Raw genomic sequence first — 277074 nt, forward strand, 5'->3', positions numbered from 1 at the left:
ATTCTTCTATGAAAGCCACATGTCATCCTCTAGTGTAAACCTGCAGTAAGAGAAAGCACTTGGCAGGATCGAATCACATATTTAAGAAAGTAATTATTCTGGTCAGTCACACTAGATATTGCACCCATGTGACTTAGTCTTGTACTCACCATTACTCAGTGTTATGGTGAGCAAAATATTCATATGTTCATGTCGATTTAAATGGGATTATTGACAAGTTCCCATAAAGCAACTTATAAGTAAGCAAAAGAAAACAGTTTAAGCGTGCAGACATTTTGGTTTTGGTTTTAGACTCACGTGTTTCTATAAAAACTATGAAAACCTCAATGTTAAACTTCTGTGTAGTATGGATTGTCAAAAGTTCTCGCTGTCCCGTTAAGCGTGACATACATCTATGTTCTGAGCAACACTTCTCTCAAAACGGGCTAAAGCGGCTTTCTAAATAAAGTTTCCTTGTTGAAAGTTCAGTCTGTAACAATGGTTTATCAGGATTTAGAAAAAGTATCAAAGCATCCACAGAAACATCCCAAACACTTCTGCAGAATAATACTCTTATCTAATGCCCATTCATAAATTCAGTATCAGGCATCATTTTGACAAAACAAATGTTTCCACATAACCCTGATGCCTTCAAAACACCCAAAGCTCCTCTGGAAGCCGAGTTTTTGTCAAATAATTTTTTTTTACAACCACCTTTCAAGCCTACAGGGGGTGCGAATTTGATACTAAAAAGACAGAGTTTGGGTGGAGAAACACTTTAATAACGCACATTGTGCAAGTAGTTGTTCCTGGCCAGAAGCATCGAGCATTGGCCTGCAGAGGGGTGGGACGAGCTTAAACTTTAATTCCCACTCTGCAGTAAATTAGAACACAGCAGGGTAATGTCTGTTTATTCCAAATACAGCTGCCTGGGCCTCTCTGCTATCTCTCTCTTTTTTCCCTTACGCACAGACCACGCCACAACCACCACCACCAGCACCACCACCGCGGCCCCAGAATCACCTGGACCAGCAGTATACACACGATCACAGCTACACAAAACACACACTGTGCAAACACGCATGCACTTTGCGTAAACAAACAAACAGGCACACGCATGCACATCCAGAGACACAAAGTCACACTGTACTGATGCACTCACACGCAGAGATATAAACATACTGGCTTAGCGTTGCAACAGATTACAAATAGATTTTTGGAGTTCAACGACACCAGTGACCTTTGCGCTGAAAAATTCAGTGACATGAAATGACGTATCTATCTAGATTTTTATCTCACCTATATTAGTTTCCATGATTTTGCCCGCTCCTGTGTTTAGAATTGTGTTTTTTAGAAAGTAAACTTGCTCACCCAAAAGTAGCAGGCCAGCTGGGATGTTTGCGCTTTAAAATAAAAAGGTGTTTGCTGCCCTCTTGTGTAAAGTTAAGTCAATGCACGTTGCAAGCAATAAAAGTTAGGTCGACAGCCATTAATAGTTGTTTGTCTCCATCTAGTGTACAACAGGAAAAATGCACTGCAGCGAGAAAAAGAAAAAAAACAGCGTCGTCCAGTTCGCGCACATTCTACGTGCGCGTTCACGAGCGAATCCTGTGATCTATGCGTCAGCTGTCAAGCCGGACACACGCATACTACAGTTCTGTCTCTATGCAAGATTTGTTTGGACAACGAGTCTGAAATTCCACAGAGACCCGGAAAACTCAAAGTGTGGAGGCTGTAGTATTGCTCCTATAAAGCCGGAAAAGATCGACTGGATGGCAGGAAAGTGATTTGACACTGGTTTATGTTACTTAGAAGCTGGGGAAAGAGTGAATAGGTTTTTCCATTTTGCCGTCGCTAGCCTCGCAGTTCGCCAGCCGGCTTCATTAGCTTAGCCTCGCTAGCTAGCATGCTAACAAACTGATGTAGCGACAACTGCGATGCGCTCAAGGAAGGAAATGCGGAGGGAGCTTCTTAGAGGGGGTGTTTAATTTTTATATGTGCATTTTAATATTGACTAATATGAGCTGTGGTGGTAGCTGTCGCGAAGCAGAGATGGTAGCGTTATGGTGAAGTGAGGTACCAGTGAGGTGCCCATACAGTTATGAGCAGTTTCAACATTACAACCAATACCTCCAGCTCTTCTTTGAGCGCAGATAATAAAGGTTCCAGCATTGACAGTGCTAACAACAACAAGGAGTGGGGTTTGGGAGAAGATGTGTTTTCGTGCTGTCACGAGATGAGCCTCATGGACGACGCGGTGCAGGCAGGGATGTCCTCGGTCCAGGCGGGACTGGACGGGCACCTGCCGCTCCTACACGCCAGACACCACGGCGCGCAGGGCGGGTTGTTGCTGGACCTGAGCTCCCCGGGGACATACCTCGACAGTGGCTCTCTGGAGTACAGCGACAACGACGGGAACAACGCTGGACCGTTGTTCGAGCGGCGGAAGAGGTCTCGGTCCAACAGCTCCAGACACAGATACAACGAGGTGGTCACGGAGCTCGGTCCGGAGGAGGTGCGGTGGTTTTACAAAGAGGACAAGAAAACTTGGAAGCCCTTCGTCGGGCATGACTCGCTCAACATTGAGCTGATGTTTCGGAAGTACTGCGAGCTGAACCCTGCTGCTGCTGCAGCGGTCTCCAGGGTTAGCGACAGAGAGGAGGAGTGCGCCAGCAAAGGGCTGAACGGTGCAGTGCCGGTGGAGACGAGGACCAGCAGCGTGCACGGAGGCCGGGGCTCCCTGGACACATCCACCGTGTCCTCTGATGAGCGGGACCTTGACGGCATTGAAATCAACGTGGAGCATGTTTGTGTGCGGGGAGGCCTCTATGAGGTCGATGTTAAAGCGCAAGAATGCTACCCTGTCTACTGGATGGGTGAGTACACGTTTATAAAACCACATTCCTTCTCTGCACCTGTCCCAAGTCCCAAAAGTGTCATTCAAACTAACTTTATGTGCTCAGACATAAAATCATATCCTCTTATAGACACACTGCTTACAGCTTAATAACCCATGGTCGCTTATATTTCCCTGTGCAAGCAGCATGCATCCCTTATTTCATAAAAGTTTAAAATTTCAAAGCTGATCACGCATTTGGTTTAGTCCTGCGTTATCACTCGGCCCGGTCCTTTGGGGACAGCTCAGGATGTCAGTGTATTGTGCTCAGCTGATCTGTACTAACTAATTCATGGATATTTCCAGGAAAAGGCAGGGAACAAATGAAGGCGGGCGCTGCAGAGCCTCGGAAAACCTGACCCTCTGTGAAAGGGTTCATGGGTAGCTGGTTCTGTTGAAGGTTGATGTCAAGTGGCATTCAGAGAAGCAGTTATGTTCCTGGATGTTCATGATGTGGATGTAATTCCTTCGTAGTCATGTCAGACCCTCTCTGTGCTGTTTCAGCTTGGCCCATGCCCCCGCTGAACATGCGTGCTACGTCCACGCTTAAAACTATGACCGACCGGGTCATGCAGTGAGAGATGCGGAAAGGTTATTTCTATAATTGAGTCCACAGATGTAAGGTTTTGCTTTGCTTTGGCATGTGTGCATGATGGCGAACAAGGGGAAAAGTTCATCTTTCCTTTCACGCTAACTTGAATCATCATGTTATCTGAGGAGCCTTGCAAGCTTATCTTCTCTAACCCAGACAGTAACCACCTTATCAAACGAGTGAATAGTATCTACTGAGTGAGTCTGTATCATTGGCCTTCTTGTGTTTCTCAGCTAGCCTTACGTGTTGGTTCCTTTTTATATATATATTTGTCCTGATGAGCAGCTTCACTCTGTACTAAAAAAGCCCCATCTTCCGCCGAGTGTGCCTAATTTAAGATCTGCAATTACACTCCTATTCGCCACCAGAGGATCTGTTAAAAATGTCACTCAAGACTGTAATCAAACATGGCCCCGCTCCGTTAACCACAAAGACTTGGCCCTCCTGGGTTTGCGATACTTGTTGAGTGAGAAATCGGGTTTACGTCATCCCGAACACATTTAGAAAACATTTCCTCGTCAGTTCCTAGCAACTCAGTAAAACATAGTTATTATGACTTCCACATGTTTTTAACAAATTGTATCTTCATTAACAACACATCACAGACGTAAATAAAAACACAAATATCCATGCGTACAATCCAATCTATTGTTTCCGTCTCTGACTGAACTATTGCTGTCTCTGTATCCTGCAGCACAAGACCAAATTCCCGTCATGAGAGGCCAGTGGTTCATCGATGGTACCTGGCTTCCTTTAGAGGAAGAGGAGAGCGACCTCATTGAACGGGAGCACCTGAGCCATTTCCGCGGCCAGCAGATGCAGGACACCTTTGAGACGGATTTGGTGGCCAGGACCGTCGACGGCAAAGATGGTGAGCGCTGGAGAAGGGCAAGGGTAGATGAGTTTTAATTCAAGTGTAGTAAGATGCAGAAAGCTGCAAACGGTATCAGATTTGTGGCTGATAATATATAGGTTTGACTGTTGAGGAGTCAGAATTCAGGATTTGTTTTTGGGGTTGAAACAAAGGCCATACCCTCCTAGTGGTAACCATTAATACGAAAAAAGATAGTTACTGCTGGATTCACTGAGCTGCGTTTTATTGCAAGCAGTATCTTGTAAAAAAAAATAACTTTTATAGGACTTTATAAGAGCAGTGAGAAGATGAAATGTACCCACAGGATTTATTAGTTATAAATTCCATTATAAAGTAAGTCAGTCAAAAACCCATCGTCTGCAACGCAACCAGAAGAAAAGCATCGCGAGTCATAAATGAAGAGTTATGTGACAGCCCTGCCTGCTGTAGTATCGACTCACGGTTGAGAGAAATGAATGAGGCAGGTGCCTCCATTCATGTGTGCGTAGGTTTTGTCATGACGTCCGTCCAATGTAAAGCAGGTGCAGCTCGTACATTCTGGCAACGTCCCTCGCCGAGTGCTGGCTCAAGCGAAAATGTAGCAGGCCTTAGCTGTGAAAGGCAATAAGAAAGGCTCTTTGATTCAGCAGTCTCCTGAGGGCAGCCAGATCTACAGGACCTTCACTTGTGACGAATGTGTGGGCGCGTGAATGTGGCAGATAAATAGAGCAAAGTAGAGTGAAAAAGATGCACGAGGTGTTAATGACAGTGGAAAATGTTATTTTAAATCTAAATGATCTAATTACACTTGATTCATAACGCTAATTAACTGTCTGTGTACAGCACTTTGGCCAACTTTGTTGTTCTGAAAGTGCTTTATAAATGCAGATTAATTGATTGATAAGGATGCAGTCTTAAATTGCTGTGACTCAAACAAAAGAACTCAGTCAGACCATTAAGAGGTCAGTGATGTATATTAAAGATCAAATCTTTTATTTTATCGTCTAAGGTTTCATCTAGCCTCACGTCTTGCCTCGGAAGTCACCCTTACTCTGTGCACACTCAAACATCTAGATTTATATGAGTGCACACTTGTAAAGTCACAGAGGACAGAGGTGTCATAGTCACGTTATCTGCAAGGTGTTTGAAATATAGTGCACCGGCACACAAATCACTTTGGCGACACTTGAAGGACCCTCGAATGCACATCACGAAGATCATATAATGACCTTAACTTGTCTTGTGGGTGAGTTGTATTACTGCAAGTGAGAATACGGCAGTAGAATTTGCCCTCACCTCATAATGGTAGGCGTAAAAAAAAAAAAAAAAAAAAAAAGGCAAATGTTTGCATTTGCGTTTGGCATGTTAATATGTAATGTATGGAGCGGAAAGATCCGGCATCTGCTCGGAAAACGTCCTGCTGCCTTTGTTGGCAGATTGTGTTCCACGTCTATATTTAGCAGCATAAAAGCACGAGCTTAAAAGCAAAGTGATTGATAGATCCTGTTAATTCACCTGGTTTGGGCTGTTGTTACAGGCAGCCTTTACAGGAGAATATTTTATCTTGGATCTAATAATTTGAAGCGCTCTGAGCCATAAGGAGGCTACCTTGAACTGCATTACAATTGATAAATGGATCATAAAGCGAGAGAGCGGGCTGCACGCTGAAAGTACTGCAGCACATACATTTCCCCCCGCTATCTCTCGCTGTCTCCGATACCTAATGCTTGTCCCTACTCTCGTGTCACAGTAGCAAGCTGAGTCTAAAGGTTAGTGAGGCAGAAGACATGGTATGCATACCAGTGTCCTATGCAGGCAAAACATCACAATGTGGGACTGCTGTAAGGTACAGAACGTGCACGAATGTCCTGTTTATGCCGATTCTTGTGAGGGAGTGGGGGAAAATCTGAAATGTTGCCAGTGCATGATACATCCAAAAAAAACAAAGCTGAAACAAGGGCAAGTGGACTTGATGGGTTTCCTTGAAGACAGTCACTACTCATTACAAGAAGCATCTTCAGTTGTAAATGACTGTTGGGAAGTTTAGACTTGTGTTACTGGATTTACAGACTTCCGTGTTTGGTTATATGAGTACGTTCTTTGAGCCATATGAAATTGCATCATAGATGGTGAACGTGTGGCATCAGAGAAGCCGCAACTCATGTTTTCATATCTGCCGGGCAGCTTTCATCAGCAGAATTACAGTATTAACCGGCGTAACGGTGCCAGTGTTATTTTCCAAGTCAGCCTGTTGAAAGTGTTGTTTGTAACTTTCAGCGCACGCCACCCCATCGCTTTAAGTTTTAACCTTTCGCACCGGTGGTGGAAACTATAGGGCGTGTCCAGATTTGTTGGCTCGCATGACGCCAAGGAAAAATAAAGCCGGCACGCCGAGCGCTACGTCATCTCTTAAAATTGTATGTGTGAGGTAGGCGAGATTATCGTTGCATATTTAGCTACATGTTTATTTAGACAACACATGAGAGTGGGGGACAGACTGAGTGACTGATGACTAACACTTGCTTAAAATAATTGGAAAATACCCACCTATGACTAACACCTATTTAAAATAAGATAGCAAGCGTGGGTGTCTGCACTATCAATATTTGATCATCTGAATCTGCTGCTTACTGTGACAGTAGATTGGTAATGACATGTACGCCTTGTGGTTAGCTCTAAATCCAAATGAAAGTTATGTGGCGCATTGTAAGATATCAGGTTATATGTTCTCTGTGGCCTCCATTTACTGACTCTGTGAATACTGGACGTCCCAGCCATTAGGGAGCACCTCTTTATCAATGGATCCATCAGTGCAGTAATGCCCACACGGACATTACTTTCTCAGCAAGCAAGCCTCTCGTGCACTCAGCAGTTGTCTCCTCCTCCGCAAAGGCTTTCACCTCTACCGAGGAGAAGCACTGCTGACATTTGCAAGTCCGATGTCTGTGTTATCGCGGACTAGATGACTTACGTAGTCAAATCTGAGACTTGTGGACTTCGCTGATTTGATTAACAAACTGCGAGGAAGCATTTTTTTTAAATGTCAAATCCAACCATTCACCTGAACCAGATTCAGCAGATTAATTTAGATCGAGCTGAAGATGACTTCGCGATTACGGTGTATTATAAATGTATACTATAACCTAGCTTTAGTGGACACACTTGTATGGTTTGAAGAGCTTAACACACCAAGTGGTTTGCCAGTTGTAGACATTTTTACAGAAAAGAGAAATGAAAATCCTACTGTCATTGTAAAACAGACTTAATCATTGTGTCATTTGTAGATAAAGGTACAGGTCCTTTGTGTGAACCTAGTCAGCATGTTTCTTCCATTATAAGTGGAGTTCAGTCTCAGATTTTAGATAGATGCACGGTATAAATTATTCATGAAGCCAATGGAAACACAAGTACTGCTACAGGCTGTCAGTAGGGGTGAGCCAGTTTATTGGTTCTATATTCAGTCACAATAATGACTTCTGTTGCAGTTCTGTGAACTCCTGTGATAAGTGAAAAACACACACTACCTCAGTCATTTATGTCAGACAGTGCTGCATGTTGTGCTGTGGGCTCATCCTGGCTGAGGTTATTTCCTCCAGTCGCCAGGTCCCTTCTGCGACCGAGAGAGATCCTTTGTCTCTCCTGGTTGAAACGGCAACCTGATTGCAGCACTACTTGATAGACTCCTTGATAGATTGACCCATTGAAGAGTGATGACTGGGGTAGTCTGTGTGTCTGACACCGGGGTAATGGCCGTTACTCACTGTCTGTTGGTTGTTAGTTCTCTCCCACCTGCCCCCTTTCTACCTCCCCTTTCTGTTCAAATGGAGTGGATATCAGACGAGTGCTAGAACTACATGTCACAAGCGCAAACGCTGCCAAGGTACTGTAAAATACCAAGTTTTTTTTTCTTTTGTATTAGATCTTCTAGCTTGTTCCCCTCTCCTCGTAGACCCTAGGTTTTCGTGGAAGTAGATTTTCCTTTCTTTTGTGGGTCAGACTTTTAAAATCTACTTTTTAAGAGCTAGACCTAGGCTCAGTTAGAAATGGCTGTATTAAAATGGATTGAGGCTGTTCTATCAGTTCTCCATTGCAGCCTTAACTGGGCCTAGTTGCTAGAACCTTTCCCTTTGTGCTGTGACCCAGAGTTTGCTGGGTGTTACTGTTGCTGCTTTTTTGAGGAATCCTGTGTATCATTCCCGTCTTCTTGCTGGAATAGCTAGTAACATGGTTCGTTCAACTCCTATGGCAAGACCCCTTAAACCCGTGGATCTGGACCCCCTGCTTTTTCCACTTATTTAATCTCCCTAATCCTGTCTCATACTTTCTCTCTCATTTCATCTTCCTCTCATTCCTTCCGGCAGTATGACTGTAGCGTTAATGAACTACCGTCTCCAGCTCCCGCTCTGAGGGCAATGAACAAAGCTCTCTGTTTAGGGGGGAACACAGTTGACGAGGCACACAGAGGAGCCATTGTGGCCCTTTACTGTTATAGCCCTTAACATGTCGAGTAGAGTCGCCTTCTTTCAGGTCCGTCACTGTCCCAGTTCTGAGTGCATTGAATAGCAATTCGAAGTCTAGCAAAGACAGGCCTGTGTCCTCATCTTGAAGTAAATCCAAGCAGTCATTAACCTAAAGCTGTAACCTAGACCTGTGCAGAATTAAGAGTATTACAGTACAGTAGTGCTGTAATACTGACATTACACTGTCTTGACCCGAGGCAGACAATTAGGTTTGTCTCACCATAGCCAAGAAAAAGTTTTATTATTACTATAGACTTTTTCCCTGACTGTATTAGGCATAATGCCTTTGTCTCTTCAACAGTTTACACAGTCCCATTCTCTTCTTTGTCACATCCACCACTCCTTGTCCCTTTCTTTTTTTCACACCCTCCATCGTCCTGTGTCCCCCAGCAATTATCCGTAGCCATGTTAGAGAACCAGCTCAGTAATCTGTTTCTTTGGTGACTGAAATCCCCTCTGTACACTCCTCCAAATTTCCCTTCCTTACACTCCACTGCCTTTCATTGTAAAACAGGAAGTATTTTTTGTACAACCCCCGAGAATCATTCCATGTTAGTGGCCACATTTTCACTCGAACATACATTCGATATTAATAAAACCAGCTGACCCGAAGAAGTGGTTTAGTTTCTGTTTCAGCTTTACAAATGCCTCCTGTTTTACAGTGGACCACAGCTACATCTCAACAGTATAAAGTGGCTTCATCCAATTTTGTGTAACAGTTCAGGTCTAATGGCAGATGTTGGATACCTTTTCTCCCATGTCTTCGCTCCTGAGTGCGAGAGGAATTTGAGGAAAGGAGGCCACTTTAAACTGGTAGAGATGAAGTCAGACTGGATGGTGAAAGGTGCCGACCGTTCCCCTTTTTGCTCCTGTTTAGTGCAATTTCATGTGAAGTGGTAAAGTTTAAGCCTGTGTCTCCTTTCCTGTTGTGTGGTTTCGGAGGATCTGCAGAGATAAATGGAAGTGTGTAACAAAAGAAACTGTCTGTGTTACTCAATACCCCATCTGGCAAGTTCATTAGGGCCACGCGGGCCTCATTGTTTTATCTGGCCTGCAAAAACAATGTCTTTTCCTTTTCTTAATCCAAATTCATGGGGAACTCCTCTTCGTCCAGACACCGCTTGCGAACGTCTTTCAGAGGCAGTCATTCATTTTTAAAGTGGTAGCTCTCAGAGCGAACAGGTCTCGGCTGAGATGCAATAAGTGCTTGGCTTATTACCCACCAGTCATGCTTGTTCAGTGAGGATGTTCGTCTGCCAGGCAACAGAGAAGCAGGTTTACTCCACCATGTGACCCATAAACACACATGTTCTGTTAATGTCTTACTTACACTGTAGGCCTGGCCACCATGTTATCAAGGATGTCTATTAAATTATACAATTTTAAAGATGAACTAGAAGAAGAATCTATGGAAAGGATGCACATGACACATAACACAAGATATTTTTTTTGTGCAGATACATAAATGATGGTTCTTAGTGGCACCGTAAAAATACAGTAATACAGCTTTTATGCTTGCATCGGTTGTGCAACTGTTTGTTAAGTTATTCAGGCTTGCAAAAGCATAACCTGACACAGTGCACTTCTCCCAGTGCTTTACATCTGTAAATAGGCAGTTTGGTTCAGTGCAGTACAAAGAGCCATGACTGTGCACTGGACCAATGCCAGAGGCTTCCACCAATCTCATCCAAATGAACTTGACTGAACAGGGCATTGCAAGGACATCCAGCAGAGGCGTAAATAACTCCTAAATCAACCAGTTTCATTTGTTGCTCTTAGCTTCTACAGCAAGTGGTGCCTTTTTTCTTCGAGCCATATCTCTGCTCTTACTTGCCCTTGTCACTGCTCTGCATCCTGGGAAAAAAAAAATCAACAAATTGAACTGAATTTAGATAACATAAAGTACATTCTATTTGATCGTATGTAAGCAGGGCGACAAGCAAGAGCTGAATTATGAAGTTATGCGGTGTGATGGTTTGATGTGTGTTTTTTTTTTTTTTCTGCAGATCAATGCTCCAGGCTGCATTTGATTGAGCTGTTTTGGATATATATTGATTCTAGACTTTTGTGCCACAACCAAGATTGAGTAATTCTCATGTTTTCAATCTCTCTGCTTTCCCTTAACTCTGTACCCTGGATTGACCTTCCCTTTGCCAAATTTCCAATGTCATCCCATTCCCATTTCCCTCCTCTCTGTCCTCTGTCCATTCATTCATTCACTCACTCCCCTCTCGACGGCCTCCTGCAGCCATCCACAGTCTGAAGCTGAGTCGGACACACGTGGATTGGCACAGCGTGGATGAGGTGTACCTCTACAGCGATGCCACCACTTCCAAAATTGCACGCACCGTCACCCAGAAACTGGGCTTCTCCAAAGGTCTGTACCTGCTCTCAGTAATCACCTTTCAAGAGGACTTTCATGACAAAATACCAGACATTGTGACAAGTGACATTGCCATCAGCCTTTAATGTACTTTGTATTTAGTGCCAAACTAAAGCTTGCTTGCCAACAGATGGTAAAATCCACTATTTAATGCAAAAGTGACAGTACAGCTTTTGCAGTGTGCAACCATTTGCTAGCATTAGCTACCATTTGCTAACTGTTATTTAAACCCTGCAAGGTGCAGTTCAGTCTCTTAACTGGATTAGCCCAGAAAATCACTGGATGTCCATCTGCCATTTTCAGGGGCTAGGTCTGACCAAATATCCCCAGTTTAAGTGAGGCGACAGCAACTTGCCTTGACCCCAGGTTTTTGTCCTGTAAAAGGGTGACTCTAATCTGAACTACGCTCTCCAAGCTTTACCGAAGATTTTCATCTCCTGCTTTCAGAGCTAGATTATAGGTTCTAAATAAGGACACGCATGCAGCCTTATAGGCTACGTGATGTCTCAGGTCACAGTGACCGTAGGACTCACTGTCTCACCTACTGCCCTCGTTGGACGCAGCACAGCGCGTTAATTTAACACCGTCACTCAGCTATTTATATCCGCCTTCTAGTGAACCAAGTGGCCTTTGACTGTGCAAAAATGACAACTGAACGGCTTCACCGCTATAAATTAAGGCTCCAAACCTGTCCTCATTCATTTTTCAGCTTCAAGCAGCGGGACAAAACTCCATCGTGGTTTCGTCGAGGAGGCCTCCCCTGAGGACAGACCCCCTCAGACTACACACATCGTCTTTGTGGTTCATGGGATTGGACAGAAGATGGACCAGGGGCGCATTATTAAAAACACTGGAATGTGAGTTGAAATTGTAATTTAATAACAGTATTGGCCCAGCTCTTTTGTTAGGATCTGTTATCAGGCTAAGACGGGTTTAAAAAAGGACATCTTCCGCCTTTTAGTCATTTTATTTATGCATTTCATTCAGATCCAGTCTAAAATTATTGGCAGCACACTACGGGTAAAAATCTTTTGTAGCACATCAGACGGTTTGTTGTCTGTCTGTTGTTTTTCTGTTCTTTTCCAGATACAATCTGTCTCGCACTTCTCATTCTGTTGCTTTGGTTTTCTGTATCTTTTAGCAGCACAGCTCACTACTTCCTTCTTTTTTCACATAGTTATGCATTGTTCTTTTTTTCACAATGCATTACTCAGTCATCAGAGTTATGCATTGTCAGGCAGGTTTTTGTTTGAAACCGTTACCAGTTGTGTAGCAGTGTCTTTACGGAAGATAGCAACATAGCACATAAGCTTGCACAAAAGTGTTAACGCCTCCCATTACATATTAGCTGCTGTTTCTTAAGTATTAAGGCAATTACAGCTGTCATATTAGTGCATTGACTGAACCATGATTGCCACTTTTGTTTTCCCCTTTTGTTCATCCATAGCTGCCTACAGTTAAACCGATAATAACTCGGCACCTGCAGCCTGTGTTGGTTCTCCTCCCCTCCTTTGCCTATCACTCTCACGCCCTCTGTCTACTCCTACTGTTCTCTTACTTTATCCTTTGTATTGTTGACGTGTCTGTATTACAGTGGCCAAGAAAGCACAGTGTTCCAACACTTCAGAAAACACAAGGGAACAGGGAAATGCACTGCAACAGAAGCAAAAATAGAAACACAAGAAGCTACAGCTGCAGCATAGCGCAAATCTTGCAAAGCTGGAAAAGTTCTTATACTGGGTAAAAACCTAAACATTAAGTGTGTGTCTAAACTACGCACCTTGCATAATACTGACATTATCAATTCAAATTTCAAGCCTGAGCTTTTAGCTATGCCAAATGTGAATGTCGCGTTCAAATGCTTGGGACTGCGCAAAGAAAATTCTGTATCTGCCCATTTTATTTGGGTGCTAGCTCAGAGAATGATATCGCATTGCTGTGACACGTATACAAAGCTATCAGCTTGCATCCGTGCTGCTAGCTTACTCTTTAATCAGCTTTGTGAGTTCCTTTTCCTTCAAACGCATTATGTGTTGATGAGGAACTCTTACTAAAGTATATATTTAGTAGAGTTCGCAAGCCGCCTGTGAGGAAGTTACAAGGCGCAATGCTCACTTCCCAGTAGAAATTAGAAAGATCCATCGGTTTGCAGATTTTGCAGTTATTACAGTAGGAAATAGTACAGACTGCAGACACCAGAGCCATGTGTGTCTGTTTCACAAACCTAGCATTGGACCACTGCCCCAGCTAAGGCCGACTAAGCAGGTAAAGTAGAGCAAGTCAAGCTGCGGCGCGCTATAAGCCTGACTCCGATCTCCCTGTGGATTACAGCACACTTTCCTCAGCCAAGAGGAAAGATCAGCCTGACATGTCTAGCCGGTTACTTACTTGTTTGCTTGCTTGTTGGACCTTTAACTTGATTCTGCCCCACCCCTTTCAGAGGTTCTTCCTCAGCAGTGAAAGAGGTTGTGGAAGTTATTTTGACTGAAGTCTTGTGACCTGTTTACAGTAACTTGTGCTGAAGGATTCCTTGGAGGCACGGAAGTCTTACACCGAAATATTTGTCAGCAGATCAGTCAAGGAGAAGTAACATGTCGTTCCCATACAGGTTAACATTGCCACCATAACTCTGTGTCTCACCTTGGCAAGCTGCTTCTTGCCTGTACCTTTCCTCATAGTGAAGACAGTTTCCCATGAATTCATTCTATATTGGTACCAGCACTGAGTGATTCCCCCACAATTATGTCCTAAAACTGAATCAAGGAGTTCAACTTTAAAATCTTTAGCTGAACATAGAACTCCAAAGCTCACTGTCCAATTCTGCCAACCTAAATTCAATCGAGTCCTTTAGGGCGCGGCTCCAAAAGCTCTCTAATGAAGCACTCAAACCTCTTATCGTTTAAGTTCCCCTGCAGACAACACACTAGCTAGTCCTGTCAAAACCTGCATTAGGTGCCCCATTCACAGACCAGCCACCTAAAAGCCTCTCTCAGCCTCCATTTACCCGTGTCAACAGCTACCTCGCCCGCTCTCTCTCTTTGTGTATTTAGTGTATCCTGTAAGCTAATGCTGCCCCATATAAGGATAGCTGCAGTGTAGTCATTGTGTATGTGCGGCACGAGGGAAGCTGCTGCATCGGCGGGCAGTAAAATGGACGCCGTTCGTCTCTTTCCGACAGTCATTTAAGAGGGGGGGGGGGGAGAGTGTAAACACAGACTCCCTCATCAGTCTGCAGCAAAGCGGGACATACACAGAAAATGTTACTCATCCACTTGGAGCTGTCATTACAATGCACCAGAATACACGCTGAAGTCATGCAATTGTCAGTTTGTCAAATCTCCTTCTACGTGTGTCCTTTTAGGCTGAGGGAGGGTGTGAGGAAGATGGAGGAGAAACACTTTTCAGAGCACAACGAAGAACATGTGGAGTTCCTGCCCGTCGAGTGGCGCTCGAAACTTGCGCTGGATGGAGGTGTGTGTTTTTCAGAGCGTGACCCGTCACTATGTGTATTCTGTTTTGTTTGTGCATTAGCGGGAGCCTCGTGAAGCAGTGCGGGTGTGGTCACAGCACATTTAATCTGTCTCGTGCTCATGTTTCTGTAGATACGGTGGACTCGATAACACCCGACAAAGTGAGAGGGCTGAGGGACCTTCTCAACAGCAGTGCCATGGACATCATGTACTACAACAGCCCTCTGTATCGGGATGAAGTGAGTGTAATACACTATAAGTCACTACCAGTTCTCTCTCGTACGCTCTCTACTCGTCCTTAAAACAAGCCCTCTCTCTCCAGATCACCAAGGGTCTAACACGGGAGCTGAACAGACTGTACTCCCTTTTCTGCTCCCGGAACCCCGAGTTTGAGGAAAGGGGCGGCAAAGTGTCCATCGTGTCTCACTCCCTCGGCTGTGTCATCACCTACGACATTATGACGGGGTGGGATCCCGTGCGCTTCTGTCTGCAGGAAGCGCACCCCGTGGAGGAGGGACTGAACTTGAACTGGATGTCCTATGAGGAGAGGCACCTTTTAGAGCAGCTGAGGCACACGAGGAATAGGTGAGGCTTGTTGATGGAAACTAGCGACTCAGGGGGACTGTTTGTATAGCAAATATTTGGGAGGAAGCCTAGGGGGAAGATTTAAGGGAGGCCTGTGACTAAACTTTTGATTGAACAGATTATCAAACAATAATCAAGTGGCTTATATAGTATGATTAAACAATGCAGTTCATAGTTTTCCAGGTGTTCCAGATCCAAATTCACATCCTAGTATTTATCTTTTTTGGCACCCGCAATACAGTATGTGCTGCTCTTCTCATGCCCCAGTTTCAGCAGGGAAGTTTGTTTTTTTTGTTTTTGTATGGACTGCATCACACCAACTGTGCCAAATCATTTAGTGTTTGCACCAGTACCTTGGTGAGATGAGACGAACTGCTGGAATAAAGGTTATTGATCTGAGTGGTGCGGGAATTGTTTGCTGACAGGTTAGAAGACAAAAGGTCTCCAGTTGTTAATGGGTGCTTTTCTAGGTGACCCGAGCTGATGTATATGGGATAGTCATGATAATTGTATTCCGAGTGCTTGTCAGGCTGGGGTCAGGTTTTTATTTTGTTTTTGTCTTTGACAGGATGCGAGAGCTGGAAAATCAGCTCGTCACACTGGAAGCCTCTAAGCCCTCAGCTCCCCCAGCTCTCAAATTTAAGGTACAGTTATCACACTGCATCTGTACCATTGCGATATGAAATTGGAAAATAATAGTTTTTTTTATTTGTGGCATACCTCTGAGTTTTCAAAGGTACTCAAACATTGCATGGAACAGAAAGACACAATTGTAACCTTGGCTTCTGGAACATGCATTTCTGTTCAATGTTGCTCATACTGTTGAACAATTGCTATCTATGTCCACTTGCATTTATCATCTTTGCACATTTTGTCTCTCAGGTAGAGAACTTCTTCTGCATGGGTTCCCCTTTGGCAGTGTTCTTGGCCCTGAGAGGGATCCGTCCTGGTACCAGCTGCCACCAGGACCACATCTTGCCCACCTCCATCTGTAGCAGGCTCTTCAATGTCTTTCATCCGACAGACCCTGTGGTCAGTCTCCCTCGATTGCCCGAGCCTGCACACATGTTCTCTCATTCAGGGTTGTGAGACAGTCAAGATATTCACTTCTTTATATCTTAAAAAAAAAACTTACACACACACATTTAGCGTGTGCTTTACTTGGAGGAATTTACTACGATTTGCTTGAATTCAGAATCTACAAGTCACTCAGATGTGTAAATGTTTTTTCAACAACATGTCTGTAATTTAAGCTAACTGCATTTTACTGCTCTGTTTAGGCCTACAGACTGGAGCCCCTCATCCTCAAACACTACAGCAACATTGCCCCTGTTCAGATACACTGGTAAGAACATACAACATTTTATGTTATCCCTTTGTTTGTGTGTATAATTCTGTATAGCATGATCTCAATATATGGCTTTGTTTCATTCATCAGGTGTAGCGCCACTAACCCTACCCCGTACGATGAGATCGGACCTACCTTCCTCAACCCTGTCAAAGATCCCACATCTGACACTGAGAGCATCCCCAGCCCGAGCACTTCTCCCGTCCTTCCTCGCAGACACTACGGGGAGTCCATCACCAGTCTGGGCAAAGCTAGCATACTGGGTAAAGCATCCATTTTTAAATTCTAATGCAAGCCAAGCTCTTGTATTCTTGTTATTAGAAGAGTTTACAGCATCATTCACAATCTTGGAAAGATCTTAGGGGTAATTTATGAGCTTGTATGCAGTGCCCGATGGTTGTGAAACAAAGAAGAAAAATGAACATGTGTATAAAAATCTTCGCCCCAATACTGCTTGTTCAATTTGCTGAACATCATTTTAATTACGCTTTATCAGTGTATTTTTTTTTTTTCTAATTTACTTTTAAAATCTCCATTGGATTTCGTATACTGTGTTGTTTTTACAACTTGTGACATCTTGAAGCTCAGCAAAAGAGAGCTGAACTAATTTATATTCTCTTTGTTGAGAATCCGTGCTGCATAATTAAAATTGCATTTTATCCCGTGGGCAAGATGCTCCTCTCTGATCTCCGTTTCAACAGTGCCTCCTAGTGGCAGTGAGGGGAATAGGCTGCGGTTGCTGACCGCATAATAAATAATAAATTAGAACATACAATAAATGTGTTAATGCTTTGTTCTGTTCTGGAACCATATTTCTGCACATTCAACTCGCTTATCTCTCTGAAACTGTTCCACCACCCCTCTCTATAGGCGCGGCAAGCATAGGGAAGGGCATCGGAGGAATCCTCTTCTCGCGTTTCTCCCGCTCGAACAGCCAGCCCTCAGTGTCCTTAGGACTCGAGGGTGGAGCAAACCCTGAAGAAGAGGAGCAGAAGCGCACAGAAAGCCAGTCAGCGTACGGCCTCTCCACCATGATTCGACCCACCTCGCCCACCACTGACACATCATGTAAGTTCACCTACCTGTCGAGCACAAGAAAACATCGTTAACACTTTTGAAGAGAGCTACTTGGGTGTTATTTATTTTATTTTTTTTAAGACTGTACTACTTATTCTTTTCTGGCTTACAGTGGAGCTGGAGAGGCGGATCGACTTCGAGCTCAGAGAGGGCCTGGTGGAGAGCCGCTATTGGTCAGCGGTGACCTCACACACAGGCTACTGGTGCTCACACGACATCGCTCTTTTCTTGTTGACGTTCATATACAAGCAGAAGACGACAGCCTCCGACCCAGCGGAAGATAAGGCGGAGCCTGACTGAGGCAGCACATTTGTTACAACGGACACGCACACTTGAATGGTGTGTTGCATCACTGAAGGCATTTTTCATCTAAAAAAAAAAAAGTGACTTTCTTATTTTTAATGCTGAAAAACTGTTCAGATTCACTAATAATCCTCTTTATCTCCTAGTGATTCAGCTCTTTTAACACTTGGGAACCATTACTAACACACTGACTCAAAATTTCATTCCAATACGTGCATTTTCTTTGTTTCTTTGTGTAGTTTGTGTACAATTGCGCACCCTAAGGGTGACAGCGCTGGACCATGAACCCCTAAGGAGGTGTACTTTTTGCCAGTATGACCACAAATATGGAAACACGGAGTAATAGGACGACAGCGAGTGTGATTTATAGGAGTTCATTGCACCCAATGGACGCGAGTTCCAACTTCATCCCCAACCTTAAGTCAAACAGCTGTAGCCTGTTGTCAAAGTGTCCATACGTTTCCCATCAGTCAATGTAAAATCCAGCCGCCCTCCCAGAGACTCAGTCTGGAGCCTTGTGACACATTTGCCTGACTCTCAGTCGCTGAGGCTTCGAGCTCTGTGTCTGATCTTTTTAACACAGAATACAAAGATATATATATATGTGTGTTTTTCCTTTCAAGCTGAACATTCAGCTACGTAAAATAACGCTGACGAGCAAACACAATGCCTTTCAGAATCAGCCAAATGTTACTCATTTAGAATATGTCTATAGTTTGACCGCACAAAATCAAAAAGGAAAAACACACAGGGCATTATCCCTTTAAGAATGCTTTGGCAATATGAAGAAAGACACAACAGACATGCTATTTTTAGGTTGTTTTTCAGATTTTTTTTTTTTTTATATTCAACTATTTAAGTTCATCCGATGAAATAGATGCATGTGAGCAAAACACTGGTTTTACGTACAGTCGACTAAGGTCAGAAGTTTATTTTATGTTCTCATTTTCCGTAACTTAACATTTTTGTTTTCTTTTGTATGAAAACTAAAACTGTTCTGATAACGGTTACCGCTGAATACACTCATTGAGTCCCATGTGACATTCACGCACAGAGGTTTACAGCCACATGAAGCTTGTATTGTAACAGGCATATCCTCGCCCTTCAATGAGGGCCAGACATGTAGAGTTATTTTCTTACAGTTTAGGAATCCAGTTCTTGATGTCACTTACAGGATAAGAGTTATAACTCTAAAAAGAAAACAATCACGCTCATTTAACCTAAATCCATGCTTCTATATTAAGCTTATGTTATAAAGGCATTTTCTTTTGTCCTCATATCTTTATATTGATCCAAATGAAACCAGTGCTACTAGATGTATTTTTTCTTAAAAACAAAAAAAAAAGACATATTTTTTCTAGCGATTTTCAGGCTCTTGGGATTTAAACTTGTGGCCAAATAACATTTACGTTTCTATCTGTGCTCAACTTTACTAACGCTAAGGCGAATACATAGTCCATGAATATGTAATTGGCCGAAGTTAACAAAAGTAGATTTTTATTATGAAGTCTTTTGCAACATGTTGCGTACAAAAGTTAACTGTATCTTGTTTGCCTTTTTTTAAATTTATTTATTTTTTTTGCATCCAAGTCACACGTTCCCCTTTTGAACAAATGATATGTCAACTTGTCCTTTTATTTGTGGGAAGGAAGAGTTCCTTTATTTGTAAAAACCTGCATTTGAATGTGCGATTGCCTGACTTTTACTGAACACGTCGCCATTTTCTCTGTAAATATATTTCTAAAGGTGCCACTGATGTCGGCAACAACCCCCACATGCAAAGAAATTAAACCTTAGATGTTCATAATTAAGTTACGTGTTAAAAAATGGAATGACACAAAGTTTATTTAATATTTCGTACAAAAGCCTTTGTTGGTTGATAACAGCTTCAAGACTCCTCCTGTATGGAGAAGCTAGTTGCATGCATTGCTCAGGTGTGATTTTAGCTCATTCTTCCACACAAACAGTCTTCAGATCTTGAAGTTTCTGTGGGCCTCCTCTTCTGTGAGCTCTGATCTTTCCATAGATTTTCTATTGGATTCAAGTCCGGTGATTGGCTGGGCCGTTCTATATGAAGTTTGCCAGCGCCGCAAGCTGAAAAACAGCCCCACGCCATCATGTCCCCACCTCCAAACGTCACTGTTGCCATGGTGTTTTTGGGGTGATGTGCAGTGCCATTTGACCTCCAAACGTGCCGTGTATTACGGCACCCAAAGGGTTCAATTTTTGGTCTTAACTGACCAGACTATATTCTCCCAGTGTATCACAGTCTTGTCTGAATGTTGTGCAGCAAACTCTCCACAAGTGGTCCTTGGCTTTTGGACAACTCTTCTGATCAGTCTTTTAACTCCTCTGTCAGAAATCTCGTGGCCGGTTTATGGTGAAATCATGTTGTCTCCACTTCCGGGCCCCAACATTTCTCACGGCAACATTCAGAAGTTTAGAAATCCTTCTGTAGCCAAAACCATGTTTTGCAACAATAATGCTGCGGTGTCGTTCCATTTTTAAACGCATCATTTACGGGCATCTAAGGTTTAATTTCTTTACATGTGTGGGTTGCATGGGTTGTTAAAAAGTTTCACGTCAGCAGCACCTTTAGGAATATATTTACTGAGGAAAAATGGTGACCTGCTGTATTCTTAAAAACAAATTAGTGGAGAAAGCAAATTGTGATTAGCTTGCTTTAGGTTCGCCGGAGGATGTTTAAAAGAAATACAGACGGAGCTTATGTTAGCCATCAGTCCCAGCAATAATCCTGCACAAATTTGAATGCTTGCTCACTTTGCATGGTGTCATATTCATAGTAAATGGATGTCAGAACAAGGAGATGGTGCAGAGAGTGCCAACACATATCTAAGATACTTTTTTTTTTTTTTTTTAATGACTAGAAAACCACTCGTGATTGTTTATGAGTTTCTAGTGGAATCATTTCCAAGACAACGGATGAAGAACTGACAGCGTGGCACTGTCCTGTGTTTATAGAGTTACATGTGACGGACTTTATTACTGTCGGTGTCAAATTTAATTTGTGTCCTGCTTGTTGTTGTACCATAGCTGTCAACGAACTGATTTTTATGTTGTTATGGTGCGAGCTGCAGCTTAAGTGTACCGCACCGCCACCGAATGGAATGAGTTTACTGGTGTCTAATGTCTTATGTGTGTGTGTGCAAAGGCCTACTGACTAATACCAGGCTGCCTCGATGAGATGATTGGCTAACCAGGAAGTAGTACAGGATCATGGGTCGAATGAGGGAGCATGATATGAAAGAAGGGTTGCTGTATTTGATCTGATGGATCTTGTACATTCATTGGCTATGAATTGCACAGAAGCTACGCTGAAAACAGCCTGTTGTTTTATTTTTTATTTTTTTACTGAATCATTTTTCTCTGAGCATGCGTTACACCGCAGCAACAGATTTCAATTTCAACGTTTTACTTGGGACAGTAGTGGGCATGCAGTTAATCTCTTGAGACCTTAGGTATGTAATGCAAAACATAGTTCCACCGTTGCCTCTGCATCTTTAAATCCCTCTGTGTGGATTCAGACACAGCGAATACTGTTTGGGAAGGTGGACAAACAGCAGCAGCAATGCTCGTGTCAGTGTTTTGTGATTTGACCACGTTTTAAGAAAACGTTTGTGAAGTTTGCACACTTTCCACTCGAGCAATTTCTAGTTCAAGCACACACGTTCGAATCAGCTAGCTGGAGAGCATCGAAGGCGATGATTTTCGACTAAATGGGCATTTAATGTACAGCATTTAGAACGGCGACCGTGCATTTTTTTTCTCGTCACAGGAACCGCAATCATCAGGGAAATGTCTGCTGTTAGCACTGTTTTTTGTAGATCCAGCGCCCTGGTTTTGACGCCAGATTGAAGCCATCACTTGAGAAAACAGAAAAACAATTCCGCACATACGTGTTGTCACTTTAAAAAAAAAACGTACACAACTCAATAAAGGATTTACATGTGGCCGGCAGCCATGTGTAGTCAGACGCGGGGCGAGGAAGAGATATGCATTCAGACTTGCTGTGTGGAATAAAATGTGTTAAACAGCTGTTGCTGGAAAAGTATTTTATGTCTTGTCCCCAGAGCTGTGCAATAACCCATGCCTGTAATGGATTCTAACTGCCATCCAAAGCACTGTATTTATTTCCTTTTATTAAAGCATTTCTTTTGGGATACAATCATTATTTCTTGCTCTTGTCGTGTTTCGCGCATATTGCTTGCGAGCAAATTTTGGGTTTGGAGCCTGTGTTGTCAAGGAAGAGGAGGAGGAAGAGGAAGATGGTCTCTTTGCTGATTTCCAGACCGGTTTTCGTGAGGACAATAGAGCTTTTTGTTCATCCGTAACTCAGATCAGATTCTTTCCGAGGCCAGCCCCCCGGAGTGAATAACAAAGCTGACTTGCAGATGATGAATGGGCCGCATTGTAATCCATAAGCAGCCGTGGCTTCCACATGAGGGATTTTAATGCAGTTTAGCAACATCTGCACAGGCGAGGCCCACAGATGGGACCGGTTAGTTCAGAGGGCGCTCATGAATAAAAGATCAGGCCCTGCTGTTCTGTGTTTGGCCAGAAGAGGTCAGTCATCTATAGCTAATGCTGGGACAAAGACCCAAAGTGACCATCTGTGCAGTGCCCTCTCCCTTATCCTGTTTCCATTTATTGCCCTTAACTAATTGAGCTATTTTGACAGATGTTGACTCGCTCTAATATAATCATGATTGAATATGACGGTGTTTAACTGAAATAAAATACAAAAAAACAAAAAAAATCTACTATCCGAATGTTAAAAACTATGTAAACCTGTGAGTCTCCTCTTTATCCCCTTCACCTCCTCCATCCTCATCCACACCGTCAGCAGCAGCGGCCAAGCCAGCACTCACCCGTCCCGACTCCCTTCTGCTCTGCCTCTGACTGACTCGAATGTTTACTCTGCAATTAAAACACAGCCTATAAAAGGCAATGGGTCGGCTGCCAGACACTGACGAGGGGGTCAGAGCTGCAGGGAGAGAGAGGTTATAAATCGACTTTGATGCCGGCCGTAGTCTGAAGGCCCAGATTCCTGAGCTGGAGGACTGGAGCTGAGTGAGTTCACCGGGAGACTGAGCCAGAAACCAGTGATGATTCATGTTTTTTTTACTGCAGATGACTTGGAGAGAGTGCGCCGGAGAGTGTGTTGAATTGGAGGCGGCCGCCTTTCCCCCTGCTTTTTCACTCTCAGACTTATCATTCGCGTGATCGCTTGATTGAACGCGTGCATAAAATCTTACATGTGCAGCAGCTTGCAGACAGCATTACCTCCAGTTTTTGTGCAGTTACTTAGAATCTATCCGTATATAACTTTGTGCACAGGGAAGAAAATCTAACCTCCACATTTACTCATAGTTACTGGACTATATCGGTAATTTAACAAGTTTCTTATACTGTGTAATGACTCACCTAGCCTGAGACTATATAAGTGCAGGATAAATGTGTTTCATATGTGAAATGTGATCATGTAATTAAGTATATTTATTCATTTGGAAGCACTTGAGATGCTGTATTTTAACTCCACAACAATATATGTCAGAGGTATTACAGCTCTTTTAATGACCTATCTGCAGCTGCACATACTTGTTAAGCTCCAGCGTGTGATTTGTTTTTATTTTTTTATCTGACAAAATGATGAAATGTATTGAATTTATGACCTTTAAACCTCTAAAGAGTATGCGAAGAAGTTTGACATGCCGCCACCTGGACCAGCTACAAGACTACACTAAGATATTCCTTGAGTGCACGATGAACTGTCAGGAATAAAAGCGAACGTCTGCATACCTCGGATAATTTCAACACTTCATCCAGGCACGCAGTTAATGAAAATATATAACGGATAAACACTTTGGAATATTTACAGCTGTAAGTAAAGGGAAATTTTAAGAAGAAACGTCTCTGTTGTTATTATATCTGCAGAAGTCCCTGTTATTTGTGCAGTTACTCCGAAAGAACTAAAGGTTCTTGGATGCTGATGCAAGGCTCAAGGCAGCACTATTGCCATAAAAGGCAGCTCGAGATCTTAACCGCACGTCTGTTAGGCCTGACACAAACTGGTGAATTTTCTACTGGGGAGGGTTTCTGTTTATCGGAACCTGGAAAAAAAAAGAAGTGGATTTTGAAAATTTACTCTTACACAGATGAGAGGGGGTTTATTTTTGCCAAGTCATACCTTTTGTTGACCAAATTCTCATATATTAAAAGATTAAAGTCATTATTTTATATTTGAAAAGGTTAATATCGTGGGTTCTAAGCAATGTCTGCACTTGTTTTATGGATTTCTATGTTTAATAATGTGTGAAGTAGAAAGAGATGAGCATAGAAAGCTACTTGTTTTTTTCTTAAGGGATATACAGATGTGTTATTTTGTCAGATAGCAGTGGAAGAGAGGAACTAAGTGACCCAAATGTGCTCAAATGCTGTATTTAAGTACAGATTTGAGGCATTTCTACTTAAAAACTTCCATTTTATACTATTGTGCATGTACTTCTGCTCTTATACTTGTATACATTTAATTTTAAGCTTGAATCACTTTGAATATGTAGACTACATACCTATCAGCCACAACATTAAAACCACTGACAGGACAAGTAAATAACATCCACCATCTTGTAACAATTCAGCGTCCTGCTGAGAAACTTTTGGACTTGGCATTCATTAATGTGGATGTTACTTAGACATGTAGCACCCACCTGGACCAGACCAGGCACCCCCACCCCATAGCGACGACACTCCTTGATGGCAGCAGCCAACCCCAGCAGCATGCAGCCTAGGAAAAAACTCATAAAATACATGAAAAACAGCACAAGGTGTTGACCTGGCCTCCGAATTTACTACTAAATCCCAAGTATCCGTGGGATGATCCACAGAGGCCCCTCCCCAGAACCCATAGGCCCCCACTAACAAGACACCACGGGACGCCCTCTGAAGGCCCATGTCCATTCTCTGATCAGAACTGTTGGAAGAACCTACACAATATTAGGAAGGTGGTCATAATGTTATGCCTGATCGGTGTAAATTAAATGGATAAAAAATACATAAAATAAAAAGGTTTTCAGCGCCCCCTAGAGGTATGTTTACTTCACATTAGACTTATGATTAAAAAATAAATCACAACAGCCAATTGATTTATTCTATTATTTTATTTATTTATTTTTACAGTGTTCTCATCTAAGGTATCTGTGTTCAGGCAACTGTGCCCAAATAATATCAAATAAGCTTTAAACTCATAAATTTGTCTCTTTTTTTCTCTAATGCGTACAATGGAGGAATAACGCCGCAGCTCTGTCAGCCTTGAGCTCGCGTGAAAGCCTCGTGTCTATAAATGCGTGTGGGAGAGGTGACAGTGGGACCAGTGGGCGACCGGCGGAGCCTCCAGCCTGAAAGGAAAAGTGGGACTGGAAGCACGAGTGACGTTATTGCTGCTGGAAAGAGGGAGGGAGAAAGAGGGACGGCTGGACTCCATTAAGCCGAAGCCTGCGGGGGGAAAAAAAACTGTTTGGGATACTTCTCCGGCGAGTTCTTCGGGGGATATCTTTCCGTTTTTTACCAGCTTTTAAAAAAGAGAAAAAAAGCACCTTCTACATGATTTAAAAGGAGGGGGGCTTGCTCTGTACCGTGTAGTCGACTGCTCGAGTGTTTTTCGTCTTTGTGAAGGTGAGTGGACAGATTTAAATGTTCCGTCTTCAAAGCTTGGCTCGTTCGCCGCTGTTGGAATATAAAAATGTGGCGTTCGCGCACAACTTGTACATTTCTTATTTTTTAAAGGAACTAATTTTATAACTGTTTCCAGGCTATTTTAAAAGCTGGTTTGCCTGTAGAGGTACTTTTTAAACTCATTTTTTCTTGACGAAGAGCTCACAGAGAGTGAGTGCGCATGCAGCAGCAGCGGCAGCGGCGGCAGGAGCAGCAGCAGCAGCCGGGGAGTTGTTGTACGGGCTCTGCTTACATAATTAACCCCTCCGCCTATTTGTGAGAGCGCCTTTACCGTTATTTTTAACAGGTGAACCGCCACGTTTCGCAGAGATAACGGCAACCAAAGGTCTTTGTTGAACTTGTAGCCGCGGGCTTACAAAGCCTTTGTTCCGCCGTGTTTTATTGATCAGACGGCTGTTTTGATCGCCAGGCCGCTTTCCCTCTCCTCTCTCTCTCTCTCTCTCTTTCAGTCTCTCTCTCCACCAGACAGAGATCAGAGAATGACAGATTAGATAGATTGTAACTTTTTTTTTTTTCCTTCTGTGCCAGCGACCTGACGCAACAGAGGGCGTCTTGTTCCCAGAGTGGACGCGAAAAGAGGCACGGTTCATCGAGGGGAAAACGGCTAGTTTTAGTCCCCTTCATGCTTTCCTTCATTAATCTTTTATTTTTGAGGGTCAAACGTTCAATCAATCTGTGGGACCACAACTGTCACCATTGCCAACACAGTGTATCAGTGTTTTAGGCTACACTATACTGCAATACTTTTTATTACAAGTGGCAATTCAGGATGAAAAAGTACTCCGTTGCGAGCATACATACTGTCTTCTTTCAGAATTGTACTAGATGTGCAGCAAAGCATATTTAAATGCACATGATTATAAAAATTAGTCACAGTTAAGGGTTCGCCCTTTAAGAAGCCTTTCATGCACCCATCCTTTCCTAGTGTGTTACCACTGCCTACACTGTCAACTAGTGCTGTAGGCTACGTTATACTCTAAATATCTTCTTTAATAGTGGCAAATTAGAATGGCAAAAATACTCAGTTGTTAGCTTTACATCGAATCTGCAGCAAAGCATCTTCAAGTGCACGTACGTATCCACAGTAAGATTAGTCACAGTTACGGATGCCCCCTTTAAGAAGTTGTATACGCATCCTTAGTGTGTCACCATTCCATACACAGCATACCGGTGTTTTATGCTACACTATACTGCAATACTTTTTGTTAAAAGTGCCAATTCAGGATGAAACTATACTCCGTTGCAAGCATACATGCTGTCTTCTTTCAGAATTTTACTGGATCTGCAGCAAAGCATATTTAAACGCACATGATTATAAAAAATGAAATTAGTCACAGTTAGGGATTCACCCTTGAAGAAGTCATGAACCTTTCCTAGTGTGTTACCATTGCCTTTACTGTCAACCAGTGTTGTAGGCTAGATTATACTCTAATACCTTTCATAAAAGTGGCAAATTAGAATGAAAAGTCACATTGAATCTGCAGCAAAGCATATTTAAATACACATATCAGTAAAATTAGTCATAGTTACAGATCGACCCTTTAAGAAGTGGTATGCGCATCCTTTCCTAGTGTGTCACCATTCCCAACACATGAACCAGTGTTGTGGGCTAGACTGTACTTTAATACCAGCACTAAAAGCGGTGGAATGGAAAAAATACTCAATTGTTAGCATGCTTTCTATATTCTTTCAAAATGATACAAGGATGCACTCTTTAAGAAGTGGTATATACATCCTTTCCTAGTGTGTCACCATTGCCTACACTGTGGACCAGTGTTATAGGCTATATTATACTCTGATATCTTCTTTAATATTGGCAAATTAGAATAGAAAAAATTCTCAAATGTTGGCTTTTTTCATTCAAAGTTACACCGAATCTGCAGCAAAACATACTTAAATACGCATATCAAGAGTAAAATTAGTCACAGTTACAGATGCACCCTTTAAGAAGTTGTATATGCATTCTTACTTAGCGTGTCACCATTCCCAACACAGTGTACCAGCATTGAAGGCTAGACTATACTTGATTACCTTTGATAAAAGTGGCAATTCAGAATGGAAAAATACTCGATTGTAAGCATATATACTGTCTTCTATCAAAATGATACTGGATCTGTGGCAAGGATACACTCTTTAAGAAGTGGTATATGCATCCTTTCCTAGTGTGTCACCATTGCCAGCACCGTGAACCAGTGTTGTAGGCAAGACCATACGTCTAAGACCTGCACTAAAAGTGGCAATTCAGAATGGGAAAAAACTCAATTGTTAGGTTTTTTCTTTCAAAGTTACATCTAATCTGCAGCAAAGCATGTTTAAGCACACATACGTATCAGCAGCAAGATTAGTCACAGTTAAGTAAGCACCCTTGAAGAAGGAAGTGGTATATGCATCTTTACCTGGTGTGCCAGTGTTTTAGGTGAATACTTCTATTAGAAGTGGCATTTCAGAGTGTAAAAACACTCAATTGCGAGCATACATACTGTCTTCTTTCAGAATTTTACCGTATCTGCAGCAAAACACGAGTATAAAAAGTTAAACCCTTTAACAGTATACCTGTGTCAACACATCAGGGGAAAAACCATATGGTGCATTTCTATGGATTAATCAACCACATTGAATTGCCTGTATTTGTTCAGTCTTGTCTTATGGAGATCTAATGCAACACTAATATCGAAGGTTGACATTTTAGATTTGAAGCACTCTTTTAACAAAAAATATGCAGTAATGTCTAGTAAACCATACTTTGATGTGTGACATTGCTTTATTGCTGTGCTGCATAGAATCCCAGATGATGGACATAAGTTTTTGTATCATCCGCCATTCTTTAAAACGTCTAGACTAAATGTCAGAATGTATTCAAGTACTGCTTTCCTCCTGTGCTGAGTTTGCATGCTCAGAGATATCAGGGTGCAGATCTTTTTCACTCCCTTGAATGCATGCATGGACTTTGCATCATGTATATTTGTGCACAGCGGGGTCAAAAGGTTCGTTTTCGTTCCGGCGCGGCGAGAAGTTAAACCGTAACCGTTCTGCTCCGTTTGGCAGGATGGCGCTGGACGGGATCCGGATGCCCGATGGCTGCTACGCCGACGGGACGTGGGAGCTGAAGATGCATGTCACCGACCTCCACAGGGACGTGTCGCTGAGGGTCACCGGGGAAATCCACATCGGTGGCGTCATGCTCAAGCTCGTGGAGAAGTTAGGTATGTGTGCACGCTGCTATGAATCTGCATATTTAACTTGTATTCTCTTTGTAGAGTGGAAATGCAAAAACCCATTCCTTTCCATTCACCGTCATGCCATGTGAGAATTTTTGCACATGCCTGACTTGTGTTATCTTTTCCCATTTGTGGGGCAATAAATAGCTCTGGAATATATACCATTCTTAGAAATGAGATTCTAGTGAATGAATACAATAGCTTGAACTTGAGAGCAGACATACTTCAACTTTGTCGTGGTTCAAATCTAGGAAACGCCTTTTGAAAGGACACAAAGACAAAATGTGTGAAACCAGTAGAATTGGGTCAGTTCAGGAGAAGTTACAATATGCTATTGTTTTTGGAGACAAAGCCTGTTTGATATGTTTTCTGAATGCGCATATCATTCAATGAGTATGATAGTACAGGGTTTAACGTTCCTCTTTGTTACCCTGCAGCATATATGGGTCAGTAACTCAAGGTATGAAGAAACCATACACAGCTTCCCTCCCCCCCCCCCCACTGCACCACGCACCGTTGTGTAGCTGCAGTTGTGCACTTGACAAGTTCGGGTGCAGCTAAGCATAAGAGTCCTCTGTTCCAGCTACTTGAACACTGCCCCGTTTCATGGAGCCCGGAGAAAGGTCAGTGGTGGTGGCGGCAGTGCAATTTGGAAGTGACACTTTGTTGTGTGTTGATGGTGCCCGGATGCTCTGCATTCCTGCAGCGCTCCAAGGTCTTATTCCCTGCCCATGGTCCCGTTTTTAGCTCTCCTGTTAGCGCTCCACATAATTGAGGTCTTTGTTCTCTGTGGTCGTGTGGTGAGTAGCATCCATGCTAGGCGAGTTCAGTGTTGCTGGCGTGTGTGGGACAACGTGAATTCATTGGTTCTCCAGCCCAGGCTCTACTCAAGGCATGGCCTTATTCATTGTTTGAGTTGTGTTCTTGCATTGTGTTAAAGGGTATAACTGGTAGGACACTTCGTCTGTAGTGTAGTGTTGGTTGGTCGCAACAGATAGCAGCGTAGTTATTTAATAGAATTGTACGTCAGTTATATCACGTTTTATTTTGGACAACATTGTGCATGTGACGGATCAGTCTGCTTTTCCTTTGCTTTCACCGTTCCTAATTTCAGCTTTCCTTCTTCTTGAGGATGTTGCCGTTACACTGATGACCTCCTTTATCTCTGCAGGATTCCGGTGGCTTGAGGGCTTCACGTCCACATGACAATACTTTTAATTTGGATGCAGCAACAACCAACCCCTTGGTTGGTTGTTGCTGCATCCAAGTCGAACAACAGGATGTGGTTGTACACTGTAGTTAATGCCACTGTTTTGTAACAGAAAATGTACTAGGTTACTATTCATAGACGCATTTAAATTCCCTCTGTGTTGTCGTACTACTGCCCTTACTCCTGCAGTTAACTTAATAGACGCACTTACTGTAAAGCGGTGTTATAAAAAAAAACAAAAAAACGTTTTTGTGTCTTTTTAACTGGTTTCACAATGAGTGTGGGGATATTTCTCCTACCTTGAGTCAACAGGTTGTTTTGCATTGTAATCATTAACCCACAATATGGTTTGTCCACATGGCCACAGCTTACTTTGCAGGGGACTGTGCACTGTTCATGCCTTATATGGTGTTTATTTCCTCTTGGAATTCACCATGTAGGCATGTTTTTAATAGTCACTTGAGATTGTTAAGATCAAGCTCTTTCTTGTAAAATCAACTCTATTCAATGTGCGTGCTGCTGAGAGGACGCAGTGTGGTAATTAATATTAGTTACATTAGGCATCTTCGAAGTTGTTTACAGTACTTTTCCATAGTCGGTGTATTACTGAGAGTAGATGGTGGTCAGGCCGCCACCACTTTTGGAGAAGCAGGACGACCAGAGATCCCAAGCAATGGACTGATTTGAATGAGTTCAGGAAATTGTATTTTAGCCTCCCCTGCTCAAAATGAATAAATAAATCTATATCAGTTAAAGTGGACTCTACATTTAGAATATCATCACCGCTGTGTCCTCAGAGAACTGAGGGCTTTACATCGTCACCAGACAAAAACAGTCATTTTATTTCCTACGGCAACAGAGTTTCTACTCTGTCTCTGTGGGACTTTTGTGTTTGCACATGCTAACTCGCATCCAAACTAATCCAAAGTCAAACAAAGTAACCAATCGAGGCGGCGGTAAGGTCAGCGACTCTTGTACACTGCGAGGTAAAATTCCAGTTTTTGTCAGTGGCAGTGGTGCAGACAGTTTTCTGTGACATCCCTTCCTGGGAAAACTCCCCCCGTCTTACCTCCCGGCTCAGTTAGCACAATTCTCACTTGACGCCTTTTAAGTGCTGTCACATGCTCGCTGTTGATTTTGCTGATTGCCGACCTGCGGTGGCAGTACACAGAACACATACACGCCGCTGTGAGAAAGGACACGTAGATACCGTGGAGCTTTGGCAAGCAGTGCCTCAGTCTCGCATTGAAAGGACGTCAGGGTTCAATGACAACCCCTCCTCCTTCTCTTCCAACGTGTACCTCTTGTGATTCACTTTTGTTTCCATTTGCTTTCCACTAGCCTGACTAGGCTTTATATATATATATCAGGAACATTTGCTGCTCTATGTAGTAGCTTTCAGAAAGTGTGTATTTGTACGGTATGTGTCGTATGTGTGAGAAAATGTCTTGCACTCAGCTGTCTCCTGTGTGATGGACGGCGTTCCCATCGCTAGTATTTGTGCATGTGTTTCCACACGTGTGCGCGGTCCTGCGGGTTGGTGGGTGTGTCTCGTCCACATGTATCCTGCTTTCGTTCAGCTCTTCCTGTGAGCAGCAGGTCTGCCGTCCATGCAGCAGGCTCAGATGGCCTTCGATAATGGATTAAATAGACAAATGCCAGGAAGGCACTTAGCTATTGATCACAGCGGCGGACTCTGCTTCCATTTCCCTGCAAACCTCCAAGAGAGCAGTATTTAAAGCCAGCTGATTGACCACCTCCTCGGTCCCTTGCTCTCGTAATCCTTTCATCCTGCCATTGCTTTCGATCATTACTGCTTTCTCTGACTTTGTTGATGTTTTCCAAAAGAGCTGCACCCCTCTCTAAAAGCTAATATTGTGCCATTTAGGAGGGAAAACAAATATTGTACCAACAACATTAGCCTGGAAAGGGTTTGATTGGATTTAGCGTTCCCGTGTTACGTAGCCTTTAAGTCTGGCAAACTGTGGCTTACAGTAAGTGCTTCGGCTATTAATGTTTCACGCAAACGCATTGCTACTTTGCACACACTAGAGGTGGAGAGGCTCGTAGGTAAGAACACTGAATTACAGATTAATGTGCTAACCACAAAAGAAGAAAGGCTTTAAATGTACATGACGGATGAGGATGTTATTGTGCCCACATTTGTGAATGTGCAATGTTTGTGTTGACTCTGCTTAAGACTAATTTATGGTTCTGCGTCAGATCTATGTTGTTGGTACACTTAAGCCTAAGACGAGGACAAACTACAAGACATTTTTGCCAGATTTTGTCGACTATCCCCATTTGGGCTCAATCTGCATAGTTGGCAACAGTAAAATCTGTTAGTGTGTGTGTGTGAGGGGAACAGACCCCGACCCGACCTAATAACCAACCCAACACGTGTTGCCAATGGCTGATGCAAAAGAGAGAGGGGCGACAATGCGCACCTGGACCACAGAAACGGAGCAGAGATTTGTTGAGTTTTGGGAGGAGCATGAGTGCCTATATAATGTTGCATACCACAACTATGACCCTCGTGAGACTTTGCACGAGAGTTTGATGCATTTAGTGGGTTTGACAAATCATTTAGATCCCTCATCAGGCGCAGTTGTTAAGTGTGTGATCCCCAGTCTTTCAGTTGTCGTACAAACATCTGCTGGAGACAGTCTCTTAGTGTGTACTCCTAGTCTTTTCAGAATCTGTACAGACAGTGAAAGTTGTGTAGTGTCTCCCCAGCTTTAAATACAGCATAGCTCCAGACGCTACGACGTAGCCTGACGTGCCCCTCCCCAGAAATGTCTTCTGCCTCCCACACATCGTCTACTCTTACGTCTTCTCTCTTTTGACTTCAATAAAACAGTTTCTTCAGTATTTATTAACTTCAACATGAGCCACTTGGTTCCGGTTGCCATAGTTTGAAGTCCACAAACAAACTGAACACAGCTGACCAGCCAGCCGTCCACTTTTAGCGGTGGACCGATGCTGACACACCAGCACATAAGTATACGTGCTCACACCGGGCCCTGCGTAGATGCCTTGCAAAAGTACAAAGTAAGCTCTAGTCTTGAGGGCTGAATGGAGAAAAAACAGGAGATGGGGAGGAAGGGAGGGAAGTGGACCTGATCTTTCTCTGTTCTTGCTGTCTCTCCTTCTCATTGTGACGTTTGCCACGCCGCTAGAATTCCATAAAAGTCTTCGATGAAGCAGGAAATGACTTCCAGGGTTTGGCATGCTGTTCTCTGGTCTCTGCCGTCATCGCTGGAGTCTGCGCTCCTCTGCTCCGTCCACCTCCCACTCTCCCCGTCAGCCCTCCCTCTTTTCCTTTCCCGCTGCTTCAACCCTCCTTTCCCCGCTGAATTTAGATGCATTTCGTCAGAAATACTTTCAGTATTTCGGTCTTTACGTTCTTTGCCGTGTATATTGTTGGAAGCGTCCACCTCTCCAGCCACACGGCAGGGCTTAAAAACCAAAAGGAAACGCAGACACTGTTGATTTTCTCATGGTTTCTGACTCGGGTTTGCGTACGCTGACTGTTCAGTGTTCCAGAAATAGAACTTGAGCAAACTAATTGGCCTGGTGTGACTCTTTATAGTTCATGTGGTTGTTTCCAGTGAGAGGCCTGTTTTTGGCCGCTGTACCATCAGCTCACAATGGAGAACTTTGCCTGTGTGTCAGAGAAAACGTGTGTTTTGTGTTTACGACTGCCTGCATGCTCACACGCAGTTTGGTGATTGTCTTCATTCCGCCATAATTTTTAAGATAGTACTTAGTTGTCTGTTATAATTCTGCATCCTTTAGCATTGCCAAGATGCCGTTTGGTGAAGGTTGTTCTGACCAGAGGGAGATGACTTCAGTTTGACAATGGAGCGCAGGTTTCTTTCGGAAACAGACGCTATTTAACACAGGATGCTGAACTTCCTCTGGGCTTTTTTTATGCAACTTCTCCCTTCTCCCTGCGTTGCATTCCTGCCTTCTTAGTGTTAGTGTGACATTTTATTTTATTTTTTTGAAGGATATGGTTCTGAAGAGCTAAGCGGAGAGATGGGACAAAAGATAGCACGGCCATATCTTTCCTGGTGACGTGGACAGGTCTCACATCTTTTACTTTAATTAGCGTACACAAGGAGAGCGCTGATAGGGGTCTGAAACCCTTATTTCATCCCGCCGTGACACACAGTTCAGACAAATCACTATGTGTAATGAGACTCATTGATTGGGACCGTGGAGCCGCCCTAAGTGTCTGGCATTATGAAGTGAGAAATGGCCTGGCAGCCCGTGTGATCATCTTGCTGTCTAATCTCTCTGACAGGAAGTAGTTAGCCTAAGTGGTGGTCCTGCCCAGGCCAGAGCTTTCCTGTTTCACTAGCAAGATGTTGCAGTGATTGTGCTGTTCCTATGTAGTAGATCGTCGGCCTGTATAATTGCGTTCATGCTCGAGCTCGTTTTCCATATATAGACAGCTTTGGCAACCCATCTAGATTTGTTTTTTTCTTTCAGTATTCTGCTGAATTCAGATGAAAGTTGGCCAGAATGAAAGTCTTTGATTGACTGATCAATGCAGTTTTGCAGAACTGTTATTTTTGATAATCGAATTGACATTTAATTCAGTTTTAAGTTAAAAAATGTGTCTATAGTGGCAGCAGTGACCGGTGAGTTTGCTGTTTTGCGTTACATTAAATTAAAGACTTATTGATCGGACCAGTCAAGCTATTTCAAGACATCGACTTGGCTCACAGAACATGGGCATCATCATAAACCATTTTCTGACCTCTCGTAGCCAAAATAATTAATTACTGAAAAATTTATGAGAAAGAAAATTCCTCACCGTGATGCTGTGAGAGAGGATGCAATAGAGAGAGAGGGAAATCCTGAAACCAGCTGTAGAGTAGTTGTGAATCTGTGCCATGCTGCTGGGTTAATCATATACACATTACACAAGGAAGAGTTTCTGTTGAAACTGAGCTAAACTTTACTGTTGGTTTTGATGTGCCGTAGAGAACACGGGTTCTCTGGTAATAAAGTGCCACTTTGATATGATCAAATTGTCATATTAGACGTATGCTCCTTCTTCAGTCAGTTACAGTGGAGGAACTGCGGTGCTAGTTAGGGCTGATTTAATAATGTTATGTTTGGCATCTGGAACTGCGGCAGATTTTCATTGGCTTCTCTTTTTGTCCTTCTCACCTTCCTGTAGAACAAACATTACAGTGGATCCAGTGGAAGGAAATGTTAGAGCGCCGCATTGTTGCTGTTGTAACACCACACACCTGCGTGTCAGTGGAGTAAACCGATCTGGCTTTTTTTGTTTAGCTCCTCGGCCAACATTTCATTCATTTTAAGCCTGTCCCCGCCTCTCGGTGCGTCTCCGTCCTCTCCCTTTCACCAAGGTTTTCGGTTAGGATTAGACCGTCCAGTTTACAGTCCAGTCTAGAAAACATTTTATTTAAAGGAAGGCCCACTTAGCAGCTCCAAGTCCTAAGGGTTTCGAGTGATGTTGCACTACAGCTTCCTGTTGTCCGGCTGGCGGCGGCGTCAGTGGGCCTACTCATCACAGTCCTGGAGGGACGCCTGGCAGGATGCTTACGTGGATAGAAGGACAGATGAATATTGTGTATCTGCTCCATTGATCTTGCGCCCAGAGTTTCTTTGTAATGTCATTATTCCACCAGGGCCCTGAACACTTAATTGTATAAAGCTGTGTCAGGGCGGAGGGGCAGCACCCCCACTGTTTTGCTGCGTTTGGAAAATGACACAAATGGATACAAACTATCTGTCTCTAAGGAGGTTTCTTTTATAGCCCTCAGGCCTTTCCTAATGCATCAAAACCAGCACGGTTGCACCCTTTTTTACTCCGACGGGAGGGCTGGACGCTCCTAAATTTCCTGTTAAGATTTCAGATTCACTCCACTCCCGGCAAAAGTGCGTATTAGCTTTTAGTGGTAAAAAGATCAACCACCATCTTACATATACTCCTCCGTATTTTTATCTAGCTCGCCGCCATTTGATATAACCCTCTGTAGCTGCCAGGTGATCTTAGACTGTAAAGCACCAGTACTCCGGTATCATGCCAGTATCTGATAGAAATCCTGAGGGGCCTGTTTGTGCTCGAAAAGGCGCAGTTTGTCGGACATGATATCCGTCTGTGCAAAGGCAGGGGTGAAACGCTGGCCTCCTTCAAGATTGCAAAAGTAACGGCGTCTGCTGGATTTTATTTGTTTCATAAGAATTGCAAATAAAAAGTTTGAGATGAAAGTTCATACACTGCGTACTGAGTTTGGGCAGTATTCGTTTAGTAGAGTGTGTAGGAAACTGTAGTAGCAGCAGCATACTCGATCAATAACAGCATGCTCCCCGTTTCCTTTTCGGTCGCTGTGAGTAGTGCATATTTAATGTCTGTGACAAATGGCGTGTGTGATGGATGGGCTATTGGCGGGAGGCTGAGCTGTTGTATAATAACGGGCTGAAATAATCACAAATTAACCTCATTCAACTTAGCCTGTCAATTGGAAGCACTTGAGGTATTGGTTTGTGAACACTCGAGGGAGATCGCTGGAACAGATCGACACCTTTGTCAATAAGTTCACCTTCGCTGGTGTTGGACGACATGATGTGTCGTACTATGTCCAGAAACGTGTTTGTCTGCTCTTCTACTGTCATTTCAGTCTCTGACGTACGGTGATTGTGTCTATTCGGAGCTCCATTGTCCTTTACACGAGCCCAGCTGTTGTTGAAATCATCGTATCACTTAAATCTTCCACGGCTGTCTATTGTGACTCTCGATCTCATGTCTGACATAGATATTGTCATCACCTGTTTCTGTAGAACATGTTGTAAACACGTTGGGTATCTGATGCTGATACAATCAAGCGTGACTGCACGAGCTACAAAGTGCTTAAAAGCCTTTTACAGTAGCTCTAATTTAAGGACGGTGCAGGACAGTTGCTTGGCCGATCGTTGCCTGTCAATACCGACCTTCGCCTTGCTTCAGACGTGGAATATATTTAGAAAGAGAAGGGCTTTCATGTTGTAGAGGGGATAATAAGTGTGTGTGTGTCGGAGAAAGATAATAAGTCCGACAAACCTGCCGCCCCGTGTCTTTGTTGTGTGTGAAAACAAGTCGTCGCCTCGCGCCGCTGCCCCTGCGGCGTCAGGCAGGAGTCGCCAGGGAAACGGCATTACCAGCCTCCCTCGGCCGTAATGTTTTTATCAGCCGATGGTAAAACTGACAAAACCTCGCACTGCCTTACTACTGACAGCGAGCAGATTGGGTCCGATAGCTGCCGAAATACATTTTTTAGAGAGAAGCCTGCTGTGCGGACACAGCCCAGATCTGGACGTGCATCCTCTCTTAAATCATATCAGTGATGCTATAAATGAGCCTGGATTTAGGCATCCGGCGTAATAAAGAGTTAGCATGAGCCACTGAGTGCACATAAGAAGAGGGAGGGTTTATTTCTGTTTAAGCCCAAACCCTCTGTATCACATCTACTGTATTGCTCCAGCAGTTAGTTTGTTATCAGAGTAGTCAGTCAACAGAAACATTATCAACTATTTGTACGTCAATTTAGGTTTTTAGAGCAAAAAGGGACAAACATTGTACGGACTGCAAGGTGTCCAATTTTTAATCCCTTATCAGGAAAGTGAAATATTGCTTAACCACCGAATGAAAGCATGTCTCTATATTACGTGATTGCACGAAAAGTCATCTGACAAAAGCGAGTGTGTATCTTCTTGTGTCAACAAGTGGAAATCCCTACTTCCTGTTTGCACACAGGCAGTTTTAATTTCTTTTTATGGAGGTGATAAATGTGGAGATGCTATTAATATTTGTAACACGAATTGTCATCTTTTCACGCTAGCTGTCGGCGTCCCGTGTCTCCCCTATCGTTTTGTCTCCGGTCGGAGCTCCTCCCCCGTCCTCTGCTCGTCGTCCTCGCCTCTCCTTTTCGTGCCCTTTCTCTCATTCCTGTTGTCCCCGTCCCCTCCCCCTTTGCAGACAGTCCTCCATAAACATAGCTGCCTCCTAATGTAAACACCACAGATACTGACTAGGAAGGGATGGAGTGATGGGAAAGGAAAGGAGTATCGCAGTGAAAGCCCTTCAGACTTCTGTGCCTACGGAGAAAAGTACTGATTTAGTGTTTCCCTCCTGAGATGCAGCAGTATTAATCCATGTGTATTTTTTTTTTTTTTAAAGCAGAATGTCTGGTTGTGGTATCTGGTGCACAAAGCAACGGAAGCGGCCTTGGTGGAAAGTTGTGGCGGTGATGGTGGTGAATGAAAAGAACTCGGTTAGGCAGGATTTATGAATTAATTTAAGCCTCTGACTCACACAACATAGCGAGCTAATGTAGTTAATGGATGCATGTGAAGAACCCCCCCCCCCCCAACAAATACCCAAACCCACACACACACAATCTCTGTATCATCTTTCACATCCTGCAGAGGTCATAAAACATGGTTTTCCCATTCTGTTTCTCCTCCCCTTGTCTTTCAGTCCTCGCACACACATATACACACACATATCACTCCACGGAGGGGCTGTGGGGCCGCATTTAATGCACCCAATTACTTAGGCCCCCCGCTCCTCTGGCTGCTGCATTACGTCAGGTTTGGCAGGCTGTATTTTTAGATGGTAAATGCCATTGGCCCTCTCTCCCTCTCTCTGTGGATGGAGTTACCACCTTATTGCTGAGAGAGCCCAATGGAAGTCTACCCGGGCTGCTTTCATCCAATCAGGACACATCGAACCACTGCGTAATGACACAAGCAAGGAGAGGGGAAGGATGTGTCCAGTGAGGTTTTGGCGGCGGGCAGCGACAAGGAAACGGAGAAGCAGGGGCCACGGGGACCGTGTTGAGGGTAACTGAGACCAGCCAAGACATGCATTCACGTCTTGCCGCAGATTGTATGGTGGTCCTGCATGCTGAGTATGGACGTTTCTATAGAATGTGGTCTGTGGGGAAAGACCCGAGTGCCAAACGTTAATGCTAGCTGCTCTGCATGTCTCCCTGGCCCCAGAAATTACAAGGTTGTGAGGGGAAAAACTGTGAGGCAGAGTTATGAAAATACATTCAGGATTATTTTCTCTCCGTACTCCCTCTCATTATTCCAGCCTTTAATAGCTGCAGAGAACTTAAGGGAGCAGCTTCTCTGATGGCAGCAATGAAGCTGTGTTCTGCACAGCTGAGGCATCAGATTGGAGCGATGACAGCCAGACCCCATGCTGCTAGAGTAACTCACACAGGGTCTCAGAAAGCTTGGAATGTTTTCACTCTGGTACCAAGTGTTTGCCCATTGGAGTAAACAGTATAAATCCCAACAGCTTGACAAACAACCCCTCCCCAAGACAATTCACAAAGCCCTCTGGTTCCTCTACATTGAGAACTCTTCTCCTTAAAATGTGTGCTCCCCATCTTAACCATTATTGTAATCTTTCACTCAGCCCACTTGGCTTTCCTCACATCACAGTGGTCTTGTTTCCTTGGCCTGTCGTTTCACCAACTCAGCCGCTAATCCTATTCATTCGGCTTTTGGACGGGGTCAGCGGGAGAGTGTCGGCAGTGCATGTGGATGCCCCTATACACAAAGTAAAGGTCAGGGAAAACAAGAGCAGCCACGGGAAAACAGAAGGCCACTCAAGGTTTAGGTTACCATGGCACCAAGCTGTTTGATTGACGGATGGAACCGGCCCATGTGGGGCAACATTCAACATCGTGTCCCGTGTCATTAACACTGGTATATTAAAACATTTGTAGAACGAGTTACGAGAATCGTCAGTGTTTGATTATGATGGGAAAAAATCCAAACCGCTGTGTTGATGTGAAGTTTATGCTCGCTATGTACCATAAAGTAATCCATTATGCTTCCAGTTTGTCCATTAGCAGCTGTGTCCTTCCTCATGTAATAAGTACATTATCTAATGTGCTACAAGCCTTGACTGACTGATGGGATGATTCATTGATTAGTGATTAGTTGCAGCACTATAGTAAAGTACAAATTAGCATTATTAAGACACGTGGCGGTAAAGTATTTTAAATTCACATAAAGTAAATACTTTTCCTTATTTGCATTCGTATTCTTAACATGCGGACGACTGGTTTCTTTTATTTTCTTTCATTCTGGGTGATGACATGTCCTCCCCGATGCCTTTTAAATCCTCCCACTGACGCAGTGAAACATTCTGCGATCGAATGCTTCGGTTAAAGCGTGACCAAGCAAATGGGGGTCTCTTTGTGGGTACGGTGACTCAGTGAGAGTGGATAGAGAACCAGAGAGAGACAGAAGGACAAGCTGGAGAAGCAATGAAGGGAAGGGGTATGTGGGTGGACGGAAATGAGACACCACTCTGGGAAGTGCCTTCCTGGAATAATGCCGAAGTAATGATATCACTGCTCGGGGGATATCTCAAAGTTATATAATAGGCTAAAAGATATAGGCCTGTTCACCCCATCTCAACTATATTGGTTATAAGTTGAACATAAGGTAACTTATGCACAGTTGGTGGATAATTTAAACACTCCTTCGACTGTTTTTGTTTTTTATTTAGTGAGTATATCCCACTACACTTTTTTACCTTTACCTGCCTCTTTGAAGTGATTTGCAATTCAAACAGATCTTCAGTCCACCACTGTGCCGCTTGTAAAGAAACCAGAACATGGTGATCTGCCAGCCAGATGCTTTGAGTTCCCCCATATCCCTGCGGCTTTCACCTTCCTCTTGAAGTCAGACACATACACCATGAGACCATAGGTCTGTCCCCATTGTGCCGAGCCCCTGCGGAGCAAAACCCTGGAAGCTACGTGGGGTTTTGGGTGCCTTGTGTCTGCTCAAAGGGATCACGGTGTGACTTTGGAACAAAGGGGGAGGTATGAACCCGATATTCCCGCAGTGACACGCTAACAGCCGCGTCTTTCACACACTCTGTCCTCTCCTCCCTCTCACTTTGACTTCGCTGCCCCCGTTTAAACCTCTGCTGGATCCCAGCTCTGACCCCCTACCCTTCAGGAGACACATTTGGTGAGCGTAGGTCGGTACAGCGCGTTTGATGCAGACAAATCTTTCCTCCTGGAAAAGGCACATTGTCTCTGTAATAACACATGTAAAACACTCATTTACACACTAAAACTCATCTACTGCCATCCTCTCTGTGTCTTTCAGATGTGAAGAAGGACTGGTCGGACCACGCCCTGTGGTGGGAGAAGAAGAAGACATGGCTGTTGAAAACCCACTGGACGTTGGACAAGTACGGCATCCAGGCCGACGCCAGGCTGCTCTTCACGCCACAGCACAAACTGCTGCGCCTCCAGCTGCCCAACATGAAGCACATGAAGGTCAAGGTCAACTTCTCGGACCGGGTCTTCAAGGCCGTGTCGGACATCTGCAAAACTTTCAGTGAGTTGGAAAGCTATTGTGATGTTTGGTGTGGCTTATTTACAAAGAGCTAATGGAATTATTATTATTATTATGGAAGGATGGTGGTCCTGCCTTCCTGTCCCAAAAACTTCCCCTGGTAGTGGTATTTTTAGAAAGGTTTCAGAAATGCTCTGCGTGAAGCTAATCATGTCCTTCCCCTCTCTCTGTCTCTCTCGTTGTTTTTCCCTGGCAATTTGTTGTGTTTATTAAACACTCTCTAAGCCCTGCATGCTGGAGTCACGTCTCCCGACTCGTCGTCCAGTCTGAAGTCAGGGCTCCATCGGTCTCGCAGTTATGTTTAGTAAACAGGGATTATCAATCCGCCTCAGGTTTAAAACACAGATACTCTCACACTCATGCACACTGTCTTGCTTATGTACGATCGGGTCCAAATTTAAGTGTCCCCCACCTTAAAAGAAGTGCCTAAGGGTCTCACACACACACACTCTATGGGTATCTTCTATCACTGGCTCCGCACTGTCTTGTCAGAGACCTGTCCTAGGTCACATGCTGGACCCTAACAACCCCTGACCTGCTGCTCTTCCACTCAGACCCTCTCCCCTTGCCCCTACTTCTTAGACACCATCTCTAGTAGAGTTTGCAGTTTCAGGAGAACCCCCGCCCATTTAAAATCCCTTCATAAGACAGGGTCACAGCACACCTGTTGTGTCTTCGTCACTGGACCGTGTCCAGCAGGCAAGAACGCTGGCTCCAGCGCAGCTTTCCGTGTTTTTACTGGCGACTACAGGTAGCACCTTGTTTTTAATTTGGGCTCCAGAGAGGCGTGCTATGAAAGAACAAATGGCACATTTTATTGAGTGTAGATGTACAAAGAGGCTCTGATAGGGGGAGGAACAGGCCTGTAGCCTTTCTACTGGCCAGATGTGATTAGGAATGCTGCTTCTGTCATAAATCAGCCGCACAGAAATCCTGCACAAAGTTTAACTTTTAACTGACTTGGAACATGTTAAAATGGTGGCAAAGTATTTTATGGTGTCTGTGAAGGGTCCTATTGATAACATCGACAGGGAGAAAGTTCCTTCCCGTAGCTGTACGAGAGCTGACTTAACTTACAGCTGGCCTGGAAGCATTTTTGTTATCTGGGCAACATTGAGTTTGACAATTTCCTGTGCACATTTTCTGCTGACTGCCTGTGAGCTGCAAACTGTAGAGAATCAGAGGGGACAGGAAGAGACGAGACCTGTCCAACTGGCCTTCGCTCCAGACAGCAGAGCGGGAGGGGCAGTGATACTGGCAGATAGAAATGGAGAGAGACAGACAGTGGGGATTTTTTTTCAATGATGAGCAGCTTGCCATTGGCTCTAGTTCATGTGCTCATACTAATTTTTGTGGATGGGGTTAGCTCTGCTCTTGTCTGGTCACTTGGCCACACAGCAGCTATTTTCCTGTTCCGAAACTATTTCCAAGTCCTCTGGTGTAGTATTTGACGTATCACCTTATTCAGTTTTGCGATGGAAATTTATTTTATTTTCTAAGAATAACACCCTTATTCACTCTTTAACACAATCAAACTCTGGCAGTGAACATCCCACACAGTCGAAGCACAGAAAATCACGTACCACACCAAGTTAACACTCTTGTACTTTTCCCATGTCCAAGGCAGCTGTTATCTGACAAAGACACGTTCCATCTGTGCTGACTGGTAAAAAGAGGACGCAGCAGAAGGCTGATGCACTGTAACACATTAAAGTCACTCAGTCCTCCTCCTGTTTTGACCTCTAACTCCACTTGGCTGCCCTCACATCCTGTGCTCCACTGTTTACTTGATAGTGAATGAGAGGCATTTGGGATTTTCCGCTTTAAGTTGCAAGATAACATTTTATTTTTAATTCCGCCAACATTTCTGAGAATTCTCTGAAACCTTGTTATTGAGTTTTAGAAGTCTGAGGATGGTCTCAGACCTCCTGTTCCTTCGTTAATGTGTAGAGACGCAGCTAACAATTATTTGAATTGCTCATAGCAAATGATTTTCTGGGACCCAAACTTCCAATGGCTTTTTGAAAACCAAAAAGATACTCGGTTTGAGATGCATACACCGATCGGCCACGACATTAAAACCATAAGGATAATGCAATGTTCTGCTGTGAAACTTTCATGTGGATGTTACTTGTAGCATCCCCCCATCCCATAGTAATGACACACCTTGATGGCAGTAGCCATCCCCAGCAGGATGCAGCCGGACACAGACACACACACAAAAACAGTTTAGGAACGAACAACTCAAAAAAACATGAAGAACAACACAAGGTGTTGACCAGGCCTTCAAGTTCCCCAGATCCCAAACTGATCAAGTATCTGTGGGATGATCCACAGAGGCCCCTCCCCTCAACCCATACGACCTCCCACTAACCACATCCTGTTGCCAGACACCACAGGACACCCTCCGAAGGCCCATGTCCATTCTCTGATGAGTCAACAAGGGAGACCTACACAATATTAAGCTGGTGGTCATAATATTATGCCTGCTTATCTGAACTAATTGCTCTAAAAGGCTGTTGAAAGAAAATCTCAAGATTTTGCCTTTTTTGCTCTGAGAAGATTGAGTCTGACTTTGGCTTGTTCTGTCTAGACAACTTGGACTCATCTCGTCGACTTCAACCACATTAAATACACACATTCACCTCCCTCCTCTGACTAGAGGCTGTTTAACTCTTCCTGTGAAACTGCCCACAAAATGCATCTTTACAACTGACTAACACATGACTGGACCTGGGAGCCTGAGGTGGCATTAAAAAAAATGAGGCTGCTTCTCTCAGCAGAGTGTCACTTCAGGGTAACGAGAGTCAGGCTGCTCCACTTAAGCTTAGTGTGTAAGCACTCTTTTAGCTTCCATGTGTGGGAAAGCAGACACACAGTAGCATTCACTGGAACAACGTTACGAGTCAAATAAAATTCCCGGAGGAACGGATGACCAGGCAGGGAAGGAAAGAGAGACCTAGACATTGTGTGTGTTTGGAGCAGAACCTGCAACAGTTGAGAAGGTCTCTTGCAGAAAAAGCGTTCGGTCAGGTCGCTTTGTCCTACAGAAACCCTTTCTGGATTTGTGTGGATTGTTACTCTATCGTTTTGGTCCAGCAGAGTTATGGCCCATCAGCCCTGTGGGCTGCTTGACTGGGCCCAAGTGGGCTGGCTGCTGTTGTCATAACACAGGAGCGTTGAGGTTTTGGCCTCATCTCTAAATCCTAAATTAAAGTGAATTATTATCCTTTTTGAGTGTCCTTTTAGCACCTTTTTAGCCATGAGTCTGATAGAGGAAAAGAACTACCGTCTCTTTTTATATATATATATATATATATATATATATATATATATATATTATTGAATGGCCTTCTAGCATCGTTTCACTTGTTATAAATGCCAAAACAATAAGAGCGTCACTGTAGCTGTCATAAGCTAAATTCCTAAAACGAAAACTATCCACATCCAACATTTGATCTGTTTCCCCTCAGACTGAGACTGTGTGTTAGTAACCTTTTATATATTTAGTCTTCCATTGATTAAATATTTGATTTATTGCCTCTGCTTATCGATCAGTCAGCCTTGCCACGCATCGATCAAAACATTTAGAAGTATGCAAAGTTGGGAAAACAAAAGATGAAATCAGTCCTCTTTTAATTTATTTTTTTGTCCATGTAGGGTCTCTAGCTGTTAAACGGTAAACTTTAGTGCGGTAAAATTAGACTGTGACGACGTTTGTGATTCTTCCGCGGCTGGTCTTACTCACTTCGGTGAATCATCTGTTCCAAGGAGTAAATCTTCTGAGCCCCAGCTGGCTCTCATTCAACCGCTCTCCCCTGGCTTCAGGCCTGGTCGCTGCCACAAGTCTGCAGGATGGAATTTTTTGGGTTCTCATCGTCGAGGTGTCATTTCTGCTAATGGAAATCAGCCGAGCTCTTGTGAGCACTCTTGACCATCACTCAGCCCCTCTCTCCTCCTCTTGACACAAGCCAACAGCATGTGGTGAGCGTAGGAGCAAATCATTCCTATATCATACAATTTAGCACTCAACTGAGGATGTCAGCAGAAATAAACTGGAAGGCCTGCATGTCTGAAAAATACTACTTTTTTAGTATTTCCCCATTAACCTGCTTTTGTTACGCCGTCTAAAACTCCATAGACGCATGCACACCTCATGAAGCTGATGTTCTGTTTGCGTATTAATATTTCAAGGAGCCATTCGTGTTGTGGACATGCATTATTATTTTGTTTCGGAGGTCTGGGGAGAGTTAAAGCAATCCAGAAGCCTTTTGTTGATACTTAAGCAGACATGCAATCTCTATCATATTGACTACTACTCCACCACCGCCTTCGTGGGAGTAACGGAAAATGCATATCTGTCAGTTTATTTACGCCACCCACCCATTCCCATCTTCCGGGGAATACAATAGATCTGCTTTAAACATTACTTTTACTAGAGCTCTTGAAATTACATTATTCTCTTTCTGAGAATTGATCCTGAACCGACTCTGAACGGCCACAGATTTAATGTTGAGATATACAAAATATCAAATATCTGATAAATGTTTATAGGGTAAGATTACTTATCCCATGTCAGATTTATCTCGAAAGGCTAACTTTTCGTTACAGTGAGATCATAATCAATTAGTGACGTCGTAGTAAAATGCCACATGCCTGTGCAGTGCCTCACCGAGACACCACGTCCTCATAATTTGTTCCTCACTGTGTGTACTGGCCTCCTCGCATAGCTCGGTGCAGCTAAAGCTCAGCAGCAGCAGCAGCAGCACACCAGAAACTCGCATGGCTGTATAAGGGCACAGGGACTGTGCTCCACTGCTACAGCAGAGTGAGAATAGGGGGGGGAGGAGGGAAGCAGGGAGAGAGGGTGAGCTCCCATCTGGTAGTTCTTAAAACTCCTGGAATGCTTTTGCTTTAGTTACACAAACCAAACAAGATTTCTCACCAAGCCAAGACGTTCCCTCAACTCTTGAGCCTGTGCTTTCCTCAACACCATCGACAATCTCTTCGATCAGTCTGCAAACGCCGTTCGGCTCCTTCATCTTTGCGAAAACGAGCGGCTACGAGGACGACAAAGTGAAAATAATGACACGGCGGTGCTCTCAAATATTAGCTCGCGGCTTAACTTATACGGAATTCTCGAGAAAACCAAATGCAGCTGAGTGTCCAGATGTGTGTGCTTCTCGACTAGCTCCATCTATTCTGGTCCTGACACATTCTGGCTCTCTTGCCCCCCTCCCCTCCCCTTACACCAGAACCATCCCGATCCCATCTTAAAACGTCATTGCTGCTGCTGAGTGATGGCTCCCCGGCCTCCAGGCCCAAGGGAAGCAGAGCAAAGAGGAAGAAGAAGCCAGGGGATGGAGGCAGATCTGTTTTAGTCATTATATGCAGTGTGGTGTCTTACTGTCTGAGTGGGAACATGCACACATCTCTTCCACTTCCACGCACGCACACCTATAAGTTGCAGTTACGGGGACTGTTTGTTGTCAAAATGAATTTCTAGTCTTGTGATAAATGCTGCGTGCTGTCCTGCTACTGACTAAAAGCAACTGAGGTCTAGTCCCAGGAGGAATGGTTAGAGGGAGATAGAGGTTGGATCCTCCTTGTCTCAGTTGGGGATTACAGTTAAAGCGAGATTTGCAGGGGCCCTGAGAAAAGGGATTTGCAATTTTCCACCCCTCATGTGCACAGCTGTCTGCAGTTCTTACCCATCGACTTTCCCTTTGCCGTCTGTTGCTCCATCTCCCTTTCTGGCTCAGATTTTTTTTTATATTCAACTACTATGCAGCCTTTCCTCATTGTTTGTGTGCTCTGCAAGAGGTCATGTGGTTTATCCTAAGCCTGTAGTTCAAAAAAACACAAATTGCTGTATATGTTTACTGACTCTGTGACCTCAGAACCTGCCTATCCTATTGTCCAGACTGGCGTGGCTTTGTTGCTGGTAAAGGGTTTCAAAATTAACTTTCTCGTTGACCTCCCCCCCCTCACCCAGATATCCGCCACCCAGAGGAACTATCTTTACTGCGCAAGCCCCGTGACCCCAAGAAGAAGAAGAAAAAGTTGGAAGAGGCAGAGGAGGACGATCTGGAGCTAGAGGGTCCACTGTTAACCCCCGGATCAGGTGAGCTGCATTAACGGTTCGTTATGTTGTTTGCGCCGTGAATTGCAAGGAATTTTCAGCTAATGCAGGAAATTATCCTCCTTAAAATAGAAAGTTTTGTTCTTCACTAAATCTACACATTATCTCTTTATGGTTCTGGTCTACATTTTTTAGATATTTTGGGTTTTGATTTTGTTGTAAAAAAGCAAAACTCATTTCCTTCCAGCAGCAGGTTGAATAGCAGGTTCTGCTGGCTCCCGTGGAGCATCTCCCAGCGTTTTGTGTGTCTGATTACACTTGTGGTTCGAAAACCACTAAGAAAACTCCAGATTGCTGCACCCTGCGTCTAGTGACCAAATATGAATGTGTGAGTTTGAAGCCTGCCTGCATGGGATCTACAGCCATGACTCCCAATTCCTTGGCAGGGAGGACTAAGGATGGTTGAGATTCCACACATAGTTGGTCACGCTGCCATTTTAAACCCAAACCAGGCTACACGAGTGCAGTTATAATGGCCCTCCTCCCTCCTTTCCGACGGGAGAGTGACAACAACCATACGAGCAGGGAGGAGCAGAACAAAACAGGCCGGGCTGCTGTCACAGAGTTAGCGTTAAGCAAAAAATGCTAACTCTATAAGACAGGGTGAATGACACTCTTTGTGTTCAGAGTCTCTTCTACCCTGCAGAGTTAGCCGCTACATGGCTATATAGACTCTCAAAAACAGTCATTTTGAACTTTAACCATCATGTTATTGGCAGTCAACAACTTCACCTGACATATAAATTTGGATGACAGTGATACAACCCACAGATGACGCAACTATTTCACCGTATATTGGAAAAAAAAAGCCGCCTGTTGACAACAACATCTGATGATCACACCCAGAGTTGCATCATTACATTTTAAGGGTGTACCAATGTGATGCCTCTGGTACAGATACATTTCGTTCCCAGTGGGTGAGTGCAGTCACACTTTTAGATGCTGCAGTGAGATTCAACAGGAATGTGCGGAATCTGTTTACTGTCACCAACTCCCTCTGGGTTTTGTGTGTGTGCTCACCGTTACATACACACACACACACACACACAAGAAAGCGCTTCCTGCTGTCCCCTATCTGTCAGATCACATGCTACAGCCAGAGAGCGTACTCCATGACCAAGTTGTAAGACCTTTTTTCGTCCCTTGTGGGGAAGAGCTGGCCTCTGAGCCCTGGTCTCCTGATAGAAATCACAAGGCTTTGCACAGAGGCAAAGATGCAATCGGCATCATAGCCTTCTCTTCCCACCCCCTCTAACTCGTTCACAATGACTAATCTTATTTAGAGCTGCGGTGATTTGTCAGTCAACAGGAAAAATGTGTCTGCAACAGCTTGAAAATGTGATAATTATTTGTGTTTGAATAACACATTTAAATCTATTAAAAATATTTGTATGTATTGCAGAATATGTCTGCTGCACAGCGTGGTCCACATCACCTTAGAAGCAAAATGACAAGGAAAGATGATAAACACTAACGTTATATGAGGTACATTACGTGACCATTCATTTCCACTTACAGACTGGCAATCCTTTTCCAAAACCTCAATCTCTATCTTTAAACACAGTTTTTTAGGAAACTTCATGTCCCCTGTCTGTCTGTCTGCTCACTTATGCCAAGTGCTCCACAGAATTGGCCATTTTGGTAGAAAACCCATGTTACTAATCCTCAGCTGTTGCCGTGACTCATACCTCGAGCCATAATGTTGCCCAAGATGCCAGTCCATCAAGTCCCTCTGGTGGACCGCATCTTGACGTGCCTGTTGCACCTAATTGCCTTTCCTCTCGGCGCGCTAGAGTGGCATAACCTCGTAGAGCGGGTACTTGAAAAAATCCGTGCTGCAGTTTATATACACGCAGGGCTGGGTCATGTTGACCAACGCCCTGCCTGCGTTTTCAATCACTCACGTTGGGTGCTTCTAGATGGGTGGATGGAAATGAGTGAACCTCACTTCACTCATGCCAGGGTGATCTCCGTCTGCGAAGAGGGTAAACTGAGTCATCCACTGTGAGGCGAGCGGTTGGCAGTGTCTGTGGAAATGCCACCGGTCTCCTCGTTCTTGTGTTCCTTAACTTTTGTCTTTCCTCCTATTTTCCCGTCTTTTCCCGTAGAGTTTTCTAAATCTCAAACCTGTCCTCTTGATGATGTCTCCATTCTATTCCTCCCCTCCACATCTTCCTTCCTGTCTTTCTTCTTCTTACTCTCTCTTTTTTCATCCTAGCCTGTGAGATAATATACATCGGACCTGTCAAAGGTAAGCTCTCCTCTTCCTCTGTCCTGTTCTCTTCAGCACTGCTTCCTCACCCCCTGCCTCCTTGTCCTTACCCTCCTGCCCGCCCGCCTCCCCCTCCCCACAGCTGGAGTGTTGAGGTCACATGACATCTGTAACCTTTGGGGCTAGCAGCCGAGTCACCTGACTGCTCCTCCAGAGGAAGTCAGTTGATTCGGGTTGTCTCATGACGCAGGCTTTGCGTCCTATTAGAAATTAGCTCCAAGCTCACATTTCTTTAAGCTACTCCTGCTCACTATGCCTGCTGACTGATGTGCAGGATAGCCAATCACTTTCTTCGCCCTTGAAAGTTTCTCTTTAGGAAACAGTGGGTGGTTATAAGTAGTCAAGTTATATGTAGGACAAAACTGTACTTTTGCGTAGAAAATCACATGCACATACCACACAGAAGCTTTGTGTAACAGAAACAAATCCACAAGAGACGCTTTCATTTATTGACAACCCTCTCATGGTTTACTTCTAGTCTTAACAGCTGACGGTGGTCCAGCTCCTTCCTTCTAAGCCCTTTGCGAATCCCCAGTGTGGGAGCATCAGGGAGTAAAGTCATGTTAACATTCTTTGTGCCTTCCCGCTGCCATTGGAGAGTCAGTAAACAGGATGGAGGAGGCCTAGTTGTGTTGTTAATGGACTGTCAGCTTTCGCCTTATGCATGGGTTTCTCTGGATATTTGGCATTCCTCAAGAGACCCTATGGGAGCTGGGAGTACTCTCGCTGACCTGATGAACTCAGCATCAGGGGGAAAGCCTTGAAAGAACCACTGAGTGACACCCTCCCCCCCACAAGGGATGGGTGGCCATAGCCTGCACCCTGTTCTCATGACCTCAGCTCGCAAACACAAACATACACGTGCACACTCACAAACACGAACGAAGCCCACTTCCTGGTTTCAAAAGGGATTTAGTGGTTTAGCGTTGCCTCTTGACCTAGGCCCTAAAGAGGGAGAGAGGGAATGGAGGGGAATGTGTCCAAAAATACACCAGAAGACAGTCAACAGGAAATGCGAACGGCTTCACTTTGAGAGCTTGTGTTGAATATACACGTAAATAAGCATTTAAATTATACTGATATTTGGACATACTATTGGAATATTAAGAGCCACGTGTGTTTATGTCATAATCAGTGTATTCTCCTCCCGTATATTCGCACTCCCCCTCTCCTGTGGGCGATCTGTGCTGTAGTTTGCCATGTGCAGTGCATTCCTGCAGGTTTTTTGACTGTGAGTAAGTGGGTGACGCTGATCATGTTGTGCATCATCTGCATGCTGATCCACATCAGTCCAGCCGTCAGCAGGAGGACATTGCTGAAGTCACTCAGCTGCAAAGTATGGGCTGGTAGTCACGTGGTGTTGTTTACCGCTAGCTCATCTGGCTAGGCTGCAAGTGTGTGTGCTTTTTGAGAAGTGTTTTCACCCTTTTTTTTTAAATGCTGTTGTAGTGATGTATTTGGATTGTGAGTGGTACTATACTATGCTATATAGGGCAACAAATAATGATTATTTAATTAATTCATTGTTGGTATATTCCTCTTTTCGACTACGTGGGACTAACTGATGGTTGTGTTTGTTTCAGGGAGCATCTACTCTAGTCCAGGCTTATACAGCAAGACTATGACACCCACCTATGACTCCAGGGACGGCAGCCCTCTGTCACCCACCTCCGCCTGGTTCGGAGACAGCCCCCTGTCGGAGGGCAATCCCAGCATCCTCGCAGTCAGCCAGCCAATCTCTTCACCCGATATCCTGGTCAAACTCTACAAGCCCCAGTCCCTCTTGGACAAAGCCAAAATCAATCAGGGGTGAGATAAATAAACTTTGGTCACTAATAAAGCTTTTTGTGTGCAGTTGCACAACGCAGACGTCATTTCTAACTAGCCGTTTCTGAATTATCTGTGCAGGTGGTTGGACTCATCCAGGTCTCTCATGGAGCAGGATGTAAAGGAGAATGAGGTGCTGCTGCTGAGGTTTAAATACCACAGCTTCTTTGACCTCAACCCTAAGGTACACCGTCACTGACAGAGCAGTAGCTTCAGCTTATCTCTGACATATGTTGAATGACTTGAAGAAAATTATCTGAATTATATTAAAAAGTTCTGCTAATAACGTAATTGTGAGCTAAAATTGGCAGTTCAGTTGACATTTGGACTGTTGCTTAACAGTATGATGCCATCCGAGTGAACCAGCTCTATGAACAGTCCAAGTGGGCCATCCTGCTGGAGGAAATTGAGTGCACGGAGGAGGAAATGATGATGTTTGCCGCCCTGCAGGTAAGACCGTGCATTTGTGCTGATCTTAATTTTCCCCGTTTCAGCATTATTTTGTCAGAATTTAAAAGCCCTCAGTCCGCTTTTAATTGGCCAGTGGCCATTTTTTCCTTCTCAATTACAAGCTAATGAATTGGACTGCATTGCATCGTAGACATGAGCCGCCTGGCTGCAAGTTCTGCTGTGGTATTCATGATAAAACTTGGCTGTTGTATAATGAGTGAGTTAACAGCGGCATCATCGCAGCTATTCCCACTGGGTCTCTCATGATCTTTTAATATTAGTCATTTCCATTTCTGTTTGACTCAGTTCAGAGATGGTAAGTGAGCCATTAGGCTTTATGAATAATTAACAGCAATTACCTTTAAACACGTTAATGGCCTTATCTCACACAGAGAAACAGAATGAAGTGTCACCTTGATTGCCTGGTAAACAGGCGTAGTAAGTCATTATGGCAAAGTCTCCAATGTATAATCCAACATATAATTGTGTAGGGATGTCCCCCAATCTGATACCGATCTTTTGATATTCAGTCTCAGCCGACCCAAGTTCCAATCCGATGTTAAATAAACAAAATTTCCTCTCCTGGAGATTCATAAAGGCTTTCCTTACCTTTCTTTTATTCTTAATGATCACATGTGCACCGTGCGACTGTATTAGCCCAATGGACAGGGCTGTTAGAGCTAAGGTAGCAAGGAGAGGCTAGTTCATACTTTAGCTCCAGAAGCTCCAACAGTCTTGTTTTTTTGGTGGTGAATCAAGTTGGTAGTACTGAATGAAGATCTCCAACTACCTCCTACCGATCGGAGCATCCCCAGTTCAAAGAAAGATCAGAAGAAATCGAAATGTGGACATAAAGGGGGACAGTGGAAGTCATGTACAGATGTGAACCCCTTTTGCTCCCTCAGGTTACCGCATGTAGTCTTGGGGGATGGTGCCCCTGCTATTTCGGACTCCCATAAACTATGGGTGCCAAGACCTGAGGACGCCACTCTGTCCTCACCCCCGGGGTAATTATAGTGCATCTTGGGCCACAGGACCCCATGCCACAGTCCAGACCCCCCACGCCAGCATGATACAGTCTCGCAGAGCAGCTCACATTCCTCTAAAAGCCCTCTTAACACTCTGAGGTGTGTTTTATCAGACCGGTTATAATTACTTTTAACTGGTTTCTTGTTGCTCTTCCCTGAGAGAGATGCTAATCCAAGTAGGGTGTTTAGACTGGTGGCTGCTCTGTTGCTACCTGTCTGTTAGCACTTTGGTAGCTACTACTATGTTTCAGTTGGGTAGTATGAGCTCAGAGTTTTTGGCCAAGGTTTCACTGTTGAGGGACACTGGAGTCTAAATAAAGAGCAGTGATTGTCCAAATTCAGTATGCTGCTCGCTGGTGTTGGTATGCTATCACCTGGATGTTTCACAGAAATTACGTAAGCGAGAGTCAAAGCAGTGACTGACCTCACAGATATGGACTCAAGACAGATTGTGCCTTGTACCTCGGCAGATAAATACATGAACCAATCCACCAATCTCGCACACAAACACGAAACACCCCTCCAAGTTTGTACATTCAAGATTTGAATCTCCTGTCGAGTGTCGTGACGAGCCCTTTGTTCCACATTCTGTAACCTTAGCCAGCTAAAGCCTCCCATGTCCCTCTCAAACTCTGCTCTGCATCTCTCGCGCTCTTGACAGCTGTTCATTCATATATTGGTGGGGGGTTGGTGATGGGTTGACATTATAAATACCATTTGTCAACAAGCTGTATTTAGTGTCCGTGACTCGCAGTCAGGTTTCCGTAATGGCCTCAACCTGATGAATTAGTGTTTCTATTGTACAGTAGCGCCGTCTCTCACACCATACTCCAGTCTCACGTATGTACTCAATAAAAAACAGTTTTATTGCGTGTTAGAAACTCAGAGAGATGTGCTATGAAACACACTGTCCTGCGCTCATTTATACTGTTAATGGCTTATTATCACTTCATCCTACCCTCTACCTGAAACCAGTCTCCGCATCTTCGTCTCCTTTCGCGAAAACTACACGGCTGGTAAACTCAATGGTGCGTACTGGCAGCACTTGCTAACATAAATGCCGACACATCTTAAAGCATTTATATGGCAATTATCACACACCAATTCTGCTTTTATAAGATGATGCTGGAGCCTTTATGCACCGGTAGCACGCAACGGGAAACTTTATAGAAATCAGCAAAACTGTTGACCGAGTTGCTAACAAAGTCTGTCTCATGCTTTCTTCAGACGAGTTAGTGAGGGCCTTCGGGTCCTATGGGTTGAGTGGAGGGGCCTCTGTGGATCGGGCTTGTTCCAGTGCATCCCACAGACACTTGATCAGTTTGGGATGTAGTGAATTTGGAGGCCAGGTCAACACCTTGTGCTGTTCTTCATGTTTTTTGAGTTGTTCCTAAACCGTTTGTGTGTGTGCCTGTGCCAGGCTGCCATCAAGGAGTGTCATTGCTATGGGGTGGGGGGTGCCTGGTCTGGTCTAGGTGGGTGCTACATGTCTAAGTAACATCCACATGAATCCAGGTCCAAAAGTTTCCCATCAGAACATTGTATTGTCACAAGATGGTCAAAGTTATTCACTTCCCCTCTCAGTGGTTTTAATGTTCTGGCTGATCAGTGTATGTAGTTAATCTGCAGTCCTCAAAAATCATTAAAAAATAGACCTAACTGGATGCATGTCTTTCTTCTTTCTCAGTACCACATCAACAAGTTGTCGATCATGTCTTCAGACAACCACATGAATAACAGCGAGAAGGAGGTGGATGAGGTGGATGCAGCCCTCTCGGACCTGGAGATTACTTTGGAGGGAGGGAAGACGTCCAACACACTGGTAAGACGACACTTAACACCATCATCAATTGTGAGGGCTATGCTGTTGTTCACCTTTCATCAGCTGCATTAAATAGGAGAGGAAACCCACACAAACGATGCACACGTCAGTTCCCTGGAAGTGGAGCTTCACACAGTTATTTATAAGACCTGCATCCGACAAAGACACGGGGGTAGTAAGATACTTGACACCTCAGCTCTCATGAAGGCTGCAGTCCATATAGTTACAGTGAAAATATGTGTCTCCTGTTACGGCAGCCCTACCGTGAAAATTTGTTAAGTTTATACAGCTTATCAGAGGAAACGGAGCTTGGAGGTGTTATGTATGAAGTATTGTCTTTAGCGCAGTCTGTTGAGAGGCGACATTGAAAGTGTATTAAGTCGAGTGTGAAGTTATTGTTGTTCTTTTATTGTGAAATTACAATCTTCCAGGATTATACTAACAATGGGTCTTTCCCCTTCCCCTTAGGGTGATATCACATCTATTCCGGAGCTAGCGGACTACGTCAAAGTCTTCAAGTAAGTCCACTTTCAGAACCACAAGATCCCACAGGACCTTATGCTTTTTTCACAAAAACATAGATGATGTGAAATTGTGCAAAGATTGCATTGTTCCTCAAAAGATGTTTAGACTATCAGAGAACTGTGGAGCAACATTTTCTGGCTAAATAGGAGACCTGTTGCCTGTTTCACATCAGTATAATAGGTTGGATTGTCTGCCAAAGGCTGAGCTTTCAGTTTGGCTTTTCCCAGTGATTATACTTGGATCGAGCTCATTTTGAGTCATATTCATTTTTGGCTTGAAGCCTTTGCTGACAGGCAGGTGGCCCCCTGGGGTGGTTGTCTCATAAAATGTACAATCTTGAGAGGGGGGGCGGTATGATATCAGGGGGCATTTCCTCTTAAATGGTTTTCCACAGTACTGGCTGCTTTCCTGTACACCTCGCTGACTCCTTCTTTCTCTCTCTCTCTCTCTCTCCTTTGTACTAATTTGTGATCTCCCCTCCCCCACACTTCCTCTTGACCACCAATAAAGAAAATGAAAGCGTTTGTTCTCATCTGACCTGTCCGCCTCAATCTCTTACATATTTTCTAGACCCAAGAAACTGACGCTGAAGGGCTATAAGCAGTACTGGTGCACATTCAAGGATATCACGATTTCCTGTTACAAGAGTAAAGAGGAGTCACACGGGACACCTGCACACCAAATGAATCTCAGAGGTGCAGAAACACTCATTTACACACAAACACAACACAAAAAATATGTAATTTCATGCCCATGCTGCAATATGATGCTTTAAGTGTGTTATCTTAGGTGGTGGCTCTGAGAAATGGGTATGACCTTTGACCTCTTTTCTTCCTGTCTTCTGTGCAGGCTGTGAGGTGACGCCAGATGTTAACATCTCGGGTCAGAAATTCAACATCAAGTTGCTAATCCCTGTGGCCGATGGCATGAACGAGATCTGGCTTCGGTGTGACACGGTAGGAGCGACCCCGGCGCACCCTTCACTGTGATTTCCTTGTCTCTTAATGTGTGCGTGTTAATTGTGTTTGTTCATACTTCGTCTCCAGGAGAAACAGTATGCCCACTGGATGGCTGCTTGTCGCTTGGCCTCCAAGGGGAAGACCATGGCCGACAGCTCGTACAACCTGGAGGTCCAGAACATTCTGTCCTTCCTTAAGATGCAGCACATGAACCCGGACCCTCAGTTCATTGAACCCATCACCACCGACATCAACCCAGAATGCCTGGTGTCCCCACGCTATCTGAAGAAGTACAAGAACAAGCAGGTAAACCATGCACGTTTTAATGCTCTTTAACAGAATTACGAAAGGTTTAAAGAAAAATAAAAAGCTAGAAATAAAAAAGTTGCCCAACAGATGGGCGCCTCCTGGCATCACAGCTATCCTGCATTGGAATGTACCCTGCCTCTACTCCCCCTCCCTCCTTTGCTTCTCCTCCTCCTCACTCCCGACGCCATTTCTTCTCCCTGACTCCCTCTGTCCGAGGGGAAACCAGGACAACACTCGCCATGCTTCAAACACTATACCTGCTAGAACGCCAAAAGGGCTGAGACCAGATGCAGCAAATAAGGACATGTTGAGAAACAGTTGCAAGCCACAAGCAAACATCTCTATACTTGTGTAACATTTTAGTTACTGGGAGTGTTTTTATTTCAGCTTTAGGAAGACCCTACAGTGTGCCCAGCTGATTTGCTTGTAAGCAACAGGCGTCTGTGTGTGTGTGTGTGTGTGTGTGCGTGTGTGTGAGTGTGTACACACTGGAACAGCTGAGTACACGGCTGCCATTGCTATTTTAGTTGGGGATGGGTGAGCAAGCTGGTTGCCCTCCCCAAAGCTTACTCAATCTGGATTTGTTTAAATTGTAGTAGAAAAGGGGAATGTTGCTTGGGGGGGGGGGCAGGCTTCGAGGATGTTGGGAGGCTGCTGGTACAGTAAATGATGACTCACATACGGTGGTCTGGACCACAGCCCGAAACATCATGGATGTCTAGAACATGATGTAGACAGAGTTGAGGGATTAGAGGAGTGGGGATGGCTTTTTAAGGAGAAGTGATGCACCACAAAAAAAGGAGGATGTGTTGTACAAGTGGAGCAGGAAAGAAAAGTGTTTCTCTTTGATACCTCTTCCATACAGGAAACGTATATGACGTAATTCTGCTGAAGATATCGCACGGTCAGTTGATACAGAATAAAGAGTGAGGTTTCAGTTCTGTCTTTCTCTCAGTGTTTTGCATTCTCATTTTTAGATAAGTCAAAAGAATCACGTATATATAAGTGGGGTCAGTTACATGAAATTAATTCCCCATGTCCGATAGAAGGGCCTGGTGAGAGAACTTTAAAAGGGACCAGTGTGTGTTGAGATAAAATTGCTAGGACAGCCATGAATTCAGCTCGTATAATGGAAATGTACCCGAATGAACTGGCCACCAGACTCTGGGTTTAACTTGTGTCACTCTAGAGAAGAAGCCCTTTGTCAGCTTTTGTTTGTCAGCTGCGACTTGCTCTCAAAAATTAACCGTTTCTCTGTCCCGGTCTCTTCTGGGCCAAAAGTCTTTGCCTGTTACAGAGGCTAACTTTAACACAAGGCAGTTTTTTTTTAGCATTGGCAGTATGAGCTCAGCAGGATGTCTGTCTGTCTGTCTGTGGTTCACTCTGGCTCGGCTCCAGTCTCTCATTCAAACCTGGTGTGATAGATGCTCACCCCAGGCGCAACATTAAAGACTACATGGCGTACGTACAGTACAGTATGTGTCTGTGGACATGCACTCGCGCACACATGTGTACTCATGGAGTGGGCGTGGGGCATCAGGAAATGAGCCGTGCCTGGGAATGCTGCGCGGGAAAACTGCCTGGGAAAAGCCCGTTAACTCTCCAGTCAGCTGCGGCCCCTCCCCATCTCCCCTTAAACTGGACTTCCTGTTGCGAGATTTGTCCGAGGCGACTTCCGCGCTGCAGCTCCGAGCGGATGCACGCGCAGGAATTTTTAGATTACATGGACCAGAGTGGTTTCTGACCAAACTTATACATTTACACGAAAAATAAACATTTGAGACTAAAGACTGATCTCCAGGAGGTCTGAGGCGCCTCAGTCTGCTTCTACTGCTGCTGGTGCATGTCGCCATCTTGTGGATGAAACAGGAATCGCACAAGAAACGGATTGTTCCTAATGGCTCATTGTGGGCGTTAGTAAAGAATAAAAAGATAACATCTAGACCCAAGATACACATCCAGTGCCCACTTCCTTAGTGTAACCACACAAATGTTGCGTAACCCTTCCTCTGTTTTTTTATAAATTAAACACGGCCTGATTGCTGCTGTTCTCTTCTTCTTGTGGCTGAACAGTGCATGACCCTTCAGCTCCACGGCCCTCCTCCCCACTTTGTTTCGTTTATTACTGTTCGAACCTCTTTCATGCTGTTTTATTTTTAATTTTTCCTCCCTCAGCAGTGATCTTACATGCGTGTTCTCTTTGTCCAAACTTTCTTTTCTCCTCCTTCCCGTATGCATCTCTTTTATTCCTCCCATTCCCACCTCCCATCTTCAGCCAGGCTATATAAGGGACATGGTAAGTCGTGTTGTGTGTCCACTGGGTGCCTTTAGGTCTTAGACACGTGCATGACTGTGTAAAGTCTAAACACTATTTTTTGTGTGTCTGGGTTGTCTCACTTTACTACGTCACAGTAGAGTAGATAGCATCCTTCATGATAGCTTCTGATATTAGCGCTAATGTGTTTCTAGGGGGGTGTAAGACTAGAAAATAACACATAATTGTAATAATAATTGATGCAACACTTTGTGAGTAAAATTATTTAACCATGCAGCCTTGTTGTATGTTTAAGCCCATTTAACACACAATGCATTAACAGACAAACAAAGCAAACAGTTGTTTTCTAGACTTGTGACTTCTTTAATGTCTTAACCTGCAGTCTTAACAATAATTTGTGGTTACAGGCATGCAAACTGACACAGTTTGAACGCTCCTCTTGGCTCATTAACCTTTGTTCTGCCTTCTCACGGGGCTCATAGATTGATATTTGTCTATTTTCTAGCTGTGTGAAGTTGACTTTTATTGTGAAAGTCCTCTATTTATTTACTGGCTGACACAGTGATGGCTTTGTGGAGTTAGCCGCAGCTTTATAACATATTGGGCGTGTGTGGACTTGGCTGCAATCGGGTGTTTTAAGTGTGGTGACGGGAAACCTTCGTTTTTACGAGCGTTCTGTGATTATTGAAATGTTAAAAATCCACGTGTTAAGTGTGTGCAATTTTGTTTTCGGTAGATTTCAGCCCGGATTCTTGAAGCCCACCAGAACGTGGCCCAGATGAGTCTCATCGAGGCCAAGATGCGCTTCATCCAGGCATGGCAGTCCCTGCCCGAGTTTGGAATCACTCATTTCCTCGCCAAGTACGTTCTGCCACTGATGGATCTTTGTGCTTATATCTCCATCACACACTCTCCATCTCAGGTTTGTGTGCTGACAGTGACTTATTTGCTCATTTGATCTAAACACTTTCAACCGGCAGGTTCCAGGGTGGAAAGCGGGAGGAGCTGATCGGTATCACATACAACCGTCTCATCCGGATGGATGCCAGCACCGGGGATGCTATCAAGACCTGGCGCTTCAGCAACATGAAACAGTGGAACGTCAACTGGGAGATCAAGATGGTAGGGAACCCATAGCTTCTTCTTAAACATTTCTTTCTTTATAAGTTACCTGCTTCTCGCAGTGGCATGCAAAATTGTAAGATAGCGCTGTGTCTAGAGCTGAAACAATTCACTGAGAACTTGGAGGACTGAACACTGAACAAGTTTAAAAATGAAGTTGATTTTTCCTCTAAAAGACAAAAAGACAGGGACTAAAAGAATCTGAAAGCTGAACTGTTGGTTGGAGGAATTTGCAGTATTCATAACAAATTAAACTGTTGCATTTACTCTCAATAATAAAAGTGCTGCTGTGCGGAAAATTTTAGGGGAAACGTCTTTGGAAAATCTTTCAAATCAGTTTTTTGTTTGTCGCTATGGTGACGTATAAACAGTAGGTCTCTTATTTTATGGCCAACTGGCAGAATATGAGGGTTAGGATAGTCCTAACTCTTTATGTTGGTCTGAACCTGATCTCTGGTCATTATTAAAAGTCATACAGGGAAATAGACTAATCAGCCACAACATTATAACCACTGACAGGAGAAGTGGATAACATTGACCATCTTGTGACAATACATTGTTCTGCTGGGAAACTTTTGGACTTGGCATTTATGTGGATGTTACTTAGACATGTACCACCCACCTAGACCAGACCAGACACCCCCACCCCATAGCAATGACATCCCCAGCAGGATGCAGCCTGACACAGGCACACACACACTAAAACGGTTTAGGAACAACTTAGAAGGCCCATGTCCATTTTCTGATGAGTCACAACTGTTTTGGAGGAACAAGGGAGACCTACACAATATTAGGAAGGTGGTCATAAAGTTGTGGCTGATCGGTTTATAGAATACCAGTAATACCCAAATAGAATTACTTTGCTTCATGTTGCCTGCAGTTCATCATCAGAAGACATCATCTGATTTGGCCCGCTATTATCAGATCATGACTCATGCGCTGTCCTGTGTGCCTCAGGTGACCGTGGAGTTTGCAGACGAGCCCAGCCTGTCGTTCATCTGCGCCGAGGTGGACTGTAAGGTGGTCCACGAGTTCATCGGCGGCTACATCTTCCTGTCCACGCGTGCCAAGGACCAGAACGAGTCTCTAGATGAGGAAATGTTCTATAAGCTGACCAGTGGCTGGGTCTGAGCTTGTCCCTGACCACCAGGGGTCAGCGATTGCAGGTCAGGGGGCCAGGAGGGGAGCGGCTGGGGGGAGTGGGGGAGTGGAACCATGTTGTATGGGTTGATTTTACTATATCTCAGTCTTTTTAATTGTTTGGAGCTGCGCTGAAGGAATCCAGAGCAGCATGACTATTGCCATGGCTGACACCGTTTTTATTGTTTATTTTTTTTTTTTTTTTGCATTAATGCTGACATTTACTACACTAATGTTCTGGTGGTGCAGTCCAGCGTACCCCTGACCACAAACCTGAACCAGGAGGTTTGTCTGTTGTCCTACAACCGCCTGTCTCCTCTCCTCCTGGACTGACGGCCACCAATTTACGTCCATGACAAACCCTTTAAAACCAATCAGTAATCCCAAAGAGTCTTTATCTTCGCTGTCCTATCTCTCTCTCTTTCCTCTGGACTAAAAGAACTGACATTAGCCGCAGGCATTTTCCTTTATATCTAATTATTTATCCTTCATCAAAGAGTCAAAGGACTAGAAGCAGGTCTGTAACAGCAGCGGCCAATCACTGCAGCTCTACGTGCCCACCTTATCCACTCTATGAAATGTGTAACCTCTTTGAAGTTGTAAGCACTTCTACAGTCCTGGTTATGAATAAGCTGATGTTACATTTTCTTTTTTCTTTTCGTTTTTCTTTTTTTGCTTGTCTTTGTTTCTGACTCCCTCGGTCGAGTCTCCCCGTTGAGTTAGCCGACGGTCGTGACTCGCTTTGCATTTAACTGGCCGCTAATGGCGAGCATGTCTGAAAACACACTACACGCGGTGTGCTGGGACGAGTGTCCTGTAGGTTTGAAAGTCCATCTGAAAATGTCCACCTTAAATAAAAAAAAATAAGTGATTTTAGTTCCTTACAAACAAGTTGATGATCTGGTGGTTTTAACACCCGGAGATTCTTCACCGCAGACGTACACTACATAACAGGAGGGACACTATCACAATTCCCTTGCACCGCCTTTTTAAAAAAGTTAGAGCTATTCTGTTTTCTCACACCATATAGTATTATTATTATTATTATTATTATTATTATTATTAACATTTTTATCAGTACACACCAGCAAAAGGTCAAGAGTTTAAAGAATGAATATGCAAACTTTTTTTTTTTTTTTTGTTCTGTCCTCAGTATGAAGGATCAGTAAATGAAGTATTATTTTTTGTAACTAATGTAAAAACACAAACGTTTTATAGATTTGTACAGTTTTTTTTCTGCATTTTGGGGGGATTTGGAGGTTTCAGAAAAAAAAAGGGGGTAAGCCATCTGTCAACATGTGTAGTATTCAGAACTGTGCCTGCTTATGTTACGTGGTCTTACTGAGTTTTCAGATGATAAATGAATATATATATGAAGATGACACATAGTCTCAAGCTCCAGGTTTGGGTAACATGTTTGTCGAGTACATATTTTTTTTTTTTTCTTAAATATATAATGCCTTCTCTCTGTGCCCTGATTTTCTTGCATTTTTGCTCTGTTTTATTATTTTTGTTTCCCTGCTTTTCTCTTCTAGCACACGCTAAACATGTCCATGTGGTGGCTCCGAGTTGCATAGTTTTAGCAATTTTTTTTTTTTTTTTAAACCAATGTGTATTTTTGCTGCAAATTTGACCTGCCTTTTTAAAAACACTTAAATCGTCTGTTGTTTTTTTTTGTTTTGTTTTTTTGTCACAACTGAAGTGTGCCATTTAATAATGTCCATATGAAGGAGACCCTGGAGTTTGAGACAGATCAGCAAAAAAAAATCTGAACAGAGGTATGAGAAAACCAAGCCCAGTCTGTTTTTGTTTTTTGTTGTCGTTTTTCTCAGATGTCGTTTTTTGTTTTGCCTCCAGTGTCGGGAGCAGCGGTGCATGTCCTGCTGTTCCGTTTTCTGACTGTAAAAATGCATTTATTTTAAAAAAAAGTAATAAAGTAATTTTTATTTAAACTGATTGCAATGTATCATTGGTTCTGTATTATTTGCCAGTGCCTCAAGGCTTAATATAAATGAGAACCAGGTGTTTTTACAATTAGGTTTGCTGTGTAGCTGAGAGGCAGCATGAAAACTAATAAAAAGCCCCTCTAGGGTTCAGTGCAGTGTTGTAAACTGCTCAAAGTACAAAGAACTGAACTACAGGATTCTCTTTACACTGAAAAAATGGAAATGTTATCACAAAGTTAGTATACTTAACTTTTAAATTTCATTCATGAATGTAAATCGACAACTGGTTGGTGACCAGTCACTACAGTGGTCAGTTTTGATGAGACACAGACAGCTAATGATGTTTAAGCTTGTTACATACTCCACGAGAAGCGAGAAATTTGTTCTCGTTCTCGAAGCAGGCAAGAACAAAATTTGTTCTGGCCAAATAATTGATTTCACCAGAAACTCAAGTGCCGAACTCGTCATAGGCCCCTCCCATGGCATCATGCGCCACACGCGCCAAGCATTGTGGGAAATGCGGAAGATAGACGAAAAAAGCAGTTTTCTTATTTTTTTTTGTCAACCAGTAGTTTTGATGACCGTGTCTGTTGGATCACGCCTTTCATTCAACGTGCACCCACACACAGCATACGCAGCGAATATTAGCATTTCCGCTTTTCCGCATTGACCACGCCCACTTCTGATTTCTGACAAATCACAGAACAGTAACCGGACACCACACGAGAAAAACAAAGTTCTGTCTGGTTGTTGTGTCGAGAACAAGCTGCGAGAACAAACTTCTGGGGGAGTATACAACCGCCTTTAGAGATATATTTAAGTTCGTACCACCGGAGATCAGCTCTTGAGTGCTATGTGTTTAGTTCCCTGTGACAGCCCGTCCACAATCGTGAGTCTCAATGATGTACCACTCCAGTCCGTGCCAGGTGATGGTTTATTTTCTTAGATATGCTAGCCTACTACTGCTATATATTTTAACCATTGAATCAGTTACTTTCAACGACTCATTTAATGCCGTCAGCTAACAGGCTAGACTTCTTTTCTTCTTTGTTTTAGTGGCTCACTACAACCCATAGACATAGACGCCTTATTGAGCGGGTTGGCCCGTTGTTGCGATACGTCAACGTCGCCGCCATATTGGAGGAGGCAGCTCTGTCCCGCGAACCAATACGAGTCAATGGAGTGAACTTTTTTAACGTAGGGCCTATACATTCAGGAAGAAACCGATAGGAACCAAAAACAACGTCTGTAACATTAACTACTCAGAATATAGTCATACGTTGTTTTTGGTTCCTGTCGTTTTCCTAAATAGCTATATACGTTCGTGTGTGAATGTGTAAGTGCTCATAGTACTTGTAGAAGACGCTTAATAAAGTTCATTACATTGACTCGTATTGATTCGCGGGACAGAGCTGCCTCCTCCAATATGGCGGCGACACTGACGTACGGCCCAGTGCTCAATGAGGCGTCTGTGTATATGTCTATGACTACAACCCACAACCCAATTTATGCCTTTATTTTGACAGGTGGTAGTGGAGAGAGACAGGAAGTGATGGGGGTGAGAGAGAGAGCGAGAGGATGCAAACCTGTGCCACTGCAGTGAGGCCTCTGGGATTCACTGATATCACAGAGTATGTACCTGCAAACATACCACACGTTCAACTCAGTTCAGTTTTTATTAGTATCCTGTAGAAGCAATTTGGTTGCATGTGACAGTGACAACGACAGCAATAATACAATATTAAAACACAACTCCAGGGTGCAGGTAAAAGAATAAATATGTCAAAACAGATGTGCACTGGCTGTGTTTCTCCACTAGAGGGAAGTAAACAACCATCTGTGCTTCAGTCTCCTGCTTGGCGCATTCCTAACTTCTCCAGATTTATGCCCTTGCATAAATCTGACATGTTTACCTGGCATCCCAGCAGAAACCAAATGCCAGACTTGAGAAGGAGATTAGATCAGAGTCTGTTCGCAGACACTTCCCCTTGCCCGTTCCCCTACAGTGGAGGAGGCGGCGCGCGTCCCTCTGATCTGTCACCTGCTGTGCAGCCGGGGTGTGAAGGCGTCAGAGGCGATAACTGAGGGGGGGATTCTCACACCACCTGATGCCCACAGGGGTGTCATTTTCCTGTGAAACGGCAGCACAGGTGGCAGGGGGAAGGCTTTTAAAAGATGTTGAGGATTGTGAGCGCAGGAGACCGCTTAAAGGTGGGACAATTAGCTAGTTAGAGGGGGCGGCGAGGACTGATTTGACAAGAGGACAATTGCTGTCTCATTAACTAATGTGGCAGTGATCCTGGGCTTTATGTGGAGTTTCATTGTGCGCTCGGTGACCTGCAGACACTTCAGCCTCGATGACACATTTTTACAGTAGACTCTCGCAATCAGGCCTAGAGTATCACATTATCAAAGTGACACTTAGACAGCCTGCATCCACCCTGCAGTCAGATGAGAGATTAGATGAGGTGTGCAGCATCACAGTGGGAACAATAAAGTGGATTCTGCAGGAACGTCCTGTTCTGGAGGAAACTGGATCTCCATCCAACACCTAAACTGGCAGCTTTGACAGCAGCGACTTCCAAGAAAACCATTTGAAGCACTCGAGAAGCAACTCAAGACTCATTTGGAAGCGCGCTTTAATGGAGATATTCTTCCGCCTTCCTCCGCTGCCTCTCTGATGTTCCCCATATAGCCCGTGCTCCGGTGGGATCGGGCCCATTGTGTTCACAGACGCCGTGGGAAGCGAAGACGTCTCGGCGGTGGCCCCGCCCTTTGACGTGGAATTCCTCCGACCCCTCGGGAGGATGGGGTGGATGACGGCGTTGATGTGACAGGCGAAAACGTGGGAGGAGATCTGAAGATGACATTTATAGATGGTGCTACTCCCATGCAGCTTCTGCATATTGCAGGGAGTGAAAAATAAAGAAAAATAAAAAGGAGATAAATGAAGCAAAGCAGCACCTGTTGCCAGCCAGAGCGGCGGCTTCCTGGCCTGAACCGAGAGCGTAGTTCAACAAGGAAAGTGCTGCCCCTCTTTCCTGCAGCTCACAGCCAGTTAACGTCACTGTGAATGTCTCTCTCTCTCTCTAGTGTTTCTGACATCCAGCCCTATTGCCTGCAGTGAACAGAGTGCCACAGATAATGCCAGCCTTGACAGCAGATGTGCTGATAAGCCGGTTTCGAGTAAGTCCTGAAATTTGCTTGAGGAAAACTCCCCCTTTTTCTTCAAAGCACCGGTTTGACCTTGTCGAGATCAGTTGGTCTTTATTCCCCCTCTCAAGCGCCCGTCACCGACTGTTAGGATGTAATTGTCAGAGCGAGTTTCTGAAGGTTAAAGCATCACTTTCTGTCAAACGATCTGCCGAGAAGGATGGCGGCGTCGGTTTTGAGGGTTGGTTCCGCCACTTTGCTTCAGACTGAGATATGTCAACACCTGCCCGACGGATCCACTTCAGATATTTCATTCCTGGTCCCCAGATGATGCACCACAGTGACTTTCCTGTCCTCTCTGGACAGCCAATGTAAGACTGTGTGCAAAATATCTTAAAAAATATAATTTAATGCATTGCCATGACATGACAATATATTCTAACCACCTTGACGGCCTCTTTTCGGACCCTTTTCTGCAGCATCTTAACGTCCAAACGTCACTTTACAACTGCAAAATTGCGATTGTCAACATGTAAGCATGGTTTACGTTGGCTTTTTGCTCAAAGCACTGCTGTTGGAGTCCAAAGTCATACACCGACCACCTTCCTAATATTGTGTAGGTCTCCCTGGGTGCCTGGTCTGGTCTAGGTGGGTGATACACGTCCTATACGTAACCTCCACACGAATGCCAGGTCCAAAAGTTCCCCAGCAGAACATTGTATTGTCACAAGATGCTCAATGTTATTTACTTCTCCTGCCAGTGGTTTTAACGTTGTGGCCGATCGGTGTACATCACAACATGCAGTGCGTTATCACAACACTAAGCATATCAGAAAATGTTTAAAATGTCAAGATACAGTCTGAATAACAGACTTTTCCCTCATAATTATTATATATTTAGCGACATGACTTCATTTTTAAGGGTTTCAGAATAATTGAGGGATTTCTCAGACCTGTTTTCAGTGTCATTTCTGCAAGCCCAACCATTTCAGAAGCCGATATGTCATAATACATGATGTGTGAGCCACCCAGTGTACTAAAAATAAAAAAAGATAGAAATCCTACTCAGCGAAAAGCAGAAATACTCACACATAATGCGGGATTCGTCATTCTCTCCAAGCCCTTTCCGTTTCCTCTCAGCTTTTTTCGGGTGGACCGTAGAACGTCACAACCATACACGGCCCGTCTGCTTCACCTTACATATTGAGTCCACCCCTGAAATTACCCACATATGTTATTCTCATTATCTTGGACAGTTGAGCGTAGATATTTCCATGGAGAAGGCTCAGTCTGGGCTAAACACTAATGAGAGCCAAGACCCTTATCTGGATGTCATCTGCTAAACTGAGTTTAAAGGCTCTGTGGAAACATGTGTTCTGGTGAAAGTTCCCTGCTGCTCAAAAGCTAAGGAAGTTAAAAAAAAAAAAAAAAAAAAAGCTTTCTATTCTTTCTTAGTTAGTTCATGTGATTTTTTTTTTGTGTTGTAGCTGTTTGGTGATATAAGAAAAGATATAAGAAAGAAGGGGGATTCCATTTGAGGAGGATTTTATGGATGGAAATGCTTTGGTCAACAAGTCTTGTGAATCTCATAAACGGATACACAAGAGATTCTACCTCACTCGCTCTTGTCCTAATGGAAAGGGTGTCCTCCAATAACAACATTTGGCTCGGATGCGTTTTATCCGCTGCCTGAGTGCCAGAAAGCCTTAGCTCCGCCACCTTCTCCGTCTTGTCTTGAAGCCTGGGATGTAGCACACGCAGTCGCAGAAATTAAAAGCGGGCCATTAAGAGCTCAACCAGAGGGTGTCCTCTCGGCTGCTGGGGTCATGTCACGCGGTGTTTTCTGAGACGAGATGGGCCCCGTGGTGGGCACTTGCGTCGTCGCGCTCTGCGGCTCACGAAAGAGTCGCACCGCCACGAACATGTACCTTACGCAAATGTAAGGCTTTTGTGTTTTGTGCTGTGGGAATGTTTTCTAAAGTAATCCACTTCTCTCCCCTGGGACCCTGAGCGCTGTTGCATAGAATTGGGTCATTTGCGTTGCCTCGCTCACTGAAAACCTGTTTTGTTTGGCTAAATCTTGTTTTTCAGTTGGATTAATGCAATTTAAAGGGCCCTTGTTGGGAAATACGCTTGGAAAGAGCAGGCTAGTGTCGGGTTACGTTGTATTTTTTCTCTTCGTGGCAGCGAAAGAACCCGTCTTTGCCCTGGGGGAGGGGGTGACGCAAATGTGTTGCCCCAAGACAAAAGAGAAAACAGAAGCATCCTGTGATTTTCATGTATTTATTTATTTGGTCAAATTCCTAATACTGCATGCACATAGTGCTTCTTAAAATCGGTTCATTCCCAGTCAGCCACAACATTAAAACCACTGACAGGAGAAGTAAATAACATCGACCACCTTGTGACAATTCAGTGTTCTGCTGGGAAACTTTTGGACCTGGCATTCATTCGTGTGGATGTTACTTAGACATGTACCGCCCACCAAGACCAGACCAGGCACCCCCACCCCATAGCATTGACACTCCTTGATGGCAGCAGCCATCCCAATCAAAAACTGTTTAGGAACAACAACAAAAAACATGAAGAACAGAACAAGGTGTTGACCTGCCCTCCAGATTCACTAGATCCCAAACTGATCAAGTTTCTGTGGGATGATCCACAGAGGCCCCTCCCCTCAAGCCTTAGAACCCAACATCCTGTAGCCAGACACCACAGGACACCCTCAGAAGGCCCATGTCCATTCTCTCAGAGCTATTTTGGAGGCACAACGGAGACCTACACAATATTAGGAGGGTGGTCGTAATGTTATGCCTGATTAAACAAAATAACAGAATGGATCAAATAGGACAATAAGAGCAACTTTTTTTTTTTCATTTCATTTATTATGGACTGGGCCTTGGTGCCACATAAAGAGATAATTCAGGTGTTTATAAATCGATCCCCTTGGATCAATACTATTAAAAAGGCCTTTACCGCCATCACCTTTTAGGACCTCAGTGGTTTCGTCTCCCTCGTACTCATTTTATTACCTGTTTGGTAATAAGCCTGTGTTAATACCCAAGTGCCCCCATGTCCACCTCCGTATCCCCACCTCATCGTCCTGTGGTGGCGTTACGGGTACGGCAGCGTCTCCGGGTGACGCCGCGTGTCCCCTGCCAACCATAAAGACTTAATAAAAGTGGAATCCTGGCTCTTTGTGTCAGGGCTTTCTTTCATCGATTGACTTAATTGACTGTTTTGTGGCTATGGAACGATAACAGAGTGAGTTGGAAAGCCAGGACACGTGAGAGAAGACGCAGAAAAGAAACCAAAAGATGATCAATAAAGGCAAAATAAAAACGACTTCAAGTGCTGCTTTAAAGTTATGACACGATCCAACATGACATGTGAGGCACGAGTACTCAAGGCTTAAATCATTGCATTGAAGGATTTCTTCAATAGACTGAGAAATAAGGCTTCCATGTGCCTCAGTCCTGCAAAAGTGAAATTTTTTTGAAAAGCACCATCCAGACACACACACACACACACAGACACATGTGCACGCTCCAAACACCTATCATTTAGCTGTCTGGCCGCCCATGATGGAGACGGATTAAGTTGGTGGTGTTTAATGGTGTGTGGCTCCGTTACCAGAGTATTTTTTTGCTCAGAAATCTCACTTCAGCGCACCCCGGAGTATTAGCGTTCACCCGGGATGGGTTCTCCCTCGGAAAATCCATTTTTCTTCTCTCAACTCCCGGATTAAGCTGCTCCCCGTTGGCAAAACGAGTTTCTGAAGTGCTGCCCGCGACGCTCGGAGGCGGAATAGGAGAGGCTGGAATGCGTTCTCGCAGTTGTTGAGCGTTTAGCATCCGTGTTGTGTTTGTTTTGTAAAGCGGCGGCAGTGGAATTCAAGAGTTCAGTTTGTATTCATGTTTTCTATCCCCAGCCCTAAACGCTAATATCCCAAAGGTAGAAAAAAGAAATTCAACAAGCCGTACCCATGTAGCAGAATGGACTTATTTCCATCTCTGACACTCATTTAAGCATCCTTTGCACAACCTACACAATGATTTTCTTTCCACTTCAAATGCTTCACAGTTGAAGTGACGCGTTTATTACCTGGCCTATGAACTAAGGCAGTAGAGAAGGGAATGCTTTTTAGTTTAAGACAAAACAATCAAAAATCTGCTCTCGTCCAATCAGTTTTCCTCAACTTAAATAGAATCATACTGTAGAAATGATGCAGCCTCCCACTTCCCCTCATAATCCAACAGTCTGTATTTAATTAACTATTGACTTTTTTTCTCGTGTTTAATTGTGTCATCGATCAAACAGCCAGCTTTTTACTAGTAATACACAACGCAAAACAGACATTCAAAGCATATTAGCTGTATTTAATAAAGAGCCTGAGCCGCCGTGATTGATCTGGGTGCGAGGGTATGAAATAATTCGTGGCTGGCTGAGCGCTCGCACGTGACGGATGCCTGCTGATATCTGCTTCAAATCTAATTAAAGGGGCCGTCTTTGGCAACGGACTTTTCGTTTGACTGCTCGCAAAATTCAACGAAAGCGCCGTCAGGAAATGATGTCAGCTGCATGAGTGAGCGGTGAGATCATTTTAAAGAGGTGACAAGTCTTTTCTGTTCCAGCGGCGTGCGAAAGGTCACGCAGATAATTCCTATAATCTAACACCTCTCTTCAACATATCAGATTAAGCCTTTCTGTGTGGAGTTTGCATGTTCTCCCTGTGTATGCGTAGGTTCTCTCCGGGTACTCCGGCTTCCTCACACTGTCCAAAGGTCCAAAGGTTAGGTTCATTGGTGATTCTAAATTGAATGGTTGTCCGTCTCCTGGGATAGGCTCCAGCCCCCCACAACCTTTCACAGGACAAGTGGTTACAGAAGATGAACGAATGAATGACAGGCATCGTCCTGCAACGACGCCATGCATGCAGCTCGTGCCTCGAAAGCGTGCAACAGCCATCACAGCATTGTTCTGCTCGAGGCAGAGTTCTCCGCGAAGTCTTGTTTGTGCTTGTGCCACGCCGAGCGCAATCTGTGCACGCAACAAAGGAGCTTGATTAGCCGAGGTGTATTCAAATTGACGCTGATTGCTAGAAGTTTTTAACCCGAAATGCGCTCGGGCAGAGAAACTTAATTGGACACGAACGTGGGGAGGGATTCAAGCGGATTCAAGTGGAAAGGTGTAACAATACTGCGGGAACATTTATGTTGAAAGCAGAACAGAGGGCAGCTTCGTTCTTCCGTATTTAATGAGATTATTTAAAGAGATATTTTATCGGACACTAGCTGCTAAAATCCGTGCCAGATCCGAGGGCTGACAATTTTCCTGTTTCACACTGCTTATCAAAGCAGATTGCCACACTTGATCAGATGTGAGTGTGCACGAAGATTGCAGCAGCGTGGACACATGCACGCACTCGTATTCCGGTGCTACTCAGAGACAGACAGTCCAAGAAGATGGGTGTAAAGAGTTTTCAAGAACCACTAACAAAAAACACAATAAAATCCAAGACTGCACACAAACTGCACACTCCAGCTTCGGCATGTGCCGTGCGTGTCAGCCCGACCACAGTCAGACGTGTTTTTCACTCTAGTGAGCTTTCCTGCAGCTCTGTAACAAGTCTCTGGTGCGCGTCTCATGCCTCACATTGCGCAGAGTAAACAACAAACCACATGAATTCAGTGTCTGATTAGTGCAGCAGACAGACGGCGAGGAGAAACTGGAGAGCATATTGGGGAGAGTGCGAGTGCACGGCGGCCTTCTGGCCTCGTGGGGGGACGAGAGGCGGCCGGCGGGGTCGGAGCAAAGGGGTCCCTCGCACCGTTCCATTCCTCCGTCGTCAGTGCTCTTCTCGTGTTTACCCTGCTCGCCGCGCTGGGCCGAGGGACCCCCGTTCGTCCTCCCCCCTTATCCCCCAGCCAGCTTGCACAGCTCCCGAGGTGACGTCACCCGGCTGGAAGGATGTTTATGTTTTCCAGGATTTTGGCGGGAGGGCGCGCAGAGGAGAGGAGGGCTGAGAAAAGAGGCAGCCAAGAGAGGAGAAGTGCCAGGTAGAGCTCTGACAGTAGCTCTCGCCTCCTTTGGGAGTGATTTATGAATTGGAAAAGTACTGAGGAGAAGAAGGAAAGATTAACTTCACAGCCCTGTGGATGCACTGGAAGGTTCCACCGGTGCGTGTTATGAGGACAGGTTCTACTCTAGTCCAGACAAGTTGTTTTAAATGGTAACGGACATCTGAAATCTTCCATTTAATGTCAAGTGAGGCCATAAAAAATGGAATTTACTGACTATAAGGAAAAAAGCTTGACATATGTTGCAGTGTGCTATAAAACGATGCAGAGGGCAGCTGGAATTTTCTATTTAATTTAATATTGTGCTGAAAAGAGACGTTTTGAAGATTACCGAATTACCGTTTTTTTACAACCTGGACCTTATTTCCGGCATAAAATACGATCGTTTACTCACCCATATAACTTTGGTGTCATTTGGAGTCGTTCGGACGATATTTAGATTCACGTATATCCATATACTGGGAGTGAATGGGGCACCGAAACGCAGCCTCTAAATAACGCATTATCTGCCACAAACAGAATATTGGTGAAATGAACGAGAAAGTCATCCACCTTGAAGATCCAGATTCGTGCTCAGTAAGAGGTAAATCAAATTGAATTGTCAAAAGGTAGTCGCAGGTAGTCACAGAGGACCAAGCAATCCTAAAAAAAATTCATGAACTATTTCCACATGCTGCACCAGATGTGACTGGGGCACCGAAAAGCAGGCTCTAAATAACGCATTATCTGTTATGATAGGCTAGTGCTATTCCCCATTTTGCGGCAGATAATGCGTTATTTAGAGGCTGCATTTCGGTGCCCCAGTCACTTCCACTATATGGATATACGCGGATCTAAATATTGTCCGAACAACTCCAAATGACACCAAAGTTATATGGGTGAGTAAAAGATCGAATTTTATGCCAGAAATAAGGTCCAGGTTGTAAAAAACAGTAGTTCCCCTTTAATGTGATAATGGAACAACTTTGATAAAGAAATGTAACAGTTTCATTTGGGGCCTCTTTTCGATTTTCCCCCAAATATTGATTTGTGACTGTTATAAAGACCAGGAAGGTAGCTTAGGATCGTAAAAGTGTCTTCTAACCACCTAGGTGAAATTGTATTTATGCCTTTCTAATAATTCAAAATTGCACCTTTAACCATCTGTCTTTTTTGTTTCTCAGCAAATTGTGATCCTGAAAGTGACAGTAATTTCCTGGTCAAGTAGATTCTGCACTTTTCAAGCACTGTAATAGCTATGATTCGTCCACCGCTGCCTCCCTCGCAGACATTCCAGTCCCTTGACACATGTTGGAAACTTCAAAACCACACGAGCAGAACCTGGAGGATGTTTCAGTCTCTGCGGCGTGTCGCGCGTCCAAGTCTAACCTCGGGGCTGGGCCGAGCCGCGAGCTTTCAACGCATTTGTTGGGCAGTCAGTCTTGTTACTGCGACTGGTAGTGCTGACCCGGCTCTCCCTGGAGAGGCCCGACTGCCTGAAACCCCAAACTCAGCAGCAGGAAACGGCTAATGCCCTTTTAACCCCCTTTGCATGTATGCATCATTTCCCCCCCTTTGGCCACTGTCTCCTTTTTCCCCCCTCCACCTGGAAAAGGTGAGTCATTACTTTGAAAGTGTTTTGCTCATGCAGGGGAGCACAGATGCACGGTTCCTTCTCGTTGCTTTTCCCAGCGGCCTCGCAGCCATGTAGTAGAAAATCATCCACCTTGAAGATCAAGATTCGTGCTCAGTAAGAGGTAAATCAAATTGAATTGTCAAAAGGTAGTCGCAGGTGGTCACGGAGGACCAAGCAATCCTAAAAGAAATCATGAACTATTTCCACATGCTGCACCAGATGGCTGCGCTGCTTGCTGGAGCATGGAACCACAAAGCCAGACAGACTGTAATGCGATCCCAAGGAAGTTCGAGCAACATCCACATTTGATTATTGGTGCGCCAAGTGCCAAGTGGAGTTTTGCTTTTTGCCTGCGTGGATCAAAGATACAGCTGTCTGTAGCTAAAACGATCAATTCTTCAATGAAAAAGTGACTTACATCTGCCATTAATCTATCCGGTCTCACATTTCAACAGCTAAAGTATTGTAGTAGATTACCGTGGTGCTGAATTACGTAGCCGGGCTAACTCTTCCGAGGCGTTTTCAATGAAAGTTTGAGGTTTGCAGAAAACATGTTTGCTTACAAGACTGCTGTTTTGTCACCCACGGGCAGATCTGTTAATATCACGGCTTTCTCAGCTGACCCAAGGACATCTGCTGCAGTGCAACCGGTCCCGCTGCTTATCATGACAAATAATGATGGCGTAAACGCTCGCCGGCTCCCCCTGCACCATGTTAATGATCAGCTGCAAAGACCCAGAGGCAAGAAATCCCCACCAACCCCCCCTTAAAAAAACAAAACACAGAAGCATATAAAAGATGAACTATCACAGATAAAGCAGCAGCGTCCAAGTCTGTTCAAAATGAGGATTATAGAAGAAGCCAGATCTATCAGGAGAGGAATTATGGGTCGGTTGGGAATTTGAATGACTCACAAGCAGTGAAGCAAAAGGTTAGACATAGAAAAAAAAGGAAAAATTCAGTTCCAATATATGTATGTGTGTGTGAATTCCCGTGGAACAGATTTCTGTTGGCATGGCGGCGGAAACAAAAGATGGTGGTCAACAGCTGACAGTCCCGAACACTGACACCTCCCACACTCCCAGCAGTTAGTGAGCTGTTAGATGAGTGTTCAGGTAGCAGAGGCATGTGTTGGGAAGCTTACTGCAATAACCAGAGATTTGGGAAGTTCATAAAGACAGGCCATTTAAAAATACGACATGATGACACTAACACGTCTAGTTAAATTAGTGAATGTCACAGTTAATCTTTAACTAACTGGGGATTTTCTTCTGTTATCATCATAGTATCAGTCATGCGCTTGGATCCAATACACATAAAACTTTTTTTTTTTTATTTTTTTTTTTGCAGTCACAAAGAAACTGAGGCCAGTAACCTCTTCATAAACTTGAAGCCTATCCATGTCATGTGAGCTACTTTCGTTTTTTGTTGTGGCCTTGGGTGAATGAATAACTCATGTAATGATGATTAAGGTATTTTGTATGACTGAATCTGAGTTACTCGACGTTTGAGACACCACTTTCCACCGAAAATATCCCACTGAGGGTGGACATGGCCAAGATTCCTGTAGCCTGACTGTGTCAGAGTTGAAGCTTCATAGTAGTGTTTTGATGGTATATTGGCGGGGATTTCATTATTTAGTTGTTCCAAAAGGGGGCCCATGTTTTTGTGGAGAGAGGTCATCACATATTTCACAGCTGTAACAGCTTTCTTTATAAACTAGTAGTCAGAAATTAATTTCACTTCTAAAGGTAATCAGGCCTCTTCTTTGGTTTGTAATGTGTGTTTTTGACACATAAAATTTTATTGCCTCTTGAAAACACTCAGCAAATAGTATTTTATTTTTATTTATTTATTTAAATAGCTGTTAAAACGCCAAATATGGAAGTGTGCTCGAGTGTTTTATGACTTTAAAACTGGAAATAAACATTCATCCACAGCCCTTATTTATAATGGTTAGTCTGGGATCGCTCTCCTTCTTCTTCTACTCCCAAAACAAGCAGACTCGAGGAGCAGCTACGTGTGGTGTGGTTGTGACACTGTACGTGATTGGCGGGCGGGAGGGTTTGTGCGTCTCGGGGGGAGGAGGAGGAGGAGGGTGAGGGGGGGAGACCTGCTACTGGTTTCCCCATCCACGCTCTCTCAGTCCGCGCTCAGTCGGGCGAGCTGGCTCTTCACAGACAACGACGGCAGGGAGAGAAATAAAAAACAGAAAAAAGAAACTCCCCTCCCCTCACAAACTAACAACTGTCACACGGAGTCGACGCGAAATGTTAAACGCGAAATGCTCCCGTTTAGTTTGAGAGGACAGCTCACAACAACGACGTGGAAGAAGCTGCTGGAAAAAAAAGTGGGCGAACTGTGACAGCTGGAGAAATTAACAGGAGGGACCGCACGTGGAAAAAAAAAAAGAGGCTTAAACACATCGGTGAGTAACGTCAATATTTACTTATTTTTTTTTTTTCTTAGATTACTGGTTGTAAATTTGAACGTTTTCCTCATAGAAAACAAAAAAGTTTATTTGTTTTATAACCTCGTATGGTTTGTTGCGCTATGGATGGATAGTTGGCACAGACTGCGTCAACATTTTTAGCCACTTTGCGGCGGAATCAAGTGCGCGCGCGCCTGTGGCTCATCAATTATTAGTGCGCGTGATGGCGTGTCATTATCAAACTGTTTGATTTTATAAGCTTTATTTTTATTTTTATTTTTTTTAATTTACTTTGCTTTCGGAAGCAGACATTGTTAAATAATTAGAACAGTTATTTATCTTGATAAAAAATGTCCCCTTTTGTTTTTTTTATGGCGTACATCAAGGTGAACCGCACCTTCTTGTTTTGTTGCTGAGACTCGTGCCACTGTGAGTGCTGAAAAGAAAACGGAAAGACTCTTTTGGTGCGAAGCCTTGACACTGGCCAATATTTGAACAGAACAAGTTATACGCCTGTTAGACGTATGACTTGGAACTGCAAATATTCCAGTAAATTCCTGTTAGCCCAAAGTGCATCTGGGTGTTGTCCAAGTCGAATAGCTGGAGTGTTATGATTGTAGGCTGTGCTTCTGTATCATCAGTCTGTTTGCTCATAAAGCGACATGACACACTTCTTTTGACATATCACTGGCCACGTCTACTTGAAGGATATCTCGCAACCCAATCTCTAATGAAATACTTCACATTAGAGAATCCAACTTCTCAACTGTTTACATGGATGCTATAGCTTATGTAATGATCTGATGAGATACACTGATCAGCCACAACATTAAAACCACTGACAGGTGAAGTGAATAACACTGATCGTCCTGGTGCAATGCAATGTCCTGCTGGGAATTCTGTTGCCCTGCATATATGCAGATGTTACTTAGACACATACCTCCTACCTGAATGTTGTTGCTGACAAGGCCCCCCCCCCCCCCCCCCCCAATCCCATAGCAGTTACATTCCCGACAGCAACAGCCATAGCTCGAAGGAAAAATGCAGCCTGGGCCCCACAAATATTGCTCTGGAACTTCTTAAAAAACATGAAGGGTAGCCCAAGGTATTGACCCTGCTTACAAACTCCTCCCCTGGCCCCTCCATCCATGGGACTCAAACTCACCGATTACCAATGTCCTAGTGCCAGACACTACAGGACGCTCTCAGAAGGCCCATGTCCATTCCCAGATGAGTTGTGGAGGCACAGGGGAGACCTACAGAATATTAAGGAGGTGGTTTTTAATTTTATGGCCGCCGTTTGCTCCAAAACATTAATCAGAATAGTCTTTTGACATGTTCGAGCCGATTTAAAATTCCTTCTGATCAGAGCAAATGGTTTGTTCTGACTGGAGATCAGAAAATAGAGGCTGCATAACAGGTTTGAGCTGGTGCTTATTAACCATATTTAGTGAGGTGCTTTTAGTGTAATGTAACAGTTGGGGAATAGGTGCAGCAGGATTTAGAAGTTGTATAAAAAAAAAAAAATCTGAAAGCCGGTTTTTGAAATTAATGACTCGTTTGTGCACGTCACAGCAAAACACTATCAAGGCATGTGCAAACTAAGCAGCTGTTTAGAGCCCTCAGGGGCCACCTAGGGTTCCGTAAACCAAACAAATGCTGAATGTATATCTTCAGTCAAAAAACTGTGGCTTAACCATAACCATTCCCTTTTTGGAAACTGGTTCGTTTTGGTTTATGCAAAGTCTTAAGGTTAAAAAAAGCCGTCCTTATTTAAATACCACTAGCCTAGAGGAGGAGGAGTTCCTACATGTCTCTACTGCTGTATCTCAATGACAGGTTGGGACCTGGAAGGCCGTTTAGTTCAGATTAGCTGTGATGCTCGTAATCCTCCCCCTGTGCATTAACTACCCCACTTACACTAAAATATTGCCTCTTCCTATGCGGGAGTTCAGGGTTTAATTTTCTCTGGCATGCCATAAAAGATAAGCTAATACATTTCCCCCATAATTCAGTGTCCAATTACAGTCAGCCTAATGTAAAGCTGGCTCCCCCCGTGTGTCCACCACCTCAGCTTGTTCGGCAGCTCGACGGGACATATCCTTGGAGGTGGACATAAATGCATAAAAACCCTTGTTTGTTTTTTTTCAATGGATCGTACAATGAAAACAAAGAACAAAACCGGTCTGTCAGTGTTTTTGGCAAAGTGACACAAACATTAAAAGTCCTTGAGTAATCTGTATCAGTGAGGTTGTGGTTAGCTTCCCTGCATAACAGAATGGCTGAGATGTTAAAAAGTTCCTCTGTTTGCAATATAATTGAACAGTATTTACACAAGACTAATTTAGGCTGCCTGAGTACCTGAGAATTTTGCCCAGTTGTTGATCCAAGTATATCAACCCGATCTGTTATTTTTGCTCTGTCCACTGACTCTGAATGTTGCTTTATCTTACTGTACATACACATGCCGTTGCCTCAGCGCATAACTTTTTGTGGTAGCGATTCCTTCAGTGTTGGTAGACATCCGTTGGTAAGTGCTCTGTGTTTGCTGTTCTGATGTTTACCCAGTCCCTCTCAAATGTTTTATGGCTATAAGGTGCTGGGCCATAAAGAGAGAGCTCATTTGGAAGCCTGGCATGTCATTTATTGATTCATGGGTAGCCCACGTCTCCCTGGCACTATATAGCCTTCCCTAGCAGCTGAGTCACATACACACATGGATGTGTCCTTACATATTTTTTGCTTTTAAGGAAAAAGACAAAGGTCTCTTTCAGTCTGCTGCTTTGATGGAGAGCTATTATTTTGGCATCTCCTCTTTCATAATCAGGCTGCATATAATCTCGTATTGTGTGCATTGTGATTTACCTTTTGATGTACGGTGTACGATGGTGGTTGCCTTGTGCGTTGTAAAGGGAAACACGCAACTCCCATTGAAGTCATGACAGAGACAGGATTCATTTACATTTACAATTCAGATTAAAGAACAATTAAATTATGAGACGGCTCCACATTTCACGATGAACCCTTTTAACACTCCCCTCAAGAATAAAGAGGCCTACAAATTCCAGTCGGAGCATCGTTCAGAATAGCCAGCTATGAATGTTGACGTGGATTTCTCTGTAAATTGCCTGGAAATCGGTTTGATCCCCCCGGCGCAGGACAAACTTTTCAACTATAAGAAGCCTAGCTAGAGTTATTTTTTATTTTTATTTTTTCCTTCTTCACATTGTCATCTGAAAACTAAATAGTGCGGTTCAAGCCTGGAGTCACACATGAAACAACTCTTAGTTTGGATTTGGTTGTGAGAAACCCAGACACAAGAACACAAACAAGAAAATGATGCACGAGGAGAGAGAGCATCTTAGAAACTAGTGTATCTGAGTGTCAGCAAGGAAAACTTAAAGCCAGATGCCGAATTTGGAGTACCAGATTTGTAATAAACCAAGTTTGTAATAATTTATATAGCCAGGTGATAATATTTAGCATAGTATCCACTCCTTCAGTCCAGTACTTGTTTTTAAGTAAAGTGCATTTGGCTAAATCAAGTGCATTTGAAGGTCTCTGGAAGTCTGAGATGGCAGACAAACTGTGTTAATGAGCTTTGCTGACTGGCATGAGTTGGATCTGAAGGAGGGATTTGGTCCTAGATCTCAGAAGTTGGACGGCTAAATCAGGCCTGTAGTCGTACCCTGCTTGAATAAGCTGCCCTACCGTTGTGCTTGTTTTTGACTTGGTATTTAGAGAAAAATAGTTTAACTTGATATTTCACGATCAAGTTTCAAAGTAATTCTACCACCAAGAGAGCTGTTTGATTCCCCAAGTGCAGTTTTCAGGTATTGTAGAAAGGCTTCCCAAACTGGGCTCTCTTTCACAGACTTTCATTCCTTGCCTATGAAATACCAGAGCTAGATTTTATGCAGCATGAACTGGAACATGCAGCTGTGTAACATAATTATAATGCTTGGTATTATTGGCCCTTACCAACAAATGTGATACTTAAAAGTTAGTGGAAGGCTTTTATTGTGTATGTCAAGCCTAAGTTTTGTTAGTTATTTGTAGTGTGTTGCTGTAGTAATGTAAGATTAAACATTAATGCATCACAGGCTGGCACTGACCCCACAAAAACAGCAGGCGAGATAGTGTAATCTCTCAATTATTTTATGAGAGGTAACATTGACCATCTGTTCATGCGGCGATGTTGGATACTGTTCCACGAAAGAAAGGGACACCAATGAATGACATCACTCTCTAAAGATTTAGTCCATGAAGATGGGTGCACTGTAGGAGGGTTTTTTTTTTTTTCTTCTGTCTAAAATCAAGGCCTTTTACAGAGCTGTGACTCAACATGAAAGACATGCATGAGATGCTGCAGACGAGGCAAAGTGTTTTATTCCTTTCATAGATCTTTGAGAGTGCGACGTGGCGTGAATGGAAATATTTTGTCTTTGAAGGTTTTCCTTCGCCGGCGTGTGTGTGTGGGAGGAGCAGAGATGAACAGATTCTAAACGAGGATATTTATTTATTTAACTGCATATCTTACCCTACGCCCCAACTGCAAGTGATAACGTTGACACTCTGTTACTCCTTGTCTTTTTGTGGACTTACCGGGAAGAAGATGTCGACACACCAGTGCAGTGCACCTGTATGTTTACTGAACATGCTTATTTCATATAATGTAAACTCTACGAAGGGCTGTATTTGGAGCGAATTCCTAAAGGCCAGTTTTCTCTGCATTCCCCCGTATTTGAAAATGGCTTTTCAAGTTTTCCCAGGACTGTAAATATACAAAAGGTTGACAATGACGAATATATGGATAAGTTCCAATTCACATTCAGTGCTGTGGTTGCTGTTCTCTAAGGAGTAAAGATAAGACACAGAAATGTGAGTTTTGCCATGCTTATCAGGTTATTTCCGTATGCATTACCCCTGCTCTTACCTTAACCGAAACTTGATCAAACCCCACTGCTGCAAACGAGCCTTAGCCTTCATAAACTCATTTTTAAATAAACTGCACACACGCACAAGATCTATTGGCAGTGGATTTCAGTTGTCCATTAATACGCCTCAGCTCAGTATTTATCCATAGCAGTAGCTCACTATTTCACATCATTTTGGTTGATTTCTAATGGCTCTCTAAGTAATTTTCACATAAACTACCAGATGTTTAATTACGCAAGCAGCAGAGTAAATATATTTGGTACTAGATGGATTACAGATGGACTTAGATGGATTTTTAGCCGATGCCAACTGCTGGTGTGGCTTTTATGTCTGTCCAGAGAAAATTAACGACAAACCTACAATTTAGTATTATCTCCCTGTCTTTGGGCCAGTTTACTCTAATTCTTATTCTGCTACTTCAACTGCTTTGGCGGGTCCCCGTTTGCTTGGAAGCACAAGCTGGAAACCAGGACTGTGTTGATGCTTAAAGAGGTGGCTGTGCAGGCTAACTCAAAGACCACACTCCGGAGAAATCCCAGGAGAGCAGTGAGCAGTGGCTGAACACATTTCACATTAACACACTACACAAGAGGGAGCAAGGAAATGAGCAGAAACCATGCTGCTCCTTCCACCGCTTGGCGATACACAGCCACCGGTAATGAAGTGTTTTTGAAAGGGGCTACGCTTGAAAATGGGGCGATAAGCAGCCGTAAAATATGTGTCGTTTTCACTGCCTCAGCAGCTCCTTGGCTACAACTGTACAGTCTTGCGCTGTTAGCATTGCATAAGACCGCTCAAAGTCGAACCATAAGCTGTACACTGTGGCTGGCTACGTTTCACCGCCTAGAGGCTCCTGTCGGCCCCCTCCTCCTATTCCTACTTCTTGTTTTCTTCCTTGCATCCCCCATCTCCTTATCCCGCCTTCCTGTCATGCTTCAGTGGGCCACCTGAGGGGGGATATGCGCTGGTGACAGCTTGAGGGGAGCCTTCCTTCTAAGCTGGAGGATGGTGCAGAAGAGGGAGAGATGCTGGGGATTAGAGCCTCCACAGAGAGGAACTCCGATGTGTTGATTTGCTACCATACAGCAATAAGGCCAGTGGCTTTTCAGCAATTATCTTTGATTTTCTGGTGTTGCTTTCTTAATCTGCCATCCAGTTAAGTGACGACAGAATGTGTAGATTGAAATCTCTGATACAGACAAGACATAATATTCAGTGGACATGATGCTCAGGTCTTCTGATCCTCTACAGCTGGAACATGTTTTGCACTGTTTTTACATGATGTCTGACTTGTTTAAAGTGCCCCTGGTGAAAGCGCGGTCCTGCTTTTCACACAGGGTTGAATGCAAAAGAACACTGGACTTCTTTTTATAGGAAAATGTATGTTGGGAAGTTGGACATCTTTTCAGTTCCAAAATAAGGCATATTTATTAGCCTTTTCTAATTACTCTCCACAAACTCTTGGCATTGTTTTTTTGTTTACTGTGAGGGCTTGCGTTGCTAAAAGGCAGAGATGGATAGAAAGAGAGCTGTTCTATACAGAAACAATTGATTAGAACTACAAAAATGAACACGGTGCACAGTTTTATTGTTACTACTTAGTTCTGGACATGTTGACCCTTTTGAATCTCACATTTAAGCTGAGGAAGAGAGCCTTTCTTATGTCTGAATGGGCCTTTTATACGAGATGTATACGTTAACAATACAGTTCATAATGTGGTCTTGTAGTACATTGTACCTTGAACCTGTCTGACTGTGTCAAAGAAGTGATAATTCATCTCATTTTGTAGAAAATGTAATGCAATTCAACAAGGAACCACCATTAAATAGTGTTTTAGAAATCACCATCGAGCTGACAGGCTCGACACAATAACAAGAAATAATGCCTCTTCTGCAGGACTGTTTATTAGTGCATTATATAGCAACAATGCTTTTGTGTCCAAAGCTTTTATGTTGCACTCCTGCTGAAGTGTTCCTTCTGGCTTGACGTAATCCTACTTTAACAATGACCACCAGTCAACAATAGCAGCCTTTTAGCTACTCAGTTTGGAAAAGTGGCTGTGCACGTTTTGTTCTCCCGCAGGTTTTGCTTTTTGTGATAATCAGTCAGAGAAGTTTTAAAAACTCTGTTTTCCTCTGTTTTTGTTGTCGTTCAATACTCATTTTAAAGCTTGCTGCAGTGCTAGAAAACAACTCGGCGTCTGTGGGTAGTTGTTAAATAGCAAGCAAGTTTTAATGAAAACAATGTTTTGCAGTCTGGCTTGCTTTGCCTCGCAGTAGAGTAATTCATCCTCTGGTTGAGACTGACAGATCAGTTCATCAGCAGCAGCAGGGTGGCCTGTGCAGTATGTGGTCGTCGGTGCTTATTTATGCGTTTCAAATGAATATGTGTGGCTGAGAAAATGATTAAGTTCCACAGTCCTCATGGGGATATTTTGACCTAATTAGTCCACTTCTTTATGACCGAATCCTGCACTTGAGCACAGTTAAGCCGAGTAAGCACAGCACAGCACAGCACAGCACAGTTTTTCCTGACATCATCGGACATACTGCTGGGTTTATCATGGTATGTTTCCAGTCTCGTTTAGGTGAAGTCATTTAAACTGACAGCACTTCTAAGGAGAACATTGGCAAAACATTCAGAGTAACTGAATGTGGAGACTGTCAGCAAAACAAAGTTGCGACTGTTCTCTGTTTTGGTTACGCTTTACTCCCTACGATTACTTTAATGTGCTGTACACTGTGAGCTGTGGAGACTGTACATATTCAGATGGGTTGTGTGGGTGTTCACCAGAGACTGAGGCTATGGATTGACCCAAGGTTGAGGTTCTGGACAGATACATATAAGACATAAGCTTTATAATTTTCTTCTTTCATTACATAATTATTTCTCATTGTTTAGTTTGTTTTTCAGAGCATTCCTCTAATATTTGCATAGCTTTAACTTGTCGCACACTACTCAGACATACACTAGTCAGCCACAACATTAAAACCTCTGACAGGTGATGTGAGTAAGTGAATAACATTGATCAATTCAAAGTAGCTATTATTTTGACATGTACCACCTACCTACAGTACTATGGAAGATGGTTCATATGCTGGGACTGGTCAGTGTAAAAGCCGTGAGCAAGTAACTTTATATTAAGGATGATTTTGTTCATCTGCCCTCAGTTTTCACACTATGAACAGTTTTCATTGGGCCAATTTCACTGGGCCGACAAGTGTGAAACCCAAACAATCTGGAAAGCCAGATACTAACAGATAAAAGTGAAAAGTTTGGGGTTATTTTTTGTATTTTGGGACAAGTAAGACTTACCTGGTTAACTGGTTCCGTTATTTCAACATAGCTTCATTTGCTGTTTCCTTATTCTCTTCTCATCTACAGTGAAGACTGAACCTCTCCACTTAAACCATTCGCCAGCTGTTTGCTCCTGTCTACTTCCGAGATGAGTGCCAAGTCGGTCATCAACAAGGAGGTCTTCACACCCCACGATGAGAAGATGCTTGCTGCTGTGCAGGTGAAGCGGAGGACGAAGAAAAAGATTCCTTTCCTGGCCACTGGTGGTCAAGGAGATTACATGACCTTCATCTGCCTCTCAGGTCGGCACAAATTAGAACCTCTATCTCTCTCAGTTGTTTTCGTCTGCATTTCAGTTGTTTTTATGTGTTCATCTATGTATTTGTGTGTGTGTGTGTGTGTGTGTGTCCTTGTTGTGCTCTTGCAACCCAAAGCCACATTTCAACATGTCTCCCTTAATTCCCCCTCTAATGTTCACACTGATGAGCATGTTTACGTTTTCTCTGCCAATAGCCTGCCATGCTAAATCAATTTACTGCTAGGCCTCAGGTCAATCCATTTTAAATAGATTTAAGCTCAAATCGAATAATAGTTTCACCAGAAATTGTGGTTTTAATTATTTTGTGTTTTTCTTTCCACAACATTAGTTGACATATTGCTTGTTAATTGAATTAGCCATGCATAATGTTCTTGATGAGAATAGCAAGAATCTGTTCATTTGTGTGCCAGCAGAAATGCCTATGAAGATAATTGACATTTCTTAATGTTACAATTTTAATATGTATTAAACTCTGCGTTGGCAGCAGCAGATTGCATGGCCAAGGGCTCAGAAATACTTTAGTTTATCAATACAGCACAAATGCCAGTGAAACTCTGTCTGTACTTGATTCAAATTCAAGGTTGCCCTGCAGTAGGCAAGCTCCTCAACACTGAGCCTCTGTGTTTACACTCTCGTGTCAAGCGCAAGTTACAAATAAACTGCATGTTTCAGAGAGCAGACGCTGTATTTCCAATGGATTTCAGATGACTCACTTCTCCTTTCACATTCTCCTTTCAATACCGCTTAATATTCACTTCTTGTAACGCCAATCTCATCATATTCCCTGCTGCCGACTTCACCTCTGTATCTCATCTGGGCTCTGAAATCTGTGAAAGCCACTGGATGCCTTGACTGTTTAATCTGCTTGACATCGTTGAAATGCGTTAATTATCTGATCTTATGTGATCTTTCCACTAGTAGAAACAGATCTTATTGAGTAAAGGAATGCAACTTGATGCTGAACTTACAGCATTTCCGTAGACCACTCAGTAAACGGCTATCTTTTGATATTTTCTAAAGGTAGCTGCCGACAGTGTTAATATGTTAGCTGTTTGTTGATACACAGTTGAGGCAAATTACAATAGATTTACGTGACGAAGTCAATTAAGTTCACATCTAGCTATCTACCAAACTGAGGCAATCGTACATAGCAAACAAACAAGGTGTACAGACAGTGTTTACCTCATTCAACAGGGCTCTTAAGTGCAACTAATGACGACATCAATTTTACAAAAGACATTGCAAATCCAATATATGGATTTGCTGAGGCTAAAAACTGACCTATAATGTAAACTATAGTTTGGTGCCACATGTGAAGATTGTAAGTTAGCAGTGTTATCTTGCCTGGTCCTCAGAGTTGTGGCGGTTCATGCATTATGTCTTCAGATCGGATCAGTTGTTTTTCCTTTTTGCATTTTAATTGATCTCAAATTTTTACATACAGCCTTTGCCCATATCTCTGTCCCTGCACTCCCCAACATCACCCTACTGCTGACATTTTAGTTAAAGCAAAAATACTTTGACAGTTAATCGTAAGGAAGTCAACTTCCTGTGCTTTCCCATCGTAAACAAATAACAATTGACTCGAACGGAAATAAGAAAAAGTTAGGAAATTCGTGCATTCATGTAAAGTTCCCCATTCTGTATTCATTAACTGAACATTTATCCTCAGATTACGTTTGTGGGGCCGCTCATTCTCATACACTGAAAGACAGCATAACCCGGACAGAAAAGCAGACTGACGGAGGCAAGGTCAGTCTTAAATCTCCACTGACGCGTCCAGGGGGGATCCAATTTAAAGTGCCTTAAAGTTGCTTTCAGTGGAGGATTTACACAGATTTACTTTTATGGAGATTTGCTGCAGTCAGTGGCTTTAAACTTTTTGAAAGGAAGTAGAGGCCTAATGTTGACTGTAGCCTTCTCACTTCATTTACTTTTTATATAAAGCAGCTCAATAGCTGTGTTCCCTGTGATAGTATGAGGGTGTTTTTTTACATTTAGGACTGAGACTACTTATTATGCGCAGACACAAGACCCTTCTTAAAAAAGTGTTAATCTTTAAAGAAAGAATTTGCATCTTACTATCATTTTGAAAAGCCCTAAGTACTTAAGTGTAAGAATTAATGTAGCATAATCTTCTAAAACGAGACGCTGCATTGTTTCACTTCCACTACCACAACCACAAATTTGTCTTGTGTATTACCACAGTGTGCTTCACTGTCTAATTTATATTAACAGTCTCCTGACTACGCTGATGTTTCGGACCACAATACGGAATTGAATGCAAGCACTGTTGCGTAGTTCATTTAGTTATGTGGCACTTCGTCAAGCCAGCAAAGCATTGTTCTTTGTGTGTGTTCCTGTGCGTGTACTGTATACTAGACCCAGCTCGAGTGTGAAACCAGGCAGCGCACTGTTCCCAGCGCCACTTGTGTGACTCTTGAGTGTTCGGCATGTATGTGAAAGCGCTTTCTGTGTATTTAATGGGTGGGGGATGGAGGTCACTGACAGTCTCATGCTACAGTAGCAGATAGTTGAGGGCCCCAAGGCCAAGCAGTGGCAGAGTTATGTAATATGTGGCATATCATGGCGAAAGGAAACAAGTGCTGAGGAGGGTGCCAGGATGAAACACCAGGCTGAAACTGCTGCTCCAGTTCAAAGAGCATATCCTGCAGTGGTGCCATAAGATCTGTCTCGGTATCAGCGAGATATTTTCATCTAATATGAATCCAAAGACGATTGCTTGCGTTTACTTTTTTATTATTTGCTTGGAATAAATCACTGCTGTCCTTGTAACCACAGCATTCAGCTGTAGTTTCACTGTGGGAGAGTCTTTGGATTGTCTTTTTGTTCAACACACGGCTGTTTGTCTTAGGTAGAGAGCTACATTTATCAGTGGAACAATAAGCCTGGGCAGCTGCCACTTGGGAGAGCAGGGGCTTCTTGTTTCAGAGTTACACGTGGCTCCAGGAAAACAAGACTGGTTCTGCTCACTTAGCTTACTGTTGTTTGGCTTCAGGGGGGGAAAGCTTCAGTCTTATGTCAGCACACCACACCAGTAATATTATTAAATTCCCTGTAGCACAGATTTCCGGGAGAAGAATGTTTTTGTCCACAAAGTCTAACCAGTAGATCTGATTTAGATCTGGATCTTAAAATATAGCAGAAAAAAAGGAAAGTAAAGGAGTTTCACAATGAATTAAATTGTTTTCATATAATATACAATTGCGTTTTTTTTAATACAGAATCGACTTCAGTTGTAGTAAGTGTGATTCAAAACTAAACGCTCCTCCTTGCCGGTTTTGTGGTCAGATTTCCAAGATGCCTTTGATCTTACGCACATACACATTCACTTGCTCAACTGCACACAGAAACATATGTTAACGCTTTTACAACAACATCAGGGGTCTTGACGACATAGGAGTGTGCTGGAGCGATGCCAGGAGCTCAACATGGACCGAGTTGGTTAGCGAGCTTTCTCTTTGATCACAAGGCTTCACGTGGTGCCTTCGTGGCTGGACCTTAGGGCTGAAACAGTGGACCGCCCACAGAATGTTTGGCAGGGGAGATGTGAGGCCCGTTGAACTAGATAAGACACTGGGAAGGTTCACTGAAGGTAGCCTATTCTACATGGTTTTCGTCTATATTTTTAAGATCCGAGAGGAAAACATGTTTTTGTTGCCTTCCCACCCTGTTTCTTCTTTCTCCTTGTTCTCGTGACTTTCAGTACCTCTTTTTGCTCTTACGGATGTGAGTTTGTGAAAGAACTGTTGCCACTGCAGCCTGGCATCTGAGGCGGGTTTAGTGAGAGGATTGCAAAACCATCTGTCGGTTTCTGAATCACATCAGGAAATGCCATTCTTTTGATTTCCACTACCTAACTTTTTTTTTTTTTTGCGTTTGGCTACGTCAATGCTTTATGTTAATGCATGAATTTCCATGTGGGAAGCGTGTGGGCATCCATGCTGCTGGGGGCATTTGTGCGTTATGTGTTTATGCAGGCATGTTGTTTTGAGGGCTGTTTACATGCTTAAATTTATGCGTAGGCTGCGTCTTATTCGTGTGATCCTCCGAGAACCAAATGCCGACATCTTGGTTCAAGTGCATCATTTTTTCATTACACCATGTTCAATGTTGATCAAGTGAATGTTGAAAAATGTTACGTGGAAAGAATCTTTTAATCATATGATACAAAGGGAGTATTTAATTTAAATGCTTTTATATGCTGGTGATTTATGACAGTTGTATATAATACTCTGACTCTCATCTGTCTTACACGTGTGTGATGGTGAGCCTTTGTTAAAGTGACAGTGATCTCTTACCGTCTGTCAAATGCACACAGAGCCCAGTATCAGTTTTTTCTTCTTTCTCGCCCTTTAGAAAAAAAAAAAACGATGCTACAGTTACCATCTCAGTTTGTTTATTGCATTTGTGTACTTTTGCCTCCACCCCATTCGTCACCAATGCCCTTGTGATTATTGATTAGTTGGTAAGATGGATTGGAGAGGAGACTGTGTAGCTCACTGGTATTTTAAACTGTTTACTTCAATCAGAAATCAGTTATGACCTTGGTTGCGCCGTCCAAAGAACACATCTGTCTAAGATTCTGTATTCAGAAGACTATGGATATATATTCATAAGGATCTTAGAAGGTTTTTATGCACTACAGTTAAAGATAGGAAGACATCCTACTGTTTTCACTGTTAAAATGGAAAAAGGAAAATGAATCATAGGATTAATGTCAGTTTTGAGGCTTATGGTGCCTTCCAGTTGAACTTTTGAGCTTGTGGTAACAACATGGGAATTCATGTATATAAAATGCTTGGTGTTCCAGTTAACAACCTCAGTTGTGAGAATACAGCTGCCAGGCTAACGATGCTATCAGTTTAGCAAGCAAATGTCCTGGCTAAAGTGGTTGTCTGTCTCTCTGTCTTAGCCCTGCAATAGACCTGTCCAGGGTGTGCCCTGCCTCTAGCCCAATGACAGTTGGGATAGGCACCAAGCCCCCCCTACGGCCCTCCAGAGGACAAGCAGTTACAGAAAATGAATGAATGTTATAAAATTCTGAAGAAAGCCCTATGTCAGCAAACATAATATGACTCAAGAACTCTTATCTCTCTGAAATTTCCACAGTTGTGATCATAGGAAACCACGTCTATTTGAAGACACCTTTAGTTACTGAGGGTTTCTCTAAAATGCTTATATTTGTCATCGTAACCTTGTTTCACTATGGGAAAATGCATCTTTTGCTCTGTAGCTGGTATTAAGTTTACTGTAGTTGAAACAATTTCCTAGACTGCTGTAATGTGGGCTCTGCATTGCACTGCTAAAACTTTTTTTTTTTTCCCAAACATATTAGGGAGTCTGGACAAAAGTTTAGCCAGGCGGGGTTGTGTGGGTGGTCAGTATTCTGTCGTGAGGTTTTGCTTTCTGTGGAAGCAGTGACTGATGCTGGCCTCCCAGTATTTACAGAGAGCAGAGACATACAGCCCACTCACACCGGACCACATACATCAGCATGACTCTAATACCACATTAGCTGTAAGTCTGTGTGTGTGCCTGTGTGCACGCATTTGCGTGCCATGCATACCAAAAGCTCTTTGTATCTGGCAGACTTCATCTAGACTAATTAGGCTCTTGCAGCTCAGTTCATTTTTGTGGGAGGTTCACTACTCTCTTAAACATGGATTGCCTTTATCCCTCACTTTTACCCCCTTATTATATAAATCTCTCCCTCCTCCCTTTGAGATAGCATGCACAGGTTTCATGCGCACACAGGCACCAGTAGACATGAGAAAGGTTCCCAGCAATTGCGGGAACTGCTACAACATAACTGACCTTGGCGCTTATCACTATTCTGTGGCAACTGAGCCTCCTGTTATGGATCCAGTGTGTCCTCTCCTGTGACCATAACACCTGTGGCCTCATAACTCACAGAAACAGTTTGTTATTGTTGGAAAACAGCTCTGGGATAAATATGATTGATAAACTTGTTTTTTTGACTTGTGCATTTTTCAAATGACTTGTTTGATTCTAAGACAGACAAAAGGAAAATATTTGTGGAAGGATCTCACAGACGTGGAGTCAGGCTAATGAGTGATCCAGTATGCTCGGATCCAACACACCTGCACACAGCAAGTGGAGCTAATAGATGAAAGGCTCGAGAGCTCTGCAGGTAGACTGTGCACACAAAGCCTCTCTCTGTAGAGATGGCCAGCTTGTTTCATCCTGTCTACAGAGAATGAATACGGTTTGTGAGTGCGTGCATGTTGGGAAATAGGCGCATGCCCCAGTGGTTCCGACAGCTCCCTTTGCAGTGCTTTTTTTCCCCAGATACCGAAGCCAAAGTGTCTATCATCGTCCTCCATCAGCAGCTCCTCCTGTTCATTACTGTCCAACTCATTCTGCTTGCCTCTCGTCCAAACAACACTACGGTTCAGATTACACCACTGCAATTTCACATCATGATCTCCTCACGGCTCATAGTCCTGTGTGCTGTTCAGCTGCCATTGTTTTTGTTTAGTGTACCTTTGTGTGTGTCTTACCTTCTAGCAGAAACGATGCTTGTTTTTGCTGCTTTTTTTTAGACAGTGCACAGTTGTTTGTTTAGATGACTCTGTTTGACTCACTGTTTGTTGGTTGTTGGTGTAGCTCCAGTTCCTGCTCCTTTTCTTCCAACTTACCTGGTTGCATCCTTGAATATATTTGACTTCAGGAAGTTATGTGCGCTGAGAAGAAATATTTGAAACACTTTGTATACACAGCTGAATAGAGTTGGCTGTGGTGTAGCTGTGGATTATCTATCCTTGTATATATTTTCTGTAATCTTGAGGGAAGTAGCTCTACAGTTCAGAATATGACTGTGAAAATGGTTAAACTGTGGATGTATAATACTTTTGGAATAAAGATTGCATGATTAGTTTTTACAAAAGTGTTTAGACTAATAACGCTTTGTTTCTGGCTTCTTTGCTGGGGTGTATCGTTGTTTTTCTGAATGTTGTGGATCTAATAATGGCCCAAAGACAGCAGAGAATGGCCTAGGGAGATGAGGTGATGTGTCCATTGAAGAAGTAATTATCCGAAAAGAGGACCACACCACACATGTTTTTGGTACTGTGCACTCTGACCATATGTACTGGCTCACAAACAGAGCAAAGACCGTGTCGACGAAATCTTAATGGTGTTCTCATCTTTTGTTATGTTCAAACAAAGCTCGTACACCACGTTCTTCCTCTCATATGTGCAGTGTGAAAAGAAGGAGGAGGAAAGAAAAGAGGGTGCAGGGATGGGGCTCATGAAAATCAGCCATCCGTATAATTAGCCGATGCACTGCTCTTGTCAAACTGAGAGGCTTCACGACTAAATGTTTAATTACCACCACGAGTTACTCAATCCAACTGACCTGCCAACACATTCATTTGACTGCTTTAAAACTGTCACTGAAGATACTGACATGGTTCATATATAGAAAAATGTTTGTGACCTCTGTCTGGCCGCAACACCAAGGCTTGTTTCAGTGGAATTCATTCCTCTTACACATTATATTGACATCATTTGATTACAAAACTCTGTTGGTGAATTACGTTTCCAGGCATTTCACAAAGCCACATTTCTTAATCTGTCGCAGCAATTTAGAGGTCCCCCTTCAGGGAAAGGCGTTTCTAGATGAAATTAAAAAGTAGCTAGACACGGTCAGTGGTTTTGTGGATATGCATTATTGTTTCCTGTATCTTTCAGGTCTGATTTAGGGAAGCAGTTATAGAATAAGTGGAAGGACAGCCAATAAATAAGGTGCTGTGGTTTTGTCTGTAGTAAGTCCTGACCTGTAAATCAGTCAGCTCAGTATTAGATACCTGCAGATATATATTTGTTTCAGGACATACTGCATGTATGCCTATAGATAAACAAAAACTTAAGTACAGAAATACCAAAGATGTTTTAAAGAGTATTCCCATTTTATGGCAGGTGTGGTTCCTTCTTCAACTCAGTACATGTTGTCAGAAAACATATTTAATTAAGATGTATTTAGAGCCTCTTTGGAGCACATAGTTCTGGTACAAGAAGTGTGTTTGATATAGACTTGCCATCATAACAGTGATGTAAAATTCAATGATCTGGACTGTTCTCTAAGAACTGCATTCAATCTTTGAATCTTTGTTGACTTGAGGTGTCAGTGTATGGATACAAGAGTGTTAATGAAACCAAAAGCACAGTTTCTCAAGTATCTTGTCTCCACTCTTCTCGTCTTTTCATTCCATTCTAACTCTTCCATAGAAGAAGTGAAATAAAACACACCAAAGTTCACTTTCAGTGTTAGAAAGGTTATCTCAGTGTGCTGCAAGAGCGAAACATTTTGCCACATAAGCTGCTACGGCACTCCCAAGTTTGTAAAAGGCCATTAAGTGTTCAAGTAATTTATATACCTCTGACTACAGGGATTCCGGCGTACTCAATTGGCCCATTTGTTTGTTTGCAAACAAGGAGCAGTAGATGATTAATGCGCTAAGCGTTGTCTTTGTTGAGTGCTTTTCTCCCTCCGTCTCCCAATATCAAGGTCAGAATATACTCTGCTGTCCCACGGGGAAATATGTCACAGCTGAGAGTTACTGCCGTGCAGAACCTATTTGCATCCGTGCAATAATTAATGCATAAGTAAGTGCCAAAGTTACACTGAAATCAATAAAAACGTAACAGCAAAACCTGGGTGTATCGCATGCAGTGGAAGTGATTTTGTGTGAACTGTGATTGATTAAGGTTGTACTATTTAAAATATTACCAGATATGAGAAGAGAGTTTATAAGGCTGGGATAAGGTTGTGTGCAGACATCTTGTTAAAGGTTTAAGAGCATTCAGTGCAGTTTTTATTACAGTCTGTACAGGGCGCTTGGATTCTGTACCTGATTAAGCTAGTTATGCGATGATTCCTTCTGTTCCCATATTATCAAAGCATTCTTAAAAAGTCAAGTCTTTGCTCTAACCTTGAACAGAGGCTTTCAATATGTATATTCCAGCTCCCAGGAGATATCAGTATGCACATCTAGACCTTATTACAAACAGACCAGATTGATGGATTGGTCATAGTTTGGTCAGCTATTGACTAGTGATCTAATACCACCTCTTCAGTTTTCTTCTCGTTCACTATGAGGTGATTAATGTTGTTCCATTTATCACCAGTTGCCCCGTTGTACAATGATAAGATGATACATCACTGTCTCAGTGTTATAGGATCAGCGGCTGCATCATCTGATCGTTTTATAATTTAGCTTCGGGTGTTTCCTACTACAACACTTATTTCTAGTTTACACATCTCAGACGGGCATCTGTGCTGTTTGGTTTAGGCTCGGTTTTTTCTCTCTGCTGCAGAGTTCAGTCCGTTCTGTTGGATAGTGTACTTTGGATGTACACTACACTGTTATCCTGGCTTCATCCCTTCAGTTCGGTTTATTGTCTGTCTGGCTGAAAACTTTGGTACATCTGCAAAAGGTATGCAGCTGTTTAACAGCATGTGCTGCCAGATGGCATATCTTAGGATGACGGCTATAGTAAGTTGTAAAAAAAAAGTGTTCATTGGAAGCGTTTGACACAGAGTGTTTATCCAAAGTATAACTTCAGTATTCGTTTTTGTATATAAGAGTCACTAACACTCCCTATTGGCTGCGGCTAAAAGCTTGAAACCTACTAGGTTTACACAGACAAGAGTCCCTTTGTGACTCTGCTTGTCATGAAAGATGTATCTGATTATTGGAGCCTCTCTTGAGTTACACAACGCTATTTATCAGCAGGAAGAAAAAAGAAAGAAGACGACGATTCATGCATTAGGGAGGGAACGGTCATAGTGAAACAGAAATGTGGAGGGCGGGAAAGGAAGAGAAAGATCTCACGGGCCCTTACCTCTGATAGTCTTTACTGGAAAGAAGGAGGGCTTTAAGTGGAAATTAAACTTGGAAAGCCATAGCTATTAGTAATCTGTGGTATTCTGGTTGTAACATGAATCAGAAATTGTTGTTATGCTTGTTATGCAGAACAGGAAGAGACTGTAGATCACTGTACTTGCCATACATTGCTGCTTCCCACCCTGACCATTTGTAATTGTTTCACTCTGACGGTGTTGCCTAAGCATATTGAGGTTTGTATAAATGTGTAATAAATATATCCTCTCGTCTCCAGAGTCATGTTTTTGTTGAGACACATTTATTCCACACTCTCCTTCTGTCGCTTTGTGTCTTGCCTTGATTTACAATTCCTTTGATGACCAGAAAGGTGCCTAATACCTCAAGTGCTGCATAAATAAAATATCTACCTGTGCCAAAGGAGCTGATCAATTTATTCATGTCCTTCTAAAAACTGCCAGCTTCTCATTTGACCCAATCTGTATTCAGAGTAAAACATATCTGTGTTTCTCAGTGCTTAGTATCTCATCTTGTTCTCCCTTCCCCAAACTTTCTGCGCAGACGACTTCAAGAGAAAACCATGAAAAAAAATGGGTACTATGGATTCTCAGCACTCGCTGTAAAGTTTTCTTTATAATTCTCTTTGCTACATGTTCAGCCCTACATTTGAAGCTGGTCTCTCCCTCCTGAGTCACACAGATCAGGTTGTCTCCAGTTTAGTTATTCTGGATGGCCATTGTGTAAATATTTGTGTGTGCCCTCTTGGCAAGTGATTTGCTTATTTCCTTCACATCTGTTTCTTTTCTTGTGCACTGGTTGGCTAAGGGGCGGCACAGTGGAGAGGTGGTTAGCACTGATGCCTCACAGCAAGAAGGTCCCGGGTTCGAAGCCGGCGTTTCTGTGTGGAGTTTCCATGTTACTCCGGCTTCCTCCCACCGAGGTGGGTTAATTGGTTAAATTGGCCGTAGGTGTGAGTGTGAACGGTTGTCTGTCTCTCTGTGTTAGCCCTGAGATAGACTGGTGACCTGTCCAGGTTGTACCCCGCCTCTCGCCCAGTGACAGCTGCCTCTCGACCCTTAATGGGAACAAGCGGTTACAGAAGATGAATGAATGAATGGTTGGCTAAGATGATCAGCCAATCAGAGTGATATTTCTAAGCTGATAAAAACTAGAACCACAAATGGACTGTCAGCTTGGTGTGTCACAGACTGTAGCGAGCATGAGCAGACTGACATTAGCACAATGTGCAAGTAACATTTTTTAGGGATCATTAAGTTTCATCAAAATAAAAATTTTGTAATGATTTAGATTCTAAATCATGCAAGTGGATCCTCCAGCTGCAACCAGGGCAACAGATGCAGAGTTAATACCACCCCCAGTTTTCCCCTCATCATTCCCTATGAAAGAGAAAAAATAAAACGATGTTTAAAGAGAGAAATACATTGGCATTACCATCTTTTTTTTTTTTTTTTCCAGGTATAGTTTCTGCTATAAAATGTGTTTCCATTACTCACAGTGAAGAACGGGCTTGTTAACTGTCTGTGATTGAGGCGAGGGCTGAAAATCATCGATTGGGCTTTTTTTGCAGAGCGGCCCTTTCAGCTTTCACAGTAAATATTTGTCTGGCTCTCTCCCACCAGGCCTGAGGTTAGAAAACAATGCAGGCAGCATATGCTGAATTATACTTTGCGTCAGCGAATATTTAACATAGTCTGTCCTCCCTCCTTTATTCGGAAATCCCGAGACAAAATGTAAAGTGCTGGGTGTTAAATAAAGCCGTCCGAGTTGGGTAAATGCCGATATTCAAACAAACATTTGCCTTGTATAACATATCATACAGCTAAGTTATATATTTTCAATCTCAGCCTCTAAATGCTCTTACCTCATGCTACAGTTGCTTCTAATATATCTCCTCGGTGCATGATGAATTAAAGTTGCATCTTGCTTTTATCCTGCAGGCCCTAGCCTAATGGAATAGTCTAACAAAATACATGCAGAAAGCAAGTGGCACTTATTTGTTATTATCTATGAACGGATACCATAATACTTAATATGCCTTCTGTCAGAAACACATAGAGGCCCCATTCTTTTGTAAACCTGTCTTGCCATATACACTGAAGACAGATGATGTGTAATAACTGTTATTAAATATCTATGTTGCTCTTGTCAGTAGCGATACTTCTGAAATGACTGATAGAAATACACTTTAATAAGCTTGATTTTACAAAGCCGCTGAAGATTTATGATTAAACTCTATTTTTTAATTTATTATTCTTGTATACCTTTTACGATGCAGACGTTTTCTCTGCCGGTGTTGTGTGTGCCGTTAGCATATAGCTGTCTGAGAAAGAACAAAGAAGATTTAAAAGGAGTATACACCTCTTCTCTCTGTGGGGTTCAAATGAAGCGCAGCAGGATTGACACCATGAGATGTAATGAATTCAGAGTGGTATTTGATTCCATGGTCGTATGCTTGCTGAGCCTCATGATTCTTATATCATTTTGAACCCGCTAGTATTGATTTTGAAGTGAGGCACATGGATTTGCTGAGCCAGTGCATCTGGAGTTAACTCTATCAGTCTCTTTAAAGGGAGAGCGGATTTATCTTTGGCTACAAACGGAGAAGAATTCTGCCTTCCAAGCAGATCTGAGTCCAGCTGCTGTCTCCAAGAAGATACAGAGTTGGGTTTGATACCGCACTGTATCTTGTCGTAGTCACCTTTTCACCAGTTGTGCGTGACTGCATTTAAGAGGAATTTGCTGGTCGTGGTAAGGAATACATTTTTCAATTAATAGGTCAGTTACTACTTTATTTTAGAATCTGCATCAGTAGTTAACTTGGTGCCTTATGTGCTTATGCTAGTGACTGTGATAGTACCCAAAAGAATTGCCTAAATCTCTATATCAGTCTTTTTTTGAAGTTATTCTAGTGGCAGAGAACTGAATGTTAGAGCCGTGTCGAATCAGCGACAATGTGCTGTGGAGCTGCCGGTCACCCAATGCAGCATTCAGGCTGTGCCAGGAGACACGTGTCCAGCTGTGTCTCGCTGGCAGGCCAGACTTTCCATACAAGTTGCACAGCCACGGTGGTCCTTCACCGATGTGCATATTGCCGTTTAATTTGAGCGGTGGGTGTCTATTTCTTTGCTTGTTGCTGAATGTAGCCTCGTGTGTTGAGTGAGATTAGGCCATTAGATGTGGATCAGCCTTGATGCAAACAGACAGGACTCTACTGAGCTTGAGTAATTGGACCTTGTGGGGAACATCAGACCCACTTCTTGAAAATAGACACGCTCGTGACAGCAGCTCAGACGCAGCCCACACACACACTGCTTCCCGCAATATCACTTTTGGTCCACAGTTATCAGATAAAAGCTGTCGTGAGATTAGAATAAATGGCTTTTTCTGTGCAAAGCTGTTCCTCTTTGCCAACAAATCTGGAGAAGCATCTGAGTCAGGTAATCTGAAGTGAGGCTGCTGATACAGTCTGTTTTAAGCAGTGCTTTATTGTCACAGCAGGTAAAAGCAGCATCTACCCAACACTTTCCGTTGGTATCTTTCACCCCAGTGAAACATTTTACAGAAGCATGACAGATGCTCTAAAATGTCTATGCACTGTGCTTTTTATTTAAATCATAGGACTATCCAAAGTCTATTTTATACAGTTAAGTGTTTGCTGTAGTTGTCATGAATATATCTCTACTGGACAAGCCTAATTTGTCTTCAGAATGTAGAAATAAAATTAAAAAGCAGAGAAGTCGGAATAAGTGGTGCCAAGGCTAACATTTGAGAAACTTCTAAATTCCTGCATTGACCCACGTTTTTTATTTTTTTCTTCTGTAATCGAACCGGTTACGTTGCTATGCAGTGGGAAGGGATCTTGGATGGTGTTTGTTTATTTTAATCAAATTTGAAAATGAGATTTGGAGAGAAAAAAAAAAAAGCTTGTAAAATATAGTTTCTGCCGCAAACATTAAAACGATAAAAAAGGGAAAACACATTTTTCTCCACTCTCTTCATACTTGGCAGACATGTCTGACATGCTAATTTATGCTGTGCTGATTTTAATCAACGATGTTCTTTAATCGAGACGTTACACCATGGTCATGAAACGCATCACCAACACAAAAATGTCATGAAATAATAATAAAAAACAACATTTCTCATAGACTTTTAAGCACTGTGAATAAGGCTGATCAAAATAAATTGTTGATCTACTCTCAAAAACTGTCCCACTACAAGAATACCTTTAATTAACATGTTTATGGCACATGGTTTCACATGTGCTTATATGAGGACTTGTGATAAGACTTGGACTGTATTCCAGCCTCACCCTTATCCCAGCTGTTGTGAGATTTTATTTTCCTGCTCTATAACCTTTAATTAATACAAGTTGAGAGAGAGTTTACTTTGCATCACTCCCTTTCCCATGCAGCTCATAAGTCAAACTGAACAACTAAGAGAAATAACTATCCCTTCACCTTTGTTTAATCTGCTCATCCTTTCTCATCCTTTTCTCTGATGGCGCTTTGATCTTTCACTCCTTCAACTCATTCAGTCTCACTTTCGTCACTTTCATATCTTTGACCTTCTTCCTTATTATGTTCAACATCTGTTTGTCCTCATCTCATGTCCTCGACACAGTACTTCCTCAATTTCTTTCACATTTATCAAAATGACAAACTGGAGTCTTTAGATGAGAAGCTAAGGAAACAAATACAGCCGTCTTTTAAAGGAACATTTAGAGCAACCATAGATGAGTGTCTTTCCCTGTGTGCATACACTGATCAGGCATAACATTATGACCACCTTCCTAATATTGTGTAGGTCTCCCTTGTGCCTCCAAAACAGTTGTGACTCATCAGGGGATGGACATGGACCTTCTGAGGGTGTCCTGTGGTGTCTGGCAACAGGATGTAGTTAGTGGGGTCCTTTGGGTCCTGTGGGAGGGGCCTCTGTGGATCATCCCACAGATACTTGATCAGTTTGGGATCTAGTGAATTTGGAGGCCAGGTCAACACCTTTTTTTTTTTTTTTTTTTTTTTTTTTTTTTCTTCTTCTCCTATCAGTTAATAAATAATGTTATGCTTGAACAGTGTATACCGTTTTTTTTAACCTTTGTGTCATCTGTATTTATCTTGAGGAAGTGCATATCATTATGTAAATGATTAATCCTTAAATTACATAACAATAAAGCAGAAGAAGACAGACATGCGGTATAAAACTCCACCTAGCCATCTTTCTCTGTGCCATCTAATGCTATCACTACATAGAAGAAGTAGCATGAACACTGTTAGCAGAGCATTGTCTGCAGCAGTCAAAAGATGTGTTCATTGAGCATTGCATATACTACAAGTCCTGCTGGATTCTTGACCTTTCTACGATTTCTTTTCCTCCTCTATGCACTTTAGCAACATGTGAAATCGCGCCAGAACTACAGTTCATTGAGCTCTAGGTCAGCTTTGTTTTGTTTGCCCTCAGCCAAAAAGGTAACCATTGCATTTATGTGCATAACATGCAGGAAATTTTGTCTTAAAGTGTAAAAAAATTACAGTTACACATTACCATTACACTGCTAATGAAGACAGCTGGACTGGAAAACTGGACAACTTGGCAGAAAGGCGAAGAGAAAACTCTAAACTAACTCTGGCAGTTGGGTTGATGATAACTGCAGCATGAATGTGACAGTTCAGTGTAAGTTGACATCTGAGCCTCAGTCATACCCCCAATTAGCAACCAGCTTGTTAGTACACATTGTGAATCAATTCCTTTTAAGCAAATTTTTGTGTAGCTGCTAACTTTTACACATAAGATCAAGTGCTTTTAACACTGGCAGTAAATATTGATATATTTCCTGGGCATTTGTGGACATCTATTCCAACCAGAAGAATGTGCACTGTTGTTTTCAAAGCTTAAATTGATATTTGCAGGAAATGTTTCATTTTCATAATAATTATATAACGTATTTACACTTATTTTGTCTTTTTAGTATGCTCTTCTCGTTATCATTTAGAAGAAAAACCACAGGGTTTAATGCTTGATGCTTTAATAATGGTGCTCGTTCATGTGTCTCTGTCACTTGCAGCTTAATGTTGAAAGCCCTTCAGATTTTTAAGTGGTCTCGTTGACTGGAAGCAAAAGCACACAACAGGGGAACACAGCCGCTGCAGTTTCGCTTTGACTCCCTTGCCACTTGCATGTCAATAAAGGTCCGTATGGTTAGTGAAGGAGACAGTAGAATATTAACTAGAGGTATTTTTTTAAAGGGTGTGTGATCTGACCTTGGGTCACTGTTCACACAGTGTGCTGAGTCGATTACAAGTCAGTGTTGTACTGCAATTCAAATGTAATTTAAATATGATTCATTGCTTTACTCAAGTTTCTCCAGTAAATGCTCTTGAGATAATATTTTTCTGATAAGTGTTAGTATTAAGTATTAGTTATTAATCCCGGTTTTATTTGGGAGCCCCACATCGAGTCGTAATATCTTCTCCAGATCATTTAATACTTTCTGACTATATGTTACTGCAACACTGCTAATTTCGCCACTGTGGGATAAATTAAAGCATTATCTTATCTTATAAACTCTTCATTAACTTCCTTTGTAATGTTCAACAGTCAACCAGGCAGATCAATATATGCAGGAAGTCTTCTGTCTGAATAACAAAATGGTCTAGTACCTCTGTGTTCTCTTACAAATCGTTGTTTTCGTTTGCCTGGCCTTGGTACCAAGGGACTCGATCGGGCATGTAAATGAATAGGATTGTGTTGAGAAAGCAGCGGAAAATAGGAGGTAATGGTCTGCGTGTTCACCTCTGTTGTTTGATCGATTAGCTTCAGAATAACAAACAAAAGTTCCTGAATAAAGTGGCCATTAGCTGTGGTGCAATGAGTTGAATGTGTTTTCGTATTGATTATTATTTTTTTTAACAGACATGATTTTGGACACAGCAGAAGGTTTGTAGCTAGGAACATAGGAATCTTGTAATCTAACCCAGCTTTTGGCATTTAAGTCTGGGCTTCATCAGTCTGTTGAACGGTGATGACAGATTTGTGGAGACATTTAAGCCGAATGTCAATGATGTCAGTGAACATGACCTATAGGCATAGCAGCGCAGCGTGTACATTCATTTATTTCAGTGCATGGTACGGTTTATGAGTGCTCAAAGCAACAAACTGCACTGTGTGACATATGCCAACTTGCAATATAAAGACATCTGATTAAAGATGTGCAGTATTGATTTCATTGTCTAATTTTATGTGATTGAACCGAACGTGACCATTAAATTCAAATACGTTTCGATACCTAAAACTAATCCAAGTTTCTTATCTATTAATTGTTTAATGATAAACTGTCCAGTGTGCTGAAAAAAAAAACATGTTAAAGTTAAGACATTAAGATAGGAGTTGCACCTTGTCTCTATTACTTACTTGCTCAGTGCAAGCAAAGTGTGATATGAAGACAACTTGCCCTTTGTGATGTGTTTATTGTTGTAAGAGTTCTGCCTTCCCTGATAAACCCAATGACTCACATTCTGAGAGCTCCAGTATGTAAGTGGAAAACATAGCTGTTATAAAGATAAATGACAGACGAGCCTAATGTTTTCTGCAGTTGTTTGTCTGTATTATACTTTGATGGATATGTACAGGATAGCAATATGGCATATCTTATGTATTGTTTAATACTCAGTTATGGTCTTATTTTTCTGCAGAAGTATCAGTTAATTTGACAATTATTCACATCTTGAATGAATATATTTATTATATATTTAAAAAAAAGTGAGACGGAAAGAGGCATCTGTCATAATAAGGAACCCATTTGCTTAATGTCTGAAATTAAATGAGTATTTGCCAGCTACAGAGCCAGATGTTTCACTCATGAATTGATGGAGACCAAAAGGAGAGTGAATATTGGGCTAAACCTTAACAAGTAGACGGGAACAGTACTCCATCTCTTCTCTGGCCATGCTTACTGTATGGTGCAGCATTTACTGCAGCCTAGTGTGCCTGTGAGTGGCATTCATGTTAATTTTGTTAATGAAGGTCACCCAGAGGAGCAGCTGGAGTCCCTCTCTGTATCTACAACACTCCCTGTAGGGAAGTTGGTGCCTGGTGCGAACCTCACCAGGACATCGAAAAACACCATATGCTCCCCACCCAACACCTCACACGTTTCTCAGGTCTGCCACTGAGAAATTCAATCACAGAGCCCATGGCCGTGCTTGATATGTTAGATACTATGAGGTCTGCTGTCCAAATTAAGAACGAGGCTTAACTATTCAGGTTGTGCTGTGTTTGGTGTTGCAGTGATGCAAGCTAAAGATGTGATGCAAAGATAATTTTAAAAAATAACCTGAAGGGCTGCAACAAGTGTTAGCTACCCAGGAAAAAAGAAAATACCTCAACATTCAAGTAGACTTCTATTTCTGGCCATCCAGTGAATGTTGCAATGAGTTACCTTGTTGGCACTACATCTACTAGAGGTGCACTGATCTTCTTGTTGTTCGACAAAGTACAAATACTGACATTTGGGTACTTGCAGTGTAGTACAGTACGGTCTGTTAAGCATATTTTAAAAGGTGCACAAATGGTTGCTATTATATGATTTGATGCCAAGATCCTTGTGTTTCTTTAGTCAGAAATTGAACAGCAGAAATCCTGCCTTGATACCAATCACATCTGATACTGCATGTGCTGTTCCCGTGGCTCAGCAGGAACTCTTGCTGGAGTCTCGTTACATCCTGGCTGACCTGCATCTGAATGTTTTTTGCAGAAAGGAGAAGGCTACTGCATAATATTTAAAATGTGAAACTATTTTAGTTGGTTACCTTCTTGTGCAGCTAACGAGAGGTTAACATTATGTTTCTGTAAAGGAGTAGGTGAGTACAGTATTGGATCGATAACCAATACTGGTACCAATGTCGAGCACATCTCTATTGCAGAGCGATGCGGTCACTGCACATATAAATGTATATCAATATAAATAAATATATGTACTTCACTTTTTCAGGAGTTTCAGGCAGGTGTTCAAGCCAGCACCAGGTAGTGGGCAATTTGAAGTTTAGCGTTTGTCAGGATTTAAAGGTTAGACGGGATATGGACTGGCACCTTGGCCTCTCACTCTCTCCAGGCAGCTGTGTGGCTGAACAGGCCTGGTGACGGTAGACTGCAGGGACTCTAGCGGTGCACTGTTGAGACTTCCTCTGTCAAGCCCTGGGTGGGCTTTGCTCTGGTATTTCATATTAAGGGCATGGCTTAGCACTCCTGCAGGGTTTCTGACAGTCTTTTATCGATACTTGCTGTGTATCAGACCAGTGGGGTGCCATGCACACACACATACACACAAAAGAAAAGGAAAAAAATAAAAAGTTTTTCTGTTCTCTTTCATTTTCGCTCTAAGTAGAAGATAATGTAGAAAACCTTTTAAAAAGAATTTCCTATTACCTTTCACTTGCTGGTGAACTGAATGCAGAGGCAGCCAAGACTAATTTTTTTTCCATCGTCTGACACGGTGCTAACAACGGAAGGAAAGGAAGAATGATATTACAGTTTAATATCAATCTCACAACCCCCAGCTGTTTTCCTGCTGCATGGAGCATCATTCATGGGAAGGCCAGATGGAAACCCATTGACTGAGAGAACAAGTTAGACTTTTCCTGCATGTTTGCGATACATCCTGGTAGAGTAGCAGTGTCTGCCCTTCAGTGACTCTGTTTTTATGTTCTTTGTGTTTGTTACAGGCCCACAGGGGACGTATTCACTGTGTCTTGTCATTCAGTGCTCTGAAGTGCAGTCATGCAGTCGTTACACTGCAACTCCTTCTGTTCGAATGGAGATGAGTCTTAGCTCAAAGTTTGTTTGTTTTTTCTGCTTGTTTGCCCTCACAGCTTCAGTCAGGTGCTGACTGATATTAGTTTTGTTTCTACACAGGTTTAGCTCGAGGGATTTGTATTGGCTCAGCAGAATTTTAAAGATTTGTGCTACTGTTTGCCAACCTGTCACAACAGGAATGTGTGTGTGTACAGCTGTTGTGTTGTACTATACTCGATTTGGGCTTTGTTTTCAGCATGAATGCATCATTCTTGTTGCAGGTGTTTTCTGCAGATGCTCTTCTAAATGAATTGTAAGTCCATTAAATCTGCCATGCAGGTGCCCCTAATGAGGGGAGTGACTGAAAACCAATAATATCCAATGGATGAGCCATCAGTTGTAATTAGATACCTGAAAAAAGTATTGATCTGGTTTTCAGGTTAGCTTCATTTGACATTGGTGAGGTAACCCAGTATTTCACTTCTTCAGGATTAGATTTCCTTATTAAATTTGCAGAAAATAGCAAGGCTGCTTACCAAACTCAGAACCATTTCTAACAACATTACAAGCTCACGTTACGCATTAATCAATGTACAGATAACGACTCTTATACCCAGGTGTCTTCCTTCAGATTAACAGTTCTTTTATGCAAAAGGGGCGGCTCCATTTATTCTTTAGATACGCCAAGACACATCCCGGCTGTTACAAAGCAATGTGTTGTAGTGTACGTCATATATCACTGCACAAATATGTTCACAGTTGCATATGTTTTGTGGGGTCAGATCACGCCCTCTTTGTTTTCTCCCATGACCTATCTATTATGGTTACTGCATTATTCGTCTTTCTCTCCACTCCTGCTTTGACCAAATGTCGCTGAGAAACCAGTGGATCTACGAGAGCACAGGCAAAAGCCAATGGAATGTCTGTTCGTATGAGAGTGTTTATACTAATGTAAATTAATTCGTTTTACTGAACCTTGTGTTTTGGCTAGCCTTTCACTATTTGTTTGACAAACAAGTTTGGTAACAACCCCCTTAGTCAGTCGTCAATTTCCACTTTAATTTGGTACATATGTCTCTTACAAACCCTTTAATTGCACACATCTGTCATCATTGCGTCATCTTTGAGATCATGTTATGTTATCTCTATTATCTTGGAGATGGCTGTTGTGAATGAGGGGCTGGTGTGAGGGGGGACAAAATCTATCCGGCAAAATGAAAGCACTTTGTTTCATATTATAATCATAATTTCCATCTGTAAAGATACAGCTGGTGAGGAGGAACTCATTTAGATTTCTTGAATTTAAAATGCTATTCTGGACTTTATTGCTGTCATACGTAATAGAGACTTCTGTTGGATCCAGTTGTGAACGTAACCCTCACCTAGTCTGACGTATACACCCAGATATACAGATTCATGCACAACCATAAGTTAATACCGTTTGTCTGTACATAATAAGATATTCCTCTTGGGGAAAAAAAGCTACTACACATCATTGAAACAAGAACAACCAATAAAGGCCAATGTTTTTTACTCTTAATCTTATGAAAAGTAGACAGTGTATGAAAGCACAAAGTGCCCTGCAGCATGGTACTACGTGGTGCAATCATTTTCTTATTTGTTCAAAAAAAAAAAAGTCTTCTGCTGCTGTAGATCCAAAAATATATTTTTCTGAATTTACCTGTCACAGCCACGATACTGAAACTTGTCTTAATGCTTCCTTAAATTCAGCGTGTACTGTGAGTTCTTGGATACTGGGAAAGAGAGTGCAGTAATAACGGCTATCTCTCTTCTGCAAACCATGCAGGCCAGTGCTTCACTAAACCTTGTCTAAAAGAAAACAGATGGGCCAGGAAAGGAAATATGGCAGTAAGCCTGAAATAATGCTTTGATTGATCATTTGATTTCACTTTTTGGGGCCTGATGTAGTAGTAGTAGGATTCAGCCCAACTCCACCAGGCATTTCAGTAATAACAGTGAACAACTTTAGACTACATGATTGACAAATTAGTTCAATAGTAGAGTATTAGGTTTAAATTCCAACCAAAAGAACGGGAAGTCAGACCACCCAGCCCACAGATAGATACTCTGGTATCTCTGAAGTGATCACGTACGAAGGAGAATTGTTCAATGGATAACCTTACAGTAAGCTGGATTTAGTTTTAAAAGGAAGAATTACTAACTCCAGTCCCCTTTTCGATCATCTTCTGTATAAGTGTAGGATGTATTGATGGAGGAAGAATGACATAAAAACTTGTGAATTGCTCTCACGAACCGGTTATTACTGATTTATAAAGTCTGTTGCGATGCGATGTAACCCAGGTTTGACTCTGAGGTTTGTTTTTGCTCTGAGTTTCTGTTCCAGGCACATCAGTTTAGGTCATCCTGAAGAAGTAAGTGTTGAGGAATGCGCCTTGTTTTGACTGTTTGAAATACAGTCGGTGTATGTGATTGCGTGATGATATCCAGATTAGGTTTCTCGTAGGTCTTTGTGTATTAATGTGTACCAGAGTTTTGGCAGATAAAACACCCATTTTTTTCTTTTGATACCTAGCTATGCGATTGTACTGAAAAATATACAGTGACATCTTTGCTTTGTTTTTGTCTCTATCCCCCATCCCTCACTTCTTAGTAACTGTCCAGTGAAGTGGAATTACAAATGCCAATCAGTTAACCAAAAAAAACCACTTACTTTACATGTTCCCTTTGAACTTTGTGGAGTCATGCAGAAATGCAATCAGTCCAGGTTTTACATGGCCTAGGAAGCCTAGACTGGCAGATTAGTATTAAATCCATCCCATAGTATCACTATAAGGGAGTCTCAGGTCGGTGCCCCAATGTAATTAAATGTTTCCTTGTATCTATGGTCTCGGCTCCACAGGAATGTCTACTATGTGGGCTGGGGCCAAGCCTCAATGCTGGGTTATTAAGTGGTCCACAGAGCAACGGGTGATGAACGAGCTCAGTGTGGAATATAGACCTCACAAGAGATCCTGTGTTTTCTCTCTGGATTTGTTCATGAGCAGGAGGCAAGATGAAAAAGAGAAAGTGTATATGACCTGCCTCTGTGGAAAGTGAGATTGGTTTCTTTTCTTCTGTTTGATGATGATTTGTTTCTCTTGTTTTCTCGTAAGTGGTGTCTAACATATATTGCTTCTTCGTCATGACTAAATTAAATCTTCCCTGGCCGTGTTGTAGGTCTGAAACCATTCCTCTGGGGGAAAAAAACATCTTGTACTTGTGTTCATTTGTCCTGAATAGTCAGTGAAGGAAATTGAAACTGTTGAGTACTTACAAACATTATCCAAAAAAGCGTTTAAGAAAGGCAACTGGACTTGTAGAGTTTTTTTCGGGAAGACGTTTCGGCAATCACCCGAGTAGCTTCTTCAGTTCTAAGGGACTGGTGGGAAGTTGAGGTTTAAGTAGGAACCTCTGTGGGTGTAGCCCATCAGAAAACTTTCTTGACTTGTTTTTGGACCAGAACCTGGCATGACTAGTGTCCCTTAATGTCCAGATACTTACCATCGTTGAGGGGGGACCATTGGTCCCTGTCCTCTTTTCCCTATGAATGGTGCTTTAACGACCATAGTCTGTAAAAATATGCGTCTTGCCACTTCCTTGCATTGGCCAAACTGACGCTATTTTGTCGGGGATATGGATCCATTATCAGTCAGAGGCTGCGGTCTCAAGGTGTGAAACTTCTTGGGGACAAAAGTTAGGACTGTATTGTAAATTGTTGGCAGATTATATCTCAGTCCACCTCTTTGGAGAAGGTTTTTCCAATCTGACATAGGTGGCTTCCTTTACTCCTCTTTCCACCATCCCTCTTCTCTGGCTTAGATTTGGACGTTGTTATCATCAAAGGAGTGTCCTTTGTCCTTCAGGTGTAGATGGCCTCACATACATTCCACAAAACATACGCACAGCCATTACCGTCTCAGAAAATTTCAGTTCCCATCATTTCATTTGGTATTTTCTTGAGCTGCTTTGATTGACCCGAACTTAAAGACGTTCTAATGCCTCAAAAGAGAGTTCTGCTTTTGAATGGCTGATGTGCATGATTTGTCAAACCTCCAGAATCCTTTTAATGCGTTGTCCTTGGGTGAGGGTTATAATTGGATGGATAACAGACGTGACTGGAGGCAAACGGAAGCTACAATATGTTTTAAAAAGCTCATTTGGCTTTAGTATTCTTATGTTTAAAGGAACTCGGATGAAAGGGGACCACTTGACTTCCAAAAGATTAAACTGGGACACTAACTAGTTTTATTCTGAATGTGTCATTTGAGGATGATGCAAACATGAGGTTGTGTATAAATGGTATTTAATTTATAGTTATGTTAATGACAGAGCTGCAGATTCAATCACTGAATTCACACCTCAAGGATCATTGCAGCTGAAATGCTGTTTCTTCTCTGAAATACAGTTAGAAATGAGTAATAGGAACTAATATCTCAAATTTGAAATGTCTCTGTGTTTAATACAGATTGTATTGTTATACAGGAATGGGCAGCTTCGTTGTTACAGTTTAGCTAATGGTGTCTTTATCTGCTGTGTAAAGAACTTTTCAGCTTGAATGAAACTGATCTCACTTCTATAGCTGTTGTTCAACATGGTGTTGTAAATTCACTCCCATTCGCTGTTGGTGCCTTGTCACGTTATGGCCACGGTTCTGCCTGAGAAGGCCCTGTACACAACAGCAGTCACTGTGTTTTCAAACTCATGAATAGACTGTAGAGGCCTTTGTTCCAGGGTGTTACTGCAAGTCGAGCCTCTGCAGTGGTTCACTGCAGTGACAGCTTCTTTCTGAAGATAACAGCGTGTTCCAGCTAAAGCAGAGTGGGGCCAGCTTTAAAATAGACCTGTAATCATAGACCTAGATGGAGAAAACTCTTTAGACATGCTCTCAGACTGCAGCCCTAACAACAAACCACAAGACTTAACCTGCAGAGCAAACTGTTTGGATGTTTACCTTTCCAGATAGCCTCCATAGTATGGACATAGCTATTTTAAGCACTGAGGTATTCTGTAATCTGTGCATGATCTGCAAATATAGCAAGCTATAATTTGAGCTTCTTGTTACCTCAAGAGATGGAGTCATAAAATATAAATGTATGTCATTTGTTGACTGTTTCATTCAATGAATTCGCATTAACGTGCAAAAAAATAAAAAATCTTGGTTTTTGGATCGTCTTTCTTCACACAGACTTTGAACTTTCAGTTGGCCATGTGATATAAAATATGATATAAGACTTTAATATGTTATGGTGGAGCTCTGAACTTTTGCCAGATCTTTTTCTTCAGTGTGTTGCATTGGGCTGATTATGACTCATGCAGCCTCGTCTATTTAGTTTGTTGAAATACGTATGATCTATCCCTTGAGAGCTTTCCTATGTTACAAATAGAGAATGGCCCTCAGCCAAGTCAAACAGACCGCAGTACAACATTTCCTTGTAGTCCAGCACTTTAGCTTTTCACTTTCTTAATGATACTCAAACAGCTTAGCAGAGTCAAGCTTGCATGTGGACCATATCTGTCCCTGTATGACCCAGACCAGGAGTCTCTTGCGTTTGTTTTGTCCCATGCAAATGAGGTTGCCATACCAACCGCTCCTACTTAATGCTGAAGCGCAGAGATAATTGACTGCTCACGGAATGGGCTTGATTTGGTCAAGAGGTCCTCAGCCCACCTCGTTAAGATAGAGGCTGTGAAATGCTTATCTGAAGTTGACTAACAAGGCGTCCTTCAACTTTAATCAAACATTGTAATATAGATGAAGATTGAGGAATAGCAGCAGGATTGCAGGGGAATTTTCAAACAACACAGTCTTTCTCACACAGTGCAACTTTACTTTATCTTCCATATCTGATGTGTCTTTTGTTATTCTGCGATTACGGAGCACAGCTTTTCTTGGAAGGCCCCAAGATATGTTGATACTTATTATACTTCTGGCTTTTGAAAGGAAATGTTTGATAAGCATCAGTGCTGACACAAGGATTATGTTGTATCTTATATAAGGAAAAAGAATGTTTTTAATTTTATGTCGATGGTAGTGGTCCTTCTTCTCATTCCGTTAGCTTTTATGGTGCCATTTGTTTTGATAGTGCTATATTTAACATTTCCTAAAACACTTGCATACACACTTCACACAAGACCTGTTATGTCATTATCACCGCTGCTAAAACTCCTCCAGGTGTTCACATTTCTGTTTTAACAACCACAACTATGATAATATTTCCTTGAGGGTAAGCTGATCCTGGGAATGTTTCCTCTGTGAAGTTGGTCTGTGACGAGTGTACGAGTTTCCCCTCAGCGCTCGCACATAGCCAAGCACAATAAGGGATAGATCCACTGGAGGAAGTGAGAGCATGTCACTATCGGAGCATGAGAAAGGAGCCGGACAGGAACCCCAGCGTGACCTTCCTCTGACAGTCAGCTCACATGGAAACAATGCATTTGGCTGCTTTTCAGTGGTTGTGATGTTTCCTTGATTTTACATACATTAGGAAGCCAGATGTTATTTGTTTTCTCTCCTTATATTACACGTTAATACTGTTTTCAAGGTGTCACTGCTACTATGGGGTGAATGTGTCACATTTTGGGAGTTTATGCACAAGCATGGGCTCATTTGTGTATCACAAGAATTAAAATCGGTGAACCAGTTGTGGAATTCATCAGAACCATGACCACTCATCTGAAAAAAAGAGTGAGTGGACATCTTGCAAGAAGAATGGGCATCCATCTTGCCAGGGTCCACGTTGGTTTGACCAGCAAGTGTCCTATAAGGAACTACTGACAGCTACTGTCTTGTATTAGGTGTGATGACAGTCTGTGGTAAAGACAGCGAGAAGCAACTGTTTTGTTGATAACAGCTGTGTTGGGCGCCTTTTATGATAACGACCATAGCCATCTTCACGGACTGCTAACTTTTAAAGCTACTCAAACTGGTTTTATTTCCTCTTTGGTGCTCCCCTACGATGTTAAATTGTCAAAGAATCCCTTCAAAGAATCAGATCAAGTAACAGACAGTAATAGACATGGTCAGTCCCATGGACTGTGTAAATATGGACAACCTGTCCCCACTTCCTTGCACTGGCCAATACTGGGGGCGCCATCTTGGGAGTTTGGAGCCAGAGTCTGTGCTGTGCGGTTTTACAACTCTCACAATCCCGCAGGACTGCTTTACAGAGCAGTTGGCATGGCAACTGGTATTTGCCATTATGTCACATCCTGTTTTTGTAGGGTCAAATAACTAACTAAAATACAATTTATCCCCAATATTGACTTTTTAATCAGTATTATATTAACTACCTAAAATGACAGAAACCATCCTTGAAACAAAATTATTTAACATGTATTTTAGTGTTTTAGTTCGGCCCAAGTCCCACCCACTAACATGGAGGGGGTGGAGCTTATGAACTATACTGCAGCCAGCCACCAGATGGAGCTCTACTTACTTTGGCTTCACTTTTGAGGAGCCGTTCTGCCGCCCATCTTTATACAGTCCATGGTCTGTCCATTCATCTGCAGTTTTCAGAGTACTTTTGAGAATGCCTGCCCTTTTCCAAACAGACATCTCGGACGGTTCTGTGCAACAAACCATCTGTCCTGTCATTTTCTTTCAGCCGTATCTCTGCTTGCCTCTGTTATTGTTAACTTCTGCAAATATTTTTTTTCCTCCATATTCAGTGATTAAATTTATCACGAGAGCAACTTGTAAATCAATTTTATTAGAAGAGCTTGAGTATACATTTTCTTCTTCCCTGATTGCTATTTTAATAAAGCCAGCTCTTTTAACTTTCAGTAATTGTTTTAATATGCGAGTGTGCTACTCTGACAAAGTGGGAACAGCTGAATGTGAAATTGATTTGAGAGGCTCGAAGGTGTCTCACAGCTTGATTAAGACCCCAGTGTTGATGTGCCGGTGATTTGGATCAATGGCCTTGAGACGACGAGTCCCTTTCACATATTCACTGATGCTTTTCAGTAGTCGAGTCTCATCACGGTGTCATGGTTTTATTAAAAAAAAGATAAATAGTTTTCCCCTTTGTGTGAGCAACTTCATCTTACATTATTTAGTATGCATTTGATATGCATTTTCCAGTGTTATGCAACTGTTATTCTGTTCCTGGAGTCAATGTGATTGTTTTGAAAGCAGCCTCACAACAAAGCCTGTGATTTGACTGTGACTGTGTATATGCAAATGAACGAATGTGTCAGTCAAAGCCGCTTGGGCTAGAGGGTCGTACTCATTCATAAAGATTCTATTTTCATAATTTCCCTATACTGTGTGCCATAAATTAAAATATTAACAGCCTCTGAGATGGAGGCTGAGGCTGGTCTCGAAGAAGTATGTTTTTAGCTAAATTTATACTATACTTGTGTCCGTTCGTTTTAATACTTCAGCTGGCAGTCCTCTACTTTACTCACATTAAGTGAGACCAATAAAACCTCAATTTCTTCCTAATCAGTTTGCAGAATATGGTAGTTATGTGATACAGCCTATCATCTGCCACCAGTGCTACTTGGAGACAAATTATTCTCGCTGTGAATTGGATGACCTTCTGCTATGCTTCTACCCTTCAACACGCTGGTTCATTACATCCAGCAGTCATCCTCTTTATGAAATTTTCTGGTTTCTAGAGCTTCTATTAGCCTTCACCGTGACCCAGGACAGATCTGATCACTCACTTCATCTGTTTGTCATGGTCGTGCTCGTCTGTCTGAATGAAAATAAATGATCAAAGGAAAAATGAGAAAGAAATGTCGGCTCGCTTTTATCGCCTCTGTCTGTCTGCTTCTCCCTGGAACCTCAGGCGAGCTCTGCAAGTATTAACTGCAGCTGTATAAATGGATGCACAAAACAAATCCAAACATCCCTCATCTCAAGGGAGTTGGCTTATTGACTGTATCGCCCTATGCACTAACATTCAGCCCTACCTATATTTTCAAAATGATTTCCAGAGAAGGATGTGGTGGCTCTTTCCCAAAGTAAACCTGAACAATAGGGGAAAGTGGAACAGCCTACAGGAAAGATAGCGACGTTTTTTGGAAAGATGAGGAGTAAAATCGAACAACAGGGAAAGTGACTTTCCTCTCTCTGAGATGACACAATGGCGAATGTGGGAGAGAGGAAGCAGGGGTTCGCTGCTGGGGTTGGAAAAGCACCACAAGAGCATGTTATCACTAGGAAGGACAAAAGAGATTCAGAATCCAGCCCCACACACACGTCCACCACCACAGACATATGTTGGAAGTTAAACCCTCGAAGATTTGCAAAAATGTGGCGCTGTTGATCTCTGTGTGGGTACAGTCAAACACAGGGATGCCTGGAAATATAAACGATTATGTTATATAATGCTGAGATGAGTGGGGTGAGGAAAAAAATGAAGTCGCTGGACGGGAGGTGAAGAGTGAAGCTTTTAAAATCCCTTAGTTATTTATAGTCATTGCACTTTAATAGCATCTTGCTTGTCTTATAGGACAAGCTCATGGGGTCATATATCAAAATTAAAAAAAACCTATGTAGATTGAGTCAGAAATGCTGTAAATGAGTTACATCACTTTGCTGCGTAGACATGAGTTGCATCCTTTGATAGGAACAATATAATAGTTTATACTCTTGAAACTGATGGTATGGAACGTTTAGCTTTATGTTACTGCAGCACAATAAAAAGTTATTGCACTGTGTTCAAAATTATTGCGCACAATTTGGCAGGATTAATAAAAAAAATAAAAAACATCAAGCTCATGTTTACAAGGCTTGTCTGTTCATAGTTAGGCATTGTCTTCTCTTGTTGTGGTGTCTTGGCTCCAAATGTGAAAGGTTCATTGTTAAGGGATCTCTTTGTTTCTGCCGCCCACAGAAGTAAACTTGTGACTTGTTGCTGGTCTATTATTCCTCATGTGTTGACCTGAACCGTCCAGTTATCCTAATCAGGCTGTTTTTTTTTTCCTTTTATTTAATTTTTTCATTGCTTTTGTCTCCACAGTGACGAATAAGAAACCAGGCAACGTGTCAATCACTAAAGTGAAGCAGTTCCAGGGATCTTCCGCTTTTGCAAAAAGGTCACAGTGGACAATCGACCAGCTACGACAGGTCAACGGCATTGACCCTAACAAAGTATGGACTGCCATCTCTAATTCTCTTTAACCAGTTAGCCATTGACAACTTTAGGAGTATTTCTCATGCAAATGATTTTAATATGTTCCAACTTTGCTATTGTTTTCCCTTATATTTCTGAAATTACTGCCCACTCTCACTCTGACATGTGTCTTTCTTTTCAAGGACTGTCCAGAGTTTGACCTCATGTTCGATAATGCTTTCGACCAATGGGTTGCTGGTTCAGCAGGGGAGAAGTGCACCTTTATCCAGATTCTTCACCACACCTGCCAGCGTTACATTCCAGCAAGGAAACCAGACTTTGTCAACTGTCAGTCCAAGCTGCTGGGGGGTAAGATATAAAAAAAAACAACTGCTAACTGCCTTCTGTTAATATTTCTATTCAAATCACACTGGTACTACAGTGCCAGCCTCGCTGCCGTCACACTGTGCTGTAAGCCAGCCTGAATCTAATTATGTATGATGACATCCAGCACCTGGCGTGTATGAAAATGTATGCGTATTCCTTGTACACAGCATCTGCTGTGTGCTCTGCTGAAGTGAGGTCAAAGAGGATGTCCAACAAAATGCATCAGCCGTGTCTCAAAGCATGTGACACAGATCAACTGGTTTTACAGCACATAGAAATACTCAATGCACCACTAAATAATAATAACTGCTTATTTGTGACGAAGGCACATTTCATCGTGTGACAGCCTGATGTGTGAGACTCATTATTTTTGATTGGTTTCTTCAAAATAACATTACACATCACAGTAATTGATGTAACAGTCACTTAATCATTGTGTGACACTGGTATTAAATCAATGACATGAAAATCCGGTCAATTAAAAGCTAACCTCTCCCTTTTGAAAACACGATTAATTCCATTCACAAATAATAAGTAAAGACCGATCAAAGAATAAATGAGCTCGTGTCAAATGTTTTAGCCAAGTAAAATGTAAATGTAAACCAACATAACTGGTCATTTTCTGCCTGCAAATGGTTTGTTTACTGTAGTAGGGCTATGGTGATGGTGAAAATGGTGCACAGAACGTGGCTTAATCAGATATTGATCTGTTTACCCCCACGCCGCATCTCTGAGCGCCATTCAACCTGTTGTATTATTCATTCGTTTATTTGTGGAAATACATCCCTATCCTGCCCCCATCATGGTGCCCATCTGCCCCACAAATACAGGAATCAATAACCAGAAAGAGACTTTAAACATACAGCCAGGAGTCAGGAGGATAATTAGTATTATACTTTGTGAAAAGCTTTCATTCAAGCTGTAAACCCTGTTGGAGAACTTTCTAGGTTAAGCTGCAGCTGGAAAGTATTACGGCGCTTACAGTGCATTACAAAGAACTGAGACTGTGAAATGTGTACATAAAGACAACATAGTGTTCCTTTGTGCCTGTTTTTCTTACAGTGTGTGTGGGGAAACAACTATCTAGTCATTGATAATAAAGGTGCCTTGACCTGCCTCCTACTCTGAACACCATGTCCATATTTAACTCTCTTTAAATGACCTTGGTGCATACTATAGTCCCTGTGACTGTAGGTGGGATGGTAGTGGTGTCCCAGTGAGCACTGAACCTGAGGCAGTTCATGGAATATGCTCTGTACTTGTTGCATATCAACCACACGCCTCCACTAGATAATACAATTATATCGAGAGGTCATATAGGTTTGTTTCATCCGCACGGAGTCGAAGAAATATATGGATCATATTACTGAAAGCTGGGTATTAATGCATAGATTGTTTAAAATACACTGTAATGTACCAAACCAGTGGTATTTCACAAGTCAGCCGGCCGACAATTACATTCTGAGCTCCTGGCTTTCATTATGTTCGAGGGTGCTGCGTATGATTGATGAAAATGTTGGCAGCAAATTAGCAAACAGGAGGAAGAGAGAGGATGCCACACCAGAACGCTGCCAGTCCCGTCCACTCCAGTTTAAGTCTCACACCAGTGCAAAACAAAAATCATGACGCTGCTCAGGTGTGGGACCATAACTGTGGGGGACTCTTATCTGCAGAAATACTTGAGATGAAAGAGCCTTGGGAAAAAAAATAAAGCAGAGAGAAAGTTAAAGCAAATAACGCAAAATCAGTGCAAAACAATGTTCTTTTGTGTTGTTTTTGTTTAGTTTATGACAATGTTGCCGGTAGCTAGCATTTCCATGCACTACATTTATGAATATTTATAGCATATAAGCATCCAGTGGTATTATTTTGTATCTCATAGTGTAGAGTCTAGGATTTCATATCATGATGCTAAGTTATATTTAAAGCATAAAGTTTATTTATGTTATTTAATCGGTTATAATAGTATCTCTGTTTACATTCAAGTTGTGTCACTGTTCTCTGTTTTAAAGGACTTCTGCCAGAGCAGTACGGGGTAGAAGCACAGGCTTGTGTTTCTGATCCCTGATGAGGCATGTAATTGGTCCAGAAATAAAAGCAGCTAATTTGCTAATTGCCTTGTTATCAGTGCTGACTTGGGTTGCTGCCCATACTGCTATACCCCGGCACAACCCAATTCCCACCTGAGCTTTACTGTCTTAGTTGTACATGATCTGAGTCTAAATGAGATTTGTCTCCCCCTTATTTTACTCCAAATGTTTTCTGTGAACGTCTCCTCTAAGGTGTAAGCAGGTACCTCGTCTTAATGTGGAATAGATTCCAAATAGTTCTCTAACATATCTGACATAGCTTTAGTTCCTTAACACACTTATTGTAACACTCAACGTGTGAATTGTTTTACTCAACAGAATCAAAACATAACTAGTTTTTCCAGTGGCGTGACTTTTCTTAATCGACACATGATTGAGTAATCCAAACCAAAACCGTAACCCCGCTCGACTAATTTCCAAATCCCCAGATCACCAAACCCAACAATGACTTTTGATATTCTCTCATCACAGAAGGCCAAGCTGTAGATTCAGTCATTTTCCGTTGCACGATGTTTTTGAACAGAATGCGGAAAGAATTTGTTTCGCATCAAGGTCAACTGCTAAGACGAGGTAAGCACCATTTGAAAAACATGTTCCAGATGAGATGCAGAGTTTCATGGACTAAACACACAGTAATCACGTTTGAGGAGATTTTGCAGAAACCAAATTTTTGCGTGATTTGAATTCCTTACTCTGGTGCTGAGCAAGTGAAGTACTATCTCTGTACTAGCCGTTCATCGAAAGTAAACTTTATGTTGAGTTGGTGGCGGAAGCAATTGCAAATCTGACTACACTAAATGGGTCATTCAGACTGACTTTATAAATGACATCTTAACCCCTGAATTGATGACTTTGTTCTTGACTCTCAGGGCTTCAGAGTTTATTTCTGTGTTCTGTCCAAGTGAGCACAACGATAAAGTTTTACTGCAAAGTGTCACTTTGGTGGTTGAGCACACGCTTGAAGGGGATTTGAAGTTTACATCCAAAGGTTATGTGAGTTTTGTTCACTGTCCTCGCAATTTACTGTCAGACCGTGTGCAGAGTCACTGACAAATACCGTGCAGTCGTAAATCCCATTTTGAAGTATAAGGACGGTACAACGATAGAGTGCTCAATCCCTAATGGTTTCCTCTGTATTCTCTTCATCTGTGTGGTGTTTTATGAATTAACATTTAAGTTTAGTCAAGACTGTAATGATGTAAATTATGGCTCCTAATGCATTGTGTGAAGCTGACGTTTATCTGTTGATTAAAACCACTGAGAGTAGGCTGCTCATGAATACCTAGCAGCTATTTTTCTGTCAATCCCGGCGCCGCTGTGTGGTACATTTAGGACATTATGTTCCATGTTTTTCCCCAAATGCTGTCTTTTTTAACAGCATGGGGGTCAGGTCAAGCCTTTTCCTTCATGACAAAATATCAGGGGCGTAATGACGTTCCTACTTTTCTCTGAGGTGTTTAACCAAAGGGGTTAAAGGAGTCATTCAGGATGCAACATGCACCTCACTCTAAAAACAAATGTGCACATCTTTAGAATAGATAAATATGTGTTATACAAAACAAATGTAGTTCAAGTAGGAAGGACCCAAACAGTTATACAGGTTAATTCATTACTGTTTATAAAATGATTTGTTGTAAACCTGATTTGTAATTGAGAGAGAGTACAATTGAGTTTGTCTGATTGAATAGAGCCTGCAGTTCCTTGGCAAGTTGAGGTTGAAGAAGAGCATTTTAGTGCTACTATGATATATAGCATCTTTATGTTAGAGTAATGTAGTGGTCTTGGGGTAAAAAAAGAGGGAAATGTGACAGCCAAAGGGTTTACAGGGAACAAGAGAAGAGAGAGAAGTGTGTTTGATAAAATGGAAATTCTCGAGCTACTTGTTAAAGAGAGGACTGTGAATTGACATCACAGGGAAGGAAATGCTGCAAGACTGTGGAGAAAAATGACTGGATTATAAAAAAGTAACTGGATAACAGGCTGTAGAGGAATAATAGGTGTGCGTCAGGAGCTGGGGAGGATGTGCCCTTCCTGTTTGAACCTCTGCTATAGTTTCATTCTGCTGCTGTGGGTAATGTCAAGATTTGCATTAATTAAACAGCAGTAGGCGTTTATTTGGCAGTCGGAGCAGCATAGCTCTGCCTTTAGGCCTTTATAATGTCTATTAGCTATTATATATTACAGACTTTTTTCTCATTTCATTCATCATTCTTTTATATGTAATCCATTTGGAAATGTGAAGAAGAATTAGTGTCTTCCCTGCCGTTGTTATACAGTAGGAGACTAACCCTTGCAACATACTAGAACATGTGCACATACAACATTGCATGAACTACGTACCTCAAGGATGTATGTGCAATATGTGACTTGATACCATTTGTTGTATTTATTTTAAATCACCATTTTGTTATAGGGCTTTTTGCGTCTGCTTCTCATCAACTTCCGCTGAATTCAAAAATAAATTAAAATATGCGCTTTAATCACAATACTATTAAAATTGTCAAATTGGTTGTGGTTTGGGTGAAACGGTTACCACAAACCTGCAGTTATGAAGCTGAAATGTAAAGTGAATGTGTTTTAGTATTCCTCACACACCCTTGTTTGCTTTCCTGGCTGCTTTTCCTCTACTTTGTTGTAATTTATAGATGCAGGAAATAGGATTTTTTGGGGTAGGATAACAGTGTTCAACAAATGGGCACACCGTTTGTGTATTTATGAATTTCAAATCCACCTTAAATTAGATATTTTTGTAATTACAGCTGATTGTAAAGTGAATAGATTCCTTGTTACTGCTTGTGATGACAAATGCTTCTTGCTTTTGTCATTAACAGCAGAAGCTGGTATTGTTGCAGGGCCTCCTAGTGAACTGAAATTACATAAATCATAAGTTAAACAAGTGATAAAATGTTTTAATATTCCCTCTGTGGTAATAGCAGAGACCAAAATATGAAGCCTCAGGTTAAAAATAACAGCAATTACTGTCTACTTCAGAGTCAGAAGCTATGCAGGTACAATTAACAGGATATGTATCCTTGGCAGAATGTTTCATAAGTTTCCTTGCCTGATTTATAACATGCGGGTAAATTTTTCGATGCCACTTGTTGGAGCGTAGATAAGTATGTGCACGCTGATACACAAAAGAAATTACTGAAAGATGGTCTCTGCCTTAAAACTCCCACACATATTATACCCCCACAGCATTATCCTTGCACCGTGATGATCTGATCACATACGCTGCCAGAATGAAAATACTCTTAAGCACTTTACCATTTGTTGTTTGCTTGGAGCTCTTGTTTGTTCTTCATGTACTTTAACGATGAATGTAATTTGGCTGTCAGCATCTTTTGAAGCGTATCTGACATGTAGTTGCTGATAACCTTGAGATTATTCCTGTGATCTACTGCTTACAGAATATTGTAAAAACATTTCTCTACTTTCCCTGTCATGCTGTATTTTCTGGAATATTTTTTTTTGACATAAAACAACATTCCTTTATGATCAGTGTCCATTGTTTGAGAAGCCCAGTCTGATTATGTCGATATCTTGCAGTACAATAACAAAATTCCTTCCACATTGTTGAGAGAGGCGTGTTGTGGGTTCAGTAGATTTTGAATGTGAGTTGACTGAATCTTAACAAAAAGCACCTCTTATGAGATATAACAGGAAAAACTTTAACCTCCTGTCTTATTAAAATTCAGTCTGAAGTAACGCCAATGAACCTACCAAGTGACATGACAGCTGCTGTTATCCTCTTATCAGTGGTGGCTGATCAGCCTCCACTTAAAGTTGAGACGCCACGGCTCTGAGGCTCCCAGCTACGGTACCAGATAGCATAATCTGCTCCTACACATGTTCCATTCAGCTTGTGATGCTCATCATAAACCCTCCAGAACGTCTCCACCCTGTTTCTTAATTACATTCTACACCGGGGGAAGCCACATTACAGCCTACCCCCTTTATTTTTTCTGAGAATAGAGAAGAAACGGCACAAGAAAAGGGAAAATGGTGGGCAGAGAGTAAAATGAAGATGTTCTCTTGAGTGCATGGTGTGGAGCGTTTGTGAGCGTGGGGGTTGTATTGAGGATGATGGGAGTGTTGCTCCCAGGGCTTCTGCGGAGGAGGAGAGGATTAAGAGAAATGTGTCTGAAGGTGAAAAGGTCTTTTTCCTCTCTCGTGAAGACCTGACGCATTGAAGTGAAAATACATGATCAGGAAAGCGTTTTGAGCTTTCTAATGAAGCGGTCGGTGTAGACTACTCAAACGTTTGGCTAAATTAAAAAGGAATGCCGACAGGGCTGAAGTTTATTTCAGAACTGGTCCAGATGTCTCCGTCATTAGCAATCTCTGGGATATTGCCTAGAGGGAAAACGTGTGTATGTGCATATGTAGGTGTGGGTATGGACATCTATACATTCCTGTGTGTGTGTGTGGAGCCTGGGTGTGTCTCTACCTACGTTGCTATGACTTTATTAAGTTAGCTTCTTTTGAAGGAACACCAGCTGGAGTCGCCGCTTGCTTCTCGGCTATCATATAATCCACTGCAGAAGAGCTGTCCCAATTATCTGTCACTCAGCCTTCCTGGCTTGATGCCAGGGGACATACATTTGCTATATTGCGGTTTCCCGTAGGAATAAATAGGATCTGGCTTGTCAGGTCTGAAAACACAAAGTATTTCCCTAAACTGGCTGTCTGCCCTGAGGTACCTCTCCATAAAATGACAGATTACACCCCACAGAACAATGCAACTGTATTGTTGACAAAGAGAAAGCAGCAGGAAGATTGCAGCTCCTGGTCTCGTTGTTAGCGTAGTGCATAATGGCAGCACTCCCAACCTGCGGTTAGATTAATGGCTTGTCAGAGAAAACATCCGCAGGGCTGCCACGGCCATCCGAAGACGTGTTCTCTGTATTCTATCCGCTGTCGGGTCTCCAGGGCGGTCCACGCAGCCAAGCAGATATCCTTTCTTTATTACACTATCGTTTAGGAAAGAGGAGAGTAGTCGCACAGCTGACTCCAGTAGGTGGAAGAGAAGCTGAACCAGGAGTGACATCCTTCCCCAAAGGTGCCATTAAATCCAGAGTTGCCAGAGTGGCATTCTTTCAAGTTTGGAAAGGTTAATTTCACTTGATCTTTCCTTGAAGTAAATCAGCTTTGAAGAAAACTCATTAGCCACCTTCCCACACCACACCTGTTGGAAGCCATTTTGTTTTTCAAGATTTTTGTCTTTCCTCATTAACATTAATTCCCAGGTCACTGATTGCATTGCTCCCATCTAATGTTTTTTTCATGACAACTGGTGTCTTGCATTATACAGTTCAGCAAAGGATTCACACTTTTCTCTTCCCTCTGTCTTTCCTCCTCTTCTGTTCTCCTCTCTCGGCTCTGTCCGGCTCGTTTCCTCATTCCCATCCTCAGCCGCAGGTAACAGCATACTACACTCCGCTGCGGACAGTGTGACGAGCGCTGTGCAGAAGGCCAGCCAGGCTCTGAATGAGCGCGGCGAGCGATTAGGTCGGGCTGAGGAGAGGACCGCAGACATGATGAACAGCGCTGAACAGTTTGCGGTCACTGCGCAAAAGGTGAGGCAATATGGAAGCAAGGTACTTTACAGTGCATAACCTTATGTCATGTATTTCAATACAATATATTCAAATTCAGAGTTCTACCACGTGTTTGCAGAATATCCATGTGTGACTATAAAGTCGTTATTAGTTCAGCCAGAATGTTTTCTTAAACCTGAGGATATGCAAGACTTGCTTCATTGTGACTCCGCACTAGCAGTGGGGCTTTCTGCTCTGGGAAGATAATAGTTTTTTCTTCTTCCCTCATTTACTCTCGCTCTTGTAGTTCTCTATAGGGCGTTCTCTCACCCTCCATCAATCCCACATCTCTCGTTTGTCTCAGCAAAATAATTGCATGCTGTTTAATGAGGCTATTAGCATAATATGACAAAACAAAACAAAAACATCATCACACCTGGCTGCGATCTTGGTCGTCTTTATATTACACACCTCATGTTCACAGCTTGGCGTCTTGTAATAAGTTAGACAGTCCTGCTGGACTGTCGCGCTGTTAGAGGATAGCCTTCACTGATAGTCCTGTGCCAGAAAAGTCATGTCAATTACTTTAATAGTAAAGCTATCCACTACCTATTGAAATGACAGATTTGAACGATGCATAATACCGTGCTAGTGACGGTGGAATAATTGAAAGTCGTTTGAGGAGCTTTGCAGGGGCCCCTCACTGCTCACAGATGAGCTTCCCCACTGTGATGAATTACAAAAACTGTGATAGGCAGAGACAGAAGAGATGTCTGCGGTTGTTTCAGGAGGAAATGACTCCATAACCCCCACAAAGAACCCCTCATTTGCCAGGGTTTCTCATTTCACTTGCTGCCATCAGCTTTTATATTATTTTCTTCATAACTTAGCATTGATCTTGCATTTCCATCTGTTCACAAACCTGTTGATAGAGTACGAGATGGATAGAAGTAATTCCTAATTCTGTTTGAGGAGAACGTCTTGATCTTGATATATTTAGAATTTTAGTTTTGCTACTTTTCAACTTACCTGCATATTTTATAAGCGGACCTTTGCATCTTTAACTTTTTAGTGCAGCAGAAAACGATCTGGGTCACCTTGACTCTTCTTCTGTTAGTGATCTTCCGCAATCCCATTCCTCCACCTCACATTGTGACAGCAGACAGTTTAGCTGCACTCGGCTCTAATCAGAACCTCTCCTTTCTGTGCGCTGCTCTACTGCCCCCACTTGATCAATCCACAGAACTCCTCATTCTCCAGCAACATGCCCCATGCACATTGTATTTAAAGTCTATACACCAATCAGCCAAAACATTAAAACCGCTGACAGGAAAAGTAAATAACATTGACCATCTTGTAAAAATACAAAGTTCTGCTGGGAAACTTTTGGACCTGGCATTTGTGTGGATGTTGCTTCGACATGTAGCACCCACCTAGACCAGACCAGGCACCCCCACCCTGTAGCAATGACACTCCTTAATGGCAGCAGCCATCCCCAGCAGGATCCAGCCTGACACAGACACACACACAAAAACGCTTTAGGAAAAACTAAAAAAAAACAAAACTGATCAAGTATCTGTGGGATGATCCACAGAGGCCCCTCCCCTCAACCCCCCACTAACAACATCCTGTTGCCAGACACCACAGGACACCCACAGAAGGCCCATGTTTCTCTTTAAGTGTGCAATGCAACCTGATTTTACAATCGGGCTCTTGTAGCCTGATCCCATCTTAAAAGCTCAAATGGTCAAACTTCTGTTTCCTCGTGTTCTTCTTTCTTGAATTTTCTGACTCTATTATCCTGCAACTCCCCTACCCTAATTTTTCTGCAGCTCGCCATGAAGCACAAGTGTTAAACCACTGCCAAAACCAACTGGGCTGGGGAGGGGGGTTCGGCATCACCAGTGGCTGTACAGGAGAAGGATTCCAAATCTTATTATTTTTTAAATATTTTAATATGATTAATATTTGTTAACAATGTTAACATTTTAATGTTCTTGGTTATTGTATTCTGGTGCATTTTGGTCCTGATGATGGTGATACTTTGAGCAAAAGGGAGCGAGAGAGGTAAACAACATTACTTCAGACTTCATGGTTCTCTTTGCCAAAAAAAAAAAGTCACGTACATGATAATGACGGCCACTCAATACACTTCCTCTTTTGCTCAGACGCTGATGTGAGCGTACACTTGTTGACGAGTCAGCGATTACTCCCAGACAATAACGGCTAATCTCATGTGTCGTTTAATAGTTATTTATGAACACTGCAGTCATTATTCAGTCTGACTTATGACCGAACATTCTTAAAGGTTTAATGCTTAGGTTGTAAATAGATAAATATTTTGCCAACAAATTTTGGACCGTGGGATATTAGATAAAAAGAATGTGGAAATATAATTTTTTAAATGTATCCTCTGCTTTGACTCTTGAATATTGAACTTTTTGTTTTTCTGTCCTTAATTCTAAAATGTATCTAAACAGTATTAGTCCAAATATCGTCAACAGAGCATTGTCTGCAATTCAGAACCAAAACTAAAGGTTGCCAACTTTTTTGAAAGTGTACTTGAAGAATTTCAGTTTAAAGCTAAGCTTATTTAGTATAATAATTTATGTTAAAGGGGAACCGTTCAGTAAACCAGCTTCTGCATTGTAAAAAGCGACATGTAATTCTTCTAGTACTATTATCTCAATGTCTGTAGAGCTAATTTCTCCCTGAACATGGCATTGTTAGAAATTAATCCTGGCTGTATTTCAACTTTAAACATTTCAGTAGTCATACGTTGTGCTTTTAATATGATTCGGGTCGATCTTTATGATGATGCGAGTGCTAATGAAGGACGAAATGTCTTAAAATAGTAGTGTTTTGTTTTTTTTGTCAGTCCGCTCAGACTGACTATAACTTTGGCTTCCTCACTGGTGAGACACCACCCTCACACCTGATGTATGTGTTTGATTCCTTTTTTTATATTTTGAATTTTATAATTCATGATGTTATAAATGCACTGATGACCTTATCTCGCAGAGCACTGTTGAGTTCATAATGAAACGTTCCAGTTGCCTAACTCTTGGTGTGCTTATATTCCTCTCTCTAACACTTTGGATGTTCATTGTTTTAATAAAAAAATTATATAAATTTGTATTCTGTGTCTTTTTATAGCTAGCTTTAAACAGTGGCATAATCGCTATGGCATTTCTGTATTCAACTAATATTGATGTTCTTTACTCATAAACGGTAAGCTGACAAATGCTCACGGGTCATTATTCCATGTTCTATGTCCGATATGTCTCAAACAATGATCTCAACTCTCATCTCATACTGTACAACGTCAAATAAAGTCCAGTCCTCAGTCACAATAAAATGGTTCTTTATTAATGTCTCACCTCAGACTGCGACTCAATGTTGTCTTCCTTCATGCAAAAATCTGCCTCCGTGAATCAATGAAGGTAACAAGAGAATGTAATACACTGCCTGGCCAAAAAAAACGTCTCCACCGGGATTTAAGTAAGCAAACTGGTACGAGCCTCGTATTGGATAATTACTGCATGGGTGATTATCTTTCAGGTGGCAACAAGTTATTTAACCCCAACTGATGCAATGAGTAGCTTTTCATTTCTTAAACAACCATGTCTAAAGACATGTCCTGTGGTCGTGGAAAAGATGTTGGTCTGTTTGAGAAGGGTCAAATCATTGACATGCATCAAGCAGAGAAAACATCTAAGGAGACTGAAGAAACTACTAAAATTGGGTTAAGAACTGTCCAATGCATTATTAAAAACTGGAAGAATAGTGGGAACGATCATCTTTGAGGAAGAAATGTGGTCAGAAAAAAATCTTGATTGGTCATGATCAGCGATAACTTCAGCGTTTGGTGAAATCATATCCAAGAAAAACAACAGCAGAACTCAGGGCTATGTTTAATAGCGAAAGTAAAAGCATCTCCACACGTACAGTGCGAAGGGAACTCAAGGGATTGGGAGTGAACAGCTGTGTAGCCTTAAGAAAACCACTAATCAGTGAGGCTAACTGGGAAAAAAAAGGCTTCAATTTGCTAGGGAGCATAAAGATTGGACTCTGGAGCAATGGAAGAAGGTCATGTGGTCTCATGAGTCCAGATTTATCCTGTTCCAGAGTGATGGGGGCATCAGGGTAAGAAGAGAGGCAGATGAAGTGATGCACCCATCATGCCTAGTGTCTACTGTACAAGCCTGTGGGGGCAGTGCTATGATCTGGGGTTGCTGCAGTTGCTCTGGTCTAGGTTCAGCAACATTATGTTGCCCAAAGAATGAGGTCAGCTGACTACCTGAATATAATGAATGACCAGGTTATTCCATCAATGGATTTTTTTCTTCCCTGATGACAGATGACAATGCCAGGATTCATTTTTTTTGGCCAGGCAGTGTATATGCCCCCACTCTCAACCAAGCTACACCTACTTCCCTCGTGTGGTGTAGTTTGGAGAAACCATCAGTTTTCCAAATACAAAAAAGGCCCATGTTGTTCAACTTTAAGTGGAGATGTACTATTTTGATAAAGATGCAACCTCTAAACATCTTTAGATTCAAAGCTCTCGGTGTACCGGTGAATGAAGTGCAGGAGGAAACTGGTCAAAAAGTCAATTTTAAGCTTCAGTCGTGTTCATGCAATAGGCAGAATTTGAATACACCATGTCTGTCTTTAACATTTAAAAGTAATTGAGATCCAGAGTAGCACAGCATAGGTAATAACACATTCTTCCTGAAATTGTATCTGTCTCAATAGACGCTTTAGGAGAAGGAGCTTTGAAGAAACCCCTGAGCCAAATCGCTGATACAGACTTCTGAACTCAAAGCAACGGGTAAGTGAGCAGAAATGAATCTTATCAAAACATCCATGTTACATCGCCCCCCTCCTCACCTTCGTTTAAATAGCGTTATATTCCCCCTATTAATGATGCAGATCAATCTGTCAGGCAGGAGGGCAGTTAGGAGCAGTAGCAGGGCTGGAATACATGATCTACAGCTTTTAGTGCCGGGGAGAGGGGAGTAAGCACCTCATTAAAGCTCCTGTGCAGAGCTCTGCTACCGTTACTCACTCGTGAATCATTCCCGGTCTTAAAACCCACCTAGAACTTGTTCGTACTCCTGCGTTTATCCCTCCCAGTTCCAGAAACACTAAGGCCTTTGACCTCAGATTCACCACATGGGAAAATGATTATTTTTTGGAATACTGTGATAAATTTCCACCTTTAAAAGTAGATTCACAAAATAATTTGCAATCTGTGTGCTATAACCCATACTGCATCATACTTTTTTGTTTGTTCTTTAATGTTATAAATCAAAAACTGATTTCACTTACTGCTCACTGGTCACAGTTAAATTACTCCACTGCACCACTAGAGGGCGCGCCAGTCTCGTACAAAGCTCCAGCGTCATTTTTACTGCCCCACTTGTTTATTGATTCCTGATTTTTAGTGCACAACTTCAGTTTAACGCGTGCATTGATCGCATGGGGGGTCACAGTCGTGAACTGAGGGCTGATTGAGAACTGTTCAATGTCAGTAATTGCTATACTAACTATCAAAATAGAGCAAATGGGCAGTTAAGCCATTAACGCGCTCAGTCTGCAGACGGATCACAACCCAAACATGTTGCAAGGAATACATCTAAACTGATTGAAAAAAAAAAACAATATTTTGTATAGATTAAATGCTATTTTGTCTAAAAACCTACATCTAATATTATGTATATATAATATCTCTTCACGTGTAAAACTAGCACATTCAAAATTCTGATTAAAAGAACATTCAGAAGTATTATCTGTACCGAAGGCCATGTATTACAGATATTAGTATATTTATGCTTAGAAATAAGTGGCCTCCTTGGCTGTATACATAATATACTGTTTATCATAGTATTTCCAATGCACTAATGTATAAGCGTCATATTCTATCCATATAAAGTACATTTTATTCTTATAAAAGTATATTTCCTGCTGAAATGTAGTGGAGTAGAAGAAACTTTAATGTAGACTATTTTAAAAAGACGGTGGAAACAGTGTTGTGCGTGAAGTGCCGTACAAACTTACCTCTTGAATGACATTAGCACAGGACTGGGGATCTAGTCCGGTCAGGAGTCACCTTGAGAGGTGCATTCACATTCCTGTCAGCGGTGGGACCCGGCGTCACCTCACCGCAGCCTCGGTGGCCGCCCGGCTAGCTGGCTGGCCAACTGGCCTCAGGGCTACTCCTTTTTAATCTGCCAGCCTCCCCAAAGCTCCGCAGTGGTAATTACAAGTTAAACCCAGAGGTGAGGAGGGCGAATGAATTGGGATCGCGCCTCTATTTCTCATTATCGCATACAAATCTCTGCAATGATTCCTGAGTAGTCCTATTAGTCAGGACTGGGCTTTACCTTAAAGCCAGAGTGTAATAACTGCAGCAGGATATTGCCAGTGTCCCCGAGGGATTCTCTGCAAAGTGGGATCCGTGGAAATGTGTCTGGACGGGAGTTCTGCAAACTGACTGCACCAAAAGAAAGTGCTACAAAACTTTTTCAGTGTGCTGGAGTTTAGTCAGTGTATTTAAAGTAGGTAATTCATTTGATCTATAACTTAGCAGTTGACTGGGCAATAAATTCCACCTCAGCAGAATTATTAATGCCCCAATATAATATATATATATATATGTTTGCAAAAGTTGTTGATAAATTAAGTGCAGAACTATCAGTTTTATAAGACTTTACCCTATAAATTAACATAACTTTCACGTTAATCTAACTTTGGAGGAGAGGTCAGATGATGTATTTAGATCTCGTTTTATTCATTTAAAGCTTCTGACTGCATGAAGATGTGAATTCTCATCCCTTTTTCTGATGTGGATTTCCTCTGGCTCTTGAGTATTTTGGTGTAATATAGCAGCTGGTATGAGGAAGGGCCAACTAGACAAAGCTTGTGAGTGCACGCAGACGACTCATGCCAGTCTTCTCTATTTCTCTGTGACATTTCTGTATCACCTTCTGGCCTCAAATGTGCATTCCTTGTCAGTGCTGAACTCGCTTTGTGAACACAGCAGCTCGTGTACCCGGGTAGATAGTACTAGTAGTATTGTAGCTGATGTGTGCAAACACTACAAACGCTATGTAGTGAGTTACATAACTTTGTTATGTTTAGGTGTATTTTTGTTTGTTGCTTGGCATTAATGAGGCAGTTGGTGCCGATCTGTCACGTCCTGTCATTTCACGGTTTCTAGTTTCAGAATAGTGGTAAACTTTTAGTTATTGTTTGGCATTTGCAGCGTAACGTTTCTATGCTATTGATTTTTTTTCTCTCCTCATTTAAGGCTTCAGTGCCGACTTCAAATTTCTGGACTGTGACACATTTTTATTTATTTATTTAATAACACACCATATCACACCACGGACAAATACATATGAATTCAAACAAAGTAATCCTCTTTAATATATTGTGGGAAACTGTTTGCAGTGTTACAGTTAGAGATGCTACTTTTTAAAGCCAAATATCAAATACACATTATTCATACACTAAACACTAAACCTGACTGTAAATGAGCTGCTGGCATTTTAAATTTCTACTCACTTTTCATATTTGGTTCTCTGTCATGTAAAGATAAATTGTTATGAAATGTTTTTCATGTTTTTTGAGTTGTTCCTGTGTTTGTGCCTGTGTCAGGCTGCATCCTGCTGGGGATGGCTGCTGACATCAAGGAGTGTTATTGGGGTGGGGGTGCCTGTCTGGTCTAGGTGGGTGCTGCATGTCTAAGTAACATCCACACGAATGCCAGATCCAAACATTTCCCAGAAGAGACTCAATGTTATTTACTTCTCCTGTCAGTGGTCATAATGTTATGCCTGATCTGTGTATTTTAATGATGTGTTATTGGTTATATCTGACTGTATACTGACATTTTATAGACAAAAGAAGGAATCAATTAATAAATAACACCCACACATGCAAGCATTGGTATGTGGGAGGCTTTAACTGTAGAGATTAGGTATATCAACGTAATAGTAAGCACTGAAACATGGACACACAGCAAAACGGCTAAGAATGGACAAAAGGTTTCATAACTGCAAGATTAAGTGGGTTACATAATCCAATGCGATGTAGCAGTCACCTAAAAAGAGAACCGTAAAGATTTTACCTCGGCTGACTTTAGATATGTGTAGTCACATGGGACCACAAGAAAAAAGCTGCATCTCAGAGACAGAGTCAGCACATGATGCAGCTTCTTGGAGGAACTAAAAGAAGAGGAGGGAGGAGCTCACACCTGCCGCACCATCAGTGCTGCACTCCAGACCCTTAAATTAATACTGCTCCTTGTCAACGATGCTTTTTAAAAAAAAAACAAACAAACTGGGGAGTACTGTGGGAGAAAAACAACAATGCTAATTTTAAATTTGACGCGAGGAAGAGGCAGAGGCCGGTGCAGCTTGGGTCACCCCGCCGCTTGCTCGCAGTGACTTGGCAGATGTGTAGCGAGGCAAAGTGCACAACAGCTGCTTGCTCTAAATCGAGCAGCCTATCCGTGCGATTCTCCCCTCTGCCTTTGAGTTCCCGCGGAGTGCAATGTCAGCCGTGCTGGAATCCTCATTCATTATGCTGATGTGTCTACCTCATGCTACACTTTATGCAACTCCACCTCACTTGCACTTTGTTTGTTTTTTCAGATATCAGTCCTTTTGCTATTGGTCAAACTTTTCTCTCAGTTGTGTTGCCGTGCTTCGCTTTGTTTCGTGCAATTCTGCACTGGATTAGGAAAAGACACCTAATATAGTTTGTGTTTATTAATAAACCCGGAGGATATTTTTGAGCTAAAAGGGAGAGCACATCTCTTCTGTGTATAAATATCACCTTAAGCTTCTGCTTAAAACGAGCTTTAGAAGACAAATGGTGGTGGACGGAAAAGATCTGCAGTGACCCACTTCCTCGTGGGCCTGTTAACAATACAGTATGTGCAGGATTATTGTTGTTTTAGTGAAGCTTAGTGTGTCTTTGTAATTGAAAAAGAAACTAAATCCCGGTCTGGTGTGGGATAGAGACAGAAAGAACAGAATCTCTCTTTACGCCTGCGTCCCACCTTTAGGATGTACAGTGCAGTAAAGAAAACGTGTGTTCGTGCAGTCGCTTGTGTGTGTCTTTGCGCACAAACCTGCAGGAGTCTCACGGTATGACGTGGCGTCGTCATTGAACTCTCCTCCGGTGCATCCAGCTGTTACTGTATTGACTTGACTGCAGAAACGGATTGGCTTCAAACAAGGAGTGACATGCAATCTTTTCCTCTTCTGGGAGGAGAACTCAATGCCCCTGCTTCCTTGTAGGGACCAAGTGATCATGTGAGTCGGTCGGTGCCTGCTGGAGACGTACAGTATGTCAGTAGGGTCTATCTATTTATGCAGTATATACCTGTGTCATGACCATAATCCTCTCAAAGTGACTTTAAGATAATCTGCTCAGTTTCAAATCAAATATGAATAAATAGCAAGGATATCTTGCACCACGCCACACCCACATTGTATACATTCAATGTTAGATTTGCAGATACATTAAATCCACAAGCATTTTATTTGAGATGTGGAAAAACCCCATGTTTTTCAAGTTAACCTACCCCTCAGTGACGATGTACCCCGATCAGCCACAACATTAAAACCATTGACCACCTTGTGACAGTGCAATGTTTTGCTGGGAAACCTTTGGACCTGGCATTTGTTTGGATGTTACTTAGACATGTACCACCCACCTAGACCAGATCATGCACCCCCACTCCTTGATGGCACAGCCGCAATCCCCAGCAGGATGCAGCCTGACACAGGCACAAACACAAAATCGATTGCAAGGTGTTGACCTGGCCTCCAAATTCACTAGATCCCAAACTCATCAAGTATCTGTGGGATGATCCACAGAGGCCCAAAGCCCCCCACTAACAACATCCTGTTGCCAGAAACCACAGGACACCCTCAGAAGGCCCATGTCCATTCTCTGATGAGTCACAACTGTTTTGGAGGCACAAGGGAGACCTACACAATGTTAGAAAGGTGGTCATAATGTTATGCCTGATCGGTGTAGAGCAAGATTCACATGCAGCTCAGAATCCTGTCATTGACTGATTGCATGCCATTAATTATCCTTCCATATTAGCTAAAGTTGGTCTGTGTTTACTCTGATCTATGACCCGCACGGGGTACGGGCTGATAAATGTGTTCAAAGGAGTGGGCTCTCCTTCAGGCATGGTCAACTTCAATTTTTTATTTGCCTGAATCCTTGTATTGTGCTTGGCTTCCTTTTGGAGGGATGTCTTCAGAAGTATAAAACGCCTTCAGAAGTCCCTTTAATGTCTCTGTGTCCTGTGTGAGGGATAGTCCTGCCGCAGCTGTCGGAGAAGGCCTCCAGTTCGGTGATCCCAGAGCGTTGTCTGCATCAGTATGCAGACAACGCCCTACAGTTTTGCAGTACAGGCTGCGTGAAGCCTGTAAATTACGGCGGAATATGCAAGAGGGAAGAATTCATAACACAACCTGTCACTTCCTGTTTGCTTATGATACATCACCTGAGCCTTGTTAATATTCTCCAGATTCCACCAGAGGATAGGGGGGCGAGCTTAGAGCAAGTCTAGTTTTTTTTTTTTTTTATCTTTTCTTCCCCTATCTGTGTCGTGGCTGGAGGTAACTGCAGTGTGACGTTGTGAAGCAGCGGGAGTTTGTTTCTGCCTCTCTATCCGTCCACTCGGGAGATTTATCTCCTGGACAAAGAGGAGGCGCCGAAAACCATGTGTATCAGCAAAGTAGCGACAGCCGTGGCACTAACGCCAGGGGGCAGCAATTAACATGAATTAATCACATTGATTTAGGCTTCACCTCCTCTGGTTAGAGCTCTGTCTCTCTCTCTCTCTCTCTCTGCTACACACCTAGCCCGGTATTTATTCATGACATTAGCTCTGCCTAGTATAATGAGATTATAATAGCTTCTCATCACATGGGACTTGAAGAAAAGGCGAGGGTGTTACTTCTTTGTTGAAATGGGCGAGGTCAAGGCAGGTCAAATTTAGGATCCTAGGATAACCTCTTTGAGCTTCAAGGGGATAGAAGGATGACATGATGCTAGAGGTGATGCGACGTATTTGTGTTGCATTGTCTTATCCTTTTCATGACCTTGTGTGTCTTCTCCTGACAGTCCGAGCTCGGAGTTTCAGCGCGCCCTCTCGTTTAACCACTGTGCGGCGCTGCAGCTCAAGCCGAGTCCTGCCGAGCCGGAGAACTCAATTGAACCTTTAGGAGCGCACACCAGGCAAGACACTGTCAGCTGCTCACTTCAGTGCCAGCCCCTAAAAGTTACCCAGGATGCCTAAATCTGCTGAGCTGTCTCCTCCTCCTGCTCCTCTCTCTACCGCAATACGACTTTTCCGCCCAACTCCCAAAGAAAGTTCTTTACATCTCTGTTTATCCCCCTCTCCTTGTTTCCTCTCGCTCTCGCGTGCTCTTACTCCGTCGCCCTCTTTTCTGTGAGGCATCAGGTCCAATCCAACTGTAGTCAATCTAATCCCTCTAATTCAGTTAATCTAATTTTCTGGATATGGTCACACTGCTGATCTCCACTACTGGTTCCCTCCACAATCTCTCTCTCCGCAGTCCGCAATTTGTGCCCAAATCCCCCGGAGCTAGCAGCACTGTCTCACTTCTTCTCCACGTCTCTTATAGAAAGTGACTGATTGACAGTAAAATGATGTGCTGGGAGTTTATAAAGTGTAACAAGTATGAGTGGTTATATTTATTTTGGGGACATGCAAGTCAGTTCAGGACCTAATGCGGAATACTTACCTACAAGTGACTGGTGTGTTGCATGTTGCATCTTCACACACAGGTGGTATTGTGTGTAACCTGGCTCTCAGTTTCAGTTTAGACAGTATCTTCTTGTGAAATCTCGGCACCGATTTTAACATCCGGACTTTTATTTGGTGTGCAATTGCCTCCAAATGTCCTGCAACCCCGAGCTTCAAAGCAAGCGAGGCTTCCGGTTTTGTCAAGATTATTCAGGGACAAGGAGTCCCTGATAAAGTTTGTTAAAGTTTACAACCTGGAACTTGTCTTTTAGAGATAAGTTTCCCACAGAATGAGCGATCTATCGGTTTCTGGCACGCTGACGCCTCATTCAGAATTCGTTAGAAGCCGCTACTGTGCAGTACATGCGTGTTTGAGGGATTACCAAGGTCTATTAGCAGATAAGAGGGACTTTCTCAGTGGAAATCACTGGAGATAGGGTATGTAGGTTAAATATTGTGTTCCAGCACTTGCTTTTTAATCACATTCGCAGATAAGCTCGGTGTTATTTGCGGCCCATTTTAACACTTGCTCGCTGCATCAGAATACCACTTGTTTCATCATGACTTTCCTGCCTGCCTGCCTGCCTCTCTGTACTTTGTCCTCCTCGATTTCCCTCATCTATCCGTGGCTCCTGGCTGCAGCAAATCTCTGCGGTGTTCATCAAAAGATTGAAAGCACTTTATCCGCATGAAAAAAAAAAATAGTCTCCTTTACACGTCCTCCTTTAACCTGTTATTATGTGAAAGTACAGCAGAGAGAGAGAGAGAGGGGTGAAAAAAATCCAGTTTGCGTAGGGGGGGCAGGAGTAGTGTCGGTCTCAGAGAGAGGATTAGGGCCAGGCCGGCCAGACATTTACAGGAACTGAAAGTGGGCCGAACGAGACACACCCTTGTGTCACATCTCACCGTCTGGGTGTGTTTGTCCTGTCTGACAGCTGAAGGCAAAAAGCAGATAATATTCCTGTGTGTGTTGTATCTGCCCCCTCAGCCCCCCCTCCTTTGTCTCTTTCTATTATTTCCTCCCGCCTCTTTGGAATTCTCTCTTTCTTGCACTTCTTTCAGCTCTTTCTCTCTGTCCTTTCTCCTGCCACCCGTGGCCCACTTGTGGCTTTATAGGTCAACTGTCTGGTGATTTCAGGTCTATCTTATTTAATTCCCTCCCCGTGGGTGTCGGGAAAATGAGATACCTGCCGCAGCTCAGCTCTCAGAGATATAGTAAGTTGCTGCCTGCTGTCTGCTCCACTGACAGACTGCAGGAATGTTAATGTGCGCCTCTGTCCATTCTGAATGTCATTAATAGTAAAAATGGACGCATCCGGCATCAATTTAATCAAATGAGAGCGAAAACTGAGTGAGTGGAGTTTTTTTGCCCATTAATTGTTTCATTTGTGAGAGCTGATTGTCAGTCAGTGCCTTAGTTTAGTTTTTAGTTCTTCTTCATCTTTTTATTCTTTGTTAGCCCTGGCACTGCACTAAGACTCCTTTTCCTCTTCGATCCATCTTCTTTTCCCCAGTGAAATATGGATTTGGTCCGGATGACTGCAATGCAGCTGAAACAACAGCGCCGGTCTTACTCCCAGATCAGACGAAAAGGGAGGGTGGCCTGTCATCCAGGCTTGTGTTGAGGTTTAAAGGGCCCCTGTGCTTTCAGGCTCTGAATTTGGACTGGAGCTGCCCGGCCGACTCATGCTCAAAAAAAAAAAAAAAACACGCTGCTCCTGTCTCAGCTTGCTGTGTACTCTGAGACCAAGTAAAAACAAGAGATTAAAAGAAAAGGACTGACATATAGAGACTGAGAAATAAAAAGACAACTAAAAAATAGAAAAAAGTTAGACTTCCAGAAATGCACAAAAAGAAATATTGATATATTGATGCCACATATAAGACGTTTGTCAGACGCAGCACACCGACCTGCTATCGTCAGAAACTGACCCGAGTGCCTCTCGGTGTCGACTCAGCCTCCCGTGGTCTGTGTAAGCAAGCGAGACAGGTGTTTTCCACCCTGCATTATCCCTTTTGTTCAGTACCGCTCTCACACCTCAGCCAGGCCCCACGCCAGCACAGCAGGGGGATCGGTGTGATTCAAAGGCCCACCATGTGTCAAGGAGTGTAAATATATAACACTGACTTTGGGGCTTAATTTAAATGCATTGTGCGTCATTCTGTACCTGAAGGTATGGAGGTTATACAGGGGCTGGAACGCTCATGGTATAGTTAAATGATATCAGCCTGAAAAGGGCATTGTCGTAGTTTCAGGCTGTTATCATACGATACAAGCTCTCAAGCTCAAAATGCTATTACATTAAAAAAAACAAAAAAAACAAGATAGGCTTAAAAGGCGGCTTCTGTGTCAATTTGACGCCGTAGCTACGGGGACAGCGCAGACCCTACGCATGCTGACGTGCGCCTCTCCAGAAAGAGCTGTGATTGGTCCGCTTGGTAGTAGCATGTTTCCGCTTTAGTATCTCCAGTTGCTTCTCCATCTGCAATTTTTGAATTGATTGTTTTGGATCAATAAAGATGGAAGACATTGAGGAAAGGTTAACGGAGGAAGTTCAGGGATACAAAAGTTTGTATGACTCGGCAAAAGCTTGAGTCGCCATTGTTGAAAGTGAAGCAGGAAGTAGAAACAAAAATTAACCCGACTGGCAAAAGAGACACTAGCGTTTAGGCGATGTTTTTACAAAGTGAGCCAGACTGACGAGCGCACAAATACAAATGTCTCGCACCGGCGTGGGCTACGTGCGTAGATTACGCCGTCCAGTCCCGCAGTACCCTAAATGAGCCTTAAGATATGACATATTTTTAACGGGCCATGGTTCTCACCCCAGTTGGTTTCTCCTGGTGACTCAGTGTCTAATTAAGCCTCCATGGCATGTTTCAGATGTTTGAGTTGCTAGCGGTTTCTACCAAAAAGCTCTTCCCATTTCATTAAGAGGTTCAAAGAGATCAAAGTGAAGCTTTGTACAGTGAGCTGTAACACAACACACTGATTTTATTTTCTTCTAATCACCTCACCACTCCTGACCTTGACCTAGTGAAGCTTTAAGTCCTCTTTCCTAGTTTGGACATGTCTCATCTTTAATGCTTAAGCTTACCATTTTGAAATAAAGTAGCTCCATATCAACCAGTTGCTGTAATAATATCATAAAATCTGATACAGTCTTTTAGTCTATTGACAGTTTTTCCCGTCACACTGACCATAACTTGTATTAAGGTGCAGTACCAGCACGTAGAACGACACAACATCCAAGTGGTTGTAGGAGTGGTGGAGAGTCACTTTTACCCAGTAGACTGAAGTTCACTTGCCACGTGGGAACTCCACTTGCTGTTTTTCGGTTTAGGCAACAACAGCACTCGGTTAGGATTAATACAACCTCATGATTTGAGTTTAAAATGCTGCCATAAAAGATCCTGCATGTTGAGATACATTATTTCCAAAGCCATGCACTGTCACACACAACACAAACGACTATTTCACAAATTGCCGTGCAACTTACAAACAGTTCATTTTTGTGATGCTGAGACTAAGATTCTCCTGATACTTTTAATTAAATCTGTATTGCTCCACATCTGTCAATAACGTGCTGCAGTCTTAGACAAAACTAAAGTCAAAGTTTTGATGGGTTCCTTTCTGCAGAATCCAATCGTGTCCCATCTCAGTGATCAGCTCTATCTGTCAGCGCCCCGCCGCCTATCAGCTCAGGATGACAGACAATTAGTGGTGGTTGAAATGGCTTTTGAGGCAGACCCATTCCCCCTGAATTCCCTTGTCACAGCTCATTGCAGTAATACGGAGCCTGCAGAAGCTCTGCAAGTGGGAAAGCGGGGGCTACACCGTGCATTCATATTTCAACAACCACTTGCGTTGAGATTCATTTGGAAAGGAGCACGCACTCTCATGCGCACACATAAATACTAACCAGAGCACTTAGAAAACAAGTCCGGCTGCATAAAATATAGTTTCACTCTAGAGTGTGTGTATGTTTTGCGCGTGGTGTCCCGACTTAATTCAACACAGTTGGGACCCCCCCCCCCCCCACTTAATGAATAATAAAAAAAAAAAAGAATGTGATATTCAGGATGGAGATGCAGCCAGCCACAGCATGCTAACAAACTACTAACTTATTCACTGCACAGAAGCAATTAGGAGAAAATGAAATCTCTGCATTTGGGAGCAGGGTTGAGGTTCATTGCTCTGACTGTGAATTATATCTGAATGGTGGCAACCAAACTGCCAGAGCAATAAAAAAAAACAAAAAAAAACAACAACAGCAAAAAAACGTCCCAAGCTTCAAATATCATCGAGAAAATAATCAGTTTTTCTCACTCTACACATCAGTGAACCGAGATGTTGATGTGTTGCTGGGCGCCTTTTGCGTGCCTGGGAATGATTGCTAGTGAGACCATGAGTCTCTTGCAGTAAACATTTCCTGTGGACCGACGTCACCGTGGTTGACGTAACCCGTTCAGCTGGTTACTGCCTTGCATTACTAGAAATAAGTGAGTAAGTGTACAGAGAAAAGGTGTGAGTCATGTCTACATAATTATTTTAATGGATGACAGAATCATATTAGGGTTAGAGCTTGCAGGCACTTGTAAATGTTGTTAATTATTGCTTTAATCTTAATATTGTCTAGAGTAGTTTTTCACTTATTTGGAAAATACAGTATGTTGCATTAAACTCTGCAACGTACTTAGAGCTATTGAAGCTCATTAATATGAAACTAACCTCGCATTAGGGATCCATTAATGTCCAATAAATACAAATGGAAATAGACTACTAATTAATTTACTTAAACTAATATAAATAAACTAATGACTAATACAGTCAATAATTCCTTGTGATGAGAGTCATGAACTGTTAAAGTACAACTTTCCTAAATATTTAACGATTCAACATATTGTGCTAGATGTGTTTGATTATACAACTTAAAGGAGAACTGCTGTTTTTTGCAACCTGGACCTTATTTCTGGCATAAAATACGATCATTTACTCACCCATATAACATTTGTGTAATCTATAGTCGTTCGGGAGATATTTAGATCTGCGTATATCCATATAGTGGGAGTGACTGGGGCACCGAAACGCAGCCTCTAAATAACGCATTATCTGCAGCAAAACTCATTCATTTCACCAATATTTTGTCATCGTACGCTAGTGCAAATCCCCGTAGAGTCCAGAGTTACCTGTTATCATCATCTGAGGTCTGTAGATTGACCTACAGACCCCGGATGATGTCTTCTGACCTGGATGATGTCATCTTTGAGCGCCGCGCGCACCCACGGCAGTCGGCTTGTTTACCTGTAATTTGCTACTGCTAGTTTTTTGCAACATGGCTGAATATTTTACCGATTTTGAGGTTGTGGACGAACCATAGCAGTAGCAAATTACAGGTAAACAGGCCGACCACCGCGGATGCTCAGAGATGACATCATCCAGGGCAGAAGACATCATCCGGGGTCTGTAGGTCAATCTACAGACCCCGGATGATGATAACAGGTAACTCCGGACTCAACGGGGAATAGCGCTAGTGTATGATGACAAAATATTGGTGAAATGAACGAGTTTCGCTGCAGATAATGCGTTATTTAGAGGCTGCGTTTCGGTGCCCCAGTCACTCCCACTATATGGATATACGCAGATCTAAATATCTTCCGAACGACTACAAATCACACAAAAGTTATATGGGTGAGTAAACGATCGTATTTTATGCCAGAAATAAGGTCCACGTTGTGAAAAACAGTAGTTCCCCTTTAAATTGGACAAATTAAAATACATGCTTGTCGATTTAACCAGTGACTTACAACAGATGTACATTTATATGCTTTGGTTTAAATACTATGCAGCAAGTAAACTTATAGGTTTGTATTATTAATACAACATTAATGCTGAATATTACAGTATACATGAACAGTGATGCTTGGCTGGTAGTTTATTGTTCTTAATAAAGAAGAATAAGTTACATAACGAAGTGCAAATAGTTTGGTGTGTGTGTCTTGCACTGTTTCTGGTCATAATTCAGAGCTGGTGAAAAATGTCACTGCACTGCTGCTTAAATAATCCCGTTGAAGCATTATTACTGTGTATTTGCGTAGAGTGATTTATTTGCAGTTGTACCGTGTAAGCCGTATCCACTCGTTATGTGTATAAGCCTAATGAGGACAGCTCTCCCTGGTGCAGCCTCCATTTGGGTTTTTTTCCTCTACATGTCACACCCTTGGATGCACATTACAGCGCAGGTAGATGTTACAGCACATGTATCACGCTGAGAAGAAGACACACTAGGAGCCGTTTGAATTAATACTTAATGAAAAAACCAGTGGACCCAGTAGGAAACTCACTCCGCAGATGAAACTGGTGTCGTGTGGAAATCGCAGGGGTCGTATATTTAAAGCTGACCTTTGTACCTTGACCCCTTTGCATCTCTGTGTCGGCAAAGCTGGATAGTGTGCACTCAGCATCCCGTGGCTAGCTGCGGAGGGAGCTGAGGAGGCAGGAGATGGAGGACATGGGAGGAGCAGGGACTTTAAGCTGAGCTGCAGAGGTTGGAGGGTCAAAGGGAGGCGCTGGGCCTCGGAGACCTTGCTTGATCTCTTCGTCTGTGCTTTCATGCTGCCTCACCTTGTGATGTAATATGTATGTGTGCATCTCTGATCAGCTGTGTGACTTTGCTTAGGATTTTTATGATTGCACTGTGATATGGCTCCACCAAAAGAAAGTGACCGGGAAAACAATAGAGATTGTCGTAAAAGCATTAGAACGATGATGTATTTCACCCAACATGAGATCATGTCAGATTAATATCACACCGCACGTGGTTCAGATTAATTTTGCACCTATTCCATACTAATACAATATGCATAGATCACTGCAAACACCCACTCATATTCAGTAGTGTTGAAACCATGTACAAAGCCTGTTATAACTGAACCTTGCATGCTTTCATTTTTCTTGTGTTCCCTTAAGTATCTTTCAGATTAGGACATTTTTCTTAGATTTTGGCAATGCATAAAGCACATTTGAGTGTGGTTGACGTCTTGCAAAGTGAGCCAGAAGCAGATGTTCAAATTGTTCAAGGCAGCTCATACCTACCTAAATGGCTAATGCATAAATGTCGGTGTATGTCACTGGAAGCAGATTATTATATATTCACTGACATTAGACATTATTTGCACTGGTTATCTGAAGAGTCGTTCACCCTGACAACTGCTGCACGTCTGAGCCTATATTAATGTCACAGCAGTATTTCTGAAAGGCACCGTGTTAAGGAACATTAAGTAATTTATGATGCTATCAGCAACCGGGAGGAAATTGTGTAACCTCACACAGCTCACTTCAATTTACACCTTACTCTTCTACAACCGCAGCCCCGATGACCATCTGCTCTCTTGAGCTACAGGGGTCTGGAATTGTTAAGCAGAGATGAGCTCAACGGCTGATATAATTCAATTAAAACACTTGAAAACTGTAGTATTATTTGGTGTTTGCATTAGGATTTACAGTCTACCTTTTAGGGTTTGCAGGGACAACAGCAGATTTAACTAATAATTAACAATAACTAATAACTAACTTTATATGCTAGATGCTAAACAAAATCAACTATACTGTAGATGTAGTTTCGTAATGTGCTACTGTTGCATGCTATTGCTGTTTATTTAAGACTCTGTGACTGTAGATGTGTTCCCGTCGTAATGCACTGACCATAATGCAGTGCAGCCCCTGTGCTGCGAGTCTCTCTGTTGCTCTGTTTATCTTTATGTCTACTCCTCAATGAACCTGTCAATCTACAGTAATGGTGGATTCAACCTTGACCCTGGCCTGGACCGAACATGTCAGAGCTGTCAGCCATTAAAAGCCAACGCACATTACTTCCAGTCCAGTGTTTCTCTGTCCTTCTTTGGATTGGTTTGGAGAAAGGAAACTTACTCTGCTTCCCCACACGAATAGCATATATAGCAGAATGCTATGAGGGGCCTCTGTGGATCATCCCACGAATTCTTGATCAGTTTGGGAGCTAGTGAATTTGGAGCCCAGGTCAACACCTTGTGCTGTTGTTCATGTTTTTTGAGTTGTCTGTGTCAGGCTGCACCCTGCTGCCATCAAGGAGTGTCATTGCTATGGGGTGGGGGTGCCAGGTCTGGTCTAGGTGGGTGGTACATGTCTAAGTAACATCCACATGAATTCAAGGTCCAAACATTTCCCTGCAGAACATTGCAAGATGGTCAATGTTATTCACTTCTCATGTCAGTGGTTTTAATGCTGTGGCTGATGATCGGTGTACATATTCTTTCTTTTCGTCGTACACTTGTTACTAAGTGGTATTTTTGGATTGTTGGATATTAAATCTTACACACCAGTAGCGCATACTGCACATTTTTAAGGTTCATCTATTTAATCTATTTAGTCAGGGATATTATTCGAGATCAAGACTGAGTGGAATCTGAAAAATGTCCTCAGCTTCCAACCTGAATTCCTGAAGTGTTACCCCCAGTCACCATTCACCGTCTCTTCCTCCCTCCATTGCTTTCCTGACATAGTGTCAGTCTCTCCTGTGTCTCTATTAGACTCAGCCCTCCATCACTGCCCCTCCCTTCCTCCATTCCTCCACCCCTCCTTCTTACCTCAACCCCCTAGAGGGGAGTGAAACTGCTGATGCATCACCAACCAAGATAATTTGTTTAAATGACAGATTAGGAGGGTAACTCGATTTGTGTCCAATACAGTATGTAGTGTCTGTTACCAATCTAATAAAGCAAACATCCACGCCCCCTTTAGCTTCTTCCTCTAACCCCCTTCCCTCATCCACGCACCCTGCCCCCTACCCTGCATTTGCAACGTTAAGCTCCCAGTTCAATGAGAAAGGAAAAAGAGGGGGCAGGAGAGGCTTGTCTCCAGTGTCTGTAACATGATTGCAGGCAGGGGCCACCAAGGCCTCCACATTAATTGAATTGCGAGGCCGGGAAGCTGCGAGGTTTGGCGAGCGCGCTCATTGACTCATTGATCGGCGCAGAGGGGCTTCAGAAATATGCCTTGCAGTCGTGGCCAATCAATCAAACAATTAAGCCTGGTCTCTGTTGCTGCCTGTGCTCCATTTAAGTCTAACCTCCCAGCTCCTGGTGCTGCACATTCCAAATTAATTGCTTCTTGCCACAGAATAGGCCCACCACCTCCCCTTGTGTGCTCGGGGGCTCTCTTTGTGCCTTGGGAAAAAGGTAACTGTGAGTCTGCATTTTGAAGAATTGCCGTCTCTATAAAGCTTCTGTGTCAATTGTTACAATACACTGCAGTGTGCATGCATGAGGGAGGCTGAGTGCCGCCTGAATTTCTTCTTTCTTGTGATGTCCAAGAATGTTTTATTGGATTTTAGTCGAACAAGGAGTAGTCATGTCAGCTCTTGTGTTACTACCTAGAAAACAGAAGCTGGCAGAGATGGGAGATGGATGCACTCAACAAGGGGAGGGAGCTTTCATCACTGTGGTCTTTCTCGTAGCTTTCCCCTCCTCTTTTCATCTCCTCCACCTCCATCCCCTTTCTTCTTCCCTCCTTCCAGTATTACAGGGGAGTAAAACCATGTCCTACAACAGCAGCAGAAGGATTATTCCTCGATCATGGCTTCGTGACCAGAATCCACAGCTGCCCTCTTCTAGCCATATGGCATTATCAATTTTGTTCACTATGGCAGGGCCTGTCACCTTAAGACTGTGCCTCCCTGGCATGCCGCCCTAGCTAGCATCTGTCATGGGGGACTAGTGGGGGTTTAATATCTCTGTCTTGCTTACACATCGCGTTTTTTCCATCTCTCTCCCACCTCCTTCTCTTTCACTCTCCCACTTTTCCTCCTCACATCCCCTCCTTCAATTTCACTCCAGTCATTTTAGGTGTAACATTTAGACGGCTTTAGAAGGGATTGTGAGTCTAGCCTGAAACCTCTTGGGTGTCTGCCGAAAGCCCAGCTCTGTAACCTCTTACTGCTGCCCTTCTATAGCAGAGATAGAATATGATAAATCAAATGTGTCTCTTTTTTAGGAATGTGTCCTTAATCTTTCCAAATGGCCACCTGGCCTGATTTGTGACCTTGAGGATATGTGTCAGATGCGGGGAAGAGCAGCAGGATGTCAAAAATGCGCACACGAGCGTACACTGCATATGCCCGCACACACTGCTTCCACGCTCATGTACATTCAGGCATATGAAGAAGTATGTTTGTCGCGTGGATGTCCTTGGACAGTAAACACGCATACACAATCACATACTCCATCTGAAAAAGTGAAGGACATAGGATCGCGCCAAAGAAAGATTGAAGGTGTGAGGAGTTATTCTGTCATCAAGGAAGCATTCGATGTAAACCAGAAAAGATTTTAGAAGTCCTACTGTGTATTTTATTATTATATATTTTAAGTTTGAGTGTGTATGTGTTTGTATTCATGTAAAGGTCTTGTGGCGTTCCACAGGGGTCGATCCTTGGTCCTTTACTGGTTTCAGTGTAAATCTGCCTTGACAGGTAGTACACAATCACAATCCCTCCGTTATGATGTTGCTCCATTCTATCTCTAGTGTCAATTCCCCGTCTGGATACTGAATACTGAACTCAAAATGTTCTTTGACATAACAAAACCCAATCAGACGTTAAAGTATTCAGCTCTCCCAATGTGCTTTGCTTGAAACCACAATCCCTAGTTCATTCTTGTTTATATTTGCATATCAGATTTTTCTGTGAAACGCTTTGCAACGTGTATTAAAACATTAAAACATAAACACGTTATTATCATTCTTTTGTCCTTTAAATACATTTTGATAGCTCCAAACAGAGAAAGAAAGAAAGATAGTAACAGGAGGCATGCTTTAACTTCCATTCAGCTCCAGCCTTCCAAAATAAGTAGAACATTTGGACCGTATTGAAATCATCCCAGGCACTGCAGCAGCTTATTTTAGCTGGGCAGCATAGATCTAATGCCAAGTAATTTTTGGTAGGATGATGTGTCCTTTATGTGTACCTTTTGGAGCTGTCGATTCTCTGAGCTGTGAGTTATGATTTAATATTCTCAGTATAGAGTAACAAAAATGTTTCTTTGCTTTCAGGAAATGAACATAAATCTTAAAGATTGTTTTCATCCAAACATTTAAAGTATATCAACACATATAGCATTTTCTACTAACTACAAACCAGCGTTTAAATTGTTTCTGTTTCTTTGTATGATGTGATGACTCTATCTTAAAAGAGGATCTTTATTGTGGCTATACTGATGTGTTGACATGATTCTTCCCCATATCTTACATTCACTCACTGAAAGACTTTTATCTTGGATATCTAGACTAAATCAATGGAGGGTGAGCGAGGATGAAAGCCAACTGTCAAGAGACAACGATCTATGAAGGACTCGGCGAGTAAACTGCATTCCTAAAATGCCCTGCTATATTCATGTCTTCTGATAAATTCAACAAATTTACAATTGCATTGCATATACTCTCGCAAAGCGTTCACCCTTTCTCTTATTCCTGTGCTGTGCAGCCATGACAAGACAATACTAGCTACTAATGGCTATCACGCCTCAAATCACCAATTAGCTAAAGAGAGGAGCAGGCTAATTACTTCTTATAATGTTCAACAGCAAGTCCTTCGAGCTCTGAGATATGTTGTGTTGCGTAGGGAGGGTGATTCAGTCTGTTTTCTTCCCTTGAATGGCCCACAGAAAAAAGCTCTCAAGAGAATTATTTGAGTTTCACTGACTTTACGTTCAACATTTTAAATGGGCCGAGGACCTAATAATTAAAAGTACAGACTAATAATAAACAATAAATAATAAACTGTCAATATGCGTTCTATTGTCGTCATGCTGTAAACACCAATTAGTATTTTGCAAAATGTGTCTTACCTGTTAAGGAAACGAAAACACACACGCAAACACAGACACACACAAAACAGCTCTGAATTGCAGAGATTGTTGCTTAGCTGCCATGTTTGTGTCACACCAGAATAAGAAGAAGAGAGCTCAGATTTGGATAATTGGAAAGAAGGTGCATCCAATTATTCTGGAAGAAAAGGTGTAAGCATTGTGGCAAGTTAAAATAATTATGACTGCATGACTCATTACCTCCAAGACACTGGAAGCTGACTGATTCCTGTGCTCACTGTATGCTTAATGTAAGTCCCATCTTTAGTTTTAGGCCCCGGCTCTGACAGTCCTGGCTGGTGATAGTGTGCAGGTTTGTTGTGAAAGGCTGCTGAGGAATCCCGCAGGGATCCTATTAGGGACACTTCATTTGTGTGCATTGCAGGCATACTGTAAACAAAAACACACACACATTACTCATACATTCTGGACTATAGGTTATAAAGTTATACTATAATTGCTCTATATTTACTCTACAGCAATTCATTGTGGTATTTTTTAAGAACTCCTTCCCATCTTGCGTTTGCTATCGAGCATTAGATGGTCAGATATTTTTTGCTTATTTCAAATTCAATACTTTTGACCATATCTTATCATCCCCAGCCCTTAGACCAATACCAGCCTCTTCAGTCTTTTTGGTACAGTAACTAAAATGAAGAGGTGCAGGAGGTTGAAGCAGAGGCAGTGTACTATTGAACCGTTTAAAGGGCGTAGATTGATCTTGGTTGGAAGCCATCAATAAATGACCCTCATGATAATCAAAGGCAGATCAATATATGACCCTGTTGCCCAAATGCACATCAATACACAACCTTGTTATTATCATTTAATGATTTAATCAACCATGAAATGTGTGCCTGTAGAATCTTCAACCGCTAATGACCGCTAAGGAATGGGATTTAGGTTGCAACAGACAGAACGTATCGTTATCATTTCCGATTTTCATACCATGAGGAAGGAAGCATGTATAAAATCAGTATCGGAATAGAGTTGCAGCACATCCTGCAGAGACCACATGTGCTATTTGATGCACTGCGGAAATATATGAAATATGAGAGGGATTATGAAGCCGAATGAACACACGCAGAACGCACTGTGTCTGCTAAGTCCTCCCTGAGGTCCTGTGTTATATTACTTCAAAGCATTGGGGAGAAGAGGGTGAAATAAAAACTGCCTCGTTGACTGATTGAAGGCTCGTTTTCTTTATTAGTGGATTTAGGCTCATTAGGACAGATTTGCCCCATTAATTTTCTTTCCTATCAGGCCACGCAAAAAAAATGTCCAAAAGCCTGTGGAGTGGGAGCGTGGATGTCAGAAATTTAATGCATAGGAATGTAAGTTATTCAGTGCTCTTGCACTTTGGATTTTCTAGTTGTATTCAGTTAGGAAAGCAAAAACGACAGCTTTGCCGCACTGATATTAATACAGATTAATTCAGTTTACAAAGTTCTGCAGTAACATGCCATTTTAGTTTTTGTTTTCTGGAACTTATGCAAGGCACCCACCCTGTGTGCATGCCTTGGTGGGTGAGGCTCAATAACAGAAGTGCTATTCTGTAGCAACTAGCACATTTTTAATTGCAGGCATCAACCATTAAGTAGTTAATTATAATCACGCCATGCAACCACATGTCACTGCACTTTGCATATAAGCAATACATTGGAAACTGATATGTGCATGTACAGTACATACAAATACAAACCGTGTTGTATCGTTTTCCTTCAGTAAATAAGAGTGCCGTTTGTCCGCACAGCTGTGTACATGAACGTAGTAAACAAACGCAGTATTTGAATTGCAGAAGAGCACTAGCGGGGTGTTCGGCTCTTAGTCAGCGACAGGATGACCTTCATTCACATCTATCTAGACCATATAGATCCCCGCGAAGAGGAGGAAAGGGATGGAGGGAGAGGCGGGAGGGCGGGATGGGCGGGGTGGTGCTGGTGATGTTTCAGTTCTTTTCACTAGCTGCATTTCTATGAGTTCCTGGCCCTGAAACAGATACTCTCACGAACAGGAACAAGTGGGGGAGGAGGACGGGGTGGGAGACCTCTCAAGGTGAACCAGGCAGAGAGATTTAAGGCAGGAGATTTTAAAGACTAAGAGGATTGAAAATGAAATAAAATAAATGCAATGAATGAAAATCGAGGAATTAAGGAAGTAGGTGTTAAGAACAATGAGGTCGACATAAGGTGTAGAAAGGCTGCAGATATATTTCTGTCTGATTCTCAGACATACACAAACTTCTTCAGTTGAACAGCATCCAGACCTTCACGCTGCCCCACACAGGTTTCACGTCTATTTAAGAAACTTGATTCATTGGGGTGGAGTAAGGAAAATACAACCTGCTTATTTAGGTGCACTAACACAAAAATTGAAGTCGCACCCAGAATGTCAGGCTGGAGACCGGTGGCCGTATGTCACTTGTGAAGACCTTGAGTCCGCTGATTTGCAGCCTTAGCACATCCTTCCCCACCACACACATACAGTGTGAAACATCATGCATGATGGATAGGTCACAAAAGAGTGTTCCATGTCCCTTTAATAATAGCAGCAGGTGTAGTGAAGTGAGAAACTTCACGCCGCTAAGGAGCCGAGATTGATTTGACGGAAGCCGCCAGCACAAGCTAGTACTGTGGAAAAGGGTGGGGGTGACCAGGGGCAAACAAATGGTGAAACATCTCTGTGAGTAGTTTAGTGTCAATGTACTGTCCAGGAATTCCTAAAGGAAATCATCATTGTTCCTTGACACTATCTACAACCATATACAACTATGTGTCTTAAGATACACACTTGCTTCTGTAGTTTTAGTCCAGGTACAGGGCTAAGTACATGCTGATCATTCCTCATTACACGTGTGAATTAGATCAGGACTGTGTTCAAGGACTCTCTGACCCCCTACTTCTAGCTTTCTACTTCAAAATTAAGCATGGCAACAGTTGCTGGGTTCACTCACCCTTCTGACCGTCCACCCGCTCCGTCACACCTGCTTTGATGTGTTTGTGCGGGTCAGCAAAGGATGAGGTCATATCTTAACTGTGCAGGACTAATTCAGTGGTGAATACATTCAGGCTGCAGAAACTAATAGAGATACAGTTAGTGAACAGACTGCCTTACTTGATCCGCCACGTGTCCATCCGGCCTGTGATTCATTACATGTCTTCCACAGTTTCCTGAAAATAATAGCAGTAGTAAAAACGTGCAGTCAAGCAGACAAGCATAGCTGAAACCTTCCTAGCCTTTACCCACATAAAAGAAAACTTTATTCCATTTAACTTTCTAAGATGTGTCACCTAATCCACTGAATAGTGTTTCTGGATAATTATCTCCATGGTTACCCACTTACACATACCTGCAGAGACGACCAAACTGTAGTTGGAGGATGGCAGCGCCTTCTATATTTAGTCTCTTCCTACACCTCTGTACCGCTGCTGCCTAATGATGCATTGTCATATTAGACAGTTGAGGGAGAGTTATGGAAGTCGTCTTATTCACAGTTTTTTTTATAACCGTGTTCATGAATCTAGCCATGTTTGGAAGTTAGATGCGCATAGACATGTATTTTTCTATACCTGTAAAAAAAAAAAAAAAAATGTAATCCAAAAAATGCATACTTTAACTTAAAAATAATCTAGTTACTGCTTGATGGTACATTTTTGAATATTTATTATTTTATTGATACTACATGGAGTTGTACTTAATTCTGTTGTAGCCTGTGCCTTCAATAGACTGTACATAGTTGTGTGTATTATCAGAAATATACATAGCTGAACATTCAAATCCCTAAAAGGGAATCACGGTATATCTGAAGAGGAAAAACAAACATTAACATATACTTCCATATGCAACACATTTACAAAATAAATGGTGACAAAACAGTTATTTCTGATCAATTCATGAGCTAATCTATGTGTTATTAAAGCCGTCTCTTAAGTTCGTTTGATTTACACGAACAAGAAGGTCAGAGAAGACCTGTGATTCAGATATGAGGTAATCCAGTTCCCCGGAGCTGATAAACCCGGGGAAAGACGGGCTTTATGTGCCTATAGTGACTAATATCCCTGTGAGCGCTAAACTGTGAGGGTCAGGGTTCCTGGACACGTGTCATCCAAGGGGAAGATTCCAATCCCCCCAGAAACATTTACCGCTAGTCCCCGCTGTCGCATCCCTTAACAGACCTGCTGCTTTTTTTAAACGGTTATATGGAAAGACAACGACATCAATCTGTCATGATTTGCAATGTAAAACAGATGGGACTGAATGAAAATACAAATGCGAGCCAATTTTTTTTTTGTCATCGTAAAAGAAAACAATGAAGAGATAGAAAGCAGAGAGGAAGCAAAATTGATAGGGACTTTGGTTATGCCTTCAGGTTCTACTTCAGATCTGCTTTGACAATGGGTCCACATGACAGCCTCTGTTTCAGCTGCAAGACACCCAGCACTGACAGCTGTGTGTGTATGTGTGTGCGCGTCTCTGCTGAATGTAACTGGAATGACTAACAGCCATTTCAAACATACACACACTTAAGCAAACAGTTTCTTACAGTAAAGGTAGTGTGATGCTACAGGATACAGGAGGGAGAAGACACGTGACTGTGCACGCGCAAACACCCGGCATGTTCTTTAACAAGTTTGCACTCACGAAGAGAGAAGGAATTTGTAAAAATCAAACGTTTGCTATGCTAGCGAGGCTTAATTACTCGCTGAATCACACTTTGGCAGATTTGAGGCTCTCGTCCGATTACTGTAACTCAGAGGAGCTTTTGATGTGTCACTTTGTTGTCCGTGAACACGCCTTCCCCACAAATCTGTGCTGCCGGGGTCGACCAGTAAAAAAATGATAAATAAATAAAACCGTGCAAATAGAGCATGTGTTTTAGGCTATAAACGGCTATATGTTTGTCAGATTTTCAAACCTTTACTGAACACAATTGAGCCTGATGGGATTTGGTTTAGCAAGCGTTCACTTTTAAATCAGCAGTTTTTAATTAGTTTTTTAATTTCGTAATAGTGCTATTTTGGAACTTTAACAGATTGCAGTTTATCTACGTAAACCACAAATACGAGCCTCATAAGTCAGAGGATTAGCAGAGTTATCAGGACCCATCTTTTGGGAACCTTCCCCATCCAGTAGTTGTTTAGACATTTATCTAAAACCACTAAAAGCCAGAAATTTCAATCTGGTGGAAGCAAAAAAAAAAAAAAAAAAAGCAGCCAGGGGATCAACAAAATCAATAGGGTTCATAGAAAATACACTGTAAACACAGCAGTGTTAACACAGAAGCATGCAAACTTCAACTCAACTGACTCATAAACCAGATACACGAGCGAGGTTTAAGATCTGCAATGAAGAATAATTACTATCCAGACGTGCAGGTGGTGGGTGATGCAGTGGGTCCTTTGTGTGATCATGTCTTTTTTTTGCTACAGCGACACATTAGCTTGCAGATTCCCATCTATACAAGCGTCTGCCTGTCTGTCTCTGTCTCATTCTGCTCTGAGTGGCCATTGGTCACATATAATGACAGGTCATTTAGACCTAATCTGTCACAGGGTTACAACTGCTCTGCATGTTTCTCAGTTCGCTTGGCCCAAAAGGAAGCCAGAAAGCAGGCAGTAAGAGAGGTGAGACAGGGACTGAGAGATGCATTTTGATGGTTTTAATGTGTGAATCATTGGGAACCTAAGCCACCCTCAGCCCTGATTCTCCAGAGAAATGAAATCCCTGGCTTTAATCCAGAGTCCTCTTAAATCTCTCCAGAGGAGTGTGGCTGTCTCGCCCCAACTTCTCACCCTCACAAAGGTAATGGATGCCTGAGCAGGTTACAGGTTCTGCTCCTTACAACCGCCGTCGTCATTGTCGTCTCCACATGGACATTTCCAAGGTGTTCATGTGCGTATACACACATTATGCGTTTGAGCGTTCAGTACGTGCATTTGCAGCATGTTTTCGGGCTTATGCCGGGCTTATACCTTCGGGCTTATACCGCGCACACGCACTAAAACTGCTTGTTGTGCATTCATGTAAAAGCTATCGACTTTCTTTCTCTTCATTTCTCAGAGGATCAATACCTGTCCAGGACAATGCATGTGAGCACACAGCTGAAAATCAGGGAACAAGACCTTTTGATGTCTTTTTTTTCTGGGTTTCACAAGAAAAAGACACTAATTGGTGTCTCACACTGAGGGCATTGTGTCGTATTGGCTTAGTTTTCAATAGAAGCACACACAATTGTCTTAAATAGTTAAAATGGCTTGGTCAGTAAGAGCTGGTACATTGCATACCATCACGTAGATGATGTATTTACCAATGGTTGGTTGGTTATTTCAGTTTTTATTGGTGTTCTCTGCAGTTTAAGGAAATTTATGATAAGAACTGCACATACCTCCTGTTCTAAATCCCTCCTCTGCGAATGACTTTTATTGCATTGTTATTGCTGCCAATAATTTTCCCAAGTTTTAATTACTCTTGCATTAAAAAGGGCCACACACGGCGACGGCCTGCGCGGTTTAATAATTGCGCTTTTACTCCGCATAGTTGTTCAGACCCGTGCTGCTAAATGTATTTCTACACAATTTCATTACTGTGCGGCATTAAATATTCATGGAATCTGAATGAAGAGAAGTCGAGGGTAATTACGTGTTTGTTAATGTGCAGACTAATCCTTTGCGGGACATAAAACACTGACTGACAGCTGTCAGCTTAATATCTTTTGTTCACTGTCATTCCCAGCGTAGTTGTTTCACCACAAATCACTCTCTCAAACTTTGTATATTTAGTGGCCTATATATATAGTAGATATATAGAACTGATCATGCATCTTGTATGTTGAGTTTACTGAAATGCATGCACACATAGTGCAGATTAGTCAGGCTTGGCAACGGTATGATTGTGTTGCATGTGAACAAACTGGCAGTCCATTTGCTTGGCCGTCATAGTTTGTCATATGTTTGATTGGAAGCAATGATCCCATTAATGTTCCATCTAGCTAGACTTGAAATAACACTTTTACTGATTTAAACAAAACTTTTCCTTTCTCTTCTTTACGTGGATTTAAGTAATTTTATATAAAATTTACATTAAAATGATAAAAATCTAAATCTGCCCAAGTCACTCTAAATGATTTAAAGATAAATAAGTGTTCCTGCATGTGTATTCACAATGGATATGGTGGAAAGACAAAAGATGTGAGTGAAGCATGCACATTGAACTGGGACTAAGAAGAAATGAGGGGTATGGAGGAAGCAAGACAGAAAGATGAAAGTGTAGAGAGGGGAAAGAAACCGGCTGACAGCACCTGCTGCTCGCTGAAAGACCACTGCCGCCAGTCCTGTCCCAGAACCTCCCCCCGTCCACGTCAACACCAGAGGAATGCCGCCGCATGCGGTGGCAAGTGACATCTCCACAGCTCGTCACAGTACTGCACATACGCCAACACACATGCCAAAGGTTTTTCAGTGCGATGTCTTTGTAGTTGCAAACGCATTGTGTCTTTGACATGTCCAAAAATCCACTCACGTTGTGCACGTGACACAGAACTGGAACGTCCTTGAAGATTTCTTAGTTTTTGTTCATGAGTAGGAAAGGTTTTTGTTGGTTTTTGCCTGCCACATTTGCATGTGTGATAGCATGTAGTGGCACTGTTAAAAGAACACGTACCCCATGAATGTTGCCCTTGACTTTGTGGCGTCTTTGCTTCATATGCTGCAGAGGGAGCAGCAGACTCTGATGGCGTTGTGACTTCCACCATGTGTCTGACGCATCACTGCTAACAGAGTACACCTCTAGAGTCTGTCATATGTGTATGGACTGTTCAATAAAGAGCTTCCAGAGACCTCTTATATAAACTGAAGGCCTTAAGTGACTTTAATTATCACGACAGGCACTTGAGAAACCCCTCTGTATTCTATTCTATGCTGCATTAGTGACGCTAGTAGATTACCAGACACTGCAGCACGTGTGCGTTTTAAATACTGTAGCTGCTTTTAATGCTTGGATGTGTGCAACTGTGTGCGTAATTAATCTCTATCGGGAATCAAAGATATTCAGGTGCTATTGTAATGGCCTTAGGTGTACAGCTGGTCAGCAAAAATCCTCTTCAACTTTGACCCCGGAAAAATTGATTTCTCTGGCGTGGTACATTTTAAATATAAGAATAAGAAGCCTCATGCAAGGTGACTTCATGTTGTGATGCTTCATAATGAGCACACACCAGCATAGCTCTGCTTTGGTACTGCAGTGGTTGTACGACGAGCTTTGGACACGAAGCAAAGAACTTTTGATACGTGGCAAATGTAGTCAGTACAGTGTAAAGACAATTTAAATGTATAATTTATTTTCATTTCTAGACAAATACAAGAAAGACTAAAGACGTTCACATTGGCTAAAGCCATAATTTGAGCACATCTAAGAACAAAATCTCTCATGCTAACACAATACAAGAAGACGATATGTATTTCTAAACACATGCATTGTTGCCATGTCCTTAAAATCCACAGTTTTCCATTGATAATAATCAGCATATGTAAATCTCTGTTCATGCTGCAGTGAACATGTGAAGCCATATGAACCATGTTATAGTAACAGAGCCAAAGAAATGCAGCAAGATCTTTAATTATTATAAAATGGAAATGAGCGTCTGATCAGTGTTCAAATCCTTGATCTTTTCAAACGTAGAAAGAACACTGAACTGAACGTGCCTGTATACAAATCCAAACTGGGCCCGGGCCAACTATCCTGTCAGCTTTGCATACACGTACACACACGTACACACAAAGCCGTCCAAAGCTGACAAGCTCAGCAGGACAGGGCCTTCTTCCTCTTCATCATTTATTCACCAACACAGCACACTGTGGCCGGCACATCCTATAGAGCAAACATTTATTCTCAGCATTTTTCAATTTCCCTCACAAAGCTTTTTTTTCTTTTTTTTTTTCTTTCAAGCCCCATGCTTAGCCTTTTCACTGAGCAGCACGCCGGCCATATTGGTTCCATAAGCCAGTTTTGGTCGCCGGTGTACGCTGATCCGGTCAAATACTGCTGAGAGGAGATATCGGTGTAACTGAATACATGCATGCATGGACAGTATTATGTATGAATGGACAGGATGGAGTCATGTATTTCTCAATGTGTCCTCATTTATAAGTGTCAGACCCATGGCAGTTCTGGGTAAACGATACTTATCCCCTGAAGAGTTCAATTTGAACCAAGATAAAACAAAGAATGGGAATTATTCCAATCAAACAGAGTCAAATTAATCTGTGAAACATCACAAATGTTCATAAATCACAGAAATAGTGTTACTTGTCGTCCCTGCTGCAGTTTACAGTCTGCACATTTTTAGCTGATGAATATGGTTACATCTTTTTTTTTTTTTGGCAGTCTCTGCTTCTCTTTTTTATTTAATTTTGACTCCATACACACAGATTTACCAAGTTTATATTTCTCTCTGCCTTTCTGCCTGGATCGTTATAATATCTCACTTTTCTTGCCACCCTGCTCATGTTACCGAATGACAGTTTTCAGTATTCAGTGACACTGTTGCCAAAATGAGGCACAAAAATAAATAAATAAATAAAAAAATGCACACGCTCCTCTCAAGTCACAACTGTCACTCGGCCGGCAAACCCATTTCCATTCAGCATTGCCTATCATGCCTGGCTGTGTCTCATGAGTTGCACCCTAATGGTATTCATACATATGTGCCCACTAGATAGTTTCCCCCAGTGCAAATGGAATTAAAGCAATAGCAATGTCGTCAGCCACGGCCCATTGGCACCGTGGCGCATAGGAAAAGAATGGAGGCAGAATCAAGGCTGATGATTTTACCCATAGACGGTATGAAGATGGACAACGGGACCGCTAGTAAACAGTGAAGCTAAAGCAAGTAGAGCTCCCCCTGGTGGTTGGCTGCAGTGTAGGTCATAAGCTCCGCCCCCTCCATGTTAGTGGATGGGACTTGTGCCAAACTAAAACACTAAAATACACGTCAAATAATATTTTTTTTATTTTCAAGAATGGTTATTGTTATTTTAGGTAGTTAATATAATGTAGATATATGTTCAGTTGCATGTTCACCGGCAAAATAGCGTCAGTTTGGCTAATGCAAGGTAGCAGCAACACATTGTCCATATTTATACAGCCTACGATTTTGCCACACCTGTTTTTGTCAGACATTTTTTACCTCCATTGTATATGCTGGATCAAGGCAATAATGCAACCACATGGAATGGCTTAAATTAGCTGCACTTAATTAGCTTCACCATGGAAACCATATCAGAAACAGTTTTTTTAAAGCCTTTATGACACACATGCTTTTACACTGAGTGGCCGGTGCTGGTTATATGCACAGATTATGAATGAATGGCACGTAACTAGCCTATTTTTCTCCAAAACAACTATCTTTCTGCCCTGACATGATGGGAACAGGGGATAAAGAAAAGAAAACCCTCAACATCGGAGTCTGAACACACACACGGGGGAACATTTTGCAGAGGCAGATAGTGTACACCACAAATGGCTGGGATGTTTTACAGCCGCTCAAACCAGCAGGCATGTGCACTGGCAGGCAGTAAAATAACAGAAGCTGTGCCGTTTCTGTAGAACACACAATATAATTTAGTTCCACACAGCCATGTTCATATAAGCTGGAAGAGTAATGACCAGATTTATGGGTTTCTATTGAAGTATCAATACCAGCTGCTACGCAACATAAATCAAACGTAATGAAAATACAGGAAAAGCCAGTAAAGGAACCTGAATTCTACAGCACAGTATTAAAGGGCGTGTTGTGTCTTTACAGATTGAGTATTTCCTCTATTCTGAAAGCTAAAAAGCTTTTTTTTAGAATATATAATTATAACAGTGATATTTAAATGAAGGCTTTGTAAGAAAGAACCAACGTCGTGTTGCTTTATGAAAGTCAAAGCTTGAGACAAATGGAAACGCCAGGTGTGACTCACAGATTGACAGTCACAGGAGATGCTCCGGAGCAACGTGAGTAAGATCGTGAAGTGAAGCGTCTCAGTCCGCGGGTGGTTTATGAGCTCTGCGTCATTCACCCTGTCCACTCCCCCTCGGGGGGAGAGCAGGAAGTCCCTTACCCGAAGCTTGAATCTCCCTGCCCGGATACAGCGATGACATTGTCCCGCTGTCCCTCTCGCTAACCCTGAACCTCAGTTATTCACAAAGGCCTCGAAGTTCTATTAGAAGAGGGATGACGCTGCAGACTTTTGCTCAGAGCTCGACTGAAAACTTGACTGCCTGAGACAAGTACGTACCAGGAGGGCATCTGTGGCGACGGCTGGTACTTGTCGGCCAAGTTTTGGAATATTAGTCGTTTGAGTTACAGGACGATATAACAGACTCGAGGCTGCAGTTCTGACATATGTTCAATGGAGTTGTAAGATGTAGAAAGGTTTGAGCTAAAAGGGGCAAAGGTCATACTGCAATTTCCTGCCATAAATACTATCTTCTGATTCAAGTACATTACCTTATGTACACCCATCTTATCTTTGATTTTGACTTGTGTCAGGTTTTTAACCTGTGCTACCTAGGATCCTTCACATTTTGTCAGGGCATGTCACTGTTTCCGGTAAGGAAATCTCGCCCTGATGTGGTTCTGCATCAAATTGGGTGTGGCACTCTGGGGTTTTGCTGCATGGCTGCTCGACGGCGCACCCCCTCTTGGACGGGGCAGACTGAAATGCTGTCAAAGGCTGCTCCGATCTCGGCACACAATCGCAAACCCCTCCTCCTATAAGGTAGCTGTCCGTGCATGCGGCTCACCGGCAGCAGCTTAGCTCCTTGTCGACCTTGAGGAATCGATGCAGAGGTGGTAGAGCAGAGCTGAGTGGCCATGTGGAAGCTCATAAATAAGAATGAAGGATGGCCTCAGGGGCCCAGGGTGAGGAAGGTGTGGGGGCCATCACGAAACATCCCAGTACAGAGATGCGCAACATAGAAGCTCGGCTTCCCAGCGCCCCCTCACCCATCTGGAGATTAATTACGCCTGTTTCCACATTACCATCCAGTCCCCCCTCTGGGGAACCTTGACTCCTTCAACCCCATATGCACTCGTCTTCCTCCACCCACCACACCATCCACCCACACACACACTGTATAGGCCATGTCAGGGAAACAGGCAGGTCACTGTAACTCAATCTAGTCTTTTACAGCCCCATGAAAATCAACCAGCCTACAGATTACAGTATTTATGCTTCTGATAGGATGTCTTCGAGCCTGAGAAATTCATATTCTTGTCAGCAACTATCATATAACACAATCTCTTTCTTCCCACCGCATATCTGTAATCACATATGCGATGCAGGAGCAGGCGCTGGAACTGTTTTTGCATTAGCCCTCCTTGCATGATGACCGTGCCGTGCTCATCACTCACCACTCTGCCCTCAGAGATTATGCTGCCACTGGATATTGATAGGGCCCTTGAAAAATCACCCTCATTGAAAGCATTCTGCCAACAAGGCCCATAAAGTAAGCCGTGGATCTATACAGAGGGTTAATGGTGCTTAAATGCCGCCACACTGTACACCCAAATACTGTATATCAGCTACCAATTGTAACTGTGCTTTTTTTGGTGATAGTATAGTGTGATTTATACCAATACCTTGAGTTAAAAAAATCTTTGCTCAGTATTATTATAACTTTCAAATGATCATGTTGAGAGAGAGAGAGAGAAAAGGTTATGGCATACTATTTTTGTTTTGGTGCTGTTTTTTCTGCTCTCACAATTCCCACGGGGCCTGAGCCTTGAGGGACACAAAGCTACGTTTGAATCTTTTTTTTTATTATTTATTTATCTCACATGTTCCTTCATTCTTTATTCCATGTAGATAAAATACAGAGTAAAATCCAATTTTTGTGTGAACCACGGTGCAGCTATAAAAATGAATGCCACGGCAGCGGGAACAGCTGACATTTCAGCTAACCTTGTAATAAAGTATGGTGTGACAAAAGTGCTGACAATGTATCTATCATTCTGTTTACAGCGGGGTAATATGAGAATCGTGTGTTCTGGTAGAGGGACGTTCCTTGATTCAGGAAGTGTTTAGCATCGCTGGCCTATCGAGGTGACCTGGTAAAAGGTCACCCCTGTTCATCCCAGAATCCCTGCAGGCGTCTCTCCGTCATGCGGACTAGATATTTTAGAGGTGTTAACTTTAGTCCAACCTAAAGCTCTGCTTGCTTTGTATTGTTCTTAAAATAAATCTTTGTCACCCGGTGATAGGACCACGTGTCCCCCCTGTTAGTTTACCATTAAATAAAAGCAATAAATAAAAGAGAGTCCTTTTTGTTTGATAGAAATAAAATGGTAAATGCTCCAGGATTAGCCAATAAACATACACCGATCAGGCATAACATTATGACCACCGTCCTAATATTGTGTAGGTCTCCCTTGTGCCTCCAAAGCAATTGTGACTCATCAGAGAATGGACATGGTCCTTCTGAGGGTGTCCTGTGGTGTCTGGCAACAGGATCAGTTGTTAGTAGGTTGTTGTGGATCATCCCACAGTTACTTGATCAATTTGGGATCAAGTGAATGTTTTTTGAGTCGTTCCTAAACCGTTTTTGAGTTTGTGCCTGTGTCAGGCTGCATCCTGCTGGGGATGGCTGCTGCCATCAAGGAGCGTCATTGTTATGGGGTGGGGGTGCCTGCTTTGGTCTAGGTGGGTGCTACATGTCTAAGTAACATCCACACGAATGCCAGGTCCAGAAGTTTCCCAGCAGAGTCTCAAGATTGTCAGTGTTATTTACTTCTCCTGTCAGTGGTCATAATGTTGTGGCTGATTGGTGTATCTGTGATAAGTAATTATTTTTTTTTTTTTTTAAATATGGTATTTGAGAAATATAGCTTGTTCTTATGATCTGAAATAATTGTTATAACCACATTAGTACAAATCCGTGTAAAGCTCCAAGATCAATACTCATTTATTATGCATTGCATTGGCTACATAATGTGCCAGAAGCCTGAAAGAGGCTCTTATTTTTCAGCAAGCTTATTTATATGCTTGTTAATTGTTGAATTCATTATATCTCAATTATAACCAGTGCCTAGTTCACAGGTGTTCCCCCCGAAGGAGCCAGATTAATTAAACACAAGGTTCATACCTTCCAGAATCTAAACTTGGTAAAAACATAAATCTGCCGGAGAAAGAAGAAGTATCCCAAAGCCAGATATGGTTCACTTTCACAATGCACATAATAATTTTGTGAATTAATGATACGGTTTGACAAGTGGATTCAATCTGATCCCTTCTTGCGCTTTCTTATCCTCCAGAACCACTAAAACTTGACATGATCAGGACTTATCTTTCCCTGCTACCCGAGCCCACAGAGATAGTACTTATTAATCGCTGCTGCAACAAAAATTCCTAACTTTATAGTTGTGCTGATGCTCGTACATTTACTGGCTTTATCTACCCACTCTTGCATGACTCAGAACTTTTTTCGCTATTATTTTATTCTCTTTCTTTTTCCTATGCTCATACCCTTCAGTCCTCGTCATTGCCTTTGCATCTCTGTTTCTATCTCTCCATACATTGGCCTGACTGAGCCGACTCTTGTTGAGGGCGCGTGTTGATGCTGCTCTCGCTGTCAAAAACACGAAACCTCTCCATCATATTTATTTTTTCTCCTCCAGGAATTTCATTTTAAACATCACCTTTCACTCTTAGACACCGAATAAAGTTTGCCGGTGAGGCGAGCGCAAATAAAATTGTCATGCTGTTTATTTAACATTAAAGCCACTACCTGACTCAGCCCTCTCCGTCTCCCCAAACCTGAGAACCTCTCTCTGCGAGGGAGACCAGTTTTGAACAGCATGTCCCAGAACACCGTGGAGTTTGCACGCCTTTCATCCCCTCCCTCCGCACTGCAGTAGCAAGGGTATATGCTCAGTACTCACTGTTTGCTTAGGATATGTATTGATCTAGCCATAGGCATGCTGCTCCTGAAATAGCACCAAAAGAGACACAGGGACTCACTGGAGGGACAAATACCTTTCAGGAGCTGAATGGAAAACAGCAGGATGTTCCATCATTATCTGCAGCCCTCTGTTGTATTTCTGAGTGTGATGAGAATACCACACTTGGACACATACTTAAGTTTACACTGTATGTGCTAGCAATAGTATAGTGCACATGCCCACCTGGAATCGGCTATGTTTGAGAGATATTTCAGTTAGTTTTAGTTGCTTTCTACAGCAGCTACCTCATTAGCTCATTTCAGTATTTCACACTGCACCAGAATGCTATTTCTTGCTGCTCATATGCAGGAAAAATGTGTCGGACCACATCATACCTTAGCGTTTTTACAGTATGTAGTGGTTTTCCCATGCAGCACATAGATCTTTTGAGGTGTTTGACATTTTTACCTAAACTCTTCCAGGCTGAGGAACGACTGGGCTGCAGTGCATAATGCAGATAACTTGGAAATTTGTTCATTACAGTAAGTCGTCCTGCCATCGCAGCTGCCCGTTGGCTGCAGTCTTTGCGGTGTGTCCAAAGTGCAACTTTTTGGTCCAGACACAAGCGACGTCACAGCTGGCCTTCGTAGCGGGTAGTTCTTTGATGTCGGTTTGGTTTGTCTGGGCTTTATGACCCACCGGTGTACATAAAAGTCCTTGGGTTTTACAGTGTTAGGAGCTGCTGTGACGTGTCTTCCATCACTCAGTAGTTATCTGTCAGCCAGGAAGGTCTTTGGCATATGGGACATTTTCAAGATCATTGCTACTTTTGCTCAGAATCAGTCGATCCAATATCCAACGGACCCTCTGTGTTTGTGTTTCTGTCCGTCTTCTGATCCAGAAAGATGACCTCCCTGAAAAACCGACCTTGACCTTGCACCCCGGGGACTTTGGTTTACTCACTGCTGGTTGGGCCCGTGTTGTGAAACTCTAGATCCGCTTTTAAGCACAGAGACTCTGCCATAAATCAAAACGAGTCACAGTTGTTCTTCTCTCCTCTTCTCTGAGGTTATTAATGATGTGTGCTGAGAGAGCTGAGCTGGACAAAGCCGAAAGCCTGCTGCTATTACTGCTGGGATCTACCCTCTCAAATCCCAGTGTGGGCCTTGCCTTTTATTTAAAACTCCCAATTCTGTGCCGCTACACGTTTGTGTCTATGGGGTGAGTGTGTGCGTATCTGGATTTGTACATGCATGCATGTTTTGTTGTTTTGAACAAAGCGATCACTTTGACACATCTAAAAAAGAAAACAGCCCCCTAGTCTGCTTCATGTGGAAACAATGCAAATCTCATAATCCTCATATTTCTGCCACGGAGTGATTAAAATGAGAGCTGGGAGCCAGACGGAAAGAAAAGTGCTGTGATATTCAAATACTTTGCAAAGTCTTAGCTGGGTGAAACTGAATGGCGAGCATGATACGATTTATTGCTGGACGCAGCCAGACAGCTGGATGATGATGATGTATTTTCCTGCAAACATTTTGTATCTCTGCGGAAGGCGGGGTTAAAAGTACATGTTAGAGTTTGACCCTCCGTGCACTCATTGGTCAGAAAAGCAAAAAGAAAAAAGGGTAAAAGAGAAGACGCATGGGTAGGGAAAGAGCAGATGCCTGAAGCCAGGTTGCATGTTCAGACAGAAACAGAGGTTACCAAATAAATGTCTTGGAGCTTTTAGATTCTGACTTCACTGTCTGAGCATCCAAATACTAAAAATACAGAGTCTGAGACACAAGACAATCCATTTTAAATCATTTTGCGGTACGTTTGTGATCAGTGTTAGTACAGTGACAAGATGCACTTTAAAAAATAGCATTAATATGATCAAAATGTTTATTTGTAATTCATGTAACTTGGGTTCATAGTAATTATGTACAAACACAATGCTCCTGCAGGAATGTTTGTTAGTCTGAAAGGTCACGATTGTCATCTAATCATTTATTCATTCATAAATCATTTTGACATTTTAGCGCCTTAAGGCCTTTCCTCGTTGACGTTCTACTATAAAAGACCAAACATCTAGGACCAAGAGGCTGAGATTAAACAGAAAATGTTGGTGTACCGACTTAAAACATTTATGTCAGTGATGTAGTTGCTTATACGTTTAGATCACATTCATTTGCCAGATGCTTTTGATCAGAGTACAAAGAGTGCATTCAATCTCCATGGAAGCAGAGGCCAGAAGCCATCAGCAATTTTAACTGGATTCCTTTCAGGCGCGTTCAGTGGTCCAGCACAAGTGTTTGGAGGTTGCTGGTGGTTGGTTTGACGGAAATTAGACATTAGCAGGTGCTATTGTGTGGTGTAGACAATTATTCAGAAGCTGCATAAGCAATGCGGTGTTGGGTTTTGGTTGCGGCTTAGAGGTTGAAAGCATTTGAGTGTTGAGCGTCACATCGGTGTTTGGGGGGAAAAAAACTGAGGAATCTACTATATAGTGGATGAGTCAGCATATTTTTGAATAATTTCACCTTGAATGCACTTGACATGTTGTTTTATGCACAAAATGTGACAGCACGTAGAAAAAATCCAGTCCACTTTCTTGATTTAAATACAAGTGTCTATCTAATTCCAAATGAACTCACAATTTTATTTGTAATTTAGTTGAGATGGGGTCATAGTAATTATAAACGATGTTCTTGAAGGAATGCCTGTTACCCTGAAAGGTCATGAATGTCATTTAATAATTGATTCAGGCCCTATGCTCATATAAATCATTTTGACATTTTATCGCCTTAAGGTCTGTGGTGTTCTACTATAACAGACCAAACAACTAAGAGTAAGAGCCTAAGAAAAAAAAATAATGGGGTACTCACTTTTAACATTTATATAAGTGATATAATAGTTAAGAAGATCTGATAAAATGAAAACTGGCACATATTACTGAGGGGAGACAAACCGTGTATGTTCTGAGACCTTACATATTTACATCACATTCATTTAGCAGATGCTTCCAGTCTCCATGGAGGCAAAGGCAAGAAGTCATCAACAATAATAACTGGATTCCTTTCAAGCGTGTTCAGTGGTCCAGTACAAATGTTAAGAGGTTGCTGGTGGTTGGTTTGACGGAAATGAGACATTAATAACCGCTCTTGGTGTAGACAATTATTCAGGAGCTGCATGCGCAATGCAGTGTTGGCTTGTGGTTATGGCTCAGAGGTGGAGCGTTGAAGTGGATGCAAGCTGCAACACGGGGCCAGTAATGAGAATGTAGAAGCAAACAACAAAATGTTACTATGGCTGAACAAACAGAGGGTTGTGGGTTGGGTTGTAAGGTTCAAAAACACACCTGCAGCTACCACTTATCACCACTGGCGCCGCCAAATCGGAGCCTAGCGGAAATCTGTGAGATTGACACCTTAACTGACACAGCAGAGAAATTATTTTGCAGAGCATCCAGGAAAAAAATTTGCTTGCGTAGCTCATGTGCCACTCCTGTCTATTTTTCTGAACCTGTGGAACTGCTGTCTAAACACCAGTTGTCAGGTCTTATTGATGGTTGCCGGTGACCCGTGACCACCCAATGTCAAACATTACATTTAGGACAGAGAGAAGAAATTCTTATCCTTAAAATAAAGGAGTGAGTTTTCCACTTTTTTGAGTATACAAACTAAAGCAAAGGAGGGAAGAGAAGAACCAAGTACAGTAGACCTATCAGGTGACACTAGAAGACCATCCAATGAAAATGACTTTGCTGACGTCCGCTGTGAAATAGAAGTTGACATTTACAGGTGTCAGCAGAATTTTTTATGGAAGGTCTCCCGCTCTCATCAGAGTGTCACAGCAGATATTTCATGTCAACGGGTGGATGCAGAGAATCATCTCAGTCCTGTTGTGCTTCACCCTCTAAAAAAAAAAAAAAAAAAGGCTGATATCAGCAGGGTAACCTGTCATCCCACGTGGGCAGACGCTGACCTGACCTGCCCAGATCTAGACACACCACGTCGAAAGAGAAAGAATTGAAAACACATTTATAATTATTTCCCCTCAGAACTGTGCCACATCCAGATTAGGCTTTGTGCGGATATGTTGAAACATGACTCTGTGACCCGGAGTACCGTGTCTCTGAGAGTGTGTTTGTGTAAACTCTAAATTAATGCCATTTTCTGTTACCCAAGGTTGTTCACCGTGGAAATAGGTTTAAGTAATTATTTCAAAACAAAAACAAGAAGGATGATAGATGGATAGATGGATAGATAAGCTGTTATTGTCCTAGAGGAGATTTGTTTTGACAGTGTGTACACACTCCACACAGAAGCATAGAGATGTCCACACAACTATAACAATATCCAATGTTCATGTTCCCGCCAGTGATCCAGATCAGAACAAAATCCTTCCAAAACTCTTGCACTTTAAAGTCTTGTACAAGAGGAAGACAGTAATGGAAAGCGTGCCGTTTACTATGCTTATAGTGGTTTGTGTAGGAAGGACAAGAACAAGGAGAGCAGGAAAGACGAGGAGTAATGGTTGTGGTGAAATTAGATCTAATGATGCATGAGGCGGAGGATAATGTATTCCAGCACGTCTCGTGCCTGTGTTTAAATATGAGCAGAGTTGCTATCGGCACCTTTGACATGACATGAGAGAGTAATCTGTGAAGCGCATAGAAGCTTGACACGGCTATCAGCTTGGCTTGAAATGAATCCACAAATAATCAGTGTGTTATCTCATATTCTAATCCTAGAGAAATACATTTAAATTACTACATTTTGATGTGAGTTTTATATAATATACGTACCTTATATACCGTAGGTACGATGGTCGCAGTCGTCTTGGTGTCACTGTAACATATAATATTACATAGATAGATAGATAGATAGATAGATCTGGGAAATGTCATTATTGCTGCAGCAATGTACAGGCGATTAGCATACCATGCATAATCTATAGCAGAAAAATCTATATACACAATATTTACAAGAATAATGAAATGACAAATTATTAAAATGCAATGCAAATGCAATGAAACAACCATGAGCCTTTCTGAGCCTTTTTTGAGATGGTGCTCCTTCGTTATCTTGGTGGAGAGGATTTTCTTTCTTAGATTTTCTTATCTCTTTTTTTTTTTTTTGGTCACAAACCTGTCAGGACCCCTCATTTTCAGCTTTGCTTCTTGTTGTGTTGTTGTTGTATATTGTGTAATTGAGTGCTAAGCTAAACAGGAAAGATTCTCTTATTCCAAACTGAGGATATTCATGCATTATTCAAGGTTATTATCTGTTGTTCCCACTTTAAAGCCAGTAGCCTGAAATTGCCACTTTCCTCAAGTCACATATTCTGGGAAGTTTTTAAAAGAGACAAACACGCTGTATCCTTTCACTCTCAGCTCTGACAATTTTGTCTGTCAATAGCTTCCTTTGGCATGTCTGTCATCTCCTTTTTTCTATAAGTGGTACGTATCATTGGTGTCAGAAGTGTCTAAAACTTCAGAATCACAAACAGGAGGCGGCGACGAATGAGTCCTTTCAATCGACTGCTTGTAATTACGATACAATCAATACGACGTGAGCGCGGTATTAGTCCTGACATCGATTCATACCAGGTGCTTCAAGGTGGCCTGCCACACTCTTAATTGCTAACCTCCTTCTCACTCATTTTCTTGTCTACTCCGCACATCCGCCCTGTGTGGATTCCCGCCCGGCATGTGTGTGCGTGAGAGTCTGAGAGCTTTGATCTTTACCCGGATGCCTCCCGGTGTGAGGGAGGGGAAGCTCATTAGCAGTGCCTTTCACCTGTCTGTAATAGACAAATGTACAAACCAATCACTAATGAAGCCGCACATGAATACCGTGTTCTGATGCGCAGAGGACATATTTGATATATAGCTCAAATTTACATGCACATCTAAATTAAATAAAGTTTGATTATAAACTGATAAGCTTAGTGGCATGTATATCTAGGTAGAATATTCCTGTCCTGCTGGTTGCTTAAGATATAGGTTGTTCCTTGAGTAAAGTTTAATCTATACTTGCTAAGTGAATTAGGATTGACTGCACAACCACAACATTGCATGCCTCCACTATGCTTGCCCTATAGCTTGAAATGCACCTCCTCAGTTGTGTAACTACGCGTCATGGCAACACATCAACTGTGATTGGTTCTTAATGCATTTCCTCGTCCACGACTCTCGGTGGCCAGACAAGCACAGAAAATTCAACGTTTTGTTCAACATTTATTTCATCTATCGCCAACGTGCACAGTTCAGTATCACCATAAATTAAAGAACTCAAAGAAATTCACACAGCTGACTAGCCGCTGACTAGTACACAATGTACAAATGTTTCCATTTCCATCTGGACACTCGTGTAGACGGCGCAAGCTCTGTGTAGATCCGTTGCTTTAGCATGACAAACAAAATGCTTTCCTTTCCTTAATTTATGACTCTGCAGAATGGTGCACAATAGGGCACCCTGTAGATTTGGTGTGAGTTTGCATTTGCTCTGGTTCTACTGGGCCAGTCTATTGTTTGTGTGTTGTGTGGAGCTCTGCAGAAATGAGGGGAAGTGCATAAAAAATGCTTTCCAGGGCATTGCAATGACATCCTACCGTATTTATCACCTGCTCGTCCTTCCTCTGCTCTCCTACTGAGCTAGGTGAGTCACACGCTACTCTCTTGCTCTCAGATTGCCTTTGCTCTCTTTTTCCTTATTACTCTATCAGTCTCTTTCCTTTTTTTTTCTTACCTCCATCTATCTCTCTCTTTCCTGTTCCTTCTTGACGTCAGGAAGAGTGTCAGTCCTTGAGGGACGAGCAGAGTTTGAAAGCCGCTCATTGGGATGGATTAGTGCACTTTTAGAAGTTTCTCCAGCTCCTGCAAGGTGAAATCAGAAGAAGACGGAGGAAATGGAATGGAAATGGAGAGAAAGAAATGAGAGAGGAGACCTTTTGTACTTTATTAGGTCGATATCTCAATCAAGGTGCCTGCGATGCAGTTCTGTCGTGCTTTTTCAGTCGGTTCACAGGAAAAAAAGCACAGGCAAGAAAGCTCTCAGAACACCTATTACATTTTATTCCTCTGATGTAAAGAGCTTAATGTCATTCCTAGGCCTTTCTCTCTACATTAAAATAGTGACTCCTGAGCTTTTTTAAATACCTGTGACAATAGTAGAATTGTTACAGAGAGCTGATGCAGACATTGTCCTGCGGCTACTAAAATGAACCAGAGTGCACTCCTATTAACTTTTTTTTTTTTTTTTGGCCGTAGCAAAAGGTCAAGTGGGGGGAATTACCTGAGAGAGATGTTTTATCCTTGAGGAAAGACATAAAGAAGGAAAGATTAATTTCACTAACCATGTTTGTGACGATCTCCACAAGCGGCTAATTAATTATAGCCGTAACGAGCGAATAGAGAGAAAGAGGGCACAAATTACCCCTGTAGCCATCGGTCACGTGTTGGGGGATTTGATCCTGTATAACTGTGTGCTTTAGCTGTAATTACCTTTTCACTATGTGCAAATAAAACTAACTGGAACTTCTGGTCGTTGGGAATCCACATTTAGACCATGCTACCAAGAACGAAAGCAGAAATCTTTGCCCTTGTCAGTTTTTCGGCCTGAAATGGTTATGTGCACCTATAGCAGTCTCTGAGTGGTCCAAAATTGAAATCCGTCTTTCTTATCCTTTGCCAATTTGTAATTTCACAATAATGGATTATAGAATTGTGGCTTGATGACTGAGTAAACGCAAAAAAAAAAAACTTTCACTTTCGTCTCTCTTCTCTGATGAAGGAGCCAGGCTTAAAGCCAGGACAGAGATTACAGACATCAAACATAAAACGAGGATGAAACTTGTCATACCAGGGTAGTTACGGTAAGGATTGTAAGGATTGATCTTTTACGGGATGTCTTGTCTGCTGTGTGTGGCGTATAAGTAGATCCATGATTGAATTATTTTGCTTCAGAATCATATATACTGTGTGTATATATATATATATATATACATATTGATAGTCAAATATATCCCAGAGGACATAAACAAGACACTAATCAGGTGTCAGTTGTCTCACTCAGTGCTCCTGTCTTTTACAATTTAATGTGATCTGTCAGCCAGATTAGAGTTTCTTCAAGATATGTAGCAGGTACAACAAACTGCTAAGCAATTTGGTAGCTGCACCGTTTCTACCGAGAGTGATGTGGCAGACGGTGGCTGTCAGAGAATCTGTATCGTGTATGCTTAACGGCATTTGTCCGACTCAATTTTCCAACTTGTATGTGTCTTTGCCGTCTTATTGCAATGGCTTGTACAAATAATGGTGCACACCTTCTGGCAATCGCTTCTGAAAAGCATTTGGGGTTTGTACTTCTTGTCATTGTGTTCATAAATGGTAGACTTGGAAAGAAATCCTTTTAGATCAGATTCAACTTCATTGTCATTGTGTGCAGTACATAGTAGGTACAACGAAATGCAGTTAGGCATCTAATAGTAGGGAACAAGCTATGACTATTGTACAGGCTACGACTATTCCTCTGTGCTTCAAACCTGGTGTGCCGGCCAACTCTTTGTCCAGAAATGACAAAAATAACATCACTGTTTAATTACAACATCAGGAAGACAACAGAAACGGAATAACACTACATCTGGGTAACAAGAAGTCATGCAAACTTTCTGAGAAAACACCTTATCCTGTGCTGCTGTGTAGCACCTGCCTAACCCATTGGCCAAACAATGCGCCGCTCTACATAATGTTACTCAGCCAATATGACGGGTACGTCCCTTCTCAGTCCTGCTAATCTTGGCTGTGCCGTTTTCCAATTTAATCTGAATGCTTCCAGTGCATCTCTGCACAAGTGAAGAGTAAAACCTTTGCGCAGAAATCCAAGCTTAAAGAGCTTGTCGATCTTCCGGGAACCAGTGATGTAATTGGTTGGGTTGTAATTGGAAGATCGACAAAAACAACACATTGTGAAGCTGAGCCTCAGAGAGACAGAATATGTAAAGAAATGGGTAAAAGTGCTCTTGAAAGTTGTTTCATTGCTCCAGCTGAGTGTCAAATTAAATATTTAATGACCTGCAGTTTAAATATGAAAACTTGCAACGTGAAAACGTGTCACATGTCAATGTGCTTGGAAGCATAACACATGCTGTAACTATATAACAGAACTATATTTACAATCATTTGAAACATTACAGTATTGCCATATTTGTGTTGCTGGGTTTTTACCTTGTGTGTTTGTTGTGTTTAGGCCATTCGTATTTGAATAAATAAACCTAAACCTCATTATATTATCTCATATTTTTGTCCCTCTTCGCCCTAGATGCCTGACACACTGTTCCTGTGTGAGGGATTAGAATGTAGCCCGGCTATGAATCTTCAACAGCGCTGATTTATTAACCATAACTCCTGCAGTCCTCTGACGGCTGTGATTTGTTGATTTAATCAATCTCCTCCTTGTAGACAAACAGACACTTTTGATCCGTTTGATATTCAGCATCCCTGTGCGGTCAGGGTCACTTCTCAGTATGTTTCAGTGGTGCAAATCCAAAGAATATTGTAATTTTTGTGGTTATGCAAGTGATTTTCTTGGTTTTCTAAATATATTAACATATTCGCCTTTCCACATTATTTTAATGCATGCATTTGGCCCATTTTAAAAGTCGAACACTTTGCTCTGTTTTTGTTTTTTCATCATTCATTGTGGTTACATTTGTAGATTTGCTAACTTTTTCATTTTTCTGGTTGAAAGCTGCAATAATTCATTTATAACATATGCAATAGATAGTATTTATACATATATTTTTATGTGTCCTTAGTGTTTTCATTTTACTGTTTGGGGATTCTCTTTAACTGGTCCTCCTGGCCTCTGGTGTTAACACATCTTTGTTTAACAGTATCTGAGATGCCTGGCTAAATAGGTTCTAAGTGAGACGTAATAAACAGTGATTGGACGATAAAGACCTTCCACACCTTGCACGCTTGTGTCCAGCCACAGGATTGATGGAACACCAAATTCCGATCACACCGTGGCGTTTCCCAGCCTCACAATCCAATGAATTAGGATCCTGACTGCCCTTTCAGTTCCTATTTGCTTATTGATCGAAGATTTTCATCAGTCTTACGTGCTGAAGTATTGCCGGGAGGAGGGCCATGAATCTTTTGCCAAATAGCACCACAAGCCATAAGTTATAGCCAAAAACAGGGGCTTCTCGCCCAGCGGATGCTCAGCCTTAACCTGTCAGACTGGGGCTAGCGTTGTAAATCCAGGCCCGAAGCTCGTGATGGATATGTGGGGATTGAAGTGATGGCCTTAATACCACCAGACTGACCTGGAGGTTAATCACAATGTGCTGTTTAAGCAGTCTAGCACCCACAGCGACACACCTAAAAACACCCACGCACCTCTGTCGCTCATACACCCCACCTTGCGCGCTCGCCACACACTAATAAACAAACTACATCCCTCCTGTACTTTTCTCTGGGTGGGTGTGTGTGTGACTAATGGCACAACAGTACATCATGTCACAGCCGCACAGAAGCGCAGGCAGTAGCCCACACTGCTTGTCATGGTTTTCCCAGGGGAAGGGGAGGGTCTCTGTCACACTGACCTTTCATTATGCTGAATTAGCACGCCAGTCAGTGTCCACTCTCCTGGGGGAACTACGTATGACATAGACGATCACCCATGGTGTTGTGTACACTGCACCTGTAACTGTCTCATAGTTTGCTACTGTATGTAATATTGTGAAATCAAGTTTGTGTCCAGAGTGTGTCCAATAGACCCTGACAAGTTAAATCTATAAGAAAAAGATGGTTATTCTTTTGGTTGAATAAGAATTAGCCATCTTACGCTATCCGTGCTGAACATAATCTCTTAAACCGTAATGACTGCACATACAAAACAGGCCTTCCATGTGAGCAGGCTTTTGCTGCATCACCATTATCTGGAATGAATATGCTGACTGGACATGCATAATACATGAGAAAATGGGTGCAATTGTAATGCGTGAATCTCAGTGGCAGTCCCCTCTGCCTCTCCGTGTAGCCAAAGCGGACACTTATATGCACTGAAAGGGACATCACGGCGCTGGAGGACCATGGGCTTCGACGCAATGCCGAGGAAAGAAAAGAAAAGAAGAGAAAAAAAACCTCAGAAGCCCAAAGCTGCTACTCATTATTGTTGGCCTCTCTATCTCTCTCTTTCTTTCTCCCTCTGTTTTCCCTGCCTCTCCCATCCTTTCCTCTGTCAGTCAGCCTCTGGCCCTTTCTCGAGCATCCTCCTCTCTCCCACTGGGTTCCCACCAGTCACTGGATCTGGCCTGGATGTTGGCACAAAGCGCTAATTACACCGTCTATCTCACCACAGTGACAGCCACAGCCAAGGAGATCTCTGCTCCGTTGTTTGTTAATCCACAGCTGGGGAAACAACACTTCACTGAATACTTGCTGCCGACTGACGAGTTTAAGTTGACATTTAACGGTATACAACAGCTGATGGGAATGCTTGGACCACAACAAAACCTCTGTTGCATCCGTTGTCACTACTCCGCTAAATGCATTATGACACTCTTATTGCCATCTGCACGTACTATGGATACTGTAGATGATTTGATCGGATTTGATGCCATGTCTTGTGCGGTATGTATAACGTGAGTGATCCAAGGCTGAAAACATAACACGCGAGTCAGTGGCCGTGCAGTCAGTTCTCATGCTTTTCTTTCATGTTGCATAACACATGAGCATCAAGTAGCAGATGTCTGAGGAGACACACGGTAGCATCACTGCTGATAAAAAGATCTTGAATCATTTGCATTGTAATCCACTTTGCTATCCCTTCTTCAGATTGTAAACTCCGCAAATCCTGTTACTTTAAGCCTTCTTTGCCGACCAAACAGCTGCAGGTTGCCAAGCTGGTCGTCAGTTAGCACTTGCAGTCTTCACCCTTCTGTCCTAGAAGGAACAATATCTTAAGATGAACACCTGTGTGTGGTCGTCGCTGCTCATGATGATCACATGATCTGGTCACGCCACCTCTCCCCTTGCAAGGATAAAGGAGGATAAGCTAATGTACAAACAAAGGAAAGCTGAGTTGTAGTGTTAGTTTGCTCTCTCGTGTTTTCTAAAGACAATTTGCTATAGTGTTTTTCTTTATTCACTGGAGAGTTGCATGAGAGACAAAAGCAAGCCAGATTCCTGCCCACAGAAGAATTTAAGTCTGCTTTGGCCCATTTACTCAAAAAAGGAATTTACATTTACTGAAACAATGTCACTAAAATTTAAGTTTTGATCATAGGTTTATTATACTCTTGCAAGTAAAGGGGCAGATATGAGGCTCAATTATAGTCCTCTATCTTGAGAAAAATGGCTGTCCTTAATTTTGCGTTAGCTTTATTCTTTTCAGAATAATTTTTTAACTAAATATTTAGCAATTTTTTGCCACTTTATTAAGCTTAATTTTATGTTCTGATCATGCTATGGAGATGATATGGAATTATGGAGACTACTTGTAATTGTCATAGTTTGCACCACAACTATGATGAGATTTGCCTGTAATATTCACTTTTTCTTTTCTGAGCAGGCCCCTTTTGAAACTAAAACCCATTCAGCTGCAACACTAGGGTCGCCTGTGTTTTGTTTTTTTGTTTTTTTTGTTGTTGTTGACTTGCTGCCCCTTTCCCAACCCCTGTCCTCTGACATCTCACGCGCAGGTCAAACCAATTAAAAGAGATCTGATTAGATCTTGGCACTGTACACTGTTTGCATTTGTGTCTGAGGATACGATGAGATTTAAGAGAAGCTTAAAACCAATCTGCTCTCCAACAGGTGCCATTATTCCCTTGTATGTGAGCCCACATAGCAGGGGGTTTGAAAATCCCTTACAGAGCATATGCAAACCTGAAAATCTTTGACATTGACAAGATTTTCTAATTATATTGAGGCGCTTTATTAGGAGAATTTGGCAACTTGAGGTATGCTTTCATAATTTCCTTGCAGTTACACGTTACAGTGCAGGCAGAGGGTCAACGGGTGTGACAATCTCACATCTCTCAGACAGGCTGCTCGTGTGTGTAAATGATATGTTCTGAATATTACTTCCCCTGGAGGGTAGCTTTTCAGGGATATATACCTTCACATTGACGGGAGTGCTGATCTGCAAACGCGGACGAGATAAATGCACGTGTCATTCACCGCCACATGGGATCCCTTCCTGCCGGGGAATGGAAAATGAAAAACGGTGGCGTCATGACAGTGGGCTGCACAGCGCAGGTTAAATAGTGCTGGGAATGCTGGAAGCCTCTTAGAGCTCTAGCCCTTTAAAACACTTGCTGACCTATACTGTATATTACAGTGCACCGAGTGTGGAAAAGATCGGTTTGGGTCAGCTCCATCTCCTAAGTCAAGGTGATGTAAAAGTATCCGAGTCCTGTCTAAGTGAAGCCCTGCTGACTGCTGACCTTTGTGTCTTTCCCCATCTATCACGCCACAGTATGTGTGTGCGTTGGTGTTGAAGGGTGCTCGCTTGCGTACCAGTTGGTGCATTTGGGCGTGCATGTGCAAAGTGAGGGACTTTGAAGGATGTGTCTTTGTCGTTGCGTTGCGTCAGTGAGCAATCTGTCCTGCTCATATTCAGCCAAGCATATCCAGCCCTGGCCCCAGCCCTGCCCGTGGTGACAGGAAAGCTGTGGCAGTTTAAATCAGTTGACATTGTTCTGGCAGTCGGAAGTACTTATGCCAAGGATATATCTGCCTGTTTTCTGCCATGTGCCATATTAAGGATATCTGATCTCTGATCGATGCCAGTCTATCTCAAGATTAGACTAAAGGTAAACATATCATGGAGACAATATTAATTAAAGGGTAAAAAGGCTTAAAATTATACATTATTTATGGCATGGCCACTTTGAGTGAGGTGTCCATGCCATGGTTTCAGCAACCAGATGTCATATAGCCAGAGTCAGGCACTGCCAAGATGGTGACAACCACGTGCTTTAAACCTTCTCTTTAGCTACAGAGCAGGTGTCGTCACTCAATCCACAGTCCTAGCTTGAGTGTGTACGAAGCATCTCCAGTAATTCTACCAGTGTATGCACTGACAAAAAAAAAAAATAGTAATAACAGGGATCAGCTTTCCAACATCTGGAGAATGCTGAGGTGCAAGTGTCACCCCAGGGGTAGATTAGTGGTGTCTCTGTCTCCCACAGGGATAACAATTGTGTATACAGTGCCGCGCAACAGATAACGGTGCAGAGACCGACAGTTGGATGTGTTTATCGGTACCAGAGGCGTTCCCTAAAGCTCCATATTAATGGCAGCCTCACTCTGCATCTTTATACCGCAGGTTTTGGAAAATGGCCAGTTCGTGTCGTCTCCTTCCTATTTTCTTCGCTCCCCACTCTACCTGATATCCTCCTGTCTACCTTTTCTTCCTCTTCTTATTATTCTGCTGCCCATACACTCTCCTCCCTCTTGCCTTTTCTCTTTCTCCCTTTTTTTCTCGCTCCTCCTTCTTCTGCTGCATGCCACGCTGTACCAATCACTCTGTCTGCGTGTGTTTGTGTGTGTGTCAAGCCGCTAACTCTGGGGCTGATTTACTACACTGTGGGGGAGGCAAAGGTGCAGGAAATGGAGGTCAGAACTCATCGTTAGTGGCCAATGAATTCTTAATTAGGCCAACAAATGGTGCAGTGCTTCCACTGTGGCTGGAGCGCTCCCAAAGCGGCAGAGATCGGAGGCCAGTCACCTACACACTCTCCCCCCCCCCGATTTACCTGATTATTTGGACTGCGGCAAAAAACACGGGTAATCATTCCACAATGTGGGCTGATGCATGGGTTGATCTGTCTGGAGTGACACCTGAGGGGAGTATAAGCAGATTTAGGTTTAAAGAAATAAAAATAACCCAACTTATACGGAATAACTGGCTTACCGTTATTGTACAATGGACGACCACCCTGAGTAAATGGGAGAACAGAGGAAGAGCCATTATAAGGAGGCTCACAGCATGATCTGGATGTGATATTCTATGCGCCCTAAGTGATAATGGGGAATACAGCTGTTTGAATCTGACTATTTATGTACGTTTAATGAGGACATGAAGAGTTCAGGCATTTTAAAGTGCCAAGAGGACGTTGTTTCTCTCTCGCTTTCATGTAACTGAAACAGAACCAGCGATACCCTCTCCGAGAGGTCAGGAGGAGAGCAGCAAGCAAACAACTTTATTTCCAAAAATATTTGGTCATGAATAATATGTGAGCCTTTGTTGTACTTTTACTGCATAGTGTAGTTTCATTACACTTGTCAGTCTCGGAGTGCAGTTAAAATAGCAGTAATAGAGCCATTACAGTCACATGTGACAAGTTTTGCAATTAGCTGGCATCCATTGGGATCTGGATACTGTGCTCTTTTTTTATGATTAAAAAACCTGGCTGGGAAGAAGACCATATTCAAGTTTGCATTCAGTTGTCTTTTCGATTGTCTTTAGTTTGTGACATTGTCAGCTCTGAATGGGAAGAGTATTTCCTTTTTTCTGGCTTTCTACCCCCAAAGCTATGCAGTAAACTGTGATCCAAGTCAATACTTGTCTAATTAGCAACCACTCTTCTGCCTGCTTGTCTTGCCATGCGCTGTAAGAACAGGGCATGGTCTACTGGTCGTGATATTTATCAATTCCTCTGACAACTAAACACTGCTGCTTGTGGAATTCGCCACCAGACATAAAAATGTTTCTTGTAAGGGGAAAATAACCCATATATGGGTTATAGCCATACTCAGTGTATGTTATTTTCCTTGTTCTTACCTCCTTTTCTATCCCCTTCCATCCGTCTCTGCCTTCCACCCATCTGTCCTCTCATCCTCATGCAGTACATCAAACGTCCCCAGCCTGGCTGTGTGCTGACAGGCAGCCCACTGACAAGCTCCCAGGCCATTCTGAGGGGAGCCGAGCCTCCCTTCATGAGGCCCTCGAAGAGACAGTGTCACAGCGCATCCACTCTGGAGGCTGGCCAGCCCAGTCAGGCTTGTTCAGAGAGCACACAGGAAACAAACCATAGGACTTCTACTTTGTACATCTGTAATGTGTAAAAAAAAAAAGACTGCAAGAACAATGCCAGAGAGCAAGAGACAGAAAATAGGAACTTGTGAAATGTTAATTCGTTTCTGTTTAGTTCAAGCACGCTTTATGCAAACATAACCTTCAGACCTGTTTGTTAACATTTCCCCCCAATCAGCTATTGTCCAGTGGCAGCTCAATGACCTAAACAAGGCACAGCAGGCCTGCTTAGGTTTTGCTTTCTCCATGCAAAACAGTGATATTTAAATCATAGTCTGTGTGTGTATGCTGTACATCTGTCATTTGGTTTTTAACAAACCTGCAAAATGAATCCTTAATACAGAGCTGGTCCTCGTGTCCCCTTTCATAAAGGTTAGAAAAAACTGATCATCAGTGCAGTACCTGGTGAAAGTACAGTCAAGCAAGAAATCAATTTATAACACAGACACGGTGGTAGGAAATGGCTAAGTATCTTTGGTTAAAGGAAGCATGACTAACAGGTAAGATGTATTCCTCTCTTGGTCTCACTCTGCACATTGTTGGATTACCTCAGCTGATTGTGTCAGGGGACGGGTTAGCACTAGTGCAGCTCCCTTGAGATGCATGTAGTTAGCGAGTGTAGAAACTAATAGGTTGTTACCAATCCCTATTCTACAGTCTTAACAGCTGGCTTTTGAAGCTATTGTGTATATGTGGGCGTGGGTGTGTGTGTGTGTGTGTGTGTGTGTGGGAGAGAGAGAGAGTCACATGACTTCTCTCCCAATCTATTATTGAACGTTCTGCCACACTCTGACAAAGTCGCAGCTGATTAATAAGTAAAGACAAGACCCCAGAGGTTGAGGCGAGCCCTGAGCAAATGACAAAGAAATAAATTCATTACAAACAGAACTAAATCTTGCGAGCTGAGCTAACTTTTACCTTCTACAAGTTTGTCTCTTTTGTTGTCATTTGTTTTAATGTGTCGGCAACTCAGCGGTGGCTATCGCGGTTGCCCTTCGCCGAAGGCTGCTCCGCAATCTTTCCTCAGAAGCTTCTCTTTGTGCGCCCTCTGGTTCGGGCTTGGGTCATCTGAGGAAGATAGATTGAAGGGTGGTGTTTAGATAAGTCCACCCTCTACAACTCCCATGCAACAAAAACACAGAGCTGTCCCACTATATCTGATAATCCTTCCGAAATACGCATGCACTTGCTTACACTCAACAAAGTACACACAGTAACACACACACAGACAGTGTCATCTTCAAAGGCACCCAGGGGCTGCACGGCTGACGTGACAACAGCCCTAATGAGCTCGCCTGAGTGGGTGACCCTGGCGCCTGGCGAGAGGAGTGGTGTCACCATGGAGATGCGGAGGCGAAGGGTCTGAGTCATGGTGTCATGCAGGTGTTTTTGGAAGGGGATTAGACACCTTAATGTTTTTTTCCATGATTTGAACATGTGTGCGAATATCCATGTGCTGCTAAATATAACTATCAAGCTGTTGGTGTGAGAGGTTATCTTTATAGAAAACACGTGTTTGCACTGAAACTACCCTCTTGGTAATATTAGATCATTGTATTTCCAGCATGGCCTTGTTTCTGCTCTTTTCAGTGTAACGCAACTTGGCTTTAGCAGTCTGAGTAAGTGGCCATTATTCTGCCTGACAGGGCCAACCATGATACATTTAGTGGTTTGAGGTGTATAATGATGACTTTGTGCTCCCCAGTCTTTCATCATCTTCAGCAACAGAGGGAGAATGAGGGAGAGACGGCGAGAATGAGTCGGTGGAAAAGCAACAGAGAGAGAGAAGTGAAGGGAAGGCTGAGAGCTCCGGGGTCCTCAGTGTGCTCGGTGATGATATGCGGGGTAATGAACTTCCAGACTTTATGCATTAGAAGCATGACGCTCCACATCGACTTGACTGTCAGCAATTTCTGCCTTGTATCAGAGAGATGAAGCCCCCCCCTATAATCTCCTTCCATCCACTCCATACCAGCTTTTGAGGCTCGCTCTGCCGACTTAAAGCCTGCATTTCATTTGTCAGCCTAATGGTGAAATTTGTAAGGAGTTTAAATCCGGGCTTCTCCTAGAGGTGTCATGTGTAGTTGTCAGTGGTGTCGGTACGGAGGGAAGCGAGTTTGCAGCTCGAGGTGAAAAGTAATCACTTTAAACTTGGACAAGTTAGAGTTTCTTAAAAGAGGTATGGCGTTCAGCGAGGCTGTGTATGTTTCCATATTAATGATACAATTATTATCACTCAAACGCAGTAGAATTCATGCAGGAAATTTAAGATCAACCTGTTATTTTTACCTTACTTAAAGGACAGTTCTGGCTTATAAAGAGTTGATTTTGTAGCTGTAGCTACTTCTCTTGATTATTGTGATCACCAGAAGTCAAAGACTCGGGTTGTGTACAAGACAAAAATCATATTGTCTGAGGTGAAATCAAAGATAATGCCAGCCAGGCTGCCATTATCATTATCAGGTCGTAGACAGTATTTTCTAGAAAACCGTGCACATGCATAAACAAGTATGGAAGGTCAATGCTGACCCTGAAAGTCAGTGTCTAAGGTGTGATGGATGACGAATTTCACTAATTGCCTTTGTTCCTTGTCCCAATTAAGTTTTGCTAACCCAAGATTAGTTTAAACTCTTTGACCATTAAATTAAAAATAGGCACAAAAATATACAGTAGGCACATGCAAACATACACACATACTTCTTCGGAAGCACTATTTTCTTGGCTCGCAGCGGAGAGAAGCCAGAGCCTCTCATCCCACATGAATAATTAAAACCGAAATAATGCCTTTGGTTTCTTGCAGGGTCAGCGCACAATCAGTAGGAAAGGTCGAAACCGTGGACACTGTTTTGAAGGGGGCTGGGAATGAAAACAAGCTTGTGCCGCTGCACACAGATGAAAGAGAGGTGTGGTGTTGAGATTGGGTGACAGAGAGGGGGGAGGGCGTGGGATATCGGGCGAGGGCTGAGAATGAGATGAAATGGATTTTGAGAGGGCGGATGTGTCTTTGGAGTTATTACAAAAAAGGGTGGATGTCTTGGGTTGGGTGATTGAACTGAGAAATCGATCTGTGAGGGAGGGCGACTGAAAAAGACTCTGTGTTTCTGCCGCAACATTACAGCTATGCCGGTGTTTGTCATGCCGCTGAGAACATGTCCTGTGTGACAGACTTTCTGTCAGATCACAGACTCAGAGAGAGGTGTTTCCACGTGAATGCATTGATGTTTACATGCTTCTTTACACGAATCCCGCTCCAAAGCTCGTGGTGAGGGGTATTTGCGCGGGTGAGCATGTTGTGCATGCATGCAAATGAAAACATGTTAATGCGGATGACAGTCTGTGCATACATGTACATAGATAATGGCCTGTGTCTCCAGTGTTGTCCCTGCAGCAACCAGTGTGTTGCAGGAGATAAAGCTCAGCTCTGATGTTTTGAGGCTCTGTAGAGTGGCACACTTGTCACTGTTCACAGTGACTTGTATATGGTTCTATTGTATGGATTTTATTCTCAACATTTAACTCAACCTTTTAATTTCCTTAAACAAAAAGAATGTTGTTTTTTTTCATTACTGGAAAAGTGCAAAACATTATTTTTAGAATTATAGACCGTATGCACATGTGGAGAATAATAACCGTGTTCAGATGAAAAGAGCGTCAACTCAACTATTGTGGTGAACCTTTCTGACTTATGAATGATTACCGGTGACTTGACATTACTTTTTGCTGCTGCTATTGTTAGTGTTCAGGTCATCCAATGAGTAATTCTTTCCCATGTTTTATTTTAATATTTATTTACTGCCATGCTTTCCTTTTGAATGCAGTATATACTTTATGCTGTTCACAGCGATAACAATGCCAGTTTAAATCTTTTCAACGGTGGGTCTTCAATTTTGCACGGAAGCAGGCGTTTTTATGCCAGGGCTAGCTCTCCTGTTGACCATTGTTAAGCTACAGAGAAAGAGTTTTACTGTAAATACGTACTTGACGTTTTAATACTTTAGAGGCTAAAACTGTTTGTTCAGTCCTGTCTGGATGACCATAAAAAGTCATAAAATGCAATGTGGACTGTTTGGATATTAAGGAAAGATAAATATGTGGTGAAAGTCGAGTCGACGTCGACTAGTCGATGACGTCACATAAAAACACAGTAGAAAGTAATGACTTGCAACATTGAAAAAGAAGCTATGGAGGCTTTTACCAATATGTGCACTGCAGATATGTTTAGCCTATATAAATCGCCACCATCAACAACATTTAATAGTACTGTAAGATACGCGTGTTGTAAGATAATATAATGTAGCCAGGATGAAAAAAAAAAAGTGGTATATCTCCGAAGCCTTTTCTGTGTATTGCAACTAAAGGTTTAATAACTTTAGACAATGAAATTCACCTGCAAATTGTTATGTCCCTGGGAGGATTTGGACCGTTCCTCTGCTAGCGTTAGCAGATGTCTTTTCAGATGGGTGTTCATTGCAATAGCACATTTGTTGTATTTCTGGACTGACTCCCATATTCTGCATGTCACAGTAGAATGGGCTTCATCTTTAATGAAGTATTTCCACACACTTGATGAACTGCTGCTAGCTTGCTGCAACGACCCACTAAGCTCCACCTCACCTGTCTTCTCTGAGGCGTCTGTGTTGTTATCGTCACGTGATCTGCGACTTACTGCTTAAAGCGTCATGGCCCAGCAGTAAAGTCGACTAGTTGGTACAACCCCTATTGGACATATGATTATTGCTTTATGGTCTGGTTTTTCAAAGCAGCATTTTTCATATTTACACAAAAAGAGACTTGACTTGAGCTTACATAGCCCAAATCCTAAAGAGCAGGGCAGGGTGAGTGTGATCAGTTAAGTCTGACATATTTGAGTATCATAAGACTTGATAACCAATTCTGCAAATGCTCTCATTTAATTTATATCATTTAAGGTTATAATTTGATAACTATGTGTTCTCCACTGGGAGACCATCACAGAATTACTGTCAGCGAAATCATTAAAAATTTGGAGTTGGGAAAATGAACAAATACTCAATTTTACAACAGCAGAATCAGTGATTTTTCTAATTTTTTTTGGCCTTTGTAGTGCTTATAAAACTATAACTATTTCAGCTTTAGAGCACCGATTAGTTTGTGGAAATTACATTAACATGGGCATAACATATGAGTAATACCTTCTTGCCCCAGCCCCCCTTAAATATATCCTGTAATTTTCAATATAGTATAGTCAACTCATGACTATTTGGCTCATAGCACACTAGTTAACTACACATGCTAATGTTTGCAGCTTAAGTTAAAGCAGGCAAACACAACACTTGCTCCATTCTTTACAATTATGCTCCTCCCTGCACAAGACACCTCCCTGGCAAAGTATCTGGAGGAACCACTTCCCAAGACTTTACAAAACATTTTGCTTTTCATAACTAACGTCTACCTATAGCTAGCTGCAAAATGAAAAACCTTAAAGAGATCAAGTATGCTGTGATGATTACATATAAACCACAAAAATAAATGAAGAACTTTTAGGTACAACTGTATTTACTACAATCTTCCCTGGGAGACAAACAGACTTTCACATGACCTCAGATTGGTACCAGTCCATGTGTCCATTCTGCCCACTCTAATCATCAATCTGCAGCCTGGTTCACCAGCCGCTGGCACCTGTCAGGATGAAAGACATGGATTAGAGACAGAGAGAGAGAGAGAGAGAACGTGAAAAGGTTGGGCATACAATGCTAGCGTCACGTGTCCCGTTGCTAGGGAGGTTGTGTGTGTGTGTGATTTACATCCAACACTTCTGTCAGGCCTAGCTGCAGGCACAATGGGACGATATCCAGATTTGTGCGTGTGTGTGTCTTTCTCCAGGACGTGTGTGGCTTATACAACCGTGCGTGAAGTGTGCGATAGCTTGTGCTTCTTCTCCGACGGTGTCTTGAAAAAGACTATCACCGCGGATCATTCTCACCCTTCGAATCAAACACACATGCACGCACGCGCATGCACGTCGCTCACGCTTATCCCCTCCCTGCTGCTTTTCTAAAAATAGGTCTTTTTCTCAATGATCTCTCTGCTTCTCAAAGCAGGAGGCTGTAAGACGGGCATGTGCATGGGGTTAACTGCAGCCCGTGCTCTGAAGTGCTCTCTCTTTCTCAACACCCCCCACCCCATCCTCCCCCTCCCCACCTCCATCATCATACACACACATATACACACACACATGCTAGAGAAACAGCCCATTCAGGGTGCAGATGGCAGCCAGTGTGTGTGAGACAAGAGACCCTATGCGCTCAGTTGGTTAACAGGGAATGGGGCTCATTGACATGCAGGCAGCGCCTTTCCCTCCAGTCCAGGAGAGTAAGCTTTACTCTGGAGCGAGCTGGGAGGCAGTTAGCTCACAAGCTATGATGGCCATATGTTCATTACACCCTGATTTCCTATCACCCCTCTCTGCCCTTGGAGAGGATAATATTAGGCTTACAGTTAACACACCACGATCTAATGTAACAGACCTTGTTGAGCAAAGATGGTGGATAAGACGGAAGGAAATGGAAGGCGCTAACAGGCTTTTATATCTGAGAAAAAAAAACAAACGTAATTCTTCATTTAATTGGACACATGTCCTTACGCAGGCGGCATCTGCTTTTCAAACTAAAGGTAAAAATCATTTTTACGTCTATCCCTCCATACTACCAGCTGCTTCGCTTACATTCATACAGCCAGTTACCTCCTCAGCCAACCATTCACCTCTGTAACCCCCCGCCCCCCTCCACTCCTGATTAATCCACTCACCCTTCCCATGATCTCCCATGTAATAATCCAGTCATTCACATAACCAGCAGCAACCATGCAGCACAGCAATTATGGAGGAGAGACGGGGTGTTCAATCAAAATCAGATCAAGGATTACATGAATGAAAATTCAGATCTCATTAAATTACTTGCATGCGTACTCTTTCTTACATACCTGAGTCAGTTAGCACTATTAGATTGTTTTTAATATAAAAGCATTCCTCTTTGTGTGTCGTCAGTCAAAACTATGAAACGCGCACACATGTTGTTTGATTTATCAGTTAAACATTGTTCTATTGTAATCAACACAGCATTATGCTAACTGGGTGTTGAAAATGTAGAGGATGACGGTTCATTTTTACTGAAAAAACAGCTGCTGACAAAATTATCTCATGACTACTGGAAATTTAGTTGCAGATTGGTTTTGTTTCCGAGTTATCAGGCTTAAGTTGTTGGTGGAATGAGTGTGCATAATGTGCACATACAATAAAATGGCAGTGTTTACATTGCCAAGTGATACGTACAGGACTCTGAAAGCGCCGAGCCTCAAAAGCGACCGTTGCACACACGAGCAGCTGACGTCCTCATTAGCAGAGACAGTGTAACAGTGAGCTAGTTAGCGGTGACAGGTAAAGAGAAGGTCATTGTGGTGTGATTCCAGTCTGTTTGAGACTAACAGGCCGATAGGATCATCCGGAGGGATTAGCGCAGCCGACCAATCTCTTAAACATGTGCAGTGTGACCATGAGTGGTTCAGAGAAATCTGCTGATTAGAGGTACCTTGGTTTGGAGCGCGGATGTAGGAGGCTTTCCCTCATAGAAATATCTTGTTTGTTGACAGGAGTTTGCTGCGTTCTCCACTTTCTCCTGTGCACATAAATTCTGTTTTTACACCTTGTCTGTGGTCCTCTTTGTGGTGTGACTTATGAGCCGTGTCGGAACAAAGCACGCACAATAAAACAAAAACCCTCCCTCGCCCTCGCTCCCCAATTAGTCACACCGTTCATGTTCACATCTATTTAACTGCCTCACATGTCATGTTCATTAATAAAAATTGTCGTTGCTCGTAAATTAGGATAATTTCTGGACTGTGTGTGTGTGTGTGTGTGTGTGTGTGTGTGTGTGCCCGACCAGTGCCTCTGTGTGTGTCAGCTGTGCTCTAAGAAAGTAACATCTATCACTCTGCTCAGCCAGGCTTCAATAATAATTGGGTTAGAATAAATGGGCCATGATTTTGGAGCAGAGAGGCAAAAAAAAAAAAACAGGAGAGTTCGCCAGCCAAAACAAAGCCAGAGACAATTCAATAACCAGGCCCCACCCAGAGAGGCAAGAAGCAGAGCGTTGAGGCACAGTGAGGCAGAGGCTGCAAACAGTGGATTGATGTCCTGCCCCTGGACAGGGCCAGTTCTGAATAAAGATATATTTGTTACTAAGGCGGGGAGGAGGCTGTGTCCCTGAGGAAGTGAGACAGAGTGACACAGCAGAACTCTGCAGTATTTTATCACATAATATGCAGTGGAATCCAGGAAATATGGCTTTTTACCAACGGTGCAGTGTAAATACTGATAGTCATGAATCCTACAGAAGGTTAAATTACAGACTGAAGACAGATTATTAGGTGTTAATTTCAGTGTGTAAATTGTATGAGTCTAAAACATAAGGGGACTTTCATATGTGGTTGGTTTGAGACGTACAGCCAAACCCGCAACATATCATGATTTAAAATCCGGCTAATTTTCCAGACTGGTTAGAGCTCATCTGAAGGCAGAAACTCTATATGTGTAGTTAGTAGCATGCAGGGCTTGTAAAAGAGTGTACAGTAAAAGAAAACAGGATGCTTAGTGGTTGAAAACCTTTTTGAGAATTGTGTTAAATTTGCCATCTCCTGATACTCTACTGATTTTGATTAAAACTTTAAAAAAAAGAAAAAATTGATCACGCTTTATGCTTGTTTTCCCTTTAACTTGTCTATAATAATTTGCATTTTGCATTTGAATGAGAACGATTTTTAATATGCGCAAATTATGCAGTGAGGATACTGATACAGGTGTGGAGATAGCATTGCATCGGAGAAGTCTTTTGAGGGGAGAGAGCGGCTTTTGCAGTGAGGACAGTAAATTGCAGTAAATCCCCTGTTCCGTGTAAAAAGAACGGGGAGAATGGGAGCAGGATGGACAAAAAGGGGAAAGAGACTTTAGATGAGAACAAAAAAGTAAGAAGAAAGCATCAGCGAGGCCTGACAGGTGACACAGATACCAATCGGGCACCCCGTGTGTCATGCACGGCAGTCCACATACGATATATAAGCGTACATTCACACCCTTGTTTGAATACCCACTGATCCCTTGGCACACAGTGAATGACAAGGAAATCAGTCAGTGACTGCGTGAGTCCTTTTTCAGATTCACGTACACCCAGACAGACTCATTCTTGGACACGTTACTCACCTACAGATACTATTGAATATACACAAGCATGGATAGACGGTCTGTATTTCTGCGGATCATTCTCCCAAAAACAAAAACAGGAGGATTCCGCTTTCCCTCCAGTGGGTTTGCATCGGGAAAGAGATTAACACTCCTTTCAGAATCGTGCATGGTGTGAAACAGAGTAGTGGCTCCGATACAGCGCGGCAATGTGTTGCATTGCCTAAAGTGGGGGTTTTGAAGTCACAGATAATCTGCTTTTGAGACAATGAGATAGTGTTGCTTTTCATTCGCCTCAGTTAAGCCATGCTCCAAATGAGGAGAGGGAGATAGTGTGGATCAAACGTTTTTCTTTTCTTTTTTTTCTTTTTTTTTGTCTGTGTGTCTGCGTTGCATCCCAAAATTTTACAGCTCTTTTAAGTCTCAACAGCTCCACATGCTCCCGTCTATTGTGCTGACTTCTTTTGGAGATGATGGAATTTTTGCATTCTGGACAAAAATAATCCTCATGAAGCAGTCATCTCAAAATATCAAACAGAATCCATCCTCTTTCTTTAACCACTGTGCACTGCACTGTACTATACTGTACTGTACTGTATGCTAGCTTAATCTGCTCATGAGCACTCTCTGGTAAGAAAATACAGTACCTCTAAAAACAGTTTGAAGAATAAAAGGCAATTTGACAACAACTGTATCCCTTTGTAGTAATATTATTTGTGGATTTAAATGCATTCAGTTGTAGGTATTGTTTGGTTTTTGCCTCGGCATTAAGGCTCCACATGCTTGAAACAAATGTGAATGTAACTTAAATATAATGAACGACAAATAATAATAATGACACACGGTGTGGGAGAGGGATCAAATGTGTTCAGGAGTACACATGAAGGTAAATGCACAGATGGTCCATGGTGTGACACTTGGTTGAACCCACCGAAATATAGAAAAGCTCACTCCAAAACAAACCAAATGCAAACACTGCCCCTTTTGCAACTCCGTAAAGTCATCACTGAAGCGACTGTTTTATCTCTTGTTGTGCCATAGAGAGATAAAACAACAAAATATGTGATTCCCATTACGACATATTCTGCCAAGACTGTGCGCACGCTTGATTGGCCACTGCAGCACCTTGCCAGAAGATATCACATTGTGACTCTGTGGGTTTTATTTATTTTTTTTCATATATATTTTTTTATTTCTTTTGCCTTCGTCTGCGATGGAACCCCCACTGCACCAAAATGAGTGGCCTCATTAAAATGAATGAAAGGACTGCGTATTTTCACCCAGTGCTCTTCTTTGTCTTTATATGCACGTCACAGCTCAGAACCTGGCCAGTCGCCGTGTGAAGTGGGCATGATTGTTCAGTTGTTTGTTATGGAAAGATTTGGCAGCGGGGTTTGAGGCGCTGCCGTGTTGCATGCATCAGTTTAGTCCTCTCAGTTTCACCTGGTCGACTAGAAAAACAAGTATGATTTTGGAAGGTTTTTATAAATAAAATATAAGCCACAACTTGACCTCTTGGAACCGGACGGCTGAATATTGAAGCGGCAATGTTTTATATAATTGATATTTCTACTCATACCTGATTGTTGTGTTGCAGAGAAGCTTTGTATGTGGATTTGTTTTGTAAAGGTCAGAGTTCACGAGTGGTGACGTGTTTGCTGATATTTTCAGAAATGGCAGAGGTGGATAATGAAATAATATATTGTAATTCAGTCATATAAAGCTTTCTTAGTAATCTGATAATATCTCTGAGATTTTTTTTATTTTATTTTTTTATATTCCTAACGGCCTCATTCTTTCATTATGCCTTTGCATTTCCAACATTTAGTGGCCTGGTCATAAGCTACACAAGAATATACAGACCGTAATCATATTATGATTTCATCCAGAAATAAATGCCTGAACTGAACTCTTGAACCTTGAAATGTATCATACTGTGTTCAACAGCTCTGTATATATCTATGTATATTTAATATCCTTGCTGACTAAGCTAATGAAAGAGAATTATTTATTTGGTCAGTTTAGTCCAATCAATATCTTGCATGTTAGGAATGGACAGGTTTTTTACGAGTGTTATTATTATGATTATCACTGTAGCTGGGATGCATGAAGCTCTCTAGCGTTGCAAATTAGATTTATGCTCAACATAAATCCTGATCCTTTTGTTCTCCTGCCTTTATTTGTATGGTAATGTTTTAGAAAAGACGCATGAAGCTGAATGACATTTCTGTATTACACCATGCCGCGTAGAATACCAACTACTGTATTAGGATGTGAGGGCAGAAAGGGACGAAGCAGAACCCTGCAGAATGTGAGATCAAAATGAGATGTTTCTCATTGAAATTCCAGGAAGGAAAACTGTTTCAAGAAAGAGACAACGTTTAAAGAGTTTTTACATGAGAACGTGTTGAATTTTTGTGTGCATGCTCAATGCTGGCCTGTGCAGTGGAGAAGTCGGGGGCTGAAAGGGGAAGAAAAACTGAAAGAGGCAGAGAACACAGAGTCCTGAGCACACATGTCCGGGTTTGCTAATGGAAACAGGCCACTATACTCGGCCCTGCCACTTTGAAAAGAGCCCCGGACCATCGACCACGCTTTAATCTTTAGCAGGTGCACAAACACACAGAAAACAGACACGAGAAAGGGGGGAAACAAAGGTTAAGTGGAAAGAACGCTTTACAAAATGGAAACCATAGCAACTTGCTGCAGGTATAAAGTGACTGCCTTACACAATACGGCTAAATTAGCAACCACTCAGTGGCACACAGTCCCATTAACGAGCAGCATTTTAGCTTTATTAGTGTACTTCAACAGAGCTATTTATAATTGCTCTGTCAGTAGTCATTCTGGCTTTTCATTATTTCTTACAAGTGAAACACTATGACGCATCCGACCCATGCACTCAAGCCAAGACAGCTGTCATTGTCATTTTGACAATTATCATAATTTTACACACCTCCTGCTAAATTGTTGTGATAGCAGACAAAGTTAGCAACTAGCTGGTGAACTTTGGGGGCATTTAAAGAGGAATTACCATTTTTTACAACCTGGACCTTATTTCTGGCATAAAATACGATCGTTTACTCACCCATATAACTTTGGTGTCATTTGGAGTCTTTCGGAAGATATTCAGATCCAGCAGAGAGCCGCGTATATCCATATAGTGGGAGTGATTGGGGCACCGAAACGTAGCCTCTAAATAACGTATTATCTGCCGCGAAACTCGTTCGTTTCACCAATATTCTGTTATGATACGCTAGTGCTATTCCCCGTTGAGTCCAGAGTTACCTGTTATCATCATCCGAGGTCTGTAGATTGACCTACTAACTTCTGACCTGGATGATGTCATCTCTGAGCGCCACGCACACCCCGCGATGGTCGGCTTGTTTAATTTTCTATTGCTAGTTTTTTGCAACATGGCTGATTATTTTTCCTGTTCTGAGGTTGTGGACGACGACTTTGTTTATGATGGACGTCCTTACCGTTTTGAGCAAGAGTATACGGATGAGGAGCTTGTTGAAAGAAGAATGCGGAGGCAGAGAGAGGAACAGCTGGCCAAAGAACAACAAACCGCTGCATGTCTGCGAATAGACAACAGGTAACTCCGGACTCAACGGATCATAACAAAATATTGGTGAAATGAACGAGTTTCACGGCAGATAATGCATTATTTAGAGGCTGCGTTTCGGTGCCCCAGTCACTCCCACTATATGGATATATGCAGCGCTACGCTGGATCTAAATATCTTCTGAATGACTCCAAATGACACCAAAGTCATATGGGTGAGTAAATGATCGTATTTTATGCCAGAAAAAAGGTCCAGGTTGTTAAAAATGGTAATTCCCCTTTAAGGGTCTTTGTGGAGCTTATAATGATTAATTGTTGTGCAGACAGTAAACAAATTGATCATTCTTTCTGTTCGTTGTTAATTGAGTGGGTTTACCTGATCGCATTGAATTCCCTTTATCCTGTGCCTGCCGTCACCTGTAAGTGACCACGACAGTGTTTTCATGCCGGCGTGTGCATGCTGAACGCTTGCTTGTTTGTGTAATGTAGTATGTTTGCGGCCTGGATAGCCCCTGGCAGCTCTCAGAAACGGACTCCGGGATGAGGAAGTCACACTCGCCACAGCTGAGCTCTGGCACACTGATGAGCCAACACGTAATCAAAGAGACACGAAGAAGAGGAGACGCTTCAGATTTGTGATAGGAAGGAACTAACGAAGGATGGAGAAAGGATGGTAGTGTGCGGTGCTTTCACGGCACTACATTAGTTTAGCTTACGAGGGTAGTGGGTGACAGGCGTGATGTCTTAGTCGACAACTGCCAAGCTGGATGTGGGCATGTCTGTGCTCCTACATTTCCTATGCTGCTGTGGTGGCAAAACAGAGCAGAGGCAATCTGAAATTATTCATCTTGAGTCAGCTAATGGAGTATGAGGAAGCAGCACGGCGGCTCTCATTTCCCTCCAATGAGGACAGCCACTACATGGCACCTTAGCGTCCTCACACAAGCAACAACAGGCTGAGTCGGTGCAGTTCGGAGCCTGTCGTGGAAGTGTGACACGTGTCGCTCGCTCTTACTCAGACGTGTTGAGCACTGGGTGATGCAGTAGGTGTTAAAAGCCTTTAGGATGATATAAGAAGCCGCTCATACCTTTACGGTCTAGCAGCTGTTGATGTCAGGTACACAGAGAGGGTGTGGATTTGCATTTCAGACTGACAGGTTAAATAATTGTTTTGATATTTCAGTGGAGGTTTTATATCAGTTATTTTAATAAATAGACCAGGAAAGGTGCTGGTTATTTACAGCGGCTATGCTTTGAAAGCAAGGACGTCTGAGAGAAATGTGCAGGCAATATTTCTTGTTTAATATTGAAAACCCTCTAAATCTCTAAATATATGCCGCGGCATGAAGAGATAGCTTTCTGTGACTGGAAAGTTACAGATTTTAATTCCGCTTACAGCCTTTGAGCTAGAGCCATGAAATCACCATGTGCTCACTCCTCTGGTAAAGAATATTCAAATTACATGCTGAAAAAGATTCCCCCCTGTGTGCTGCCAATACCGCACCTGTCTAAATTACAATCGCCGGCGCTAGAATATAAAACAGAAAAGAATAGAAAGTATGACGCTAGCTGGGAATAGGCGCGATGTCTCAGGTGAGGAGTGGAATGACCTTGGAGCAGCTCCCATGAGCCGCTGATTGACGCCATCCATGAATCATCACTAAAGTTTGTGTTTTTGTATTGTGCATTTCATTTTTGTTATCATATTATTCTTATCATTCACCCCTACCTGAATCCACCTCTCTGGAGATGGACCTCAGGACATCCTGCGTCACCAGCTGTCTGTCCGCATCAGAAAATAACTTCACTACTTTTTTTTTTTATCACAAACTTCCCGTCCGTCGTCTCCCGTCAAAGTGGCCGAAGTAGGACATGAACACTGGGACGTCGCGCAGGGGCAGAGCTGGGGAGAGAAACTGGTTGGCTGGTTGGAGATGTTTGGTCCTGAGGGGAATGCTCTCGGGGCTTTTGACAGAAAAAATGACTGACAGTGAGTGTTTGCCTGGCTGGCAGACATGGGGTGAGCAGGGAGGGCCAGAATGGCAGAAGACGCGCCAGAAGGGGGACAACAAACAAGGTCATGCAAACTGTGTCAACTTTAAAACTATGAAGGGGTAAAAGGGCCATGGAGGTGGTGGCAGCAGTTTGGAGTTGGAGATATGTCTGTGAATATTTGTACTTGGATACACGGACAAACTTTCACAGCCTTTTTAAACTATATAATACCCAGCATGTAACTCCAAAGTAAAAAAAAAAAAAAAAGTAGACTCTGAGAGTGTAAAGATAGACAATTCCTGCTAGATGTCTTCATGTTAGAGCACAGCTGCAGCTCAGTTCTGATACATTATGCAGTTCAGGATCATCCCAAACGCTTTTTGGGGATTTGGGTTTCTACTCTCTACTGTGTAGTAGTAAACACTGCATGATTTATCAAAGGCTAGAAAACATCCTGTATCAGTGCTGCAGGTTTCCACAGAGGAGGAGGAGGAGGAGGAGGAGCCACGTGCATAAAAGTATGCGGCTGTCTCTCGCTAATGCTGCATGGCATAGGCTCTGTCTGCATGAGTGAGATCATATCCTCAAACAAGGAAGCTGTGGTGAAGTCATGTCTGGCTAGCTGGAAGAGACAGCAGTCTAAGGGAAACACACATGTGGCCTGATCCACCGTTCCCCCCTCCCCCCCTTTTCCCATTTTGTTTTCTTCTTCTTCTTTTTTTTCTCCCTCTGCAGCTCTCATCCTCCTTCTCTCAAGTGTAATTCTCTTTCCCATGTACCCTCGCTTGCATCGCCTTTGTTCGGGCCTTGTTCTGGTTCCCGGCGCCCGCGACGGGGTACAGAGGTGATGTAATGCAGGTCTGCGCTCATGAATGTTTGAGCAGAAATTTCACACTCTATTTCAGTCATGTGAGGAGCCGGAGTAAAACAGGGGGATTGACCAAGCATATTTATAAAGCAAGTGAGAGTGCATGTGGTCTTGTCCAGTGCTTTCACTCCAGAGAAGAAGGGGATCGGGGTGGGGGGGAGTTCAGATCTCATGCAAGTTGTTTTGCATAAATTATAATTCGCCACTAATTACTGCATTTAGTGGACTTTAAACATATGGAAGTAGCTTTAATGTAGTTTCAGTTTAGCATATGTGTTCTGTGCGGTGCATGCATTTACATTCGTTTGCATACATTAATTCCTATATGCAGCTATGAGGTGATTATTTTGTGAATTTGTCTGAAGTGTACATATTATTAAAGCTAGTTGCGTAGCATAAATCTGAACATTTATCCTTAAAATGTGAGAATTTACTATATTCTTTATTATTGCTTAAGATATATATTGTGAATTAGTGTTTCTTATACAAAATAGTAACTTGTAATTACAGTGAAATTGTAATTTTCAGAATTTTTCCACACTCATTGATGATGATTAATCATAATAAGTATGCTTGCTAATTCGTGCCCCAGAACAAGATTGCTGAGCAGAAAGAGAAGAGAAAACAAGTAAAGGAAAATTTGTATCAGCATTAAACAAGCAGTCAAGACAAACTGTACCCTTAGTATGCCTTTGTGTTTATATGGAGACCTCTGGATAGTGAAAGAGACAAAAAAAAAGGGAGCTCCATTAACCCAGAGAGAGAGAGAGATAGAGGACAGTCTTTGCCAGATGTGTGATGTCTCCCAAGGGGGAACCCTGGTGCACTGTGCTCCAGGATTAATCGTTTGAATAAAAGAAAACATAATTAAAACCTTTCCTCATGCCCAGGCAATCAGACAGAAGAGAGGAAGAGAGGGGACGATGGAGAGACAGCATTGATGGACGACCAATGCCTGCCCCTCTCCCCTTATTCACATGGCACACACACAACATGCTTTTAGCAGAGATGACATACTGTACATAAGCAGAGAGGCCACAATTGATGGCTCTCAAATGCAGACGGCGTCGATTTTTTATTTTTTTTCCTTGCGTGGCATTATAGCGGCCACCACGATGCGGGAGGGCAGCTGAAGTTTTGATTGCCACATGAATCAGCCATGCAGCAGGAGTCAGCGAGTGGAAACGATTCTCTCTGCCGGACACATAGTGGTTGGTATGTGAGAGATGTTTTCCTTTACGCGTGCAGGGCCTCAGCTGCTCCAATATTTGTTATAAGGCGTTCCAATCTTAAAACAATAGTGAAGACATCCTGCTTCATTCATATAAAATGAGATGCGTGCATTCCCCTCTGAAATGTTCATTCAAGCAGAACATATTACAGAATATTATTTAATATGGATGGTTTTTTGTCTGTATCCCTTCTGGGTGTTTAAAAAGCTTCCACTGCAATCTCTGTAATGGCTTGGCAAGCTACAAACCAGCACTTCCTCCATATTCATGAGGAGATTCCATAGTCCTGCATGTCAACACGGGGACCACGCGGCCTTCTGTTCATGTTGGCTGGGCACTTTTTATTGTCCGTGTGTGCTGGGGGGAGAGCACACACGCATGCGTGTAAAAGTATGTATGTATGAGTATGTAAAATGGCCTGAGATGAATTGTGTCTATATAAATGGACTGAATAATGAGCAGAGCTTCTCCACAGAGGGCATTCCTATTCTGTAGTGTGTGGTGCTGCAGGGGAGGACTGTGGTGGACAGCTGCTCTCTCAGGTCATGTGAACCCAAATCTCTGTTTGGAGGGAGACCAGCTTGTCTCCAGTTGTGCCTCCTAAGGCAGAGCTCCCAGACCGGCCTGAGCCTGAGCAGCTCTCACTGGAGAGACACTGTACGAGGTCCGTGTACAACATTAAAACCACTGACCATCTTGAGACAGTTCAGTGTTCTGCTGGGAAACTTTTGGACCTGGCATTCATTAGTGTGGATGTTACTTAGACATGTAGCACTCACATAGACCAGATCAGGCACTCAAACCCCATAGCAATGACACTCCTTGATGGCATCAGCCATCCCCAGCAGGATGCAGCCTGACACAGGCACACACACAAAAACGGTTTAGGAACAACTCAAAAAACATGAAGAACAGCACAAGGTGTTGACCTGGCCTCCAAATTCACTAGATCCCAAACTGATCAAGTATCTGTGGGATGATCCACAGAGGCCATTCCCCTCAACCCATAGGACCCAAAGACCCCCACTAACAACATCCATGTCCATTCTCTAAAGAGCCACAACTGCTTGGAGACACAAGGGAGCCCTACACAATATTAGGAAGGTGGTCATAATGTTTTGCCTGATCTGTGTACAAACAATTTCCTTGAAGGATTAATAAATAGATTCTGATTGGAGAGGAATGAGAACAAGGAATTTGGAGCAAGGGAAAACATTTAAGTACAACCTGGAACAATTATTTGGTCATCTAGCATCTTTAGATATAGTCACTTGCCAATTTATGTACGCTGATAAAAACAAATGCCTTCTAATATAACAATCCTGCACTAAATCTTCATGAAGGTTATAATTCAACATTTACAAAAAAAAATAAATAACACAGAGAGACGTTGATTCAACTGCGATTTGTCGTACAATTGAATTGCCTCAGACTAATACATGCCCAAATAGATGGTACGTGGTGAAGATCAGCACTGATAAATTAAGTCAGCATTAGTTTATATGGGTACTTAATGCTTAATAGATCACAACGCCACATTAAATCATTTTATTGAAATGTAATCAAATTAAGCCAGTTGCCAAAAGCTAAACACATCAGAACCTGAGGGAGCTCACAGTAAGTGTGTACCTGTTAATTCCGACATGACCTCGACTCATTGGGAATGCCGCTCGACGTTTCACACGTATATTTTATTTTAATTGTGTTTTACAAACTAGTCACGCCCGATCGTGTGTTAAGAAATGAATGCATGGGTGAGCACCTGAGTGTCAGAGCTGGGAATGTGGTAAACCACCAACTTCTAATCGGATTATTAAAATGCTGCTTACACTTACTCTGTATTCAGAAGCTCCTGTCGTACATATCTTATTATTTTAATGTAGATGATGTATGCTCAGAAAATGTTCCCTGTAATAGAAAGTGAAAAGATTCTAGATTCCCCTAACCTAAGAAGAATAAAAGAACATTTTTAGTCATATTTTCACCCATATTTTGTACTTCGATTTTTGTATCTATAACCCATCTCTTAATATAATGCAGAAAACTTAAACTTGGCGCAAATGTGTGCAGTCAGTGATCAATAATGTGTGGTCAGCCAGCAGTGTTTTTGTTTTTTTAACTTCTGTTCGAGCAGATAAAGTGCAACACAATCATCTTTTTTTTTCAGCACGATTAAACTGTCTTTAAGATTCACGATTGTTTGCAATACAGGACTAACATGTGCAAAGTTTTCAAAATAACAGCTGCAGTGGACGGAAAAGGAATTACCTCACCGGCAGCAAATAAGATTTTAAGACTTGTAAAGACAATTATTTTTTTTGCGGCGTGATAGCGTAAACCGGCTGAAGTCAGGAGAAACAGACTTTCATCAGGTAGGGCCCATCTGTTTCCTGCTGCCGTATTGATCCCAGAATACCATTAAGCCATTTCTTTAGGTATTCCACTACATCAGCAGAGTGAAGCTACGCCGCTGAACCCTGCTCCCGTTGTCCTCGTCCGGGTCATCACTGGTCCCACTACCTCTGTAATGATTTTTGCCTCGCAGCTCTTCGCTCCAGTCATATTGGTTTGGTTTCATCGTCATGTGCATATCTTAAAATTGCCATTTATCAAACTCTCTTAGCAACGGCTTTGGCTTTCATATGTAATATTCATGTCTTTCGATTTGAATCTCATCATCGCTGCTTTTTTTTTTTGCTGTTGCAGCATCCAAATACAGCTTGTTAATTATGTTATGAAACCGCAGCAGTGTTACCTTTGGCTGCAAAGACACGTTGGCAGGAGAAAGCAGAGAATCATTAGCACAATCAACACTTGCTGCATGTCAAAGCCCGGCTGCCGCGATCCAACTCACAAATTTACACTAGGTTTGGAAGGGAAGCGAGTGACGATGAGATTACGATTGATCTCTCATGATCAGGTGGAATTTCATGCACACGTTTCAAGTGGCTTACGGTTTAAGACGTCCTCTGGCACGCGGAGCTGGCTCGCTTTCTCGGCGCGCGTGGGTGGGAGGTGTTGTGTGTGTGCGTGAAACTGGACGGCTTGGAAGGAGGGTCGAAGACGAGATTTCTCAGTCTAATTAACGCCTCGGCAACAACGGCAGCATACGTTTCTGCACAAATTTCCCAGCAGAAGAAATGGCGAGGGAGCGGCGCGGCATGTGTGCCTGAGTGCTTATGGGAAATGGCGGTGTAGAGTATGCATGTGTGTCATTTATTTCGTAGGTCATTTTAGGGAAATGGGGCAGTCTGACACACTATTGGGAATATCTGTGCTTCATAGTTGATGTGCAGCTTGGCCTTAATGATGCCATTTGCAGTATATTGCCAAACTGTACAGAGATGTTTTAGGGCACACACATATATGTACGCCGTGTGTTTATATGAGGCTTGATGGAGAATATGTGAGAGATTTAAACTCTTGTATTATTTTACTTTTCAGCTGCCTCAAGAGCTTATTTCAGAGCCAGATTAAAATAAAGCACATATAAAGGCAACCCAGTCAGAAACACCTCTGTGAAACAAAATCAGACATTTAAAGTAGTAGTTTGTGCTGTTGTTTTATTTATACAGTGTCTCTTAACAAAGGTTTGGCGCACTATAGCTGATATTATTGCTCAGGTTAGCTAACTGTTTAACTTAGGTCCAGATTAGAGTGCAGTTTAGAGGTGTTGATTCAGTCTGTGCTCTCCTGTTGTATTGTAAGGAGTTCAAAACAATGTTCATTCATTCATTCTTTGTAACCACTTGTCCTCCGGAGGGTCGCGAGCCTATCCCAGCTGTCACTGGGCGATGGGTGGGGTACGCCGTGGACAGGTCGCCCATCTATCGCAGGGCTAACACACAGACACAGACAACACTCACACCTACGGCCAATTTAGAATCACCAATTAACCTAACCAGCATGTCTTTGGACGGTGGGAGAAAGCCGGAGTACCCGGAGAGAACCTGCGCAGACACAGGGAGAACATGCAAACTCCACGGCCGATGGATTCGAATGTGAGGCATCAGTGCTAACCACCGCGCCACTGTGCCGCCCCAAAACAATGTTGCTTCTCTGTTAATAATAAATGCAGCAATAATAAGGTGAATAGAAAGCATTCCAGCAACACCACACAGTGCTGCACCAAACTGTAGCACACAACTCTCGGCATGCAAGCTAAAGCTAAATGCATGTTGTATCTCGACTACAATACACTAGCATAGTCTGACCTGCAATCACCTTTACTTTAATGTCAGCATTTTCATATATATATAATACTGGAAGCTTTTGTCACGTCTTTTTCGAAACATTTGAGCGTTCCCTTTTTTTTCCAGACACAGCAAACGACAAGCGATATTGCGCTCACACGTGCCTTGAATCCCTCTCTATCATTTGTAAACCAAACGCATCAGCCTGCTCTCTTAACCGTGCTGCGTCAAAAAAAGAAGAGAGAAAAAAAACAAAAACTGATGTCTGTGCTTCAAAGGGTGATTTTATACCATTTCTTTGGGGTTCTGTGAAAACGGCAGGAAGAAAAGTGGCATCGCATCAGAATGGGAAGATGGGGGGAAGGGGGTGAGTGAGTAGGGAAGCGAGAGAACTGAAACACACCAAGGAGAGAGGGGGAAGATAGATTAGTATTAGGTATCGAAACTGTGAGGGTTGAAGAAGGTAGCGAGTTGCTGAGAAGGGGCTATAGATTATTTTGTGGGAACAAAGGAGCAACAGATATTCCCAGGAAAGCCGCTGAGAAAAAGCAGACGACGATGTGCCGGGTTCATGCAGAGTGCAAAGGTAAACCACAGCGAGGTAGAGCACATGACGTGTGAACCAATCAGCAGTGGCAGAGTCAGTGGGTTCATCTCTCACACCGTGTAATTGTACGTTCCTCTTGAGATTTAGAAAGAAGCAAATGAATTGACGATCAAAGAGTTAATATTTGGAGGGAAAAAAAAGAAATCTTCTTTATATAGCAGCAGCTTCCCCTGTCATCTGGCTGCAAAGCAGACAAGTTAAAAGGTGGTCCCTTTATTCTGCAGCCACAAATCTTACAAGAGGGGTATTATCTTCTATCCCCGTGTGCCTCTCTGTAATACACAGCAGTGATTCATAGTCTTCTCCACGCGTGACTGCATTTCAGAGTGTGTAGTTGTAAATTAATATCTCCATGCCTCTTTTTCTTCCATCTCGCACCCCGCTCTTCTGCGCCCACTATATCAGCGGAGGTCCAATTGGCCGGCGAACAGCTCCCTGTCCGATTAAGACTTGCCAGCCGCTGATTTTTATCGGCTGCGTAATGGTGCAGAACCTAAACATTTATCAGGGTCGATGGGCTGCGTGTAGTACAAGCTATTAGGGATTGCAGAGGAGGCAAGTGGGTGCGGAAAGTTCGGACAAGCTGTAGGTGTCAGAATGAGCCGTCACCTCGGGAGGGAAATTAAAGATGTCACCAGAAAGAAATAGTTTCAGTTCTGTTTTTTTGCTGCAGTGGCTTTGCTCTGTCTGATTTGCATTAATGACAAACTGCTTTAACGGGGGGGAGTTGGTGCAGTAGGGCGAAAGGTGTAGTATCCCATAGGTTGCAGCTTAAAAATGCTGGATCCTCACAACAGAAAATCGCTGAACCTTAACAAAATACTTAGTATTTTAAGCGTAAGTGAAGAAAGTTGCCTGGTGTCTTTTTCAAAGTTCTTACGTGTTCGCCTTGACCAGTTTGACTTAACTTGGCCTACCTGGCGGGAAAAAAAAAAAGAATAGGAAGAATTCATCCGTTTTTTAGGTTTGGGTGCCTCGTGTCCTCACCCAGGTGCTAGCTGTCCCACGGTGAACCTCTGGTTGACAAATCTGAGCATAATCCGCTAATGTTTTTAATCCTGGGGTCACATTAAAAAATGGATGAGAAATTAATCTGCTGTCAGGTCTGTCAGGTATATTTTGTCAGCGCCAGTGCTTATTTTCCACCAAATCCGTCTGTATGGGCCAATACGGCCTAACCACTAACCAAACCAGCCAGGCAAATCCCTCTGTGCAGACACTGTCAAATGTTCTCTGTCCCTTTGTCCTTGTATTATGAAGCACCCATTATAATGGTGAAGTTTAACCTTTAGCGGTTTTAGCCTATTTTGGCTAAATTTTTGAATACCACGTAAAAAACTGCTTACCATACGTATGTTTGGTATCTTTTACTTTTCTTTTTTTTGTCATAACTTCATGTATATGGTTTGATAATTATTTTCTTTTGGCACCTCCCCCCGCTCCACATCAGACCTCTCTGGTATAGTCATCACGTAGAGTAGTATTAGATGATTCAACACCTTTTTCTCATTTTTTAAAATGACAAAAAGCAAATGCAACACCTCTCCATTACATCACAGATTATTATGCCCGTATAAATATTCTTGTACTATCAAATTAAAACTATCACATGTGCGGTTTTACATTGCCTATCAACTGTCAAATAAAAACTGGGAGGGAGTTTCAAACTGCTCTTTCGAGTGAAACTGACTGCAGCGCTCCAGGTGACCTAGTTTTTTTTTTTTTTTTTTGCTTCGAAAATGTCGCATTATCTGGCGTGATCCTAGACTAGCAAAGGTTAAAGACGAAAACACCCCGAGCAAACATCACAGGAGGAAAAACTTTTGCTTCCTTGAACTCCTTTAAAGGACAGTGGCGAGGAAGGAGAGACGGGGAACCTTACTTAACAGCCAGAACAGAGAGGTTGCTTTTGCTCCTCTGCCAGACGGAAAGTCGGAAACTTGGTGTACGCTGTGCAAATGCATTACTGCTCCCTCCTCCACATGGGTGCAAACATCAAGTGCGTTTTGTTTCAGCGTTTGCCATATCTGCCTATGCCATGCTATGCCGTGCATATGTGCTGCCGTAGCCGGGCTAATTGCATTGCTTCTGGCTGAGTGGATCAAAAAGACCCACATTCGCTGCTTTTTTCTGCTGTTCGCTCTCCCCCTTTTCATGCCACAATGTGCGCAAAGGGCAGAATTAAAGCAGCGCGCCCACCCAAGCCAGTCTTCTCTTTTCAAGCTGGTGAAAGAGGAGAAATTGGGAGGACATGCTTGTTCTGGGGCAGAGGGAACGCGGGAGTCACTGTCAGGTGAAAGTCCTGCCTTGATCTGTCTCTTTCTTTGTAAAGGCCACATGGAGCAGGTCATGCTGCTGACTTCTTCCTCTTATATATACTGGTCATAAAATAACGTTATTTATGTCTAAGTCACAAATATAGACAAATGCAATAAGCAATTACAATCTGTTTTGTCTTCATTAATTACTATATTTAAACATTATGGTAAAATAAAGTGAAATAGAAAAGTGTTTGCAGGAATTGTGGCTCAGACCTGCACAACGTTTAGGAGGAGTTTGGACCATTCTGTCTGACAAAACTGCTTTAGTTCAATCATATGTAAGAAGGTTTGGTGTGAATGACTTTTTTGTGTCTCTATTTGTCTTTTGCCTTTTGCTGTTGTAGCTTTACTCTGATGTCCTCGGTCGTTTTCAGGCTGGTTTTCACCCAACGTCTATGAGCTTCAGCTGGACAGCCGCCCCGTCACGATCCTGCGCTAACCTCAGTGAACTTGGGAGTTTATTTTCCACTTAATGATTGCAGGATATCTCGGCCCAGAGGCAGCAAAGCAGTGCAGTGTTATTTTCATGGACGTGCTTCACAGTAGTGTAGTAGAGTATCAATGCTCCTTGACAAACTTCAGGCAAGCAGTGATGCTCTTTGGAGAGCAGGGTCTTCCTCCATGGTGTCCTTTCGTCTTGCCTCTTCAGTGACTTACACCTGGTGGACTCATGAACAGATGTTAACCAGCTCTAATAGTTTTTTTTTTTCCGTTTCCTTTCCCTCGGGCATTCCGTGTTGTGCCTTTTGATTCATCATATCCCTCGTGCACCATGGGACTAAATCGCTATGGTACTTAATCATCTCCATTTCTAGACAGTCTGTCTAAATGCAGACTTATGTATGTCTAAATGGTTTAAGATGACTTTGAAGGCTTTCCAGTTAGTGAATGGTGAATTCAAGTGTTTAAATATTTATTTTATACATCAGTATGAACCATACATGCATGCTTTTCCCCCGCATGCTGCATGATGTATGTGTAGTTTCAGTAGTTTGTGTGTTATTAGTTTGAAAAAGGCTGATCTGACCGTATTTTAAGACTAGATTTTGTTCAGAAATGTATTTAGTTCCAAAGAGTTCATCCACCTTTTCTGGCCAGTGTGAGAAGTGGCCCCCATGATTGTTAATAAAGATGTCAGCGCTTCAGCTCCATCACTCGTGTCTGCCAGTCTGGGCTTGTCCCTTAAATTTAAACACATTGCAGTCAACATAAATCACATCCCCAATTCCAAACTATGAAAAATTATTTAATTTTTTTGTTATTCTCCTTAGGAAACAGACAAGAGACACTAGTTGAGAAAATGAACTCACTCAAATCTTAAACTACTCACTCGGTCTTCTCAGCGTATTCCAACAGACTCTGGATAACAACAACAGATGCACATGTGGCCATTTTGGCTTATTTAGTGAAATGCTGCATATTTCAGTCAACACCAGTCGGAGACTAGAAATTTCTACTTTTAGATTTTGATCATCTAAGCAAGCAGAGTGGCCTGGTGACCCGAGAATAACCTTATACTGTAAATTAATTTTAATATCAAACATGAGACCTTTATTCTTATTGCCTTCAGGTCCTGAATATTTACAGTTACACTTATTTGTCTGTTTTAGTAGCTCAGTAGGTGTAAACTTTTACTCGTATAGGAAATTAATTTACTCTTTTTGTAAATTGAGAATCTTAAAAAAAAATTATGCTTGCATGAGCAGCATATTTTTTGTTTCCGAGCTGAGTACCTTCCTCTCGTTACAGACAAAGGCAGTCTTTTAATATGAGCGTATTTTTGTCAGTGATCCACGTTAAAGGGGGGAATGTGCCTCTAGAAGTGCTTTCTTTCAACCTGAGAACCTGCAATCACATGAAATCTGAGGTGTTCCTGCAGTGTTTTGCCTTGTAGTCTTAAAATAGCTCTTATGCAGCCTTGTTGTGTTCTACTGCAGTTGTCAAGGTGGCTACTGCCAGCGGATAAATGCAGAGGTCTTCTACAGACCACGTTCTACATACGGTGCGCCCACATTGCTTTACATGGATAAAGTAATAAATGTATAAAGTAAATTGCCATGTAGATTTGTCGTACTGCTGCTCTGTGTGTGACCGGTAGCCTGGCCGCCATGGCCACAAAAGAAAAATGCAGACACACGGGTACAGTGTAATCTCTGCTGAGCCCTGCAACACTCACATGGTGTAAATGCATGACAGCATGCATAATGGCATTCACACATACCCCAATAATTTTGCAGTTTTTGAAACCAGGTTACGAATGTTGCAGGAAAAAGCTTCAAAAATAACTTTACAGTGAACGTATGAGAGGGAGCGGCATTGCGCTATGTTTTCCTGTTTTATTAGTAGAGATTGCTTCATAATTTGACTTCACTGTGTGAATATTAAACCCTAAAACCGAATGCGGAAGCACTGCAGTCGTTAACTGCACTGCATCAGAGTGAAGTTGGCAAACGGCTTTTCTTTCTTCTGTTCCTCTGTTTCTCTTCTTCTCTTGAAGTTCATGACTTAGGGAGAAATCTCAAATCCCCGCTGAGTTGGAGATGGATGCGCAGGTGCCTCGGCTGTTCGATTTCTCCCCAGCTTTGCAGAGTCATCCTGGCAGGAGAATCGTAAAGAGGCCGGCCCTTCCCATTCCCAGATCACCTGCAACGGTCAGCTGCAAATCTTCCATTTTAACTCTCTTCCTCTCTCACTCCGAATCTCTCTCTCTCTCTCTCTCTTTCTCGCTCTCCCTTGTGTGGTCAAATATTCAAGCGTTTTCCTTTTTTTCCTCTCCTCATCTTTTGTTTTCACTCTGACCTTCACAAGGAGCGAACAACCCTCCGCTCAGTTCAGGCTGCTTCCTTTCTTAAACAAGAGGAGAAGGGATGAGCGGAGCGGCAGAAAGGGCAGCTGCTAGTGTTCAGAATTATGATCAGGTTTTTTTTTTTTGGTCATCTTTGCAGAGTACAAGGAAAGTCACATAGTAAGTTCACAGTGAGGCCCTGTGAATTGACAGCTCACTTATAAAGGCTAGCGTCTAATTTGATGCTTGCCATATAGACTTAACGTTTCCCTAGGCCACTCTGTTATGGAACATAGGTATGGATGCGTCTCACGGAGGCAGCATCAGTGCTGCAACACATTGCAGAGTGGTGAGATTCTGTACAAGGTGTGTCCTGCAGTAGGTTTTTTCTATTTTTTTTTTCTTACAGAGTGGGTGTGGCTAACATCTTCACTGCACCAAGGCAAAACTTCCTTCCACTGGGTATCACTGTGTGATAGCTCGGTCAAAACACGCTCCGGCAGCCGACGCACAAAGTACTGCACCTCACGCATTTCTGGTGTACATGAATCCCACTTTTATTTTCCACAGAAAAAAAAAAAAGAAGATGTTTTTTTTTTTTTTCCTGGTCTGTTTCGGTTACATTTAAAACCATTCTATGAAAAACTGTAGCACCAGAGCAGATTTCTTTTGCCCATTCTTTGATAAAAACCTCAATTTGTGCTATGGTTCAGTTTTTTTTTTTTTTTTTTTTTGATCAGCTTCAATTGGGGAGAGAGATTCCTTTTCATGTCATGTATATAAAAAAAAGACTAGCACTTCATTTCTTTTTCCAGTCGTTTTGCAAAGTAAAACAGAGAAAACTGTATATCTTATTCTCTTTGTTTAAATCACAACAAATACATTTAAAGCAAATAAAAAATAGGGCGGTATTTAGCATAATCCAAGCAGGGAATTCAGCTTTCATGATGATTATTATATATTTATATATATATTCATATGTATACATATATATATTATGTTTATATACAAGTATGGCACTTGATTACACGAAAGCAAGAAAACACTTCACAAATAAAAGCAGTGGGCGCTTTGGTGTGTCATAAATTAAGGAAGTCACAGACGTTAGCGTTTGCAGCAAATTCACCAGATACTGTTTTGCAAGTTAGCTATTAAGCAATGGAATGGTTACATATGTTAAGGTCAGTGGTGCAACACAGGCAACATAAAACATGAGATAAGCTGATGTATTTTTAACTACGTGGAACCATAATCAGTAAGGATTTATATAGCTATGCATATATAAATCTGGATGGTAGATTTGTCCTTTGTGTGGTGCCGTTGAAAACGGGTTGGTGCCAAAAAACAAGGTGGAAAGAAAATCTTAAAAACACCGTCAGGTCAGTAGCACATTTGGATAAGGTCAGGCTCTGCAGTGTTCACCTCTTAGTGCAATTTTTGCATTTACTCTCTTCAAGTACAGCCCACAAAGAGTAAATATGTGAACACGTCGACATGGTCTCCTTTTCAGCATCTTACAGAGTATAAACGTTACTAAAAAGTTGCATCAGTGCAATAATAAATAAGTAAACAAACGTGTAACCCACGCTTGCCATGAAGTCCCAACAAATCAAACAAAGGAAACAAAAATCTGCCCACTCTTTAAAGTCATGACACGAATTAGGCGTGCGGAGCTGTCCATCATGTCCATCAATGTTCTAGTTTTTTCTGTTTTTAGTTGTTTTTTTATGTTTTTTTTTATGTTTTTTTTACATATTTTCCTTCCACTGCTTCTTCCCAGCTGCGTTACACATAAGCAGAGTCACTGGACTGAGTGCGGCCGAAATTGGGCACACTCATCCTTGGCAAGTCCTTATTTCTGATTTCATAAATGGACTTCCGCCGAGCCTGCACGCCTCGCACGGCCGTTTTGATTTTCCTCCAGCCCAAGTGATTGAGTTCTGCCAGGTTCAGCACCACGCAAAAGCCGCTCACCGCGAACATGAAGACCAGGAACACCGTCTTCTCCGTGGGTCTGGAGACGTAGCACTCGACATCTTTTATGCAGGGGTAGCGGTCACACTCGTACACGGACGGGACGTTGAATCCGTACAAGAAATACTGACCCACCAAAAAGCCTATTTCCAGCGCGTTTCTGAAAACCACCTGGATGATGTAAAACCGGGAGATGCCCTCTTGTCGCCTCATTTTGGACTTTGTAGTTCTCATGGCCGAATTAGGGATCTCTTTGACTTCTAAACAGTCTGGCTCGGCTTCTTTGGTGGAGTTCTCCGTGTTCTGAAGTACTCCATTGACAATGGTGTTCTTTATCTTTTTGCTCTCGTCTCGCTTCAGTGAATCTTGATCCTTATCTAGTGTCAGATAGACTGTTGAGTAGCGCCGCTCCTTCTGCTTGGCCGACTGGTGCACCGAGTATGTGATAAAGCAAAGACTCGGAGTGCACACCATGATGATTTGAAAAACCCAATATCTAATGTGTGAAATGGGGAATGCCTTGTCGTAGCATGCCTGGTTGCAGCCCGGTTGCAAGGTGTTACAAACAAACATGGTCTGCTCGTCATCATAGACAGTCTCTCCAACTATTGCTACGATTAGAATCCGGAAGATGACCACCACTGTTAGTAGGATCCTAAAAAGCAAGCAAACAAACACACAATGTGAAAATAAGTGTAAATATATATATGTGTGTGTTTACATGTGGTGCAGTTGTGCGCTGCCGTGGTGGCTGAGCCGCTTTCACTCCAAATCGGGCGAATTGGTTTAGGGAGCTGTCCAGTGCTGAAGCAGGACACGCTTGTAGATGTGGTGTTTTTTAACACTTTGCTCCTTTTTTTTACGTGTCTGTCAGTGTGTGCGTTCTAGTCAGTGTCGTGTGAGTGTGTGTGTGTGTTTTTTTTTTTTGTGTGATTTCATGGCAATGACATGTAAGCAATCGGCGTTGCTTTGACTGTACCTGTGTGAGGTTTCTTAATGGGAAATGAGGTGAAAACGCCGACTCTCTCTCTGCCACCCATTAGAGCACAACCACCACTCAGACTCACAAACAGACATCAAATGAACAAATGGACAAATGAATACACGAAACAACACATGAATTTGTAGTTTAGTTTCGGAGCTTTGACTTTGCAGCACCATCCCAGGTTCTGACAAGACAGCTGCCAACTGATTTACTTGGCTGTCTCTTCTACGAGGAGGACAAAAAAAAAGGAAATCTGTGAAACAAGACAGAAAAAATCCACAACACAGACACGAAGGACTGGGCACCATACTACAGACGATCCTTGAGGCACAACACAGAAACGGGGGACTGGGAACCATGCTAAAGACGATCCTGGAGGCTGCTGCGATTCTTCGGTTGTTCTTGGTTTTTGTTGATCATCTTACCTTCCTATCATAGTAGAGTGCTGCTGGACAGCAGCCTCCAAGAGCCTCTCTAGTATAGTCCATTCCCCCATTTCTGTGCATCCGGAGAAGACGAGGGCACAACGGCACTCTGTTCAAATCCCTCCAAAAAAAAAAGCGAGTTATTTCCTGTCAGCCTTCTCTCTGTCTTTCGTTGTTTTCAGTCTCCAAATCGTCCGTTTTCTACTAAAAAATGCATCCGTTACGGGATGCTGCTACCGTCCCCGTCTCTCTCTGGCTCTCTGCGCGCTATCTGGTTGGTTTTGCGCTGAGCGCGCAACGCCAGGCAGCGTCCTGCTGTGTGTGCCGAGCGCTCCCCCAACGTTGCTACACCTTTCCTTGTCATGAGAGTCTGAAGGGCTGATTACTATAAGCCCTCCTATTTTCGATCTTCAGATCAGTTTGATGGGCTGCGCGCTGAGTCTGGATGGAGGGAGGTTGGATTTAATGTCTTGCCAGCGTTAATCCGCCTTTAAGTAGTCTCCCCCCTCCCATGCGTCACGTACGCGCAGACAGGTCGGTGGAGCGCAGCCAGGAGAACCAGGGCTTGTGATTTCCAACATTTTAGTTTAGTATATAGCGTGCGCAGTTGACTGCTGCTGTGGACGGCTGTCTCCAGACTGCTACAACCTACAGTGCATTGAGTTTGTGCATTTTTACTTGGGTGTCTCCTTATCAAACCCCAAACTGCATTGTATCGCCCCATGCTCAGCAAACGAAGCTACGGAACTGCTTGTGCACCACATATAAGGAGATCAATTCTTGCAGGACATGGCTTGTGGATGCACCGTGTCCTGAGAACACGGGTCAAGGTGACTGTGCCTAGTTTTTGACTCATCGGTGATATATAGACACTTGCTGGTCTAGCTTATATGCTGCATGTTGCATCATTTTAACAACACCCATTGTTCTATGTGTTGCTCTGTGTCCACACATATAGAGCAGCCAGCTTTACAAACGAACGGAATCTTGCTTTCTTGGAGCGGACAGCCCCGCATGCCCCGAGGAGTCACTCCCCGTGTCGCAGGCTGCTGCCCGGCTGGTAGAGCTGTTGTTTCCACCCCGGGCAAAGATGACGCTCTGGATACAGTGACAGAGTGAAAGTACCATCCGAGTTGCTAATCGCTTTACAAGGCTGCCTGCCTGCCTGCCTGTCTGTCTGTCCGCCTGTCTGTCCGCACCTCTCTGTCTGTGTGGGAGTTTAAAAATAGAAGCAAAATATGTGACCCCGCCCTTGCTCCGAGATTTCAACTTATGGCGCTGCATTGTGCAAGACGCACAATGCAGCGCCATAGGACTGTTGTGTAGTTTCACGCAATGTTAAGTCTAAATTTTTAATCTCGTTGTTCTTTTAAACTGGTATTGCTTCATTATGAATTCACGCCAAAGACTAAAAATAGCTCCTCTAATTTCTCACGTGTTGCCATATTTTTTATGGAGTCAGTCACACCGAGCTCTTACCAAAACATTTATTATTTTTTATAATATATAAATATATTTTTTGCCCCCACAGGTAGGGTTATGCATCGATCATTTCTCTTATTAGTTTTGTCCAGTCAGGCTGAATGATGACATGACAGCAGTGTTTTCGCTAATGAAACTTTGCGAGGTTAATTTCTCATGAGGTGGCTTATCCTCTCCGCTCACGGTAATCTTTTCTAATTCAAACCTTTAATAACCTTTACTCATCCATCACGTGACGAAAGGACAGAGAGCTTTGCTGCTTTCGAATGTCAGAGAGGAAAGAAAGAAAGAAAGTAAGAAAGAACTGACTCGAACTTGTTTATTTATAAACCTATACATATCTACATATAAATTCCATATGTGTAAACGAAGAATTTGATGACAACACATGAACTGCTGCTTGTGGGCCGTGACTTTGTTGGCCCGGGCGGGGAGGAGGTATCAGAGGGTGAAGACGGTACGAGAAGGAAACAGTTTGGCGCTTAGAAGCACTTCCTGTGGACGATGGAGGGTCCAGCCTCGTCATACTCCTGCTTGCTGATCCACATCTGCTGGAAGGTGGACAGAGAGGCGAGGATGGAGCCGCCGATCCACACGGAGTACTTCCTCTCAGGGGGGGCGATAATCTAAACACAAACGCGTTTGTTAACACGTGAGTCCTCCTTTAGAAGTGAGGTGACACTGTAATATTAAGCAGTGAGTACCTTAATCTTCATGGTGCTGGGTGCCAGAGCGGTGATCTCCTTCTGCATGCGGTCAGCGATACCAGGGTACATGGTGGTGCCACCGGACAGGACGTTGTTGGCGTACAGGTCCTTACGGATGTCAATGTCGCACTTCATGATGCTGTTGTACGTGGTTTCGTGAATGCCAGCAGATTCCATCCCTGTGCAAACACAGCGGAGAGTCTAGTGAGTTTCACCCCACCCTCGCAGCAAAATAAATAAATAAATAAATAAATACCCATCTGACATCGCCGTCAGCTGTCATAACAGGTGCTGAAATGGACAGCTCCGCCAACAGCTGCGCGCTCTGTGGCGCAAATGTGAACCCTAAGCCCCCTGCTTTGGACTCGTCGTGTCTGTTTATCGGCCACTGAGTGGTAAATCTCCAGTTGGTGATAATAATTAGTCAATAAAATTAGCACTAAACGCGGAAAACCATTGTTTCAAAAGTTTGCTCTGATGTAAGTTACAGCAGGTTTACAAGCATGGGAAGAACTATTCAGAGTTAAAGTATCTCACTACACATGTTCTACTAAAAATAAAGATTAATTATCTGATTACAGATATTTGAAATGATATCTAACCCTCATCTTTAATTGGAGAGCCACAGGATTAATGAATATGGTAGATAGAATGATAGAAGCAAAGTCATGCTCCACAGAGTGCAACCAACGCTTCCAGTTTCCACATGTGTAAGCTGCCTATTGGACCATGACTGGCAAATTAGTTGTGTTGTAACAAGTCCTGCTCGCAGGCGCCCAAATATATCTGAGGTGAGGTTTAGAAGTAGAAGAACATCCCACTTTCACCGGAAGAATGCGAGCGCAGTCTTCTGGTGTCAAACTCTGAACTCACATCATTATGTTCAGTGGAAGAACTCACTTAAGAAACACAATAATGAGCAGAGCAGTTTTATAGGTAACTGAAAAGTAGCAAAGGTTAAACGATGAAAGCTCTCTGTGTCTTATGGGCACATTCTGATATCAAAAAGCACAATATTCAGTATGCAGACTGGCTTCTTGCCATGTGTGTATGTTACCTGAAGAGCTGATGCAGTCATAACCATTTCCATATTGATGTTGAGGTGAAGGCATACCATGCAGTTTAACTTAATGTAGTACACCATATCTTACAAACTGATATGTTTTGGAACTGAATAACTAAAGATGACACATAGAATAAAAAAGAACAATATTTCCCCTTGAACAATATCAAAACTCTTAATGTGTAGCCAACGAATTAAAATTTGAAACATCATTTCCACTTGCCAAAGATCTTAGGCTTGATCAGACTTTAGATCAGTGTCGTATAAATAATTCATTTACTATCAGAGCAACACAGGAACAGTGTCACTGGAACAAAATTAGTGCTTGGATGCTTGCGTTCGCCTTTACGCACCAATGAATGAGGGCTGGAAGAGGGTCTCTGGGCAGCGGAAACGCTCATTGCCGATGGTGATGACCTGACCGTCGGGCAACTCGTAGCTCTTCTCCAGGGACGAGGAGGAGGCTGCGGTGGCCATCTCGTTCTCAAAGTCCAGAGCGACGTAGCACAGCTTCTCCTTGATGTCACGCACGATCTCGCGCTCAGCTGAGGGGAATCAGATGTGGGTATTTTGATATTTTGTCAAAATCATCCATTTTTTACAAATAGATGATTAGATCAAAAAGATACACATATCAAATTCTTATTTTGGAAAATAATTATGTTTAGTACGGCATAGGGCACCCCGTTTTGACATCAGATGTGATGGTGTTTATCAGTTTCCTCTCACCGGTTGTGACGAAAGAGTATCCACGCTCAGTCAGGATCTTCATGAGATAATCTGTGAGGTCACGGCCGGCCAGGTCCAGACGCATGATGGCGTGTGGAAGCGCGTAACCTTCATAGACGGGCACGTTGTGGGTCACACCGTCACCAGAATCCAGGACAATACCTAGAGGCAGTGTGTGAACATTTATTTTATGCAGCTACTCACCGTGGGGGGAAAAAAATGCAAACACATGAGGACGTTGTTATACCTGTGGTACGCCCAGAAGCGTAAAGGGACAGCACTGCTTGGATGGCTACATACATTGCGGGTACATTAAAAGTCTCGAACATGATCTGGGTCATCTTCTCTCTGTTGGCCTTTGGGTTGAGTGGGGGCTCTGTCAGCAGCGTGGGGTGCTCCTCCGGGGCTACGCGCAACTCGTTGTAAAAGGTGTGGTGCCAGATTTTCTCCATGTCGTCCCAGTTGGTGATGATGCCGTGCTCGATGGGGTACTTCAGGGTGAGGATGCCTCTTTTGCTCTGGGCCTCGTCGCCGACGTAGGAGTCTTTCTGACCCATACCGACCATGACGCCCTAAAAACGGCAAGGGCACTGGAAATCAGCGATGTGATGGGACTATTAATGGTCACCAACACGACACTTTGCGTGCGTAATTCTGGTGCGCAATTAAGGTGCAGGTGAGCTGTAGATATATTTATGTGATTTAAACCTCTCAAAGTGATACCCCCCTCTCACGATATCAACATCTTTGAGTAGTTTCCTTTTACCTGGTGCCGTGGGCGACCCACGATGGAAGGAAACACGGCGCGCGGTGCGTCATCGCCGGCGAACCCAGCTTTCACCAGGCCGGAGCCGTTGTCACACACCAGGGCGGTAGTCTCTTCGTCGTCGCACATGGTGTCCGCTCTGCAACACACAGGCGGGGGCGCGCACGTGCACGGTTATACCCAATAAGGAAATACCCGGTTTGTTTTGGACCAGGCAGTTGAAGGAACTTTCATGTAAACAAATACAAGAGATCGCTTTTGGCGGACAAAACTATCCAAGACATTAACGTTAGTCGCGGGTTATAGTGATCTGTACATATATTATATGTCATAGAAGAGGACTGCACGTTATAGGAGTAACCCACAACAGGCACACATGTCGATATGGTGAAATAACTGCATTTGGTTAGTTACAGGAGGAAGCTGCTGTGTTGAAAACCTGTGTCCACCCTCTTGTAATAAATCCTCTGTAGTTGCCTTTACTCACTCCTGTTCCGCTGCGTGGGTACTCACCAGATCAGCACCAGGCGCCCGATCTTGAGTGTGTAACCCAGGGGTGGCGAAATGTCACGTCAGGCCAATTTATACTCTGACAAGTGTCCCCGAGACGGGGCCAAGCAGCGCGACCCCGTCTCCATATTTGGTAGCCCGTTGCCCCACTGACAACAGCCGCTCCATGAATGGCATGAGGAGGAGAGGGAACTCCCGTGCGGACGTCCGTGAGTTCCGCCCATGTATGGACGACAGAGGTGAGGACAGGGAAACAATGACAGGCCTCCCTTTGATCTTTTAGCTTTCAAATAAATCACTGCATTATTACTGTGGAAAAAAGTCTCAGTGTCAGTGGTAGGTCTAGTTTAGTCGCGCGTTTCACACGTCTGCCTGATATCATGGGAATATTCCTGGAATATTAACTAAGGCAAACAAAATCAAACCCATAGTCAGTGGAATAAATACAATTATTTTGTTTTTCACCCACTGGCATCACTGCTCTTGTAAAACCTGCCCACATCCGCTCTAATTGAGCGTCCAGACATGACTGATTGGAGGAAGTCCCTCCTGCAGATGAAACATTCCCTTTGTAGAGCCCCCTGTCCCCCGCTCCAGAACCGTATCACAGAATTTCATGATAAAAAATGCACATATGTTCAGCATGCCACAAGGCAGATGAAAGGAGATATTTGCACATGCATTGCATTGATTTCATTAGCATAAAATCAATGAGTTTCCATTAATCGTAAGGGAGTGCTTGAAAGTTATTAATGTAGTGGCCATCCAGCATGATAAATATATAAATAAATAAATAAAATTGCAAGATATGTACACATATCAAACACAGAGACAGCTACTTGGCCTAAGTATAATATCAAAGGTTATCGCAGAGCACTTATTCTATTGGGCATATCTCCCTTCCTCTGTATGAACACATACTAGTACCTTAAAGGGGAACTAGTGTTTTTTACAACCTGGACTTTATTTCTGGCATAAAATACGGTCGTTTACTCACCCATATAACTTTTGTGTAATTTGGAGTCGTTTGGGAGATATTTAGATCTGCGTATATCCATATAGTGGGAGTGACTGGGGCACCGAAACGCAGCCTCTAAATAACGCATTATCTGCCGCGAAACTCGTTCATTTCACCAATATTTTGTAATTGTACGCTAGTGCTATTCTCCGTTGAGTTACCTGTTATCATCATGCGGGGTCTGTAGATTGACCTACAACAGTTGTTCACCTTTAAACACCAACTACTGGATTAATAATTACCTTTTTATGTAATAAAAGTCAATGTAATGTACGCTTTTTAGTCAGAAACCTTTGCAGAACAATCAAATGGAATTGCTGATACCATGACTTGTTCCCAACATCCAAACAATAAGGCAAAAGGAACATCTCTTGTTGTGGCATATGCCATATTCTCTCTTCACTCCTGCACCGAGAAGGGAACAAGGAACGAGGAGACGCAAGAAATGACATTGCCGGTTTACTTGAATCAGACAGCGACCAAGCTCTGAAGGCTGTAAAACAACATTGGCTAAGAGCAGTAGATGGTCCCACCACAAGGAGGACGAGACAAAAGGGCACAGCAAGCCATGAATCATATGCTGCTGTCACGCGACCCCGAGCCATAACCCTTCACCGTGTGACTCTTTGTTGTGGTCTTATGTAATGAACGGTCGGCAATGGCCTGCTTTAAGCATCCTTTTGCCCCAGTATTCAAATATTCCTAACATTTTATGACCGTCGCTTAGTTAAGCCACTCTACGCTGAACAGCGTTGCAAAGATCGAGAGAGAAAGGTGGGCGACAACTTTCAACCCGCGTTTGCACTCGGGCCAAAATATACAATTGTTTGAAAACGACATGTCAGTGTTTGCTGCTGTCTCTTTTCATTGCGTGTGCAGGTATCGTCAGTGCCAGGGGAAGGGCCATGCATTGGGTAATGTTATTGGTAAAACACTTGTTTGGTTTGGGTGTGAAAGGCTCATGCAGTGCCCAGATTAAACACAGATTAGACACTTGGAGGCTGCTCAAACGGTCTTGTAGTGTGACTTTCACTTTAGCGGATGCTATTGAGATTAAATCATTGTGGCACGATCATTCCCCTCCTACTCACAGCCCCTCTGGAGATCGACCTCATTACTCAGCAGTAGGGATGTGATAATAAGGACAAAACTGTCCCGAACAGAAAACACATTGATTTTCTACGGGAATTTCACATCATAAACAGAGTACAAACCCTTTTAAAGAACCCTGAGGGGAAGTCATTTGCCTGACGGAGGCAAGGGCTTATACTCCAGTTCAATAATGTGCAGATATGTTGGAATGTCCCTATGCAGGATTGTAGCATTTGAGCTGCTCATCAAACGCTCGCTCAATACAAATGGTCTGAAAGCACTTTGTTCTTTGCAACATGTCACATTCATCTGTGTTGAGCGTCAGGGGCCGTTTAAAGGTCACAGCAGAGAGAAGACATGAAACATATTGCTCAGTGAAAATTGGGTGTCCTCTTTCTTGCCTGTGCACTGAATACTGAGTGACAAGCTGTTGGCTTATGTTAAAGTCTTCTGTTGGGTATCTCAAAGGAGCACAGGGCTTGAATCACTGTCACCGTGGCTGAACTTATACTGCAAACATTTGCTCATTCTTCATCACTGATACTTTGGACGGCGAATTGAGCTTCTTTTTCTAAAATTCAAAAATTTAGTTTATGAACATAAAAGTAATAGAACTTGGAAAATTAGTTCTGATTATGTTAAAGAGATTTATAAACTGCTGCAGGTCAAATTAAAAGTTTATGTTTATCATCTAACTGCAACATGATGAAATTAATTAAAGCAAAATGCAACGGCACAAGTTTACCTAGTTGTCACAGCTGGATAGGAATATAAATTATGTCTACTGGGAATTTATTTATTTATTTATTAAAAATGTAATTATTTTAGTCTAATCTTGCTGCAAAATGCTGTAGTTGATGTCTTCAAAAAGCAAAGTTTGCTGTCTAAAACCACAAAATATGAAATATGAGAATCGTTATTTGCTTAAAAAATGTCAAAATGATTAATAATTAATTCAATGGACGAATCAATGAATACATTACTTATTGTATTTCAGAAATAAAATTAGCTTAATTTTGGATTCGGGTTAGGCTCTCTCTTTATGAATTATGAGTTAATCAATTCTTCAATATTTTCTATTGATTGTATTTTACACAATGAAGGTGTAAGTGGGGTTTCAATGAACTGGAACAAACCTGATCCACAGAGGCCCCTCCCCTCAACCCATAGGACCCAAAGGCCCCCACTAACAACACCCCGTTGCCAGACACCACAAGACACCCTCAGAAGGCCCATGTCCATTCTCTGATGAGTTACAACTGTTTTGGAGGCACAAGGGAGACCTACACAATATTAGGCAGGTGGTCATAATGTTATGTCTGATTTGACTACCCTAGGTTTGTTCAAACTGAGTAAAGTAACACGACAAAGCACAAGTAAGTTCTTGTAGAATGTTTTATTCCCTCGTGTTGCTTCAACAATGAATTTCCCCCCAAAATTAGAGGTGACTCAGTGACTTTACTTGTAGCTCCGGCTTTGCTGAAAGTGTCCTTCTTTCCACCTTAACCCTCAGTCAAAAATAAAAACAACAAAAACCTTCCTCGAAATGCCTCATTAGGAAACTAGAAACCAGGATAAGTTCTTCCTCTTTGTGGGCTGGATAAGTGGCCCACTTTGAAGCCTGGCAAACTGACGTTTCCTCATATAGCCATTTAACAGTGCACACACTTTACCATGTGTGTTTGTGTGTGTGCGTGCATGCATGTGCATGTATCTGAGGGTGAAATTACAGAGCAGTATGTGGTTAATTGAATGGGGAGGCCTATACTTATCTTCTCTCCCTCTCTCTGCCTCCCAGGTCTCCCTGCAGCCAGTAGGAGGAGGCTTTTTCCATAGACGGCCTCTGAGCCCAATGAAAAATTCACCAGCTTGCCTCTCTCTCTCTCTCCCTATTTCTCTCTCTCAGTCTCACACAGTATGGCGCTGTCAGTTTGGCAGCAAGGCCTATTGCCTCCTGCACCCTCAGCCAAGACTTCTGGGGGGAAAAAAACATACGAAGTTGAATTAAAATCTGGCAATTTCTGGGGAAGTGTTTCTTTTCCTCGGGATATCTGGGAGCAGAACTGGGCAGACAAAAAAGCAATCTAACTAGGCCTCATATTGCACTCACATAAATATTGCAATACGCATTTGTGCCTCCACCAGCTCATTTTTTAAAAGAAATTTGTCTCAGATTACAGTCTGCATTTAAATGAATGAGTGAGGTCTCGTCACTGTGTGCATCCGTCAAAAGCGAGGGGTAGAAAAAGAGGATAGTTAGGACTGAGAATGAAATATTCATGAATCAAATTTGAATAAGCTACAACGTAGACAGCTACACAGATTTGGAAGTAGGCAGCTCAGCAAGGGTATTTTGGTATTTAAAGGGGTTATTAAAGTATTGAATCCTGAGCTATTTTTGGTGGTAGCCGAGATGCCAGTCAAAACTGATAGGAAAGCTTCTGAGTTTTTAAGCAAAGTAGCCACAAAATCAACCTGGAAGAAGTTCAGCTAACAGGCTTCTGCTTTCTAATAGTCTTGCTTTGTATTTAAAGGGTTTAATCAAGCCTCTACAGCAAAAACGTATTGGTAATTTTAACATGTAGCTTGTATTTCAACATGAATCCACTCCATTGGCTTCAGGGATGAAGGTAAATCTGCTGCAGACTCAAAAGAGAACACTCCCATGGGGATTAAGAAAGCAGTTCCTAAAGTATTTCACAGTAAATAGTTCAGTAATACTGTTTCATCTCACCCCCAGCTTCAGAAAGGATGTATGTTGCTAAGATAAAAGTAGGATGGGTCTTCAGTTGGACTTCACAGCAGAAGGAGGCCTTTTTCCGTGAGCTTACTGTGAAGACAAGGAAGTTTCTTAATGTCTTGATGATTCAAAAGCTGCAGACTACTGTCACATTTAAAGTGTTTTAGCTTTACAGACAGCCGAATCTAGAAAATGACTTAAAAGTAATTCTCTCCACTACTAACTATCAAATAAGGGCCAGTGTGGGGATCTAATGAATTTGGAGGCCAGGTCAACACTTTGTGCTGTTCTTCATGTTTTGTTTTGAGTTGTTCCTAAGCCGTTTTTGTGTTTGTTCCTGTGTCAGGCTGCATCCTTCTGAGGATGGCTGCTGCCATCAAGGAGTGTCATTGCTACGGGGTAGGGGGTACCTGGTCTGGTCTAGATGGGTGGTACATGTCTAAGTAACGTCCACACGAATGCCAGGTCCAAAAGTTTCCCAGCAGAACATTAAATTTTCACAAGATGGTCGATGTTATTTACTTCTCCTGTCCGTGGTCATAATGTTATGACTGATCAGTGTACTTACGCTTATACTTATTTCACCGCTGCTCCTTTTCACGACGTTGGCAGTTCCCCACGTCCAATGCGACAGTGCACTGTTCCACTTAACCACTTCACCTTCTGACTTCATGCTTATGCTAATTTCCACTGCGTCAGTTACTGTGATAAAAAGGGTTCATAAGCAGACAAACATTCATTCATTCTATCTATCTATAGAATCACCAATTAACCTAACATGCCTGTCTTTTGGATGGTGGGAGGAAGACGGAGTACCTGGAGGGAACCCATGCAGACACAGGGAGAACATGCAAACTCCACACAGAAAGGCCCAGTCGGCCGATGATTCTGTTTTCCATTAGCTCATTAGCAACATTGCTGGTCTGAAAGCTCAACAAAGCGCTACTGAAGCAAACCGATCTAACAGCAGCAATGCAGCAAAAGGTGACTTAAGGTCACTGAATTAGTATGTGCCAGATGAAAATGGTAATCTACCAAGATATTCCTCTTAAATATTTGTTCGAGCACCTCTTTGTCATGATAGCTCAGAGCGCACTGGGTTGAGTCACGGGAGCTGAAACTAACAACTAGCCTTAAAGAAACGGAATTAAACATCGGCTAATGTCCCTCTGAGACACTGCATGGGATAATGGCAGGGACCTAGCTTGACTTGAGGTCAGAGGTAAAGTTTTATGGCAGCTGATTTAACAAAGGGGGGGGGGGGGGAAAGGAGGTCATGGAGGCCATAGGAATATAAATATGTAATACATGAACAGAATAGAATGGAATAGTTAATTTAGATGACAAACATTTGATGATGATTAAATTCCTCTAAAAAAAATAAAGCATAAGCGTGTCTGAAAACCTCAAGGGGTTTGATGAAAAACTTAAAAGGACATCATATAAAATGCTCTCAAGTTGCTTTCAGCTCTAGAGGGAGAAGCACGCACATGTGGCAGCCGGCCTTAAAGGGATACACACACGCTACATGCAGCCTTAATAGATTAAAGAAAACCTTTGATATTTTCTTAAATATGTTTTATTTCCAAGAAACGGAGACAAAAACAACAGCAGAAGATCACTACCATGCTCGTATCGCAGCGATAATTGTCACAGCCAAGAGACGGTGATCCCAGCTTAGCATAAAGACTTCACGGTTCCCATCTGGATTTGTCTGAAGTCGAGTATTTTTCACATAAACTGAAGCCTTAAAGGGGAATTACCGTTTTTTACAACCTGGCCCTTATTTCTGGCTTAAAATACGATCGTTTACTGACCCATATAACTTTGGTGTCATTTGGAGTCGTTCGGACGATATTTAGATCCACGTATATCCATATAGTGGGAGTGAGTGGGGCACCGAAACACAGCCTCTAAATAACGCATTATCTGCTGCGAAACTCGTTCATTTCACAAATATTTTGTTATGATACGCTAGTGCTATTCCCTGTTGAGTCCAGAGTTACCTATTTAGAGTTATTAAGAGGCTGTGTTTCGGTGCCCCAGTCACTCCCATTATATGGATATACGCGGATCTAAATATCGTCCGAATGACTCCAAATGACACCAAAGTTATATGGGTGAGTAAACGGTCGTATTTTATGCCAGAAATAAGATCTAGGTTGTAAAAAACGTTAATTCCCCTTTAAAGGGACGCCCATCAGCTTATTCAAGAAGTTTCAACATCATCAATTTTAGATTTTACTGGTATAGCTATGAATATTAAATAACATGGCGGTGATCTTGTCCTTTATTCAGTGTCAATCCACCATATTGGATAAAATATGTCCACAGAGATTAACCTGTTGTACAATTTTAGACATATCTATATTGCTAATATAAAGGTGCAACAAACAAAAAACACACAAAAAAATCTATAGCATGTGGTTATCAGAAGAATTATCACAGACTTCAAACTCAGTTCCCCTTTTCACACTCAAAGCTCCGAGCCGAGAACTTTCCTCTGGGTGCTGCCTTTCAAAATTCAATAACTTTCTCCGGCAGGAACCCACAATGTCAAAACTTCAGTGCAACCATCCAGCACTCTGAGCCTCTCCATCATACATCTTCAAAGTATTTCTCTTTTTTTTTTTTCTGTTTTTATCAAAACTTTTTAGTCTTTACTTAAGATGTACCGTGAGGAATATCGCGAACCCTTGAACTAAACTTGTGTAACGGGTTTACGTGTTTGGACCACAGCCGGTTGCAGTCTTGAACAAAGCCATCCCTTATTAGAAATAATAATATAAAAACAAGTAGCTTTGAACTTCTTTGAGCTACTAGGTCACGGTACTTCATACACCATCTTGAGGTTTTGAAGTTTCCGCGAGAGAAGTTGTTAGCAGCTGGCTCACACTTTCATGCACTCAGTCATTTTGCTTTCACACTTACTTTCTGAGTGCTCTTCAATCCTTTGCTGTCAGCTAACGGAGACGCTCAGCAACTCTCTGGGTCTGTTCGTCTTAGTTTAGCGCTGGGCTTGAGGCCTGGAAAGCTCTGGACATTTCCAACCAATAACTAGACATCTTTATTTTATACAGTGAGATTGTGACCAACAGTGTGATTCTTTGGTTGTGATTTAGACCCTTCAATTGGTTGGGTTTTTTTTGTATTTAGCTTACTTGTGGCTGACTAATGATCCACCAAAATCCAATTCAAGAAAACCTACCAGTTTATATTAATAAATTCTTTTTATTAATTTATTTTCTCTCAATACCCAGCAGAGTTTGAGAGAGTGTTGTTTTAGTTTGAGAAAAGTGTTGAACTTAAATGTAAATAATTAACGAGTTAGAAATTAACCGATCGGCCATAACATTATGACCACCTGCCTAATATTGTGTAGGCCTCCGAAACAGGTGTGACTCATCAGAGAATGGACATGGGCCTTCTGAGGGTGTCCTCTGGTGTCTGGCAAGGCAGTGGGGGCCTTTGGGTCCTATGGATCTCTGTGGATCAGGCTTGTTCCAGTGCATCCCACAGATACTTCATCATGTTGGGATCTAGTGAATTTGGAGGCCAGGTCAACACCTTGTGCTGTTTTTCATGCTTTCTGAGTTGTTCCTAAACCGTTTTTTTTTTTTTTTTTTTTCCCTAATGACATCAAGGAGCGTCATTGCTATGGGGTGGTGGTGCCTGGTCTGGTCTAGGAGACATGGTACATGTCTCAGTAACATCCACACGAATACCAGGTCCAAACGTTTTCCAGCAGAACATTGAATTGTCAGATGATCAATGTTATTTACTTCTCCTTATGGCTGATCGGTGTATCTGCACTGAACAAGTCTCTCCAAAAACATGCAGTCTTTGTGGATTGAGGATTTTAACGTTGCCTGGGTTAATATTTTTATAATCCCAATCAAATCAAATCAATCAAACGATTGTGTGTTAAACCTACAGAAAATTATCACCCCATCCGCTGCATCCATCCATGTTAGTCCACTTATCCAAATGTTGTGAGGGCAGTAAGCTAAACAGGATATTCCAGACACCCCCCTCTCTGGCTGCATTTTAAAGTTACTCCTAAAGGCATCCTGACACAGCTGAGATAAGTGATGCTTCCTGAAAATGATGGGTTTACCTCGGGATCTCCTCCCAGCTGGGCGTGTCCAGTAAACCTCTGAGGGACGGCTGGCCTGTTCCTTTACACATGTCGGATGTTCGAGCGCCTCACCCAGTCTCTAAGGCCCCAACTACCCTACAGAAGAAACACCCTTTGGATCTTGCATCCACAGTCTCATTCTTTCAGTCACTACCCAAAGTTCCTGAGCATAGGTGAAGGTTGGAACTGAAAAACGTAACTGAAAGCTTTGCCTTCCAGCCCGGCTACCTCTTCACCACTATGGTACGACTTTCTCAGCTTCCCAAAATGATCTTTTAAACTGGCAGACATTATTCCAAGAGAATCAAAATTCAAAAAACCTTGACTGAAGCTGAAGATCAGTAGCCAGTGGAGATTTAAAACGTAAGCATTTTGATAGGATTTGTGTTTTACTGCCCCTAGCTGGCCAAACAAAACTGTTATTGCTGCTTTAAGTTGCCCGTCTTTTACGTGTGCAGTTGTGTATCAATCTGTGTTGACATTACCTGGCAATCTGTCTACAGACTGTGTCCCTGACTTCAATGCAATCCACTCTGGGATAAGCCTCAGGCCTCCGTGACCTTAAAGATGAAAAAGCAGGTAAACAAAATTAGGAATATGAAATTTCAAATGCATCCATTTGTTCTCATTTGCTGGTTTTCCTATCTTTCCACTACCTTAAGATTTCACATGGATTTTCCACTGTATACAATAAGTCAGTCAACAAACATAGAGGGCGAGTTCAAAGCAGTTTTAATCGCATTATAAGAGTCCATACAGTCATTTACAAGTCTAAACATTTCCATTGTTGAGTTGCCATTTTCATTCTTATCTTCTCCATGCAGTGTCACAGACCATGAACACAAAGCCTATTTCTTCCCGACGAACCCATACAAATTCTAAATCCATAGTTAATTACATGTTAACAGTAGGAGTGGAATCCATTTTCCAGACCTTCTGGACCCGTTACATAAGTTGCTAGAAAGTTTCTCAACGTATTGATTGCCACTCATCTCAGGATATCTCCAAACAAGACAGACACGAACCATTATCTTCAAAGTAACCCCTTTTCCTTGTGGAAAAGGCAACAATCTCGCCTTTTGACGCCTGTGTCGTCCGGTCCGGATTACTGGGGATGGACCTCAACACAACGGCTTGCAGTGCCTCATGTTATTGGCGCAGGTGCGGCCCAGGTTCGCGCCCTCCAGAAGTAAATCGGAGAGTCGGTCCAGGCCGAGGCAGGTGGTGAGGGGGGTGATGAGCCCGTAGAGACCCCCTAAGGTGATGCTGAGAGGCCAGCCAAAGAACAGCAGAATCACCAGCCATATGATGCACCAGAAACATGACCCACAGCTGGCCATCCTAGTCTGGAAGAAAAAGGCAACGTTTAGAATGAACGGCGATTTGCTCAAAGTAGAGAGTTGCATTATTTGCAGAGCAAAGTGCTTTCTATTAAAACTGATAGACATCTACAACAGACTGCCGTTGTTTTGGAGGAGGTCTCGCCGAAGAGCACTTTAGATCGCGCACGATAGCAAGTCGGTCGCTGCATCAGAACAATTCCTATGCGCGGCAACACTTCTTTACTGATGATAGGAGATAATCAGATTGAAACGTGCCCTGTTGATGAGCTGGATGTACTTTTCAGGATTAGGCAATGGCCTTGACAAAGCATGATAAGCTGGCCACCTCGAGCAATAACCACCGGGCCGGTCCGCCCGTTGAGGTCAACAGGCCGCCCACTTACACCATGTCGAAGACTGGCGATGGCACATTAGTCACCCACTAATAGCAGATCAGCAGAGATCATGCATAACTTTAGTAATAAGCATTACTGTCAACGGCGATAACGCACAGCGGCCTGGAGTATAATGTGCTGCTATTCTGAGCGGTTAAAAAAAAAAAAAAAAAAAAAAAAGCCTGTTGCTTTATCCCAGATGAAACGACGCTAATTGGAATAGTGCACGATGTGTGAATCTTCCCCGTCTGACGTTTTATGCAAATAACAATCACAACCATGTGTTGAGTCTTTTCCTACAGTAAAAATGTGTAGCATCAAGAGGAAAGACTGTAAATTTTGTTTTTCTGCGATAAAATCCACCAGAAAAAAATCTTCCCCGGGGCGCGGCCTTGAAGTCGAGATTGTAGAACTGATGGTTTTATGAGTGTGAAAGTGCTGTGCGCTGTCAGATTGATTCCTTAAGCCCGTTTTAGCTTTAAGACACAATGGTCAGATCCTCCCCCCCTCCGGGCACCGCTGTCTCGGCTCTGTGTAATGTGTAATTTCCTGTTGTGACACAGCTGTCACATGGGGTTGGGCAATAAATTACACATTCAACAGAAGCGTGTCCCATGGTAGATCCCGTGCTTTTGGTAAACACCCTCACATTATAAAGAGAGAGGGGGGAAAAATAAGCCACTAAACCAGAATTATTTTAAGCGTAGAATAACTTCACAATCGTGATAAGTGGATTCTGACTTCTCACATTAGAAACTCTTACTATCTTGCTAAAATTCTTGCTCTTCACCTCAAGTTATTTGCTTTCCAGCTGTTAAAATATGCTGCAAACCAAATGACAGTAACTTAAATTCATTGGCATCCTACTTAAATTTAAAAAGATATGAAATAATAATGTTTTTACAGACACTTTTACCAGCAGCACTGGAGCCGTTTCATTATACAGAAAGCAAAACAATAATATATGTTACGAGCCGTTAGTCTCGGTGAAATATCAACCCACAGCAAAGGTTAGAAGTAAGAGCTTTGCAAAGAAGCTATGAACCTAATGAATACCTGTCGCGCGACTATAAAAGACATGTTCACCTTCAGCAGAGGAAAAGGTTCTGGAGGAAGTGAGCGCCCGGTTTCCTTCTCGCTTGCAGAGAGTCTCCCAGCTCCTTGCTCGAGACTCGCAGAGACGATGTGCGTGAAGGGTAGCCACTTCCCACCAGTTAGCTCTTAATTTACTACAACAAAGGTACCACAGGCAACTGAATTCTCAGCCGAGGCCAGCTGGGAGAAAACAGAACGTCTAGTGGAAGGCTCGGCCGAGGGAGGATATTGCACAATGCGGACATTCATGTGACTTGACAAAAAATGTGCTGTGTGTCATGTGTTTCTGGTGATATGGTAGAACATTTAGTACGCTTGCTATGGCTGCGTTTAAGTCTCATTTACACAGAAGTATTCCGTCATGTGATACAGTATGCTGATCATAATGTTGCTGGCTCTGTGTCAGAGCTTTTGCCGGTTACTCACAGGTGTAGCCTCAGTAAGACGGAGATAATCTCTCTTATCTAACCGCTCATTCTAATCCTTTCTTCAGCCGACAGGGAGGCATAGCCTACTACTCCAATACACTCATGTGAACCTCGACCTGGTGTACCCTGCACTCAAAGATAGAGAGAGAGAGAGAAAAAAAAAAAAAAGGCATTTCATGGCTCCACACATGACTGAATGCAGGAAATGTGTCTCTCCACATCCATCAACACATGGTTCTCCATCAGGTCTTTGAACAGGCCCAGGCACAAGCAGCTGTGCAGCTGACCTGTTCCATCAGCCTGGGGTATGATGTAACAACTAACCTCTGGTGCATGATAATGAATAAATTTCCAGTCTGTGTTTTTGCCTGCAGGGTTGTGAACTGTGTTAACCTCTTAACTTTAATTAATTTAATTTATTTATGTTTAAACTGCACAGTCCTGGTTTTGAACTTGGCTTTTGAAACAGCTGTTTTGATGTCACTGATTATTTTCTTCAGTTCAGTCATCGAATCTCACCAAAAGCAAATCTATTTTGTTACTACTACTCTATGCAAAGTTATGAATGGCAGTGGATTTAAGGCTTGCTGGTTGAGTGGGTGTGTGCATCCAGGGGGCAAGTTGAAATTCCCCAGGATGCACACTGACCCTTGGGTAAAAGGGACTGACCTACAAACGCAGCTTAGTCGCAGCTTGTGTGGTCGGCATAGGCTGAGCCAGTCAGATTTGAGTTGTGCTTAACGCTGAGGATGGAAGCATCATGACAGAGAGATTCTGCAGAGCTTAAGCGTGTTTGTTGACTGTTTGTTAGCGTGCGAGAGACACAAACAGATCTCTTGAAGAGTATTATCAGCTTTGGCGGCAGCGTTTGAGCACATAAATATGCCGCAGACAATAAACGGATGTTTTCATTTTTTTAATAAAGTACTGATCGTAGCAAAAATGTGATGTTTTAGGAAAAAAATAATGGAACATTGTCGTTGGAATCTGCAAATTCAGAATCACGTTTTTCTTCTTTGGGGAATCCACTTGGTCCCTCGATAGCAGTCCCGTCTGAGGACACTTTACTGCCCCTGCTCCTGCTCCCCTGCGCTGTCCTCGCCTTCGCTGTCGCTGTCTCTTCCCGGATGTTCTGGCATCTTATCGTGGCCTACTGCATCCTGGTTTCCTTCCCTCTCACCGCTGTCCGCTGGGTTTGGCTCTGAGCTCGCCTCTCCTTCCGGGTTTTCCTGCTCCATGGGGGTTTCTTTCTGCGGTTCCTCGGCACTGGCTGGTGCTTTCTCGACCGCGGCGTCTGCCTTGGTCTGCTGTGGAGGCAGAGCCAGGTTCTGCTGTTGCAGCTGAGAAGCCAGAGAAAAGGAAAATAATGAACACATGGATAAGAATCTGAGATTATGATGTACAATATACTCAAGTTAAATCATTATTAGACTTATATAAATTCCCTGATATCAATTATTCCATCACAATTTTTCTTTTAAAGACGTGTTCAACTTGATGAGGGGCTGTTTAATTTAGCATGTTGTACAGAAGTGTATCTGTTCCTCAAAGAATAGTTGCAGTTCCTTCACCTTGTAAATACCCTCAGCGACCAAACACATATGTGATGGGACAAAATAATAGATACACCTGTCAGTACGACACAGCACAGCAGCTCTAAAATAACCAAAACTTTATCACTTTAATGGAGGTATTACTTATTGCAGGAATCTTGTATTAGAGTCAGCTCTAATAGTGCATGAAATTTAGTTGTATTCAACATTAACATATTCTTTGAGTGCCTCAGAGCATAGTACTATACTGTAATTACAGTACTTGTGGACAGCATCAGATTAAAAAGGTCCGTCTCCATTTTCAGTATTCTTTTACAGTCATCTAGTATTCCTCTTTTTAAGAGAGCAACGAGACATCATGTGACGCCGTTGAAAAACCACTCGAGCTTCGCTTAATATGCTTGGCTTGTGGCCTGTTAATTCTCCACGTGCACGGATACAACACTCCTTACATGTGACCTATTTACTGTACTGCACTTTAAAGGTTATAAAATACCAAAACAGTGACAATTTATGACACTGCACTGTCATAAACAGTAGTGGGTTGTTCCATGCCTCTTTACTACTGTGGTTACTAAGAGTTTTTTACCTGTCTGTACTTCTGGGAGGTCTGGATCATGTGCATGTACATATTATACACCAGGTTGGCCATCTCCGGCATGTTCTTCACGATTTGGTCTGGCTGTCCTGAAGCGTCTCTCTGAAGCATAGGAAACAAAAGAAAAACAGTAAGAGGATGTGATGTGAAAGGAATAATAATAAACCCAATCTGTCTTGTAAGAAGGCAACCATTCTTTCAGGCACCGCCCCCGTGAGGGATTGATCCGAGCACGATTCACCTGTCCGCCACTAGTGGCTCGTTATTCGAAAGCAAATGTGTTGTTCCCCCAGCGATCGCTGCTCACGTACTATCAAAAGAGACTGAGGATGCAGAATTTGTAATTGGACGGTATTAGTATGCAGACAGGGTCTTACAGTCTAAACTGAAGAGTGAGTTGAGGAATGTTTTAATCTGCTGTGCTGTTGCCTCCTAAATACAGGGGTGATGCTCAGAGGCCCCGTGGGCAACGTGTCAAAGAAAATGAGACTGAGCACTTCACTACTGTAGAACTTAACTGTGCGTGGTTTCATTGCAGTAAAATGATCTGGTGCATTAAGATGCAACCGTGATTATACGTTATGTTTTATGGTGCTGTAAATGTGTATATATTCGTACGGAGCATTAAGCAGTAGTTTTCAGCTTCTCAATCGGCACCGTTAAATAGCCCATGACAGTTCTGGGCGATTGTTGCCAGACAAAAGCTGACTTTTAATCTGCATCTGCATGTAAGCAGCAGGGGTTTACTGACTGGATAGACGGGCTAAGCGGGGGTCGCATGTGTGTGCCCGAAAGAGCTGTCCCCCACGGGGATGAACGCTCTAGAGTCAGAGGAAGTGTCAGAGGCTATGGGGTATTTTAGAAATCCCTGTTGCCGCAAACGCCAGTCACTGAGACACGGTGACCAGACAACAGTCGTCTCATGCCAACTGGGCGGGATTTGAGAGAGTGGTTTTGCTTTCTGACCTTTGGGGGTTAATTATAGCCGACCCCGTGTTTCCCATGCTTTCGGATGGCCTCTGCAGAATGCCGTTAACAGACCGCAGCTAAGGGTAAAGCTGCAATAAGACCGGCGACCAGAGGGATTTGATGATTCCATTCAGAATATAGAGGCAGGATTAGAATAAGAGTCAGGGCTATAGCAGCAGTGACGTGGTGGCATACTGGAGATGGCAACAGCTTCACGTAAACGGACTCTGGTGTGGAACGTGTTAAAGGAAGCTCAGATCTTAACAGCAAATGTGATGCCTGAATACCTCATAATGAGCCAGATGAAAGGGAATATGTGCCATCGAAAAACTAGAATGAGTGTCCGCTTACAGGCTTTTCCTGGCCGTAGTACTCGTGCGGTCTGATGTGCAGCTGCAGTGGTCTGGCAGTGAGCTGGTTGAAGGCAGGAGTCAGCTCGAAGCAGTTCTGGAACAATGACACTCGGGCGAAGATGTACAGACCCAGTCTGGCTCTTGACATGGCCACAACCAGACGCCTCACATCCCTGTGGAGTGATAGGAAGAAAAAAAAAAAGTTGAAAATTGATTTGACACAAAGGGGAGCATGTGAAAGGGGTGGGGGAGGAATGTGTGAAATTGAGGAGGAGTGGAAATCATGTGTAGGGGGCAGAAACCAAAAGGGAAGTAAAGGGATCACCATAAAAAGGATCAAGTAAAGATTGAAGAAGAAAAAAATCAATGTAGTGTAGGAGGAGAGAGGTTTAGTGAAGGATAAGCAGCACTAGGTGAGTGGGACAAATATAGAAATAAAAGAATGGAAGCCAAAGGGCATGGATAAGCACAGCAGACAAAGAGAGGAAAAGGTGGGAGAGTAGAGCAAAGGGTAGATAGGTTACTTTTTTTCCTGCCATCCAGTAGAATTAAGAGATTAGAGACAGAGGAGTGAGGAGGAATATTTGCTTGGCTTGCTGAACTAGTCAAAGTGGTGGAGTACTGCCAGTGAAGGTCTATATATCTGTCAAATAGCTTGAAAAATACTAAATCCGAAGAGCCCTAAAGTTAAGCTACAGTCTGCGGGATAGTAAAACGATGCTCGTAGTACACATCCATCTACTGTCTGTAAGGTATATTAACAATCAGTTCAATACACATGTAGGACAAAAGGCCATAGATGTTGGACAGCTTTTAAAAGCCACTAAAATGTGCTCGGTTATAAAAAAATTAATCAATAAAAATGGATTTCTTTAACCTATTCTAGTACGTAATATTCATATTGTCTGTGTAGAGCATTCTCATAGCCTACACTAATGGAACAGCGCAACTAAAACTATTTAGCAGACCTTTAAGTCTACAGTATGACACAAAGCATATTGGCTTATTGACAGCCGCAGAGCACAGAAGCAGGCTGAGCATCTGAGGGAAGAAGTCTTTGGCTCACGCAAAGCAGCTCTGGCAATGCAGGCAACCATGTTTGTGCAGAGGCATTCACAAATCACACACCAACATAAACAATACACATACTGATACGCAGCCAAAAAATGTGGAACGTGGAGTCCACCTGAGCACTTTGGGAGATTAAGCGGATTAATCCTTTCAAATGCATGATGAGTTCCGTGAATATGTAGAAAGAAAGCTTATGAACAGTCTATAGATTAAATTACTTCACATTTCAGGCAAAAAAAAAATTTAAAAAATGACACGAAATTAAACTTAAATGAAGGATAGCATTTCCACAGAGATAAACTACTACAGCCTACACCAATGGGCGCAGAGCTGCAGAGGAGACGAACCAATCATGAAGCATGATAGCCTGTGGACATGCCACTACTGAGAGACGCCCACCTGGACCGTGCTGTGACATGACAGGGCAGAGTGGACGAATACCATTTCTATGTGAGTTTTCTCGTGCGTGTGTGTGTCTAAGCATGTCCGGATCTGCGCTTCCCTGTCAAAGCGTGTGCTCTTGCACGTGAGCGTGCCTCTGTGGATCAGCAGGAATGCCTCTGCTGTCAAAGCAAGGGTCAGCTCATCATATGGTCAGCTGCGTTCCCTGTGGTTGTCACGGCAGCAGATTGCCATGAGGAGAGATGCGGGAACAGAGGGGGAAGAGCGGTGGAGGGGGATTGCGAGGTAAAAGTCAGTGGTGCGCCGCAGAGATGCCAGTATGGGGGGGGGGAAAAATCACAATGGACAGCACAAGAACTTTCCATGAACCACTGCTCTTTCAACCACACAGCTGACCATTGAGAGGAGTTAGGGACACCAAGATATGAATGAACAGGACGTCTATTTCTCCCATTATTAAAGGAGACATACATCGAAGGCTGTTTATAAGTCTTTGGGTATAATACAGCTTATGCAATTATAATAATACAATTTTCTGAGCTGCACGTAAGTCTGATAAACTGCCAGAAGTGATGCTACTTGAGTCTGTGTGTCAGCCGGAAGTGAGTGTAAGATCTTTCCCCCTTTTGCTGCTTGAGGTTAGTGGTTTGCAAGGATGTCTCTGCTAGCATAACACACAGAGTAACCATACGAAGCTACATTTATGCACAAAACACATAAATTTCACCCGTTTTCTGCAAATTTGACCTGATTTGACAGCAAAAAAATGCTGTTCTACATTTATAAACTCCAAGCATCGTTGTTTGACTCGTCGCACATTTTACCCCCTTGATCAAAGAACGAGTATAAATGCTTACACCTACATAGGCCGCTCGCGTAGGCTGCGTGCAGAGTTGTTAGTATAAACCGAGCTGAACGGTGGTTCCATTGTAGGTAATGTAGGCGGCAGCCTTTGATAAGGAAGAATATATACAAAGAAAAATACATTTTCTCTGGTTCTGCAACTCTGATGCTAAAAGGAAGCCGTCCATCCACAGTGTTGTAGAGATGCGACGCTAAATCAGAGAAGTATTTCTCCATTTATAGTGAAATACAGTGCAACAACAAATGTGAAAGTTTACTGTGCAACGCTGAGACCATCTATTTCCCTTAATTTAAAAACGGCCAGTGTATCATTTTGTAATTTATTCTGATTGGTCGGTTGCAGCGGCAGTCACACTGCGAGAACTCATTCGTTTTTCTCACTCTGAATTTGGATACGTCTCAGTTCAATTTAGCTTTATAAATATTGCATCAATAACAATCAAAACAGTCTCAAAATGTGTCACGGATCTCAGAACAAGTACTAAGCAATGATGACGAGAAGAAAAACTACCTTTAAAGACAAAGAGCAAACCTTGAGCATATGTTTTACATTTAGAATTTTACATGTCTTGCATCCATGTACACCGACACCTCAGAAAATCCCAATTCTATCACTGAATAAATTAGCAAAAATCTTTTTTTTTATTTACCAGGAGTTTAATACTCACAAACTCAGCTGATCAGATTTGATGTGGTCTGGCAAATAACCAAACAACTGTCATCAACTTGTAATTAAAATATTCTCACGTGAAATAACCACAACTCTTCTGAACTCTGCCAGAAAATTGCATATTCATGTAGGAGCTCATCACTCATTGTAAGAATCTGATTGAAAACTAGGCTCAGTCTTGTAAAAAGTCCAATTCCAGGAGGACAGAAGCTCCAGGGCTATCGAATGCCTCCGCACGGAATAACGGCTACACTGAGAATGCGTATAAGGCAGGGTGTAATATCCAGTGTGAGACAAGATCAAATGAATGATACAGAGCGGGGAGCAGACGCTGCCAGCAAGATAAACCACCACTTTCTGTGGCCTGCTGCACTCTCTCTCGTCCTCAGCTACATCACTTCACTGCTTTATCTGTGAGATGAGGAAAGAGCAAAATAGAGTTTTTAAGTGCTTTCACTGCCGGCTAAAATGACCACGCTTGAAGGGCGGGGTGTGGAGGTGGGGGGGACCTGTATTTAGCAGCAAAAGGAATGGCTTGTTATTTGCACTGGGGTTCCAATTTGCCGACTGTCCAGTGTCGTGATAAAGCTGTGAGCAGAGCAGATACTGTACATCACAGCGAGGCAAATAGAAGTACTGCGGAGCCTAGCATTAAAACTTGTGGTGTATTAAGTGTAAAGGGCTCATTGGGATCTCATGGCAGCTGAGGAGTGAAAGGCCATTTGGGTAGAAATCAATTCAGTGAAATGTGAAGGAGGTGGGAGTCAGAAAGTGTAGAGATAAGGAGACAAAGCTGAAGACTGAGGAGAAAGGTCAGCAAGGGAGTGCACTTGAGTGGAGGGAGATGGGCGTGAAGTGAAAAGTGAAAGGACATCAAATCATGTCTCTTACAGACTACTACTGTACATAGTCTGCCTTTGATCAGAACTGAGCTCTTTGTCATCAGCGCACAATAGCTTTTCTGAACCAGGACAAAAACTACAGTCAGCTCCACAGCTCCGGCTCTAACGCACCTTCATCTCCTCTGCATCAGAATTAAGCTCAACACAGCGACGCCGCTATTTCCTTTAGCAAAACTCACTCAATAGTTAAATACGACAAAGCCTCCCGAGAGCAGCCGTCTCAGGAGAGTTCAGCGCCGACATTTCTGCCGCGTCGTTTCCCCGGAGGATGTTTATCTTAGGTGTAGTTCCTATTACACAAGTATTTTTATAGTGGGAAAGCTGCTGGGAGCTGTAGGCTATTTTGGATCAGGTATATTTTTCCGCTTGGCATGCACACAAGTAATTACCTTAGGTGTCCCACTGCTTTGGTGCGCACCAGCGAGAGGATGATATAGTCGTTCTGCTGACCCTGGAACCTGTCCACTGTTGTAACCTGCACAGACACAAACATCTTCATTAGACACAGCAACACACAAATGCACACACATTTCAAAGATATGCTAACTAAGCTAAAGCAGCTGATTATACTTTGCAAAGTAACGAGAGTTTGCATTTTAGGCAGGTGGGTGGATTTAGCTGGGATGTTTAAAAACATGAGCGAGACTGCTTTCCGTCTTAAATTCTCTCTATTTATTTTTGAAGGGGGAACGGGGAGCGACGACGCCTGTGTTTTCTTGTTATTGCCGTTATCGCTGTGGGCCACACGGGCAGCCGGCAGAGTTAATACGGCTTAGAGGGCATTTGCCAGCGGTAGCCTCTTACCTGGGGCCCCGGAGACTCAGGCCCATGATACTGGGGGCCATGCAGCTAGACTGGATGAGAGATTATTTCAGGAAGACAGAGAATAGAGAAGTACTGTAGCTCTCTGGGAGATTTTTTATTTATTTATTTATTTTCCCGAAGCAAAAGGAAAGTGTCAGCCAGTCAGCCAGTTTGCTTTCATACCCCGGTAATCCTGTCTCGCTGAGAAGTGTACTTACTCTGATACATGAAGAACGAAACTGTGCTTTGACTTCAACAGTGTTGCTACAACTTACATAACAAAGACAACATAGAGCACTTGAAACATACAAGTTGGACTGTATGTGTGATATGCTATACTCCTCCTACAGCCTATATCATCTGTGGAGATTATCTATATAATTGCAGAGTTGTAGAGTTTACGGTCCCAACAATTAAAAACTATTTACTGTATATGACATGTCTGCACATAAAATAAGAGCTAGGCTAGTTCACGTTACATCTGGAGTCTTTTCCTTCAGTTTTTGACCAACTCTCTTTAAATAATTTAAATGTCTATGGTCTAAAAAAAAAAAATCAAGAGCACAAACATCGGGTTTTAAAAAGTGGCGGTAACGTCAATTATGTATTAGTGAACAACACAAACAGCTTTACATGCTACGTGAGTTGACCATGTCGTGTTCTCCGTCAGGTTAAATTGAGGACCAAGCAGGTAAGCGACCGGTGTGTGTGAGGGTCTGGGGGGAGGAGGCGTTGGGGGGTGGAGGAGGCGTTGGGGAGGGGAGGGAAGGGTGGGAGAGACGCTTTTCGGGAGGAATAGGAAAAACAACCCAAGCGCAACGTTGTTTGAGACGTGCAAAAATATTTCCAATAAGTTACGAGACCATGGCAAAGTAAATTAGACACTGGCAGGCTGCCATAGTATGGGAAACTCTAATACAAGACATATAGCTTTGTGTCCCTGGCATTTTTTACGGCTTTATTTCATCCAGGGGATGAAACGCAAAGGATGCCATAAGGTCATATGAGGAGGTCTAAGGTGTGTCTACATTTAAGAGAGTTGCCAAGTTGGAATAACAACTTGAACGCCAAAGATTTCCACAGGAAAAATCTCATTAATGACTCAAAAACTCCCGTTCTTTCCTGAGAGGTCAAAGGGAAAAGCCTTTATCCATAAAAAGTTGTCAACAAAATTCACTCTGATTGAATCCTGTGATTGCTACCGCTGCAATAGCAATGATGGCATTAAGGCATTTCATGGGATCTTCTGTGACAGAAAAACATTTCTCACAATAATATGGAAAAATATGGAAAAAAAACACCGTTGCCGCTGCTGATAATGCTAATGCAACAAAGTAAGAAGGAACGAGAGGAATTTAATGAAAATAGTGGTGACACGAACAAAATAACTCAATTGCCCAGAAAACTGAGGTATGCGGTTATATAGACCACAAGCTGAAAAACTCAAGCCCAGCAGAAAGAGGTTGGTCTGTCCTCTATAGATCCACGCTCTGAAGTGGATCAATAGGACATCAGCTACCATCGAGAAGCCACACAGGCCCAGAACTACATATGAACCAGCCATGCTAAATAAATCGTAGTCATCTCCCACAACTCTCTGTGAACTAACCTAAGCCCCTCTTATATAAAGGCTATTATAAAAGCGAATGCAGTGAAAGTGTGCGAATGTGTGCAAGAAAGAGCATTGGGGCTAATGAGGTATTTATTCGTGTCTCCCTGTTGCTATGTAGAACAGGTGCAGCACCAGAGGCAACAATATGTTGGTTTTACAATAGCATGAGGTGTCGTGGGCTGTATGATCAAGTCAAATGTTTAAAGTTCAAGTCAAACATTCAAAACATCCACACACACACGAAACAGAGCATCTTGTTTTGCAGCGGAGCGGTGCTTGAGACAGTGAGTTATTCTTAGCCCACAGTCAGTGACAACGAAGCACAGATCGACAATCTCCCCAAGGCGTAGCATTTTGCATGGTGTTTAGTTATTTATGAGAAATCTTCCAGGGAGAGAATTACAGAGGTCATGTCATTGTAGCACACGCATGTGTGTGTGGACATGGGGAAGATCACCAACGCACACACACACAAACAAAACACACAGGTTGTTGCTAATAGGCGCCGCTATTTTACTAAGAATCATTATCTTCCATGTTTGCTTTCTCCTCGTCGTCACAAAGACACCGACACGACGTCTTTCGGCTGATAGTCAGCCGTGGATCTCTGCCTGCCTTCGTTCTTTCTTTGTTACTCTGTCCATTTTGCCGTGTCTTATTCACGGCAATTACCTCCTGGAATGTGCCGCAGTCAGACGGACAGATTATTCAATTTCTCGCCAGAGATGCCCGTGATTGACAGAGGTAACAGTGTTATGTTGGATTGCTTGCATCTTTGTGTCTACATGTGTCTTAGGATTTCAAAGTATGCAGGCTGGGACATGCACAACGTGGTTCCCAACTTCTTTAGTATATCAGGTTAGAAGGCATCCTCATTCTGGTCAAACAAGCTATGAAGCTTGTGCACACCTTTCGCTTCTTATTCCTCCGTCCTTGACCCGCTGCGGTGCATCCCAACCAGGGGTGTGGTTCAAGTTCAAAATTCAGTTTTGTAATCCAGATGGACAAACGCCAGCCTCAAAATGCACAATCAGGAGGGAAACTCAGATACAAGTGTTGCCCACTAAAGTAAATTAAAGAATAAACATTAACAATCCTGTATGTGTGAAATGTTGTGTTTGAGGGTAAAACCTTAAGCTGGACTGTGACTGGTACTAACTTGCCTTTCTCTCTGTTTCTGTCTAATTAAAGCGATCACAGCAAAATAAGCTGGCTGTTGACATTTGCTTGGTTTTAGCCACTGTGACACATTGTCAGACACACTGTGGAACCAATGCTCAGCACCGTGACCTTTCAGCTGCTCAGCATTTTCCCCCACAAGAGCCCCTCTTTATTTTTCATCTTTCTCTCTCTCCCCATCTCTCTCTCTCTCTGGCCATCTTTCATCTCAGCAAATCTAACAGCCTGTCACTCCTGTCACTTTATCACTGGGCATGCATACTGACTAAGGCCACGAGCAGACCGAATGACGCTTTATGGCTTAACATTGCAGGACGTTTTACATGGCTAAGCACAATTTCTGGAGAGCTGTCAGGACTGGGAATGCACTTCAAGACAAAGCAACAAGGTAGTGTTGCACAGCACAAAAAAAAAAAAACAGATACAACAGCAGGGGAATCAGTAAACACTACAACCCTGCATGAGGTAGGACATAACATTAATTTAGACTCCAAACTGCAATCATAAATGACTCTGGGGGATTAACTTGGTGCCTGCTTGTTTTAGGACAAAATGGCCTCTATGTATTTGTGACCTATTTTTTCACTTTTTGTTCAGTAGTGGTAAACTACTAGAGTGCCACAGAAAGAACATACGTTTCTGGACTGATCCCAGCATTATTGGACGAACGCTGGCCATCTGTTACTACGCTCCAGAGACACTCAAATAACTGATGACAAGCCACTTTCACTAAAATCTTCCAACTTTTCCCAGGAATGCCTTAAATAGTCGGTGACATTGTTGAGTACGTGAAAGGCCTAAAGAAGAGAGAAACCGAAGAGAGATGAGAGAATGTGGATGGGGGGAAAAGAATGGAAAGGAAAGCATAACCTGAGGCTAGCGAGTAAAAGCATTTAGCAGTACAAACAGAGCAGGGATGGGAAACTGTGCCAGCGGGCTGCTGACTTAACACGGTGTAAAGAAAGAAAAGAAGAGAGACAACAGGAGTTCAGGGGAATAACGTAGCGCTATTCTTTACAGTCTCACTGGTCCATACGACTCCATCTTCCAACCAACAAGTATCCTTGAGATTCATTAAAATTCAAATATCGTTTAGTATGTATGTTAGACTATAGGGATAGAATACTGTTGCTAAAATGTATAAATCTGCTTAAAATGCACGGGGAAAAGAGGGTAGTGGGAAGCAAAAACACCAAAAGCTACGTGAGAATTGAGAGTTGTGACTTTCTTTCTGGTGGTAACATAGGATACGAGGTTGGTGCAATGACTACAGCTGACACCTGGAGGTGTGAAGATGCTGTTCATGTGCACGTCGCGTGTGTTGAGTATGTTCCCGCCGAACCAAGCCTACACACATCTATACATATATATGAGGTGAAAACATGTCTGCTGGGACTGTGGATTCCTTCCTGACATGGGAAAAGCAATGTATCACCCTCAAGTGAAGCTGCATGTAGAATCTGGTGTCATACACGAAAGGTAGCACGTGAAAGAGTATGGTGTTCAGGTGCAGGAAAATAAACACAAGTACAAAGATTACACAGAACAGGACCTGACTGCTGAGCGCGCTACTTGCTACTTGCAGGGCTAAGTGTCCAAAAATACTGGGTAGATTTCTCAGCTCTTACTTATGCTGAAAAAGAAAGAAATGATTGCGCTGGGTCAAGTGGAAGTGGTGCGTACCTTGTTAGGCTGGCTGAAGAAGGGATTTCCAGCACAGCGTTGGTTGATGACGTCTCTGATCAGGTGTTTTTGTCCGTTGTAGGTGGTGAGGATGCTGATGCGGTCGGCGGGGTAGCCCAGCAGACGCATGTACATGTAGAGAGCCACGGCATACTCCGCCTCCCCCAGGTTCTTCACAGGGAAAAACAGAAAGCGTGAGGTAAGACCGGTGTTATATCATTATGGATGAACATTATTTGTCCTAATGAAATGACCTCGAAATGTCTATCAATACAAGTCACACTGAACCAATTATTATTGACTGGGGATTATTTATGTGCACATTTATCAGCTGATATTTACTCTATTGATTACCATCGACCTTGTGGCAAATACGATGATTTTGTAACTGTTATTCTGTCCAATAGAGATGTGTTTCCCTGTAAAACATCAAACAAAGAAACACCAGAACTGGCACTGGCTAACAGCCAAACTGTTGTTTTAAACATCGACCCAGAATTTCACAATGTGTGCATCCCTAAGTTACTCACAGTAACACCCAAATGCAAGAGTCCCTCTGCCTACTGACACACCAAGGCTGTCGCTGTGTTTGAAACCTTGTTGTTCTCATTCTCTCGTACTCCATCATCTTGCTATACCCCTTTCTTGCATGTCAAGTGTTTAAATTTCCAGCCAGATAAAAGCCCAGTCATTCATGCATGAGCAGCCTTCTGATTTAGGCTGGAATTAATTACCTCAGATTGAGCCCAACGCCGCCACCGCCATCACTACCCAGCTGGAACAAAATGTCCCATTCTAGCATCCCCTAAATGGAAGCGAGGGGATGAATGGCATATTTCTACTGTGGCTTTGATATTCATTAACTGAGGAATAGGCAATTGTGTTTTCAGAAGTGTGACAAATGGCTGCATCATCACAAGTCTCAATACTCTGGATGTTATGTTCTCAAAATGTGACGGTACTACATTGTCCATATCAATACTGAGCATAAAAAATACATTTACACTTTAACCAAAAATGGTATGGTAGCTGTCCTGACACGTAAATACTCCCATCTGTAATAACCATTTATCTCTCATTTCTAATTCCAAATCTCCAGACCCAACTACATCAGACTTTCCATAATAATGTGAGTAAATGTGGATTCACAGACTTTCCAGTCAACAAATTCCACAGCTAGTGTAGCCTGGATCCGAGGCTACACTTTTGCCCTTCAAATGTGACCGGAGACAAAAAAAAAAAAAGAGCCAACAGTATGCATTATTCATTCTGTTTCAATTAAATGTGGACTGCTGCCTCACATCTTTGATAATAATTTATGCAGCTTCATCATCAGTTCCTGATCCAGCTGCACTTGGAGTCAACACATCAAAAACAATGACAAGCTTTGTTCTTTTTCCCCTACTACCTGCCTCCAAATGGCACTAATTCAGATTTTCAATAACCACGAGCATATACTCCAAAGTAAATGTTTTTCAAGATACTAAATGTTAGCAGCTGTATTTAAAGATTAAATTATAATTGTCAGTGACGGGCTGATTTATCTGCTCGTAAGACACTCGTTTGGGAGGGTGTAAGTAGCAGTGGGTGGCCTCGCCGTCCTGTTCCAGTTTGGCTGGAATTAAGAAAGTAAAGACCCCGCATCGTCCAAAATTTAAGGTCAAGATTTGTTTTTCCTGTAAACCCCCTTTTTCAGTCATGCATATGAATATATTACAAATACTAATGAGGCTGCTTCACATTGGCTGCCAAAAAACGACACGAGACCCACAAACATGAACAAACCTGCCCCTCTCTCACGCACACACACAAACTAGGAATAATATCAAAATAGACCTTTAACATTTCCAGCTTTGCCTACCACGCATGCATGTTTAATATAAATAAGATCTAATGCCCTAACGCCCGAGAGGAGCTGGTAACTATAACAAGGTCAGACCCGACCTACTGGAGTTTGAGCCAGTGGCCCGAGGCAACGCAAGGACTGGAGAGGATGGGAGGATGAAACAGGGGCAGAGGAGAGATGAGTATAGATACAAGCACATTTAAGGTAATAAGAGGTATAAATCTACAACATCTTGTAAGTAAAGCAACACCACGCCGACGCTCTTATACAATTTAAAATGTAGCTTGTGAAGCAGAAAATCCACAGCTAACAAGAGCTAGTGGCTGAGAAAGGCAATTTTCAAACAACAGTAGATGTGGATTTAGATAAGCATCTTACTCTTCATGAGGCATCTGACAACGCTGAAGTACTATTAGTGGGCTGAGACTCAATATGGGAAGTGCTTTAGCAAATGAGGCAAGGAAGCAGCGGCAGACCTTTGCTCTATGGATTGTCTGTGCAAACACACACACACACACACACACACATACACACTTTTGTATAAGGTTTGTGCACAGTTCCTATGCAAGTACTAAGCAGTGGTTGTGGCAGTGTTTGTTCAGCTGTGACCCCATTCAGCACGCACTGGATGCAATTGCTCCTCCAGTGTCAAATGTATCCCTTCTGGTTCCTAGCAAAGTGCGTGCGTGTGTGTGTCAGGCATATTGAGTGATACTGGTAATTCCCTTGAGGAGCCTGAAATTGGCAATGAGCAAATGGAGTTGAGGTTCATGTGACCTGGTGCCTCGAGAAGCGCACATGGTCTGGATTTAAGAACAATAAGAAGCTTCAGGGGCGTGCGCATGCACAGTGTTGAAGGCGACTGTGACGGTCCTGAAGCAATGCGATACGCTCAGTGGTCAAGCAGGTTATAAAACATATAGCTTCTATTTGATATCTTAATCATTAGGCAGGATAACATTTACCTGAAGTCAAGTCTGCCTATTTGAGCGGCTCAAACTATATAGAGTTTCAGGAAATGATGTGTTTATAGTATAATCTAGTTTATGTCTAGATTAATTAAAAGCTGTATGATTTCTATATGAGCCCTGGTTTCGTGTGCAGATTGCAAAATCCTTTAACATTCCCTTAAAATTATAAATCTACCTTTAGATAATTCTGCCGTTATTATTGACACCAACTCCAGTTCTGGTGCAGTGCCAAAGTAAACACCCCTATCATCCCTGCTCCCTTGCCCACACGCAGTCTTGGTGTCTCAGCAATGTCATAATGAAACACAATCTAGCTCCCAGTGTGAAGGGCAAACCCACTGGTCTGTGCTGGGCGCCCAGTGTTAGCTGCAGACTAAGCAGTGATGAATATAACATATGGACCGGTAGCTAAACCTTTAAAAATGAAAAATTAATGAACTGGTGCACGACAACCAGTTCAGAGGAAATGGAGGCACCGTATAAATATGGTTCTCTGCTCTGTTGGAAGTAAGTGTGCATGAGTGTATGAATTCTGTCTGGAAAGTGCCATATATATTGTGTGACATGAACCGTTTCAGCTGTGCATTGTACGGCATGTGTTATAGATGCGCTGTATACTGGTGCTATCCACTGGGTTTTGACAGTTATCCAGACTGAAGTAATGTAGGCAGCAGGTATTTACACTTCTAACCTTTAAACATTTTCATGCATTCTGGATGATTGTAAGCCATGTAAGTGTAAAGAGAGATTTGAATATGTGCGGTAGCTGGTTGGGAGGCAAACTGAAAAATGTTTAATTATTTATATGTATTTTGTGTGCTGTGGTGTTTTACTACTGACCTGATAGAAGTAAGGGTTGGGCTCAGATTCTCCCACCCCGTTGAAGTCCTCCACATTAATGAGCTGGAAGTCGAAAGTCAGGCCGGGGTTGGGCACCTGGAACTCTGGTAGTTGCTGGACATGAGGCAGGTTGCCCAGGTGTTTGTAGCGCCAGTTGTACAAGTTACACAGGCTGCGGGACAGAAAGAAAAAACACTGTTGTTACTAAAACGCATTTTCAATGAGGGTGTTAAAATTAGATGAAAAATGGCTCCGGCGCTGTGACCCACCTTGCACGTGCACGGCCCTGTGCGTCCAGGTCTATGGTGGGCACCCCTAGGCGCACAAATCGCGTGAAGAGGGATTGCTCCATGTTGGAGTACTTCTGGAAGGCCATGTTCTTGATGACTGGGGGCAGCTGGTGGTGGTCTCCGATCATGATCCAGCGCTTGAGCCTGCTGTAGCCATCCTCTGGGTTCTACAGAAAGCATACCCCTTGTTAGAGAAATACAGATACTGTGCAAATACAGTTAATTTAGGTCAAGGGTTAGGGCAATAAATGCACCATGAAACATGTCAAATCTAACCTCTGTCAACACACTGTATGCAATCCCAGTGCATGATACCATCTCATCTTGTGCAACTTTATTCAGTTTTGATTTGTTTAGTGACTCGACAACATGATACAGTGTATGTGAAATTGAATCTTGAGCAGAGAATCACATTAAACTCCAGAAGGGAAGCATGAAAGACCACTACAGTATTTTAGTCATGATTACGTCATACCTCCAAATTTCACTAACTAGATGTCTTTTAGTCGTACCTTGACCCCAAACAAATCGGATTTTCCAAACATTGCGAGTCTACAGATGATTTAATTACTGAAATAACTGATAATGGGTTGAACGGCAGGATAGTGAAAGGGAGGACAAGGAACCTGGAACAAAGCGAGAAAAACAGAGAGTCTCTGGCAAGGTTTGTTGGACAGACTGACGTGCTTAATGATCTCATCTGTGCATAGACATAAGCACAATCTCAGGCAATTAGGCGGAACCACAAAAGACAAACACCATTATAACGAATGGAGCAAATGAGTAAGACCTTAAGAGGGAAAGTCAGGAAGCAGAAGGCTGAGTACTGAGGTAAGGATTAAACTACGCGTGATGTGGGAACACCTGACAGCGTGCATTACCGGAAGGTTTCACAAGCATCATTTTTAGTCAAGAGGTTTTAAAACTTAGTCAGTTACCTGTAACAGCAGAGGGATGAAGGTCTCGATCTCAAGAATCTGCGCCGCCTCTTCCATCAGGATGTTGTCGTACTAATGAAGTGAAACAGCAGCAAATTAACCATAAACTACTAACTGCAGCAAGTACAAGTTCATCGATTTGTGTGAAATGAGGAAAAGCCTACCTTAAAACCCAGCTCCACCAGGTCGTGACGTTTGAGCGCAGCGTGGGTGCAGGTCATGGCGATGATTTTGGCTTCCTTCACCAGCAGATACTTGGAGCGGTCCAGTCCGCTCCTCAGGAGCTCAAAAGCCCTGAACTCCTTTCAGGGCAGAGGAGGGAGAAAGCGACAATCAGGAGTGTAATCAAAAGAATTAAGTTAGCTTGCACCAAGACAGACATAACTTAGTCATGTATTTATGAATTCAATTATTGTTTTTGGCATACTAGTGGAAAGGGAAATTATAAAGCCTTTGGTACAAAAAGATACATTTCGAAATTTGAGAAATTAAGCCTTCCAACTGTCTGCATCAATTTGACGGCGTAGCTACGTAGACCCACTGCAGCCCCTAGCACCACGGCAACGAAGACCGCACAAGATGCGATTGGTCTGTTTGGTAGTAGCGTGTTTCTGCTTTAGCATTTACATCTGCTTCTCCATCTCCTCACTTTTTGAATTGATTGTTTTGGACCAATAAAGATGGAACACATGTAGGAAAGATTAACTGAGGCAAACAAACATTTGTATGACTCGTCTTCAGTGAAAGTTTGAGTCGCCGTTGTTGAAAGTGAAGCAGGAAGTAGAAACAAAAATGAAATCGACTGGCAAAAAAGACACAGCGCTGACTCGTGTTTGGGTGGTGTTTTTCACAAAGCGAGCCAGACTGACGAGTGCACGAGTATAATGGCTTGCACCTGCGTTGGCTACGTGCATAAGTTACGGCGTCTATGTCCTGCAGTACCCTAAAAGAGCCTTGAGTCTATTTTCAAAGTGATAAGTGAAACAAAGGTCTAAACGGTTAAATTACCGCCAAATTCAAGTACTCTGCTTTTTAATGAGACGTGTCGTTAACATAATCCCTGTCCTTTCTGCCCTCATTGGGAGTGAGTCTCCTCTTTCCTGACGATGCATTGATAAAGTGATGAGGGCTCTTCTGTGGGGAGTACAGTGGGTGTAGTGCTTCAGCAGAGATTTTCTTACACTGCAACGGAAAATTTAGTAACAGTTTTGCTCTTAATGCAGATCATTTCACCCCAGAGTGCTGATATCATATCATTTAAAAAACAAAAATAAGCATGCTCTGGGGGAGCCTGACAGGGGGAATACGGCTAAACAGGCATGCTATTTTCAGGTTGCCACACTTGCTGAGTAGGGTCAGGAAAAGGGGGGAAAGGGAGGAATGAAGGAGATAGTGAGACTCGGACGGCGCTGGGGTATAAATATTTGATGTGTTACTATTTTAGCATTAATATTAAACCAATCAAAACATGCAGTATTGATGAGGTCTATTTTTAACCCCCATGGCTCCAGAGTGGTTCCAGTGTGAAATGAAGATAGCAAGGATTCACAGACAGGAAGAGATGAGAACAGAAATAAGTACAAAAGCGATAAAGATACGGCGGGACTGCAATGGAGTAAACAGGAAAACGTCCATACAGGAACCCAGGAGGCACACTGTGTCTGTGTCTCTGTCTGTCTAGCTATAAATTCTCAGAATATTCCGATGACAGCTCATTCAAAACTGCTTTTACATTTGAAAAGCTAGACAGATGAGCAAATTCAGCAGAACGTTGCGTTATCTACCTTGCACCACTCTTAATGGGCGTACAGATTTCACTGCAGCATGGGTGAGGCTGAGGGAGGAGGGAGAGGCGCTGTGATGCAGTGATACAGAGGCCAGCCAGATAAATCAAGGTCACCACACATGTTGGGATATTACCTCTAGCCAATAACTTCTTTATTGCTTTTCTGAGACCTTCTTGGTGTTCCCATAAATCTGAGATGTTTTGTTATCCCAGTAGAAATAGCGGATGAGCTGAGGAGGAATGCTAACACATCCTGAGCTGTGTGTTTTTGAGAGTGATAAAGAAAGATAGGTACTGAGAGCCTTGACAATTTTGGTGTTGATTTTTTCATACGGGGTTAATCAGACATTTCTACAGCCCTGTTAAGTACCTCATACAATGCTTCACTACAACTGAAGAAGCTGAAGCAAATAGGCACTCAAGAGGAAGCAAACCCATCCACAAAGAGACAGTTAGCGTCTGACCAGTCTCTATTAACGTACAACCATCTGTTAGTGTGGTGGCTAGGAAGGCAGTTAGTTGTGCATGAGAGAATGTGCAACACCTGGACACACAGCTGGCAAGTAGTTTGAGAGAAAGATCAGATACAGATGGCACAGTGCATGTGTGAGTTTGAGCAAAGAGTAAAAAAAGCTTTATTTTCCCGTCTAATTTTAGTTTGCGTGTACTGTATGTCATGTGGCGGGGTCAGTGTATGTTTTAACTTAAAAAAGGACGTGTGCTCTAAAAATAAAACTACCTTGCCTTATTGCACTCAGGTAACATCTTTACATCCCGCTGGGCATTGCTTGGCAGTAAGGAAACAAGCACTGGCAGTCTGTGTGTGTGTGTGTGACCCGCTTACCTCCAGTTGGGTGAATATCTTCTTGATGTGGCGGTAGCAGCCCTCCGCGATGTCCATGTCCTCCTCATATGACCGGCCTTTGAAGACGGGTTGGGGAGCGTTGGAAAAGTACTTGTGGAAGGGAAAGTGTGCGGCGACGGCCTCCACCTGCACTTCCTTGCCATGTTTGGGTTTGACTTTGCTCATGTACTCTTCCCAGCGAGATATCACCTGTAGTGGGAGGGACAGCAGTCATTCAGCATCCCTTTGAAGGAGTGCATTAAAAAAAATGCAGTGGCGTGTTTGGACTTGTATTAATCAATGGCTTTACAGGAATGCATAGTGCACTAGCCTCCTGTTAGTCAATGTCTATCAGCTGTCTACCAAAATATTATATGAGCAAACACAGATCTGCTCTCTGCTCATACTAAATGATGTATTTTTCTATAATAGTTTAACTAAAGGGGAAAAAAACGCATTACATAAAAATTAACAAATGAGAACAGATAGCCTCTTCCAGACGCGCCCCTGCTGAGTACCTAATAAACCAGCTTCAACCAAATAGCAGGCTAGCATTGCTCTATAAATACTCCAGCGGAAATCAACTATAAGGATAGCATTAATGAGTCTGCAGGAGGACTCTGGTTTAATTGCATGTTAAGTATCTGTCTGTACGGGCTATTAGGACCACCATGGAAACCTCAAGTATGTGCACACACTGTATACATGGCTGCTATTGATCACCGACAGACGTTTGCCTGCCGCGGGCAAGGTTTCACCGTGCTAACGACCTCTTGACAACATTTCCAAATGTCGCAGAACTATACTGTTGGCTGGTTTTCATAGCTAAAAATACACGTTGATGCAAACCCAGTGTCTATGAAATTAAATCTGTCAAATTAATAAGAGGCATGCGAGACAAGAGAATTCTGGAAAGGAGAAATAAAATGACTACATTAACAGTATCACGGTATCACATAATGAGCACAGTATTCAAGTACTAGACAATTATCTACTGTAGGATGTAGTTTGAACCAAGACTACGCTCCTGGCATCTTAAAAATGTTTATAAATGTCTTGCTTCTAATCACTTATTAGATAGATAGTTAAGTGACAGCTACTTCCTTTAAAAAGAAAAAAAAGTTTGGCATTACATGAACTCCCTAAATACAAGAGCCTGTACATCTTTATGTTGCAAATGTCTATTTTAGAAGCCTTTCAAGTGAAGCATGGGAATGCAATTAAGTAGCTGTCTGCAGTGGTATTTCTCTCCCTGTCTGAGGGTGGAGAGTCATAATGAAGTGACAAGAAAAAACACCAAGGGTTAAGACGCTTTCTAAATATTTGCAGTCTAGGCAAAAAGAGCCGTGAGTCTAGGGAACGGAAACTTCAATAATGTCTGTATTTGACTGCCGTGAATGGTCTGAGGAGAAGGACAGACATTACAGAAATCCATTCTAATTAATTCTGCAAAATAGCTCCTGGATCCCCTTTTCACTCTCCCTCGCTCTCTGTAAATCAATATCAAAATCTGAAAACAAATTTCAAGGATGTTTAGAGGCTTGACAGAACATAGCTGCAAAAAACATCTAGAATTTGATAAACCCATCACATATCAATGTCGTTTATCTAGAATTTCAGTCATTTTTGGCACAATGGAATACGCACACTGTCAAACAAAGTGAATATCAGAAGGCTACATATCACAAAAACACAATCTTGCTTTGTCATAGTCTCACCTGGTAGAGGTAGAAGTGTCCAGCAGTCTCACAGGTGTAAGAAACATCTCCCGGGACATCCAAGCTCTCCTGCAACCGGCCCACCTCCCTGAGGAGCTCCAGCCTTCTGGCTAGGACATAGTTGACCCTGCCGTATCTAGAGACAGCACAGCAGACTACTTAGTCAAACAATCTTTTACAATGATATGCATAAAGTAAAGGAGACACAAGTAATTCCTGCTTCCTGGACGTATCTAAACAGACATGGCAATTAGGATCTTTGTGGAATTTAAATAACAACCAACACTTTATTTTTAACATATACAGAATTCAGTTGTGGTCCAATTAGCTTGAGAGACTCGTTTGTTTGTGCTGGCACTCTTTAACGCATCGTTAAAATTCTCGTCGACTGAGTGGTCAAACCAAACGATTGGCATGGTAACTGGTAGTCGCCATTATGTCACATCCTGTTTCTATAGCGTCAGATAACTAACTTAAACGAAAGTTATTCAAAAATTGACACTTGAACATGCACCAACATTATATTAACTACCTAAAATGAAAGAAACCATCCTTGAAAAAAAAAAAAATAATAATAATTATTTGATGTGTTTTAGTTTGGCGCAAGTCCCATCCACTAACACGGAGGGGGTGGAGCTTATAACATATAATGCAGCCAGCCACCAGGGGGAGCTCTACTTGCTTCGGCTTCACTTTTGAGGAGCAGTTCCACCGTCCATCTTTATACTGTATATGGGTTAAACTGACTCCTGGGCAACAGTATCAGCTTCACGTGAACACTACTGGTCCCATGATCCACATCAGCATATATGTGGCAGACAGAAACCTCAGCTGTCACAGGGACTGACATGACTGTCTTGTGATAACTGACTTCAGTTTGTGGAATTTAGGCTGTTAGGTTCTGGTTAACTGAGGAGATACAGTAATTTACAGAGTAAAATATGTTAACATTTTGTTAAAACCACTCACTGAATACAGAAGTTAAAGAGTAAATATGTCCTTGGCTGTGCCTATCATGGATCTCCCTAAACAATATTGCTTAAATGCAATTATAAGTGCAATTATCTGAGCAGTGAGAGAACGCACACCGACAGGAAGTAGGAGGAGCTACAGGGTAATACTAGAGGTGAACACTATTTTTAGAGCCTCTCCAACGGTTCTCTGTCAGCAGATGACTCAAAGACAATCACACAGCTTTGCCTGTTTGGCCGGAATAAAATTAAATAATAATTAAAAAAAAAAAAAAAAAGAGGGGTGACCTTGCTGCTGCTCAGGATGACACACCTGTAATTAATTCAGCCTCTCTCAGATACTGTAAACCCTGAAAACAGTCTGCATGTATTGACCAGACTGTATAATTTCAGTAAAACCATAAACATGTAGAAACTTGCACCTAACAGCGGCACCTGAGCTTCAATTTCCACCTTTTCTTGACACACATTTGTTTAGTTACAACCTGGGGTACACATAATAATAAATAAATATGAGCTCTATGCTGCCAGCCAAATCTACTTTAAAAAATCTCATTAAAACAGCACAAAATTCAGCATGAAATCCAAGGAGACATTGTTAATTGATGCTGCAGCTTCCCCTTTGTTAGGCAGTCAGAGAAGCGCTGCCGTCCATTTTTTATCTCGTATACAGTGTTAATTAAAACTCTCCAGCTCTCTCTCCCCTTGCTGGTGTCAGTGGGGTGGAAGAAGTGTGGAGTCTGCATGTTGTTATGAGGCAGCCGGGCGGGCAGGCGGGAACATATTAAATGCTGCTAGCTAAAGCTCTTTCTTTTATGTCTGTGTTACTGCATAATTTAAGAAAGTAAGAGACTGCTTTCATGTGCAGACCCCGGTTTTCACAGAAGCACTATTCATACTACGGGCATGCTCTCACATGGAGTACAGCAAATGAGAGACATGCATAGCCCCTCCCTCGCACCTTTAGAAGAGCTATAGAATGTAATTTGCTCAGTGTCACAGATGGATAAGGTGGTAATTAACAATGTAGGCTGTAAGGAAACTTTAAATAGCAACAGCATAAAGACGTGCCACTCAGCTATTTATATTCACGAGCTAGCTAAAAGGCTTTGCTGACAGAAAAAAAAAAAAAAAAAAAGATGGTTCTGAGTGATTCATTCAATAAGTTAGTTAAATATAGCAGCAGGCATGTACAACTGTAAATGTTTGGGGTATCTTGAGACAATCTGTCTTTCTGCAGTCTGTCATGAGGGCTTAAAATGCACTTCCCCTCACCTTCTTTTTTCCCCCATCTCACTTTGTCTCAGTAGTAAGGACTGAGTCACTAATCCTTCAAGGCATCACACACACACACACGGTGGTTGAGAGAGCTAGAAACAATTGAGGCTTCTTTAACACGACTCTGGTGGTTCTTGTCTGAGGCTATTTGTTCTCCGCTTTGCCCCCAGTTCTATATGAAGAACAGCACCGTTGTGTGTTTCACATATCCCTGAAACAACTACTGTCAAAACACTGTCGGTTTTATTAAGTTATACTCCAGTACCGCCGCCCAACACTCAAGCAAGAGGCAATCCCTCCTGACCTGAGCTAAATAAACATTCTAATGGTTATAGAAAGCTGAGATGAAATGTATTTATTCACGCAATTATTTATTTAGTCGTGAATTTATTTATTCCATCACATTAGTGTGAATGAATTATTAATTAAAGGGCTTGTGTGTGTGTGTGTGTGTGTGTGTGTGTGTGTGTGTGTGAAGAAGGAAAGGGGACATTTCTAAAGCCACATCCTCATTTATCTTGCAACACTTGACCTTAATCATTTATTGCGTTTAACTTCATGTGATAAACTTGAATGAGGCAAGACTTTGGAAACAGGGATGATTTGGACTCGTATTCAATAATAAAATTAGTTCCCTAAACTTCTAGAACAACCTATTTTTAGTGTTCATTTTTAAATGCTTTAAGGATTTAGTAGTGTTGAGGTGATAATTACAATCATAGCCAGGATGTTTTCAGACTTTCTCAAATGATTCTCTAAGTGATTTGCTCCAACGGTTAAAGTTCTCCGGGTCCAGAATAGCGATGTATTAGTAAATCAGGCATGCGTTGCCTCTTAGTGCCGAGCTGCAGGGACAGATCCCTTTCACTTTGGAAAGGTTTGAGAATCCGACGATGCCTAATGAAGATAAACCAGGACCATGGCCTGGCACATGAGAGTATCGAGTAGCCCTGTCACAATGTTGGCCCAGACTCATTATGTACGTGAGCAGCTGCTTCCATGAGTATGTATGTGTTGTCAGCCGCCTCTGCAATGCAGATACACAGGCGAGCCCGCTCATTTGTTGAATGCACTTTCACATATGTGTGTGTGTGTGAATTCAGCCGTCTAAGTTTTCTGTTTGTTCAGGAGCACCTATCTGTGTGCGATTGCCTTCATTCCGCCTGTCGTCTGCTGTCCTCACCTGCTGAAGTCCTTCTCAGTCTCCAGCTCTTCCTCTCCGTGGCCAAGACGCAGGAGGTGGCGTTCGTCAATGTCCAGAGCCATGATCTTTTCAAAGAGCTGGTTCAGAGCCTGATGAAAAAAAACAAGAAAACACAGTCAGACATGGAAAATCTTTTCTTTGATATGTTTTATATGCGAGTAAAATAAATATCTGGCATGATAATAGGTGGTAAACTTCTGTAAGAAATGTAATGACCCTGGAGGGCTACCACAAACTACTGTATGCTTCTTGTGGATAAGGCTCCTGGAAAACTTCCATAAGTGTACAACAGCAAATTACTTTATGATTAAATGCTAGAGGGAGGGGACCCTGGCACAAGGCAGCTTAGATTTTAATTTTTTACTCCTTGGTTTGAATATTGCCTGATTAATGGGCAGTTCTGAGCACAAGCTCTAAATTCTCTTGACATCTTGAGTGTTAGTTGATCTGGGTGTTGCAGAAACTTTTTCAGAGATTAGCCCTGGTTTGGGAAAGTTGAGGTGGTGTGTGTGTGTGTGTGTGTGTGTGTGTGTGTGTGTGTGTGTGTGTGTGTGTGTGTTTGCATTGACCTGATTTGAGTGGGTGACTATGAGGGTCCTCTGCTCAGGAAAGTTGTGATAAAGGTTTGAGATGATCTGAACGGCAACATCCGTCTTTCCAGTTCCTGGTGGTCCCACAACCTGAAGACACAGCAGGATATGGGTTACAAAGATAGAGATCAAACATTTTAACAGAAGGGAAGAAATTTAGAAGTATCCTCCCTTGTGGAAGACCTTACATGCCTTGGCTAAGACAGGTTGGGCTAGTGCCTCACTGATAGTGCTGCCCAGTACACTGCATCCATGTAGTATTTTTCTAGTCTCCCTTTTGTACTATTAACAATGTTGATGGGACTTCATTAGGTTTCCGTGATAATAAGCCTCATATTTACTGGCCGAAAAGCACATTTAATTTACTAAATAAATATTCATGAAGCCGGTTGGACTTAGTGAGGGTCTCTCAGGTGAGTAATCTCTGCTAAAAATAGTAAACGCAATAACATATTCCTGCATAAATCAGTACATAATCAGGTCCTTGGTTCCCCCACTTGAAAGCAAGGCAGACCGAGAGGTAGAGTGAGTTTGTTATTGCCGCTAATGACTGCAACATACACCAAGAAAGAAGGTTAGAAGGGGTGAAGAGGAAGGCATCCGCACAGAGCTGTTTTACGACTCTTGCGACACGAGAAATAACTCCACTGCCGCTGCCAGCTTCCAGTCACCACATCAGAATGGAACTTTTGTCACAACAGGGTGTTATACTACGCTTTACATAACAATAGCACGCTGGGGTGACATGGGTGTGGATGTGCTTAAGAACTGGTGCATCTTCAGCTCTGATCCTATGTCATTTCATGTTGACTATTTCAGTGATTTTTTGGCAGCTATAACATCACATTTTGCTTCAATAAATTCTTTAAACTTATGAGTATCTTCAACAATCAAAAGACTAAATATGAAAACCTTACCATGGTTAGTCCTGGCTGCATCCCGGCTCGAATGGCTTCAATCTGAGTAGGAGTGAACTGAATTGTATTCCTGTAAGAAATTTAAATCACCGATATTAATAAATCAAGCAAATTGTTTGAGATACTGAACAGCCATGACAACACATTTGTATTCAAATGGTTTCATTTGTTGTTTTTAAGAGATGCTTAAGGCCGCCGGCGTTGTTCAAATGTGCTTTGAGATCTTGAAGTTTAAGTCCGGGCCTCCCCATGGACTTTTGCTGCTATCACGATTTAAATATCAAAGTGCAAACTGGAACACCACTCAGAGAGCATTTCACGTGGCACAGTTATTTTGTGGTGTTATAATTAGAGTTGGAATATTTTCTGTTTACTTTTAATCGCAATCAAATTTCCATCTGTAAATGAAGGCATGACAACAACTACTAAAATAGCACCACAGGATTATATGGCAAAGATGCCATGGAGACGAGCAGCTACTCTACCTACAATGTTCTTATTCTCTATGTATGTAGCAGCATAACACAATACAAACAAATGATCATTACTGTACTATATACTGGAGGTAAAGTGTAACTACCTTTAAAGGGGTACAGGTACTGACTACAGAAGGCACTTTTCTTCTCATTAATTTGTGAATGGGAAAGACTCACCGTTTGGGCTGGTTGTAGGGATAAGGCCCACGGTTGGGGGTGACATAGGGTTCAACAACCAATGTCATGTCCTCATTTTTGTCCTCCATTTCTTCATCAGCCTTTCTCTTCTTCCCTTTGTCTGTTTTGTCTGAGATGGGGAACTTGATTCTGGTAAAACAAAGGAAAGAAATTTTGATTAAGGTGAATTAACCTAAAGAATTGAATTTTTTTTTTTAATTATTTCATTATTTAATTTTTGATTTTTACCTAAAAGGGGGGACTTGGAGCTCAGGGTTCTCCTCGACAACCTTGATGGTGTGACCGGGAAAGCACGACCGCAGGTGGTCCAGGTTCAGAAAGGTGTCATTGAAGTCCAGTGTGGAGATCTGATTGGGCATTTTGGAATAGTGGGCACTGCCTGGATCACCGTAGCCCAGGATAATGTCATGAAGCCAGTCTGGGACGACGCATTCTGTGTTCATCAGGTGTCTGATGGTCTCCAGCACAGCCTGAAAGAGACGCGGAGAAATATATCAAACTGATAAATAGCAAAGTTAAAAGAAACTGAAGGTCACAAATGTGAATGAGGCGCATCAGGCAACAGACAACCATCCCACAAGAGATAGTTTAGCTGGATAATAATAGCTTTGTGGTGGGCTGGTGGGACAGCAGGTAATTTGTAAGTCTGTCAATTATATTTTAATGAGCTGCAAACTGTCTAATACCCTGTGCATCAAACACTGTGTGGGGAAACGGGTTTGCTTTTATATGCATCACAGATCAAAGACAAGGAAGAATGTTTCTTGAATACCCATTAGTTCCTGCGCTTTTTAAATTCGGGGGGCAAAAAAACACTTGAAAAAAACATCTGTCAGTGCTCTCTGGCTGTGAACCGAGAGACATGGGTGTGCAGAATTAGAAATAGGAAATTTGACGAGCCGTAATGAGAAGCTCTCAAATGAAAAGATGTGATTAAGAGCTTAGAGTTCTGTGCCTGGTTAACATTCTGAAAATGTTGAATAAAAAATGGAACAAAGCAACACAAGACTGGGAGTTTCACGTGGTAGCATGGTTCGTTCTCATGACTGATAGAAAAACACGTGTGAAATCTGCATAAGAAATAGGCCTCAAAACACAAGCATATTATATTAACCTTCTAAGAACACCTAGACGTTATACTGATTATATAACATGGTCATGCTTTCCCACAGAAAGCATAATAAAGCTATGACCCATAGTATGGGATTGCTGCCACAAGGGATTTTTAAACGGGAGACGGGGGGGTCACTGGGAGGGCCTTGAGTGGGCGGCTCTCTCAGACTTGCCCTGGCCCCAACCTTACACCTACAATACCCAAGAGAGTGTAATATGTGCAGTACATCACTCAGGGGTGGTGTTGGTAGGACCAGAGCTCAAGGTCTAAAGATAAAGCACTCAAATACAATAAGGTCTGATCTGTGCGCTGTAGTCCGAACCTTGAAATTATTCTCCTTGGGTTTGCGTCTCATGATGATGTTGAAAGTGTCGTACGGGTCCTCTGTGCCGCTCTGAATGCTGCTGGTCATGTCCTGTTGATACTGGTTCGGGTCGAGCCATACACGAAACGTTCTGGCGTCTCCTCGCAGCTTAGGCTTGGGTTCAGGTCCTGGACCAGAGTGGCAGGGATGAATTAATGATAGCATACAGAGATAAATATGGAAGTAATATATCTAAATTTAAATGGCATTTTTCAAAACACTGTCACAAAGTCGGAAGAAAAACCTAAACAGCAGCCAAGGACAATAACAGTACAGAAAATTGCAGAGTGTAGCTTTAAGACAAAGGATAAAAATGATATAAAACCATGATTTTAAAAATAATTTCCATCCCATCCTTACATTAATAAATAAACCCTTTTTTTTAAAAAAAAAAAAAAAAAAAACTAGGCTTGCCATGCAACAACACCACCACGCCTCCTCAGGAACACCAATTACATGTTGATGCATGACTGACAGGCCACAGGCTCTAGGCTTATTCCCATAGGGAGCGTATGTGGTGCAGCAAGTGCAGCTTTCTAAATAGATTCTGCGTGGAGCTGCAGGGCACACAGGAGAGTGAAACCAATCCCGTCTGCTTCTGATGTGTACGCCCATGTACACATGTGTACGACTGTGTGTCGGGGTCGTCAAACCGCCCTTACTAAAATGAGTGTGGTGATAGCTTTAGAGTGGAAGCTGCACCCTCAACACTATTCAGAAAGTATGTGGACAGCTGGGCTATAACAAGCATGTGCCATTGTATTAAAGTATCAGTTATCAGAAGGTGGGATTAAATCAATGCATGATCAAAATGTTACAAAGAATATGCATATTTAATTGTTTTATAGAGGAGAATTAATAGTTTTATACCTAATGCACAACTCATTTTGTGTCACCCCATACCTTCACTTACTACCCAGTGATTTATGTGATACTAACCCACCTCCCTCTTATCCCTGTTGGGGATCTCAAGGTTTAACCAAGCCAACACTGACATGGCACGTTCCCTGGCATAATGTCTATTTAGAAAGCCCTGTCCTCTGCATATTTAATCCAAACAGATGAGAGAGGATAGGATGCTTCAGCACATGGACACATGTTATGTCAGAGGAAAAAGGCAAACACTCGCAGGCTAATGAAGCAGTCACTAAGGTTGCAAGGAAGAGCACGACACTTTAAACTGTGAATATCATGGTTTTGTATAAATATATACGTATATTCTCGAAAGGAGCAGCCAATTAAATTTGGTTTCAGGGCATTCATTCTGTGTTGTGCATACACAAAGCAGAGTCTTACATTTGATGACAGTGCATTTAAGGTTTTACTGAGAAAAATACAGCCACTTACAGATAAAATTTCACCTGCTGCTCTTTCTTATGTTAGAAAGAATTGATGCTAGCGACACCTTTTTTTATTTTTCCCCTAGAGGTGAGTATAGCTTATGTAACTGTAGCTTATGTGACACATTATTGTATTGTGCAGGACAAGCACATTCAGTGTCATCTTACAGAAACACATTTATTAAGATAAAACCAATGCAGATCTAGAGTTTAAAGCCAATAAATAAGGCAGGGCCCACAGCGCTCAGGTTTTGTTTTTAACCTCAGGTTAATGGAATGTTAATGCGAACAGGTCAGGTCCCACTGTGACAGTCACCATGACAACACCAGTCTGACCCCCTCCTGAGGATTAGTTGTTAGGGCTGATTGTGTAGAGGTCTGATGGGAGGATGGATGTCATGTGTCATGACACATGATGTATGTGTGTGTGTGTATGCTGGCAGAAGCCCATACGAGCATACCTTCCTCAATGACGCGGCCCTTGTCATCCAGCATGCCCTGCACCTCGCAGCCTCTCACGTACACTAGGCCAGTCTGCTCCACAAAGGGCTGGCGTCGGTCAAAGCGTGTGCCGTAGAGCAGGTTGGGCCGTACCGTGATCAGAAAGCAAACGTCGTGCTTCCGCAGACCTAGAAAGAAAGAGGGTGGACACGGTGTGAAGAAGAGAAAGGGTTTTAGATATACAGAGAGACGGGTGTGGAGGAAATTCCTCATGCATTCACTCAATCAGAGCACATTCATTTATTCAAATTCAGCAAGCATTTTCTATATTAATTAGTCCAATACACATAACGTGCATCTTTGTCTGGAGAGCTATAGCAGACAGCCGGTCAGAAGCTTCAAAGTGTTTCCATCTTGTCAAGTTCCTATTGACATTATCTATGTACTGTATCAACTACACAGAGAGATAAAGAATGATCAGGAAATAAAACAGAGGCTCGGTGGTAGAGGCATCACAGAAATAATATGTCTTTGAAGAGACATGAGCTTGGCAAGGGTCATGAGTCAAGGCCCGAGGGGATGGAATATAGTGGTAAGGGAAGACTTTATGGAGGTTATAAACTGCTGAGAAGGAGAGCTGTTAGGAGACATAATAAAAGAAGAAATGGGAAAAGTAAAGGTCTGGCAAGGCAGCATGGAAGAAGAGTGTGATAATGTATCACAGTCTGGAGATAAAGTAGTGACTTTTGTGATCAGTGTATTACCAGTTCAACCAAAAACAAATTAGAGTAGGTGATGCACATGTCTGGACCATAGACCGTATAAATGTGGACGTCTCGCCACTTCTTTGCATTGACCAAACTGACGGTGTTTTCTCTATCTGTAAACAGGCAGCGCCATCTTGAGACTTTGGAGCCAGAGTCTGCACAGTACGGTCCGAGAGTGCAGCCACTCTGAGCCGTGTTATCGATGACCCACCCACACCTCCCCCCAGAGTTTTCGTTTAATTTATACTGCACTCTGCTCTACCTCCACCAGTTACAAGGAAATGTAACATTATACACTGTACTTATTTATTCATTTTTTTACAACTCTCACAGCCCCACAGGACTGCTTTACGGACCGGTTGGCATGGCAAGTCGCTATTATGTCACATCCTGTTTCTATGTGTCTGTCAAATAACTAAAACAAAACTTATTCAAAAAACTTGCACATGAATTAACATTATATCAACTACCTAAAATGATAGAAACCATCCTTGAAAAAAACAATTTGACGTGTATTTTACTGTTTTAGTTTGGCCCAAGTCCCATCCACTAACATGTAGGGGGTGAAGCTTATGACCTATACTGCAGCCAGTCACCAGGGGGAGCTCTACTTGCTTTGGCTTCACTTACGAGGAGCAGTTCCGCCATCCATCTTTATACTGTCAATGGTCTGGACTTTATACCAAAAAGTAATGATGATATATTGACAGAAACAGAGCAACCAAAAAAATATCATTTTTACCTTCCCACTCATGTTTAATATGATCTTGTACATTGAGGTTAATGGTGACATCAGCTCGGACGCGAGCAGGCCAGCTTTCTCCAATGTTGGGCTTGGCAACCTCGACTATGGAAAAGGAGGTGATCGTCTGAGCCATCCTGGCCCAGCCCCCGAACACCGCTCCACCGTACTCCGATTGCCTGCGTACAGGGACAGATACGAGGAATTGAGACGAGCGCTGTGGGCTGTCGTCGAGATTGAAAATCAGCTGGATTTAGGGCAGCACATGGCACTTCTGCTTACTTATTCAGTTCTGCAGGAACAACAAGCAGGTTGCTTCATCGCTTGACATAATGGGAGCACTTTATGTTAAACAATGGGTTTCCAAATGTGGTGTACCAAATGTCATATTCTTTTAATAATATATTATCAACGCTCTGTGCCGCCATGTGAGACGGAGATGTAAGATAACAATCTTCATTCATTAAAGTAAAAAGACAAAATGTGCCGTAGCTGAGTTAATGGTAGGAATGTGCTCTACTTAGGAATGAAGAGAAACACTGATGCTTATCTATGTCTGTTGAGCAACTCCATTTCAAACTTATACCACAAATTTTACATACATTTTGAAAGATGTTATCACTTTTAACTTAGAATAGAGTAAGGCACTGTGGCGCTAATAAAATAAAGGACATCTCACCATGGTTTCATTCGCCAAACCACATCTTCTATGTCCTGTCTGATCTCATACGTGGACTCTAGACGGAAGAGGTTAAAGTTCCTCAGCAGATAGTCATGAAGGGTCAGGAACTGAAGATTCAGTTTTGGAAGTGCGAGGCAGCCTGAAAAAAAAAAAAAACAAATAGAAATACACTTCCAGCCAGTCGAACAAAATGCAGAATAACAGACTACTGTATGTCTGTGGGACAGCATGTGAGTAATGTGCGTAAGAGAAGTTGATTGAATGGCCAGGGGGCATTCTCCACGAGTGAGCTGGCAGTTTAGCACCAGGTAAATGTCCTTCAGATAACTTATAACACAAGGTGTTTACAAAAAAATGAACAGACCAGACAGTGAAAGTAGCATGTGTGTTTTTACGCACTGACTCGTACAGACATGCCAACACAATCTCCGTTTACAAATTCATTTACAGCACACACCTTCGCCTGAGTAGTACTCAGTTGGAACAATGTTCTCGTCCCAGATTATCTTCTCTGTCGGATAAAGGGGCATCTGGTTTAGTTGCTCAATCTGAGAGATTCTGCGCTCATGACGGGACACCTGTGTATGTACAGCAGACAGAGAGAGACAGAGAGACAACATAGAGAGAAACTGGGTTAATGAACAAATGTCCGTCTGTCCCTGTGTTTCAGTGTTAAGGATCTTTAGGTTCTGCCTTACTAGAAGACCGGAAATAAAAAATGGGGTCAAATGAGCAGAAATGCAAAGGCTATATTAAAGGCTAAAGATTTATATATACACCGATCAGTCACAACATTAAAACCACTGACAAAATCAAGTAAATAATACTGACCATCTTGTGACAATACATTCTGCTGTAGATGTTACTTAGACATGTACCTACACAATATTAGGAAGGTGGTCATAACGTTATGCGTGATAGGTGTATTTTGTGTTGTTATAATAAGAGAAACCAGGTCACAGGCTAGAAGCCAACAGGATCCCTGCTGGTATTATGATGAAATTTCTCTGTAGTGTTTGCACACTCATTCCTAAAAATGGTTTATTTAACTTTGGACACAGATGTTTAAGACCTCTGAATGTCATCAAGAACAGCATCTCAATATACGGTCGTATACACGCCATCGTTTTGCAGGAAAGAAAACAATTTGGTCGAACATGGGCGGCAAACAAAAGCTTCTGTCCCAGTGTGAAGATGCCTTTCAATTTTAATACATTGATCTTTGAACCCTGTACATTTCCTTCTGGGATGGTGTGGATGTGGAGAAAACTGCGTGTGCTATTGTTTCTTTACTCTTCTGGAAACGCACACAAATGAAATTAATTATTTACGCTGTGAAGCAGAGTGATATCTGCTACTGAATGGAAACCAGCTCATCTGTTCCACCAGAGGAAGTAAACAGCCTAAACTATCCTAACACTGGGACTGGTGTAACACCAGTAATGCGAGTCTTTTCGTCCTGTGGCCACTTCCTATTAAATCCACCCAGTCAGGGATCTTGGTTGATGGGGGCAACCTCGGGCAAATGTAAATGAAACCCCTGACAAAGTCTCCTTCCGACAATCTAATCAGATAGTTACGAAACAGCTCTTCACCGCCGCTTCTCGTGGGTAATTATGAATAACCGTGGGACAGCCTTGAAACACCCACTTTGATGACAAGGCCTTAAGCCCACGTGCGACTGTGTATTGGGGAGACTGGCGGGACAAGGGTCCAGCAGATTCCTCAAGGGGTTTTCAAAAAGAAAATTAGGGAGAGCAAGGGAAAGGCAACCAGGGAGCACAATCAAATTAGCTCAAGCTTTTCAAGTGATACTACAAAAATGAAGGAAATAAATGGCTCTCTGTCTCCACAGCACTGTCTTCAATTTACCCTACCTTACACAAAAGCTTATAAAAAGCAATAATTGGATTAGAAGGCAAATTCAAGAGGGACGGGGCAGCGAACAGGGGATACTCTATGTATTCCAAGGTCAAAAGCATAGATTAATTATTTTAAAATGTGAAACACAAAACCTTTTGAGCTGTAGAGCTGCAGCGGCCAGTTATTTTGTTGAAAAACTGTACATCTTTTATATTACCAGCTGACATGCAACCAATAGCTGATGTATTGCTTGGTCAATTTAAAGGTGCGACGCATTAAAATAGCTTGGAACAAATATTATAACGTCTGATCAAACACTCAAACACTTACCAGTAACTCAAGGAGGACCTCTTTCTCAATGGTGGTGTCTTGCCCTTCAGGCAGCTCTGGCAGCAGACACAGATATGAGGCCACCTGGTGGAGCATATTGGGACTAGGGAGAATAATGAGATAAACAAGTGGTTAGTGGGCTAGAAAATTTGCATTTGCAAATTACAAAATTTAGCCGACACTCTAATCCTGAGCCTGGATGACAACAATCAGATAATAACTAATTGCTGTTCAAATATAATGATTTGTTAATGACTGAAGTGATGAGGATACATCAGGGGACCATCTGATGTCTACTCAAATTACAATAAATATTTTGACTAAATCACTTTACTTTTGTGCATCATATTTATATAAAAGAAATTTGATGCGGGTCCAGACATTTTTGGGACACTACGTCCCTACAGAAAGATTTTTCAAATGGCGACTGCAGCGTACGTGTGAAGATCCACAACCTCCCCCAAACTGCTTATTAGGACTGCGGCAACAAAGCAATTCTTCTGTTTGCTCTGACACCGCGCTCCTGCTCTGTCAGCGTGTGCGGTAAGGGGCCGGGGAGCACTGATGAGACAGGATTATGAAAATCAAAGCTCGTCTCTGTCTCGAAAAGCTGAGGTGTGGCTCTCCGCATGCAGACCTGTTTTAATCAGGCTGACACGCCGTGACAGAGGCAGGACCCGGTGCACGGCGAAGGACAGGCCCTGGACACAAAGTGACAGGCCCGGACAGCTACACGTGGCGCTGGCCAACTGTAACCGTGTATGTGCATCTATTCTGCTGCTTGTCATGCCACGCTCGGGCGGCGGGGTGGCAATTCTGCCAACGTTGCAGTTTGGTGGCCCAGTGCATGACCTGGCATGGGTCATGTGGACATTCCTTCCCTTAGCAACTAAATAACAGCAGCACAACAACTCGCTCTGAGTAATGGAGATGACTGGACCAGGTCATGACTGACAGCTGAGCCATTGGCCGGGGGAAGGTAAATATGGGGGCAGAAGTTTATTCTATTTTAACTTTATTTGAGTTAATTTGGTGTGCAATTACCAAGGTCAGAAGTACACAACTTCACAACATGAGACAATGTCACAAGGTGGACAAGCCTTCTTTTAACTGTTTCCAATTGAACAACAACTGAAGGCTTTATGGCTGGTTTATGTCTTCAACATATTTTCTTTACAGTATAAAATCCTTATATCCTCACTGTAGGTACCAGGATTCAGTTTAAAAAAAAAATATATATATATAAAAAGAGGAACTGATAAAGCTAGGCACCCTTTCAAGTGCCAGGACCACCGTGAAGAAATACTCCACAGAACTAATTACACCAATTATTTCAACATTTCCCGTAGTGTTGAATGACTCTTCAATTTTTACTAGCGTTTCACAGCGATGCATTCTCTTTGATCACGTATTCAGCCCCATTTCATTGGCCTGAAATGGCACTCAACATGTTTTACATAACCGAAGGAAGACGTCTCTGTGCGTCTCTGTGCATGCGAGAGAAAGGGTGTTTGTGTGCGCGCGCCAGCGTGCGCGGGGCTATGCAATAACGCCGCGTTTGTGTGCTCGGGAGGACTTAGCGGATAAATTCGGAGCGGCGGGTGACTGGGAGCTTAGCCCGTGGGTAGCACAGCTGGAATAAACTGGCATTAGCGCGAGTTGTTTGGATGAAAAGTGCCTCGTTAAATCTGATCGGCATATTTGGAGTTACCCAGGAGCTGCTACGGTGACAGTTGCGGAGCGGGGGAACAATGCAGTTTCTGCTATATTCAAAACCCCTAATTCTGGGAAAAGGAGCAGAGCTTCTAAGAAATACACGAATGGCTGAGCTAAGTATTTACCTGATTCAGCTCAGCGTGGCTCATAACACTCTGCCTGACTCAAAGAAACTTAGTGTGGGGTTTAAGAATTTATAATCCACTACAAGAAGTCAAAAATATGGATGTGGAAATGTGGAAAGCAAAGAAAAAATTTGAGTCATTCCTAATTTCGCTAAGCAACTGTGACAAAGAATGTATTATAAAACAGAGTACAGCGTGTTGTACAGCCAAACACAATGATTTAAAGATCTTCTAAAAGTTTTAAATGTCATTATGAAATCAAATGCCAAGAAAGGTTAAAGCTTGAAGAAACTAGTAACCTGCAATGAATCAATTTCTTTTTACTCCCTCTAACACGTGCGCGAGTTGAAAATGCACACAAACGCCGGCCGGTTCGTCAAAGCGAGGGTGCTTTTTGGCTCTTTGGTGAGCTAATATGATCTGACAAACACAGCTGTTCAAAGACTTTATTCTCAAGCCACTGCAAATCGATTAAATTAATGAGGCATGACTCCCTCTCTGGCCGGTACCAGCTGCCTGTTCGAGGGTTCACTAACTGCCATTTAGCAGGGAAGACAGCAACGGTGATGCTGCTGTATTACAACACGGGAGCGCGGTAACTACGCCGATGTGCCTGTATTTCAAGATGATGAGGGGAAACTAAGCGTCTGACACAATATTAGCGGAAAACTACACAAGCGCCTTAGGTATGAGGCAGACTAGCAAAATAAAAATCTAAAATGATGAGGCTAAAATACTGCTGCGGTGGCACCAAGGTTGGCCGACCAATCGTGCCGACATATCCGCCCGCCTGTGACAAATCGCAACTTGTTTCGTTTTATTTACCTGAGATGCCCGAAGTGTTTGGTCAAGGATTCTCGAGTGTCCACTGCAGCCACGCTGGACAAGGCAAAGTCGTGCAACTCTGGGAAGTGAGCGAAGGCTGCCCTCTGCAAGACAGAGCACCAAAGAGAAAAAAAATTACCCTTAGAAACGCTTAAACGCCTTATTTCAATCATTTGTCTACAGAAGTGACTCAAAATTTTGCCACTGAATGCATATTCTTCTTTTTACATATCACTAATATTTACCTGCAGAGAGGTGATTTTGTCATAGTGTAAAGTGGTCATCTCTTTCTGTGTCAGGGCCATTCCTGTCTGGTCATTGATCTCAAAGCCAGTGTAGAACTTCAGCATGTCCAGCAACTATAAAAATGAGACGAGAGCACATGTTACACCTTAACATAAAAAAAAAAAATACTGGACTCAATGCAAATCTAAGTTTGCTCGTGTGTTGCACCTGGCAGAAGAGGTGTCCCTCCTTCTCTCTCTTTGTGAGGCTAGACAGGTGACAGCTGACCATCAGATGAGAGTCGTCCAGCATCGTATTAAACCAGCGCCTGGTGGGCAGCAGTGCCTAGACACACAAGACACAAGAGGTGTTTACAGCGCTGGACCGCATTGCTTACAGGTGCAGATAAAATACCTGAGCTCGACTTTCTCACAACAAGAGGAAATTTCATATGTAAAAACATGGAGAAGGAAATTAACGGTAAGGACAGACAAACCGGAAATTATTCCTTAAGGACGTCCATAACAGGAAAAAATAGTTGGGTATTGTATGAACTGACGACTCTCAGGGTCACATAAATCAATTGGCATTTCCCAGCATCTGGATTACACTTATCAATACATCTCATTGATTCATGCACTTTTCCTGATGCGATAAAGGCAAAAATAAAGCAGAGTGAAATGCGAAGACAACAGAGCGAGAACAGGCTTAGCTTCTCTATAGTTATTATTTATTTGCTTCTTGTTTGTAGCGCAGGAACATGACGCGAAGGCAAGAACAGAGGAAACCTGTCAAACTGAGATAACCGAGCAGCTTTGGTCGGATTATGACAAAGAAACTCAAAACACGTTGATGAACAGACAGTCTGAGTGAAAGGATGACTGCTGCATACAGAAACACACCGTGAAGGCTGAAAGAGAACTGCCCAGAAAAAAAAAAAAAAAAAAAAAAAAAGAATATGAAATGCAAAACACAAACACACTAAAGCAGCTATTATTTTATTCCCTGAAACTGTTCTTCAAAGGCAGCAGGTGCAGCCATTGATACCTGAATAATAGCGGAGCAGATGCCTTTACATCCAACAGCCATCTTTGATCTCAACACAGTCCTGACAGGCCGCATAAAACAGGCATGATAACGGGGATCTTTTTCCCTGCGTTCATTTTCAGGTCGTCATCAGAGAGGGGGAAGTATGGATTTCAGGTAACTGAGGGTTTGTAAAAGGATAGCGCCGAAGGACAGGAGATTTCTCTGGAGACGGTCAGCTGGCCCGGCCACTAGCCGCTGCCAGGAACAGCGAGGCCGACCTGTCAGCAGGTAGCCACATGAAATCTATTGAGCTCCCCGGCTAGTAACAGGAGATTTGCCCAGGCAGCAGGAGTAACAATCTTATGTGACACTGTGTCCACACGGCGACCTCATTGGCGAGCCTCTCTGAGACACTATGCCAAGTCCTCTGTACTTTTTCATCAAGTTCATAAATGCTTTCAACACTATTAAAATGCAAACCCTGACCCGAATCCAAATGAAGAATATACTCCACTGTGTATCTGCAGCAACTAAAACATGATTTCTATTCAGTCCAGCGCTCTGTTTTAACAAAAGCCTCTGATTTCTTTCATAAATGCAAATGAAAAATACCAAAACTGCAGCTCACAGCAGCAAGAATCAAACATTCCTAAACAACTATCACACGTCTCCCGCTGCTTTGTATTTGACACCTTCATCTCAAATTTCTAGGTAAAATATGAACAGAGAAAACAATTGGTATGTGTAATATAAAATATAATATTCAATTCAAAACTAAGGATTATTCCAGGAGGGAAATTAAATCTCGAGGTGTCAGGCCATCGTCAGGCTAAAACCGACCTCTCTCATACTTGGAACAAAAGACTACTGTTTCAAATAGTGCACAGCTTTGCAGGCGGCAATGACAGAAGCACACAGAGAGGAGCTGGGACTGCACATTTATCCACCGTCTGTTGACCTGAGTTAGCTATAAATGTGAAGGACAATGAGCTCTGCAAAAACTGATGTCTAGACCGCTTCCTTCATCAGGATACCATGATCAAGCAAATGCACCGCGTGCCTACGAGTACATTGTCACAGTGGAAATGGGCGCCTGGCCGGTCTTGTGAAGAGTGTGGGTGCATTATATTTCACTGTAAATGTTAAACTGAAAGAAAGGCAATCAGAAAGGCAATATTTACTGACTAAGGTTATGGAATAGGAGGTTGTGTCTTACCTCCAGATCAATCATGAGTTCAATGAACCTCTCGCAGTAATGAACTTTGTCCATGCATACATCCCCTGTGGAAAAGGAAGGAGGACATCAGGGAGGTTACCACTTCACTTTAGATCAGGAAATACAAGTCGTCAATGACAAATGCAATCTGGCCAAAAAAGGAGACAGGAGCGGTCGACGCAGCAACATATAGGAGGATGTGTAGTTTTCAGCAAAAACATGAGGCCAGCAAACGCATGTGGACAACACCAAGGTGCCATGCTGAGTGTGTGATCCTCGCTACGAGATGCTGCATAGCCAGCACAGCGGCACGCTGGGACCTCAGCCCTCATTAAGCATGCCTGTGTGTGTGCGTGTGCGTGCACACTTAAAGTTGAGGTATGCAGCAAGCATTAGAGTGATGTGGATCCCGCTGGGCTTTAGATTGTAATCCAATCTGTCAGGTTTGAATTCTATCTAAACACACAAATACACACATTCTGTTTTTAGCATTCAGGTGGGGGGCCTGTGTGTCGGCCTGCATTACAGCGCAGGAGTCGGCGCCGGTGGCTGTGTGGCAGCTGGACTACATGCTCCTTCGGCAGATGCACGACAGAAAGAAAAGAGGGCAGTGCAACAGAAACAGTGATGAAAAAGGGGAATGGTGTGTTTCGTATGGGTCTCCAACACCGTGCAAGCTCGAGATAAAAGCTGAGCACATTCATCATGCTGGGAAAGGAAGAGCACACACATGAAAGAACTGATTTGGGACTTAAACTCCATGGAGATTCACCTGAGATCATTAATTTTTTACAAAATATTTAGAAATAATGATCATCACCAGAGATGTTCTCTATAAAAGTGTATTTTTTCCCAATAAATATATGACCAAGACATAATGATCTCTCTTTTTGCTCAAGGAATTCCCTGTTCTGTTGCGGTACACAACAGAACTAATCCCCAAGGGAAATAAACACTTTTTTCCCCCCTTTTACCTGAAGGTGGAATTGACTCGAGAACCCCATGAAATTTTTTAATGAGAGCTGAGAGGAAGGTCCTCTCTTTGGTGGCCCTGAGGATGACAAAACAGAGAGCAAATCAGAAAGAGCCCAGAAACACAATTTCTTGTCTGTACAGATCATCTGAACACACAAGCAAAGAAAATGTTATTACTGCTCAGCTGCGTCAGCATCCATCTTATCAAATTTCTTCTTGATTAGATTCCAGAACTTCTGCAGCTTTGGAACTTTCTTCAGCTCGTGCTGGAGTCGGGACTGCAAACACAACAGAAACAAATCAGCAAAGAGTCGGTTTTACTTAGGATCAGCGTCACAGCAAGGAGCCTATACTTGGTGTGCAAATAACCACCAAAGAAACTTAATTAGGGCAGTAGTTTGACATCTTACTGGTATGAGGCACATCCACATGGGCAGGGAGATGAGTTGCTGCACCTGCTCTCTTATCAAATCTACCTCCTGGGAGGGATGCGCACCAAGACGAAGACAGGGAAAGAAAGAAAGAAAGTGGGAGTTGTCAAAATGCACGGTGCATGACAGATTGTTATTACACTTTAGCCCCTAATAAAAGCCAGCGACTAAAATATTTAGAGGCTTTTATGGGATACAATCAAAGGGCAGCAGGCTATCACAGCAGATTTTAAAGTGAGACATCTGCAGTGCTTCCCTGTGGTTTAATGCAGCTGTAGAGGACAGAGCTGGCCTTAGCTGAACTGCCTTGTCTGCTATTGCCACCTAGTGGACACAACGAGTAAATACCGTATATTTCACTTCAATCTTTGCACTGCTTCCTTTAATTATTAATTCCTTTAATTTCTTGACGTTGTACAGTAACAATACTTATTATCTAATCCAACTACTTTTGAAAAATCTAGCAACTCACACTTCTTCATAAGAGAATAGATTTTTTAATATAAATCTAGGTAACATGGTTGTAACAGAGAAGTTATGTTTCTTAAGTTAAACCTAATTACTGTTATGAAAATATGACTTAGTACTGGCATAAATATAGAGATAATGATTTACCCAGCTAGTGGGTTAGTCAAGGCGCTGTGTATTACTGTCGTGGTACTCACCAGACTATTGAAGCAGTGGTCCAGGAAGACCAGGAGCACAGTTTGCTCCTTCAGAGTGAGACCAGCCTCGTCGCCTGCCAACACAGCTTCCCTCACACATTTGAAGAAGAATGGGAAATGGCTGGGCTCCTTCTTGAACACCTGATGTGCACCACGCAAAAAAAGCATTGTCACTTAACTGCTAGGAATATGTGCTCTAGCAATATAGTATAAATGTTGTCATCAAGCAATAACAATTGATCTAAACATGTACAAGAAATTGGATTATTTTATTTTTACCTCCCATGCTGGAACATTTTCTCTGAACTTCTCATTGACAATGCAGCAAATGGACATGAGAAAAGCCTTGCTGGACACCTCAGGAGTGTAGTTCACCCACAGGTAGTTTTCAAGGTATTGGCTAAAACAGGAAAAAATAATACATTAAAATAATAAATTAATTTCTATCCACAAAGACCCGTAGCCACTTTTATGTGTTGTTGGCTGTTCAACAAATACATTGAAGAAAAGTGAAATATCTCACCTGAATTCAAGCAGCATAATTTTTCTGATGGCAAATCTGAAAAATGTACAAAATAAAATAATAGAAAAATAAATAAGATGAAAATTAATTGAAGAAATATAAGACAGGTTGAAGTAGAATAAACTACATATTCACTTACTTGGACATGAGAATTTCTTTCTCATAAATATCTTCCATGACCTAAACATAAAGGAAAGAATATTAAAATAATCAGACATCAAGGCAAACCCAGAAGTGCACAATGCTAAAACCAATAATAGCTAACCCAGAACACATTTTTACATTTTTACCGTATTAACCAAAATGATTAAGTCAATGAAGTACTGTAAATATGACAAGCAATATTCTCTGACACCATTAAGAAGAAGCAATATATAAAACTCACCTTAGGGTCAAAGGGTAGTTTATTCTTTGCATGAGGAGCCCAATATTTGTTAGCCAACTGTGAAGAGAAATAAGGAGAGGATCCATAGAATTAAACGTGGCTGCATAAACATACTGCAAGTGCACACTTGTTCCTTTGCCCCCTTGGAGGTGCACAGTTGTCTCCTTGTAAGTATACACTTGCAAGAGCAGGGAGCAAGCGATCAAGCAAGGTAGGTAGAAGCAAGGAAGAGGTGCAAGGAAGTAAAGTAACAAGGCAACAAGGGTACTAAACGCAAAGGCCAAAGTAAGCGTCCAAGCAAGGAAGCAAGGGAACGAGCACTGGCACAAGGGAGCAAGGCAACAAACAAACAAGTGAGCATGGAACTCTCTAGCTTAAGACTGGATCTTTTATAGACTCATCAATTTGACATACACTAATCAGGCATAACATTATGACCACCTTCCTAATATTGTGCAGGCCTCCCTTGTGCCTCCAAAACAGGTCTGACTCATCAGAAAATGGACATGGGCCTTCTGACGGTGTCCTGTGGGGTCTGGCAACACAATGTTGTTAGTGGGGGCCTTTGGGTCCTATGGGTTGAGGGGAAGGGCCTCTGTGGATCAGGCTTGCTCCAGTGCATCCCACAGATACTTGATCAGTTTGGGATCTAGTGAATTTGGAGGCCAGGTCAACACATTGTATTTTTGTTTGTGCCTGTGTCAGACTGCATCCTGCTGGGGATGCCTGCTGCCATCAAGGAGTGTCATTACTATGGGCTGGGGGTGCCTGGTCTGGTCTAGGTGGGTGGTACATGTCTATGTAATATACACACGAATGTCAGGTCCAAAGGTTTCCCAGGAGAACAATGAATTGCCACAAGACGGTCAATGTTATTTACTTCTCATATCAATGGTCATAATGTTATTCCTGATCAGTGTATAGTAGGTTCAAACAAGTGAAGCTGACTATCAGTAAGAAGTTGTTCTGTCTCAAGCATAAAAACATGATGGAAAAGATTAAACAGACAGAGCTGGATCACATAGGAAGTGCAGATCTTACCTGCGTGACATATTCTGCATTTATCTGAGATACAGACGGCGCAGCAGCCTTTTTAGAGGGGGTTTCTTTCTCCGTTGAGGCCATTTCACAACAATAACTGTGGGGGGGGAAAGAGAACAGAAATAATAATAATAAAAATTTACACAGAAGTGCATATCCACCAAAATAACATCTCTGAATTTGGCTGATTGTATTGAATTCCGGGCTTTCGGGCAGAAAGACGACGTACCTCAGTAAAATAATATGCACATTCTAAACAAAGCTGACAAATTCAATAGGTTACGTCAATGGTAGATACATTTAAATGTAACTCCATCTGCCAGATACTTTAAAACCCGTCGTGTCGGTAATATAGGTCTTTAGCGCCCTAGCACAACATTAGCTTTCACAAAGAGGAGATGAGCTCGCTAAATAATAGCACTTTGGAACAATTGACTATAATAATAATAACCTTATTGTTACCACAGCATAACGTTACCCAAATATGTGACAAAGTGAGCTTACGAACCTTTATCTTTACTTCAGCATATGTATTACCGCCGCTGAATTGTCGGCTACGCATGTACACAACCAAAACGCGCTGAATGCGACTAACTTCCTGAACTGGTACGTCTCAAAAGTCGTCCCCCGATACAAAGGCATGTTTTAGTTCCGGTACCATATCTACGTCTACAACACAAGTCGTGTGTGTAAAAATACTTTAACAGTTCAATGTGTGAAATTATATTACAAATTTACCATGAATTTACCACTCGCCTAGAGTAAGAATTAACATAACAGTGATAAAAAATAGGTATTTAAGCAACCTACCGACAGCTACTGTGTCACTGTTCCTCTGGCCTCTTCCATGGTTTTTGCAGTTATAATTATATAATTATAAAAGGTTAAAACTTAAAGAAAAAAAATAAAGAAATCTATAAGATATATTTATGTTTGCAAGTACTCAAATGCAACAGAAAAGAAAGCAGTAACTTACCAAACACTCCTGCCTGGGTCCATGCAAGCCGCTGCAGACGGCCTTCCAGAACCCACAGACAACATTTCACCGAGTGGACATCAACTTCAGTAAACCTAGTCATCATCGCTGATGAGATGGAAATATTTAGATGAGATTTCTGCACTGTTTCACTAAATTTTGGGCAAAAACACACAGACAAGACATCTGTTCTGGAGCAAGAAAAAGTTGCTCTGCTACTCTGCTAAAAGAGGTAAAGCAGCTGAAACTATAGTTCACGGCTCAAGGAAATGAGGAAAAACAAGAGATGGCTGTATTAGGGGCTCTGCAAACAGGGGAAAAAGCTTGCAAATGTAACTACGAAGCTACAAAAACAAGTGCCAGTGACAGCTGAGCTGCTATTTTCAGTGGGAATCCTGATAGATGATTTGTGTCTGTGTGATGACACAACATCCAGACTTTTATATATATTATTGAAGAGGAGCATCACCATATTCAATTCAATTAAACTAAGCTAAAAATGTACATTCATTGAGGAAAAACGATCAGATATGAATTTGCTCTTTTTTTAGCTACTGATTGAAAATACACTACTTGGCCAGATGGGGGCGCTAAATACAATTCATCCAGATCAAATCTAACTGAGGGCTCTGCATGAGAAGTTGCTTCTTGTTTTATTTTTTATTCTTTCCCAGATCTTCAAATGTCAGTGATCACATTTACATCAAAATAACTCACAACTTTGTTTCTGTCTGACTTCCTTTCGCTTTATGAAAACTATGTGGATATAGAAATGAAGGACAAACTCCCAAAATAAGACTCCAGTTTTGAATGAACCACGTTTCTTCACCAATGTGTTTCCTTGCTGAGCAGATGCGAAACATGGATCGCGAGCCTTTACATCAGATTTATGAGGAAATAGCTGATGTGTCATTTGCACGTTATTAAGAAATGAGTAGCCACGGTAACATCTCGCTCACCATGGGAGCTGTCAGTCCAAACTTTTATGCTTTAAAAGGATCGTCATTTTTCTGGGACACAGTCAAGATCCTGACATAGACTTGTATCCGCCTTTGCACCACAATCTGTATTGCATGGCATTAAATACATCAAAATTCCCATTAAAAATAAATACTTGTTAACTCATTTGTATGTGTTTTAATGTCATACAGTTGAGGTCAAAACTAAAGATGGAAGAAATGGTTAAAGCAAAGGATCAAAACAATGAAATCATCCCCCCAAATTATCAACAGTATTTTTTTGTGAAATTTATGAAACTTCTAAAAAGTACCAAAAGAACAAAAACTATACGATATCTTCTCACTGATGAATTTAAATATTTTAAACTGAACTGAATTGCCCTGGAGGATTTACTTATTTATTGTTATTATTATTTGAAACTATTATTTTTGCTGCAACTGCAATGCTAACATGTAATTTGGTTGCATTTAAAAATAATATTAAACTACATTACAGGTTTCCGTAGTGTAGTGGTTATCACGTTCGCCTAACACGCGAAAGGTCCCCGGTTCGAGACCGGGCGGAAACATATTTCTGCTTCCCAAAGAAACCACACCCCAGCAGCTTCATTGACCTCAGGCCCGTAGCCCTCACATCTGTGGTGACGAAATGTTTTGAGAGACTGATCAAGACATTTATCACCTCCACACTGCCCATCACCTTGGACCCATTCATTTCGCATACTGGCCGGACAGATCTACAAGATGACGTCATAAACCTCCTCCTCCACAAGACCCTCTCCCACGTGGACACTGGTAAGGGAAACTAGGTGAGAGTGCTGTTTGTTGACTACAGCTCAGCATTTAATACCATAGTCCCCTCCAGACTGGCCTCTAAGCTGCATGACCTGGACTCCTCCCTGTGCAGGTGGATCTACAGCTTCCTGACCGGCAGACCACAGGTGGTCCGAGTGGGTCACCACACTTCAGCCCCCCTCACTCTCAACACTGGATCCCCCCCAGGGCTGTGTGCTCAGCCCTCTGCTGTACTCGCTGTACACACATGACTGCGAGGCCACTTCAGACTCCAACATCATCATCAAGTTTGCTGACGACACCGCTGTTGGGGGACTAATCTCCCACGACGATGAGACAGCCTACAGGAGGGAGGTCTCCCACCTGGAGGTCTGGTGCCAGGAGAACCACCTCCTGCTGAACGTCAGCAAAACAAAAGAACTGATTGTGGACTTCAGCAGGAAACAGCAGAGGGACTTCCATCCACTCATTATCTGTGGCTTTGAGGTGGAAAGAGTGGACAGCTTCAGATACCTGGGAGTGACCATCTCACAGGACCTGTCATGGACTCATCACCTGAACACCATTGTGAAGAAGACCAGACAGCGTTTCTACCTCCTCAGACGCCTCAGAAACTTTAAGCTCACTCTCAAGGTGCTCAGGAACTTTTACACCTGCACCATCGAGAGCATCTTGTGTGGGAGCATCACCACCTGGATGGGAAACTGTACCAGGCAGGACTTCCTGGCCCTCAAAAGGGTGGTCCGTTCACATTTATACCAAACGTTGCAGGTTTAGGGCCAAGAAGATCCTGAAACAGCCCAGTCACCCCGGACACTCTCTCTTCTCCCTACTGCCATCAAGTCAGCATTTCCGATGCCTGAGGACAAAGACTGAGAGGCTGAAGAAGAGTTTCTACCCACATGCCATCCGCCTGCTCAACTCTGAGCCTTAACCGGACTTAAATACCACTGCACCACTGCACTTTACTCACATATAGCTGCTCAATACTGTAAATGTGTGTATATATACAAACTACCCCCCCCCCCCAAGTTTACACTTGAGTTTCACCGTCTATATTTTATTCTATATTACAGTCTATATTTTATTTTATTTTTCTCGCTGTACATTTACACTTATATTGTTTACCTTGTGTGCTAAGGAAATTGCAATTACTACTCTTTTACTGTAGTACTTCTTTTTTTATTTTTTTATTTTTTTACTACTGGCTGCAGGTACAAAAATACATTTCACTGTGCATTGTACTATGTATAACTGTGCATGTGACAAATAAAACCTATCTATCTATCTATCTACGAAACACTGCCACCTTCTGACCACAGTTAGGAACATCGTGTAAACAGCTAGTATTCAATTGGGTAGTGATGTAATGGACTAGTTTGTTGAGCTTACTGTAAACACTCATAGTTTGTAGTGCTTTAAATAAAATGTTTATAATGTGGTCAGGGGTTTTACAGGAGTCTGAAAAAAACAAGTTTGAATAATGATTCACATTAGAGTCAGTTATCTTGTTGTTTGGTTAATTTATAGTATGACATTCTAGCCTGGAAGCTAGACCAACTTATGGCAAATTTGGTCTGCAGTCTCTCCATTGGGAAGTGATTATGCTTGGGCAAAGATCTGCTGAGCCAATCAAATTGTTTGTTTATGTGGTGATAGACAGTGTAAGAGCAACTCATCTGTGTGCCATGGAGTAGTATTTGTTTACAACAAAATGGCTCTGATTGGTTGAACGACTGATCAGAACCATGACATCAGCAGAATGTGACATCACAAGGTCATGACCTCAGCAGAATGTGACATCATGAGGTTTCCCTCAACAGGTCGCCAGTCTATCAAACATTTAGAAACCAAAATCCATTCACATATGCACACCTACCAGGCAGGCAGAAGAACCTGACTATTATTATAGTATAACAATACTATAAAGGCCTCAGGAGGAGGTGATATTATGGAGGTCATGACCTCAGCAGAATGTGACATCATGAGGTTTCCCTTGACAGGTTGCCAGTCTATCACAGGTCAGGTCCGGCACCCTCTCACAGTTTTTGGACAGTGGGAGGATGCCGGGGCACCCAGAGAAAACCCAGGCAGGCACAAGAACCTGGCCCTTATAGTATAACAATACAATAAGGGCCACTACTGGCCTTCCACTGGATTGGCTGAGGGCTACACCATTAGCATTAGCTTGGTGGCTTTAGGAGGCTGAGACCTCCACCTGCAGCCGCAGTGGGCTGATCCTCTGGCTGTTGGGTTTGACAGGCCAGAGTCAGCGGAGGAGGTTGGACCTTCCAGCCCAACCTCCAAACTATTAGTGAGTGTTAGAAATGACTCCTATTTAAAAACTCCTTCTGGTAACGTGATGATGTCATCATGACGTCATCATGACGTCATCATCATCAGACGTCATCATCTGGCCACGCATCTGGCCACGCCCACAAGATGTCACACATACGTTTGCATTAGTCAGTGGATAAACTCAGATATATGTGATCTGTGACAACACTACAGTTTTGATTTTAGAGGTTAATTTTTAACACGCCAAAGTTATCTGAACAGGACACAGCATTAAGAGGTCATGACCTCAGCGGAATGCGTGACACTATGGGATCATGAGATTCAAGTTTTAGGAGTTTCCAGAGGTAGATCACTTATTCAAATACAATGAATTACACTTGTGAAACAGATGGAATTAGAGAAAAAACACCACGGACCACTGGTTGAGAATCTATGTGGGATGTGGTGGAAATAAGATTCATTCGTTTATATAGATGATAACAGCATATTGCTCGAGATGCAGAGAGACTGTACAGTGAGATGACGATCTGTCCAAATGACTGAAAGACTGAATTCACATGATCTTGTGGTCATCGGTCCATGTAGTGCCAGTAACAAGGTTGAAACAATCTGTATACTCAATCAGAACAAATGTCTAGAGTTTCCTGATTTAAAATAGTTAGGTTATAATATTAAACTCTAAGTAGGTAAAATACAAAAACATTTTTTTACAGAGCAAATGACAATATTTATAGGTTACTCTGCATGACGTTTGTTCGAGCCGTCTGTGTTCAGTGTACTGTACACCATTCTATAGCACACCTTAGTGGCCAGACTACAGAAAAGCAAGCATCCAAGGATTTCAAGCACAGCTTACAAGGATGCCATAAGAATATTATCTATGGCTTACAGTAAACCATGTCCGTGTAGTTGGGTGCACGTTACATTACGTTACGTTAAGTTAATCTAAGTTGCTATAAGTTTAGTTTTATTCAGTTAAGCTTTGTTAACTGTTTATTTTTGTAAATTTTGTAGATATTCTTTTTTTTTTCCGTTATATGTATGTTGTGGTGACACCTGGGCTTTGTGAAATAAACACTTTCTTTTGGTCTGGAACAGCGTTTTAAGTCTGTCTCCAACTAATACCTACCGCTCTGGCCAGGCTTCCCCACAACAATATAACATAATCAGAGTAGATGTGGGTAACCCCACCCCATTCCCTTTTTGTAACCCATAAAATATGTAGAGTGCAGAGTGTGGAGTGTAAAACATAGACAGGTTATACACATAACATAATACAGAGCTAAGATAGCCACCTGCTCTGGGCATTCTCCTTTATTAGACTTCATTAGACTCTGTTTTTATTAATGTTTTCTAGATTAGGTCAGACAGTATTGGTCTGTGTGGCTTCCATCCATTCGTCCGAGAATATGAACAGACTTCTCTTGATATGGTCAATTCTTTTCTCATCAGCAGAGTGACTGATAGGTCAGTCAACTGAAGATGATGACAGAATGCAATTAAGTTTGTGATTTGCTTTTCTTATTTATGTCATTGTAAACTGAATACACCGATCAGCCACAAGATTAAAACCACCGACAGGAGAAGTGAATAACATCGACCATCTTGTGACAGTGCAATGTTCTACTGGGAAACTTTTGGACCTGGCATTCGTTCCTGTGGATGTTACTTAGACATGTAGCACCCATCTAGACCAGACCAGGCACCCCCAGCCCATAGCAATGACATTCCTTGATGGCAGCAGCCATCCCCAGCAGGATGCAGCCTCACACACAAAAACGCTTTAGGAACAACTCAAAAAACATGAAAAACAGCACAAGGTGTTGACCTGGCCTCCAAATTCACTAGATCCCAAACTGATCAAGTATCTGTGGGATGATCCACAGAGGCCCCTACCCTCAACCCAAAGGCCCCCCACTAACAACATTCTGTTGTCAGACACCACAGGACACCCTCAGAAGGCCCATGTCCATTCTCTAATGAGTCCCAACTGCACATTAGGAAGGACATTTGGGTTTGGTTGGACAATACAAACAATCTGGAGATGTCTCCTTCAAGAAATTAGAAGCTGACAAATTTAAGTGAGTGTAACAGACTAATGAATATAATAATAAGTTATAGTCTTATTGTCAAACACAGGTGTATATAACTTAGCTATATATTACAGTGTTACAGTGTGAGAGCCTCTGTATGTTATTTTGGTACATGACTGATGGGCCCACCTAAATAGAGTGGAGGGATTTTAAATGCTGTTAGTTACACCAGAGCTGTTTCTGCTACTATGAGTCAGAATACTAAAATCTGACCGAGCCGAAGCATCAATAATGGATCAAAACTCTCCGTGTTCATGTAGG

General features: G+C 42.6%; 6 protein-coding genes across 10 annotated transcripts; 3 read left to right on the top strand and 3 right to left on the bottom strand.

Moving 5' to 3' along the window:
* Window positions 1–1612: 1612 nt before the first annotated feature.
* ddhd1a (DDHD domain containing 1a) lies at window positions 1613–22229 on the top strand. 2 transcript variants are annotated; one of them, XM_084568396.1, is made up of 14 exons: window positions 1613–2855; window positions 4162–4338; window positions 8099–8200; window positions 11089–11217; window positions 11933–12080; window positions 14585–14694; window positions 14826–14932; window positions 15016–15278; window positions 15847–15922; window positions 16161–16310; window positions 16559–16623; window positions 16717–16889; window positions 17497–17694; window positions 17816–22229. In XM_084568396.1, the coding sequence occupies exons 1-14, from the start codon at window positions 2081–2083 to the stop codon at window positions 18001–18003; spliced, it is 2661 nt and encodes an 886-aa protein (XP_084424522.1). In that variant the 5' UTR covers window positions 1613–2080; the 3' UTR covers window positions 18004–22229. The 2 variants fall into 2 exon arrangements, with proteins under 2 accessions (XP_084424522.1, XP_084424523.1); XM_084568397.1 differs by lacking the exon at window positions 8099–8200.
* A 3139-nt stretch (window positions 22230–25368) lies between these two features.
* fermt2 (FERM domain containing kindlin 2) lies at window positions 25369–61513 on the top strand. 2 transcript variants are annotated; one of them, XM_084569362.1, is made up of 16 exons: window positions 25369–25698; window positions 28804–28961; window positions 41347–41580; window positions 47594–47722; window positions 51596–51821; window positions 51921–52023; window positions 52182–52289; window positions 55005–55139; window positions 55608–55657; window positions 56235–56359; window positions 56514–56620; window positions 56711–56929; window positions 59208–59228; window positions 59944–60068; window positions 60188–60329; window positions 61287–61513. In XM_084569362.1, exons 2-16 carry the CDS (start codon window positions 28805–28807, stop codon window positions 61458–61460), a joined length of 2055 nt encoding a protein of 684 aa, XP_084425488.1. In that variant the 5' UTR covers window positions 25369–25698; window position 28804; the 3' UTR covers window positions 61461–61513. The 2 variants fall into 2 exon arrangements, with proteins under 2 accessions (XP_084425488.1, XP_084425489.1); XM_084569363.1 differs by lacking the exon at window positions 59208–59228.
* Window positions 61514–76385: 14872 nt separating this feature from the next.
* On the top strand, window positions 76386–217268 carry stxbp6 (syntaxin binding protein 6 (amisyn)). 3 transcript variants are annotated; one of them, XR_014699661.1, is made up of 7 exons: window positions 76386–76691; window positions 85018–85232; window positions 114942–115072; window positions 115238–115403; window positions 122927–123090; window positions 127810–127885; window positions 217047–217268. XR_014699661.1 is itself a non-coding variant. In XM_084569298.1 (6 exons), the coding sequence occupies exons 2-6, from the start codon at window positions 85079–85081 to the stop codon at window positions 127816–127818; spliced, it is 624 nt and encodes a 207-aa protein (XP_084425424.1). In that variant the 5' UTR covers window positions 76386–76691; window positions 85018–85078; the 3' UTR covers window positions 127819–128067. The 3 variants fall into 3 exon arrangements, 2 of the variants coding, with proteins under 2 accessions (XP_084425424.1, XP_084425423.1); XM_084569298.1 differs by lacking the exon at window positions 217047–217268 and having other exon boundaries at window positions 127810–128067; XM_084569297.1 differs by lacking the exons at window positions 127810–127885; window positions 217047–217268 and adding an exon at window positions 124884–126620.
* Window positions 206283–208038, bottom strand: LOC311505916 (gap junction delta-2 protein; the record flags this gene model as incomplete). The annotated part of the gene is made up of 2 exons (XM_084569742.1): window positions 207882–208038; window positions 206283–207126 (listed from the first exon to the last, which is right to left on the bottom strand). The coding sequence occupies exons 1-2, from the start codon at window positions 207950–207952 to the stop codon at window positions 206283–206285; spliced, it is 915 nt and encodes a 304-aa protein (XP_084425868.1). The 5' UTR covers window positions 207953–208038.
* Window positions 209500–213099, bottom strand: LOC311505999 (actin, alpha cardiac muscle 1). Its single transcript, XM_084569863.1, has 6 exons — window positions 212629–213099; window positions 212110–212434; window positions 211863–212024; window positions 211487–211678; window positions 210068–210249; window positions 209500–209989 (listed from the first exon to the last, which is right to left on the bottom strand). The coding sequence occupies exons 1-6, from the start codon at window positions 212755–212757 to the stop codon at window positions 209846–209848; spliced, it is 1134 nt and encodes a 377-aa protein (XP_084425989.1). The 5' UTR covers window positions 212758–213099; the 3' UTR covers window positions 209500–209845.
* Window positions 217269–226267: 8999 nt separating the features above from the next.
* aqr (aquarius intron-binding spliceosomal factor) lies at window positions 226268–270448 on the bottom strand. Its single transcript, XM_084569231.1, has 36 exons — window positions 270201–270448; window positions 269693–269789; window positions 268652–268708; window positions 268406–268446; window positions 268267–268302; window positions 268023–268143; window positions 267744–267884; window positions 267058–267126; window positions 266825–266925; window positions 266647–266723; window positions 265673–265737; window positions 263656–263772; window positions 263448–263561; window positions 263203–263306; window positions 260537–260639; window positions 258801–258921; window positions 258341–258482; window positions 257662–257840; window positions 256173–256340; window positions 254330–254499; window positions 253122–253363; window positions 252873–253022; window positions 252220–252289; window positions 251282–251392; window positions 250692–250801; window positions 247260–247395; window positions 245542–245751; window positions 243076–243213; window positions 242912–242983; window positions 241953–242140; window positions 241684–241855; window positions 238027–238197; window positions 233138–233223; window positions 228838–229012; window positions 227509–227619; window positions 226268–226706 (listed from the first exon to the last, which is right to left on the bottom strand). The coding sequence occupies exons 2-36, from the start codon at window positions 269774–269776 to the stop codon at window positions 226431–226433; spliced, it is 4428 nt and encodes a 1475-aa protein (XP_084425357.1). The 5' UTR covers window positions 269777–269789; window positions 270201–270448; the 3' UTR covers window positions 226268–226430.
* Window positions 270449–277074: the final 6626 nt, after the last annotated feature.

Source organism: Chelon labrosus, assembly GCF_963514085.1.
Source record: "Chelon labrosus genome assembly, chromosome: 20".
Taxonomy (NCBI): Eukaryota; Metazoa; Chordata; class Actinopteri; order Mugiliformes; family Mugilidae; genus Chelon; species Chelon labrosus.

Excerpts from the sequence above, each read along its gene's own strand:
- ddhd1a (XM_084568396.1), top strand. The coding sequence starts at position 2,081 with ATGAGCAGTTTCAACATTACAACCAATACCTCCAGCTCTTCTTTGAGC. Across the intron at positions 4,339-8,098 it reads GACCGTCGACGGCAAAGATG|TTCTCTCCCACCTGCCCCCT; the intron begins GTGAGCGCTGGA and ends GTTGGTTGTTAG. Across the intron at positions 12,081-14,584 it reads ATTATTAAAAACACTGGAAT|GCTGAGGGAGGGTGTGAGGA; the intron begins GTGAGTTGAAAT and ends GTGTCCTTTTAG.
- fermt2 (XM_084569362.1), top strand. The coding sequence starts at position 28,805 with ATGGCGCTGGACGGGATCCGGATGCCCGATGGCTGCTACGCCGACGGG. Across the intron at positions 52,290-55,004 it reads TGATGTTTGCCGCCCTGCAG|TACCACATCAACAAGTTGTC; the intron begins GTAAGACCGTGC and ends CTTCTTTCTCAG. Across the intron at positions 60,330-61,286 it reads TCAACTGGGAGATCAAGATG|GTGACCGTGGAGTTTGCAGA; the intron begins GTAGGGAACCCA and ends TGTGTGCCTCAG.
- stxbp6 (XM_084569297.1), top strand. The coding sequence starts at position 85,079 with ATGAGTGCCAAGTCGGTCATCAACAAGGAGGTCTTCACACCCCACGAT. Across the intron at positions 85,233-114,941 it reads GACCTTCATCTGCCTCTCAG|TGACGAATAAGAAACCAGGC; the intron begins GTCGGCACAAAT and ends TTGTCTCCACAG. Across the intron at positions 115,073-115,237 it reads ACGGCATTGACCCTAACAAA|GACTGTCCAGAGTTTGACCT; the intron begins GTATGGACTGCC and ends TTTCTTTTCAAG.
- LOC311505999 (XM_084569863.1), bottom strand. The coding sequence starts at position 212,757 with ATGTGCGACGACGAAGAGACTACCGCCCTGGTGTGTGACAACGGCTCC. Across the intron at positions 211,679-211,862 it reads ATACTCTTTCGTCACAACCG|CTGAGCGCGAGATCGTGCGT; the intron begins GTGAGAGGAAAC and ends GATTCCCCTCAG. Across the intron at positions 210,250-211,486 it reads CTTCCAGCCCTCATTCATTG|GGATGGAATCTGCTGGCATT; the intron begins GTGCGTAAAGGC and ends GTGTTTGCACAG.
- aqr (XM_084569231.1), bottom strand. The coding sequence starts at position 269,776 with ATGGCCTCAACGGAGAAAGAAACCCCCTCTAAAAAGGCTGCTGCGCCG. Across the intron at positions 265,738-266,646 it reads CGAGTCAATTCCACCTTCAG|GGGATGTATGCATGGACAAA; the intron begins GTAAAAGGGGGG and ends CCTTTTCCACAG. Across the intron at positions 245,752-247,259 it reads GACACTTCTACCTCTACCAG|GTGATATCTCGCTGGGAAGA; the intron begins GTGAGACTATGA and ends CTCCCACTACAG.